The sequence below is a fragment of the Neofelis nebulosa genome, chromosome 7 (assembly GCF_028018385.1).
Source record: "Neofelis nebulosa isolate mNeoNeb1 chromosome 7, mNeoNeb1.pri, whole genome shotgun sequence".
In the NCBI taxonomy this organism is placed as follows: domain Eukaryota; kingdom Metazoa; phylum Chordata; class Mammalia; order Carnivora; family Felidae; genus Neofelis; species Neofelis nebulosa.
Genome location: NC_080788.1, coordinates 112,186,564 through 112,473,416, shown reverse-complemented (window position 1 = coordinate 112,473,416; position 286,853 = coordinate 112,186,564). Strand labels below are relative to the sequence as shown.

General features: G+C 45.3%; 5 protein-coding genes and 5 long non-coding RNA genes across 24 annotated transcripts; 5 read left to right on the top strand and 5 right to left on the bottom strand.

Annotated features, from left to right (window-relative positions):
* Positions 1-62,445: 62,445 nt before the first annotated feature.
* LOC131518253 (uncharacterized) lies at positions 62,446-74,534 on the top strand. Its single transcript, XR_009264973.1, has 3 exons — positions 62,446-62,540; positions 65,142-65,200; positions 73,182-74,534. It is a non-coding gene; the product is annotated as an uncharacterized LOC131518253 (long non-coding RNA).
* Positions 74,535-111,935: 37,401 nt separating this feature from the next.
* On the top strand, positions 111,936-136,578 carry MAX (MYC associated factor X). Of its 4 annotated transcripts, none has more exons than XR_009264538.1 (6): positions 111,936-112,205; positions 112,961-112,987; positions 120,644-120,751; positions 133,666-133,789; positions 134,269-134,353; positions 135,048-135,185. XR_009264538.1 is itself a non-coding variant. In XM_058739340.1 (5 exons), exons 1-5 carry the CDS (start codon positions 112,170-112,172, stop codon positions 135,233-135,235), a joined length of 483 nt encoding a protein of 160 aa, XP_058595323.1. In that variant the 5' UTR covers positions 111,940-112,169; the 3' UTR covers positions 135,236-136,578. The 4 variants fall into 4 exon arrangements, 2 of the variants coding, with proteins under 2 accessions (XP_058595323.1, XP_058595324.1); XR_009264539.1 differs by having other exon boundaries at positions 134,269-134,369; positions 135,048-135,182; XM_058739340.1 differs by lacking the exon at positions 134,269-134,353 and having other exon boundaries at positions 111,940-112,205; positions 135,048-136,578.
* Positions 136,579-137,273: 695 nt separating this feature from the next.
* On the bottom strand, positions 137,274-140,241 carry LOC131517355 (uncharacterized). 2 transcript variants are annotated; one of them, XR_009264542.1, is made up of 4 exons: positions 139,615-140,241; positions 139,345-139,490; positions 138,410-138,779; positions 137,274-137,798 (listed from the first exon to the last, which is right to left on the bottom strand). It is a non-coding gene; the product is annotated as an uncharacterized LOC131517355 (long non-coding RNA). The 2 variants fall into 2 exon arrangements; XR_009264543.1 differs by having other exon boundaries at positions 139,362-139,490.
* An 8,164-nt stretch (positions 140,242-148,405) lies between these two features.
* Positions 148,406-217,095, bottom strand: FNTB (farnesyltransferase, CAAX box, beta). The gene is made up of 12 exons (XM_058739332.1): positions 216,799-217,095; positions 201,356-201,420; positions 189,120-189,192; positions 186,743-186,834; positions 177,657-177,803; positions 177,472-177,555; positions 171,954-172,040; positions 165,506-165,635; positions 162,018-162,150; positions 156,322-156,433; positions 155,332-155,446; positions 148,406-149,870 (listed from the first exon to the last, which is right to left on the bottom strand). The coding sequence occupies exons 1-12, from the start codon at positions 216,940-216,942 to the stop codon at positions 149,739-149,741; spliced, it is 1,314 nt and encodes a 437-aa protein (XP_058595315.1). The 5' UTR covers positions 216,943-217,095; the 3' UTR covers positions 148,406-149,738.
* LOC131517356 (uncharacterized) lies at positions 216,775-221,346 on the top strand. 2 transcript variants are annotated; one of them, XR_009264545.1, is made up of 2 exons: positions 216,775-216,893; positions 218,724-221,346. It is a non-coding gene; the product is annotated as an uncharacterized LOC131517356 (long non-coding RNA). The 2 variants fall into 2 exon arrangements; XR_009264544.1 differs by lacking the exon at positions 216,775-216,893 and adding an exon at positions 217,079-217,170.
* Positions 221,347-228,629: 7,283 nt separating this feature from the next.
* Positions 228,630-252,696, top strand: RAB15 (RAB15, member RAS oncogene family). Of its 5 annotated transcripts, XM_058739334.1 has the most exons (8): positions 228,657-229,185; positions 241,710-241,852; positions 246,278-246,338; positions 247,100-247,160; positions 247,662-247,739; positions 248,413-248,502; positions 249,718-249,783; positions 249,968-252,696. In XM_058739334.1, exons 2-8 carry the CDS (start codon positions 241,732-241,734, stop codon positions 250,124-250,126), a joined length of 636 nt encoding a protein of 211 aa, XP_058595317.1. In that variant the 5' UTR covers positions 228,657-229,185; positions 241,710-241,731; the 3' UTR covers positions 250,127-252,696. The 5 variants fall into 5 exon arrangements, with proteins under 5 accessions (XP_058595319.1, XP_058595317.1, XP_058595318.1 ...); XM_058739336.1 differs by lacking the exon at positions 247,662-247,739 and having other exon boundaries at positions 228,630-229,185; XM_058739335.1 differs by lacking the exon at positions 241,710-241,852 and having other exon boundaries at positions 228,954-229,185.
* On the bottom strand, positions 238,199-250,058 carry LOC131517358 (uncharacterized). The gene is made up of 2 exons (XR_009264548.1): positions 249,947-250,058; positions 238,199-238,653 (listed from the first exon to the last, which is right to left on the bottom strand). It is a non-coding gene; the product is annotated as an uncharacterized LOC131517358 (long non-coding RNA).
* Positions 252,697-254,072: 1,376 nt separating the features above from the next.
* Positions 254,073-255,266, bottom strand: LOC131517357 (uncharacterized). 2 transcript variants are annotated; one of them, XR_009264547.1, is made up of 3 exons: positions 254,881-255,266; positions 254,730-254,785; positions 254,073-254,329 (listed from the first exon to the last, which is right to left on the bottom strand). It is a non-coding gene; the product is annotated as an uncharacterized LOC131517357 (long non-coding RNA). The 2 variants fall into 2 exon arrangements; XR_009264546.1 differs by having other exon boundaries at positions 254,730-255,266.
* A 173-nt stretch (positions 255,267-255,439) lies between these two features.
* On the top strand, positions 255,440-258,773 carry GPX2 (glutathione peroxidase 2). The gene is made up of 2 exons (XM_058739339.1): positions 255,440-255,789; positions 258,092-258,773. Exons 1-2 carry the CDS (start codon positions 255,568-255,570, stop codon positions 258,440-258,442), a joined length of 573 nt encoding a protein of 190 aa, XP_058595322.1. The 5' UTR covers positions 255,440-255,567; the 3' UTR covers positions 258,443-258,773.
* A 3,863-nt stretch (positions 258,774-262,636) lies between these two features.
* Positions 262,637-278,236, bottom strand: CHURC1 (churchill domain containing 1). 5 transcript variants are annotated; one of them, XR_009264541.1, is made up of 4 exons: positions 277,719-278,043; positions 272,904-273,039; positions 271,248-271,318; positions 262,637-265,066 (listed from the first exon to the last, which is right to left on the bottom strand). XR_009264541.1 is itself a non-coding variant. In XM_058739343.1 (4 exons), the coding sequence occupies exons 1-4, from the start codon at positions 278,101-278,103 to the stop codon at positions 264,974-264,976; spliced, it is 339 nt and encodes a 112-aa protein (XP_058595326.1). In that variant the 5' UTR covers positions 278,104-278,118; the 3' UTR covers positions 262,637-264,973. The 5 variants fall into 5 exon arrangements, 3 of the variants coding, with proteins under 3 accessions (XP_058595326.1, XP_058595327.1, XP_058595328.1); XR_009264540.1 differs by lacking the exon at positions 277,719-278,043 and adding an exon at positions 277,488-277,712; XM_058739343.1 differs by lacking the exon at positions 277,719-278,043 and adding an exon at positions 278,065-278,118.
* Positions 278,237-286,853: the final 8,617 nt, after the last annotated feature.

Here is a 286,853-nt window from a genome sequence, read left to right as displayed (position 1 = left end):
CTGCCTCTCCTCCACCTCTCCTCCGCTCATGCTCTCTCTCAAATTTTGAATTTGAATTATTTATTCAAAAATAAATAAATAAAATTTTTTTACAATCTTGAATTAAATTCAAATGACCTTTAGTACCCTTCCACCCCTGTCTTCCCCTTCCAGATTCTCTCTGGTCACATATAACTGCTGCCTTCCCTTCCCACATGTCTGCTTATTTCTTTAAGCCTTGTAGTAGAGGGTCCACCTTCTATCAGTTTCCAGAAGTTCTCAATTATGAATTCCAATCTACCAGACCCAATGATTCATCCGTCTTCAGGTTCTCCTATCTGTGGTGCTGTGCTCCGGTGACTTTCTCTGTCTCCTTGGTGGCCCTCTCTCTGCCTGTGACTGCTTCCCCTTCCTTTATAGCCATTCCTGCCATTGTTTGGTGGCTTCAAGAGAGACTAGAAGCCATCAGACAAATACCCCCAACTTCCCACCTGCAGATCTGAAAAACCATCAATTTCCTGGTCAAAATGGAACATTTGTCTCTTCCTTGACCCACAGCAGTTTCTCCAACTTGAAGGAAATCCCATCTTTTCCCACCTTCTCAGGGACCTCTCTCTAACAATTAGCTTCACTTGTTCTTGAATCTTAAACCTCTGCTCTGCTGTTCTTTCTCAACATCACAAAAACACTGTCTCCATCTCTTTTTTTAAAAATAGCTTTATTTTCACTTCCTCTTATACCTAGTTTACAGCGAAACTTTCTAAAAGACTTGTGTGCACCCACTGTCTTCTCTTACATCCTTTTTGGTCACTCTTCAGTCCTCTAAAATGAGACCTTTGTTTCCAGTGTGTCAGTAGAAAAACCTCACCAAGGTTGCCAATGATCTCCTTGTTGTGAAAATCCCTTGGACCTTTGTGGCCCCTTGACTTATTCTTGATAGCGTTGACATTGTTCACTACTTCCTCCTCCTCCTGCATCCCCCCTCCCATGACAGCTTCCTCTCTGCACCATGGACAAGTCTCTCCTTTGGATTCTGTCCTGGGCTTCCTTCTTTTCTCAGTTTCCCTGAGTGATCTCACCTATTCCTTCACTCCACGACTATTTATTTAAAAATTATTTTTCATTTTATTTATCTGAGAGACAGAGAGAGGGTGTGCACACAGGAAAGAAGGGACAAGAGGGGGAGAGAGAGAATCTTAAGCAGGCTCCACACTCAGCTCATCCCATGACCCTGGGATCATGACCTGAGGCAAAACCAAGACTCAGACACTCAACCAACTGAGCCACCTAGGCACCCCCACAAGTATTTATTGAGCACCCACTGTAAGTCAGGCACTGATCTAAGCCCTAAAGATACACGAGTGCCTGCTCTCATGGACTTGACAGCTGCCAGTGGTATCAATTCCATCTGGATACTGATGACATATAAATTGGCCTCTAGCCCAGATATCTCTCTTTTGTCTACTTGGTCTGCTTGGCTATTCCACATACATCTCACATTCAGTATTTCCAAAGCTAAAATTTCTATCCTCAGCCCACCTCCAGACCAGCTCCTCTTCCTATCTCAGTCATACAAGCCACAAAGTGCTCATCATCTTTGTTCACTATTGTTGATTCTTCACTTTCCTTCTCCTCCTAATATAATTTATAAGCAAGTCCTATCAATTATACCTTCTAATCATCTGAGGTGCCTCTGGAATCCATTCACTGATCTTCATGCCCAACACCATTGCTCTAGTTTAGGCCAACATCCCTGCCCCTTTGATTCCCAACAGGTCCCTCCAGTCTTGATCATCTCCTCACCCCACCCCGTCTTCGATCCATTGTCTGCACTATGGCCAGAGTCATTTTCTAGTGTAACTCTGATCACAAGACCTCCCTGCTTAAAATTCCTCACTGCCTTTAAAATAGAAGCCAACCCCTTTAACATGGCCCAGAGAGCTCCTGCCTACCTCTCCATCCCATCTTTTCCTACTACCCTCCTCCATCTCAACTCTCTTGCCACACAGACTTTCTCTCCCAGGGCCTGGGTATGCCATGGTCCCTCACACCTCCTAGACTTCAGAAGTGCTCCACTGCTAGCCTGAAACACTTCCCCACTCAGAAGCCCACCCCTTCACCTAGCTAACTGCTACCTACTCCAGTCTCAGTTTAAATGTTACTTCCAGAACACTTTCCTTAAAATCTCTAGTCTGTATTTCAGTGCCATCCTGTCCTATCCATCATAGGATGATTTTTTATTTCTTTTGTTGTTCTCTGTGCCCTTTCCCCTCCCCTATTGGACTCTAAGCAACAGGAAGGTAGCGACAAGGTCTATGTCACACATGTCGTGTTGTATTCCCGACTTTTAGAAAGTACCAGTCAACACATATTTGTCAAATGAATGAATAATTTCTTGCCCTTCTCCTTCTGCCTTCTAAATACAGACATTGTTTAAGATTCATGTCTTAAACATGAATCTTTGCTCAATTTTCTTCTTTCTCGCTGATTCCTATGACTTCAATGATCAGGTCTGCGTGAAGAAGTCTCAAATCTACCCACATGCTGGATATCTCTGAGCACCAAGTCTGCATTTCCAACATTATGCTAGACATTCATGCCTGTAGGGTTTTTTCATCACCTCAGATAAAGGATATAAAACATTAAAAGCATGAAGGATATATATTCAAGGATGTGTAATGTAACACTGTCTATAATATTGAAAAATTGGAAGCAACACAAATACCCATCAAGAGAGAATTGGGCAAATAAATTCCAATCCTACTGTAGAGCCTTAGAAAGACTAAAAAGATTTATATACTGACATGAAAAGATGTCCTTGATATACTGTTAAGTAAAAAAGCAGGTTTCAGAATGATATAGTTTCGTTTCATCTTATTCAATTATTCAACATGCATAGATCGAGCATCTACTACGTGCCAGTGTCTATTCCAGGTGCTAAGGGGTGTACAAAGACCAAGACAATGTCTTTGCATTTAGAGAGCTTTCAAGACAGACAAACCAATTATACATATATGAAATGTCAGGTGATGATAAGTGCTATGAAGAAATAGCATTTGGGGCACCTGTCTGGCTCATTCAGTAGGATATGTGACTCTTGATCTCAGGATCATAAGTTCAAGTCCCATGTTGGGCACGGATCCTACTAAAAAAAAAAAAGAAGAAGAAGAAGAAGAAGGAGGAGGAGGAGGAGGAGGAGAAGGAGACAGAGAAGGAGAAGAAGGAGGAGAAAAAGGAGAAGGAGAAGAAGGAGAAGGAGAAGAAAGAAAAGAAAACAAATAGTGTTATGAGATGTGCTATTTTAGGTGGGTGGTCAGGGAGGGCCCTTCTGAAATAGTGACAGTTGAGCAGAATCCTGAAAAGAGTGAGGGCAGGAATCTTGTGAATATTTGAGGAAAGGACATTCCAATCAGAAGCTCAGCCACCATGAGGCCTGTCATAGTAGCAAATTTAGGTGGCCCTAGAAATAGCCAGGAGACTTGTGCAGCTGGGACAAGTAAGGGGAGGAGAGTAATAGGACATGGGGCCACACAGCCAACCTGGACCCAGGCCCAGGCTCTGGAGTCAATTCTAAGTGTGATGGAAAGTCAGTCTTTGGAGATGTGTCTGTTACAACATGTCGGTGTCTCATTGACAAAAGTTAGGAAAATATATACCAACTGTTATCAGAAAATATTTCTGGGACATGGGATTACAGGACACTTTCATTTTTCAAAACCATACCCTGTTGTGTTTGAATATTTTATAGTGAGTGTATATTAATTCAGTAATCAGAAAAGGAAATGATGATTTAAAATATTTGTGCATACCCTTGACTCATCAACTCCCTTTCAAGATAAACATCCTTTAAAAAAGTTAAATTCATAAAATGTATGTATAAGGATGTTCATTAGGGTGTTTGGGTGGCACAGTCAGTTAAGTGTCTGACTCCAGCTCAGGTCATGATCTCATGGTTCGTGAGTTCGAGCCCTGCGTCAGGCTCTGTGCTGACAGCTCAGAGCCTGGAACCTGCTTCAGATTCTGTGTCTCCCCCTCTCTCTGCCCCTCCCCGACTCATGCTCTGTCTGTCTCTCTCTCTCAAAAATAAATAAACATTAAATTTTTTTTTAAAAAAAGGATGTTCATTATAGTGTTATTTACCAAAAACTGGAAATAACTTAAATGTTCAACAATAGAGAAGTGCTTGACTAAATTATGGTAAATTATACAATGAAATAGGATTCCCTGACAAAGTACATCAGAGAATATCACCCCAGGCTCAAAGCCTAGTTCAGTACTCAACTCTGAAATCTTTTCTGGACACATCTGCCTAAAACGACTTCTTCCTCCTTGAACCTTATTTGTGCCTATTGTCTATTGCACTCTTCTGGCCCTTCCCACATACTATTCCATTATGGAACAACAAATTTAGTCCACACTTGGCTCACCATAAGCTTTGCTAATGGAAGGAGAGCAGGCAGAACAATTCCAAACAAAAGATAATTCATTCCTTTATAAACACATCACACCATTTATTTTGCAGTAGATTCACCATTCTAATTAGCTTTCCTTATGCTAATATGAAAAGTAATGAGCTTCTCCCAATACATACACAGGTGGCAAAGACCAGAGACCCAGAAAAAGACTGAAGAGTAAAGTTCTTCTGGATGGGCCCCCGGAGTCAACAACCAGCCCTGGGGTCCAGAGTGTTGTCAGGGCCCTTCCCCTACACAATCACCATGCCCAAATCACTGAGACACTGGAATACACCCTTCTCCTCAGGTTTTTGTGCCCTGGGTTCTGGGCTTGCAAGGCTGGGCTACCTGAGCTCAGTGATGAGCCCCCGTGTGTGTGTGTGTGTGTGTGTGTGTGTGTGTCTGTGTGTATGTGTTTCTCCTGGCCTGGCCTAGCCTTGGAGCAGTGAAATAGCCCCTACTGAGTCAGGGGCTCAGTCAGGGGCAGGGGGAGAGGGCTTCTTGCACCAATCTGTGTGGCCTCACAGCTGACTTAGCAGCTCCCACAGAGGCGAGGACACAGTCTTTCCACCCACCCCACAGTGGGCAGGGTGGGAAGGGGGCAGGACTGCCCTCAAGAAAAAGGAGCCACAGTAACTCGCTTATCCCACAGCCATCCCAAACTTTCTTTTGTGTGACATGAGGGCATACTGGGGAAGCCTCTTCCTCCTGGCAGCCCTGAGAGGCAGGCAGGATTTACTACCAGGTAGGGCATTTGAAGGGGCCTGTCCATAATACCCCTCTTTCCTGCCCAGGCTTCTGCCAACTGACAACTCATGGGTTACACAGGAGTTAACCAATTGAGGGCATATTTATTCCTGCTGAGCCCTGGCACTGGTGGTTATGTTTTTCTTAGGGTTGCCTAATTGTTGTTGTTGTTTTGTTTTGTTTTGTTTTTTAGGGCTGCCTAATTCTGAAGCCCAGAAAGGTCCTCTACATGGATGGTTAGTCTCTTAAACTTTTTATTGATCCCAAAATGAGTGGTTGGGTGCCCTGTTCAACACCCTGTGCACTAACTCATCAGCTCTTGTTATGAAAAAGAAGGGGAAGATATTTGGGGTTTGTGGGTTTTTGTTTTAGGGGGTTGTTTGCTTTTGAAAATTCCCAGGAGAAAAAAAAATCTATTGCTACAATGAATCTTTTTCCTTTGCCTCTCTCCCCCCACCCTCTTCTCTCAATCCCTCCTTTCCCAACTCACATTCCTACCTCTCCTTCCCCATTTGCCAGTTCAGCCCAGAAGTTCTCTCTCCCCGCTCGGGCTTCCTATCTCACCTCCCCACCCAGACAGGAGATGGGGGTGGTTCTAACAGGAGAGGAAGGGCTATAATGCCCCACAGATCCAAGGAACCAGCACTCTTGTCTCTTGTCACCTGACTTGGGCACCATCGCATGGTCGCAACTCCCTCTGAATAGAAAGAATTCTCAATTATTTTAAACTCCTTAAGAAGGCAGAGTTCACAGCCCCACTGGCTGAAGCACTCACAATCAATCCTTTCCATGAGCCAACATGGTGCCTCTCACAGTGGGATCTGGGAGGCCAGAGCTAAAACAAAACAAAACAAAACAAAACAAAACAATCCCTCCCTCCATATAAAAACAAAACAAAACAAAACAAAAACCCCCTCATTCCAGAGTCCCTTTGTTCAGCTAAACAAAGATTTAGGTGCCAGACTCTATGCCTGGGCAGAAACCCAAAGGTACAGACATCTTGCTCCGAGGGAGTTCAGTCTGGCTTCTCATAGCTAGACTTCTCTGGCGCACACCTGGTCACTGGCCAGCAGCATGAAACCACCTTCCTGCCTCAGCCTCCGATAGAAATGGCAATTCTGCTTTCTTGCAGAGTCATAGGATCTGTAGACATCCCAGTAACAGAGATGGAAACTGAGGTCCAGAAAGGAGAAACATCCCGAGCAGGTCACACAGCTGGTGGCTGTGTTGGGCCTGGGCCGGGGCCTGTTTCCTGTTTCCCCGACATCACCCTGCCTCCTGGGCATTCCTTTGAGCCGATGAGCCAGGCAGAATCCATGACAGCTGGCTGCTTCTGGGTTTGGCCTGATTGTACCCTCCCCTTGGAAGTTGTCCAGATAAACTTCCCAGCATGCCGAGAGGCTCAGCAACTCCCAACTTGGAAGGACAGGAGTTCTCTGTGAGGACCAGAGCCAAAGAAACTCAGTCAAGTTAGCACTGATAGTGGTTTTTGGTTATGTATACAGATACATAAATATTAGACCATGGTTAATGTACTGCACTGAACCAGCAAAATAAATGTGTTTTGAGATGTGCTCAAAACTCTGAAAGGCACTGATGTAGTTAGAGAGTGATTCATCCAAGGGGAAGCAGCCATTCCTGGAAGAACCAAAACTGGAATCCAAGCGTCCCTGGCCAATGCTCCCTCTGTCATACCACACTGCTTCATGTAGTTAGGAAACATTAATTCCATTTCTTAGAGGAGAGAAGAGTAGAAAAGAGATGGATTATCCTGGTCAAGTCAGTTCCTCCTGAGTCAGGATATGGCCACCTCATGACATTCTTCTTTTGTCAGACGAACCATTCCCCCTGCTTCAAGTTCTGACTCACTATATGGTATTACTATGGGTTAAGTGCTTTGCATAAATGATTTTGGTTAATTCATGCATCAAGCAAATGAAGCAGACATTAATGCCGCTGTTTTCCAGATGACAAAAATGAAGCTCTGAGTTAAGCAAAACACACCCGAAGACACAGAGGTGGTAGTGGTAAACGCAGGATTCCAACTCATGCCTGCTGAATTCCAGTGCCTGAGTCCTTCACCCCATATTTCTGACCCCAGATTGTGTGGGTTTCCCACAGCAAGTAATTCTCCAGTTCTCTGGGGATATCAACTGGGTGTCCTATAATTCAATTCAATTCTAACTCTCACTACCCAGGTCAAGTACTCAGTCCCACAAGACATCCCCCCACCTCAGATGCCACTCACAAGTAAAGGGTCCCCAGGTGACCCACACTTCTGCCCATGTGGCAACAAATCAGAGGTTCCCATAACTCTCGATTTCAAGAACTTGCTGTAATAGCTCACAGAGCTCAGGGAAACACTTTAGGTACTATTAAGGGTTTATTATGAAAGATACAAATGGATAACCAGATAAGAGCGAGGTCCAGATCTGTCCTGAGTGTGACACCCTCCTGGCACCCTCCTGGAACCTGGAGCCTGGATTCCCCAACCCAGAATCTCTCTGAACCCGTTCATTTAGAGTTTTTATGGTTCCATTACATAAGCATGCTTGATTAAATCGTTGACCTTTGGTGGATAACTCAGTTTCCAGCCCCCGGGCTCCTGGAGGTCACGAGTGGGGCTGAAAATTCTGACCCTCTGATCACATGGTCAGCTTCTGGGGTTTGCAGTCTCCGCCCTGCAGGTGTCACCTCATTAGCATAGCTCAGCTGTGGTTGGATGGGGCTTATTATAAATAACAAAAGACTCTCCTGCCACCCCCATCACTCAGGGAATTTACTAAGCTTTTTAGGAGCTCTATCCCAGGAACTGGGGATGAAGACCAAGTATAAATTTCTGGTTATGCTGTAGCCTGGTGCAGGTGTGCAAGAGCGTGTGGCTCCAGAGGTCCCAAATAGACCAGGTTCGGCCACTCTTCTGCTGACAAAATCCAAAGGCAGAGAGACAAGCAGTGGTGAAACAAGAAAGGAATTTATTTCAGCAAGGCCAGCACCGGGAAGACTGTGGACTAGAGTCTCAAAGACTGTCTCCAAAGTGCCGAAAACACTTCCAGGTTTATATGAGGAAAATGTGGGGCAAAGGTCGGTGGGAATGTGCAGGCGGGCAGTAAAGGTCAGGTCGGCCATTGTCTTGGGGCCAGTCATGCAGGGTCTTGCTGGTTCAGTACGGTACTTAACTGTTGGAGGGGGTAGTTTAGTTTCCTATCAAGGGATGCCTTGCCCACAGGGTCTTTTGCCTGAGTTAAAAGATAAGCCACAAAGAAGAACTTAATCAATTAGAAAGTACAGACTGAGGTCAAAATGGAGTTAGTTGAAGTCCTCTTTCAATATTACAAATATCACAGCTGTTAACTACTAAGTGCACTGTGCCTCACAGAAAATTTCTCTGCACAAACTCAGACTTTGTGGCTGGGAAATGTCCTGGATTGGGGGGAATCTACCCACAGATGGTAATACATAGCTAATATTTATTGAGCATTTATTCTATGCTGACCACGGTGACGGGCACTTTACATTCATGACCTCATTAAATCTTCACAACCCTATGAGAGTAAATACTAGTATTATCTGCAATTTACAGATAGCAAAACTGAACCTCAGAGAGAGGTCATCAAGAAATAACTTATTTGAGATTATGCTGGAAATGCGAGGATATGTCACTATTAAATAATCCGTTCATATAAAGCACCATTTGAACGGGTCTAACGAGAAAAACATGTGATTTCACCCTAAATGATAAATAAAGCTTTCAACGAAATCCAAAAAGTGGTGCAACCATCGTGGAAAACACCGTGGCAATTCCTGAAAAGGCTAAAGATAAGATCCAGTAATTCCACTCTTCGTATAGACTCAAGAAATCAAAACACCCAGGGGTGCCTGGGTGGCTCAGTCGGTTAAGTATCCGACTTCAGCTCAGGTCATGTTCACACGGCTCATGAGTGTGAGCCCTGCGTCGGGCTGGGAACCTGGAACCTGGAGCCTGGAGCCTGGAGCCTGCTTCAGATTCTGTCTCCCTCTCTCTCTGCCCCTCCCCAGCTCATGTTCTGTCTCTCTCTCTCTCTCCTTCAAAAATAAATAAACATTAAAAGAAAATTTAAAAAAAAGAAATCAAAACATACATCCACACAAAAACTTGAACAAAGATGTTCATAGAAGCATTATTCATAACAGCCAAAATGTCAAAACAATCTAAATGTCCACCAACAGATGACTGGGTAAGCAAACTGGGAGATCACCATGTAGCAGACTATTATTTGTATATAAAAAGGAATGAAGTTCTGAGACACAGTACAACATGGATGAACCTTGAACGCGTTATGCCAAGTGAAAGAAGCTGGTCAAAAAAGACCACATATTGTATGATTCCATTTATATGAAATACCCAAAATAGACAAATTCATATGGACAGAAAGTGGATCAGTGGTTGTCTGGGGCTGGAACAGGCATGAAGCCTGCCGCAGAATGAGAAATGACTGCTAATGAGTATAGGGTTTCTTTCTGGGATGCTAAAAATACTCTAAAATTAGATTGTGGTGATGGGTTTGTACGACTCTGATTGTACTGAAAACCACTGAACCGTGTGAACTTTAAATAGGTGAATTTTATGGCATTTGAAAGCTATCACAATAAAACATTTAAAAGGAGAAGAAGGGTGCCCGGCTGGCTCAGTGGGAAGAGCATGTGACTCAATGTCCAGGTCTTGAGTTCGAACCACACATTGGGCGGAGAGATTACTTTTAAAAAGAGAGAAAGAGAGAGAGAAGAAAAAGGAAGAAAAGACAAAGAAGCAATCCAGCTCCCCTACTGAAACGACCAAATGAAGAGGCCCCATGGAGAGAAGAGGACCTAGAACTACATGTGGAAGGAGAGAGGCCTTCCCAGTATCCAAATCAAGCCTTTTTTTTTTTTTAAGCTATATTTATTTATTTTGAGAGAGAGAGAGAGCAGGGAAGGGGCAGAGAGAGGGAGAGAGAGAATCCTAAGCAGGGTCTGCACTACCAGTGTGGAGCCCGACTGGGGGCTCAGAACTCACTAATGGTGAGATCACGACCTGAGCTGAAATCAAGACTCCAACGCTTAACTGACTGAGCCACTCAGGCACCCCCAAATCAAGCCTTTTTCAACAACTCCAGCCCCAGCCACCCAGCACTGCAACCATACAGGAGGACCCAAGCAAAAATAGCAAAACTGCCCAGCTGAGTCAAATCTACACACAGAACTGTAGAAGCTAATAAAACAAATCTTATTTTAAGCCACTAAATTTCAGGGTGGTTTGTTATCCATCCATAGATAACCGAAGCAGCCACTTGGGAAAAGGTATCATGGACTCCAAATGGGGCAGAGATCCGAATGCCAAACCTGAAACATGAGTACTAGAAGAAAACACGGGCACCACCTTCTACAACCTGCTTATGGGGAAAATCTTTCTAATTATGTCTCCAAATGAAGATGCAATAAAATAAAAGATTGATACATTTAATTACTAAAAAAAATTTAAGGTTTTGCAGGGCAAACCAATCAACAAAATCAAAAATCAAATGACACATTTATGGAACAGATTTACATCACAATCCCACAGATAAGGCATCAAAATCTCTAATATATCAATGGCTTTTTCAATTGAGGGAAAAGGATCAAAAATCCTCCAGAAGAATGGGCAAAATTAACAACAGTAAAAAGATACAAAACTGATCCTGAAACAGGAACAAATGTTCAACCTCATTCATAATAAGGGAAAGGCAAATTAAAACCATACTAAGATAGCATTCATTTCTCCCCCATCAGATGGGCAAAAATTCAAAATCCTAACAATATTTTCTGCTGATGAAACAGGCACTTTTCTATTGCCAATGAGAATGAAAAATGGTACAATTGAAGGGCATCTGGATGGCTCAGTCAGTTAAGTGTCCAACTTTGGCTCAGGTCATGATCTCACAGTTTGTGAGACTGATCCCACCATCAGGCTAGGCTCTCTGCTGTTAGCATGGAGCCCACTTGGGATCCTCTGTCCCCGTCTCTGCCCCTCCCACACTCGTTCTCTCTCTCTCAAAATAGGTAAATAAACTTAAAAAAAAAAAAGATACAACTCCTATGCAGAGGAATTTGGCAATATGTAACAAACCAGGATACAGTCACTCTTTGACAAAATCGTCCCACTCCTAGGAATTTACCCTGAAGGTACACGTCCAACAATTTAAAAACTATTCATGTACTAGGTTGTTCATGCAACATTATTTGTAATTTCAAAAAATATACATATATTAATACCTTAAATACCCAGACATGGAAGATTGGTTACATAAACGATGACATCTGGAATACTATAGAGTACTATTTAAAAAAAATGTGGTAAACTCTACGACCTGATTTCCAGAATATAGTAAATGAAAAATGCAAAGTGCAAAAACAATTGTAAATAATATACTTCTGCACAGAAGACCAAAGGGAATAAGAAAACATAAGTGTTAAATTTTGAAAAGCGAAAAAAAGAAAACCACACACACACACACACACACACACGCACATCAAAGGCAAATCGGAAAACCATGAAGTGGAATACCTACAAGGGGTGGGGGGTACCGGGTAAAGGGAGGGGGGGGTGGTGAGGATGCCTCTCTGGGTATACCTTTGTGGACAGTTTTTATTCTTGCGAAGTGGGTTAATGTGCTACATATTTAAACAAATGAATTATATAAAGGACAGGAGGAAGGAACACAGGCAAGGGCAAATAAACCCAGACGCACCTGTTACCCTCTCTCTCGGTTCCAAACCCACACTTTTCTACTCTGCCCCTGATGCTGGAGCCGAGGCTCTGCAAAGCACATTTCCGCCACGCCTGCTGCGTCTGGGAGCTGGTGACAGGCCAGAGCGGGGGCTGCGGGGCTGCTGGAGGAGGGAGAAAGGGCCTGGTCATTCCCGCTTGCCCCGGGCCGCTGCCCTTCCAGGGGCGCCTCGCCCCGGCCGCCGGTCATCCTGCTCACAGCAGCAGCCAGATGCAGCTCACGGTTTTCCCAAAGGTCTCATTACAGCACTGCAGACTCACCGGCACGGACCGGAAGTACCCCTCTCAGGAGCTCTGGTTTCCAGCCCGAAGGGCCCCTTCCTCTGCACCCACGGAAACCACCCCTCAGGGAGCACCTTTTCCTCAGAGGGGGTCTGAGACTCCACAGCTCCCTTCTGAGTTTCTAAGTTTTAAAAATTCAAACTACTTCCTTTTGTCCTCTCAACCCTAAGCGATTATCTCAGAAGAAGGAAATTTTGAGTGGATTTTTTTCTTTTTGCTTTTCTACCGTTTCTAAATATCTAAGTAATGAGCGTGCGCTACCTTTATAACAAGAGAAAGAACGATGCCCTATATTTGCGTGCCCCTCTTATTTGATGACACTTCATTGTGCCCTAGTACAAATGCAGAGGCCTTGGGTGTGACTGATGGCTGATGGTACTGAGCTCACCTGGGTGACGGCCAAGTCCTGCCCCTCCTCCACAGAGAACAGGCCTATTGAATTCAGATACCCTCCCTTCCCTCCTTTCCCCAACAAAAGATTATTTGAAGACTTTCCTTGTTCTCCAAGCAAATGATATCAGCCCAGAAAAACATTTCTCTCAGAAGCTTTTCCAGAAGGTTACAACAAAGCCAAGTCTCCCAAAGTAGTGCGAGTCAAGGAGCCGGGAGAAAGAGTAGACACTGCCGGGGTCCACAGGGGCATCAGAATGGTTGTGCCCTGGGCTCCTCCGCCTTCTACCTCCTTCAGCGCAGGCTAAGGACAGGGGGACAGAAAAGCCCTTCTGCCAGTGGGACTCACAGCCGTCTGCCCCCCCCCCCCACTTCCCCTTAAAACAAAACAAAACAAATAAATAAAAACACAAAATCCGATCCTCAGAATCCAGACCAGGAACTCTGGAGACATTGCATATTCTGGCAAGCAGCCTGATGGCTAATAGATAACAGGTTATCCAGGAAATAATTAGAAGCCGGAGCCTACACAGATCAGTTGCAAACACTGACCTCTGTCATTCAGGATATGGCCCTAAAAGTAAAGAACTCTTTCTTCTTTCACTTCCACGCGGTGGGAAAACATCAGGGCTCTCTCCCTTCTTTTAAACCTGACAAATTAACAAGTGTGGGATCCTCGATAGGCACTTAAGCCTGGTGAGGAGCAGACACCAGCGTGTCTCCTCTCCCTGAGCCCCCCAGGGTGGGTGAGGAGGGATCAGTCCATAGGGCGCCTGCCTCAAGGTAGGAGGCCAGAGCCGGTTTCTTTTTCACCATTACTTGACTGTGTCTTCACTCTTCTCACCCTCCTCACCCACACTTCTGCCCCTGCCCTGCTCCTTCCAAAGTCCACGCCTGGCTGCCTGGGGCGATCATTCCAGCCCCGCTGTCTCTTTCCGGATTCAGCACATTGCATTCCCTGCTCCCTTCCCCCAGACACTATGCTTGTTTCTTTGTGAGGAGGGAGCTAGATTCAGAAATAAAAGTTTTGTTTATGTTTAAGGAATCCATGTGGGTTCACGGCTATAGATTATACTTTTGTGTTACATCATTGTTGCTTTTAATAATGGTTTCCAAAATTGCTTCCTCTTCAAAACTTCTTTATCATTTTCTCCAGCAAGATATATAGAATTTGAAAGTAAACAGGAATACAATGACAGATTGAGGCTTTCTCACTTTCTCTTAAGTAGATGGAAACAGTTAATAATTCTCTTCTTATATATCATGTCAAATCAGCCCTTTTTCTTCCTGTCTCTGGATGGGGCTCGAGTTTTTCTCTCGTAAAACCCATAGTAACAACAGTAGCTAGCATGTTTTGAGCACTGGCCTGTGCCGGCTGTAGTAAGCTCTTTATGTGCATTGTCTAGTTAACCATTTCCACAGTCTTGTTTATTATCCCCATTTTACAGGTGAGAAAACAGAGGCCTGGAGAAATTAAATAACTTGTCCAAGATTACTTCCAAAAAGAAAGTAGAAACAGTAAGGATTCTGAGATTTGAATTCGTGTCAGATTCCAGTTTCATCCTTTGCCACCCACATCATAGTAACTCCTTCAGGGAAGCAGCAATGAGAGTCCTGGGTCCTGGGAGGTGGGATAAAGGTGATGGTGAGACCTGTAGAGGACAGAGTTGGGAGCCTGTGGCCAATATCACAGCTTCAAAAATCGTCCATCAGGCTCAGAGTTTGCCCCAGGCTCCACAAGTGCCCTCTCATTTGAAGCTCAGCACCACCCCATGACTCAGACATAAGTTTTGTTTCACCAACCCCCCCACCACCCACATTACACGTCAGATTTAAACTGAGGGTTGGGGGTGGGGGGGCGCCTGGGTGGCTCAGTCGGTTGAGCGTCTGACTTCAGCTCAGGTCATGATCTCGCGGTCTGTGAGTTCGAGCCCCGCGTCGGGCTCTGTGCTGACAGCTCAGAGCCTGGAGCCTGCTTCAGATTCTGTGTCTCCCTCTCTCTCTGCCCCTCCCCCGCTCATTCTCTCTCTCTCTCTCTCTCTCTCTCTCTCTCTCTCTCTCTCTGTCAAAAATAAATAAAACATTAAAAAAAATTTTTTTTAAATAAATAAATAAACTGAGGGTCAGGGAAGTGATTTGGTCAAGGTCACTCAGCTGGTAAGTGGGGTGGGATGTGGCTTTGATTTCAGGCTTCCGATCTCTGATCTCCATTCGTCTTCCTAGACCCTCTGTCTCTCAGCAACACTTGAGTTAGGCCCACCTCTCATGCACTGGAGAGTCTGCTCTGTCAGTGTTCAATAGTTCAAAAAGCACAGTGAGGAGACACGAGTGTGGTTTCTAGAACCAGATTACCAGAGTTGCAATCCCGGCTCTGTTGCTTGCAAGTTATGTGGCCTTGCACTATTCACTGTGTCTCAGTGTCCTCATCTATAAAATAAGAGAAAATAACAGCATCCACTTCTACAATTGCTATGAATGAAGTGTGTGAAGAGAGCTTAGGATCATGAAGGAAGCTATTAATACCTGCAAGTTATTATGACCACTTAACAATTTCTGCTCAGTAGCAAGATTTACCGAGAAGCTACTATTTCAGTTAGTATAATTTACATTTTCCTGCCAAAGATAAGCCCTCCGGGCTTTTCTGCCTTAGCTTGAGTCACTCCCCTGAAAGCAGACTCGGGCAAAGATTCAGGTTGCACGTAGTTGAGGTGGTGATCCCAGAATGCTCTGTGAGAGAAGAAGGAAGGTGAAGCTTCAAGGGAGGCAAAGGTAGTAAGCTGGCTACCACTGGCAAGAGGGGGGCTCGATGCCGCAGGGACCCTCTGAGAAGTTGGAACACATCTCAGAATGGCCCCTGGGGACCCTCACACCCCCATGGGGTAAGTGTTGCTCCTGGAGCATTCATCCCTGCCAACCTCAGAGGCAGGCATGCTCCAGAGGCCAGAGAACACCTGCAGGCAGCAAGAAGCAGGAAGCTGTGGGTCACCGGGGAACAGGTGGCAGGTGACCCTGGGGTAAGCCAAGGGCATATAGGTGGGGCTCTGCCTGCCAGCTACACAGTAATCTCCCAATGTTGCTAATGTATACTCTAGGTGTATTTTTTTTCCCTCAGAAACACTTGCCAAATAGCCCCATTGTTTGCTCTGGATCTAGTTTTAATGAGCAAAATTTCCTCTTTGAACTGGAAGTGTCTGCTTAGAACTGTCTTGAGAAATTCTAGCTAATCAAGGCCCCCTTAAAGTATCCATAATCATGATAGCCCCCTGCATGTCCGTGCATCGTGCCTTCTGGTTTACCAAATTACAAAATTCTTTTTGCATATATGATCTCATGTAATCCTCATGGTAAGCCGGTGAAGTAGAGGACAGTCCTCTGGTGCAGTCCCAGAGTGCTCCCCCTTTTTACAAGAGGTTAGAAACAGTTCCGTGATTTCTGTTGGGAGAGGATTCCGAGGGCCTGAGGGAAGTTTTGCAGTATCTCTGCTCTATCTGAACAGTCCCTAACGGACCAAAAAAGACCCATCCCAGCCATTTTACTCAAGTTTGGAAACTTTAAGAATATTGATGCTTCTAGAATAATCACTCAGTTACTTTGTTCATTTTTCTTAATGTACACATGTAACAAGATATCACAATAGAAATTTCTGCCAAGACCTAAAGACAACAGAGATTACATTCCAAAATGGGGTGCCAGACCACCATGCAGGCTTTGGAAGGCAGGCAGGGAAAACCAGTTTTGTGACTGCTGTACCCCTCAATCATGAGGATAAGAGTTTGGAGGTGAGAGAAGAGGTTTTTGAACAAAGTTTTTGATGTGCTGTGAGTCCCATTCTTATCCACAAGTGAAAGAAGGGAATATAGGGCCCTTGTCGCAAGCTTAGAGAAAGGGGATCCAACATGTCCCCTGAGAGGTTTAGGAGACACAGTGCACAGGTATCCAATATTCCACTTAGAAAATCTGAGGGACGAGTGGCCGGCTGACTATGGCTTTGACCGTGGAGTAAAGGGAAGGCCAGTGACAGCTTGCACTCTCCAAATTTGTTACAACAGCGTGAGTATCTGGCTAGATATCGGCCTCACCCAAAATAGGGTTGGCAGTGAAGGGGATCAGAACATCCCACCCCAAAATATGCCTCTGTAACATAAGGGTTATTTTGAGCTGAAGGCAATGAAGAAATGACACACACTGGAGGAACTGTTTGCCCTCTCTCTTTGTAAAAGAGCGACGCCTTTCCCCTGTGCTGTGCCCCTTCCCCTCTTCGCATACTTGCCAGAGGCACTGAATCTAAACTAAAACAACTCTTATCTTCCATTAGTTTCCCCTGTACATTACCTTCCATGATTTACCACCCCTAGAAGCCCAAACCCCTTGACTTGTCTTGTCACTTCATGATTTATCACTTTTTGTTAAAATGGTATATAAGCCCCCAGGCTTTGGGGGATTTTTTTCACTCCTTTTTGTGAGAGCCTCCCCCACCCCCCAGGCCAAACATAGACCATCTCTCCTGTTAATCTATCTTTTGTCATTTTAATTTGCAGGTTCCAGTCACTGAATGTAAGAGGGTAGAGGAAAAGTCCCCCCTCTTACTCCCCCTCCACGTTACTCCCCACAGCAGTGAAAGATTATCTTAGATCTAAGAGGGCTGCAGGGGGGACAAATAGATCTCAGAGAGAAGCCTGAGGTATCACCACATTCACAGAGGCTGAAGAAGAAGTGAGTGGCTGGAATAGAGTATTTGTCCTATGAAACAAACTTTAGGAAAAAGATCCTCAGTAATTGGGAGTAAAGATCATCCAAAAGAGTCTGTGAGAGTCAGCTTAAAAACACCTGCCAAGTCCAAAGAGAGCAGATGATATAAATCACTATGCCAAGACCAATCAAGCAAGAACTCCCCCACTCCTCTTACCTCCTCTCAATTCCAGAACTCCAGCCCTGAAAGAGTCAGGACTCATAGTTAATAAGTATACTTAGCCCCCTTTCTCTCCATCTTTCAATAATCCTGAGGTGGGACAGGGCAGGGAGCTTCAATTTTAAAGCAAGAATATTTCAACTATTAAATTTATACTATACATTTTGAAGTGACTAGAGGAATCTTGGGTATTACTAAGTGTGACTAGAAAGTCATGGGGCTCGCCCTAAATTTTATCTGGTGCAGGGGAAGAGCTCATTCCCCTGAATGGATGAGAATGGACAGTGGGAGACCAAAACAAATTTGCTTTGATTACACTCCATGAGTCATGTTTTCAATGTTGGGCGATTTCCTAGTGTCCAAGGAAAGAGTAGGTGGTTGTTTGTGTGTTAGACTCTGGTTCAGAACCCCAGAAAACATCACTGGAGAGGTGACACCAACCACATACATAGGCCAGTGCCCACAGTCGCCATGGGGCTATGATCAAGAAGTACCATTGGTCCCCATCTGATTTAGAAACCCATCCTGACCAGAGATTATAAATGGTGAGAGCCACCACTGCTCCCGTTGCTGCACGACCATGGTCTAAAAATCCGCTATATATGCCCCCAGAAACCACCCAAGGATGAATCTATTAAGAGTTTGAATCTCTTGGGACGAACAGATTGGATGATGCCTGTGAATATCACAAGAAACAAAATGTTTTAGGAGACCTTTAGAACTTACCGTCTCTCAGATCCAAACCTGCCCTTCCGGGCTCAGCCTTGTGCAGTTCAGACTCTGCAAACCACATTGCGGGCTTCCCTGTGGGCTCCCTGTTAGCTCTTGGATGGGAAGCACCAGAGGGAGACAGCAAAGCTGGAGGAGAAAGAAAGAACGCGTTCCTTCCTCTCTGCATCCCGTGGGGTGCCTGTTCCTTGGTGGTCACTCTGATGTCACCTCTCCACCCCGGCACTGGCAGTTCCCAGCACTTGTACACAGTGCGGTTTTTCCAACGCTTACCTCACGAGCTTCATTACACTTGTCTCTCCCCAGAGACCCCAGGTCCCCACGGGCCCCTCTCCAGCTCAGAGGTGCCAGCCCAGCCAGACGTGCCTTCTCCTCAAAGTCTGGGTTTCAGGTTGCTAAGTTTTTAATAATTCCCACCTGCCCTCACACCTAGCCCCTCAGACAGCGGCTGCTTTTCCTGCAGTTCCTACCTCCGTGACACCCTAGTGTCCTGGTTTTGATTTTCAGTTGCCAAGTTAATAACTTCGCTCCTACTGAACAACTATTATACTACCTTCTCTGTTCAAATACCTGACAACGTTTCCCTCTCCTGGCCAGTCCCTGACTGGTACGCCTCTTGCCGAAAAAGTGAGAAGTGGAGTCTCTCAGGGGCCTCACTGGGGTAAAGAATCAGTGGAGCTTCAGGGCACCCGGCTGGCTTAGTCAGTAGACCGGAGCATGTGACTCCCAATCTCAAGGTCCTGAGTTCAAGCACCACGTTGGGTGTGGAGCCTACTTAAAAAAAAAAAACCAAAAAAACACACAAAACAGTGGGGCTTCTAGGAGGGAAAGCTGCAGTTTTTTAGAGTAGTTTTTTAGTTTTAGCATTAGTTTTTGAACCGTTTTTGAACCATGGAGCTCTCTGAGAAACAGATGAAAACAATGGGCTTTCTCTCTAGGAACTGTAAATATCTATCAGCACACCCCCCACCTTCAACCCTCGAATACAGTTTTACACCCACTTACAGGGGTTGGTGGACCCCAAAGCCCAGATTAATCATTCCTGTGGTAGAATGCTGGCCAGGGTGGGTCTTCTTCTTAGAGGAAATCTGGTTGGCTCTCAGAGGCTGTTGTCTAAGCCTAAGAAAAGTCGAACAAAAGGACTGTCAGTACTGGGTTGCCAAGGAGCTGTCCTAGATTTTCAAACTCCCTGAATTTGAGATAAATTTCCTGACTGTGGACCTGCCAACCGTCCTGGATTCCTAGTCGCTCTGGCATCTGAAGCCTTAAAAATGTACCTTTTTCAGCAACAACTATTTTACTCATGGGGACCAAGCAAACAAGAATGAGGTCTTCTGAGGCAGAACCCTGTTTGGGGGACTCTCCTGCCTAGGGGCCCCTGGTTGACAAGCCAGCTGACCTGGCCAGGTCCCCAGTTCTCTGCCCTTCAGCACCTGCCTAGAGTGTAGCCCTCCTGGAAAGAAAGGCACGTCGCCATCTCCTGGCAGGCCCTATTATCGCACGCCAATGTACCAGGAAGCAATCCAGGGTGCCCCGTTTGTAAGCAAGTGGAAGAACTCTTTTATTGTTAGTTATCCGGATTTGTTTGTTGAAGGATTATGCTCTATCCCATTAGATGGGAGAACACAGTTTGGGAGAAGTTACTACCTCTAGACCTCAATTTTTCCATCTCTAGGGCAAGGCCATTCTCTAAATGCAGAGGGGTCTACCGCTGATTTTCCTTTCTCCATTAAACTGCACCAGAGAGTGGAAGAGAATTCTTCCTCACATCACTTACAGTCAGATAGCCACCATCTATCTCTGCAAAGCTACCTGACATATAGTTGCTTTCTTAGCTGAATGTTGATCCTTTAAGTTAGTTAGACATTGCTCAAGATACAGATGGATTTTTTTCTCTGTTAATTAAAAAAAGGAAGTTTATTCATTCAATCTGCAAAATTATTCATTCACCCAACAATTTTTACTGAATGCCTACTATGTGCCAGGCACTTTTGAGGCACTAGGGATATCACAATAAACAAAACAAACAAACAAAAAATCCTTTCCTCATACAGCTTCTCATCTAGTGGAGGAGACAGACAACAAACAAAATATGTAAGTGGATGCATGCCAAGAGGGTTTTTTTTTTTAGCTGTTGCTCTTTCTTTATTTTTACTATCATTTTTACCTATTTATTTATTTGCTTTTTCAGACAGGCGAAATTATAGCATGTCTGTCTGCTGATGGGAATGATCCAGTAAAGGGGGGCGGGGGGTTACTGACACAGGAGAGAGGAGGGAGAATTGGTGAATTGTCCTTGAGGAGGTGAGATGGAACGGGATCTAGTGCACAAGTGCGAGGATCTACTTAGGTGCTGGGGACACAGCAGAGAAGAAAACAGGCAACATCCCTGCCTTTCTAGAGATTTCATTCTAATTAGGGCAATGAACAATTTAAAAAAAAATGGATCTATGGTACCCATGGTTTGGGATAAAGGCCATGACTGAAAGACAGCAGTCATAGAAGTTCTCTTTGAGAAGTGACACTTAAGCTGAGTCCTGAAGTGTGACACATGTCCATGTGAAGAGCCTGAGGGAAGAGGATTCTAAGCAGAAAGAACGAACGGCAAATGCGAGACCTGGAGGAGGAAGAAATTGGCCCATTTGTACAGTTGTAGGAGGTGAAGCTGCAGGAGGGTAGTTATCAAGAAGAGCGAAGCATGCGATGAGGTTACAGAGGTTGGTCACTGATGGCTTTTTTTTTTTAACAGCCAACAAGTTTTATGAAAAAATTTATGGATAACTCAAGGCAAAGAAGGACAGCTAACATTGTAAAATGACAAAATCAGAATTAAGGCACATTTCGATTGATGGCATGTAACAAATCTCCATGTCAAATCTTACGTTTAGATTCAAAAAATCAATTGCAAGAAACAGTGAAAGGAAGATCATACATGAACAGTTCTTACGAAAAGGGTTTTCGGCTTGCAAAGAGCAGTCTAGGACAGAGGCCTAAATGCAAATTCCTTCCTGGGAATGTGATCAAAGGAGCAAAGGAAAGGAGGTGAGGCGGAGTGAAGAAGGAAGAAGAAAAGAATCAGTACAGAACTATGTTATGGAGGTGGCCATGTCTACAGGCATCTGTGTGTACAATCCGAGGAGGTCATGGCATTGCTGTCTGAAAGGTGTCTCAGCACCAACCCAGGGGGAGGAAAGAAGACAGCAGCTCTCCATTGCCTTCATACCACTGGGCAAAGGTTCTTTGCATGGTTGTCTACCTTGCCCGTGTGTGAGTGACAAATGGGCTTCCAGGGGGGCCCCACCCATAACGACACTCAGAGGCCCAAAGGCAGAAAGCAAGGGGTACAAAAAGCGCACCTGAGGTGGGTCAGGGTCAACTGCACCTGTGCGAACTGGCTGGCACCCCACAGAACTGGATACAGATGGAATAAGGGACAGGAGAGACCTAAACCTTGGAAGCGACTCATGGGAGGTGTCTCACGCACATACATTGGTAAAGGAGGACGATTTCCCTTCCTTCGGCATTTTACCTCGGTCTTTTTAGGTTTTTTGTGGAGACACATGTATATAACTGAATCTCACTGGCAATGCTTTCATGAAACTTGGGCCCTAAAGGCAAAGAGGTCCCCCAGAATGCTGTCCCAGAAGCCATAATAATCCCTTCTTTAATACTTCGCTAAGTCACAAAGCAAGCAGTCTTTATTAAATATTCTCTAAGACTCCTGAGTCTTCATAAAATGTTAACTTATATAAACTATTTACTTCCGCTCCACCCAGGGCTACCATTGTGGGGGGAGGGGGCAGTGTGTTATGTTGAGGAAACCATTTATTCCATTCATCCCAGGCCAACCAAGGCCTCAAAATTAATATTTTGACTCATCTCCAAGTGAGGTTCTATGTACAGTCTCATATGTACAGTCTCAGGGCCACACTGACAACAACATTGAGGAAGATGCCGGTCTTCCTACGGCTAAAACATGTATCCCCACTACCAAGTCAGACTGCCTGCAGTACATTATAAGTTAATATTTTTCAAAACTCCTATAATTATCTTGTGAATAACTCAGTGCCTTTGGCATTAAATTATACCAATGTATTAAATGCAGAGTTTCCCAAAAAATCATAATTTTTGTGATTCTGTTTTGACATTCTTTTTAAAATATACTGGGAGCTTTTAAAAATGAAAGTAGCCCATGTATTTCTTGATTTCTGAGAGATCCTGCCTAATCCCTACCAACTTGCTGGAAGTACTGTTTATGGAAGTTCCATATCCCTCCCCGCCCCCCCCCCCATTCTGAGGGCTTATTAGTCCTGCAACCTTTGGCTGCACGGGGGGGGGGGGGGGGAGCAAAGGAGAATGAGCTAGAAGGTAAGTAAGGAACCCGTGCTCCTTTTCCCAGCTCTGAAGGTGTTTGTAAGCATCACCCGAGGCACTCTGGTATTGCACTGGAGATTGGTTTATTTTTCATTTCACAGTATTAGGAGTCCCTTTATATAATTGTCGCTGCGGGGAGCCAGCACTTCTAGATACGCCTCTGTTGGGTCCCCAAAGGATAGTCTTCTCGCAGAGTTTCTTCAACCTATTTATTCTCCCCGCCACTTTAAATTCAAAACTCGGGGCTGAGTTCTGTCCTCATTACATCCCTGCTGGCTCTCCAATGGTGCCTTTGGGGGAGGCCCTGTAAAAGTTCGGGGATCACTTATCTCTGCCCTGCAGGTGCTCAACTAGCTGGCTGCTGGCTGTGGTACGCCATTGTTCAACCCCTCAGTGAGCTCCTGGGCCTTCGCTCCCTGCCCTTTAGGTTCTAGGTACATGCAATTCAAAGAGGCTAACATGGGCTTGCAGAAATACCACCCAGGACTGGGGTGGGGAGTGTCCAGAACCTCGTGGTAGTCTGAATACTGCCTACCTTTAATAATACCTCCATCACTAATAAGAAGAAGAATGGCAGCGGCCATCATTTACTGAATGTTTTCTAATCTCCAGGCTCTATGTTAAGTGCTTTACAAACATTATCCTTGTATAATCTTTACAACTGCTTTACCATGCAAATGGTAGTATTATCCCCATTTTATAGACGAGGAGGCTCAGACCTGTAAATGTTATTTGCCCATGTGGATAGTCACTGGTGGAAGCCAGGCTGGAAGCCAAACATGGACTCCAGAGCTGTCACATTTAACTACTGTATATATTATTGCACAGTCCTTATGTACGTCTCTGCCCGATTAGCAGTGGATGCTACATTTGTAGAGGATGGATTTACTCATCCAACTGTCCTCTGCTCTTCTTGAACTGGGGAAGCCTAGTTCAAGTCTCACATTCCCTCTGAGATCCTCCCCAACCGTCCAGCCTTCACAGAACACCTCTCTCCCTGAATTCCCCTAGCAAGTAGAATGTGTGCCACTGACTTGGCATTTTGTCATCCAAGGTCTCAGGTCATTATCTCATTCAAGTGGGAACATCTTTTCTCCCCAACAAGAATGCATATAACCACAGGTAAGGACATGTCTTACTTTTCAAGGCAAGAGAAGTACCTGTTGAGTAGGATTGAGTAACTCCTCTTCCTCCAGATCCTTCCTGTTGGCTCAATGGCAGGCCAGCAGCATGCCTTTGAGAGGGCCCTGCTCCAGACTTGAAGACTGGGGTGTTGGAATCTCAGTTATCTTGGCTGTCTGCCCCTCACCATATACCCCTCCTTCCTTGTCCCGTGTCAATATCCTCACTTTCTTGCCCTTTCTTACCTGGCAGTCATAAATCTGGCAGCTTCCCACTACCTTCCTGATGAGGCTAACTCTTTGCTGTCCAGAGAGGTCACGGCAGCCTATTCCCAGAGAACTCTTGGCCCTCCTCTAGGACCCTCACCTGGGCAAGAAGTGGCCTCCCCAATGTGCTGCCCTAGAATGTCATTGTGCAGCATCTATTGTCCCCACACCCTCAGTGTTTTCCCCATAAACTGCCATCTCTGAGGAGGAATCAATCCACCCTGTAATCATTTTCTTAGAGGGCCTGGGGACTGATTGATGGGTCTAGTTGTTTTATTATTAGCCAGTGTAAGTTAAGTAAGTCCAATCAATAAACTTTATAGGTCTCCCCAGATTGCTCCAGAGGTGAGACCCAGTCGCTTTCACCTCAATAGATTTAGACCCCTGCCTAAATAAAAAGCAATACTCACCTGGAGAAGCAGTTTTATTTCCTTTTGAAAGAATCTCTTAGTGCCCTTGAGCCTGTCATGACTTAAATCAATAACCTTAACAGCTTCCAAGAAGAAATCAGTTGCCTTTGGAGTGTCTCCGTGCCACCGCCCTCTCTGCCTGACACACGACGATTTTAGACCCCTGAACCGAACCAGGCAAAGTGGTGAGGACTAATACCACCGTCTGTCACATCCCTGGGCACCGGGCCCCCCACCAGTGCTGGCAGTCCAGACCTTCCCCTCCTACCCTTCTCTCCCTCCTGTCCCAGACTTCTCTGTGCCTAAGACTCCTCGTAAACACATCCCTGCTCTGCATCCCTGGCCTCCAGGGCCCTGAGTGACTAGACTGGTCTGAGTGACCAGGAGCTGGTCTTCCTTGTCATTTTGAGGGTGACTGTGGTAGTCCTTCCAGGTGGCACTTTTGTGCATTCACAAGAGTATCTAGGGAGCAGAGTAAAATGGTGGTATTAGTAACAGGAGGAGGAGGAATAATACCTCGACAGTGAGAATTTCAGGACTTATGGGGGAGAAGAGCGCCCGATCTGGGCCAGTGACCTTGCCAATTATTCCTCGGAGAATGCCACCCTCTCTGCCCATTTAGGGCTGGCGACAATAGGGCTGATTTAAGGGTGATCCTCACTGTCTTCACTCTGCCCCTTCATCAGGCTGGCCAGTCTCCACTTCCAAATTCTGCAAAGACAACCATGATGGAGCCAACAGTGATATGGTCTGGCTAGGGGCCAGGAGCCAGCAGGAGAGGAAAGTCACTTCTATCTCTCTGCCCAACGTCAGAGCATTGTGCCTATGAAAGCCCCATATCACCTATCTAGAATGGTGGCTAGAAAGCCCCTCACAATATTTTCATTCTCAAGTGGGAACAAGACCACCCTCCTTGGCCATGAGATCAAACTCGCAAATTCCAGGATTTCCATGGTTGCTCCAAATCTCATTCTGTGCTGCCAAGATGGACTCTCCAATCAGGCCAGTAAATATGGGATCAGGTTGTCTCAAAACCATTCCTATATTGGAAAAAGCTTTTGTCTTTTTAATTTTTTTAATTTAATTTTAAAATTAAACGGAAGGTGTTTAAATGGAAGTTCATTTATTTATTTTGAGAGGAAGAGCATGCTGGCAGTGGAAGGTCAGAGAGAGAGGGAGAGAGAGAGAATTCCAAGCAGGCCCATGCTGTCAGCGCAGAGGCTGATGCAGGGCTCAAACCCACAAACCATGAGATCCTGACCTGAACTGAAACCAAGAGTCAGATGCTCAACTGACTGAGCCACCCAGGTGCCCTTAAGTTTTATTTGAGAGAGAGAGAGAGAGAGAGAGAGAGAGAGAGAGAGAGAGAGAGAGAATCTTAAGCAGGGTCCACATTCAGCATGAAGCCTGATGAAGGGCTCGATCACATGACCCTGGGATCATAAACTGAGCTAAAATCAAGTCATACACTCAACTGACTGAGCCACCCAAGCCCCCTGGAAAAAGTTTTAAATGAAATACTGGGATGGGAGGGAAACCCTCTCCCTATATATATCTATCCCAATAAAAATATATAAATGTTAAAATATAAAAAAGAGGAAAAGTAATGGATTTTTCTGTTTTAATTACATCAATACTTTTAAAAACTGGAACAAACATACCTACATATTGGTCTGTTGCAGTAACGAATAATAGTTTCTGTTTTCCAGGCTTAACCTCTACAAATTTGTTAATGACTTTGTCAAAACTCATCTTCACATAATTCGTGTTCAATGGACAGTTTGTTGTTCAATAGACAGTCTTCACTCATGGTTAATTTTCATTTTGAAAAACTTCTTCTACATGAATCAACAAATATATAAATAGAAGTCTTAAATACAACAATAGGTTTGTCAAAGATTCATTAAAAATCCCATGTCACAATTCACTTTAGAAGTTGCAATATTGCTGTCCATGTATTTGTTTCTTTGGGATCAATTTTAGATGCTTTCAAATGTCTTTGTAGTAAAAAAATTTCTGCTAAAATATGTCCACCAGAAAATTTACCATACATTTTTATTACAGTTGGTAAACTTCTACGGTGTTTCTTCTGTAAAAATCAGGGAAAATGGTTGAGTAACAGTGAATATTGGCATTATTTGATATGTTGCTTTAGAACAAGCATCCAGCTCTTTGAATGCCTTGAAAACAAGGCATTTAAACATTGCCCTTTTGATACAGGAGTACTGATGCATAGGGGCACTTGTACCCCAATGTTTATAGCAGCACTCTCAACAATAGCCAAATTATGGAAAGAGCCTAAATGTCCATCAACTGATGAATGGATAAAGAAATTGTGGTTTATATACACAATGGAGTACTACGTGGCAATGAGAAAGAACGAAATATGGCCCTTTGTAGCAACATGGATGGAACTGGAGAGTGTGATGCTAAGTGAAATAAGCCATACAGAGAAAGACAGATATCATATGGTTTCACTCTTGTGTGGATCCTGAGAAACGTAACAGAAACCCATGGGGGAGGGGAAGGAAAAAAAAAAAAAGAGGTTAGAGTGGAAGAGAGCCAAAGCATAAGAGACTCTTATAAACTGAGAACAAACAGGGTTGATTGGGGGTGGGAAGGAGGGGAGGGTGGGTGATGGGTACTGAGGAGGGCACCTGTTGGGATGAGCACTGGGTATTGTATGGAAACCAATTTGACAATAAACTTCATATATTGAGAAAAAACAAAACAAAACAAAACATTGCCCTTTTCGGGCGCCTGGCTGGCTCAGTCAGAAGAGTGTGTGACTCCTGATCTCGGGCTCGTGATTTCGAGCCTTATGTTGGGTGTGGAGATTACTTAAATAAATAAAACTGTTTGAAAATTATAAATAAATAAACACTGCCCTTTTGAGTCCTTCTGGCATGGGCACATGGAATGACAAAATCCTACTAACTCTTAGTCTGTTTCTTCATGTTTGCAATCAGGCATTATCATTGTTTATTTTGAATTTATGGTTTAAACATAGGAATATGTGTTTCCACAGGGTTTGGAACTGAAGGGTTCCAAATCATTAGGTACTTATTCTGAAAACAAACACTTATGGGTGAATTCACTGGAGTCAGGGGTTAATTCTCAAATTAACTTCCATGTAGAATACAATGCTTGTTAATAGATAAGCTATTTGAATGTGTTCATTGAAGCTTACATATACATTAGTGAAACTCAACAGCAACCAGAGCGATTATGTAGAACTTAGACCGACAAAAGAATCTCTCAAGGAGGATATTTTTATCACTGACATTGTTCAGATTGGCCGGCACATGTGAACAATAAAAAAAAAACCAGACTGAATCTTAATTTTATGGTTGTTTTAGAATTTGCTGAATAATGCACCCCCGATAGCCTGCCTTCGGGAGGGGTGACCCCACTGCCCTCACACCCCTGGTGTCCCACCGCTCACGCGAGGAGGGGGTGGAATTCAGCCCCTGGCAAGCCACGCTCTGAGTCTGGCCTTCTAAACCTTGCCAGGAAGCCTTGCTGACAAAACTCACAAAATGGAGGCCCGTATCCAGGTCACCGACCTATTTTGTTCTGCCTATGATGTTAACAAGCAAAACAAAAGAAGCCACGACCCGCCAGTGTCATTTGGCGGGGTGTGTGCTTACAGTTCACCACTGTGGCCGCCACTCCTATTTTTCATGCTTTGTCTCATTTGCCCACCTCAGTCATCTGCCCGGCGTCTGTAGCCATCTGACTTTACGGCTTTGTCTCTAGAGCTGTCCAGACAGGAACCTAAATGTTGTCCAGTCAGTCAGCCTGATGGCTCTGCTCTCTGCTCTGCCCTCACTGACCACAGCTCACCAGCCTCCCCCTAACGCCTCAACTCTAACGCTTCAGAAGCCCCTTTCCCTCTGGTTGAACCTGGTGTTTCTCTCCTCTCACCACCACCGCTCTGCTTCAGAAAGGAGAAGCTTTGCCCGGAAGCTTTGGTCTTCAGCTTCGTCTTTGATGCTCAGGAGGCCAGGGGGAGTGGCGAGCATGTGCGTACCTGTCATCTGGGGTGCAGCAAGGGGCTGGCTCCCCTGGTTAGCAGGTGGCGAAACGGAGGGGAGAAACCATTTCCAAGCCTTGAACGCACACGCCGAGTCCCGCCCGTGGTTGGCTTCACTGAACGAACTTCATGCAAAACGCATTCTTGGCCAAGCAGTGCCACACGGACACGAACAATTACTTTCAGCCGGGGGTGTGGAGCCAGCTCGTGCCAACCTCAGTCTGAGGTTGCAGTTGCTAAGCACTCAGGAATTTTACTGGCGTGGTGTGTCTTAAAATCAGCCAAGGGAGAAGTATTTACACCAAGGACATTGGCAAGTGTTAGAAACAAGGGCTTTCTGAGGGGGGTTGACCAGCATACCACTGCCTTCGGCCCAACCCAACATGCCCTGCCCACGGACAGTGACTAGAAATTCTAAGTTTTATTTGATTTCTTTTCGTCCCTTATGCTCTAAGAGAAGTTGTCTAGTGCAGGTAAGAGGTGGGTTCTGGAGCCACCCATCTGGGTTCAAGTCCACATCCTACCTGTGGGAACTGGAGCCACTGCTTAATCTCCGTGCCTTGTGTTCCCATCTCTAAAGTCAAGGTGGTCCTAGCACCTTCTCATGGGATTTTTATGGGTTTATACGAGTCAATAAACATGAAGTACCTTGAGCAGGGCCTGCACCTAAAAAGTGCCCCACAAACATTAGTTGTTGTTCTAAGACTGAAATGTCCTGTAGTTCTCTTATTTTAGCTGTGTAGTTAAAAGATGCAAATATCTAGTAACCAATTTAAACCGTGCACTGCTCTGACTATAAATATCACTAATGTGCCATCTTTTCAATTGGGTATCTATCAGGTTAACCCAAGTCCTCTTCCCCTCAAAAAGAGAGCAACGACACATGGCAAAAAGCCTATCAACACTGTTATCCCAAAATGTGGGTGTTGGTTTTGCATCTCAACCCCAGAATTAGGAAAAGTCTCCTCTTGCTTTATTTTTTTTTTATAAATTCTTTTTTTTTCCCTCAAAGTTTATTTATTTATTCTGACAGAGAGAGAGAACGCAGAAGGGGCAGAGAGAGGGAAAGAGAGAATCCCAGCAGGCTCCACGCTGTCAGCGCAGAGCCTGGTGCGGGGCTCGAACCCACGAAGCCATGAGGTCATGACCTGAGCCAAAGTTGGACGCTTAACTGACGGAGCCCATTCGGGTGCCCCTATAAATTCTGCTTTAAAAAAAAAAAAAAATCATTTAAAAAAAAATTTTTTTTTTTTTTTTACATTTATTTATTTTTGAGACAGAGAGAGACCGAGCATGAACGGGGGAGGGGCAGAGAGAGAGGGAGACACAGAAACCGAAACAGGCTCCAGGCTCCGAGCCATCAGCCCAGAGCCCGACGCGGGCTCGAACTCACGGACCGCGAGATTGTGACCTGAGCTGAAGTCGGACGCTCAACCGACTGAGCCACCCAGGCGCCCCCCAAAAAAAAATCATTTTTAAGGTGCACTGTATTTTTCAAATGCTCACAGTCCTGAAATCAGAACAGATGTTAGAGTTGATGTGTGCATTGGATGTGGCCGTGTGTTTCTTTTTCTGTCCCTAAAAGCAGTTAATAAATTGTTGGTGCATCTTACAATTGATGGTGCCTTAGAATCTGACAAGGGTAATAATAATTGCCAAAGGCATAATCAGTTAAGGATGGGGATGCCAGCCTCCTTGTCTGATGCCGTGTCCCCAGGATCACAGTGGTTCCAGGGTGGGGTTCTCTTACTTGTGTGACTACCAAGGCCGCCCGTCCCTACCCTGAGGCCCAGTGTTGGTAGGGGTTGGCCCAGGTCCAGACATTTTTTTTTTTTAAGTGTGCAAAGTTGCTTCCTCATTCTTCAATTAGAAGCACAGTGCAGCCTTCCCCTGGGGCTGGGATCTGACCGCCAGCAAGGAAAGCACTAAAGCAATGTGAAAGCAAAGGTGGGGTAGGAACTGGGCTGCGGAATAAGAAGCAGGCCCAGCTGTGCCCGGCAGAGAACATACCCGCAGCACTGACATTCTGAGTCATCCCCTTCCTGGTTCCACATGGTTGGTCCACATGCCACACTTTCTCTATAATCTCAGTTTCCCCACCTGCTTTCTTGCCCCAACGGCTCGTGGAGTTTAAGAGGAGCAATCAATAAAAGGCTTGAAAGGACTATGAGAGAAATTCTGGCTGTGGAGACTCCAGGGTGGGGGTGGGGGGCCCCTCCCCAGCTGCCCCCTGAGTCCACGCTCTCTGCTCTCCGCAGCCGGTGCCTCTGGGCCCCGGAACTGTCGCTGAGCCAGAGACTCTGAGCCATAGCCCCTGGGGCTCCCCTGTGTGAGGCTGGGGCCAAGCTGCAGGGACCCCAGGGGAGCCACAGCTAGAGCAGAAGCCACAGGAGTGACCCTTCATAGGAGCTAAGCTGCCATCCACACCCTGACCTCCTTTGTTCCTGTTTTGTCCCTGCTCTGTCCTGTGTGCGGGAGCCCCTACAAGGCTGCGGCAGGAGGGGAGCACAGTCTGGGCCCAGACCTCAACTGCCACTGCTGTGTCCAGAGCCCTGCGCAGATCCTTTTCCTCTTTGCAGGAGCCACGAGGCTGGGGGGCGGGGGGGGGGGGGGGGGGGGGAAGGGAACACAAACATGTCAGGCAAAGAAGCCTTGCAGGAAGACGGGGGTGGGGGGGGGGTGGGGACAGGCGCCGCTGCCACTACCGTCCCTGTGGCATGAAGATGACAGCCGCCACTCAGCATTCCTGCTATGGGCTCCACCCCCACATTCACACCGAAGCCACACTACCTAGGCCTACACCCAGCCCAAGCTGAGCACTGGGCAACCGGGGATGAACTAACGCAGGTCATTCCTGAGAGACCCAGGACTCCTCCCAAGCAGCTTTGGCTCAGGGCCTCCCCGTGTATCTGCCCGAACATTTCTCGTACTACTAAGACTCTTCCCACTTGTGTAATAAAAAAATTAATCTAAAAAAAAAAAAAAAAAAATCTAGCACAAAAGAGATCTGACGTTTACCCCTAACTCCTGGGAGATAATCTTCATTTGCCTGGGGGGGGGCATTGGGCTGGCCAAATAACAGCAGTGTGACTCAGGGTGGGGGCTGGCCACACCAGGAAGAACAATATGGTTTAGGGTGCAGCTTTGGGTCACCCAGAGACAGAGATCCCCTAAGTGGACAGTCAATCAACCATGCCTACATTACGGACCCCCAATAAGCACTCTGAACACCAGGGCTTAGGTGAGTTTCCTGGGTTTACAACACTCCATGCATAGTCTCAGGTAGATTCCTGGAAAGTAATATGTCCTGACTCCATGGGGGAGGGGACAAGGAAAGCTCTGGGTCTGGTCCCTGGACTCCATCCTATGTGTTCCTTTCCTTGGCGGATTTTAATCTATATCCTTTCCCTATAAACTAGTCATGAGTCTAACAGCTTTCAGGGAGTTCCATGAGTCCTTCTAGCAAATCATGGAACCCTGAGAATGGTCTTGGAGACTCTGAACTTGCAGCTGGTGTCTGAAGTGAGGGCAGTCTTGTAGTCACTGTTCCCTCTAATCTGTACAATTGCCCTGAGTCTCCTCACTGCCTATTCTTCCCCTTCACTGGGGCCAGAACTGCACTGGGGTCCGAGCTCACCCCCTTCCTGGGCTCCCACCCTTTTATCCTTCATAGACATTTCCCTCCAAAATCTCCTTTACAGCCTATCCCATCTTGGCATCTGCTTCTCAGTGAACCTGAATGAACACAGGTGGTCTGTGAGCCATCGGTAGACTCCTGGACCCCACCTCGCACCTGCTAAGTGACACTCTCAGAGGCGAGGCCTAGGGATCCACATTGTAGATGAGGTGCCCACATGATTCAGGTGCACACCAAACTTGAAGGGCCACTGGCCTGGACGGTGGGCAGTTTCTGAGCCACTGCTCAGGCTCAGATGAAAGGCCGCCACCAGTGGGAGGTGGGCATCCAAAGCACCACCAGGCTGCCGCCCTGGGTGGGACGCTAAGCTCCCAGCTGCAGGGTGGATGTGTCCCGTGATGGTCTCATGGGTGGCAGTGAATGCAGTCATTGTAGGAGCTGGTCCCACGCATGAGACCAGGTGCTTCCTGCTGCCTACACCCCCACCACCTTGTCGGAGACATCAGTCCGTTATCCTCACACCCAACCTGGCTCTTTGAGAGCCCAAGCTTTAGAACATTTCCCTGCAGCATCTACTGCCATCTCCTTTTTCCACCAGGATGCTGGGATCCCTATTCCTCTCTAGGGTTTCTTGTCATCACAAAAGCTCATCATCACAAAAGCTCAATCGTTCCAAAGCCTGACAAACAAGGGCCAGTTCCTCTTTGCATTTCCTTGTATGTATTTCCACTTTTGACAACGCTTCCATTTATTCATTCATTTATCCAACAAATGCTATAGAATGCTTAGTACATAGCATATAGGCACTGGAGTCATCGTACCCATAACCCCCAAATGGGATCAGCCTAGACACAATGGACTGAAGAATCACAGATCTTGAGACCACAAAGTTACTTGATGTTATGATAAGAATAATAAGGTGGTCAGACTAGTCAATTACAGAAATCATCTTAGAAATAAGCTGCCATGAAATACAACATAGGAATGTACCGCTCATGTGATTGAGGCGCCTCCGAACCTTCCCCGGAACCTTGGTTGGTGCGAATGTGTGCTTCTGACCTTGATGACCACATCTCCAATCCCTTCATCCAGGACTTCATCCTGGGTGGCTGAGGACTAGATCTTAGACAAGCAGCTCTTAACATCTTTTGAATTAGGAATCTCTTTGAGAATTTGATGAAGACTATGGACTCCTTTCTCCACAAACAGACTCCCCCTCCCCCCTCCCATAGAGAGTGTGGGCGTGCACAAGCAGGGGAGGGGCAGAGGGGGAGAGAGAGAATTTTAAGGAGATTCCACACTCAGCACAGAGCCCAATATGGGGCTGGATCTCATGACTGTGAGATCATGACCTGAACCGAAATCAAGAGTAGGACCCTCAACCGACTGAGCCACCCAGGCACCCCCAGCCTTTTATATATGCAAAATTGTGTACACATTCCAAAGGGTTCCATCCTCTGCTCACATATTTAGCTACAGTAATGTAGCTAAATATTTAGTACAGTATTACTAATATTAGCAATTAAAAGAAAAACTATTTCTCTACTCACAACACTTCTGGCACCAAATATGGGGGGAGGGGTTTCCACATCAACCGATTCTCCAACTCTCCATGCACCAACTGTTCTAATCCTGACACAGACTATGAGAGTTGGCACGGACCACACAAGCTAAGGGTTCAGATCCATAAGACTGCTTCCACTTCGAACACCAATTGCAAGTCCCAGGCTGTGACTTAACACTTCTTTTTTTTTTTTTTTTAAGTTTATTTATTTTGAGAGAGAGTGCACACTTAAGTGAGCATGCATGTGAGCAGGGGAGGGGCAGAGAGAGAAACAGAGAGAGAGAGAGAGAGAGAGAGAGAGAGGAGAGAGAAACCCAAGCAGGCTCCACACTGTCAGTGCAGAGCCCGGTGTGGGGCTCAAACTCACAAACCATGACATCATGAACTGAGGCGAAATCCAGAGTCAGATGCTTAACTGACTGAGCCACCCAGGCATCCCATCACTTACACTTCTTTTTTTTTTTTAATTAAAAAAAAATTTTTTTTAAGTTTATTTATTTTTGAGACAGAGCATGAATGGCAGAGGGTCAGAGAGAGGGAGACACAGAATCTGAAACAGGCTCCAGGCTCTGAGCTGTCAGCACAGAGCCCGACGCGGGGCTCAAACTCACGGACCGCAAGATCATGACCTGAGCTGAAGTTGGACGCTTAACCGACTGAGCCACCCAGGCGCCCCCCATCACTTACACTTCTAACCAACTGCCTATAAATCCAGGTTCCCATAGCCCCTTCCTCAGGCTTGATAATGTTATCAAGGCTTACAAAACGCAAAGAAACATCTACTTACATTTTTCTTATATTATTATAAATAATATTATAAAGGATACAAATGAACAGCCAGATGAAAGGGAACAGGGTGAGGTCCAGAAGGGTGCCAGGCACAGAAGCTTCTGTCCTTATGCAGTTGGGTGTATCAGCTTCCTCGTATGTGGATGTGCTCACCAATCCAGAAGCTCTCTGAACCCCGAAGTTTAGGGACAGAGGCTTCATCACGTAGGCATGATTATTGACTATCGTTAACTCAATCTCCAGCCCCTCCCCTCCCTGGAGGATGAGAGGTGGAGCTGAAAGCTTCAGACTTATAATCATGACTTGGTCTTTCCGGTGACCAGTTCCTCTTCTTGAAGCTATCCAGGAGCCCACAGAAAATTACCTCGTTAGAACAAAAGAGACTCCTATCAGGAAATTTCATGAGATTTTGGAGTTCTATGTCAGGAACTGGAAGCAGAGACCAAATATATTTTTTATCATGTCACAGTAATAAAAAAAACTAGAAGAGATCTAATAGTGGAATTAAGGTACAATATGACCAAATAATAACACATTATGCAGTGATTGAGATATTTTTTTAAAAATGTTAATGTCTATTTTTGAGAGAGAGAGAGAGACAGCACAAGCCAGGGAGGGACAGAGAGAAAGAGAGACACAGAATCCAAAGCAGGCTCCAGGCTCTGAGCTGTCAGCACAGAGCCCAATGTGGGGCTTGAACCCACAAACTGTGAGATCATACCTGAGCCAAAGTTGGAGAGTTAACCAACTGAGCCACCCAGGCACCCCAAGATTTTTTAAAAATACCCTTGCTGGGGCGCCTGGGTGGCGCAGTCGGTTAAGCGGCCGACTTCAGCCAGGTCACGATCTCGCGGTCCGTGAGTTCGAGCCCCGCGTCGGGCTCTGTGCTGACAGCTCGGAGCCTGGAGCCTGTTTCGGATTCTGTGTCTCCCTCTCTCTCTGCCCCTCCCCCGTTCATGCTTTGTCTCTCTCTGTCCCAAAAATAAATAAAAAACGTTGAAAAAAAAAAAAAATTTAAAAAAATAAAAATACCCTTGCTGACATGATGAGCCAAAATATACTGCCTATCCCGTGATGGGCATGATTATAAGTTCTTTAAATGTATTAATTCATGCTTGTCACCAATGCCTTATAAGGTATGCTTTAATTTTACTCTTATTTTGTAGATAAGGAAACTGAGGTAGAGAGGTTAAGTAACTTGCCCAAGATTATATAGTTACTAAGTAGAGGGGCAGGATTTGAATCCAGGAGATCTGAGTTTATAAACACAAAAATGTAGAATATGAAGTCCTCCATACCATATGATCCCATTTTAGTTAAAAAAAAAAAAAAAAAAAATTGGACTAGTGACCCCTGTGGTGGCTTTACTATATACCCACAAGTTCTTGGATTCTCCTCCTTTCCAGAGTTAGAAGTTAAATCCTCTCCCCTTGAGGGTGGTCTTCACTTACTATCTTTCTTCTAATGAATAGAATGTGGCAGAAAGGACTTCCAAGACTAGGTCACAGAAGACATTGCAACTTCCTCCTTGTTTTCTCCCAGATCACTTGCTCTGGGAGAAGCCAGCCCCTGTGCTGTGAACATTGTCAAGCAGTCCTGTGGAGAGTCCATGTGGGGAGGAACTAAGGCCTCCAGTCGACAGTCTCAGGAATAAGCCATTTGCAATCAGGTTTTCCAGTCCCATTCCAGTCCCAAATGAAGGTTTCTCATCTGTCAAATGGGCATTAATTCTGCAGAATTCATGAAATTAGATATTGCCAAATATTTATTGTCTTAATCCATTCAGGCTGCTGTAACAAAATGCCACAGACTGGGCGGCTTATGAACAGCAAAATGTTATTTCTTATGGTTCTGGAAGCTGAAAGTCTAAGATCAGGGTGCCAGCATGGTGACATTCTAGCAAGGGACTACTTCCTGGTTCATGGTCAGTCCCTCCTCACAGCATCTTCTCTTGGCGGAAGGGGCCAGGGATCTCTCTGGAGCCTCTTTTATAAGGGCACAAATCCCATTCATAAAGGCTCCCTTCTCATGACCTAAGTACCTCCTAACAGCCCCACCTCCTAATACCATCACATTAGGATTTCAACATATGAATTTAGGGGTGGGGGGAGAGCACAAATGTCCAAACCATAGCATTTACATAGAACAAATAACATGATTATATACAATGTGAGGCAGATTATGTGCAGTATAAAAGAGAAACAATACTTCCCGACAAGAATGATTCCTGCAACCTATGGTCTTATGAATGTAAATTTAGGGACTAACAATTCTCATTTTATAAATTCCTTTTTTTTTTTTTTTTTAATGCTGAAGTATTGGGCACCTAGATGGCTCAGTTCGTTAAGCATCCAACTCTTTGTTTCGGCTCAGGTCGCCTCACAGTTTGTAGGTTCGAGCCCCGCATTGGGCTCTGTGATGACAGTGTGGAGCCTACTTGGAATTTTCTCTCTCTCTTTCTCTCTCTCTCTCTGCTCCTCCCACATCTCTCTCTTTCTCTCTTTCAAAATAAATAAATGTTTTTAAAAATGCTGAAGTATTTTATTTATTTATTTTTAAGTTTATTTATTTATTTTGAGAGAGAAGGGGAAGGGCAGAGAGAGGAGATAATCCTAAACCGGCTCTGAGCTGTCAGCCCAGAGCCCTGACAGCTCAGAGCCCCACACAGGGCTCAAACTCACGAATGGTGAGATCATAACCTGAGCCAAAATCAAGAGTCAGACACTTAACCGACCGAGTCACCCAGGTACCCCAAAATGCTTACATATTTTAAAATAAATTATAGCATCATAATATTTCATCCCTAAATACCTTCTCCAAAAAGTGAGAACATGTTCCTGCATAATTGCCTGACCTTTGGCCAATGATACTGCAAGAAAATTCCCCCAATCAGAATTCAGGAACGATAGCAATCTCCTCACATGTACCTTGCATATAAGCCTCCACTATCAGGATCTTGTTTAAATGGCAGTAGCAATAGATCGGCCCTTTGTAAATGAATTGAAGTGGACCGATTAAAATGGAGAAATGCTCATACCTAGCAACTTACGATAGAATAGGTTTCACCCATCTACAAGGGAGGGAGAATACTGTGTGGATGGGTTACGCAAGAAATAGCCGTGAGCCAGAGACTTCCAGTATCTGCCACGTTGGCAGACCAGCAGGGCTACTGGCTCCCTTTCCCAAATTTCTGCTGGAAAAACTACAGAGGGAAACTGGGATTCCGGGAACCAACACCAACAACAATAACTATAGCAACAAGGCTTGAGAAGCCCCTGGGGAGGTGGCTCACACCAGGGCCTTGCCTTGTGCACTCTCCGGCACACAGTACAGGACAGAGCCACCAGCGCTTCTGGGGAATGTGTGCTTCCTACCTGGAGCGCTGTTACTCCTTCAGAAGAACAACAGCAAACCACACAAGCCACCCATGTGATTTGAAGCAGAAGGATTTGAACAGGGACAAACAGACCAAGAATCTAAAACAAGCCTCAAGTAGAAATAAAGAGACAAAAGATACGTGGGATGAAGCAAGAAGTGTAAAGAACGGGGTCCCTGGGTGGCTCAGTCGGTTGAGCGTCCGACTTTGGCTCAGGTCATGATCTCGCGGTTCGTGGGTTTGAGCCCCGCATCAGGCTCTGTGCTGGCAGCTTGGAGCCAGATTCTGTGTCTCAGATTCTGTGTCTCACTCTCTCTCTGCCCCTCCCTTGCTCATACTCTGTCTCTCTCTCTCAAAAATAAAATAAACACTGAAAAATTAAAAAAAAAAAAAAAAGAAGAAGTGTAAAGAACACGTAGAAATATTAGGTATGAAAATGCTAACCATGAATAATAGACACAGGGCCAGGCTAGGACTGAATGACACCCAAGGACAAAGCAACGGAGAAAACAAGGTAGACCTGCACAGGCAGATACTGGTCTCACCACCCCCCACCCCTCCTGCCCCAGAGTCTGGGGTTTGCCTGGAGAGCTTTCTCATAAAAGGGACTGGTGGAGAAGTTGGATCCTGTCTCCTGTGCACCTGCTACACCACGCTTGCTGTCGCTGGACCTACAACTTGGAGGTCCCGGTCCCTTCCCACCTGATCCTTTGGCCTATTGCCTTCAGGTGGAATTTCTCCCTCTAATACCCTACGGATGGGACCGGCTACACAGTGTGCAGGTCCCCATGCAAAAGAAGAGTGTGATGCCCCTTGTTAAAAAAATATGTATGTATGAAGACTTTCAAAATGGTGACAACACAACATTAAACCAGTGGTCCAGGAAGCCTACTCAGTCCATAAGGGTCTGGGGGCTCCCCAGCCTGCCCCCAACCCCACCCTTGCAGCTGGGGGTACATCAACGAGCTTTGGGTTTGTTACAGAGCTTCCTTCACCCCTTCAGCCACCCACTGGGTGGGATCTGTCAAAATCCATTCCCAGGCCATTTCTCCACGCGGGCCTCGGGCTCAACCCCACCAAAACTCATTCCTCGTCTCACCAGTGTCTTCCCATCAAATGAATAACCTTAGAGCAGTTTCTTTGGGAAACTCTTGAGGCCCTGAATTGTCCCCCGGCAGGCACTCAGAGCCGCTCTCCCTTCAACCCCAGCAACAGGGACAGATGGCTGCTGGCAGCCGTTCTGAGGTGGGGTGGGGTGGGGTGGGGGTCTCAGTACCAAAAAGGAAAATAAAATAGGATTCATCCCTTCCCCAGAGCCATCAGTCCACAAAACTGCACTGTCAGAGGGGTGCGTAGGTGGCTCAGTGGGTTGAGTGCTTGACTTCAGCTCAGGTCGTGATCTTGAAGTTTTGTGAGTTCGAGCCCTGGACGGGGCTCTCTGCTGTCATCACAGAGCCTGTTTCAGATTCTCTGTCCCCCTCTCTCTCTGCCCCTCCCCCACTAGTTCTTTCTCTTTTTCTTTCTCTCTCTCTCAAAAATAAATAAGCATTTTTTTAAAAACTGCGTTACCAGAAAAGCCATCAGGCTTAGAGGGCCCCAGGGAAAAATTTAGAGTCAGGCTAGGGAATTTTGTTTTTCTGTTGGTTAAAAAAAAAAAAAAAAGTGGATGATGAGGTAGTTCAAAGAGCCATTAAACCCCACAATGAAAACCTAAGAGTTCTGGCAATCTGCATCCTCTTAGAGCGAGTTCTGATTTGGGCAGTGGGAAGGCTTGTGTGTTGGGGGAAAGGGGACATAAAATATACATAGCATAAAATGTTAACCATTTTAATTATTTAAAAAAATTTTTTTAATGTCTGTTTTTGAGAGAGAGACAGACAGGCAGAGCATGAGTGGGGGAGGGGCAGAGAGAGAAAGGGACACAGAATCCAAAGCAGGTTCCAGGCTCCGAGCTGGAGCCTGACGTGGGGCTCAAACCCACAAGCCATGAGATCATGACCTGAGGCGAAGTCAGACAATTAACCGGCTGAGCCACCCAGGCACCCCACCATTTTAATCATTTTTAAGTGTATAATTCAGTGACATTAAGTACATTCACACTATTGTACAACCCTCACCCCTATCTGTTTCCAGAACTTTTTCATTGTCCGCAACTGAAATTCTGTACCTGTTAAACAATAAATTAAATAGTTCCCCATTCACCATCCTCTCAGCCCTGGAAACCTCTTCTCTACTTACTGTGTCTATAATTGTGTCTGTTCTACGTATTTCAGGTAAGTAGAATCCTATAGTATTTGTCCTTTTGCATCTGGCTTCTTTCACTTAGCATGATGTTTTCACTTAGAATCCATGTTGTAGCACGTGTCAGGATTCCATGCCTTTTATGGATAAATGATAGGGTCCCGGGATGGGTCTGAAAATTAAACTGACAAAAGACAGATTGACAGGAAAAATCATACAAAAACTTTTTCAAGTATGCTTCACGCCCAGTGCAGAGCCCAATGTGGGGCTTGAACTCATGACCCTGAGATCAAGACATGAGCTGAGATTAAGAGTTGTACGCTTGACTCACTGAGCCACCCAGGCCCCTCCAAAATTATGTAACTTTTATTAAATTTTTACATGCACTTGGAAGCCTTCGCAGGAGATAGAGACCTGAAGAAGTGAACAGAACAGGAAGCTTTATACCTTTCAGACAAAGAAGCAGTAAATTTGTAAGGATTTGACAAGACAAATCCTTAGGCTAGGGGGAGTTAATGGTGAAGAAATCACGAGGAAGATAAGGGTTAATTTAACAAGGTTTGTTTCCACAGATTTCTCAGTCCCAATCCCCTGGCCTATAATGATAAGAATGTCTTCCTTCCTCCTGGTACAGGGAGGGTACCTTTCACATGGGGGTTTTATGACCTGTTTTAGAGAAGAAGGGCAAGGGCCCAGGGGCGGTCAGAGCAACCTTCTTGCTTCTCCTGTTTCCTCAAACTCCTTCAGCCTAAAATATTCAGTCTGCCAAGGTGCTGTATTTTGGGGTCGCATGTTCTGAACACCATCACTTACCCACACCTTTGTCAGGGGACCTTTTGCTAAACTCTCCTCAATTACTCCATTTGAGTATCTCCTGCCGGGCACTGACTGACAAGAACAGAAACCCTTTGGAGCCGGGAAGACAAGAATTCAAATCTTGGCCTTTTTTGCTCAATTGCTCAGATAGGTTCATCTCTCTGAGCCTCCCCTCCTTCCATGGTCAAATGGAGATAATGACATAAATGGGCTTGTGGGGTGGATAGAATGCAAGAGCAAACATGAATGCCTAGCACACTGTGTGTGCCCAGTAGTGCCAATCCCCTTTCTTCTGCTGAACGGAGCTAGTCTTTGGTCCCTCTCACAGCCTCCATTGGCTTCTCTGACTCTGCTGCCTGTGACTACTTAGAGTGCCCAAAGTGGTGCTCCATCCCTGGTCTGCTCAGCCCTCATAATCCACATCTCTTCCTTGCTACCTGAGTAGCCCCAGAAGCATCCTCGAAGACCCCATTGAAAACCAGTGCATCCTTTTCTCCCATTCCTTGGGAAGTCTTTTTGCCCCTAAAGTAGGTGAAAACATGTTACCCAACAAACTCATCTCAAACTTTTATTCACCCAAACGTTACAATCCCAGGTAAGGAACTGGCTTGACTCCATTAAAATTTACAGCTCCTTGAAGTTTGAGGCTGAAAACAAATACTCAGGACACTTGGCTAGGAATTTCCCCGTGGGCTGACCACTTAGCTTCTGGAATCCTGGAGTGGTGGGAGGCAGCACGGCAAAGAGCCAAAGCTGAGAGTGTGGCCTCTGGAGTCAGTCTGCCTGGGCTTAAATGTCAGCACCCCCACTCACTAGTTGTATGATTTAGGCTTAGAACTAATCCTCTCTGATCCTAAATTTCCCCATCTATCAAATCAGAGTATACATGCCAACTTCACGGGACTGGGGTGGCGATTACATAAAATAATCCAAAGTACTCCGTACATTGCTGGGTACACGATTCATACTCAGTGAAAGTTAGCTATTAATAATTTCATTTCTACTCCACACTACTATACTTAGGACGATCCATGAGTGCACAGCTGGAGACAAGGGTTCCAGGCAGATGTCTTATCTATTGTATGTATGTATGTATGTATGTATGTATTTAAGAGAGGCCACAAGTGAGCAAGAGGCAGAGAGAGAGAGAGAGAAGTGGGGCTCACTGGAAGCAGGGCTCGAGCTCACCCAAAGGGGGGCTTGAACTCACCCGATGTGGGGCTCAAATTCACGAACCGTGAGATCATGACCTGTGCCAAAGTGAGATGCTTAACGACTGAGCCACCCAGGCACCCCTATCATATTGTTTTTAAATCTTTTTTTTTTTTTTTTTAAAGTAGGCTCCATGCCCAGTACAGAGTCCAACACAGCCCAACACAGGGCTTGAACTCACAACCCTGAGATCAAGACTGAGCTGAGATCAAGAGTCAGACACTTAACCAACTGAGCCACCCAGGCACCCTCATGTTGTTTTTAAAATAAGATTCTTTTTTGTTTTAAAAGTCATGACTATTCATTGTGTAAAGTTTGGAAACTAGAAAAATATATAAAGAAGAAAATAAAGGTCACTTGTAATCTTACATACAATTACAACCACTAGTTGTTTTTGGTGCCTTTTCTTCCAGATAGATATACATTTATGTATATCACATGTATTTGTATTTATAGATAGTTTTTATATACCAAGAATCTGTGTACTGATTTAATCACTGCTGTGCCCTTTTCCTTGTGCCATTGGTCTCCTAAAACATGATTTTTAACTTAAAACCATCTGTTAGTTTAGCTGCACGTACATCTTTAAAATCATATAGTGTATAAAATAACTAAGGGAGGAATATGGCTTTTTCCCACACTCACATTGCATGACATAATTCATTTGAATTCTTCCCATGTCTCTTTCACGTTATGATTTTAAAGATCTTTTCTCCCCGGAGCCACTTTTTGAGTTCTCTGTCAGTTTTCTAGAGGGTGTTACCTTCCCTTTCATGTAAATTGTTTGCGTTTCAGCACTTTTTAAACCTATTTGCAGTCACTGGAAATTTTATCCTAAACCACAAGTGAATATAGTTAGTTCTACCTAAAACAATTCAGTTTTTCTTTTTGAATACAGGATTCAATAGTAGAAGGTAGATTTTTCATGTGCTGTGTGATCCCTACAACATAACCATTTAGTTTGTTTCCTTTATTTATTTTTTTTTTTCAACGTTTTTTATTTATTTTTGGGACAGAGAGAGACAGAGCATGAACGGGGGAGGGGCAGAGAGAGAGGGAGACACAGAATCGGAAACAGGCTCCAGGCTCCGAGCCATCAGCCCAGAGCCTGACGCGGGGCTCGAACTCACGGACCGCGAGATCGTGACCTGGCTGAAGTCGGACGCTTAACCGACTGCGCCACCCAGGCGCCCCATGTTTCCTTTATTTTTTATAGCTCTTTAAGAGTTTATTTTTAAATTTTTTTTCAACGTTTTTTATTTATTTTTGGGACAGAGAGAGACAGAGCATGAACGGGGGAGGGGCAGAGAGAGAGGGAGACACAGAATCGGAAACAGGCTCCAGGCTCCGAGCCATCAGCCCAGAGCCTGACACGGGGCTCGAACTCACGGACCGCGAGATCGTGACCTGGCTGAAGTCGGACGCTCAACCGACTGCAACACCCAGGCGCCCCTTAAGAGTTTATTTTTAAATAGTCTCCACACCCAACGTGGGCCTCAAACTCACAACCTCAAGGTCAACAGTTGCCTGCTCTACTACCTGAGCTGGCCAGGGGCCCCCGCTCGTTTCCTTTAAATGTTACATTTCTAACAAGTTTTACATGATACAATATTCAAAAGGAAAGGTAATTTTTCATTGACATTTAATTTTCCTTCTTAAGACAGAATATTACCTACTTAAGCTGCTCCCTATTAATAGATACTTAGAGTGTTTTTTAATATCTCATGAAGCTGATTTTTGAAATGGCTTGGCGAGGAACTAGGAATGGGGAAGAAGTCAAGATCCACTTCAAGAGAGAACCTATACTTTTGATTGTACTTAGCAGCATCTCTGACTTCTCTGAATACTAAGCAAGTTCCTTCCACCCCCTTTAGAACCAATACTGTTCTTTGACTCTGGCTGGTGTTCAGGGGGCTGAAGCCCCAGGCCCAGGCGCCGCTGACAGGCGGGGAAGGAAGGCACAGGATGAGATAATTCTTCAACCAGCCCCTGTTTGTTCCTTGCTAAACTCCAGATGCCTCAGGCTCTACTGGCAGCAGGGACACAGCCCAAAGGATACGCCTTCAATCTAGCAGAGAATTTGGCCATCAGGCCACCTGCTCAAGCCTACACACCCCATGGTTTCTGCTGGCCAGTGTCCCGCCCCTTTGCCAGTTCCTTACATTACATAAATCAAGGCCCGAGACCAGCTGAAGACAAGTCAGGACTGAAAAAGGAAAGAGAATTAGAACAGGGGTAGCCAAACAGAGGCCTCTGGCCCAACAATGTGACATCTGGTATTGGAATTATCCCAACAGACAAATGCACCCTTGATGGGTGACTACGAGAGACATTGACAGTTGATACTTTAGGGTCTGGGGATGTACAGAAAGAAAAGACCATTTCTCTTTTGAAAATTCTACCCAGTTGCCCAATACCTCAAGAAGCTACCCAGTTGGTTTTGCAGAAGTCATCCAAACCTGGCAGAGGGGTGAGTTTTTCTTGGTGATTGAGAATTCAGAATGTTCAGAATGAAGTTAGAGGCAAGAAATTGCTGAAGAAGTTGGGTTCCACCCAGTGGTATGCTGGTAAATGTTAACAACAGGTTCTCAAATGGGGGATGGGTGGGCAGCAAGGAGCCCCGATCAGTAGAGTCTCCTAGTTTCCATGGTGTCACTGAATGCAGAGTTGTAAAGGTGTGAATTGAAGAGTATTTCCACCATACAGATACAATACATAGAAACAACTTTGAGAGCATAGATAATAGTATCGAGTAGTAAAATAGTTAAGATGTGATGTTTTAAGTGGTTATTTTACTCTGCTTTCAATATAATTTATTTAATTGCAAGCTTATGTAATTTAATGCTTAATAAGTGTTTAACTGATGGCATGTAAAATTCCTGAAAATAAGTCAGCTTTCATAAGCCACTATAAGCCAGCAAATCATAAAATAAATAAATAAATAAATAAATAAATAATCCAGCACACCATTTGGACTTCCAGCCTCTCCTGTCACTGACATGACCTCTCGGTCCCCACTCCAATGTAGAACTAGCAAAGAGACCTTGGGCAGAGTAACAAAGCCGTGTTGAATTTGAATCGCATTTGAACTGTTCCCTCGTTTCCCCATTTCTCTGATGACCCAACCTATATTAGTCAGGGTTCAACAGAGAGACAGAGTCAATAGGTGATGAGATAGGTAGGGAGGGAGGGAGGGAAAGAGAGACACAGAGACAGAGAGAGACAGAGACAGAGAGAGACAGAGAGATTACGGGAACTGGCTCATATGATTATGGAGGCAGAGTCCCACAAAAAGTTGTCTGCAAGCTAGAGAACCAGGAAAGCCAGTGGTATAATTCAGTCAAGAGTCCCGAAGGTCTGAGAACCAGAATCTCTGAAGTTCCAGGGCAGGAGAAGAGGAACATTCCAATTCTGTCTTGTAGAAGAGAGAATTCCTCCTTCACCTTCACCTTTACCTTTACTTCCATTCAGACACCCAACAGATTGGATTAAGCCTGCCCACATTGGTGAGAATGGGTCTCTTCAGTCCTCCAATTCAAATGCTAATCTCTCTCTTCACAAACACCTAGAAATAATGTTTTACCAGCTATCTGGGCTTCCCTTTGCCCCGTCAAGTTGACACATGAAATGAACCTCACACAACTCTAACCTTTCTTTAAAATTTGTTTTAATGAGGGGCCTCTGGGTGGCTCAGTCGGTTGAGCGTCCAACTTTGTCTCAGGTCATGATCTCGCACTCTGTGAGTTTGAGCCCCGCATTGAGCTCTGTGCAGACAGCTCAGAGCCTAGAGCCTGCTTCTGATTCTGTGTCTTTCTCTCTCTGCCTCTCCCCTGTTCATGATCTGTCTCTCACTCTCTGTCAAAAATAAATAAACATTAAAAATTTTTTTAAAAACAATTTGTTTTAATGATAACATTTGGCAGATGTGCATATAACCAAGGCATAGACATTACTATAATGAGCACCTGTGAACTATTCAGTTTGAAAAGTAAAACATTACAGATTCACCTGAAGTTTCCTGTGTGTCTTCTTCATTATGTCCCCCTCCCTCTTCTTCAGAGGTGACCACTGTCCTGAATTTGATGTTTACCATTCCCATGCTTATCTTCCTTATTTTAGTAATATGTATTTATCCATGTGTTTTTGTGCGCATGTGGGTGTTTACATATGTATATGTGTATATGTATTGTTTCCAGTCTCTTTACAGATAGGAAAATTTAAAACACTCAGACTCCAACTTGCTTGAATAAAATATCTTTCTCATTATTATTATTTTTTTTTTTTCTGTTGCTGGCTCTGAAGAATGAAGATCACCAAAAACAGGCTTATGGGTAAAACTGGCCTCTTTATTTCTAGCCTAAGGATAATTTAGAAGGATGGGTGCATGGCTGGCCTGCAGGACTGGAATAAATGCTAATGAGCAAAGAAAAGTTGTTGTTGTGGGGTGCGGTTTTTTTTGTTTTGTTTTGTTTTGTTTTTACTTCCAGATAATGGCCTGTCTTCTGTTTCACTGTGAATGCCATAGGTAGCAAATCATGGTTGTCACTTGAATTTCCATCTGGCTTTTCCTTGTCATTCTGTATAAATGCCGCTGTGAAGACGTCTTATTCATTGAATCCTTTACTAACCATAATTTTTATCCAAGAGGTAAGAGTTTACATAGCATTTCTATTTTACCCCTTTCTTAAAATGACAAATATTGACAAACATCAAGGCAGGGAGATGTTTTTTACGCAGATTGTCGTAAGCTAAAAATCACAAGATGGAGATTTGTGATTCTTTTTCGAACTTGATTATAAAAGTTTTTATCGAGCACTGTCAGACGCGTAAGCTGGGGAGAGACTTCAGATTTATAACTTGGTCCTAAATGGGCAACAGCAGATATAAAATCTTGGAATTTAATATCAGCTTTGAAAATGTTAAATTGAGAGTTCGAGCCATTTTTACTTTATGAACTGGCACATTGTAGAATGCACGGGCTGTATTGATTTCTGACAGAAGAGGCTGTCTCTAAAATGGATTTGAGCCTTTTCATATTCCATTTCATCCTAAAGGCACATTTTAAGTGATGTCCTCTTCATTTCCATTTAGTGTGTGTGACTTAATTGAAGAAGAAAGAAAACAGCTTTACAGAGAAGGACCTTTTCCAAGAGCCTGTTGGGGTCACGACAGGGGTGGAGAATAAAATTAAGGAAATCTGCTAAATGACCTGAAGTTCACGCCATGGATTTTTTTTTCCCCCCAAGTATTTCAGTTCAAAGCAGATTCAAAACCATTTCCTTGGGCTATTTTTGAAACAGAGTGACAAGAGGAAAACAAAGTCCTTTGTGTCACTCCTCAAATTTTTTGGCCACCATCCCTGCCTGGAGAGGTCTCCTCACCACCTCTGCCTGCCTTTCTCACTTTCTGGGAATGCAGTTCTGGGCTCAAAAGTCTTGGAGATGGGGACCCCAAGCAACCTTGGCCTGGTGAGCAGTGAAGGACAGGGCTGGGAATATGCTTATCAGGGCAGAAACCATGTTAACATCACTTGCACATGTCATGGGACAGTTAACTAGGGTAGCTTTTACACTCAGGATTCCAGACCACTGGTGTCTGTACAAAGACCCAAGATCGGTTGGCAAAAATGCCACCCTAAGCAAGTTTTGGTATAGCCTGTGATTAAAGGTTGTTGGAAAGGAGCCTCTGCCCCAAAGATATCCTCTGTGTTGATTTTCTATGATTGCTGTTACAAATGACTGCAAATTTAGCAGCTTAAAACAACACAAATTTATTCTCTTACAGTTTTGGAGGTCAGAAGTCTGAAATGGGTGTTGTGGGGCTGAAATCAAAGTCCATGTTCCTTCTAGAGGCTGTAGGCAAGAATTGTCACCTTTTCTAGCTTTTAGAGGCTTCCTGATGTCTCGGTTCATGGCCCCTTCTCTTTCATCTTCAAAATACATCAATCCAACCTCTGCTTCTGTTGTCACAGTTCCTCTCCCAGCTTCTGACCCTCCTGTCTCCCTTATAATGACCCTTGTGATTACATTGGCTCTATCTGGATAATCTAGGATAATCCCACATCTCAAAACCTTTAATTTAATCATACATGCAAAGACCCTTTTTCCACATAACATATTCACAGCTTCTAGGGATTAGGATGTGCGCATCTTTGAGGGGGAAATTATTTAGCCCGCCGCACTTAACCAATACTAAACTGAAATGCTGCCTTTTGAGAGACTTTCTTTCAGGCCTTAAATTTTGTATATTTAAGAGTCTTTTTTAAAATGCAAACACTCCTGGTAAAGTAATGGCAAGACAGCCATCTTGAGAGAGCCCTGGCCCGCTCTTGAGTTCTTTCTGCCCTTAATTCTTCTATCTACTGGGGCTGACTTACGTCGGTTTATGGAAGCCCCTGTGAGGTGCGCCCGCCCTAGCCCTAAAACCATGAGAAAACAAAGAAAATAAGATTATAAGATTACATTTATGAATCCATCATTTACCTGATCAGAACAGAGATACCTAGAGTCATCTGAAAGAGAAAAAAATAGCTCTCACAGCTGGAAGAACACTGAGTAACCAGATGAAGGGGATTATTCTGGATGGTCTCAAGCAGAAGCAGGGTGGCCTGGAAGGAAGTGTGGGAAAGAAAAAGCACAATGCTTGCAGGCCCATGTAGCAGGGATCTCTGCCCATCTAGAGCTGTTCTCCTTCTTCCCTACATTGCTCTGTGACCCGAGAGGCTGGCCTCCACAGATTGTGACCCAAGAGGCTGGCCTCCACAGATCGTATCAAGCTCTCTGGCTTCTACTTGGGTTCAGCCAATGGGAGGCACAAGCAGAATCAAAGGACAGGAGGAGCGAGAAGCCCAAGTATTTCTTCCTCAGTTCCCTCCCTGCTAGACAGCTTTGGCAATGATGTGTTTATTCCCATACCGAGGCCTTGGATCCTGTGGAAATGCTCTCTCCCTCAGGGCTGCAACTACCGGCTTCTCCAGCTTCTGACAACTGCTTCTTCCTTTCGCCCTGGAGATGGTAATTACTCCCAAGGTTGCCAGATTGGGGCTAGATCAGGGGTGCTTCATCATCTCTTGTTGGCTTCCAAACACATTGGAAAAGAATTCCTTCTTCAGCTCTCTGCAGTCACTACACTCTTTGGAGTATGCTGTTTATCTCCTGGCCTGATGCCCACCATATTCCAGCACTGCCCAGAAGAAAGTGAGTATGCCGAGTTTGATGGGGGCATGCGTCCAGCCGTTCTGGCAGGTACTTCCTTCTGGTAAAAGTAGTGGCCCCAGACCTTAGCACTCAATGCCGTTAAATTCTGGGCTTCTCTGCCTGACACCCTCTCTGCACTGATTTCAGAAGCCCTGAACAGCCAGTTGCTGCTTTGACTTCATGCAGCTTCTCATTCTGTGGGAGAGAAAGCACTGAGTGGGCTCCAGTCATTTCACCAGCTTTATGTCTTATTGTACATTAATAAATTGGCTTTTTTATTTGTATTGCTCCCTGAACTTTGTTCCTATGAGTGATCATCGCTCATCCAGTCAAACTGAGGGCATGAGAAAATGGGGCGTCTGGAGCAGCAAGGCTGGGAACAGACCAGGTGCTGGACCATAGTGAATGCCCCAAGGTAAATGCCACCTTGCTAGGCTGCCTGGTGGCCAGGCCCTCTGGCATCTCTTGCAATATCTGTCCCAGCACACACTCCTTGCAGACTTCTATAACCTCTAATGTCCTCCACTGGGCCAACATTTTATGATCCTCCCCCAAGCTGTTATCGTCTAACACCTTGCAGGGATTATGACAGCTGGCTCAGAGCCGGAACACGTGGAAATAGGACACGGCTCAATGCCGGAAGAGGGTGGGATGTGGGAGGGGGACAGGTGAGGTGATGAGGCAGGAGGAGGTTGACAACAGGGGGGCTGTCAGCTTGACCTGCTTCACTTTTCTGCAGCTGCCCCCGGGAGCTTTCATTCCCTGCATGCCCTCTATGGGTCCAGGTTCTGGTCTCAGTTCTGCTACTACCTGTGTGAACTTTATCTTCTCTAGATATCCGTTTCCTCAACTGAAAAGCGAATGCTACAAATCCGTGAGTCCATTCCACCTGCATTTGTCACGTATGTTCAAGTATTGCGAAACACACGCATATCCTAGTGGCATTTAGCTGGGAAGTAGAGATTCAGTCTGAAGTGGGCTCTTAAGGCTTTAGGTTTAGAGCCCAGGAGGTCACATGAACTTAGGCTTAGAATCCAGCTCCACTACTTACAAGGTCTACTATGTGACCCTAGGCAAGTTATTTAACCCCTCTGAGCCTTAATTCCCTCATCTGTAAAGCAAGAACAGTGCTGCCTACCTTACACAAAGGTAAAGATTATATGAGATACATATGTATGCCCCAGACCTAAGCCAGGGTCTCCCGCCTTCCAGTCTCTGCATGAAGTTACATTTGAAGAAGATAGTCCTAGAGGCGAATGTAATTCGTACTGCTTTCTGATCACAGAAGTATCACTCAAAGATCATAAGAGAGGGTCCAGTCTATAACCCACCGTAACCTTTCATAAAATATCTTTTATTCTTCTGCCCAATTGCCCTGCCCCCACTAGAAATCTCACAAAACTCTCCCAACGGCACTTGACTTACCGAGTCTAGCCAAACAAAACGAAACAAGCAACAGAAAAGGATGCGCAGTTTAATTTGATTTTCAGATACACAACAAATCTTTTTTTAAGTACTAATATTTCCCATGCAATATTTGGGACATACTTATACTAAAAAACATATACATTACACTACAAAAATTACCGGTTTATCTGAAATTCAAATGAAACTGGTGTCCTGTATTTTATCTGGCAACGCTCCCTAACACCCATCTCACAGATTTTGTTTTTCTGTTCTTCATTCCTCCCCATCCCATATTTGTGACACAGGTTGATGGAGCTAAGTTTCTCCCACTTCATTTTCAGATTTCATCTACGCTCTGCCCAGTACCGACATCCTCCACAATGAGGGAGAGCTTTGGAGGGGGCCCAGCAAGAAGAACCTTTCCCTTTTCCCCTGCTTCCCTGATCCTCCCTCTACAGCCACTCCCCCAGTCCTACCTTTGCAGAAGCTCAGTAGCCAGGAGGACCTGAAAGGGTAGGAGAGAAGAGAAGCTCACCGGCAAAGACCAAATTTTTGTTAGTGTTAGGGAGTGAAGGTATCGCTCACACGTTAACAAATACGGTACTTAGCTTAGGCTCTGCAGTATGGTAAACACAGATGGCCTGCTCTTCGTCATCCTTCTCCTCCTCGATATTCGGAGTGAGACCTCCTTTCCCAGCCTCCTAGACCAAATCCAAGGCCTCATTCTCCATAGAACACTCCAGAGACCTTAAAAGAGGCCCGCTCACCCCGGGGCTCCTGCTGAGATGCTGCGGGAGTCCCAAGCCCCCTAGTTCTGGATCCACACCAGCCCGTGGTAGCCTCCACTCCAGGATGGTCTCAGCTCCATTACTTTGAAGGCCCAGGTGGTCACAACATCGCTTTGTTCTCAGGGTCACGTGACCCACCCAGAAAGCTCAAAATTCCCAAAGGCCCCTGATGAGCCAAGGGGTTCCTTCTGGGACGGCGGCCTTGGTTCTCTTTAAAGGGGCCGCCGTGCTGCTGTTGCCAAAGGCAGTACTCTTCCTCCATCCTGGGGCCACCTGAGGGAGTTAAATTCCCATTTCAAAAACAAAGCCCACTGAACTGGAATAGCGTTGGTCCTGAGTGCCAGCCAGAGCCTTGCCTCATTCCCAAAGGGGTACTGGGTCCATTAAAGCTTTTCACAGCTGATTGCTCACCTGTTCTTTATTTTCCACTTCACTCGGTGCACTAAACAGTGTCCCGGAGAGAAGGACCCAGCAGAACACATCAATAAAATTGAACATTTCCCCCTCAATCCTCTTTGAGGCAGACCCTCCAGGCTGTCTCGATGGGGAGATACAGCTTCATTTCTTTCCTTTTTTTTTTTTTTTTCCTTCTTCTAAGAGTGGGAATCCAATCTGGGACAGATCAGACCCAGGGCTTTAAAAAAAAAAAAAAAAAAAATGGCACCACAATCATTTCTCCTTACAACTACCAAGGGGTTTCTCCGCCGTTCTTTCTTCCCATATCATTGCTACTTCCCAAAAAGCATCACATAAGAAACAGAAAGAATAAAAGAAGAAGGCTGGGTGGCATGGTACACTTCCTAATTTCAATTCATTTCAGCAAACATTTGGTCTGAGGAACCAACCCACCACAGGGGATACAAAGCAGGGTAAAGCCAGAGCCTGCCCTCCTGAGGCCCACCATGTGGGAGACTCAAGACATAAGCAGCACAAAAGCAGCACTGAGAGGGGCTCGTGCACAGGAGGAACAGGGCAGGACGAGGGATGGCTAGAAGGTCTCAAGGAGACCTTCAGAGAGGAGCAGCGCTGTTGTTTGTGTGTGTTGTTATTGCTGTGGCTTTTGTTTTTGTTTTATTTTCTCTCCTTTTCTGTTCCCCCTCTGCCTTCTAATCAAGCCCATCCCTAGTCTACTGGGTTGGCTGAGCTTGAACTTGGTAATCCTCCAAACCCTTCAGTATTCCTCCCACCGTGACTCTACTTTTGTCTAGCTTTTCCTATAGATGTTTCTGTCCAGAAGAAGTGTAGCATGCAATATATATATATATATATATATATATATATATATAGTTGTTGTTTTGGGTTTTTTTTTTTTTTTTAACTGAGCATTTACTATGGTAAGCACTAAGAAAATGGTTCTGGAAAATAGTCATGAGCAAAAACACATAGAGGCTCCCCCCTCCCCCCCCCCCCCCCCCCCCCCCCCCCCCCGTTCATGGTGCTCACAGAGCAGTGGTTCAGCACGGAGTTAAGATTACAAATGCACATACTTTGGAGTTGAAAAGAGCCGGGTTGTCTTATCGCCCATGAGACTGTAAGTTAATTAAATTCTCTGTGACTCAGTTTGCTGATGTGTAGATCACGGACAATAATACCCGGCTCATAGGTTTGTCAAGAGGTGTTGGCAAGGTGTGCGAGGTGTGGGCGCATGGTAGGAGCCACCGCTAGTGGTAGACACAGTATTCTAGTGCCACACGTTTTGGCACCTCGCGATAACACTGACGACACTACTGTGCTTTGCTGTTTTCGCATTGTGTCCCGTGTGTGTTTCATTTCACCCACAGCATCATAAGCCCCTTGAGGACATAACAACAACCGAGCAGATCATAAGTACTCAACAAATAGCCGTTGAGTTCGGATTGCGGGAGAATGTGGAATTTTTCTGCAAAGCCACGGAGGTTTCCATTTTACGCAAGAGCAAAGGGGGCCGGAGAATTTCCACGGCCGAAATGCCGAACGCACTTGCTCGGCGAATAGGGCAGAGGGAAAGGCAAAGTGAATTTCGACGGTGCTGTGACGGCGTCCTGTGACAGAGAGCCTGCAGAGCAGAGGAGAACACAGATGAATAAACCCGGGGCATAGAGGCGAATGCAGCTCCACAGGATGAAAGATAGCAGGAGGTCCGTATGAGACTGAGAAGGAAACTGTATTACTGCCCAGAGAGAGGCCAGGGCCGCTCTCTAGGTGGGTGGTGCTAGGCGAATCCCACGATGTGGGATCAAATGGAGCAGCCATTGGGGACAACCACCAACTTGGAAGGCAGGAAAGGTAGGTGATCAGTAAACGAGTAATTGAGTCAAAAGATGCTTCTCTCCCCCACCCACCCCCCTACCACCTCCACCCACTGGCCCTGGAGAGGTGGCTGGGCTGCAGCCACTGAAGAATAATAACCTGTGGGACACTGAGAAATTGGAAAATGTTTCTTGTCCTGAGAGATCCCTACAGGTTAGCTGGCAGAGAGAAAGTGGTCAATAAATTTTTGCCAATGATCATTTGAGTTCTGAGCATCAGAAGCCTATGATGTAGCATTTAAAGGGGATTATTTAGGCCCATCTCTTTGCTTACAAGTCTGGAAACCAGTCCAGAGAAGTGAAGTGACTTGCCCAAGGCCATACCGGTAGTAAAGAAGTTGGGAATCCTTGTTCAGATCCCCCAGGTCTGGGCTTATTGTTCATTCTTTTTTTTTTTTTTTTCATTGCTCATTCTTTAGGCAAACCAGTCTACAATGAGCACCAGTTCTGTTTCTTGCGGTCAGGGCCCCAGCCACACCTTGACCTCCATTCAAGCTCAGATGACTTCAATGTGGAATTTTCTTTTTCCCAAGTTCTCTTCCAACTGAGTAATGTGGTTGCGTCAGCCTTGTTTTTTCTCCTGTAGTTCTCAGCCTTGTTCTCTCTCCTGTAGCTCTTTAAAAAAAAAACAAAAAAAAAAAACAACTTTTTTTAATGTTTATTTATGTTTATGAGAGAGACTGAGACAGAGTGTGAGTGGGGGAGGGGCAGAGAGGGAGACACAGAATCTGAAGCAGGCTCCAGGCTCCGAGCTGTCAGCACAGAGCCAGACGTGGGGCTCGAACTCACGGACCGCGAGATCATGACCTGAGCCGAAGTTGGCCGCTTAACCCACCAGCCACCCGGGCTCCCCTCCTCCCCCGTAGTTCTAAATATGTCTTTCAAAGCTGGAGAAACCTCAGCGAGGAAACCAACGTGACTCTCTTCAGACAACAGAAGCCTTAGTCAAGCTCAGCTATTATCAGTTATTAATATTGTCATTAACATTATTTGGTCGCCAACTGTTGGCTAGGCCCAGGCGGTGACAAACCAACAGCTAAGGTGGCCCCCATGGCGCGCACCGAGAGCAGGCCTGCCGCTCTGTACCTTGTCAGACACCGCAGGTCTCCGGCAAGCCCCCACAGCAGGCACAGGAAGAAAATAAGCAAGTTGATGCTGGCCTGAGCTGAGTCATCAAGGCTCAGATGGGAGAGTCTGAGGGAAGGTGGCTGGAGCATCCTGGCTCTGTGAGCAAACGGCTCAGATAGAGGTTGTAGAGAAATCACTCCCTACCCCTCCCATGGCCGGAGCGCCCCCCACCCACCCACCCCGCAGCAAGTGATCCGCGGAGCCCAGGGTGAGCCAGGGCCCCTCAAATTGGTATTTTATTGCTGAATTTTAAAAGGTATCGGTCATTGCCAATCTTCTGTTTTGTATCTTTTAATCGTTTTTAAATTGCGCATTCTGTGCCCTGAGGTGATTTGAACACCAAGGGCAGCACTTTATAAAACAAATAGATAATGAGCTGTATCCCCCTTCCCAGCAGGATGGAGACGTAGGCAGCAGGGGTGGGGTAGGAGGGGACACAGAGAGAAGCCTTCTGAGGGTTTTCGGCCTGCAGGGCCTCACTCCTGCTGGTGGATCCTTCCCTTATTCCTCCTATGGTTTCACGCTGGGCTTCTGAGCACCAGCAGGAGCCAGAAAATTGGAAGCTAGGAAGTTCGGTGCTGCCCAGGCCAGCCCGGCAGAGCCAGCTTGAGAAGGCGGGATTCTTGCAGGGACTGTGTCTTTGTGTACAGAGTTGTAGAGAACACAGCCCCACAGTCATGGGGGGAGAAATATGACTGAAAGGAAAAATTGAGATCTGGGGGCTCCTGGGTGGCTCAGTCAGTTAAGCATCTCACCCTCCCCCTTTTTTTTTTAATGCTTTTATTTGAGAGACTGTGAGAGAGTGTGAGTAGGGGAGGGGCAGAGAGAGAAGGGACAGAAGATCCAAAGAGGCCTTTGCACTGACAGGCCGACAGCAGCGAGTCCCATGTGGAACTCAAACCCACGAACCGCAAGGTCATAACCTGAGCCAAAGTCAGACACTCAACTGACTGAGCCACGCAGGTGCCCTATAAACATCTGACTCTTGATGTCAGCTCAGGTCATGACCTCACGGTTGTGAGATCAAGCCCAGAGTCGAGCTCTGTGCTGAGCATGGAACCTGATTGGGATTCTCCCTCTCTCCTTCTCTCTCTCCCCTTCTCTCAAAAAAAAAAAAAAAAAAAAAAAGGAAGAAAGAAGGAGATATCGGACAACAGATGTCCATAGCACACAGGCACACAGATTTGGCTACTGTGTGTTCTGGCAGGATGTAGGAAAGAGAAGTGAGAGCCAGACAAAAAGTCCCAGAGGACAACCACACATTTCACATTTGCTTGGTGCTCTGTGGTTGAATCAACACTTCCCTTCCCTGGAAAATTCTGCCTAAGTAATATGGCTTCAGGGAAATGAAGTCCTGGGCCATTTTAGGAAGGGAGACCTACTCTTGCTGAGAAATACAACTATGAGTGATAAAGGGAAAGAGAGCCCTATTTCCTGACTCATGAAGGCAATACAGTATTTAACAAATACCATTTGCTGATGAAGTTCTGACAAGGCCACTCGATAACCCATGATTCTGACGACTCCACTTAAGAATCTGCTTGAGCCCAGACTTCAGCTGCTATTAATAGAGGTCATGTTGTTGGCAGGCTGAAGCAGGTTCTGTGCACAGGAGAGCAAATACCAAGTGGGGGACCCAAGACACCACAGGTATTTCAATCTAAGTCACAACATCATTTCAGCCCAATTCCACTGCCCTCGGGGGCCTGGCTGACTTCCTGCCATCCCATCTTCATTTCTACCTCCTAAATAATACTTCTTGTGCTGTTTTATTAGATTATGAAAGGTATATACATACTTATTTCAGGAAACTCAAATAAAAGGACAGAGTCCCCATATCCTGCTCAACCTTGCTACAAACCCTCATGTCCTTTTCTAGGCATGTATGCATGAATATTGTATACAATTTTTAAGTGGAATTACACTGTTTTATAACATATATTGAAAATACCTCTCTACGCCTATGGTACATTTCTATAGCATCAGTTTTATTAAAATCGAGGCTTTTTAAAAATTATATGGATGTACCATAAAGTATATTTACCCAATCCCTTATTGTTGGACAGCTAGATTGTTTACAAATGTTACTATTATGGGGTTCTCTGGAGTCATGTCAAGGTAAAACAAACACACCCCTGGATAATGGGGTTACTGTAGGGTAGTGTAATGGCCAGAATGTTAGGGTAAGAAACAGGGGCACAGTACAGAAAAGGGGCTATGAGAGAGAAGAACTGCCCTCAGAAAAATATTATTTCTGTCTGACATCATGCAGACCACAGCTGGAATCCTGGAGTTTTTCTGGGCTCTTCTCCCAGTTCAGTGGAGATTTTGCCATTTGAATGACATAAAGAAGCCTTATCCATATGGGTCCTGTTGTTTCCATGTGGTGGTGGTAGATGGGTCACTAATTCCATTAGCTTTTATTATGTATGTTTCAGTAAATAACTAGATAATAAATCACCCCACAACTTACTGGCTTAAACCAATCATCATATTTGCCTGTGATTCTGTGGCTCAGCAAACAGGGCTGTATCGGGTAGTTATTCTGTTCTACAAGCCATTTTCTAGGGGCAAGCACTTGGCTTCCTTTTACATGGTGGCTGGGCAGTAGGTCTAAGCAGAACATTCATATGTCTGGCACCTCAGCACTTCTCTACATGACCCCTCTCTCTCTCCATATGGTTAGCTTGGGCTTCCTCACCACATGGAAGTCTCAGGGTAGCCAGACTTCTTACATGGCAACTGTTTCCAAATAGGACAAAATTGGAAGCTACTGATGTCTTTAAGGCCCAGCCTTAGAAGATACACAATGTTACTTCCAGTGCATTCTATATGTCAAAGCCAGTCTCGGGGTCAGTCTTTTCCAAAGAAAAAGGAAATAGGCTCTGCCCCTGGATGGGAGGTGAGGCAAAGAATGTGCATCCATCTTAACCTACCACAGTAAATCTGCTGAAGACAAAAGGGTTACGAGGTTCTTGCATAATTAAGAAACAGAACACTATGGCGTTGCAAATCACTAAGACCCAAGTGTGGGCTCATCCAGCAGGAAGAGATTCCCCCAGTTCTGAGCAATAAACCAAAAGAGACCATTACCAGATGGCATGTGGGAAATGGAATCTTTGGCAGAACTCACGCCCAGGAAACGGTAGTGACGCCGATCCTGCCCCACGGCCCCCACCCACAGTGCTGGAGGAGGGCTCTTCAGCCCAGCTCTTTCCTCTGCTATGGAGCTTACTTACCCCTGGGTTCCAGCAAGGCACCTGCTTCTCCTTTTGCAGATTCCTCACTCCTTAAGTATAGTAATTCTTTCCCAAGCCTGCATTATATGGGTTTTGAGATCTTCGTGAGATCCTTTGCACTGAAATTACAAATACTGGCTCTGCAAATGTTGATGTGCTTCCTCAGACTGGCAAAAGAAAAGAAGACATAGGTTGCCTCGTGAAAATAGTGAATTTACCGTGTAAGAGTTGATCATTTCTTTTCATGTGGGGGCCTTGAAAAAGCTAAAATCCCTCGCCCGTCTTGGGCTCTAGAGGTCTGTGTAAATCAGCCACTCACTCAGGGAAAGACCCTGACTGCCCCCCTCACAATTACTGTGATGCCACAGGGAGTTTCTTGGTCACACCTACTCCCATCTGATTGTTGGTTCTATAGTTTCTTACAGGCTTGTCTAAGTGCTGGGCTGGCCCACACTTAATATCAAGACATTCATTGCCTGATTCCCACTGGACTGATAAAAAAGATGCTGCCACTTGGGCAGTTCCTTGCCACTTTATCTGAAATGAAGCCATCTGCGGGATACTATGCAGGCAAATGGGCCACATCATGGGCAGGAAGTTACATCGTCTATTGTCATCTACACACAACCTTGGGCCAAGCCATGGAGGTCTACTCTGCAGAAATGTACAGACCGTGGCCTCTTTAATGGGGTCTTAGACTTGGGGCGCCTGGGTGGCTCAGTCGGTTAAACTCATACTCTTGATTTCTGCTCAGGTCGCAATCTCACGGTGTGTGAGTTCAAGCCCCGTGTAGGGCTCTGTGCTGACAGCAGAGATTCACTGTCTACCTCTCTCTGTTCCTTCCCTGCTTACTCTCTCTCTCAAAATAAATAAATAAACTTTAAAAAGGGGTGGGGGGGCTTAGACTTAGTGTCTGTTTGCACTCCAAACTGATCAGATAAGGGCTGACCAGCTCTTTAATATTTAAAGTTTCTTTTTCACAGTCCAGCCTGAAGCCTTGTGCCCATTCGATTTGTACTACCACATACCTGGCTGATGCTGGTGAATTGAGACAAATATCATCTATTCAGAACTGAAAATGACTCCATTTTTCCCTATGCCTCCCTCCAACCATAAGGCAGTGCTCTAAAAGCTGGGGGTGGGACAGATGCCTGCTTCCCTGGGAGAGGAGAATTCCACCCCCCACCGCAGTCCCTAAGGCTTCTCTTGTTATATCGTCCCTAGACCATTGGGAAGGAATCAAGACATTACTTTATTCGATCAGGATCATTTATAAATAGCAGAACCACTTTCTGCTTCACTGCAGCTCATGATATTGAGATGAGTGAATTAAAGTAAACGGCTATTAGAGAAAGTAGGGGAGTGAATTTTAATGTAACATATGGCAGACCTTCCTTTGGAATCTTTGCATATTGTAACCATTGTGTAGGCAACGGGGCAAGCACTTTGGGGCTTGTATACCTGGTCCTCGCACCTGGATACAGGCTCTGGATGGGCCAGACCAAATGTAGGTGGATGGGGCACTGGCCTCATGTCCCTCCCCACCTCACCACCTTCTGAGCCTGAAGTTAGCAGGTTCCCTGCTGAGTCCTGAGTTTCATCTGTGGCTCAGAGAAAGAAAGTGCCCCCTTCTGCAGAGAAATGTTTTGTCTCTGATAGAAGAAGCCCTTTCACCAGGTGCCAGGGTATCTGGAAAAAGTCTAGGAAAAAAGAGGAAAGAGGTGTGTGTGTGTGTGTGTGTGTGAGAGAGAGAGAGAGAGAGAGAGAGAGAGAGAGAGACAGAGAGAGACAGAGAGAGACAGAGGGACAGAGACAGAAACAGAAACAGAGACAGATTGGAAGGGACGGAGTGATTGAGAAAGAACATGAACTCAGTCCTGGGCTTTCTTACAGTGTTGGCTCTCTGCCCTCACTGAGCTGGGTCAGTACATCCTGCTGAGAACATGCCCTCCCTTCCCTCAGAAACCTAAAAGGACACTTTGACTCCATTCACCGGTCTGATTTGGACATTGTAACAAATACGTTTATCCCAGCTTTCTGTTTGGCCTTTTGTGACACCCTTGAGGGGGTAGCTGTGCCTTTTCGCTCTCACACACACCCGCCCCTCCTGCATTAAGGTTGGATTCTCTTGCTTAATGCAGAGAGCCGTGAGGACCTAAATACTAAGGTGTAGCATCAGAGTGAGGGAAAGAAACGAGTGGGAAGAAAATTCACTCAAAAGGACTTTGCGTATGCAGATGGGGCTATTTTTTTTAAACTTTATTTTGAATTCGTTTCAGGCTACGGAAAAGCACAAAGTTGTTTTTTTTTTTTTTACAGAAAACTACAAAAAGTGCAAAGAATTCCTGTATACTCTTCATCTCGTTTGCTTATCATTTTCTCTCTTTATATACTTTTTTCTGAACTAGTTGCAAATAACTTGAAGATATGATACCCCTTTATCCCTAAATACTTAAGCATGCATTTCTAAAAAAAAAAAAAAAAGACATTTTCTTTCCTAACCCCAATACATTATCAAAATCAGGAAAATAATATTGATGTAATACTATTATCTAAACTACATATCTTTTTCAAATGTTGTCAGTTCTTCTCACAATGTTCTTTATAGCAAAAGAGAAAATTGTTTGGCTCCAGAAGCCAATCCAAGATTATACATTATCATGTCTCTTTAGGTTCCTTCAGCTAGGATACTTCCTCAGTCTTTGTCATTCGCGACGCTGATATTTTGAAGAATCTAAGCCATTTATTGAATAGATTGTCCCTCATTTGGAGACTGTCTGATGGTTCCTCACAATAAGATTCGGGTTGTACATGTTTGGCAGGAATACCACAGAGGTGATATTATGTCCTCCTTAGCACGTCACATCAGGAGATCAGGATATTGATCTGTCCCCTTGTGATGTTAACTTTGATACCTGATTCGGGTGGGGTCTGCCAACCCTCTCCACTCTCAAGCTATTATTTTTCTCTTTGAAATCAACAAGCATTTTATAAGGAGACACTTTGAGACTGTATAAATACACTGTTTCTCATCAAACTTTGACCCTCTGTACATCCATTGCTGGTTCTTGCCTGAATCATTATTGCTACAAAAGTTGCCAAATGAGAATTTTCTAACACTGTTGTTTCATCCATGCTTAGTAGTTGAAATTTTACCGTACGAAAGGGCTTTTTCTTTTCCACCATTTATGTATTCGTTTATATCAGTATGGACGTGTATTTCTTATTTTATTCCGTAGATTTTAAACCACTACTGCTTTTTTTTTCAAAGTTCAAATGGTTCCAGATTTGGCCAGTGGGAGCTCCTTCCAGCTGTCTCCTTTTGTCCTTGTGACATGTCCAGGCAGGGCTATTTTTGAGGGCAGATGCTCCAGAACTCTGGCCCAGAATATTTCTCTAAATTGTGGAAGTTTAAGTCACACACAAGAATGTCATTTTTTAATATTATGATAAAACACACAGTATATGCCAATGACGTTTAGAGTTCCAATGGAGTAACAAAAGGCTTGTGAACAGACATTTCATTGTCTTTCTATACACCAGACTCATTTTTTAAGTCAAGGCTTGACTCCTTCTCCCACCTCCTGGTCTCAATGTGAGGCCAGTCCACTTCACAATAAACCCACTAAGGAAATAGAGGAGAGAGAAGAGTCAGGGAGGTGGAGAGAAACAGGAAAGGAAAGGAAAGGAAAGGAAAGGAAAGGAAAGGAAAGGAAAGGAAAGGAAAGGAGAGGAGAGGAGAGGAGAGGAGAGGAGAGGAGAGGAGAGGAGAGGAGAGGAGAGGAGAGAAGAGGAGAGAGAAAAGCCTCTTTTCTCGTCATCCTTGAGAGTGGTGTGGCACCTGCAACTTCCTCATGTCCCCCTTGCACACTGACCCCTCTAGGGAGCAACCCTCTGCTGTCACAGGCATTAGTGTGGACAGAATGCAGGACATTTCGTCAGAGGTTAGAACAGTCACCTTCATCTCAGAAAACAGCCTGGGAGACAACACGGGCTGTATGGAAGGAACTCAGGTTTCCTCACCACAGCAACACCCCTGGAAGGGATGGAAAGAAAGGAGAGAAAACCCTGGGTTTGTGATGTCCCCTCCCTCTCCTCACTGGGTCTCGCACCACAGGCTGGAGGAGCTTCCGGCAGAATTGAGTGCTGGGGAAAGCCTGTGATAAATCAGCTCTGTCTTCACTAGCCAGGGGGTTGCTATGGCAATAGGAATACACTGTGGGTTTTAAGAGATGTAATTTTCTGTGATTCACTGTATATTTTTAGCCATTTTTCTTCCTGTATTGTCTCCCTGTGGCAATTGCCTATTAATGCTGGCCTGCACCAAGATTGGACTAAACGGTCCATTCTCAGAAGTGATGAAAGCCCTGGAGATCAGTAAGTACAGGAGGGTTATGGCCCGTGGATTTAAGGGTAACCTGGGGAAACAACCGGCTTGGTCAGGACACGGATTAATTAGCTTGGGCCATGCCGCATCTAAGGAAGAGTAAAGGAGAATGAAAAGCCCCAGAAATATGGTACCGGGTTGCTTGGAATGGGAAACTGAGCCACGCTCCTCACTGCAGTCAGGGTGCTCACACGGTGTCAGGGGCAGTTCCCTAGCAGCAGAAAACCCCCTGAGAGAGGGAAACTAAGACCCAGGTTTCTGAGCAAGGAACTATAAAAGCATACTGACCTCCTGTTGATTTGTCATTCTTTCCTTTTCTTTCATCCCTTCTGCTTTCCTTCCTTCCTTTAATTTTCTCATCTTTTTGCCTTAAAATTTGGTGGAGGGACCGAGCGGAGGTGAACATTCAGTCAGTCCACTTGGCTCTTTGTGAATAGTTGTCTCAGGAGCCTTTCCATCTGGAGCAGCAGAAAACCCAACCTAAACTGTTAAGCACAAAGAGAACTTACTTTCTCTCATAACTGAAAAGTCCAAGGGCTGGTCTCAGGCACAGCTGTTCACGGGGGCCAGTGACATCATCAACATCTGGGCTCTGTGTCACACCAAGTTCTACTGATGTCTTGGCATTTGGGCTGTCATAACATAAAACTCAGCTAATGGAGGCTTCCGTGAAGTGCGGTTTATTTTTCTCACGTAAGAAGTCCAGGGAGAGGGGTTTTTTCCCCCCATATAACAGGTAGCCCAGGATAGCCACCAATGACATTACTATGCAGCAGCTCATTAATGTTACCAAGAACCCAACCTCTTTCTTCATTTCAATTCCACCATCGTTAAGGTCACAGGAGGACTGCTCTGGCTGCAGGCATTCAAGGCAGAAAGAAGTAGCTGTATCTGATTCTTTTATCTAGAAAAGCAAATCTTTCCCCAGAGCCCCCAGTCAATCTCTGCTTCCAGCTGATTTGACACATCAGTACCACCAGAAAGCTAGGAAAGCATATTTTTAGTTTTTCCTGGCCCCTAAAGTAGAGGCCATTTTTTGTTTGTTTGTATGTCAAAGACAAGCCATACCCAGGAATGCGGGATGGGTCAGCCCCTTCACCAGAGGGTCTGCTTTGTTACTCCATTGTTGTCCTTTCCCAGCTGGGAGGGGAGAATAGAAGAGCAGGGCAAGAAGCTTCCTTTTAAGGCTGTGATACAGAAGTTTCGCTCATCATCTCTTCTGCTCCCGTCCCGTTGGCCAGAGTCTAGTTACGTGGTCACAACTAGCTGCAAGGGAACTTGGGATATGTACAGTTTGCATAGCCATGTGCCCAGCCAAAACTTGGGGAGTTCTGTTACTAAAATGAATAAGGGGAGGAGTATGGCAGGACAATTAGCAACCTCCTCCAGCACAGTTATTAGAGAAAGGATGTGAATGGGTGTTGGGATTAGCCAGCCAACCTCTTCTGCATCGGCCTCATTCTCAGAGAGGCTTACCTTTGTGGAGATTAAGACAACTTCAGCAAACCAGCCTCGCACCCTCCAAGTCCATTAGTGAAAGAGCCCGTCGTCTTTGCAGTTGCCCCAGTCAGTCTCATTACATCTGATTGGATATTCTGCCCATCCTTGAACCATGGGGATGCAATGCAATGCTCTGATCTGTCGTACCTGAGTCACTTGCTCCACCAAATCACAAGACCTTTCTGAGCCTCAGTTTGCTCATCTGTACAACAGGCCTAACAGTAGAAGCTACCTCACAGGGTCGGTGGGAGAGTGCCTCCAGTGGCCATTGTCCATAAATGCATCCTCCCTTGACCCTATGACCAGACTCACCTTAACAATGTCATTTTAGAAGATATAACTGCTACAAAGCAAAGGAAAGCAAAGGCTGTTGGGTGGCTGGCCTGCATTTCATCTCCTAGTACGTCCCAAAGTAAAAATATTTATCCAGCACTTGTGAGGTGTTCAGCACTGTGTTGAGCACTTTCCTAAATTCCATCATAATCCTCAGAGTAGCTCCATGGGAGAGACACTTTCACTATTTTCACTGAACAGGTGAAGAAGTTCCGGTCCTTGCCCTGAGGTCACAGTCAGTGCAGTGATGGAGCCACAAACCTAGGACTAACTGAAACCCCACGCTCTGCTCCCTCTTCTTGTGTAGAAACATGTAATATCACACATTTATGGAATCGCGGGAATCTGGCTGGCTGTGGCAGTCATGAAAGAGCACAGCTTAGGTCTCCCTTGGAGAGAGGACGTGCTACAAGGGTGTGGTGAGCTAACAACCGCCAGCCATGGTGCCTTGGGGATCCCACTGAGGCCTTGCTCTCCCCGAGCACAGCAGCAGTCCAAGAGCCCAGCCAGGCCTGCCCAGTGGGGACTCCTCGGCTCTTGGGCTTCCCAGCTGCCTGGCCATAACTTTCTTGGAGCTGTGCTTTCTTCCTACCCAAGCCTCTTTCATGTCCTCTCTCCTCTGGTGAGTGTGAGGCCTGCATGGCTGCCTGAAGGCTCTCCTTACCTAGCCCTCCTCCCTCACCCTTCAGCCTTCTCAGGTGTTCTTCCAGGTACGTGTATTGCATACCTACCTTCACCTCGGCATCTCCTTCTCAAAGGACCTGAAATGACACACTTCTTGTACCCGCCTTGACTCACCGCATGGGCTACGCCGCAGGTATGTATGTTTCCAAAGGTTCTTGAATGTTTAAGAATAAATGAGCAAGGAAAACACTAACTCAGATTGTGGGGGTGGGGAGATCTAATGTAGACCAACTAGGAGGCTTCTGGCCTGGCACTTAGAGAGCGGGGTCTCCTTCTCTACACAAGACTCCAAATAGACAGGAGAACGGCACTATTGGTCTTACAGGAGTGGAAACCCAGTTGCATAGTGTGTTGGAGGGAGAGAGAGTAGGAAGGGTCTGAGACTGGTCTGGAGTCACATGACAGGGTTGCGTATAGATTCCAGTCATTCTAATCCTCCATCCAGAAGCATCCAATGCTACTTACACAAGGAATTGATTCTTTACAGAAAGAGCAAAGACAGCTACTTAACTCAGCCGAAGGGAGAAAATGATCAATTGAGCAAAATACACTGACTTTAGACAAGGATCTCCAAACTGAAGTGGGATTACTCTTGCTGCTCCTGGGAACACTGCCCTTGGGCCACAACAACCTGTCCCACCCCCAGGATGGTGTAGGCTGAGTACTTTTTGTAAATCCTATGCAGTGATTGCTATCTGGTGGCCACAGAGCCGGATACAACCTACAAACATGTTTGCTTTAGTCCCCAGAGTGTTTTTTTATAAAACTTAAAATTCGTTGACAAGATTTATCGATTGGAATATTTTACATAAAAATCTGGAGGCCACGGGGCGCCTGGGTGGCTCAGTCGGTTAAGCATCCAACTTCGTCTCCGGTCATGATCTTGCGATTCATGAGTTCGAGCCCCGCGTGGGGCTCTGTGCTGACCTCTCAGAGCCTGGAGCCTGCTTCGGATTCTGTGTCTCCCTCTCTCTCTGGCCCTTCCCCTCTTGAGCTCTGTCTCTCTCTCTCTCTCTCTCTCTCTCTCTCGCAAAAGTAAATAAACATTAAAAAAAAATTTTTTTTTTTTAAATCTGGAGGCCTTGCTTTTCCTGAAAAATCAGCAAATTTAATCATACTCTGCCTGCATGTCCACTTCCTGCTTCAGACAGGATCCGAATCCCCACCGCTCCTATCTTATCACACCTGAAGTCATTTGAGTTCATAAAGCCAGGCTTAAACTCCCCAGGACAGTCAACCTCCCTGATTTTGAGCCCTCAGATTCAAATCATGAGCCCTGGAGAGGCTGGGCTGCAGGTAACTGTGAGCTCTTTTTTTTTTTTTAATTTTTTTTTAACGTTTTTTATTTATCTTTGAGACAGAGAGACAGAGCATGAACGGGGGAGGGGCAGAGAGAGAGGGAGACACAGAATCGGAAGCAGGCTCCAGGCTCTGAGCCATCAGCCCAGAGCCCGACGCGGGGCTCGAACTCACAGACTGCGAGATCGTGACCTGAGCTGAAGTCGGATGCTTAACCGACTGAGCCACCCAGGCGCCCCAACTGTGAGCTCTTTAAGAAAAGTGAGTTACTGGGGCACTTGGGTGGCTCAGTCGGTTGAACGTCAGACTTCAGCTCAGGTCATGATCTCCTGGTTTGTTTGAGACCCACGTTGGCTCTCCTCTGTCAGCTCAGAGCCCACTTCTGATCCTCTGCCCCCCTCTCTCTGACCCTCTCCAGCTTGCACTCTTCCAAAAATAAATACATCCTTTTTTTAAAAAGTGAGTTACTAAGCAAATTAATAGCATAAATAGGATTTCAAGATGGAATCCTTTAAAAAGTGGTTTTTAAAGCACTAATAGGAACGAAGAGCATTATTAGCACAAGAGGTTTGTCAGCAGTGACAGCTGGGCACGGGTAGCGGCCAGAGGCAGAGACCCTGGGTTGAGAAAGATGGGCCCTCTGTCCTGGCTTTCCCCTTACTGGTGATATGACCTTGAGTGTTTCCTTCATGTTCAGATCAGGTGCCTGGTGTTGTGACCAGAACCATAAGAGCTAACAGCTGCAGAGTGCTTATTACCTACAAAGCAGCCTGTTAAGTGCTTCGTGTGGATCCCCTCATTTCATACCAAGCCCGAAGGTCAAGTACTGGTGTTATCGCCAGAGCACAGGAAGGTTTTGTGACCTGTCCAAAGTCAGAGAGTCAGGAATTGCGGGAGCCAGGATCTGAAGCCCAGATGCGCTGACTCCAGAGCACACACGTGTATTTATCTTCCACCTGCCTGGCAGGATCCTCTTGAGAATTACACAAGGTGATGTAGGCCAAGGGCTTTTTGTAAATTGTAAAGTGGCCCAGCAATGTTCACTGTGATCACTTGAACACTACAGTTTTTCCCCCAAATTGGTGCTTTGTCTAAAAATCACAAATTTAATTTTTTAATTCATTCAAATTCATGGATTTTGATTCTTTGAAAGAGAGCGTAGAAGGAAATTGGGGCTCAAGACACATCATTAGTCCTGCAGCGCCCCCTGCTGACAAGAGTCCTGAAAACTATGCAATTCTAACTGCAGGTGACATTGACCGCTCTGACCCCTTGAATAACTATTTCTGGAGCACCTTATTTTGTCCTGGGCATTGCACTAGCTGTCACATGGTCTAGACTATAGAAATGGAGGACAGGGAAGGTCCTTTTCCAGCCAAGCCTGGATTTAGATATAAGAAGATATAAGCTGATATAAGGCTTAGTTAGATACGAGCCTCTGTGACTTAAATATAGGAAAAGAAAAGCAGAGAAACCACAGGCAAGGGTGACCCCACTTCCCATCATGACATCACAGAAAGGAGACCAAAGCCAGGTGCTGCTGTCATCATCTCCTTCAAAAGAGCACAGGATACCCCAAATCATGAGGTCATGGTACTCCCGTTCATGGGCATGTGTGTAAATGTTTAACAACCAGCTCTCTGACACAGGGAAGCCTTGGTCTGTAGAGTTTGCCAATTTCCATGGTGTAAATACTCCCACTATGACCAATTTCAAGCTACCAACATGATGATTCACAAGATTCTTGAAAATTTAACAACTGGCCTTGCACAAACTGGTAGGCACTGGCTCCAACATACCACTTCTTTAATCTCTAGAGAAAATACACCCTCTCATCTTCCTTCCCAATCAACTAGACTCCAGAATTCTTCCAGCTGGTGCACATCAATGAGCAGGGACAGATTAGCCTTCCCCCCCTAGCAAGGCTGGCCCCAAACAGAGAATGAGGGGTGCCAGCCAAGGTCCCCTCAACATCTACAGGTGGCTCCAGCCAGAAGTCCATTTCTCCTTCCATTCCATCCCTCCCTCTTTCCAGGCCTTCTCATTTCTTTTTTTTTCTCTATAATTTATTTTATATACAACAACTTTAAAATATTTATTAAGTATATAATCGGTTCAAGTCACTTCAGGGTAACAAAATGAATCAGACCTGTCAGGACTCCTACCTTCGTGGTAACAGTAGTCTGGTAGATGGATAAATGTCTACAGATTATTCAAATGCAAGATAAAAAGTGATACATGAGTCACAACTAACAACATAAGATTTAAAAAGTGTGGTTACTAAATGCAATGTAGTATCCTGGATTGGATCCTGAGACAGAAAATGATGTCAGTGGAAAAACCAGTGGACTCTGAATCAAGTCTGTAATTTAGTCAATAGTATTCTACCTTTGTTAATTTCCTAGTTTGGACAAATGTGCCACCGTTATTTAAGAGTTAATCTTCAGGGACACTGAGTGAGAGGCATGCAGGCATTCTCTGTAATGTCTTTGCAACTTTTCTGAAAACTGAAAATCATTTGCTTAAGAACTTGATTACAGAGTGCAGACATTTAGATAAGAAAGGCCCGGGCGGAGGATGGCTATAAGGGAAAACATCACAGAGCAAGCATAATTTGTATTGAGTGGATACAAAATTAACACACAAAACCAAAGAGGAGGTATATTTTAAGCAGAGTGAAAACATTTACAAAGGAAAGGAGGTATAGTTCTGACTAACTGGAAAATACCAAACAGCAATAGCTCTTCCACAAAATGGTTCTAAGTGTAGTTTAGATCCATTTCCCTGTTAGTAATTGGGGGACCAATTACTACATCTAGGTTTTGCATCATGTCCCAAATTTCTTGTCTATCACTCAACCCAGTTCTCGCAGAGACTCAGGCTTTCTCATTTCTAATCAACCAAAGAAAGAGGGACTGCCCTGAACATCATGACCAGCCCTGAAAGAGAACATCCTTCTGACATCACCTTCCTGTCTTCGCCTCCAAATTCCCTCCCCAGAGACTGGATTCGCCTCAGCCCAGAAGCTCCCACCCCAGCAGAGGGCACCTCCTGGCTCCTGGCTGAGCCCTGGATTTTCTGGTGTGAAGAGGGTGGCCTTCCCTGGACCACAAGCCACTCACTTTATTATTATTTTTTTAACGTTTACTTTTATTTTTGAGAGAGAGAGAGCACGCGCGAGCAGGGAGGGTCAGAGAGAGAGAGGGAGATACAGAATCTGAAGCAGGCTCCAGGCTCTGGGTTGTCAGCACAGAGCCTGATGGGGGGCTCGAACCCACAGACCGTGAGATCATCAACTGAGCCCAAGTTGGATGCTTAACTGACTGAGCCACCCAGGCACCCCTGCCACTCACTTTATATAAAGCCCAAGGAAGAAGGCCTGTCTTGGGCCCAGGAAAGGAGGAGGAATGCGTGGGTCCACGCATGGCCTCAGGGAGCAGCTCTCAAATGTCCCCAGCTAGAGAGGTAAGCCCAGCTAGCTGCCAGGAGTCCCAGAGGACCCAGCTGCTGAGGGCGTGCTTTCTTCTCCTCCTCCTTCTCCTCCTCCTTCTCTTCTTCCTCCTCCTTCTTCTTTTTAATGTTTGTTTGTTTTTGAGGGGGGAGTGGCAGAGAGAGAGAATCTCAAGCAGGCTCCACACTGTCAGCACAGAGCCCAGTGCGGGACTTGAACTCACAAACCTTGAGATCATGACCCGAGCTGAAAAGAGTTGGACGCTTAACCGATTGAACCACCCAGGCACCCCTTAAGGCATGCTTTCTACTCATCCCAGAAATAATCCTGGAGCCCACCACATAAACCCCAAAATCTCATGACCCCAGCTATCTGAACACCAGCCCCATACCTCCACCTCCCATGAGATTAGCTGTTCCCCTTCCTTTCTCCCCCAATCTGCCCTCAATTTCTGCCTGCAGCCTCAGTCCGCCCATTCCAAGACCCTAGTATCTGAGCAGACAATAAAACCAAAGGAAGAAGACTGGCTTCCATTCTGACTCAGCCATTTGGAGTTGTATGTCCTTGAGAATGTTTCTAAACCTCTTGAGGCTTGTGTTCTAAAGCCTAAACAGAAATAGTCATCAGTGCTGTCAAGAGAACGAAATTAAAATGTGTGCGAAAAAGACTTCATAAATCAGAATGTTAGATGAATGGTTATTTTCCTGCTGGAAAGAGGTATTTACTCTGTTTTTTCTCCTTTTAAAAAGAACATGAATTCTTTGTGGACAGCTTGAAAAATACATTTGAATAAAAAAAAATAAGTAAGAATCACTCAGAGTTCACCACTATGCACATTTGGTATTTTCCCCAGGTCTCCTTTTCCTATCTGTATAGCTATGCCTTGGTTGCCAGAGAGGGTGGGGGCACTTATGGCTCAGGGCAGTGCCCTCCTCTCTAACCTACCCTCAGACCTGCTACAGTATCTCTCTCCATCCTGGCCATAGGAAAGAAGGCAGACTTAGTCTCTCACTAGAAACAAGGCAGAGGGGCCTGTTAGCTCCCCAAATAAGGAGATCTTAGAAATAGAACCTGTTCTTCCTGATAGAGACCTTCAAACTGTGTACTCTGCAAACCAATTTGGAAAGATCATACGCACTTATGGATCACCTTGTTTGCCTGGCCTCCTTTACAAAATAAATTTTTAAAAGTTAAAAAACAGGGGGTGCCTGGCTGGCTCAGTTGAGTCTATCTTTGTGCATGGTGTAAGAAAGTGGTCCAGGTTCATTCTTCTGCATGTCGCTGTCCAGTTTTCCCAACACCACTTGCTGAAGAGACTGTCTTCATTCCATTGGATAGTCTCTCCTGATTTGTCAAAGACTAGTTGGCCATACATTTGTAGGTCCATTTCTGGGTTCTCTATTCTGTTCCATTGATCTGAGTGTCTGTTCTTGTCCCAGTCCCGTACTGTCTCGATGATTACAGCTTTGTAGTATAGCTTGAAGTCCAGAACTGGTTTTCTTTTTCTGGATTGCTTTGGCTATTCAGGGTCTTTTGTGGTTCCATACAAACTTTAGGGTTGTTTGTTCTATCCCTGTGAAGAATGCTGGTGTTATTTTAATAGGGTAAAATAGAATGGTTTTTAAATAAAAGTGATTTGAGATGAAATAGTAAACATCTGTGCTGATAGCTCAGAGCCTGGACCCTGCTTTGGATTCTGTGTCTCCCTCTCTGTGTCCCTCCCCTGCACGTGGTTTGTCTCTCTTTGTCCCTCAAAAATAAGTAAATGTTAAAAAAAATTTTTTTAAGTTAAAGGAGGAAAGCTTTTGGCTTAGTAAGGCATCCACTGCTACAGCCGTATTATTAAACTGCTTGTATTCAGGCCCTTTACAACGTGGAACTGCATTTGCTGTAGGAAATACTTTTGAAAACCTCACACATCTTTCGGTGGCTGGCCCATGAATCACCAGAGGAACCCATGTAGAACAAGAATGCAAATTTGATCCTCTGGGCTCTCTCGGTATCTGACAAAATGTCATCTTTCCATCCACGTTACCGAGATTACCTCTCGCTTCTGCCCTAAAACAGGTGTTTCTTGGCTGTCAGAAACTGTCTGGGTCTCCTCTCGTCTGCAATGATGGTGGCAGGCAGCTGGCGCCTCCTGCCTGAGCCCACCTCACCCTAACTTCTTCAGTGTTCCAGCCCAACCTAGAGACTCAGGTCTCTGAATCCCTGGGCAGGGACAGATGCTCATGGGACTTAAAGTGCATTGTTAGGAGAATGTGTCCCAGGAGCCGAGTCCCAAAAGTCACTTCTGAGGGGCTGTAGGTGCTAGCAGAGCTTGTGGCTAAATATTTCCACTCCAGATGTTTCAGGCTAGATGGTGATGAAAACCAAGGATGAGCCCTCTTCCCTTAACTGCATATGACAAACAGGGGCACCTGGGTGGCTCAGTCGGTTAAGCTTCCAACTTTGGTTTAGGTCATCTTGCAGTTCATGAGTTCAAGCTCAGAGCCTGGAGCCTGCTTTGGATTCTGTATCTCTCTCTCTGCGACCCCGCCCCCCGGTCCCGTCCCCCCATTCACACTTTGTCTGTCTCTCAAAAATAAATAAACATTAAAAGAAAATTTTTTTTAAAAATTCAAAAAAATGCGTACAAGTACAGCAGCTTCTCACCACTTCTCTCCAGATGCACTTAAGTGCGAGGGGCAGAGAGGGACACCCATTCCGTTGGTCTTCTCGCTGCGCAAGAGAAAGGTCTCAGTGACTCCTGTCTCTGAAAGGAGGGTTCAGCCCCACCCAGAGGACAAGTCCAGTCGTATTCCTTGAGAGTCCGTCATGTGTGTGGGAGGTCACTAGTGTCCACAGTATAAAACCTGGGCTTTGGACCCAGGCTGACTTCAGCTTGAATCCCAGCTCCATCACTCCCCTGGAACTTTGGCCTCAGGCAAGTGCCTCTACCTTGAGCTTGAGGAGGGGGCTGTGTGTTCCGAGGACGTTTGTAAAAGAAAGCTTTGCAGGTGCTTAGGGAATGGTACTGAGAGACCAGGAGCTCCTGAAACAGGGCCACACTCAAGAAAGCTGCAGCAGCGACAATCAGCTGGGCTTGGCAGAGATGGTTCTCATTGGTCTCCTACCCCCCTCAGAGGCCCTCTCTTCTCTAAACTTCCATGGTCCTGCAGCGGCCCTTCCAAACTCAGCGCCCACCAGCCAGGACTACCCTTCCCTCAGCGTAAGCTAGGCTTCCAAGTGGCTAATCCCGAGGCCTTTTCCCATCTCTTGACCAGGATCCCCTCATCGAGTCTTCCATCTAGGTGAGGTGTTGGGCCATCTCCGGCTTTTGACGAAGCACATCACCTTCTTGTGATATCGTCTTTCTCTGTAGGCTCATGTCCCAGCACCCAAGAACAGCATTCTCCGATTCCAGTCCAGGGCTCCAGAACCTACTTCAAAATGGGACAGGATCCCTCCAGCTCCCCCACCATAACCATGCACACAGCCCTCCTCTTCCAGGGGCAGAAGTCAATGTAGACACAGAAAACCAATCCAAGGACAGAGACCACCGGGATAATTTAATTCTGTTTTTCAGCGGTCACCACCAGAACCCAGGATGTCCAGCTCATCCCTTATCTCCAATTCTCTTCTTTGTACAGCTCAGATGTCACCTATCAGTGAGGCTACCCCTGGAAAAGTACAGCCTCCCCACCATTTCCTCCTACCCCCGCCCCGCCACACCCTATTGAATGCAGTCTACTTTTCCGCCAAGAAAAGTTTCAGAAAAGCACTTCTTCTCCCAAATTCTCTTGAGATGTGACTCAGACAATGTCACCCTGCCAACTTCTTGGAGTCCTTCCTTCAGGAAACCAGACTTCCGGCCCCTCCCCCAGTTCTTGGAGCCAAGGAGCTCTGTTGGGTCAGTAGGATCATTGTGGGAAGCAGCCATCATCACATCCCTCATGTGGGGGCCAGCACAGCAGTTAGGACAAGGCAATTGTCAAAGATCCCCATCAGCCAAATTCAGAGCCCCTTGGACGTGTGAAATAGTAATGAGGTATAAACCTCTGCTTTTTCCCCCAGTCTCCAGCCCAGGTTACAGAGGACCCACAGACCTGCAGAACAGGAAAGCTGCAGAACAAGGGAAGCAGCTTCTGATTGGGAAAGTGAAAGGCACCACAAGCCAAAAAGCTCCAATTACTTGTAGGGGCTGGCCTGGGAGGCCACAGCCAACTGCTTTCAGCTGGGAGACATTGGAGAGCATGTGGAGACATGGAAAGTGAAATTGGACCCTTCTGTTCCTCTGGCCTCCCAGGCTGTTGGCTTCTGCTCATTCAGTCACCCACCCCAAGGAAGAAGTCACCTGCTGCCCCCGCCACAAACACTTCCTAGACCCAGGGATCACAGAGTAAGACCATCACTTCTTCCAGGCCTGCTCACCTGCTGCTGGGAAGGGGCCTCACCTACCTCTTTGGCCCCTTTTCCCTGGTGCCACCAGAGCCCCAGGCTGAAAGCTTCAAGCCCAGTAGGCACCCGGGCACTGTGGTGGACATTGCCAGGCTGCTGATGGAGCAGGAAGAGGCAGGGTCCTTGCTCCTCAAGGTCCATCAGAAGCACCTGGAGGACATAAAGCTGTTGGCAAGCACCAGGAGGCCCACACTCTGCAAGGTTTGCCCAGCCAGCTGAGCAGAGTGAGGGTCCCCATTCACATGGGTCAGCACACGTTTGGGGGAAAGGGATGGACTAGGGGGTCTAAGCTGGAGACAGGTAGAGATAGGGGAGGGAAAGGAGGGAAGGAGGAGGAAGAATGGAGGGGGAAGGAAAGGGACTCTCGAAGGCAATGCCCAGTGTTAGTGGAGTGGAATACCTTCCAGCATAAGCCACCAGACAGCTGCCCATCATGTTCACAGAGTTATCATTAAAAGCTTTACAGGAGGGGCACCTGGGTGGCTCAGTCGGTTAAGCATCCGACTTCGGCTCAGGTCATGATCTCACGGTCCGTGAGCTTGAGCCCCGCGTCAGGCTCTCTACTGACAGCTCAGAGCCTGGAGCCTGCTTTGGACTCTGTGTCTCCCTCTCTCTCTGACCCTCCCCCGTTCATGCTCTGTCTCTCTCCGTCTCAAAAATAAATAACCATTAAAAAAAATTTTTTTTAATAAAAAAAAAAAAGCTTTACAGGAGAAAGTCATTTTTCAGGTGGCCTAGTGGCTGAGGGATCCAGAGTCTGTAATACGTAGATTCAGATCTGTGCTCTGTATCTTCCCCTAGGAGTCACCTTAGATAAATGTCTTACCTTCTATAAACCTCCATTTCCTCATCGGTAAAATGATGACAGTAGTTCCTACCTCTGAGCGTTGTTGTAAGGATTAAGTGAAGAAACGTTTATAAAACCCTTAGCACCTTGCCTGCCACACAGTGAAGTCTCGATAATTACTCCCCTTTTAATTTATTGCCATTGTCATTAGCGGTGGCTAAGCATCTGCCTTAACAGAGCCTCACATCCTACGGCCAGCCTTTATGAAAGATGCGTGTCCAGCCCTAAAACAACCAGATCTAGAAAACCGAATTCAAAAACTGCTTAGGGTGGTGTACTAATGGTTCCATTTACAGGGTTCAGTGGACACTTCTTGATCTAGGAAGTGTGTAGCCAGACCCACGGCCAACATGCTCCATTGTGACAAAAGCAGACAATTTGATTTCCCTATTTCTTCGTTCTTTCTTTTTTTCCTCATGGTAAATTTTCTCTGCTTTCCTCCCAGATGGGATCTGCAAGGGCTGGGGAATCTCACTGAAAGCGTGGGGAAAGCATGGACACAACATGGCCGGTCCCCCACCCCCACCCCCCCCCCCCCCCCCGGGCCTGCTCATGGCTGTACCTGGGGCTATAAGCCTTCCTGCTCCTCCCCGAAATATGCACAGAAGTCATGAAAATGCCACAACACATTTCATGCCTCGGGGCTGAACTGTGGGGTCTGGAGGTGGGCCCAGCCCTGGCCCCTTGAAGCCCTGCCTTTGAGCTCAGTGTTCACAAGGCGACCTTCACATCTCCCAACTGGGAGAGGATTGCAGTGTCTCGAGCTCTACAGTTGGGATGTGGCAAAAAAGGAGCCCCAAGCTCTGTGGCATGAGTTCTGAGGTGCTGCAAGGACTGCTCCCCAAATCTCCCCTCCACACCCTTGTCCTGACACCCAAAATTTAGACCAAAAAGGTCACTCTTCGGGTTACAGGGCTGACAAGTGGGTTTCACTGTAAGTGCCAACTCCAAATAATTGAGAGTAGAATTTTTTCCAGAAAGGTTCTGAGACCTTTTCTGGGCTTAGCAGTAGGATGTTTGTGATCAGTTAGCACTGTCTTTCGTGGGCACTGGAAAAGAAGAGCCAGGGCTTTTGCTCAGAATTGTTATCCTTAAAATTTTTTTTCGACATTTATAGTTTCAGCTCTATAGCCGGGAGAGAACACACAGGAACTTGTTATGACTAACAGCCATTATCAGCAGGGCCCTAAGGGCATAAGAGTCAGGACAGGGAATTTTCTTTTTTTTATTAAAAAAAAATTTTTTTAACATGTATTCATTTTTGAGAGAGAGAGACAGAGTGTGAGCAGGGGAGGGGCAGAGAGAGAGAGAGAAAGAGACAGAATCTGAAGCAGGCTGTCAGCACAGAGCCCGACACGGGGTTCAAACTCATGAACCATGAGATCATGACCTGAGCTGAAGTCAGACGCTCAACCACCCAAGCCACCCAGGCGCCCCAGGACAGGGACTTTCTGATGAGGGGGTTTGAGGATGGCAGGCCGCCTGAGACCTGGTGTTGCCAGTGGAGGAAGACAAGCCCAGATGGGGTGCAGATGGGAAGCTGGGATGGTCTTGGAGCAGCCCCATTCCTTGGGTTTCTTGGGAAAATGGAGCGCCTCCAGATGGGTCACCAAAGCAAATTCTAGTGCAGCCCCGTATTTCCTGCCTTTGAACCCTATCCTCCTTCCAGCCTACAGCACTCCCATGCCTTTTGCTTGGAGGGGATTCTAACTCCAATGTTAGTAGCAAGCATCATGCACCTTCTATCTACCAGCTTTAAGCTTGATGTCTTCACACACATTTAATCCAATCCTTTATGGTAGGATTTTTTAAGTTCTCTAACTTTATATAATATTGATGTAATTATTTTTAAAAATCACGTGCTCATAGTTTAAAAAAATTCACATAGTACAGAATGGTCTAAAGTGAGGAACATTAGTACTCTCTGAGCCCTGATCTCACTTTCCAGAGATAACTACTCTTAAAAGTCTCTTAAAGGAAACCCACATTCATAGCAGCATTATTCACAACTGCTGGAGAGGTAGAGGCAACTCTAGTGTTCCTCAACAGGCAAGGGGAGAAACAAAACGTGGCATATATGTACAAGGGAATATTACTGGGCCATGAAAAGGAATGAAATGCCGACACAGGCTGCAGCATAGATGAATCTTGAAGACATCATGCTCAGTGAAATACGCCAGACACAAAAGAAAGTGTTGTACGAATTCCACTTTGTAGAAAGTCCCTGGAATAGGCAAATCCATAGAAACAGAGAGTAGAAGGGTGCTTTCCAGGTGCAGGGAGGAGGGGTAGAGGAAAATGAGGAACTATTGTTTATGGAGTAGAGTGTTCGTTTGGTCTGATAAAAAAAAGTTCTGGAGATGGATAGTGGTGATGTTTGCACCACACTGTCAATGTAGTCAGTGTCATTAAATTGTACACATAAAATGATTAAAATGGTAAATTTTATGTCATGTGTATTTTAGCCCAATTTAAAATAACAGGAACGGCAACCACAAAAGTTGGTCTGTTACACACTTTTCCATGAGGAAGTACAGGAAATCCTCCTCCCCAAAAATGGCCACGTAAGCTGCCACCATTCCAAGTGACCTCAGTAGTCAGTGGGAAAAATTACAATTGTTCTTCAACCTTTAAAATTTTTTTGTTGCCAAAACACGAAAGGCTCTCTTACTATCAGTTTTAAATACAGAGGAATTTCTTTTTAAACAGTAATTCTAAAAAAATAGTAACACTAATACTTATATGGTACATCTGTTATTTAAAACAGTAGGAATGTTGGGAGTAATGTGTTCTATTTCTTTGTAAAGAATTTACAAGAAGAGTTTGAACAGTGCTTGCCTTCTTCTCATGCAACTTACAACACAGAGCGGGCATCATTTATACGCTTGGTAACTTTTCATGCTCCTTTGGATCTTAACCTCCCTGTACCTCAGTTTCCTTACCCAGTAGAAGGAGGGGAATGGTACCTGGTTCTGAGTGGCTTTGTGAGAATTAAGTATGTTAATATGGGAATTCAGGACAGTGCCTAGGGCACAGCAAGTCCTCTATATGGTTGTAGCCCTGAGTCCTCACCCGGTGCTGAATGCCAATCTCACCATGTGGATGAATTCATTTAACCCTAGAAAGGGTCCTCAGTATTTCTGCTTGGCGTGGGAGGAAACTGAGACTGACCCACGTCTCTCACCCCTAAAGTGAGGAGGGAGACTTCAGTTCCAGCCCCCAGACCCATGCTTTTGCCACCACACTGTATGCCACCAACATAAGTGGCCTACCGCGAGACAGATGCCCTAAAGTAAAACAAACAAACCCTTGCTTCTTTGTGGCTTCACACCACACCCCGTGTTCACCCGGTAGTGCCTCAAAACCCCTTTGGTTGCCTCGATCCAATTGCTTCTCAGTATCAGCCGCCACCTTTTTATTTCAGAAATATCACACCCAAATGTGCAGGCTGCATTGGAGCATGGGGACCAACACAGTATTTGGACTATGGGTGAAAACAGGAAGAATCGATGAGAAAGGGAAGAAAGGGACAGGTTCAAGAGATACTCAGACAATAGAACCTAGTGACAGGTGCACACGGAGCTTGAAGGAGAGGACAAATGCCACATTTCTGGACTGAGCGTGAATGACTTCTGTATCCTCAGTGAAGTAACAGGCGAGTCAGTGTGGAGACTTGGGTAGGAGACCTAGACTGGAGGCTTGCCCCCTGCAGAACTGTTACCTTGCTATACGAAGAAGGTAATCTGGATAACTTCTGCTTTAAATGTTTACTATTTCATCTCAAATCACTTTTGTTTAAAACCATTTTATTTTACCCTATCAAAATAACAGCAGCATTCTTCACAGGGATAGAACAAACAATCCTAAAGTTTGTATGGAACCACAAAAGACCCTGAGTAGCCAAAGCAATCCAGAAAAAGAAAACCAATTCCGGACTTCAAGCTATACTACAAAGCTGTAATCATCAAGACAGTATGGTACTGGCACAAAAGCAGACACTCAGATCAATGGAACAGAATAGAGAACCCAGAAATGGAGCCACAAACGCATGGCCAACTAATCTTTGACAAAGCAGGAAAGAATATCCAATGGAATAAAGACAGTCTCTTCAGCAAGTGGTGCAGGGAAAACTGGACAGTGGCATGCAGAAAAATGAACCTGCACCACTTTCTTACACCATGCACAAAAATAAACTCAAAATGGGTGAGAGACCTAAACATAAGACAGGAAGCCATCAAAATCCTTAAGGAGAAAGCAGGCAAAATCCTTTTTGACCTCAGCAGCAGCAACTTCTTACTCAACATGTCCCCACAAGGGAAACCAAAGCAAAAATGAACTTTTGGGACCTCGTCAAGATAAAAACTTCTGCATGGGGAAGTAAACAATCAGCAAAGCTAAAAGGCAACTGATAGAATGGGAGAAGATATTTGCAAATGACATATCAGATAAAGGGTTAGTATCCAAAAATCTATAGAGAAGTGATCAAACTCAACACCCAAAAAACAAATAATCCAGTGAGGAAATGGGCAAGAGACATGGGTAGACACTTTTCCAAAGAAGACATCCAGATGCCAACATGCATGAAAAAATGCTCAACATCATTCATCATCAGGGAAATACAAATCAAAACCATAATGAGATACCACCTCACACCAGTTAGAATGGCTAAAATTAACAACTCAGGGGGCGCCTGAGTGGCTCAGTAGGTTGAGCATCCGACTTCAGCTCAGGTCATGATCTTACAGCTTGTGGGTTCGAGCCCCATGTCAGGCTCTGTGCTGACAGCTTGGAGCCTGGAGACTGCTTCGGATTCTGTGTCTCCCTCTCTGCCCCTCCCCTGGTTGTGCTCTGTCTCTGTCTCTCTCTCAAAAATAAATAAATGTAAAAAAAAATTTAGGGGGGCCTGGGTGGCTCAGTCGGTTAGAGCGTCTGACTTCGGCTCAGGTCACGATCTCACAGCTCTGTGGGTTCGATCCCGGCATCGGGCTCTGTGCTGACGGCTTGGATCCTGCTTCGGATTCTGTGTCTCCCTCTCTGCCCCTAACCTACTTGCATTCTGTCTCTGTCTCTCTCAAAAATAAATAAACATTAAAAGAAAAAAATTAAAAAAAAACAACTCAGGCAATAACAGATGTTGGTGAGGATGCGGAGAAAGAGGAACACTTTGGCGTTGCTGGTGGGAAGGCAAACTGGTGCAGCCACTCTGGAAAACAGTATGGAGATTCCTCAAAAAAAATTAAAAATAAAACTACCCTATGACCCAGCAATTGCACTATAAGTATTTATCCAAAGGATGCAGGTGTGCTGTTTCGAAGGGGCACATGCACCCCCATGTTTATAGCAGCACTATCAACAACAGCCAAAGTATGGAAAGAGCCCAAATGTCCATCGATGGATGAATGGATAAAGAAGATGTGGTATATATATACAATGGAGTATTACTTGGCAATCAAAAAGAATGAAATCTTGATGTGTGCAACAACGTGGATGGAACTAGAGTGTATTATGCTAAGCAAAATTACTCAGTAAAAGACAAATACATGATTTCACTCAAAGGTGGAATTAAAGGTACAAAACAGATGAACATAAGGGAAGGGAAGCAAAAATAATATAAAAACAGGGAGGGGGACAAAACACAAGAGACTCTTAAATATAGAGAACTAAGGGTTGTTGGAGGGGCTGTGGGTGGGAAGATGGGCCAAACGGGCAAGGGGAATTAAGGAGGACCCCTGTTGGGAGGAGCACTGGGTGTTATATGTAGGGGATGAGTCACTGGATTCTCTTCCTGGTATCATTATTGCACTATATGCCAACTACCTTGGATTTAAATTTTAAAAATAATAATAATAATAATAATAAAAGAGATATGGCAGAAAAAAATTAAGAAAATAAAAAACTATTACAGCCACCGGCTATCGAAGATTATGTTCTAAGCATCATACCAGGGTGGGGGCTTTACATATATTTTATTAAATTTGGATTAAATTTCAAAAAAAAAACCATTTTGTTTTAAATTGCCCATTAACAGGGCACCTGGGTGGCTCAGTCACTTAAGCTTCTGACTTAATTTCCACTCAGCACATGATCTCACAGTTTGTGAGTTTGAGTCCCACACTGGGCTCTGTGCTGATGGTGGGGAGCCTGCTGGGGATTCTTTCTCTCTCCCTCTCTCTCTGCCCCTCCCCCATTCATGCTCTCTCTCTCTCTCTCTCTCTCTCTCTCTCTCTCTGTCTCAAAATAAATAAACTTTTTAAAGAAATAAATAGATAAATAAATTACAGATTAACTCTTAATAACAAATGATCGCCAAATTTTTCCTCATAAGTTATTATCTTTCCTAAAACAGCCCTTTGTCATGTTAGCTACCAAAAGCTTCAAGAAGACGATCAACACTCTCAAGGTTTCTCTCTAAGCATTATGTTCCTTAGTATTTGAGTGACTGCTATGCATAAGACTTTGAAGATAAACTGAGGCATGAGAGAACTGAACTCAGCCCTCAATCTTTGGTGCAAAATACTTCAAATCGAAAGAATGGTGTTTGAATAGTAATACCACCAGTCCCTTCCACTGACTCTGGTTTATATCCGGTGTTTGGAAAAGTGATTTATCTTAGGTTATAACTATTAACAAATCTTCAAAGCAGCTTCGGGACCTTCTGGATATACACATTTAAGGGTAAGAAGAGTTTCATCTCTTAGCAAAAGACATGACTGAAGAGGTTGGACTTTGCAAGCAGATAGATATGGGTTCAAAGCAGGGCTCCAGCATTTACTGGCTCTACGTATAAGTGCACCCCATTCTGAGTCTCAGGTTTCTCATTGGTAAAATAGGGAATAATCCACCTCATAGGATCAGTGTGGCAATTAGGTGAGATAACACATGAGAATGACTTAGAATGCCTGACACTTGGAAAGTATTCAATAAACAGTCACTGACATCAATCATTTATTCCTTATTCATTCAAAGCCTTCAGCCTGGACAGGTGAACTAAACTTAGTTACTGCCTCCTTTTCCCCATGTTCTCCATCACTTTGTTCTGATCAGAGCCAGGTTGATCAGGCAGAAGAGATTCTACCCCCTTTGTCTTGAATTTTTTCCTGTAAATGATGCATTATATATTATTTATTTGGTGAGAGTGCCTCTTGGCATATGACCAACTTCTCCCCCCAAGTCACATGGCTGCTGAAGCATGAAGTAGGAACCAGAACTTGAGCTAAGATCTACTACCATCCTTGTTTGCTGATTCCTGTCATCAGTGATTAATAGTGACAAATTAAGGGAGCATAAGACCATAGTTAGATTTCCTTTTAGCATAGAGAAATGCACACAGTAAAAATTGACTGTTCAATTTCCCCAGATGATTTTTACATATTTTCAACATGCTTCCCGTAAAGCATAAGTCATGCAACGGGGAACCCAAGTGTTGGCCATCTGGCTGTCTCCAAATCCTCCACTTGGCTCTGGTCACTTGCGTGACTGGAAACCCAAAAGGTCCGCATGCTCCCAGTGGGACTATGTTCTCACGGCCACCTTTCATCCGATTCCTTGTTTATGCTGAAATCTGAGTCTCGTTCTAGCTTTGCCTCCTTACTACTGTTTCATTCCCTCAGCTGGCATAAACCCAAACAAGGAAAGCCGTCCCTTTTGCTTTTAATTTGCCAAGGCAACGTCTGGCCCAACACAAGGCTGTTCGTGCAGCAGCTTTCTACCAAGGGTATGGAAATAAAGGTGTGGGGACGTTTTCTTTTAAATAAAAAGAAGAAAAGTGATTATGCATCAGGAGAGCTGGGTTCATGGGTGTGCAACTAGTGAGGTTTCACAGGGCCTTCTGCTCAGAGGGGTCCTGCACTTGGGGTTTCGAGCTCCATTGCCACTATCTTGAAGCCTTAATAGTTTTATCTTTGAATTGGTGTTTGTAAGTGAAGTCTGATAGGTCAGTGGAGGGTGTGCCCGGGACTCAGGCTCCGTCTTGCCTGTCACCAACTCCCTGCCTTTCTGGACCAGGGAGACCTTTCTGGACCTTTCTCAGCTGACCCACAATGATCTTTCATCTCTGCCTGGTGTCCCCAGCCTCCTCCCCACCCTCACTCACTGACCTGCCCTCCACCTCCTACCTCTCCTCAGTCCACCATGCGTTGGGGCAGAGGGGCCCCTAGGAAAGAGAGATGCCTGGTCCGACTTCCCCACTCCTGCCTTGGGCGTGACGCATGTGGGTCCTGAGGCTGGTGTAGGGGGAGCCTTCAGTCAGTGGACTTCATGCACATGCACCACAGTCCCAGAAGTAGACCCCTGCTGCCAGCAAGCATCTGTGTTCATGGTTTCCCTATGCCCGACTTGACATTACATAGCAAATTAAAAACAGCATGACAAATAAAGAAAGAGATTATAGTTGAAAGGAAACAGCTTTGTATTTTGGTACCTCTAACAGCAACCTTTGCTGCCTTTTGAACATTTTCATCTTGCAGTGGGCTCCACCAATTATCTAGCCAGTCCCCGCCATCATTGTTCTGATGTCCTGTAGCCCTCTCTGCCCCCGTTGGGAGTTTCTGGTCCACTTCCCTGCCAGGTTACTTTGATGCTTCCCAAAGTCCCATAGACCCTCCTCATCTCCCTCTTTTTCTGTCCTGTTCACCTCTCAATCCCTCCTCCTAGGCTAGCCCCAAACTCCAAATCATCCCCACAGCGCTATGCAGAATTACTTAATGCTCTCTTTGTTTTCATTTTCCATCTTCCAGATCAGCTCCTGGAACCTAACGTGTCATGACCAGATGACCCACTAAAGTGCTTTGTGAAACAAAAAACAAGGTTCCCTCTGACAGAAATTCTACTACGAGTTTGGTTGTGTTTGTTTTGTTTTTTACTTGAAATATCATTAACATACGGTTTCAGGTGTACGATATAGTGATTCAACATTCTGTACATTTCTCAGTGTCCATCATGATAAGTGTACTCTTAATCTCTTCACCTATTTTCACCAATCCTTCCCATCCACCTTCCCTCTAGCAACCATTGTTCATTCTCTGTATTTCAGAGTCTGGTTTTTTGCTTATCCCTTTTTTTTTTCTTTGTTCATTTGTCTTCCTTCTAAAATTCCACTTACGAATGAAATCATATGGTATTTTTCTTCCCTTGACTTATTTCACTTAGCATTACACACTCTAGATCCATCCATGTTATTGCAAATGGCAAGATCTCTTTTCTTTATAGCTGAGTAATACTTCATTATATGTGTGTATATATACCACATCTTCTTTACCCTTTCCTCTGTTGACGGACACTTGGGTTGCTTCCTTATCTTGGCTATCATAACTAATGCTGCAAGAAACTTAAGGGTGCATACATCTTTTTAAATTAGTGTCTTCATTTCCTTTGGGTAAATACCCAGTAGTGGAATTGCCGGATCGTATGATAATTCTATATTTAATTTTTTGAGGAACCTCCATACTGTTTTCCACAGTGGCTGCCCCACTTTGCATTCCTACCAACAGTGCACAAGGGTTCCTTTTCCGCTTTTCCCCTACATCCTCACCAACACTTGTTATTTCTCATCCTTTTTATTCTAGCCATCCTGACAGGTGTCAAGTGATATCTGCAAGATTTTTAAGTAGCAGGATTTTTCCCGATTGTCTAGATGGAAATCACCAATACTTTTCAGCAGGATTTATTAATAAGTTATATTCCCTGATGGGGTTCCTGGGTGGCTCAGTCAGTTAAGCGTCCAACTTCAGCTCAGGTCACGACCTAGCAGTTCGTGAGTTTGAGCCCCGCATCGCACTGTGTGCTGACAGCTCACAGACTGGAGCCTGCTTTGGATTCTGTGTCTCCCTCTCTCTCTGCCCCTCCCCTGCTCACGCTCTGTCTCTCTGTCTCAAAAATCAATAAACATTAAAAAAATTAATAAGTGATATTCCCTGAAGCATTAGTCCCACAAAAGAGCCCGCCAAAATAAAGTGAAAGAAAGAAAGAAAAAGAGATTCCATAGCCAATAAGTTTGGGAAACACTAAATACTCTGCTTTCCTCCTTCCTGACACTTTTTGTCGATTTCCAAGTTGTATTTGCTTATTAAAAGAACTGTTTTTCTTTTTTATTTAAAATAGTATCTCCCAACTTATTTGTCCATGGAGCTCTTCTCCCCGCCCCCCCCCCCCCCCAGGGGATAGCTACTAACTACCCACTTTGCAAGCATCCCCATAGAACTGGCAAACTTTTTCTGAAAATGGCCATTGTAAATATTTTAGGCTTTTAGGGCCATACATTTTCTGCAACTACTCACCTGTACCCTTGTAGCTCAAAAGCAACCATAGACATTGTAGACAATGTATAAGCTGGCTGTGTTACAAAAAACTTTATTTATGGACACTGAAATTTGAATTTCCTATTATATTCACATGTTACAAAATACTCTTCTTTTGATTTTGTTTCAACCATTTAAAAATGTAAAAACCATTCTTAGCTCAAGGGCCAAACAAAAACAGGCAGTGGGTGGTTCTTGGCCAGCAAGCAGTAGTTTGCTAATCCCCAACTTAGAAGAAGACCAAGGAAAAAGAGTTACTTGGAAACACAAGTTGGATACAGTTTTCTACCTTAACTGTTACTGATTTTGATTTTTTTTCTAACTAATCATTTTATATTTTGGCAATTTTTTTTACAGCATTGTTACCATTTCCTGCTCAGATGGTTTCAGCTCCTGGTGGTTAATCTTTAATTATCTCACGTCTGCAGCTATCACTCAGCACATTCCCTCCTGGTCAGAGCAGGATAGCTGTTTGGACGGCCTGCCTCTGCCTTTCATGTCCCCTCTTCATTCTAGCCCTGGAGCTGCTCTGTTACTTGTCAGGAATAGAGTCTGGATGCTGCAGAACTAGTCTTGTTCGTTGATCTCTCCCCATTTGCTCATCTAAAGATAGGTAACTCCCCGAGAGCCCAACACCAGGGCCAACAAAGCAAACCACAAGGCAGACAGCCACATGCTTTGTGGAGAACTCGCTCATTTCCAGTCTTTTCGTAATTACGCCCACAGACACGTGGTCTTGACTTCATGACACATTCCATTCTCCTCTTAGTAATACATGGGCACATCTATTTTTGAACCAAAATGAATTAAAATTAATTTTCTGAGAAGTTCATAATTAAGATGATCCCCTAAGATAGCTGGAGATGTCCTTGAAGTTGCACAAGCTCAGTCTGACATGACACTGCATGATATACACTGTAAAGTGCTTGAGTACATTTATGTTTTCTCTCATTTTAATTTCCTTATGGTGGGTATGTGATGGGAATAAAATCAAACACAGAGGAAATTATAGGGCAGCATCTTTGGGCAGGATGAAAAGGAAAGATGTATGTGATTGCCTTAGTGTTCATGCAGCATCTTATCTCTATTTTTTTTAATTTTTTTTAACGTTTATTCATTTTGGAGAGACAGAGTATGAGCAGGAAAGGGGCAGAGAGAGAGAGAGACACAGAATCTGAAGCAGGCTCCAGGCTCTGAGCTGTCAGCACAGAGCCTGACGCGGGGCTCGAACTCACAAACTGCGAGATCATGACCTGAGCCGAAGTCGGACGCTCAACCGACTGAGCCACCCAGGCGCCTCTATCTCTACTTACTTTAGACACCAACAGCAATTGAATGACAGAAAGTCACTCGTGAGTTTGAGAAACTCCATCAATTCCTGAAGGATGCAGAACAAATCTGTCCTGAGAGGCATTCACAAAGCCATTTTAAGAAACCAGCATGAAAATGTGAACAAAGACTTACATGAGAGGTGTCTCCTTCACTGCCCGCGCTCAGTCAATAAAGTCTTAAAGGAGGGTACACTGGGGGACTGAGAATCAGGATGGCAGCAGTGGGTGGGTGGCTGGCTGGTGACACTCACTATCTTTAGGCAAGCATGTGGTTTGGCTGATCTGTGGAAAAATATATGAGGGAAACCATCAAAGCAATACTCCAGGAGGGAAGCCATTGGTATTATCCATGTTTAAAGCTACCTGAAGAACTTAGACCTCACTCGAAGGAAGGAGAATTTAAATACCTGACTCTTTGATCACTTTTGACATAACACTCTCAGAATAATTACATCTCAGCACAACCACCGCTGTGATGAGTGGCTGGGGCATTGGGTGGTGAATCTGAAGACAGAGACTGTCATCTTAACCGTGCCACTAACTTGCTGGCTAAGCTTGAATTCTCCTAAGATGCTTATTAGCATATCAAGGCCCTGTAGCTCAGTGGTGGAGAACATGGGCTCTGACGCAGACAGGTTCCAAATCCTGTCTTTCACCTACAAGCTGGGGAGCCTTCTTCACATTACTCAGCCTCTGTCTCTGGGTTTGGTTTTTCTCTTCTGTAAGCATTTGACAAATGTTAGTTATTCTTGTGGAGATTAAGAAATGCCCTCCTAGCCCTACCTCAAGGGGTAAAGAGAGAGCCAGGTCTAGCCCAGGTGGAATGAGGATCTGGGAATTGGGGGGATGCGAGCAGAAAACTCTCATTAGATGCAATGAGACACTGACAACAAGGAGGAGACAGCGTGCTTACTGAGAGTTGATGATATTCCTTTGAGGGGGGTATTATGTGCACAGAACAAACGTGTGAGGGCTGTTGTTCTGATTCTTATCAGCTCCATTTTGCAGATAAGAAAAACAAAACTTGAAGAGATCAGGCAAATTGTTCAATGTCCCAGAGCCGGTAAGGGGCAGAACCAGTATTCCAGCTGGCGTTCTCTGACTCTAAAGTGCATTCGCTTAAACCCTACACAAGCTAGGGACCATGCCAGGGTTGGGAAGTTATTGCCTAGAGGGTACAGAATTTCTGTTTCAGGTGATAAAAAAGTTCTGGAAAACAGTGGTGATGGTTATACAACATTGCGAACCTACTTAAGACTACAGAATTGTTTACTTAAAAATGCTTACAGGGGCGCCTGGGTGGCGCAGTCGGTTAAGCGGCCGACTTCAGCCAGGTCACGATCTCGCGGTCCGTGAGTTCGAGCCCCGCGTCAGGCTCTGTGCTGACAGCTCGGAGCCTGGAGCCTGTTTCCGATTCTGTGTCTCCCTCTCTCTCTGCCCCTCCCCCGTTCATGCTCTGTCTCTCTCTGTCCCAAAAATAAAAAAAATTAAAAAAATTAAAAAAAACAAAAAAAAATGCTTACAATGGTAAATTACACATCACATATATTTTACACAAGCATACACAAAAAATGCCAGGCAAGGGGTTGAAAGGGTTTCTCAGCAATTTGAGGTCAAAGACAGATATGGACGTCAGGAACCAAGCTGGAGTTAGCAACCAAGAAAAATGAAAACTAGAATGTACTTCTGTCCCTCCCATGCAAAGAAGATAGTTTGTAAAACTCCGGAGCAATAATAAACTTGAGTTTATTCCTTGAAGAAAGCTTTTTGCGGCCTTGGAAGCCCAGATTCAAATGTACCACATTTAGGAGCCATTTCTAGAACTTCATAGAGAAAATATATTTAAAAAGCTGAAGAACTATCAAGGAGGGAGAAACCCCACCTTTTAAGTTAAGAAAACCTTAATCAATACAAGAAGAGCTGTGTCTGTTGGACGCTATTTCTTTCTTATATAATTAAGACTTAGAATACGCAAAGTTCTTGCAGAGTAATGAGGGAAGTTAAATAAACATGTGAAAAAGGAAAATAGAACAGATAACACCTCTGCAAATCCCACAAGAGAAACTTACAATAAGCAGGTTATTTCCAGTCATAAAAGAGACTATGAAGCAAAGGCACAGGATGAATGCTGGTTTACTTCGTTACGAAGGCTGTGGATTATCTAGGAAAAATCAGGAGGTCTCATGCAAAGCAAGCCTGGGGTTGCCACTGGCAGGTACCTGAGCCTAATATGTTTTCTTTATTTTTCGTTTTTTGCTTTTTAACTTTTTGTAATGTGTATTCCTGAGAGAGAAAGAACGCAAGTTGGGGAGGGGTGGAGAGAGGGAGACACAGAGTCTAAAGCAGGCTCCAGGTTCTGAGCTGTCAGCACAGAGCCTGACACGGGGCTCGAACTCGTGAACCGTGAGATCATAGCCTGGGCTGAAGTCTGGTGCTTAACTACTGAGCCACCCAGGCGCCCCTGGCTTTTTATTTTAATTCCAGTTAACATACACTGTTATATTAGTTTCAGGTGTGCAATGTGGTGGTCCAACACTTTCGTACTCATCTGGTGCTCATCACAACAAATGCACTCCTGAATCCCCATCACCTGTTTCGCACCACACTTTGCTCCCCTCTGGGAACTATCAGTTGGCTTTATAGAAGAGAGGGAGCATCTTAAATAGGTATTGGCGGGGGCAGGGCAAGGGGGAAGGACTGTGGTGTCATCAAGATGTCATAATTGCTTTGCTTCCCAATCTAGAGAGTGAAACAGTCTGAAAATGAACAATTAGGCTGGCAGGGCTGCAATATGATTAACAACACCTCCCTTGTCTCCTTTCCATTTAAGGCATCAGACCGGATTCCATAGAACTTGGGAATGGCCGGGGCGCCTGGGTGGCGCAGTCGGTTAAGCGTCCGACTTCAGCCAGGTCACGATCTCGCGGTCCGTGAGTTCGAGCCCCGCGTCAGGCTCTGGGCTGATGGCTCGGAGCCTGGAGCCTGTTTCCGATTCTGTGTCTCCCTCTCTCTCTGCCCCTCCCCCGTTCATGCTCTGTCTCTCTCTGTCCCAAAAATAAATTTAAAAATGTTGAAAAAAAAAAAAAATTTAAAAAATAAAAAAAAAAAGAACTTGGGAATGGCCGTTGTTCCACTGGAGTAGTGGCTCTAATCCAATGTATTGGTCATTATCAGCCGCTGGAAGCCTGGAGCTGATAAGAAGATGGTTCACTGAATTCCTTTTAGACTGGTGTCCATGTGGCATTGAACTCTGGACCAGGGCCTCCTTCCGGACTTCCGTGGTAGTCCAGAACACACGAGTGTAAGAACCTGAAAACTGTGGTCTTCATAGAAGAGGAGGTTCTGGAAGGGGAGCTGTTTATTCCTGGCAGGGACTGCCCCCTCTGGCCCCCTCTCTGGCCCTCCATGGGCAGCTGCTCTCCCTCAGAGCCAAAGAGATATGTTCATCATATACCCAAGACCCAGCGCTCTCTTCTGGAAAACAAACCCAGAATTTCCTGCCCAAACTGCCCTGAGCCTGCTTCCAGGACCTGCATTCACCCCTTCTCTGTGTCTGCTCTTCTAAGGATAGAACTGCACTCGAGCAAATAGTCCCCCAACCCAAGGCCACCAAGTGGTGGCCAAGGAGCTTGGACATGTGGGCTGGGGTGTCTACAACACATGTACAGAGGCCCTCTCACAAGGCAGAGCAGAGCCAGGACAGGGTGGTGGGGGGGAGAGAAGGAGGTGGTGGTGTAGGACCTGGGCAGGCACTCCCTGGGCTGCTGTGTCCCTGTGCAGAATCCTGAGAAGTCCAAGAATTGTTTCCATTTGAACCTGACCTTCTAGGTTGTTATGAAAGTATCTGTGGCATGAATACGTATTATTTTGTGAAGCAGGTCGCCAGCTTGATGTATAACTTTTAAAGAGGTAGACATATGGTGTGTGGGCCCAGAGAGGATCTCTTGCTCTGGGCTCTGCAAATGTGAGGCCGGGGCTGTTCCTCGGTTGCACCCCTCTCTTCCGTATGCCATTTCTGGGAGGCAGAGTATTCAGTTTGCCTGTCTCCCTCTTATACCTAAGAAGAAAATCAGCTCATCCTTCATTTTTAAGAGGTACTCCCAGGGGTGAAAACATTTGAGCTAAACCATTATTTCCCAAGTTAACCGAACTGGGCCAGAGGACCAACACTTTGGAGTAAACAACTGTGTCAGAGCAAACAAGTCAGTCATCTCCTGCACAAGTTTGAAGGTAATGAAAATTCCTGCTTGCTTTTGGGGTGGCCACTGTTGATCTAGAAACAGAGAAAGGAGGCCAGACTTCTCCCTGCAGCTGGGAAGCAGCCCTGACTTTTTTTTTTTTTTTTTTTTTTTTTTTAACTCTAAGGGAGGATACATGTGGAAGGCACCTGTTGGCTGGAGCTCAAAGCATTTCCCTTTTTCTGTCCCTAGAGATTGCTCAGGATAACAAGCCCAGTGAAGCTATCTAAATGGGCACTAGCCTGTGCTACTTATGGAAGGGAAGGGGAATAAAATATCTGGCAAACCCTGGAAATTAGGACAGGTTCGACAGTAGTCTGATGTCCTGAGTATGCAGAGAAGGCTCCAGGCAGGCCTCCTGCTCACATTTCTTACAATCCCAGAGTGTCCTGAAACCCTTCAGAAAAGCATCTAGGTTATTGATACTCACGGTGAAGAGGGACAACGCAGGGAATCAGGCCCAGGGAGAAGGAGCAGTGAGCAGTGGGTGCGGGCACAGCGGTCAGGCCGAGCTGAGCCGTTGGCCTCAGGATGGCAGTAAAGATCAAGCCTGAGAAAGACTGGCTCCTGAGGACTCAGCTGGGAGAGGAGCCAGAACCCAGGGGACGTGGGGCACTTGCCCAACTCCCAACAGTGAACACCTCCTTAAATTCCGTGCCCTAGGCACCCTGCTTGCCCGCCCTTGCCTAGCAGGTGTTTCTGAGACCCTACGCTGACCACACACCCCTGGATTTCCCAGGTGTGCCCTGTCCTGCGAGAGGAAAAGGCACGGCTGCCGCAGAGAAGCAGTCCTCTGACAGCCAGCGGCTCCTGGAGGCTGGAGCAGGCCTCCCTCTCCAGAGGAGCACTCATTGGGCCACAGCCTTGTGGGACTCAAGTCTGCTTTCCCAAACTGACCTCATCCCTACTTTCAGCTGCCTGCCCGGCACTCCGTCTGCTCTTCTCTTCCCAGGGGATGTGATCCCAGCCCCAGAAACAGCCAGGGTGTACCTCAAGTGGTGGGTGACCTGAGCACAGTGAACACAGGGGCAGACTGTCCGTGCCTTCCAACCCGCAGTGCTACTCCGGCTTCTTTGCCCTCGACACTATGGGGTCTCCTCACATAGACACTCCTAGGACACGGAGATGGCCTGTGGCATCTCCTGGGGGCTTGGCACGGTCAAAGAACCTGTGTATCAGAAAGACTGTTTGGAGGCACCTTGGTGGCTCAGTCGGTTAAGCGTCCGACTTCGGCTCAGGTCATGATCTCAAAGCTTGTGAGTTTGAGCCCCGCGTCGGGCTCTCTGCTGACAGCTCAGGGCCCGGAGCCTCTGCAGATTCTGTGTCTTTCTCTCTCTCTGCCCCTCCCCCGCTCACACTCTGTCTTTCTCTGTCTCTCAAAAATAAATAAACATTTAAAAAAATTAAAAAAAAAAAAGAAAGATTTTCAACTAAAACCTGACGAAGCCTGGGGTATAGGGCTCCACGGAGTCATTATCTGGCTCTCACAGACCTCCTCACTGACATCTTCCCAGAAGACAGACCCAGGAAGACTCCAGTGTCTTTGGACTATGAAGGAAGCTACATGCTATTCTACAACGTGGAGAATTTCACCCCCGTCTCCACCTTCTCAGCCACATGTACTGAGGAAATCTTTCCTTTGTTCTGGTTGCCTTCAAAAGGCACCAGTATCAAAAAGAAAAAAAAAAAAAAAAGGCACCAGTATCACCCTCTGCTCCTAGAAGGAAGCCACTTCTGAGCATCTCCCTTCCAGAGAAGCTCAGGGTGTGTGTCACAAGCTTCGGGGAGCTGCCCTATCAGCCATCTTTGCTGTTGCCAGGAGAACATGAGATTTCTACTGCTTATGGGACAGTTTGTGTCACTGACAGCAAAGCAGAAATAAAATGAGCAGGACACCCCTAACCACACAGCTTCTTCTATTTTTCTGTGGCAGTCAGACTTCTCAGAGCCCATTCTTTTCTTCTACCTTCGTCTTCAACAAATGCCATGTAAAATTCCACTTTGATCTCTCAAATAAAACCCAACTGACCTGCTTTAAAAATTCTCTCCCAAACAGTGGCAAGGAGAGTAGGTGAAGATAATTGTGTAGCCACAGAAAAACCTTTATAACAAAGGCATTATCAATAACCATGTTTAATGCATACCTGCTATTTTCATAGCAAGATGTGATGTGGTGGAGGGCAAAAACTATGACTGCATTCCATATAGTGTCTTAAGTCTATTCCAGACAGACCGAACCACACGAGTATACCACCAGCTAATAAAGATTTTTTTCTTTCTAAGTTTCAAAATATGTACAGCTGATATGTTCGGTGTGGCTTTTTTTAAGGACCGGCAAAATTAGAGGCACTGTCTGCTCTGGTCTAGATGGTGCTTTCATTTCCATTTATAGGAATAAGGTGGGCATTATAGAACCTCGAGACAAAGGCTGATCAAAATGTATTACATGCAACATCCACACTGTTCCCTGTCCCCCGCCTGAGGGTGGGATTCTTCCATTACCTGCACGGTCCCTGGTCCCAAAACTAGGCAGCTCACTGGGATTGGGGGTGGAGGACAAAGGGGGGCAGCCCATACCTGTCAGGAGGGGAGCTGGTCTGCCTCCACTTATCACTTTCCTCAGAACAGAGATTGTCCTCCCATGGTGACTCTGTCAAACTCTCACACCACATTGGGACCTGACGAGCTATGAGTGTCGATTTAAAATATAAGGCATGTATGAGGTCTAAACAAAGAGCTATTTTAACAGGAAATTTGTGAGACATTGTTTCTCTTTTTTTATGGCAACTATCAGCCTATCTTCTGGGAAGGGCATTGAGCTCTTGGAGTTCCATGTTCAATCGCAATGGATAAGCACCATAACATGATGCTTAAACAACATAGACTCTGAAGCCTGACTGGACCGACTGGATTCAAATCCTGGCTCGGCCATTTGCTGGCTATGATATTTTGGATACGTCACAAGCTCTCTGTGCCTCACCTGTATGGAACTAATGACAGTCTCGCCTCAGAGGGCTATTAGAGGTTTGCATGAGCTACCATTTATACAATTCTAAGCATATAGTTAGTACTATAAAAGAGTTTGTAAAATTAATATATAATTACAAGTCTATTCATATTATATGCCTCCCACAATAAGATTAAAATCATTTCTTGGTAGTGTTAGGAGGGCTCAGGCCCCATAGGGGATTTCCTAAGGGTCTCCCATAACAGAAGTTCAAAGACATAATGTCAGCCTCACAGACCTGAACAAAGTCACAGAGTTAAAACAACACCTGATGTAGACCTTCATCTTAGAAAAAGCTACGCAAAAATTACCCTCACATAAGCCCTGTACAAATTGAATTACTCCCTGAAACTACTATAAACAGTAATTATTTTAACAGAAGGAATTTAAATTAGTTGTACTTTGAGGTGGGTTTTACAGATATCCCTATATTGATTTGGACATGAACACAAGTGGGTATTTTTTTAACTAATTTATGGAGATGAAATTCACACGATTGTTTTTTAATCTTTAAACCACCTCGTTGAGAAAATTGCTGGAAACAGTATCTCAAGCTTTCACTTGCTTGCAAAGCTATTCCCAATCTGCCCAACATGAGCCCTCCAGGCAAGATTTCACCACCTCACTGGGTAAATGAGAATGACCATCCTTGTACTATAAATATAGTAATTCATACTGTGTGAATTGTATGTTTACTATGCAGTTATTACCATGTTGTGAAACTGTAATTGGCAGAGTTTTACAAGACCCTTCCTTGTGTATTGACACTTATTTGAGTGAATCATCTCAGAAGACCTAAGTAGGAAGCGCTTAAAGATGACCATCAGTATTGCCAGACAGCTCAGCTGTGAACTAGGTGTGCCCTTATTACTAACTTGTACTAAAAGAGAATGAGAAGCTTCTAGAGGTTCCGCAAGGATGGGTTTTTTTTTTTTTTAATTTTTTTTTTTTTAACATTTATTTATTTTTGAGACAGAGAGAGACAGAGCATGAACGGGGGAGGGTCAGAGAGAGGGGGAGACACAGAATCAGAAGCAGGCTCCAGGCTCTGAGCTGTCAGCACAGAGCCCGACGCGGGGCTCGAACCCACAGACTGTGAGATCATGACCTGAGCCGAAGTCAGCCGCTTAACCGACTGAGCCACCCAGGTGCCCCAAGGATGGGTTTTAATGGAGCTAGAGTTTGTCCTTACATGGAACCAGATGCATTTGTTGGACCAGCTTCCCTGGACTAGGAAACAAGATGGCGACCACAGTGACCACATGGCTAAGTTCAGACAGAGGAACTGGGAGGAGAGGAAGCCAAACCAGATGCCTGCAAAGTGATTCTAAGGCCTTTAAAAATTAACATATTATTTTAAGTGCAGGGAACTTTGGGCTACGTACAAATCTCAGATATTTTCACAGAATTTATTTAGAAGAAGAAACCAGACATGGGTGGCTTGTTTTTATGTTGTATTATCAGACATTATTTTCTTTATATAGTACCTTGTTTTTTTACAAAAAATTTTGTTCATATTAACTCCTTCAGTTCTATTAAGGGAGTTTTGTCCATGCTTCCCTTGGAGTGAAAGGGGTGCATGTTCCCTAGGGCCCTGAACAGTAGGGAAGGAGGAATAAAAAATGAGAGAAATTAAAGAAAAGACAAAAACTGAGGAAGGAATCTGCTTATCATGTCCCCTAAGGGTCTCCCTCTAGCCATCCTCCTGGTTCAAACCTCTGATCCAGGGGCCTAATCCCCAACTCTCAGGAAACAGTCTTCTCTCTGCCTCCTGCGATCCCTTCCTATTCAAAATCCATCTCATAACCAAGACCTTTCCAGTTGTGCCTTGTTTGTTCAGTCCCTCTCAGTCCTCCCATACATCTTTCTTCCTTCTTATATCTTCAAACATTTTTTAGAGCTGCAGTTTGCCTCTATATTTGTGTTTTCTCTGTGTTGTTTTTGTAAGTATTCTGTGCCACATAAATAATTTTTACACTGTCCTATTAGATTTGAAGTTCTTTGAAGATGAATAGCTTCTATCTCCTTTGTAAGTCTCTGCCACATCATTTATATTAAAAAGTTTTCAAAAGTAAAATATCTTATTGTTCTTTTTAAAAATGCATCACTGGGGTGCCTGGGTGGCTCAGTCCATTGGGCATCCAACTCTTGATTTCAGCTCAGGCCATGATCTCAGAGTTCGTGGGATCAAGCTCCTTGTAGGGCTCTGTGCTGACAGCACACGGCCTGCTTGGGATTCTCTCTCTCTTTCTCTCTCTCTCTCTCTCTCTCTCTCTCTGCTCCTCCCCTGCTCGTACTCTCTGTCTTAAAAGTAAACAAATAAACTTTTAAAAATAAATAAATAAAATAAAAATTCGCCACTCTTGGGTACCTAAGTGGCTCACATGGTTAAGTGCCTCAGATGGTTAAATGTTGAACTCTTGATTTCAGCTCAGGTCATGATCTCAGGTTTTGTACTGAGTGTGGAGCCTGCTTTAGATTCTCTCTCTCCCTCTCTCTCTGTCCCTCTCCTGTGGGTGCGCATGCACCTCCCTCTCTCTTTCTCTATTAAAAAAATATGTCACTCTAAGAAAAACCCAAACAGAACAGAAAAGAAGAAAATTCATAATTCAAACTCAAAGAGATGCTAATCTTTAACATTTCAGAATACATTCCCTTGGGGCACCTGGGTGGCTGAGTCAGTTAAGCATCTGACTTCAGCTCTGGTCATGATCTCACAGTTCATGATTTCGGGCCCCACGTCGGGTACTGTGCTGACAGCTCTGAGCCTGGAGCCTGCTTTGGATTCTGTGTCTCTCTCTTGCTCTGCCTCTCTCCCACTCAGGCTCTGTCTCTGTCTCTCTCTCTCTCTCAAGAATAAATAAACATTAAAAATAAATTTAAAAAAAAGAATACATTCTCTTGGTCTTTGCATATACAAAAGTTGACAGAAAAGGGGTCTTGCTTCATATTCTATTTTACGACTTTCTTCTTTTATTTTTATGTTGCTACACAGACCTACCTCAATCTTCAGAATAACCATATAATATTCCAAGGCACAGATGTTTCATAATATTATTGATCTATTAATAGATACTTAGATTACTCCAAATGGACTTTTAGGTTATAAGAAAGCTGTGAAGGATGACTCCCTTGTTTTAAGCTTAAGTTTCTGGGTAGATAGATAGATGGCAATAATGCCAATTAAGATATAGAATACCAGAGAAGCAGGTCTTGAGTAGACAAATTGCTTCTTTTTCCAGACTATCTTCTCTTTACAATATTATAACCATTAAAATCGCAAACCAACATCAATACATTACTGTTACCTAATTCTCGTGCTCCATTCAAGCTTCACTAATTGTCCCAATATCATCATTTATAGCAAAGGGGCTCAAGCCAGGATCGTGCATAGCATTTAGTTACTGTGTGTCTCCAACTTGCTTCAATCTGAAATTGTTCTCCATTCGTTCCTGGTCTTTCACAGACTCAAAACTTTTGAAGATTATAGGCTAGCTGTTTCCTGGAAAGTTACTTATTTTGGGTGTGCCTGATGTGTCCTCAAGATTAGATTTAGATTATGCATTTTTGCCAGGGATATCATAAAAGAGATGCTTTGTGCTCTTGATTACATTCTATCACAAGTGCTTAAAGCCCATTCGTCCCATTACTTGTGTGCTCTGTGCCAGACTTCTCCATCGTAAATTTACCCTCTTTTTCCTTCTTAATCATCAAATATTTGTTGGGAGGTATTTTGAAGTGATATAAATCATTCCTCACTCAACTTTCACCCACCATGAATTTCATGAGGGTTCTTGACTGAATTATTTTTATTATTTTGGTTGCCAAAGTGATTTTCTAATTCTATCATTATTTTGCATTCATTAGTTGGCATTCCATGATAAAGGAGAGCTTTTCCCTCTCCCTCTTTATTATTCATTGACTTATTTCAGCATAGACTCACTGATTTCCATTTTATTAAATGGATTATGATCTGCAATTATTATTATTTATCTTGATGCTCAAATTATTTCAGATTTGGCAGGTGGGAGCCCCATCACACTGGCTTCTATGTTCTTTTGACATATCTCCATTATTCTTCTAGAACTCCTTAATTTCTGATGCAAAAACATATTCCAGACTCATCTTATACTTTCCCTGCCCTAGCCCTTAAATCAGTCACTTCTCTAAAGAGCCTAGGTTTCCTTTGGTGGAGAATGTTATTTAGAAGTCAAGATCTGGGTAGTAGGTATGCTTATTGCTATTGGGATGTTACTCCTCCCAGAGGTGCTCTGAGGCTAGAAGCTCGGGAGATCTATATTTCTGTATCTATTGATACATGTGAAAACCGTAATTCTACACAGTTACCCTCAATTCTATTCCAATACCACAAGATTCATTCATTTTAGTTACCTTCCTCTCCATATCATAATTGTCTTTTCTGATAGAGAAACACCTATCTTTCATTATTCTCAGTATGTTTATTTATTTTATCAAGCCCCATGTGTAACCAATCTTCTGTTGTTACCATCATAGCCCTGTACAGATGCCCTCATCATCTCACCCACTCTGGGCCCACACTTACCCCTTCCCCTTGCATAGAGGGCCCTCCTCTCTCAACTAAGTCCCTAACAATCCTGTTGGGCCCTCACCACTCCAATCCATTGATGCGCCTCACCACATTTGGGCTCCTATGTCTATGACAGGTCTCTGAAACTCCCACTCCCCACTGATGAATACTTTGTTTGGCATAAGCTAATGGCTTTATACTAAATTATTCAAAAGTACTGAAAGGAGAGAGGGGAAAATTTCCATGGCAACTAAATGGACTGTGGAATCTTAGACAAGAACAGAGCCATTATTGGGAAAGTGGTAAAATTTGAATAAGATATATAAATTAATTAACAGTAATATATCAATGTTATTTTCCTGGTTTTGATGATCAGGTACGATGTTAACATTAGGAAAATCTGGGTGAAAGATAAATGGGGAACTCTTTTCATAATAAAAATACTCGGGTAAGTAGGAATAGAAGATGACTTTCTCAAGCTGATAGAGGACATCAAACTTAATGGTGAAAAAAATACTTTTCCTTTAAAATTAGGAACTCAGCAAAATGTCTGTTCTCACTGAATCAGTGCTCTTTAATAGTACAATAGGCAAAATAAAGAAATAAAAGACATATACTTTAGAAAAAAACAAGAATATTATCATCCATGTAGAAAATCCCAAAGAATCTATAAAACAATGAATAAAATAAGTGAGTTTAGTAAAGTCAGAATACAAGGTCAATATACAAAAAGCATATTTCAAGATACTAACAGTAAACAATCAGAAATTAAAATTTAAAAAATAACATTTACAATAGCATCGGAAAACCATGAAATTCTTAGGAATAAGTCTAAGAAAAAATGTAATACCTATTGCTGAAAACTGTAAAATATTGCTGAGAAAAATTAAAGAAGACCTAAAAAAAGAGAGAGAGAGAGAGATATACTATGTTCATGAATCAAAAGACTCAATATTGTTAAAATGTCAATTCTCCCTAAATTAACCTAAAAATTCAAAGAAACCCCAATCAAAATCCCCACCTTGCTTATTTTTTTTTAAGAAATTGACAAGCTGATCCTAAGACTTATATGGAAATGCAAAGAATGTAGTCAAAACTATTTTGAAAAAGAACAAAATTGGAGGACTCACATTATTGCATTTTAAATCTCTTATGAGACTATATTAATCAAGACAGTGTGGTTTTGGCATATGGACAGACACATAGATCAAGGAAACAGAATAGAGAGTTCAACATGACTCACACATATTGGTCAATTGATTATGGACAAGGATGACAGAGTAGTTCACTAGAGAAAAGATAGTCTTCAGCAAATGACAATGCTGTAACAATTGGACAGACATGTACAAAAAATGAACTTTGACCCTTACCTTTACCATACATAAAAACTGACTCAGTAGGTAAATCTATAGAGATAGAAAGTCTAGACCTAAGAGTGTGGTAGGAGAAATATGAAGTCACACTACTAATGGGTAATGACATTTCTTTTTGTTTTGATAAAAATGTTTAAAATCAGATTATACTGATGACTGCAACTCTAAATATACAAACAAACATTGAATTGTACACTTTGAATGGATTAAATGCGTGGTATGTGAATTATATTTGTTTAAAAAGCTGTTAAAAATGAACACAAAATGAATCATAGACCTAAATGTAAGAGCTAAAACTGTAAAGTTCTAAGAGAAAATACAGAAAAAAAATCTGTCATATTGGGTTAGGCAAATAATTTTTAAAAAAATTTTTTTAATGTTTTATTTATTTTGAGAGAGAGAGAGACAGAGTACAAGTGGGGAGGGGCAGAGAGAGAGGGAGACACAGACTCCGAAGTAGGCTCCAGCCTCTGAGGGATCCGTACAGAGCCCAACATGGGATTTGAACTCACAGACTGTGAGATGGTGACCTGAGCCAGAGTCAACACCTAACTGAGCCACCGAGGCACCCCTAGGCAAATAATTCTTAAATAGGACACAAAAAGGACAAACTACATACAAAAAAAAAAAAAAGAATAAATTACACTTCACCAAATGAAAAACCTTTGCTGTTCAAAAGACAACATTCAGAAAAATGGAAAAACAAGTACAAACTGGGAGAAAATATTTGCAAAAACACATTTCTAATAAAGAACTTATATCCAGAGACGCCTCGGTGGCTCAGATGGTTAAGCCTCTGGCCCTTGGTTTCAGCTCAGTTCATGATCTCATGGTTCATGATCTCACGGTTCGAGCCCTGCATCTGCACACCACCCCCCCCGCCACTTGTCTCTCTCTCTCTCTCTCTCTCTCTCTCTCTCTCTCTCTCTCTCTCTCTCAAAATAAATAAACTTAAAAAAAAACTTATATCCAGAATATATTAAGAACTCTTACGGTTCCATATTAGGAAGATAACTCAGTTTTTTAATAAATGAAAGATTTGAAGCACTTCACTGAAAATAATATACACATGGCAAATAAGCACAGGAAAGGTGTTCGATATTATTAGTCATTAGAAAGATGCAAATTAAAACCATAATGAGATAACACTACATACCTACTAGAATGACTCATCCAAACAACTGGTAATAAATAAAGCTGATGAAGATGTGGGGCACTGTGGGAATGCAAAATGGTACAGTGACTCTGAAAAATAGTTTGCCACTTTCTTATAAAATTAATCATACGACCCAACAATCTCACTCTTAGGCATTTACCCAAGAGAAAACTTGTACCTACACAATGACTTGTACAAAAATGTTTACAGCACCTTTATTTGTAATTCGCAAAAGCAGAAAACAAGCCACATTGGTGAATGGATGAACTATCATACAATGGAATACTGATCAGTATAAAAAAGAACTAACCACATGGGCAAATCTCAAATCATTAAGCTACTGAAAGAAGCCAGGCATAACAAGCTACCTGCATACTGTATGATCCCATTTATTGCCATTTTAAAAAAATAAGATCGATGGTCACTCAGGGCAGGGAGTAAGGGCAGGAGATTGACTGCAAGGAGGCAGAAGAGAACTTTCAAGGGTGATGGAAATGTTCCATATCTTGACTGGGATGGCGGTTACATGACTGTATAGATTTGCCAAAACTCATGTGACCACACAGTTTGAAAAGAGTGTTTTTACATATATATGTATAATTACTTGGTAATTATATATAAATTTGACTTCAGTAAAGCTGATTTTATTTTCTTTATAATTCTTTTTTTTTTTAATCCAAGTTAGTTAACATACAGTGTGATAATTATTTCAGGAGTAGAATTTAGTGATTCATCCCTTACATAGAACACTCAGTGCTCATCCCAACAAGTACCCTCCTTAATGCCCATCACCCATTTAGCCCAACCCCCCACCTAACACCCCTCCAACAACCCTCAGTTTGTTCTCTTTATTTAAGAGTCTCTTATAGTTTGTCTCCCTCTCGCTTTTTATCTCATTTTGCCTTTCTTTCCCCTTATGTTCACCTGTTTTGTTTCTTAAATTCCACATATGAGTGAAATCATATGATATTTGTCTTTCTCTGACTAATTTCGCTTAGCATAGTACCCTCTACTTCCTTCCACGTTGTTGCAAATGGCAAGATGTCATTCTTTTTGATTGCCGAGTAATATTCCATTGTCTATATATATGCCACATCTTCTTTATCCATTCATCAGTTGATGATCATTTGGGCTCTTTCCATAATTTGGCTATTGTTGATAGCTCTGCTATAAACATTGGCTTGCATGTGTCCCTTTGAATCAGCATTTTTGTGTCCTTTGGACAAATACCTAGTAGTGAGTAAAACTGACTTTAAAGAAAATACCAAAAAAAACTGGGGGGAGAAAAGCAATGCATTCTCTTTAGGAAAAATTCAAATAATATCGAAGTATACTCAGTAAAATAATGAAAATCCCCACTCTGCCTTCTTCAATCCCATTTGTATGCGTTCTTTCTGATAATTTACCCATGCTTTTTCCTTTGTAAAAATAATCTACATGTGATGCTATGTCATGTATTGTTTTGTAACCTGCCTCATTGGAATCACTTTTCACTGTGGACATCTTCCCGTTATTCATCAATACATAAAAATCTCTATCGTCTCCCACCTCAGCACATCTCACTGTGTAGGATAGAGTGGGCTTTCCAGAAATGTCGTTGACCTTCTCCGCTTGCCATGAGTCAACTGGCCAGAGAGGGTCGGTCTGACCGTCAAGAGGAACAGACTTACTCCAGCAGCTGTCAGCCTCCAGAGGACACTGTGTTCTTTGGACCCGTTACCAAACCAGCCAGGTCAGTTTCTCCTCCTATTTCAAAGCAAATTTCCTCTCATTCTCCTTGAATTGCCACAACATTTGGCCTGTAATCATGCTACAGAGGTGGGGGAAGTGCGGCCTAGAGAAATACCTTTCTATAAATACAGAACAATTGTTCACACATTATCATTTCTATTTATCTATTTATTTTAATCAGTATGCTTGCAGCCTGAACTCTTCAATTGATCCTCGAGAGACTTGTTCAAGGTCACACAGGCCCCGGCAGTGACGGGAAGGAAGAGCGTGGGGTGACTGTGTTGTTTTCAGCCAGCAACAGGCTGTGCCAGTCACTGCCATCCCTACCAAGCCCGGAGCAGAATGCCAGAAGCACGGAGTTCAGCGCTGACATTTGGAAGAAATGGTTGGATTCTGGAAAGTTATATGACAGCTCCAGCAGCATTTTCCCTACTCACCCCTGGAAAGAGCGTCTGAGTGCTCTAGATACCTCAAGATCTCCTTCGCAGCTTCAGGGAACCAGCATCTCCAACTGCTGCCTTTCAATACCCTGACACCCCTTGAACGGCCACCTCTGTCAAGTGCATGACAACTTCAAACTACACTGACCACAGAAGGGGTCTCAAGCCACACAAGGAATTCGCAAGCCTTCGCAAGCCGCGCTTCTCCAACTCGCTATTCTACGAACTGGAGCCAGCAGGGAGTAACTTAATAGAGATAACGGCAGCTATGCCATTGTTGATTAAAAGGAATGGTTTGGGGTGCTATGACTAGGTCATTTCCAAGGTTCCTTTCCATTCTAAAGCTCTCTGTTATGTTCCTAATCAAGGCAGCAGTGCTGCAGTGAAGAGCACACATTTCGGCATCAGAGAGACTTGGTTTCAGACCCTGGTTCTGCCACCTACCAGCTAAATGACATTGGGCAAGTTACTTGACCTTGCTCAACTCCAGCTTCTGTCATGTTCGCTGGGCAGGGCTTAGCATCGCACCCAGCTCAGCGGAAATGCTCGGTACCGTGGCTATTACGATCTCTATTACATAGCAAGAGCTTCATCTTTCTGGGAGTACACACAGAAAGTTTTTCTAGTTCCAAGGATCCTTTCTTCTAAAACTATCCTGAGTAGAATAAAGGAGGATGTGATCATCTGAAGGAAAGGACTGGTCAGTTTCTTTTTATTTTTTTACTTTAGGAGATCTGAGTGGCAGCCATAAGGAGCAGTTGTCAGAGGTAATCACTGAAGATAAGTGAGGGAGAAGTTCAGGGACTGCTCAAGATCACAAAGCTAACTAATTTGCCAATCCATTCTTAGCCTCAAATTTCTCCTGTATCCCAGGTAAGCATCTCATTTGAGGCACCACACAGCCTAACTCTAGCCCTGCTCTGAGAAAACATTGGCATTAGAAGTATCCCTTACAGTGTCTGTGTTGTATCAATATTAAACTATCGTTTATTAAGCACTTACGATTTGCCTGCACTGTGCTCTAATCGTTGTTCATTCAGTCCTTAAAACACCCTGTGTGTATCACTTCCCTATTTTATGGACGGAGAAACTTAGGCACAGAGAGGTTAGTCACCTTGCCCAAGGTCACACAGCCAGTAACTGATAGAGTCACAGTTCCACAGTGAATTGATGCTGTGGGTCTGAGGGGTTAGAATGTGTGATTTACAGGGTCCCTGTCAGCTCTAAATTATAGCTAAATGGCCCTTAGGATTCCAAGACACTCTGAGGCAACCACCAATGCAAGGTTGCCCCCCTAAAACTCTGCCTCCTTGTGCTTCTGTGTGGTGGCAGGAATGGATCCACATCAAAGCAGGAGCTGAAGGGGCGCTTGGGTGGCTCAGTCGGTTGAGCGTCAGACTTCAGCTCAGGTCATGATCTCACAGTTTGTGAGTTCGAGCCCAGCATTGGGCTCTGTGCTGACGGCTCTGTGCTGATGGCTCTGTGCTGACGGCTCTGTGCTGACAGCTCGGAGCCTGGAGCCCGCTTGGGATTCTGTGTCTCCCCCTCTCTCTCTGCCCCTCCCCCACTCACACGCGTGCTTGCGCCCTCTCTCTCTCAAAATAACTAAACATCAAAAAAAAGTTTTAACTAAACTAATTTAATTTACTTTTAAAGAAGCAAGAGCTGGAGAGGGAGAACCAGCTCCAGCTCTTGGCAGAAGACTCTTAGCCTGACCTTCTCAAACTGGAAGGGAAAGGTCATTCCATTGGACTTTGCTGCATTCAACGGCAAGAGGCTTTCTTCCCAGAATATTCTCCAAAGAAATGACATGTGACTTATAGCATGATTCGGAGGAAGCTGGGAAGGCTGAGAGCAGAGGACTGAGCCTGGTAGGGAAGCCCTGTGGGTTTGGATGGAAAGAACAGCAACAGAAAGGTCTAGAGTTGCCAGGCACAAAACTTAAGTTCTGCCCGATGTTCCTGGGCCCGGTTTTTGTGTGCAAGGAGAAGCAGAAGGGAGACTCTGATGAACGCTAATAACTAGTAATTATAAGGAGCTAAAAGGCCAGCATAAGGGAGCAGTTTTTAGGGTACAGTGTCTGGAATCCAATACACCTGGATTTTATTCCCTGTTAGTTCTCTTATTAGCTGGGTTGCTTTTGTTTGGCATGTTGCTTACCCTTTCTGGGCCTCGTGTCCTGACCTGCAAGGTGGAATAATAAATAGGATCCTTGTGAAGATTCCCGTAGAGCATGAAACCCAAGGCCCCAGGCATGGTAAGGGCTCAATAAATGTCTGCTAGCGTTAACTGTGTTCCTAAATAAACAATATTCTTTGTAGCATTTGCTCCAAAGACTCAGTAAACCTTCTCAGCTGACTTCTGTGGGTTCTGTGGGCTAGTTTGGCAAACAATTCAGAGCTGTCTCTAAGTTGCCCTTCTCAATCCTGGGGAAATTGCTTTCCACCCGCTTTTATAAGTGATACGTCGACATTTTTATTCTTCAAAATGTTGTCATACACTCATCCATTGCTGGTGGGGAAGCAAAATCGTACAGCCGCTTTGGAACACGGTTTGGCAGTTTTTGATACAGTTAAACATACACATACCGTGAGACTCAGTGATCCCACTTGTAGGTATACATCCAAGAGAAACGAAAACTGATGTTTGCACAAAAACCTGTTTGCAGATGCTTATGGCAGCTCTATTCATAATCAAAACTGGTCTAAACTGGAAACAACCCAAATGTCCTTCAGTTGGTAAAAGGATAAACAAACTAGTGCATCTCTCAGTGAAATACTACCTAGCAGTCAAAAATATGGGCCAGTGACCTATGCACGAATGAGTCCCAAATGCAAAGCGAAAGAAGCTAGAGCCGACAGGCTACATAATGTATGATGTGATTTCTGTGACATTCTAGAACAGGCAAAATTATAGAAAACAGGTCAGTGGTGGTTTTCAAGGTCTAAGGGGCTGATCAGGAAGGGGCACAGGAGAATTTTAGGAGGTGATGGAATTATTCTATATATTGATTGTGGTGCTAGGTTGCATGACTATACCCATTTTCAAAACTGACAGAAATATATGCTAAAAAGGGCCAATTATACTTTATGTAAATTATACCTCAATTAAAAGAAAATCAGGTGCACCTGGTGGCTAAGTGTCCGACTCTTGGTTCCGGCTCAGGTCATGATCTCACAGCTCGCAAGATCGAGCCCCTTGTCAGGCTCTGTACTGACAGAGCTTGGGATTCTCTCTCTCCTCTCTCTGCCTCTCCCCTGCTCGTGCACGCACTTTCTCTCTCTCAAAAATAAATAAACTTAAAAAAAAAAGAAAATATTGGTGCACACATATTCTCATTTTATTCCCACATCCTCATCACCTGGGCCAAGTTCTCTCATTTTTGCTGAAGGAAGGTGAGGCTTATGTAGGGAAGTGGAACCAGGACCCCAGGGCTCCTTCTTTGGAACTGCTTCCATTATGACTCGATCAGACGTCTCAGTGCTGTAGCCCCTGTATGTCTCTCTCTCATCCTCCCTTTCCTATGAATGTCTAATGTTTTAAGCCATCCACTTAAATAACGCCAATAATTAATCAATGAATTTGTTAATTAAAAGTTTGGCAGTGGGTATCTGAATTCCACAAAGCTTCAGAAAAACGTATTTCTTCCAAGGTCTCTAATTTTGTCACGGGGAAGAGACCCAGGACACCCTTTGGAGGACCCACAGGCCCTGGGCCATGCCCGTTCCCCTGAAGTAAAAGGAACCCCGGGGCTTATAGGCAAATACTCTTGCTACGGTAAGCGGCATGCGAGCAACAGGATCAAAGCTGCAGAATCTGTCACACTGAAACACTGACTTCCAAACTACCTCTTGGAATACATTTTTGCCTTTTGGAGCGTGTCACAATGGAGACTGATTAAATTATTTAAAATAGGTTATTGTCCCATTCAACCTCAAACCTCTCCATTAAAAACCTGTGATTTTTGTTTGTTTGCTCTTTGTAACTTGGGCTTTCATTACATGATGGAACAAATAATATATGTAAAATCGTTTCATTGTATTAAAATTTCTCCTAGAGGATATAAACCCTGAAATCATGATATATGAAAATTGTGAAATAACGAAAATGGTGAAGTCCTGAATATCGCTAATAGCAGCCAAAATGATCAACGAAACGAATTCCAATCAACGAAAGAGCTTCCGATGTCAACGAGGAGGCTAACCCTGGCGCGAAGGAACAAAACACCCCCTGCTGGCTCTTTCTTTTAAAAGCTATGAACCAATGCCTCTGGTTTCTTGACAAAGGAATCAAATTAGTTCAAGGACTACAAGTAAAGTATAGGCTAAACACAGACTGGCCCTCGACATAATCTCCTCCTCTCCATCTTGACCCCTAAGTCCTCTGAATTGTTGAACGCATTCTGAGAAGAATTCAGAGCCAGGCATTATTAGCAGGGACCGGCCTGCCCCAAGCACACTGTGTGGAGTGGAGACCCAAACAGTCTCTTCGTTGTCCATCAACCCAGGGATGTTTAGGTCAGGTAGGGAAGCTCTACGCAGCCCCAAGGCTGGTAATACAGATAGTACAATCTTCGTGATTTTTTTTCTCAGACACTTCCAAGAGTGCATTAACATTTATCCATGTAGTCTATAAAGTATGATTGGGTTGAAATAAATTATTACAAGCTTCAGTTCCCATACTATTTGTTGTACCCCCCCACCACTCACCACCTACGGTGCTGGGTGCTGTGGATATGCGTAGGAACAAAATGGGCATGGTCCCTGACCTCATAAAGTTTATGGTCTAGTGGAGTGAGAGTCCATAAATAAGTAAACAAACACCAAATCAAAACAGATAGGAGATTGTCTTAGTCCATTCGTGCTGCTATAACAAAATACCACAGACTAGATGGTTTATAACAACAGACGTTTATTGTTCCCCATTCTGGAGGCTGAAAGTTCAAGGAACTGAATAGTCTAGTCTACAGGGAAGAAATGTATGGGAGGAATACTCTGGCCTTTCTACTCCCTCTTTTATTCCCCCTGGGAGGAGGAATGACTCATGGGCTTGCAGATTGAGAGGAGAAACTGGCTGCCTGGTTCAGCCCAGTCTCCTAAATCCAGTTTTTCAGAATCCAGGAAGACTTCCTAAAGGAGGTGTTGGCTAAGCCCCAAAGGATGAGAAGAAAAGGAGGGTGAGTGGTAGTAGTTTAGGGGAGGCAACCCTCAGGGCAGAAGGGGCAGTATGTGGAAATCCCTGGATGCAGAAAAAAAACATGGCCCTTGGGGGAACAGGCAAGACATTCTGCATGGCTGGATTTGTAGAGGGTGAGAGAACAGGAGCTAAAAGATGAGGCTGGGGGCGCCTGGGTGGCTCAGTCGGTTAAGCGTCCGACTTCGGCTCAGGTCATGATCTCACGGTCTGTGAGTTCGAGCCCCGCGTCGGGCTCTGTGCTGACAGCTCAGAGTCTGGAGCCTGTTTCAGATTCTGTGTCTCCCTCTCTCTCTGCCCCTCCCCTGTTCATGCTCTGTCTCTCTCTGTCTCAAAAATAAATAAACGTTAAAAAAAATTTTTAAAGATGAGGCTGGCAAAGGAGCCAGATCACAAAGGGACTTAGGTGCTAAACTATGGAGTCTAAGTTTATCCTGAGGTCATGGAGACGGATAGAAAGGTTTAATAGAAAGAGTAAAGATACTTCATTTCTGATAGATCCATCTGGGCTGCGGAGTGGGGAATAGGCAGGAAAAGGACTGGAGATTCCAGCCCTCTCTGAAATTGTAAGAAGAGGAATCAAGTGTCCTTTGCAGTGTTAGAAACCTTTGTCTTGACCTTCCAGATCCAGTTGTCCTGGGCCCCGGGTCTGAACTCCTTTCAGAGGGCCCTCTTCACACAGCCCCCATCCTAGCTCTGATAACCACTCATGCTCTCTCCCCTACAGGTCTGGGGTAGGCACCCCAGGGGTTCCGTGAAATTCCTTGTGGTTTCTTTACACCCTGCCCACATATTTGTAAACAACCTTGTTATTAAAAGCTCCTTGAACATCCTAATTTGAGTGTGCCAGCTGGTTCCTGCTGAGCCCCTCAAGGTTATACCCTTTCCCCTAAATAAGGAGAAAGTAAGCATAAGTGACTCGGGAAAAGGATGGGACAGTCTTCCTAAGGATAATGGCTTGAGAAGTTTGCTGTTTAGGAAAGATAACAGACCTTCCGAGATAGCAGTTGTCTTTTAATAGCCCTACCGTTTGAATGAGAATGATGCCGCTCACTTAAAAAGAAGAGAAAAATCATCGGAAATCCCACCTCCCGGAAACAAATGCTTTAAATGTTTGCTGGCTATCCTTCTACACATTTCTCCACAGATATATACTCCTACAGATAGGTTCAATTTTGAGTGAGTCATACTCCAAATGCTGTATCAAACCTACTTTTTCTCACTCATCCATAAGCCTCCAGTTCTGAGTTGCCCGTGGAATAATCCAAGTAGATGTGTCCAGAAACAAATTGAAAATAACAATCTAAAGTTGAAGAGACTCAGTCTTGGGGTCACCATCAGAGAGATGACCGTGAAAGCCACAGGAGGCGGAGGATCCCATGAGGCAGAGGGTAGGAGGGGAAGAGGGAGAGCCACCAGAGCCACTGTAGAGCCGCTGAAACTCAAACAACAGAGTGGGTGGAGTCAGAGGAGGCAGATAAGGAGGTTTGAGGAGGGGGGTAGTTCTTGGCCTTTGAGAAAGAGGAGTGGTGGATTTAGCAATTTAGTAGCCGGTGGCCTGGATAAGAGTGATTTTAGCCAAGTGATGGAGTGGAAGCCACACTGTGGAAGAGCTCAGGAGAAAATGAAGGTAGTCTGCCCTCCCCACTGGCTGACCCCCTCGTCCCTCATCAGAGCTTCTCAGACTCTGCTGTGCAGATGAATCACCTGGGACTATCGTCATATTGCAGATCCGATTCAGTGGGTCTGGGGTGTATTTCTAGTAAGTGCCAAGGTAATGTGGCTTTGGCTACACATTGGAATCACCTGGAGAGCTTTAAAAAAATACCGTTACCCACTTCTTGCCCCCAGAGGTTCTGACTTAATTGGTTTGGGGTACAGCCTGAGCATCAGAATTTTTAATAGCCCCAGAGTGACTTTAACTTGTAGCCAGTGCTGTCCTATAATGCTTTGCACATAACTGGCACCAAATAATTGTTTGTTCTAGTTTCTAATATGAGTTAGCCCTTGTTTCTAATATCCAGCTAATTAACTCACTCAGAACTACCTTCCCTGTCTCCCTTACAGCCCCTCAGCTCTTACAAAGATCTGCTTTGGTCTGTATTCCCCCACTAGATGTGAAAGGAAGACTAGGAGACCGAAATATTTAGAAAAGATGAGTTTAATTGCAAAGATATGCAGACTTCATTAGGATTGGATCACTAAGTAAAAAAAATACAACAGATATTTAAAGGAAAAATGTAAAGGGAAGATTACCATGTTGACATCTGTCTTTTAAGCAGTGATGATATGCTCACATGGGGAGATATGTCACATATCTCCAAATTTCTGGATTCAAAGGTTAGTGATAAAATGGTTTTCATTAGGGGATCAGTAACTTAAGGGAAAAGCTCGAAATGTCCTTCATTTTGGACACTGGATGTACAAGAGTAGTTCAGTTACTTTACCTCAGGATTGAAAAGTGTCTTGTTTTTCCTTCCTGTAGGGACTTGCTGTACACTCTTTAAATGATGGCGCCGCAGTATTGTTTTTGTTTCTACAGATGTGAGCTGCATGAAGTCAGGGACCCGTCCAGTTTCATACACTATGACATCCCCGTGCTGGCACATCGTAGGTGTTCAATATGATTTTAACTGGATAGAGTGCGGTTTCCCGTTTTGATACTTTTTGCAATTCTTAATTATGGCACTCTGAACTGGGCACTCCCTAATCTACGTGGGCGACAACAAACTCAGAAGGGGTTTTACTTCCAAGTAAACGGTTGTTGAAGGTCGGGGGCCAATGAATGCAGGAGCCTCACGATGAGTAGCAGGCATGGTTACCCCCGCGTGAATGAATACAAGATTCTCAAGGCTGGGAGCGGTCCGTCAGCAAGGCCGGTTATCCTGCCTGTCCTGTAACACCACTTAACACCTGCCATTGACACCTCCCCACAGCCAGATCCCAAAGGTACGCACGGGCATTCGGAGCCGCGCCCCCTAGTCTGCCGCAGCAAGATCTGCAACCCCCTCCCCTCCCCCGCCCAACCCCGGCCCTAGTGGGTTACGCCCCAGGGCGCAATGCAGAGCAACTCAGTCACCAAAAAGACAAAGTAAAACTAGTCGCACGAGGAGAGGCATCGTTATTTAGGCAGCCGGCTACTCCCCCAGAGCCTCCACCCTGCCCCCTGGGCCCGGCGCCCAGCGCTCAGACCATGCCCGGCTCCTGGAGCCCCAACTCCCTCCACGTGTCCTATCTTCCCAGCAGCCTCCTCTGCTGCCTTGGGAAGAAAACCTCCTGACAACTCGCGGTCTGCGGACTACGACTCCCAGCAGGCATCGCGCCGCTTCTCTCTCCGCCCCCTCCACAGGACACGCAGGCGCCCTGGGCTCCGTCAACAGGTTGGGCTGGCGACGACTATATGCAGTTCCTTATGGGATTTGTAGTTTTACTGGCTCCGGCTGGGCCGTCAGTCAAAGGGGCGACAACTACAAGTCTCGGCGGCCCCAGCGTGACGGGCCCGGTCACGTGGCAGGGGGCCGACCGGGCGTGCGTGCCGCCGTTGATCCGGTGCTGCAGTGAGGAGGTGGTTCTCGCCCGTGTTGTGTGTGTGTGTGCGTGTGTGTGTGAGTGTGAGTGAGAGAGCGAGTGAGTGAGTGAGTGAGTGTGTGTGTGGGGGGACTCGGCTTGTTGTTGTCGGTGACTTCCCCCTCCCCTGCACCCCTCCCCTTTCCCCGCCGCCGCTGCAGTGGCCGCTCCCTGGGCCGTAGGAAATGAGCGATAACGATGACATCGAGGTGGAGAGCGACGTGAGTCCTGGGGCTTCTTCCTTCCCGTACGGGTTGTCAGGCGGGGACAGCGGCCGGGGCTCTCCGCGGGGCGACGGCGGCAGGGGGTCGGGCAGCCTCCTCCTCTTCCCTTTCCCCCCCACCTCTCCCCCCCCCCCCCCCCCCGCCCTTGACTGGGACCGCCTCTGTCGCGCTCCCGGCTCGCTCCCCTCCGGGCTCATAGCCGGAGCGGCCTTCTGGGACTGGAGGTGGGGAGGAGACACGCGGCCTTTGGGACCCCCACCTCCCCCCGTGGAGGAGGGTGCTGCGGCCTCCCGCTCCCATCCTATCCCGCTCAGGATCCGGGGGACTGGGACGGGGTGCGCCTGGGATCCCATTGTCCGGATCCTGGGTAAGGGGACGACGCTCAGGACCTGCCCCCTGGGTCCGCGATCACCCTCTTCCCGTGACCCGCGGATCCTGGGGGGTGAGGGAGAGCGGACAGGGGTCGGGAGTGCCCAGATACCCCGAGCTGGGTGCGAGGGGGAGGAGACAGTGCTCTAAATCCCCTCCGGCCGATGTCGGATCCTGGAAGGAGGGGCGGCGCTCGGGACCCCCCTGCCCCGCTACCGGATCCCGCTGGGGTGATGTCGGCGTGGGGTGGGGAGGGAGGGAGGGGGGTCGGGCCGACTCCCCACCCGCCGCTTCCTCCGCCGCCGGCATTTTCTTTCTTATTATTGAATGTGAAGTGTAAAAATAACTTCTATATTTTCTATTTTTTTTCTCTCTTATTCCAGGAAGAGCAACCGAGGTTTCAATCTGCGGTACGTCTCCTACTCTCCATTTCATTTTCATTTCCGTTCAGTTCTAGTCCTTTTTGGGGTCAGAGAGAAAAAGAGATTGTTCTATTATTTTTAATATTGTAGTAAACTCCCCTGTTAACCGCTAAGGTGAGGCGGGGCCTTGTTCTGGGGTTCTAGGTGGGGGGGTCGGGTTTGCAAATCTCATCATTCTAGACTCTCAGGTGGTAAGTTTCAGTGGACTGTAGGTGAGTGAAAGGAGCTGTTTGCAAAGAAATGAATCGTTCAGTAGTTTTCACGTGGGTGACCTAGCTGTCACTTTGTAAGTGTAAAATGAGAAATGTGTCATTCTGAAGTAAATTGCATTATTTTGGGTCAAAGTTGTCAGATTTACTTTGGAACAAGTAGGTTCTAAGCAATACATGCGTAGTTGTGTGAGGCTGAAGCCACATGCGAAAAATCATCTTTAACCAAAAGTCATGTGATTTCTATAGGCCTATAGAGTCTAGCACAACCTGGTATTTTTCTAATGCAGAAATTAGAAATGTAGAGGAGCCAAAAGTTGAATAGGAAAGTGTCACAAACAGCTTATTGTGGTCTATTTGCGTTGAAGGAGAGGTATAAAGAAAATAGAAAAATTGTTGAGGAAAGCGTGGCATTGCAGAGACAGATTTGCTAAAAGGTGGCGGTTGAGACCATACAATGTTATCAGTAATTTCTCAGGGTTTTGATATTAATGTTCTCAGTAGATGTTCTGTGGATTTAGATAGACACTAATCTCATGCCTTTCCAGTCTGGGACAGTGCGGTGAGTGTTCCATGAAGAGATTAGAGAAAGAAAAAAAGAATAGACACAAAATAAATCAGAGTCAGAGGGAGAGAAGTACATCAGAGTGTCTTAACATTTGACAAATGGAAACAGTACAGAGTTTATAGAATGGCGGGTCAAAAATTCAGATGCCTCTGGGGGGCCCAGGCAGTAAGATCATCAGGAATAAAGTAGAGAGCAGAGGTGAGGACTAGGGCTCTGGACAGCACATGTCTTTACTGAAAAGACGGCCATTAAACTCCAGTGGGTTGTTGTTATGTGGGAGTGAGGGCTCACTGTTGCCAGATCTTCCTGTTTTGAAGAAAAATTAGAAATCCAGATTTTTTTACTTTTCTGATTGTTGACATGATGTTTGGGGACTTGTTAGAATTTGCAGGATGCCACTTTGATGCTTCTGTTATCACAGGATAAAAGCATGTCCACTGCCTTGTACCTACTGTTCAGTAGAGCAGGCAAAGTTTCTGCAGGTTCTCCAAGCAGATAGGCATTAAGAAAAATGTTTATTGAGAGCTAATATTTCCATAAAATCTGGAGTATGAAGTTGTTCCGTCAGATTTTAAAAATTATCCCTGGGTAATAGTCACAAAAAAGATTTTGCTCAATTTTTCCTTGAAGTATTGTCAGATACTTACCTTTACACATGTATTTGGAAATTCAGTTCCTTTTTTTTAGTTACTATTACCCTTAATGGTGTGAATGTTGAGTTTCATGTTTAGAACCCAGTCTTTTTAAAACATTCCCCCCCCCCCCCAAGTTTCCAGTTATAAAATGTATTCCAGGGCTTGATCACGGTTGGAGGATAGGGATTGGTTAGGCCTCCTTTGCAGAATCATTATTTGAATTAGAATTACTTTGGCTTTCCAGTGAGAGAGTTTTCTTTGTGAAAGTTTGGCTTACAGTTCTTGAAAGCTTTCTGCTTTTCAAAATATCCATCCACATGGGTATTGATGTAAATTGCTTTATTAAATTATTAAAATGTTTCCACTCTCCTAGAATGCTAATGTCATTGTTTTTCTTAGATATTTTTAGTTTGGTGTTAAGGTGCCTAAGATCTTTCTCTTTGATTTTGGGAGGTGGGCAGTGGGAGTGGATTTGATTCTGTTTTTAATTTGACACATCTATTTGCTGAAACTTTTTTGTTTAATTTTTTTTCATGTTTATTTTTGAGAGAGAGCGCGCGCGCGCGCGCGGGTGGGGGAAGGTCAGAGACAGAGGGAGAACAGAATCTGAAGCAGGCTCCAGGCTCCACACTGTCAGAACTGAGCCCGATGTGGGGCTCGAACTCACAAACCGTGATATTATGACCTGAGCCAAAGTCGGACACTTAACCAACTAAGCCATCCAGGCATGCCTATTTGCCGAGACTTTTAAACATTATCTGGCACAAAATAATCATAAGAGCATGGAAAGAAGAAGCAACAGATAAATTTTTATGGCATATCAAACAATTATCATGAACAAATAGGGTAAAAAGGATTTCGGGGTTTTTTTCTCTGTGAATACATCACTTTATTTCCTGCCGTTTAGTATAGATAATACATTTTTTTTTATTCGGAGGGAACTATTCATAAGCTTTGTATTCAGAAAAGGTTGGGGACTATGAACAACCAAATATTCAGGACTACAGAAGAACTTCTAACAAGTTATTTGGAAGGTTCTGTGGGTCCTAATGTAAAAAGAGACCCTCATTTGTCTTTTATGAGGTCACTACAGTAGATACAGCCTTACTGTGTGAGAAATTTAAGATTCTCTGCAAGAATAGTTAGGAAGTGAGGTTAACTCTAACAGAAAGTGAAACTGATTTGGTGAATTTTTTTTTCTGTTGCCTCAGTGCAAACGGAAAACAGCTTCTCCAGTGACCAGTAAGCTTTGTAAAGGAAATAATATTTTTATTACTAAATTTTATGCATCTCACAGTCCCACTGGTATTATCTTACTCTTTTTTGGAAGGAAAAATCTGCATTTTAGAGAAACTTTTCTGGGACGGGTATGTTTCATACGAAGTAAATCCTTTTGTTTTATTTCTGTTTGGGAAGTTACTTTTGGAAAAAAGTGAAAGTAGACGAGAAATGCAGGGTTAGTGTGTTAGGAAACTCAAGGCTTATTAGCCATATCAGCTGGATGTGTTAGAGTTACAGTATATCTGTTAAGGGGCGTAAAAACAGATCTGTGCAGTTTCACGTGTGGGTCTTCCTCCTATTAAATATTTTTAACTTCGTAGTGCTCTGTGCTTTGTTGGGAATTACAGTCTATTTAGAAGGGAATGAGCTTGGTCGTCTTTGAGATTGGAATTTACTTGGAAGCCACTGTCTGTTTTACCTGGAATTAGTTGCGTAGAAGTGTGCACGCTGCATGTAATTTGTGTGTGCTTCAGAGTGTTGACAGTGGTACAGAAATGCCAGGCTTGCTTCTTAAATACGCCTGTTTGTTAGAGTAAAGGGTGTTCTTATGTTTTAAAGTCCTTTTTCAAGATGCCCGTAATGGGGAAATTGTTGATCGTGGAATCTAACTTGGTTTTCGATTAAAATTTCATGACCAAGGCATTTTTAATTTCTCAAATGGCTGTAGTTTGATAGCATATTTGGATAATAGCATTCCCAAGTTCTTTTAGGCACCAAATGATGCCAAACAAAACAAAAAACAAAAAACCTCAAAAACACATGTATTTAGTTGATTTTAGAAATGTATCGTAGGCATTTGGCTTCTAGCAGGAGAGGTGTTGGGAACTTGAAATTTATATCTTCCTATTAAGGACCTTAGTGGTTTCTCGTCGCAGCTGCCCATTATTTCATGTTGCAGTTTTCATGTTGATTAAAATGAGTTAAGTTGCTTAGAAATTCAGTTTTATTTCTCCTATTTGCTTCCCATCAGAAGTAATAAATAGATCTTTTCTGATGAGAATTTTGAACCTGTGTATTTTCCATGGTTGTGTTTCATAAGAGTAGCTTATTAACAATAAGCAACATTATCTCTCCTCTAAAATGCAATCTTTGAATTTCTTAAAGGCAGTACGTGTTTAGTGAGCAACTTTCAGTATATGCTCAGCATTTTTTGTATTGGAGTTAAGAAGATTCTCCTTATAGGTGGGGTTAGATGTCAGATAGCCTGGAAATGGCATCGTTCTCGAAAACCTTGTGCGTCCTTGAATAATGGAGCATTTATTTCCCCCTGCTGTTTGCCTACCTAGAACTTGTAGGAAATGAGGCTGCTAACTGATGTAAGGCCTTGAAGGAAGATACATTCTGTGTGCAGTAGGTTGGAAGGAAATAATTTAAAGAGATTTCCCTCGATTTTGAACACACCTCCTTAGCTTGAATGACCTCCTGCCAGTTTAGCAACTTCTTGGCTAGGAAAATAATGTTTGCTTTCAACATATAATAACACTTAAGATACACGTGCTTGTTAGTGTCAGAGGTGGACAAATTGTAGGTGAAGATTTTTACTCTGGCTGCCAGTATGGAAAGTTTGGTGGAAATAAAACTGAGAGGCTGGATAAAAACCTTGGCAGAGATGTCAAAGCTGGAAGCGATTTGGTGCTGGAGTTCCTGTTGAGCATCTGTGGGCCACTCTTCAGTATCGCACAACCCTTTAGGATTTCTGTTAGCCTGGGATGCCCTGAAGGAAAGGTTTTTTGGCAGAAACTGCAAATTGAGTGTAGTTGAAGAGTGGCAGCATCCAGCCACTGCTCCTATAGGATGTAAGGAGGAAGGCATTTGCGGGCCAGCTGTGTAGCCCAAGAAAACCTCTGCTGTCTTCTAGAATTTGTTTGGTCCCATTCATCTTCATTCTCAAACATCTCAGTATGGGCAACAGAAAGCCGGCTGATTTCTTGAGTTGAGCTTTATTTAAGACACACAGTTGTTTGGCCCTTCCTGCACCCCACTCCCACCCCCTTGTTTTAAACTAGTTTTGAGTTTGTAGGAGGATCTCAGATGCTTGACACTGGAAGTCTTTACCCTGTTTTTCATTCTCAACTCTGAAATCTTGGCTCTTTCGAAAAAGGTTTCCAGCAAGTGAAGACTGTTAACAAAGCAGTGATAAGCCTGGCAACTGGCCCTCCATTTGGATGATTTGGGGCGGGGAGGGCTGGGGAACATTATTATCGGGCTGGATGGATCTCTGTGGTTTGGAAATGTTTCCTGAACAGAATTCTCAGCATTGTGTAAAGGTTTTTCATATGGTCTTTCAAGCCACTAGAGGTATCATTTAGTCTAGAGTTGCCTGGAGTTAGGCATGTTAGTTCTGCACATTTTTAATTTGCTCTTTCAGATGAGGCCTAGGGAGGAGACAATACATCATTGCCATTGTCTCTGAGAGCTTTGAAATGGACTCTGGTTAAGAGTAGCTGCTTGGGATGGACATGGCAACAGGGATTGGTCTAAGATTCTACCCTTCTGCTAGTTAAATTGGGCCTGGAACCACCACAGAAATTCCATCCACTACTTCGAGAACAACAGTCCCCAGCCTAGGCTTTCTACCAGGCAGTGGACTGCTGCCTTTCCTTGTTGAGCCAACTTCTCAAACTTGGCTGGCTCCCCAGATAAGAAGCCAAGATTTCTGCTGATGGTCCACAGCCAAGTTCACTTAACAATCCTCTAACCAAAAGACTTGTCCATTTGAGTCCTTTCAAGGCTCAGTGAATGGGAAGGGGTAGTGCATTGTGGGGATGATTTTGGTGTTAGATTATACCTGGCTCCACCTGTCTAGTGCAGGCCTGAGTGAAACCAAGTTCAACTTGATTCTAACCTTTTGAGATATCCAGGACTCTCCCAGAAAGAAAACAGACAATTAGGATTTTATTTGTATCAACGAGAGGAATTGTGGGTAACTCTGCTGTCACTGCTTCTGTGCACAGCTCTTAAGCCGGGAGGAGGGCCAGGAATCAGGGTGATTTAGTAGACAGGAGTATCTTGGGCTGCTGCTGGAGACCAAAGCTGTGCAATTAATTTGCATGTAAATAAACCATCTTAGGGAGTAGGTAACAAATGCTGGAGAGGCAGATGTCATCTCCACCTTCTCAGTGCTTTAGGTAGAGTCAAGGTTAGAACCCAGCCCACCTTACCTGTGTAGGTGACTAGAGGGGACAGTAAGTTAGGAAAGGACTGGGTACTTAAATACGTTCAATACTTCCAGGTTATTTCATACTGCTGTTAGAAGGCATCGGCATTCTTGTTCTAATGCTGTGTGGTGCAGCACACCTACCTCTAGCCTTAAGTTATCTGGTGTCCAAGCTTGATCATTCCCTCAGTGTCCCCCTAGATTTCATATGTCATTGGAGTTCAGCAAGCACTCACTTTACCATGAATTCAGACTTTAACAAGGTTAGGAGAGTGTTAGAAGTGCCCAGGCATCTGCCCTGAAGATGAGTTGCCATGCCATGTAGAAAGAACCATGGCCATGATGGGAACCAGGTGTCTGATTCAGCAGAGCTAGAGGCGAGGTGTTGTGCTTGAGACACCAGGAGGGGACTTTGGTTACCACAGCTCCTCCCAGCCTCCTCTTCCTCTGTAATGACTCAGACTTAGGCTTATACAGTAGAATTCTAAGTCCTTTCATTCCCATGACTTGTCTTTATAGATTTTTGCCTGTGCATCTTGTCTAGTACAAGGATTCATTTGAGGCATTCTTGTCTAAGCCAAGTTATTTACTCTTGTTGCTTCATATCTAAAGTGCCCGGTGCTTTGTCTGGGTAGGTTAAAGCTACCTGAAATTTCCATTTACAGACTTGCTCTTTGAGTAGCTCAGCGCAACCTTGTGTATTCAGCGTAAATTCTCAGAGTATATTATTCTCCATAATTCCCAAAGTGTAGAAGTGATCAACGTTCTTGCTTTAGACTAAGTTAAGTGTCTGTGTTCCATTTGGAGGAAATGCTCTTTTATTAGGGACCTGCTGAAGCTCTCTTGCAGTGCTCTCCAGCACTCTCTTTTGCCTGAAGCCAGTGTATTTTGCCGCTTGTGATTTGTCACCAGTCTTTGTCGCTCTCCAGCTGATAGTTCTTTGTGATTCTAAGCAAGACAGGATAAAGACTTCGGTCCAGTCTGTGGGTATTTAGATACTGCCAAATAAGCTTGACCTGCCACAGGTGCCTGAGGAAATTTATTCAGAGCCTGTGGGTGTCAGATGATTTGCTGTCTAAGAACAAACTTTCTGGCATAGCCTGTGTGAGGGGAAGCCCTTGGCAGGATGGCACCGTGGATCCACTTTAAAAAACAGGAACTCAGAATGTACTTGGTGTCTTTGCCATCTCTGTCTTAATCTCAGATTCACGCATCTGGCTTTTCTAGAGGTTTTAGTTTCGATTGTATGATTTGGTGAGCAGGTCTTAAACTAGTCCCTTTTAGCAAGCTGGAGCCCAGAGCAGACTCATGGTGATGGGTTTCACATGAAAAGCACTGCACCAGTGACTTTACTCCTTTCCTGGGCACCCACCATGAGGAATCTCTTACAGTGGGGGTGATCACATTTTATGAAGGGGCCCCTCTGGAGCTTTTCCCTGGTCACTTCCTAACCATGGACTGGCGGCTGTTCTGTCACATAAGTAAGTTGTGGGGGAAGACTGATGTTGCAGGAGAGTTGCACTTTGTCCCCATGAATAACTTTTATTTTACTTATGCATGAGCTGGATGCATCGAGCTACTTTGGATGTTCCTGTCGCAAGCCTTGCTCACCCCTTTCTCCCCCTTTAGCAGATCCTAATTCTGGAGACTCCTAACTGCCCACCTCGACAAATCCTTCCCAGCCCAATCGCCAGGGACAGCGCTGACAGCATATACTTCCAGGCTATTCCCCACCCACCTGTACCAAGCAAAAGGAACGACATTGCTAATGTGCTCTTTTTCCCATTCTTCTAGGCTGACAAACGGGCTCATCATAACGCACTGGAACGAAAACGTAGGGACCACATCAAAGACAGCTTTCACAGTTTGCGGGACTCGGTCCCATCACTCCAAGGAGAGAAGGTGAGTTTATGGAGAAACTGATGGCCACAACTAACTTGGAACTTGCTGTGGGGCTTACCAGGCCACTCACCTATCTGGAAGGAAATTACATGGTTTCCTTACTTTTTGATTTTTTTTGGTATCATGACACACCTACTCTGTCCTTAGCAAATAACGACAGATAAAATGGAGCTGCTTGTAAGACATTAGTAGGAGTTCTCTTTTAAAATCAGTATTACTTGTAAAATCAGTATTACTTGTGAATTACTCCTTCAAGAATTTATTATAACTATAGTATAGGGAGCAGCCCATAGAAGTTTGGGATAACACTAAGGATTTCTGAGGTTAGTGATTCCCTAGACCTCCACGAGCATTTCTTTTGTATAGTTCGAAGTTAGTACTTCTTTTAAATGAGACCTCTCAGGAATGTATGTGAACCAACCTGGACACTAGTGATCTCCCAGTTCCAACAGCTGTTATTTCAAGGCGTATAAAGAGCATGTTAAGCCGTGGGACAAAAGACTTAAGGAAAGAGACATGTTCATACGAAATGGAGGGAAAATAGTAACTGATCTTCTCCTGCTTCCCTCCGCCCCACTGATGGCCTTCCAGAAACTAATGTTTTCCCTGGAGAGGTAGGCACCAGCTGTTTCTACATTTGAAAAACAAAGTTGGAAGCTTTGAGTAAAAAGCGTATGGGTTGGGGTCACTTCTTGGAATTTGGAAAAAACATCTGTTTGCACAGTTAGTTATATCCTGAACACAGAACGTAGCCAGCTGCTCTCTGCAGCAGTTCAGTGGTAAAGATGGCGGACTGGAAAGAGGACCTGTGTATTTCTGTTTAGTGATACAGTGTTTAAAAAAACAGCTGTTTTAAGAAAAATCATTGCTCTCAGGTATACTTTCCGTAGCTCTCCTGATTCAGTTCTGTGGGTGGGGGTCCTGCGTTTGGTTATCCAGAGCCAAATTTGGAAGCATTATAGTTTCACTTTGTTTATACTGTCACTCTGGTAAATCATGTGCTTTATACCTTATCTGAGGTGTGGCCTTGTATGTGGCTGAAGCATGGAGTAAGTCTGACCTTTATGAAAAAACAAAACAGGCCAGTGAATACCTAGTATTGCAAAACCAGAATTTGTCATGGGTTAGGCCTACTTAACGTGGACTTACTTTAAGTGTCCTTGAACTAAGGTGCTTACCTAGGATAACAGCATTCCTAGACACAACACCGTCTAAGCAGCACAGGAAATCTTTATGATGGGGAGACAGACTCATTCTTTTCGTCAAAGTACACACATGCAAAGGATTATCTCTTGTGTTTGTTTGAGCTGTTGACAGTCAGTGCTTACTCATATGCCATGGTATCAATCAAAACGACTTTGGTGAATTAAATGGAATGAGCTCCCTTCTCTTAGGTCTCACATCTAACCAGGAGTGGCACCAAGGCAATGTTTCCCAAGAAGTGGCCTTTGGATCACTCATGTCAGATTCACTACTGATTCTTAGACATTCTTAAGTTTGAGGACACTTTGGGAGAGGTTGGTCATAGGAGCTCAGCTGTACCATTTTCCTTATCCAGCCTGTTTTACATTACCATAATAATCTTCCTTAAGCCCTTAAAATCACAGTATCCTAAATCCTGTTGTCTCCTTTCTTCAGTGAAGTTGATGGTTTGAATTTGGTAGCCTCTTAAACTGAATAGTCATTCATTGTGGCCAGTTCATTTATTCACTCAGTCTGTTCATCGAATGCTTATTTGAGGTTTTTCTACATGGCAGGAACTGTTCTAGATACTAGGGAGACAGCCATGAACAAAACACACAAGCAGAAGCGCTTATTCTGGTGAGGAAAAGATAGAAAATGAGCTAATAACGTAAAATATATATAGCCTTTCAGTTAAGTGCTGTGGAGAAAATTAAACAGGGAAGGCAGGTTTGCAGTTTTCAATAAGCCAGACAAAACTCACTGGCAGGGCAACATTTGAACAAAGGTTTGAAGGAAGTGTGAAAGAAAGAACCATGTACCTATCTGGTGATGAGCAGTCCAGGCCAAGGGAAGGCAAGTGTAGTAGCCATAAGGCAGGAACCTGGGAGAACTGCCGGGCCTGTCCAGAGCCGAGGCCAGAGTGGCCAGGCTGGAACTGCAGGGATGGTGACAGGAAATGAGGTCAGAGAAGTAGCAGGAATAGGGGAGAAGAGCAGTCAAGGGGCCAGGTTATGTGGAACCCATTAATAAAGCCCTAGTGTGGGAATTTACCAGGTGCCTTTTTAATTTCAGAGTCCTGTTCTGTGTTCTAATCCAGATATTTCACACGGAGCATGAGTAAAGTAACTGTGAGCCCCTTCGCATCTGAATTCCACCGTCTACATTGTTTTCCTTATCTGCCAGCATTGTTTCATAGATGCTGTAGGGAGTCTAGCAGGAAGAGTGCTTTGTCTCTCAGTCTTCCCTGTGCTCATTAAATGTTGTAATTTTTTAAAAATACGGTATTTGAACCTAAAGGAAATTGGCTAATTCTTGATTTGGATTGCAGTAATTAAGGTTATGACATTGTGTAAATAATCGTGAGTTTGGGTGAGCTTCAAGTGGATTCTTGCAGGAAAGCCTCCAGGCTCCTTTGATTTGAGCATTTTTAACTTCCATGTGACTTCTCAATATTTGAATCATCTGTCACGTGTCCTAAGCCTTTTGATTTTTAATGCAAAACCAGTACTGAGTGAGTTGGATCCTAACCAAGAATGGGGGATACTTGTATTAAAAAAATAGCTTTAAATGTGAGACCCAAACTCTATCCTCGGCTTCCTCTATTTATACTGTTACCATAAACATTATAAAAAATGATCACCTTCTGTGTAAGTAAAAAAAAAAAAAAATCAGTAATCAACATCTGTGATGCAATGTAAAAGTAAGCACAGCAGTTCTCTGAGGTATTATGCTAATAGAATTGACGTTTGCTATTACTGCTGTTCCTGCCATCATTACTGTGTCAGAGATGAGGAAGCAACTTGAGATCATGGTCCCTGTCTGTAGCTGAACAGGGACTAGAACTCGGGATTGCCGATTGCCAAGGTCAGTCTTTCTACCATATCTTGTCTTTACGTTGGGAGCTCCCTCAAGATAGAGCTGGTATTCTTGGCAGTATGTCATTCAGGGGCTATTGCTAGAATACTCTCCTCTGAGGTGGTATATGTAGGTGCCACTGAAGTGCAGACAGTTGAGGATCATTTAACTCTGTACGTTTTTCTGAGTCCACATAGCTTCTCTGAGAAATAGACCATTGTAGTTGGTGGTCCATTTGAGTTTTGCCATAGGTCGCAGCGTTAGCAAGTAGACTCTTGAACTCTGTTGTTTAAGTTTCTTGTTTCCCATGTAGTTCTTCCACTGGACATCCCACAGGGAAAGATGAGATGGAATTAGAACCATCAGCCAGTCAACCAGAGTAAGGGAGTAACGACTGTTCTCTGGGAAGACATTACTTTTCTGGAACAGAATTATTATTTGTTTTAAGGGCAGTAGGTTGGGTGCTAGGGAGGGTTACCCGATGGCTTGCTGGCACTGAACTCATCCTGTTGATGTGGATTCAAGACCTGGTGGCCAGCCCATTAGTTTGCCTTCACATGAGGATATAATTCTTCCCTCCACCCCATAAGTTAGCCCCAGCATCCAATCACACTGTCTCCTTAGCGTGGTTGACTTTAGTGATAAAAGGTTCTATTGCAGCATTACCATTTGTAGCTGTATGGTGGTTTATAGAAAGTTCTCATCTTTTAAGTCTCTTCCTAAATGTGTTTATCTTAATGTTTATTGGTTTCAGGCGGTTGTGCTATGGATTTCTCCTTTCTGGATAGAGCTGTGTTAAAAAGAGAGAACATAACCTAAGATGAAAATAAAATCGGGGTTTCTTTTAGTGAGCATTAAGTTCAGAATTCTTTCCTTTTGATGAGAACATGAGGGCACCGCCCCAGTCAGCTCCTGCCATAGACTCTGGCACGTGGTAATTCCCAGTACGTAGCTGTGGAGTGAGAGTGCCAGAGGAAACCGTGGGCTTGCTTAGTCCTTGAACAAAAGAACATCAGCCAACATGGTTGTGCTCACCTGTTTAGTTAAGACCCAAGACCTATGTGAGTGCTGTAAAGGTTTAAAAGGTATAATAGTGTCTTCTCTTGAGGGTCTTGCTCCCTTGTTGGGAGAGAGGATTATATGTAATACTTAGCAATAATAAGGTAACATGCTGAGCATCGAAGGAGAGGTTAAAATACTGAGTTAGTCTGTTTCATTTCCATGAAAGCCCGCTTCCTTAACATGTTAAGGCGTCTGTCAAATAACTCACTTGTAACAGGGAACCTGACAGTTCTTATAGCTGAAGGTCAGTGTCCTGTTAAAGTCACTCAGCACTGTGACCAGGGCACTTATCCCAGTTCTAATTGTTTGTGTAGTTACCCGGTGAATGTCTGCCCGTCCTCCACACTACACCATAAGAAGTACCACGAAGGCAGGGAAAACAGCTTCTGGTCGTATTGCTTTCCCTCAGTTCCTGGCACAGGAACTGTGCAGAGTATTTGTTAACTAAAGGAAAGAGGCCCCCTGTCCATCCACTCCGGCCACGTTATACTGGGAGAATCTCATTCTGGTGGGCGCCTCTTAAGGTGTGCAGTTCATTTGGCAACACTGTTTCTACATCATATGGGGCTGTTGAAGGGATTATGTTGTAGATGAAAGTAAGCCACATCCCTGCCCTTTTCACCACCTTACTCATTATTACCTGACCAGACTCCAACCTGTGCAGTAATTTGCTTCACAACTAGGTTTTTCAAAAATTTAATTTTCTACCTTAAATTTATTGTCCGTGGTTGCCCGAGTCTCCATTAATCCCTGGGTTCAGCAAATGTAAGTGTACTGATTTATTGAATTCCTTGTAAACTGTTTCTGTGCTACTGAAAACCTTTCCAGGGCTTTTCATTGCCCCTCAAGGTAAGGACTGGTATTTTATGTTCTCTAAATAAGGTGCCCACCTTGCCCTCCTGCTTTTTCTCCCCCTTCCCTGACTGTGGAGCAGTGTACACCCTCCTCTTCTCCCCCAGAAATGTCCTCTGTTGGAGTTCCTTCCTTCTCTCAAGGCCCAACTCCAGCCTTACTGCCCGGATGACATCAGGGTTTCACAGTGAAGAGACCCACTCACAAGGGCCCCCCCAGCCTGTGCACTCTTTGCTGCTGGAGTGCCTCCATGTTCTCTTTGCCTGGGCCTGTCTGCCTGCCTGCCCTCACGGCTCATATCAAGCAGTTCACCACCCAGAGAACCCCACAGTATTGCTCCCCCATCAGCCCCAGTGGTCATGGGCTTCATGGGGCCTTGCCTGTGTCTCCCTTTTCTCTGTGACCATCTTATCACCTAGCTAAAGGGTGTGTTTCTCGAGGGCAGAAGCCTTGTCCATTCTCCTGGAAGTCTCTGCAGTGCAGAGCAGGGGAAGGTTCACTCCTATGGAGAGGACTAGAGAGGCAGGAAACCGTACCTAATGCTTTTCCATCTCGAGATTTGAAGGATACCCAGTTGGTTTCCGGGGCTTCCCTTCAGCATTTCTTTCCTTGCAGCAAAATTACAAAAGTTTAGGAAAAATGGGAAGAAGAAAACCTCCCCTTCCTCCAACCTATAGCTTTCTTTTGTTCTAAGATTTGAAGACAAGTGTTGCCCAACAGATGTTTCATGTGAGCCACAGATACAATTAAAAAAAATTTTTTTTAATGTTTGTTTATTTTTTGAGAGAGTGAACAGGGAGGGGCAGAGAGCGAGGGGAACAGAGGATCTGAAGCAGGCTCTGCACCCTCAGCGAGAGCCTGATGTGGGGCTCAAACTCACGAACCGTGACATCATGACCTGAGGTGAAGTCAGACGCTTAACTGACTAAGCTATCCAGGCACCCCTACAATTAAATTTTCTAGTTGACACAGTAAAAAAGTAAAATAACAGATGAAGTTAATTCTAATAATATATTTTATTTAACCTAGTATGCAAAAATAAATATGACTTCAACAAAATCCAGTATATTTTATGCTTGCAGCACAGCTTAATTTAGTCTAGTCACATTTCAAGTGCTTATTAGCTATTTGGACGACCATGCAGTTTAAAGACCTGTCTCCCCTCTGGACACCCCACTTTAATATAACTGACATTGGGTGCCATCTTAAAGTGAACGTCAAAAGAAACTTGCCTTTTTTAGTTCTCCCCCCACAAGCTGCTATTATGAAATCCATGGAATAATAGATGGCATCTAAGAAGCAAGGAGATGATGGTATTACCAATCTGAGTGTTCCCTTCTGGTTTCTTCCTCTGCACGTCTTACATGGGAGAAATGTTACAGCTTGCTGTTTTCACGTACCATGCCTTTTGCCCAGCTGATGATGTATTCATATATTTAGTCATTAGGCATGTTTCTGTTGGCCATTTAGGTTGCTTTTCATTTTTTGATTTTATAAATAATGTAGTGATGACCATTTTGTTGCAGGGGACTGTTTCCATAGAGTCGATTCCAAGAAGTTGGATTGCTAGGTCTAGGAGTAAGAACATCTGGGTTTTGCCATTTGTTGCCAGAATTCCTCTAGAGAGGATTGTTTTCATGTCTTCATTCTTTCCTTTCTTATTCTTTAAAGCAAATTCAAAAGACTAGTCTTTTGGGGGCGCCTGGGTGGCTCAGTCGGTAAGTGTCCGACTTCGGCTCAGGTCATGATCTCATGGTTCGTGAGTTCGAGCCCCGTGTGGGGCTCTGTGCTGACAGCTCGGAGCCTGGAGCCTGTTTCAGATTCTGTGTCTCCCTCTCTCTGTGCCCCTCCCCTGTTCATGCTCTGTCTCTCTCTGTCTCAAAAATAAATAAACGTTAAAAAAATTAAAAAAATAAATAAAATAAATGCCCCACATTGGGCTCTATGCTGACAGCTCAGAGCCCGGAGCCTGCTTCGGATTCTGTGTCTCCCTCTCTCTCTGCCCTTCCCTCCGGATTCTGTGTCTCCCTCTCTCTCTCTCTGCTCTTGCCCCACTCACACTCTGTGCCTCTCTCAAAAATAAATAAACATTAAGAATAAACAGACACCTTATTTAAAAAAACACGAAAACAAAAACAAAAGACTAGTCTTTTGACAGTGTTTTGAAAGTACCAGTATTACCATCACTGGAATTTTTTTGAAGAGGGGGAATTAATTTAGTAGGCAGAGTTAGTAATTAATTTTGTACTTTGTTTATTACCTAGAAGATTAAATCCTTTTCCACATGTTTATTTACTAGTTGTATTTCCTCTTTGGGGAATGTGTGTTCCTGTCCTTCATGGTGAAACCTTGATGAATAAGTGTCACACCCTCATCTCAAACTACCAAGGGCACAACATGTTTGAAACATGATTTGTGTTGACTCTTAAACAAATGTCTGACTCCTGGCTTTAACTAAGCCCCGTAAAGGGTATGATGCCTTCCCATAGTAAGCCACAAAATAGTCTAGGCTGGGGAGGGCTTGGTAGCAGGAAGCTTTGAGGGTGGCTCTGATCCCACAGCCTCCCTTGTTGGCATTGATGGGGGTTCCATTTTGGAATGAACCACTTTAATGCAGGCCCAGATTTATTGTGCAGATTCTTTAATTTTTATTTTCAGAAGATGACTCTTCTGAAAATAAATGGGAATGCATATAGGCTTTGCCCTAGCTTTCTCTTTACCTTAATACGTGTAAAAGGTTGTGCAAGGTGTCAGAAAATAAAGGTTTTATGTTTCCTAAAATATGTAGTGCAAAACAAATGTCAGTTAGTGAGTCAGGCAGTCGTTCTTTTTTCATTCCCCAGGATGTGGCATTTTGGTTCTTGAGGGAACAAGGCAGTGGTAACATCTGATTTTGACAGCGAGGAGGGACGAGGAAAAGTGATGAATACGACTAAGGTGATTACTTCTCCAGTCAGGGTTAGAACCCCAGGGAATAGCAATGGTGTTCCTAATGTGAACATTCTAGCACTACTCTTCTCTTCCTTACCTCTCTCCGCCTGCTTTCTAAAATAACGTGGCTTTTTACACAAATCCAGATTACTGTAATAAGCTTTACATCTCCAGAAACATGTGGAACTGTGCCTTATGTAAAAAGTTTTGATTTAGTAACCTTGGATTTTATCCTAATGTCAGTGTTAACTACTTCAAGAAACATTTGGGGCCTTAAGAAGGTTCTAATTAGAATGAAACTCTTGGGTTTGGATCCTTTTGTGAAATAATGTAGTCACTTCTTGCAACACATGAGGTGGGTGCACTGTGTTCCCAAATGGAGTTCTAGTCAAGTGGGTGCCTCTGGAGGCTGAGTTGACCCTTTCTTCTGTCTCCTTATTGCTGTGGCACAAGCTGGAAAAGGGGCAGGAACCTGCTGGGCCCCTTGGCCACACCACAGTGGGTCTTCTTTGTCCATATTGGTCTTATCCTTGTTAGGTAACGAGGCTAACCGCACTGTTGAGGCTGGTGTTTCCCCTCCTCCGGGGTCAGGTTCAGTCCTAGATAGATGCAAGCTATCTTGCATCCTTAGGCTTTTTCTATTTGTTTCTTCTCTGCTAGAAGCCTGTTTGGTTTTCACTTGTCTTTAAAAGAAAAAGAAAAACAATCTTCCTTCAATGCTGCTGTTATTACAAGCTACTTTTTTTTCATTTCTTACTTTGCCAACCTAATTTTAAAAAACTAGTCTTCAGCTTCAGCTCTATCCCTGCACTCATTAACTGTGCGGGGGTGATTTACCTAAACTCTGACTCCTCCAAGGAAACCATCCTCCCTGGGTCTTTATCGACATCAGTGTAGACAAATCACATGACTCTTTCGTAGTCCTTTCCCTCCTGCTCAGACTCTTCTCTCAGACCATGCTGTCAATGCATTTCTGTCCATCTTTTTTTATTAGTTCCACAGTTTCCTCTGTGCTCCCAAAATAGAGGTGTCCTGGAGGCCTTGGTTCAAATCCTGACTCTGCTACCTGCTACTAGGCAAGTTAGAGCGCTGTGCCTCTGTTTCCTCATTTATAAAATAGGGGACGTAATACATCAGAAGGTTGTATGAAGATACCTGGCATTAAATAAGTGCTCAGTAAGTGTTAGCTGGTGCCATTCTTACCATCGTCATCATTTGTACTGCTGTAATGCGGCTGGGGCTTTCGAACAGGACCTGGCAGGGCTGTCCAGTGCATTTTTGCATGGCTCCCACAGGTGAAGGAGGAACCTGAGGAGCCACTTTACATTGACTCGCACGGTCACATAAGAGGCCCAGTACCTCTTTGGTCCCCCCAGCCACAGTGTGTGCTGTCTCAGGGCTGTGTCCAGACCATTAAAGAGATCGGTTTCTGCTCAGAAAGGCGGAATCAGAATTGGTGCCTCCTGACTGTAAAACCTAGCAGGGAGAAAATTATCCCAGTTCCTAACAGGTATCCAAAGGCAACAGTCCATCTGTGGACACAATGCCTTACCAAGTTCTGTCTGCTCACTCACTCACAGATTGCTGACTTAGCTAACCCTGCATTTCAAAAAACAGAAACCGAAAGCCCTGGGCCGTTCCATAGTCCATGCTCTAAAGCCTGGGGCCGCACACAGTCCTACCATAAAGCCCAAGGTTCTTGTCTGTTTCTTTTTATTGTTCACATAGTAGAAACTCCTAAAGGCGCGAAGGGCCTGCCCACACCTTAATCTTGTGGCCAGGCATGTGATCATATGGTTTGGAAAGTCAGGAAGAGGGGATTTTAGATGTCTAGCATTTTCTCATCTCAACCTTTTGCTGTCCCTCCAGCGCCAACCGCCCCCCCTCCCCCACCCCGGACTAGATATGCATGTAAATTTGGGGGAATTCTGTATTCTGTGCTTTAAGTTTTCTCTCGTTGGATTTTACTTGGTGAGTACTCTGGGAAGGGCACAGTTAATAAATTAATTGAACCATTCTTTTGGACTTGGCTACGAGGTGGCCTGGGACGCTTCTGCCTTGAGGGGATAATGGAAGGGCTGTGCTTAGCCCTCTGGAGGCCTTGAGCGGGGTGTATACCAATCCCACCTTCTGTGGGGACCTCTGTGTTCTGAGCATCTGTGAATTTTATCTTCATGTGAAAACTGCCCTGGAATGGAAACTTGCACCACTCACAGGATCTTTTTCCCTTTTTGGTTTGTTGTGCTCTGCTTACTGCTCACTTTCACTTCATGGTTTCATGTGTCAATATGTGAAGAAGAAACTGGTCGCACACAGGCTGCTACTCAGTGTGGTATTTCATTAAGAGTCCTCACCAAACATTTTCAATCTTGCTTCTTTCCCCTCGTCCCAGCTGTAAATGAGTAGTTAAATAAGGGCTAGTGTTGCTTTCTGGGAACTGTTAGTGGAAAAAATAGGCAGACTTAAAGAGAGACTGGGATGTGAATATGCACAGCAACTGGATCCTGATGGGGTGCATAGAATTTGGAAGGCTGATTGGGGTCTGAGAGAATTTCTAGTCAGATAAGAAACAGCCACAGAGAGGGGCGCCTGGGTGGTTCAGTTGGTTCAGCATCCGACTCTTGCTTTCAGTTCAGGTCATGATGTCACAGTTCCTGGGATTGAGCCCCGCATCGGGTACTGCACTGACAGCATGGAGCCTGCTTGGATTCTCTCCCCGTCTCTCTGCCCCTTCCCTGCTCACGCTCTATCTCTCTCTCTCAAATAAATAAGCTTTAAAAAAAAAAAAGCCACAGAGAGAAAGATTATATCTGCAGTCACAGAGCGCATTAATGACAGAGCCCAGAATGCAACTGTCTCCTGGATGCCTAAACTCTTCCTTGCCACTCTGCCACCTTTCCTACAGTGCTACTTCTAAATTCCATCTCTAGGGGCACCTGGGTGGCTTTAGTCGGTTAAGTGTCTGACTTCGGCTCAGGTCATGATCTCGCAGCTCGTGAGTTCGAGCCCCATGTCGGGCTCTGTGCTGACAGCTCGGAGCCTGGAGCCTGCTTTGTGTCTCCCTCTCTCTGCCCCTCTCCCACTTGCACTCTGTCTCTCTCTCTCAAAAATAAACATTAAAAAAAAATTCCTTCTGTAGTATCTAGAGAAGCAGAGTGTTTTCATTACTCCTTTTTAATTATGTGCCCCCCTTTTTTTTCATTTTATCCCCTAATAATTAGACCTAATAAGTCCCCTTCAGCAGAAATGGGGAACAGCAACTGAAGTAGCCTTGCAGCCAGAGTCGCAAGCCCCGGTGGCACGGTACTCTCATTCTTCCTACAGAAGGTGCCCTATTCAAGAAGCACACCTGGCTCAGTCTCCACTCTCATGCCTATGCCGTGCTGTTCTCCCTGCCCAGAGTGACCCGTTCCCACAGATGTCACCCTGGTTTGGACCAGGCTTCACTGTTTCAGATGGGAGCGTGCACGTGTGTGCCTGCGCACACACAGAGGCCGAGGCCCATGCCTGGCACACAGTAGGTAATCACCCCAGCCAGAAGCCATCTTTCCCATGGCCTTTCTAATCTGTGCTACTCAAGTTACAGTTGTTGGTGCTGCCCTGTGGTTTGTCTGTGTATAGATATATTTATCTCCTCAGCTAGATAGTAAGTAAGCTTCTGGGCTAAAGAAGTCATGACTAATACATTTTGTGTCCCCACAGTGTCTGCTCAGTTCCTTGCATATAATTTGCACCAGATAAAAATGGTTGAATATGAACAATTTCCTTTTGAGGAAATTGCCTTAAGCATGCTATAAGAGGAAAGCCTGGAAATTCTAGTACTTGTGAGGACTGGTGAATAAATCCAGGCCTTGCAAACTTCTCTGATGCCCAGCCCAGCCCGAGGTATATAAATTGAGATTGTCAGGATTTAATACAAGTGGATTTAGTTTTGCTATCCTGAGTGTGGATGTTTTCTCTGCCTTTTCCCCCCTGTTGTGTTCTGGTTGTCAAGGACCCGCCAGGATGGTAACACAGAATTGTCGAGTACTGCCCTACCCTGAGTAAGAAATTTTGCTACTCCTCAGAAGCCTCGGTGGCCTGAATGCCACACTCAACTTCTAGACAACCCTGCCTTGGGCATCAGTCCTCTTGGCTTTGTACCATTCTACCTGTTTGGCTAGTTGGCTGCTTGGCCGTGAGTAACTCTGGCCATGCTTGCAACCTGGAGGGAATCTTCCAGGCATGTTTGGCCTTCAGGGGCAGAGTAACCTGACATCCATTTTAATGGCTTATCAACTTGTTCCTCTAACAGGGCAGTGCCTAGGCTGCCCACGGCTGTGGTAAAGGTGTGGTTGCTTCCTGAAATGGCCCAATCTCATGCCCTTCCTGTGTTGACATCAAGCTCTGACAGCTTTCACAAAAGCCTCTTTAGCCAGGAAGGCTGAAATGGTGACACAGCAGCACAGCTCAGTTGGAAATAGGTAACACAGTCAGGGTTTGTCTGAAATCTAGGGACCTTGGGGAAAAATTTTGAGCCTCCTCCAACTCCGAGCTGGCTCCCACCGAGATCTTGCTCTTGTCTCACTGGACCAGCTGCCCGTAGTCACACCCTAGCAGAGAGTGAGTAGCCTAAGCTCTCGGCTAAGTAGTAGTTTAATGTTTTCAGACATGGCCAGGCTGAAAGTTGAAAGCAATCTAAAGAACCAAAGGGGATGGGGGGAATACAAATTCAGGAGTCAGATGGATCCGAGTTTGAATCCAGGCTCTGCCACTATCTAGCTGTTGACTTTGACTAACCAAGTAAACTTCTCTGAGCCTCGGGTCCCTGGTGGAGCCGCCTCTCGGAGAGTGCTGCTGCATAAAGCACTCGACGCCTTGACTGGCACAAAGAAGGCTCTTAGCAGCGATTCCTGTGTTTCCTCAGCCTTGTCCCACCTCACCCTCCTGCTTCCATTCCCCCGTGCTGCTGTTGCAGAAAGGCATGGTTTCCTCACCGCTTGGACTAGGTCTTTATTTTGTCCCCTTTGCTTTTTTTCATATTGCAACAGGCATCCCGGGCCCAAATCCTAGACAAAGCCACAGAGTATATCCAGTATATGCGAAGGAAAAACCACACACACCAGCAAGATATCGATGACCTCAAGCGGCAGAATGCTCTCCTGGAGCAGCAAGGTGAGCACGTGAGCCGGTGGGGCAGCCGGCCCTGCTGTGCTCCGGCCAGGTCAGGGCTTCGCACCTGGGCCTGCAGAGTCAGAACCAGTCACGGAGCGCGTGCTCATAAGCAGCGGCAGCCCTGCTTCTTGGGCCTGAATAGTTGAGTGTTAGAATCATCCTGAGGAAGGACCTGAGCCGCCAGTGAGGGAACAGTGGAGTCTAGGGGTTGGACATTTGGAGACTTCTTTTCTGACCTGATCTCTCCCCTTCTTGGGGCTCAGGTGCTCTGCCTGCGGTAGGGGTCACACCTGGCATCAGGTGTCTCAAAAGAGCTTTGAGGTCCTTGGATTGGAGTGTGCTTTGTAAGTACCAGAAACTCCAGGTTTTCAGGGACAGTGAGCCCTCCCCGTTGTCAATGGTAGTCCAATCAGGGCAGCCTATGGGCCAGGCCCATGCTGTTCTCCAATGCTCACACCCACCTTTTCCTACAACCACAGGGGAAAGCGAGAGCTGATCAAGTTCTTTGTTCCTGGGGAATTCACTTCTCTTCCTCCCTCATGGAAGATGCAAGTAAAAGGAAATGCAAGTAACCACCTGGGTTAGAACACTTCAAATAAAATAAAATAAAATAAGATAAAATGAGTGGGTTGACCTTCCAGGCTCAAGATGAGCTGAACCCCAAGGGATGGGCAGCGGGGGGCAGTATCGGGTTGGTTACTGGGCCACGCAGCCTGCATGGAGGGGCTGTGTGTCGAGAGGCCCAGGTATGCTGTGTGCATTGGCGACTTGCTTCCAAGTGTCCAGCTTGTCTTTCCAAGTGGATCTTGTACGAGAGAGCTAAGCCAGAACTTTTCTTTGGCCGACATCTTATGTCATCCTTCCCTGCTATTGTGTGGCCTTCACACCCTTGTGGAGCCTGGCATCGCCAGGCCATCTTCTCTGTCATTGTGCTGCTGGGTCCCACAGGGAGCTTATGCTCCTGTCTCTACAGTCGACTTCCATGGCAGGACGGTGACATCACAAGCCTTCTCTTTAGGGTTGGGAGGCATTGCAGAGTGGCTGGCCATGTCCACTGGGCCCCCAGGTCTGGCTGGGAAAGGAGGAAGGAAATGAAGTGTGTGGGTGGAACAGGCACCAGAAGGGAGTTACTTCTGAGCCACCCTGAGCCTCGGGGGCCAGCAAGCCCTTCGGAAGAACAGGCTGGACCCTGAGCTGAGACTCGGTTGCTTCCCTAGTCTCCAGAAGGCTGTAACCCGCTCGCTTGGTTGCCTTTCAGTCCGTGCACTGGAGAAGGCGAGGTCGAGTGCCCAACTGCAGACCAACTACCCCTCCTCAGACAACAGCCTCTACACCAACGCCAAGGGCAGCACCATCTCTGCCTTCGATGGAGGCTCAGACTCCAGCTCGGAGTCGGAGCCCGAAGAGCCCCAAAGCAGGAAGAAGCTCCGGATGGAGGCCAGCTAAGCTCCGCGGGGCAGGCCAGCAATACAAACTGTCTGTCTCCTCCATCGTCCCATCCTCCTTTCAGTTCATCCTTAGAACCCTCAGAACCATTTAAGAGACTCTTGTTTTCCTCTTTTCTCTTTTTTTTTTTTTTTTTTTTTTTTAATTTTATTTTTACGTAGAAGCTCTTGGACAACAGCTCTCGTTCTCCTTCCCCATTTCCACAAGCTTTTTTTTAATGTTTCCCTTCAGGGATTCCCTGTCCCCACCAGGAATTTTTAAACCAAAATACCCCAACTTGGCAGCTTTTTCTGTGGAGGACAGACGGCCGGCCGGACCTCTGAGCACATGGTGTCCTGACCACCCACCAGCTCCTCCAGCCCCGCCGGGCACATGCCCGGAGGACTCCTGCCCCTCCCAGGCCTTTCCTCCCAGGCCACCCTCACCTCCGTTTGATAGACTTTGTGAATCTGTGGACTGCTCTACTTTAAGAAGATGACCAGTTTGGAGTAATCAGAATTAATCCCCCTTCTTTTTAAGTTTTTGTTTTTGTTTTTTTCTAAAAAGCTATTTATCGCTCCTATTGAAAGGCCAGATCCTTGAAGAAGTTTGTGGTATAAATACAAGTGGGGACAGATTTGCAGCACAGAGTCTTTGGCCTGTTTCACTCCTGCTTCTCCCAGCCAACCTTAGGGAGGGCTGCGTGACACTCGTGTGGTATGTGTGGGGGACAGCGGGCAGCAGTGAAGTGGTAGCCGCCAGGGGGTGGCAGGGGGTGGGACAAGGAGGGAGGATCGGGTCGGGTAGAGGTTTTGTATTGAGGGCCAGTGATGATGTTTTGATATTTATTTCCTGCTACTGAAAGTTGAATCTGAGTGAATTGTCCCTATTTCTGATGATGTCGGTATTGCAAAGCGACAGATTCATAAAGTAATGATCAAATCTTCCTTTCTTTCCGTGTGTATTTCTAAGAAATAGAGCCAACTGATTTTGTATGTAAATACCAAGAGCAATTTACCTGGTACTAAACCCGCACCCCAGTGCGGACCCTTCCCCACCCTGACCCCATTCCTGTTCCAACTGTCCTGGAACCCGTTCCCATTGTGTGATCCAGCCCTGGTCCTGGCTGCGGTCAGCAGATCCCAGTGAAGGGTTTTGTGTGTTTAGGCCTCATTTCTTTGTCTTTTTCCTACTCCGTTCCTGGCATTTGCTGATTTCTAGTGTGTACTCTGTAGTCTCAGTCCGTGTTTGATTCCATTCCATGGAAATAAAAAGTATGTTGTACATACTGCCCAAGAATTGTCTTGCAAGTTAAGGCTTTCCCCTTTACTATAAGACTATAAATAAAAACTTATTTTATCCTTCTTGGTGGTGGTGTCTTCTTGCCCTCTCAGGGCTCAGCTCAGCTGGGCCGGCCAGGGAGTGGGTAAACCAGTGGTGGTGACTTTGCTCATTGGATAGAAGCTTTTTTAGTTCCAACAGGGATGGGGTTAACCAGGGCAACATTTCTAGATACAGCTCCTGCTAAATAAATGACCCTTGGGGAATTGGTAGCCCAGAGCTGTGTGTTTGGGTTTCTCCTGGTAATGAATGCCCAGTTCAGAAGTGACTGGTGTTCTCTAGGTCCTTTGGGTTTCTAGAGAGTTCCACCACAGTAAGAGGAGGCAGCAGAGCTGCCAAGCACTAGTGGTAAAGGAGGCTTCAACAGCACCGAGTTAGCTCTACTCGGCCTAGGGACCAACATTGGCCTCAACTCGTTTGACCTCGAAAGGAGGAGAGTTTATGGCCAGAACACAGCTCAGCTTTGGTTTTCCTGTCTGGCTGACAAGAAATACTGCTATTCCTAGACCAAGGGAGGGAGTGAAGTTAAATCAGTTCTTCGATTTGTCCCTCTCTTTAGAATGGTAATGCTGGGGCTTCTGTCAACCAGATGTCAAACTCAGAGTATCTCTTTTTAGTTAATGGGAGTTGACACGTAGGCTGTGTTTCTACAACAGGCAGTTTGGAACATGACCAAACCAAGCCCCCAAAACCATGATTGCAATTAGGAAACCAAGGATACTGGGAGAACAACATCCCATTTATTAAAGGCACTCCTTTCTAAGATAGGAAAGAGACAAGAATAAGAAAATGGGAACGAAGTCGAGTGATAAGGTCGAAGAGGGTAGTAAGCCCTCTAAGTTAGGATGCCTTCCTCTTTCTTATTGCCCTTTACCTTATCTCTTTATATGTCCGGCCTTAATTATAAATCTCAGACACAGCTAGCTTGGTCAGGGTGGGCCTTAGAAGCAAGCTGCAGGTGAAGGAAAACGTGGTCCCGACATGGAGGGAATGTGCAGCTGGGCTCCTAGGAGGTGGGGAACAGGACGAAGACCAGTCGAGCCAGCACGACGATAGGTGATGTCCCTGAGAGCCTGGCTTTCAAAGAAGTTGAGTTTTAGGCTTCTCAAAATTTCAGTAAACCAGCTGGAAGAAAAGGGCCACAACGGATAGCTGGTTCCGGGGAAAATTTGATCCAACTGACTGACATGCCGAGCAGACTGGCAAGTGGTGGAGGAAAGCCGGTGCCGCTGGGAGTAGCTGCCTGGAAAGGAAAGCAAGGTAAGAGACCCAAGCTGCTCGCTACAGGGGATGAACCAAAGTCCCAGCCAAGTTTCTTCTGGTCTGTCTAGGAAGCCAGTGTATGTACCCCCCCAGGACACCGAAGTTTGACCACGGGTTGCTTTCACAGCGAGTCATGGTGCTCTGGCAGGCCCGCACAAAGCCAGAGAACCTGGTGACCTGCCTGGTCACTGCAGCAGGTGGCTTCACTGAGGGTCCTGTTGAAAGCCACCCCTTGTTCTTTTGCAATGGTAAGCTTGATATTTTCCTACCTTTACGATTGCCCTGAATGCAAGGGTTATTTTTTTAAATGGCCCAGTTTTTAAATTTTTTTTTTTTTAATGTTTTCATTTATGTTTGAGAGAGAGAGAGAACGCGAATGGGGGAGGGGTACAGAGAGGGGGACAGAGGATCTGAAGCGGGCTCTGTGCTGACAGCAGAGAACCCGATATGGGGCTCAAACTCACAAACCGTGAGATCGTGACCTGAGCCAGAGTCGGACGCTCAACCAACTGAGCCACCGAGGCGCTCCCTCAAAGTTCTTGGTATGCTAATCCCATATGTAGAGTAGTTGTGAGTTTAGCAAAGAATTACCTCAGCTCACAGAGTTATCATCTTAGCTGGGAGAGGTTTGAAGAACGAGACTAAGTAGATGATCGGAGTGGAGCTCTGACCCTGGCTGAAGAAAGCAGAATTCTGTTTCTAATAAGAGAGTACTTTATGCTTGGGTTCTGAAGGCAGACTGCCTGAGTTCAAAATCCTGGCTCTGTCCGTCGCTGGTAGTCTCCGGGGAGTCCCTTCTCCCAGCCTCAGTGTCCTCATCCATGAAGTGAGGAGAATAATAGTGCTACCCTCACAAGGTGGCCGTGAGGGTTAAATGAAAGAATGCTTCTGATGTGCTTGACCTCGGGTCCACAGGAGCACTCAGGTGCTGGCGGTCGTTATCTCCTGCGGTCAGCCTCCCCTGGAGTACGTGAGGGTGGGTATCTTGGTGTCCCCCCCCCCCCCCAAGATGTGCCCTGTCCTTACAAGGTTTGACTCCCAAAAGCAAAATAACGCAGAGAACAAAAAGAAGCTGTTGAGGAAAGAGGCACAGCCGAGCTGAATTAGCCAAGTGGGTGTGAGGCCAGGCTCTTTTTAAGACTGCACTTGGGAGAAAAGCAGAGGGAAGGAAGAGGGGTTTGGGGAGCCATCCACCTGACAGGACTGCCTTGATGATGTTGCCCTTGTCCCACTGGGGCTCTACACTCTTGAGGGCCGGCTGAGGGCTGTCTAGCCACCCACTTTTGAAGCCCCGAGCAAAGGCGATGGCACGGGGCCACACCCGTTTTTATGCCACACGCTGGCGGCCGCCTCTCTGGTTGCCGGGCAGGTCTACAGGCCAGCCAGAGCAAGGCAGTGTCTCAGGACTGTTTGCCAGGCTCCGTTCTGGACAGCCTCCGGGAACACGAAACTAGAGCCTTTCTTTGTTCAAAACAGTTTCTCTAGCCTGAGGAGGAAACCTGGGTAGGGAGCGGGAGTTTGCCAACCTCTACGTCGGCCGTACCCAAAACCCATGGTGAGACCTGGGCCCCTTCTGAAGGGTCCTGAAGCGTGGATCATGAACAGGCAAAGACAGACGTCCTTCAGCGTTTGGGGTTTTACTAAGGCACGGACTAATTCGTACAGCGCCGGGCTGTCCTTGGGAAGGGGACAGACAACAACAACAAAAATATTTTCTAGTTAATTCCTGAGGTAGAAGTCAAATTGGCCAAATACCCTATTCCTAGACAAGTTTGGATAAGCAGGCTTAACCGTACCCAGGACCGGAGTGACGGCATCAGGCAGGCCCCCACTTGAGTTTTGGAGGCTCTCCCAGCAAACCATCACCAGCTGCTAAGTGTCGTCACTGCTTCATCAGGGTCAGGGTGGGGCGGGAAGCCCGAGGAGCTTCAGGGCTAGCGCCTGACTGGCTAGGTTGGGCCACAGGCTCTGAACTTGCCCATCTGGATTGGCTCTGGGTGACACTGCCCTGGTTTCCTGAGGCACAACATGAAGACAGCAGTGGCACAAAGTGCCATTATGAGGCGTAAAGGCCTGAGTGTGAAAGTCCTTGAACTGTGGCCGGCGCTTGGTGAGTACTCCGATATACTTAGGTCTGGCTGCCATCACAGGTCCTGGGCCGTGCAACCATTTCTGTTTGTGTTTTGTTGAAATACGGAGTGAATAAATTCTATCTTTCAGCGCATTAAAATCCTTAAAGGAAAGTAAATTTAAGTTTACTTACTTAAATTTAAGGAATTTAAATTCCTCAAAGGAAGTAAATACATGTTGCATACCAAGGGGTGACTTCTGATGGAACTCTAGCAACACCACAGATCTATTCCCTGTGGAAAAAATCTGGACTTGGGAAATGAAATATATCCTTGCTGGCTGGATCAGAACCATTTACCATTACCATACCGGTTACTTCTCCCCGTTCTCCATTCTGGGTTTGTTTTTTTTTTTTAATTTTTTTTTTTTTTTTAACGTTTATTTATTTTTGAGACAGAGAGAGAGCGAGCACGAACGGGGGAGGGGCAGAGAGAGAGGGAGACACAGAATCGGAAGCAAGCTCCAGGCTCTGAGCCATCAGCCCAGAGCCCGACGCGGGGCTCGAACTCACGGACCGCGAGATCGTGACCTGAGCTGAAGTCGGACGCTTAACCGACTGCGCCACCCAGGCGCCCCTCCATTCTGGTTTTAATTTGGATTTCTGCAGTGCCTGCTGGCCCACACCATGCCACGCCCAGAGATACTGCAAAAGCCCATCTTGTGACTGCTGGATGTTTCCTGCCAGGGCCTGGTTACGATAGTGGTTGAGCCCTTGTTTTTCAGCCTTCCCTCCCGGGGCACCATGAGCAGAGCTGCCTGGAGGGGTGAGGCGGGCACAGCCTAGCCTGTTGGCTCCACGTGGTCTGACGACTAGACCCCAGGGCCCACGGGCTCCAGCTCACACTGGCTGACACGTGTATACCTTGTGCACACACACACACACCCAGCAGGATGGGCGTGTCTAGAAAAGAGCCGAACAGGTGGCCCTGGACAGTTCACAACCAGCTGGGCAGGCTCCCTCCTGTGCCCTGTGCTGGATGCCAGCTGCACCAGCAGGCCTGTTCTGACTGCCAGGCCCCATTTAGGATTGTTTTCCTCTGATGTCCATGGCAGAAGTGGGGTCCTTTCATACCTATAGAGCCTTCTCTGGGCAAAATTGTCCAGCACAGTGTCTATTAATTTTTCCCAGTAAATTAAAGGCCGTGGGCGGGGGAGGGGGAAGAATCAAGGATCCAACGTTGAGAAATCTGTGCCAGAACCTTCCACCCCAGTGCCGAACATGGTTGAGTTTGAGCCTCCCGCCAAGAAAACCAGAAAGCTGACGGCTACCATAGCAGGCCAGTAGAGAAAGGTACATACTCCATAAGCTGGCTCCTGCAAGGGCCCGATGAGCCATGCAAAGTCTGGTTCAAGAAATAACCAAATGGGCGTGCAGAGCTGCTGCCCACGCCCTCCCTCCTCACCAGCCGGAGGAGTCCAGCTGGCAATGTGGCTCCCACGCACATGCTTGAGAGCTTCATTGTTTCTTATCTCCCGGTGCCATCAACAGCTCGGAGGTGGCAGGGGCAGATCTGGAGCTAAAGGACAGTGGCCGATGGCTTTAGGCCAAAGGCCATGGCAAGGCCAGCCAGCTGAAAGAAGGAATGTCACGTCCACAGCAAATACCTACCACAAAGCCAGCGGGAGACTTCAGCTAGAGGAACTCTGGTTCAAACAGCTTGACTAGGTTTCCCTGCAGGAAATGAGTCTGGGGCCATGAACACTTAGGCAGGCATTTCCAACTGGGGGCTCCCATGAGGCCAGGGACTGGTCTTAATGCTCGCCGCTGCACCCCTATCACAGTGCCTGGTCTGTCACTGGGTACACTACAAATACACAAATGAGTACATGCCAAGGGACTCCAGCCTCCCAGTGTACGTTCATTTCTGCACACTTTTAGGTCACTTCTGGGGTTGCCTCTACCTGAGTTCAACCCACAGGTATTTGAGCAGCCCATATCCTCCGCCCAGCACTGTGCCAGGCACTGGGGAGACTCAGGCAGCTAATGAAGCCTGGGCCCTGCCTGCAGAAAGCTCAGAGGAGGTAGAAACCAGACTCAAGCACATGGATACCAAAGGAGTTCTGAAGCTGGGCCCTCGATGAGAAAGTTGGCATGTGGCGGGACAAGGAACAGGGCCAGGCCATCGCTTCCCAAGCTCTGGTGTGCTCCCCTTCCTCCCTCCCCACAAGAGCCCAGCAGAGGCTTTGGGTGAAGGGAAGGTGGGCCAGAGCCTCCACTCTGCGGGGACAGGATCACCCTTCACATTCCACCACATTCACTGGCTAGCTTGGCATCCAGACCATGGCCACCACTGCTCCCAAGAGGGAGGGGAGGACTTGAGTGGATGAGCCAGCAAAGCGTCAGCCTTCCCGGGAGCACAGCATAGCTCTCCTGGGTACCCATTCCATCATACCATTGTCATCCCCCTCTGGGGGTCCCACTTGCAGGACCCTCCCCACCTTCCTGCCAGGCACTTAGTCCGCATGCCTCTGGGGCAGAGCCCCCTACAGTCCCGGGGTCCCCCTGGCCCTCCCCTTGAGCATACTATGACATCTAGCCTGCTCTGACTCGGGAGCTGAAGTCCTAGGCTTCTATCACCACCTTTGTCCTATCAGCTCAAGCCATACACAGGTACAGCAGATGGCACGAAGTCTCACATCCAAGATCACCAGCGTGCAGTACTTTTTATTCTGGACAGAATGTAATGTGACCAAAGATTGAAGAGCATAGTATACTGAACCCCAATGCACCCGTCACCCAGTGTCAACGATTATCAACAGGCCCATACTTCTTGAAAGAGAAGGGACGACAGAATGAGGATATGATGATGATGATGCTATTTTATAAGTAAGGAAGTGTGGAGATGTCAAAGGGACACAGGAACCAACTGAAAGAGTTAATGGCCAAAGCTGGAATAATTTGAGCAATAAAATAAACAACATAGTATGGAACATATCCCAAAGCATTAAATAAGTATTCACAAGTCCATACCAATATAAACAAATGAGTAGAAAAATAAATAAATGGAGAAAAGACAAACCTCCCACAGAATTCCAAGTAATTTATGTAGATACCCTACCTTCAAGGATGTGAGGCATAGCTCTCCGCTCCTTAAATGTGTACTGTGCACGTGGACTTCCTTCTAAAGGGCACAGTCTGGATAGGGGAAGAAAGAGGAATCTTGCAGTGCGATAGCCCGACACATGCTTTCAGCCAGGTCTCAAGGGTAAAAGCCCCCAGGACAAGCCATGTGGACCACACGCACCCTTGATAGGATGTGATGAGAGGGCACCTGGCCTCTGTGGCCTTGCCCCCAAAATGCACAGTCCTACCCCAATCATGAGAATGTTTTCATGCAATTTCCAAGTGAGAGGCCATCTACAAAATACCTGACCGGTATTCCTCAAACTGTCAAGGCCACCCACAACAAGGAAAGCCTGAGAAACTGTCACAGCCAAGAGCAGCCTAAGGAGAGTTGACTGTATGTAATGAGGTGTCCTGGATGGGATCTGGGGACAGAAAAGGGGCATTTAGGTAAAAACTAAGTTATTCAAATAAACTATGGACTTTAGTTAATGGTAACGTATCAACATTGGTTCATTAGTTTCGACGAATGTTCCATATTCACGTAAGATGGCAACAGTGGGGGAAGCTGGCTTAAGGGACATAGGGATCTACTATCCTTGCGATTTTTCTGTCCATCTAAAACTATCCTAAAATAAAAAGGTCGTCTTTTTTTTTTTTTTTAATTTTTTCAATGTTTTTTATTTATTTTTGGGACAGAGAGAGACAGAGCATGAACGGGGGAGGGGCAGAGAGAGAGGGAGACACAGAATCGGAAACAGGCTCCAGGCTCCGAGCCATCAGCCCAGAGCCTGACGCGGGGCTCGAACTCACGGACCGCGAGATCGTGACCTGGCTGAAGTCGGACGCTTAACCGACTGCGCCACCCAGGCGCCCCAGGTTGTCTTTTTTAAATGCATCGTTATGATTATTTTGCAGGAGCGGTGTTTATGCAGGAGGGGCAGAGGGCAGGGAAAGTTTTCCATTAAGCCGGGCGAGCGATGAGCACTGTGTCCCCGCCTGCCTGGCTGTTCTTGGACGTACACAAGCAGTGGGAGGGGAGCATCGGCCACCTGGCCTCGTTCTCTGAACCTCCTGCACCAGCTGGTGAAAAGCAGAGTTGCCGGGAAGTGAAAGAGGATGCCCAGTCCAGGAACCGGTTAGGCAGGCCAGGCCAGGCTGCAGGGGGCGGGCTGTCTTCAGAGCTACCAGAAAGACTGACTCACCATAGCCTCGCTCTGCACTGGGGTGGCACCCATTTGGTGTGGGGATCGTCGCTCTATGCTGAAGACTTGGCAGAGCAGGAGACGGGGTAGAAGAGCGAGGCCAGCCTGCCCCGGCCACTTGCTGTCAGCATGCTCGTCCTGGTAAAAGATGGGGGCCGGCCTTCGGGGTCCCTGTCATCCAGCCCCGGAGGTAACCCACACACGTTTCGGTGCTGCCTCCATCCCCAAGACCACGCACTCCACCTTCCTTTAGACACCTGGGGGGATGGAAGCTCCTGGGCAGCAGGTCTGGGTTCAGGTTCAGACTCCACTCCTTGATCGCCAGAAACCTTGGGTGATTCACTTAAGCTCTCTGACCTGTTTCAACAGTTGTAAAACGCAGATAATACGGCTGCCTCACCCACCTCATGAGGTTGAGTCAAGGATCAAATGAGGAGAGGCAATAGACCAGGAGGAACTCTCTTAGGGGTTATTCTTTGGGTGGATGTGGCAAGGGTGATCCGTGCCCTTCAGGCAGCAGGTAAGAACTTTCACGAATAGAGTTTTGTATGTGTTAGGATGCTTTTGGTTGCAAGTAAGAGTAAATCCACCTCAGGTTGGTACACGTAGCTGAAAAACCCAGAAGCAAGGCAAACTGCAGGAGAGGGGTGATCAGGGTTCTGGCCATGCTTCTTAGTGAGTCAGGGAGTCTGTGTGTACTGGCTTCTGAGACTGGCTTCCTTGTAGGTGGGAAAATGGTTGTAGAAGTCCCAGGCCACACATGCTACCATCCCTAACAGGAGAGAGGTGCTTTTCCTCTATCATCAAATGTCCTGGGCTTCTCTCCGGTTTTTGTAGGCCACATGCTCTATTCTGCATCAATCAATGAGGCCAGGGCAAGCCATTTGATTGGTGTAGGCTTCTGTTCTTGCCAAAGAGGGATGGATTAAAATGATTGCCTTAGGCCAATCAGGGCCTGGTCCTGGACGTCGGAAGGGGATCAAATTCACACACGCCTATTGGCTGCCACAGTTGGGGAGGGGAGGAATGGATGCCAACCGTGTCCACCACAGGTTTCTATCCCAGTAATAGTCCACCGTTGTAGACAGCGGTGGTGGTTTGTCTCTCTAGCATCCATTTCCCCCCTTTGACTACAACCCTAATTTGGACTCGGGGCTTCGTTCCTTCCCCATTCTTAGACTGTGTGCTTCTGATGGAGCCCCATTTCCCACTCATGCAAGAAGCATGTGATCAAGACTTAGGTCATTCAGTGCACTTCAATCTGGCCACTGGATTGCTTCTCAGAAAAGCACGTGGCTTGATCAAAGGCAGTGAGACGCAGAGACACTTGCTGGGAAGGAAGACTGGGACAGTGCCAGCTGCTCGTGTCTGCTGAACTTCACCCTCAGAGGATGTACGGTCTGCAGCTGTTGCTGCTGCCATTTTACAGTCACAAGGAGAGAGCCTGAGGTTGGAGCTGACGCAGAAAGACCGAGGAAGCTGCTAAAGCCATATAGCCAAGCTAATTCCTGGACGTCTCAGTTTATGAGTCAACACGTTTCCTCTTTGTTTTAAGCAAGTTGTAACAATGTCTTAAATCATTCAGTTCTTCCTGTTTCGTGGCAGTGAATGCCCGAGCAGCACACGTGGGTGGCTGGAATATTTGGTACAAATTCTACCAAGCACATTTGCCTTTTGAGACTAGCAGTACATGGACATAGTATTACATTACATCTCAGCCATGAAAGATGTGGAAGAATGCTGAATGAATATGGATGGGATTTGGTCTAGATCACAGGTAGGCACACTACAGCCCATGGGCCAAATCTAGCCCACCACCTGTTCTCATAAAGTTTTACTGGAACACGACCGCACTTTGTCTATGGCTGTTTTGTCCTACCATGGCCGATCAAAGTTGAGCAGTTGTTTGCAAAGCTTAAAATACTTACTATTTACAGAGAAAATTTGCTGCCCCCTGGTATAGATGGTAGACTAATAAAAAAACATTAGCAAATATTCCCCCCACCCCCAAGTGATTCCTGGGCTCCCAAATGGAAGCAACATTGAGTAGCCCTCCATCACAGACTTCTATCTGTACCATTAACCTCAGGCCTGATTATTAGCATTAAGAAAGCAAACTTTCATTGAACTGGATTTATCCCAGACAGTGAATGACAGACATCGTACACAGTAGTCCTGGCCAAAGAGTACCTCGGAAGCCTGCAGACATAAAGCACATTTCTTTCCCCACCCCAGACTATTACCCTTCTCTCAGAGTTGGGATGCTGAAGCTACTGGCGACTTCCTGCAGGAAGCCCAGTGACCTACTTCCATAAGGAGGTTGGATGAATGAAAAGCTGGTTGGAAGATGAGACCAGTTCTTCAGTTTTATGATGGAATGTCAGCGTTGTTATCTGTACATCTACCATCTGAAGCCAATGGATTCCACTGCTACCAACAATATGGAGCGCTCAGAGCTCCACTCTTAATTCTATCAAGCTCCTGACACAAGTACAGTAGATGGTTAACGTTGATGCAATCGCCAAGGTCACATAAGCGACCACCTTGCCAGGAGTCTCTAACCTCCATCTCCCTGCTAAGTTAAGTCACCAGGAAGCAACATATCAAGATCTAAGGCTAGTCCTCAACGGAAGGCCATCGTGGAGCTGTTATTTAATACTATGGCATATGCTTTTGTGGGCGGTCTTCATGAGAAGTGGCTTCATCAAGTAGAGTACAGCATTGCCCCCAACACAGTGGCCAGAATCTGATTGATGGCTTCTAACTCAGAAATGATGTCGCGAAGAGAAGGCAGTTTAGGAATATCATTGACTGGTATTGTTATCTCAGGGGCGTCTGCTTATCCAGGAGGCTCCCCTTCTGCTCACACGAGGATCTAGCAGGCCTCCCAACTTACACAGGACTCAACGTGGGTCTGAAATGGGTCCAAGGGGGCAGTTGGGGCCCATCTGGACATCTGTGGTAGTTCTGTATTTCTTTATTGGTGAGGGAGATATTTGGGGTAACCCATCTTGAATGCTACGTAAGTGCCTTCTACTTAAGGATACACATGATAAATCTGTTTATCTGAGAATTGATCTCCAGCACCCACTTTGAATGCTGTAAAAGTCAAGAAATCCTCCAGACCCAACTGGGAGCAGAAAGGGAGTCTCATGGTTATGCCAGTGTAAACCCCCTGAGACAAGAATGCCAGGGCGCCTGGATGGCTCAGTCGGTTTGGCATCCGACTCTTGATTTTGGCTCAGGTCATGATCCCACGGTTCATGAAATGAACCCCATGTCGCGCTCTGTGCTGCCACGCAGAGCCTGCTTGGGTCTCTCTCTCCCTCTCTCTCTGCACCCCCAATAGTGTCCTCTCTCTCTCTCAAATAAAAATTTTTTACATACCAGTAAATGACCCTCTCTCCTCTACCTAGGCAAACTTCACCTAATCCTGGGGCCAGCTCAAACCCTCTCCCCTTGGTATAAAGCCAACTCATACCGAAGCAATCCCTTCTGTCTCTAACCACATCAATTACTACAATTAATCCCCTAATACCTTGAGGCTGCTGGTGTTAGAGGGTTTGGCCTTTTGTTACAGTCATGGGAAGGATGCATTTCAATGTGCTGCTTTGTGGCCCAAACTGTTTTGTTATCTGGGCAAAAAGAGCACGGGGGCAGGAATTATATTCCGAGATGAGGATACCCTCTTCTCGTCCATGGAGGGTCAGGACACAGAGTATCTGCCTTGTTGGCCTCCCTTGAGAGAGAGTCTCTCACCAGATGAGAAGGAAAGCCAGGTGACCACAGGATTCTGGCCCGTTCTGTGACAGTCCCCCCACCTCTGGTCAGGACAGCCACCTCCACCTGTTGCTGAATTCTTGCCTTCAGACTCAGAAGCACAGTCTCTGCTCAGAATCAGACAGACACACAGACACCATGAGACGCGGCGTACAGAGGGCTGGGACAAAAGTAAACAGAACTGGTTTGGGGAACTTGGGAGACAGAGCTTCTCCCACTGCTTGTTGGGCCCACGGTGGCATCCACTGGAGCAGCTGTCTGAGGGTTGAACCCAAGTCAGATCCCTGCAAGGTCTGAAATGTCACACACACGGGAGACCGGCAATCCGCGAGCAATCTTCAGTAACTCTCAACAGTGGACACTCTGAGGGAATGTTCTTGGGACCAGTCACAAATGAGAGACATCAGAGAAAATGTTATTCTTTTATTATTTCAAGGAGGTAATACATAGCCCAATCCGCCAAAGCAATAGGGAATGAGAGGCAGCAGACGGCCAGAGTTTTGAGAAGAGCCTCGTGCCGCACCTCCAGGCTCCTGTCTGCTCGCAGTCCGGGGCTGCGTACATGAAGGCCAGGTCAGCCGCACAGAGTGTGCCGTGACTGTAGCAGCGGACAGATGGCCCAACTCAACGCCCCGCTGACCGAGAAAGGGTTCCCCGTGAGCAGCAGAGGCCCTGCCAGGCTGAGCACGCCGGGCGGCACTCAGTCCTGCCACAGCCGGCTGAGCAGCCAGCCTATCTAGCACTTGATTTTATCTCTGTGAGACTAGAGTGGGCAGGATGTGAATAAATCCTGAGTCAAATTAAGGTGAAAGACTTAGTAGTGTTAATACTCCAGATGAGAGAAGACAACACCGTCTCTGAGGGTGATGGGCTGGGAGTCTGATGGAAGAAAGATGGAAACACACGCAATGGCCACAGGCTGCAGGTGCGGCCTTGAGGACACGAGAAGGGTATTTCACATACATGATGGGGGGCGGGCACTGGGGCTGCTTCCTCGGACACAGAAATGAACTAGAGGTTCATTTTCCACTCATAATTGGTTTCCTGGGTCTAAGTCACCACCCCCGTGGCTGAAGCGAGTCCCGCCCTGGGGAGAAGTGTGGCTCAGTTCTCCAGTGCGGAGGGGGATGGACTCACAACTCAAGGAGATCTTTCTCCCCCACCCCCAGCTCCTTTCCCTTGCAAATGACTGAGGTGGAAGGTGAGAGGTAGGGCACCTCCTAGTGAAGTCCCACCATGATTTTTTTCTAGAGAATTCACTGTGATGGGACCAAAGCTCCCCCTCCCCCTCGGCACGGAATAGACTTATTTCCACTCAGGGGAGGGCACCTTCCTGGTGACTTAATGGGGGCGTGCAGAGGGGAATCGCAGCAGTGACTCATAGACACCGTTCATTTCAGTACGACTGTCCGGGCCGGAGAGCTGGCGGCGAGGGACTGGTCCTGCCCAGCATGCACCGTTCCCCAACAATCCTGGCCAGGCCAGAGCCGGGTTTAGATGCCGCACGGGCTGACAGATTTTTGGTTTGACGGAAGTGGAAAGAATTTTTTAAAAACCACGCCACTATTTTCTCCAAACCCAGGGCCATCAGTTTTGTTTTGTTTGACAAGAAAAGGACAAAGGACCACAGCTCCCTAGTGGCCAAGGCTTCTGCAGCACAGAATGCAGTATGTATCGAAATGCATAAACCTGGGTCTGACCGGGGAGGTGGGTGAACATAGAGCCAGGGGCCCTGGGTCTTCTAGTCGGTGGCAGTCTCTCCTGGTGCCTCGTCGTCATGTTCCTCAAAGCCCGGGACTGGCTTCTGCAGGAAGTGCATGGTGGCCTGGATCACCTTATCTGGTCCAATATTGTACACAGGGTGAGTGGGCTGCTGCAAAGAGAACAGATGCCGATCAATCACCCCAGTGGTCCTTGCGACCGTGCACAGACTTGAAACCTTTACATGGACTTGTAAGAATTTATCAGAAGAAGGAATCATCAGAGATACACAGGGAGATTTATCACCCCAGGCCCTGATGTTCAACAACAAGGTATTAGTAAAAGCATTTAATGCTACATGGGATGCAAAGGAATATTACACAGCCGTTTAAAAACATGCTTTCAAATATTTAATGGTAAGGGCAAATGCTTATAACGTATCATGTGAGGAAAACAGTATATACAATGTTATCCCAAACTTACCTTTTGAAAATGTGTTTGTAGATGTGATTTATAGGCAGAAATTGGACATACGCCAAAATCAGTCCCATTATATTTTCTTATACTTTTGTATATATTCTAATTATTAAAACATACATGCATTTATTTACATTTGTAATCAAGGAAAAGGACCACAACGCGATGATGCAGTAAAAGCGTCAGGCCGTATTTAAACTCTTTTATAGTAGTCTGCTACATCATAGAAATCCAAAAGAAACTTCAGGTCTGAGACAGGGCACAACTGGAGGCCAATATTCAGGACTCATCCACTCTGGGAGAATGAAGGAGGGGACAGAAATGCAGGAGAGGTTTTAAAACTACTTTTAAAATACTATGGGGGCACCTGGGTGGCTCAGTTGGCTAAGCGTCCAACTTCGGCTCAGGTCGTGATCTCATGGTTCATGAGTTCGAGCCCCACGTCGGGCCCTGTGCTAACAGCTCAGAGCCTGGATCAGGCTTCAGATACTGTGTCTCCCTCTCTCTCTGCCCTTCCCTCATTCACGCTCTGTCTCTGTGTCTCTCAAAGCTGAATAAACATTAAAAAAAAAAAAGAGAGAATACTATGAGCAACTCTATGCCAAAACCTATAAAAGTACAGATAAACTGAATAATTCTATAGAACAATATAAATTTTCAAAAGAAATTCTTTAAAATTTGTATGAATACATTTTTTAAAAAGTTTTTATTTATTTAGTTTGGTGGGGGGAGGAGCAGAGAGGGAGAAAGAATCCCAAATAGGCTCTGTGCTATCAGCACAGAGTCCAATGCAGGGCTCAAACTCACAGAACCATGAGATTATGACCGGGGGCAAAATCGAGTCAGACACTTAACCAACTGAGCCGCCCCAACTTGTATGAATAAATTAAATCAGTAATAACAGTTGCTTATTCTGCTCCACCATTCCTCCCCTAAAATATCTGGCAGGCCTGGATGGTTTCTCAAGCAAGTGCTACCAAACCTACAAGAAACATAATCTCTAACTTCTATAAACTTTTTCAAAGTCTAAACAAAAGGCAGGGGTGGGGGTGGAGAAGAAGTACCCACCTAATTTTATGAGGCTGTGATATTATCCTGAAATATAAACTGGAAAGAGCAATACAATAAAACAAAAATTCAGATCAGCTTTTCTTATGAATACCATGCAAAAAAAAATCCTAAATAAAAATACTAGTCAGGGACACCTGGGTGGCCCAGGTAAAAATACTAGTAAAATACTAGTCAGTCGGTTAAGCATCTGACTCTTGGTTTCAGCTCAGGTCATGATCTCGTGGTTTCGTGGGTCTGAGCCTCGTGTTGGGCTCTGTGTTGGTGGCGCAGAGCCTGCTTGGGATTCTCCCTCCCTCGCTCTCTGTCCCTCCCCCACTTGCACTGTCTCTCAAATTAAAAAAAAAAAAAAAAAACAGTCAAAAATGCTAGCAAACTGGGGCACCTGGGGGTCTCGGTTGCATGTGCAACTCATGGTTTTGGCTCAGGTCACGATCTCACAATTTGTGAGTTTGAGCCCTACGTTGGGCTCTGTGCTAGCAGTGCAGAGCCTGTGTGGGATCCTCTCTCTCCCTTTCTCTCTGCCCCCCCCAAATAAACTTAAAAAAAAAATACTAGCAAACTGAATCCAGCAATGTATTAAACACACACAATCACGCTGTCCTCTGACCATAAGAAGGGCTGATCCTAGGAATGTAATGTTAACATCAGAACACTTATTAACAAAATATAGTGCAGTCAAGGAGAAAAACCAGATGTAGAAAAAGCCCTCAGTAAAATTTAATATTAGATTATGATTGGAACAAACAAACAAGAAACAACCTGGCAAACCAGGAAGAGAGGGTTAAGTAACATCCTTAACTTGATAGGATGTATTTAATGGTACAATATTTATCTGATACAATGGTACAAAATATCTGATAAGTATTTATCAGAACCCTGCAGTAAGGATCCTACGTAATGCTGAAATTATAGACACCTTCCCATTACAACCAGAAGCAAGACAGGAGTGCCCCCCCACTATGACCACCTCTAGTCAACACTCTATAGGGGTCTTAACCAACATCCCAAGGCAGAAAAAGAAATAAAATTCTTAAGAATCAGAAAGAAAAAGGCAAAACTGTCCTTATTCAAAAATAACATCACATGCTAAATAAAAAAAATCCAAGAGATTCTACAAACTATTACAACTATTAAGTTCAGCAAGGTGGCTGCATACAATTAAAATATAAATATCATTTCTGTACATTAGTAACAACCAGTCACAAATATAAAAAATATTCCAGTCACAATAGACACAAAAAGTATAAATTTCCTAGACATAAGTCTAACAAAAGATGTGTTAGTCTTTTATGGAGAAAATGATGTAAGACCACTGAAGGACATGAAAAATAATCTGAAAAATCGTGTTCACAAATGGAAAGCCTTAATATTGAAATGAAGTCTGTTCTCTCCCATTAATCTTAAATCTAATGTGATTCCCATAAAAATTCCATTATAGTTTGTTTTTTTTGTGTGTGGAACTCGATAAGCTGATCCTAAAATTTATAGGAAAAAGAAAAAAGAAAGAACAGCAAGGCAATTTTGAAGAAAAAGAACAAGGGGATGGGACCTGCCTACCTGCATTTACAATTTGCTTAAGAGAGTACAGACAGGCAAACAGACCAGAGGAACAGAACAGAGTCACTTCATATACAGAAACTCGAGTACGTGACAGACATGTGACACACATCAGTAGGAAAGTTGTAAACTTCTGTAAGTGGTATTGGTCAATTGGTCATCTACATGGAAAAAATATAAAATTATATCCAACCCTCACCACAGACAAAAACCAATTCCAAGAGAATTAAAAATCCAGATGGGAAGAGCAAAACTTTAAATGGTTTGGAAGAAAATATACGTATGACCTGAATGTGTTCAGGGAAAGATTTTTTTTTTCTAATGTGTAGGGAAAGATTTTTTTTTTCTAATGTTTTATTTTTAAGAGGACAGAGCATGAGCCGGGGAGGGGCAGAGAGAGAGGGAGACAGAATCGGAAGCAGGCTCCAGGCTCCGAGCTGTCAGCACAGAGCCCAACACAGGGCTCGAACTCACAAACCATGAGATCATGACCTGCAGTTGGATGCTTAATCGACTGAGCAACCCAGGTGCCCTGGGAAAGATTTCTTTAAAAAAATTTTTTTTAATGTTTATTCCTTTTTGAGAGACAGAGAGACAGAGCATGAGTGGGGCAGGGGCAGAGAGAGAGGAAAACACAGAATCCAAAGCAGGCTCCAGGCTCTGAGCTGTCAGCACAGAGCCCAACGCGGGGCTCAAACCCATGAACTATGAGGTCATAACCTCAGCTAAAGTCAGATGCTTAACCAACTGAGCCATCCAGGCACCCCCGGGAAAGATTTCTTAAGTACCCCTCCACCCTCAAAAACCGAAAAGGCAGTAAAACTGTTCACTATAAAATTAAAAATCTTCTATTCAACAACCAAAAAACCCACTAAAAGTGAAAAGACAAGTCACGAACTGGAAGAGATTTACTACACACGTCACTGACACAGGATTAGTATTGAGAACACACAGAGAACGCCTTCAAATGTGAAAGAAAAGGGCAAACAATTAAAATTACAAATCAGCAAGCAAGCAAGCAGCTGGCAGGCAATTCACAGAAGACATAACACAAATGGTCAACGAACATTTGAGAAGATGCTCAACCTTACTACGAATGAGGGAAATGTAAAAATAAAACTGAGATACCATTTCCCATCTATCAAATGGCAGAGAGGAAAAGTTGGACCACAGAGCAACTCATCTGAGTACTGTGCGAGTGTAAAACGACACAAGCCACATGGGCATTGGGGGGGGGGGGGTGTTGTCTATGAAGATGAAGGTGTGTGTGCTCTTCAACCCAGCAAGTCTCTCCTAGAGAAACTGACACAAGAATGTGCACTGTGACTCCGTTTGCAATAGCACAAACCGAAACCATCTCAACATTCGCCAACAGGAGAAGAAAAATCAGTTGAGGTACATTTATACAAGGGAATACCCTATAGTTGTTAAAATGTTCAAGCAGAGCAACATATGTGAACGCGGGTAAACCTCAAAAGTGTAACGGTCAGCAAGAACAGCAACGCACAATAAGTGATCCAATAGCTACCGTCCTAAAAGGCATGAAAACATTCTCTGTCTATATTGTTTATGGATACAGACATATGTAGTGATAGCACAAAAACTTATCTGCAGGCATGCCAAATGTCAAACTTAGGACAAGGTGATGCTGGGGATGGAAGGAGACTGACAAATGGAAAAGGGGTACATGGGAGGCGAATATGGAAAAATGTTAAGACTTGAAAAAGCTGAGTGGTTGCAACTCCGATTTTGTCTGGTTATCAGTGAGGCTGAGCATCTTTTTATCCATACTGGCCATCTGTGTTCCTTCTGTTGGAACTATTCTGTGACAGTCTGCACGGGCCCCGTGATTTGATGGCCGTGGACGGTGTTAGTTGGATTCACGTCACAGGCTCACGTCTAGGCTCAGGGATGTTTCCCGCGGCCAGGCTGGTCTAGGGCTGGATGTGGGGCTGAACATCCTGCCCGCAAGGGGCTAACAGCTCTGGGAGGCAGCAGACAAAACCAAGTTAAACACATGCTACAAACTGCAACTGAGTGCCACGAGGGGCACAAACAAGGCGCGGTGGTGGAGCACTGTAGGGAGGCCTCCTTCACAGAGGTGGTCTGGGAATCTTCTCTGGAGAGACGGCATGTCACTGTAGGCTCCAGAAGACAGCCAGCCATGCAGCGAGGACTGTGTGGCTGCAGATTCCAGAAACCTACTGCCTCCTAGTACATTTCCTCAATGGAACTATGAATAGAAGTCTGGGTCTGAGGCAGGGATAAAGGCACAGAACCTCTGTCTCAGACTGGATGTCCCCACCTGGAACCCTGAGTTTGCCTTAAGATAGTTCCCTCCTAGGTCCCAGGCTCCCTCCAGGGCGGCTGCCAATGGAGGGAGGGTGGGGGCTGCGTGCTCACAGACCTGCCCACAGGAGGCACATGGATAGTTGTGCAGGACACGCGTGGCTGCTCCCCTCTCTTGGTATGCCCCCATCCTGGGGACCCTGTGGAGAAGCGCCATCAAGCCCCCCACCCGGCCTTACCAGAGCATTTTCGGGCACACCCAGGACCACATCGTGCAACATGGCTCCACTGCCGAAGTGCTGGGCTATGGACAGGCCGCTCAGGCAGTAGCAGGTGTGGTAGAAGTCCCGAGACCTACAAAGACAAGGTAGCTCTGAGCAGGGACTCCTCCACTCCCACAAATCCCCCCAGGCACAGCCTCCAACAGGAGACTCAGGCCTGGAGCACACCCCCACATCCCAGGCCCAGGTCAAGCCGTGGCATTTCTCAGAGCCCCACTCTTCAGCCCTGCACCCTTGTAGTCTTGTAGACTTGTAGTCCGTCCCCCCAGGGTCTCCTCCAGCTGTCTTCCAGAAAGGACTCTCCAGGGTAGTGCTGGTGCTAAATTAATGTATTTCTCAAAAAAAAAAAAAAAAAAATCCTACCAAAATGCCTAGAAATGAGCCAAATTCTCCCTGACAAACTGCTAGGGACCAGCCTTCAGCTGGGCCTTCCCCTGGATGCTGACAGTCACAGGGTGTGTGCTGGCCCAGTAGCAAAGGGAACAGGACTTATCTGATTTCCCTTTTCTTTTTACTGCGGCGCCTCAAGGTATTTAATCTATGCTGCAATAGTTGTGATTATAATTTCTGTTTATGACACTCAAGGGTTTTAAAGTCCTATATCCTGTTCTATTTAAATCAGTTTCGTTTAAAAAAAAAAAAAAAAAGGCAAGAAAAGCCACCAACTTGGCAATCTATGTACCTACCCAGAGAGGGGGCTGCATGGAAGCTGGGGGAAAAGATGGGCACTGGGGGGTGCCAGGATGGCACTGGAAGGGGTGCTCCCACTGGGAGGCTTCTTCCCACAACACACTAGCACCAAGCAGCTGGATGGAAAGGGAGCCCCCTCCCCCCTGCCCCCCAGGCTTTTAAAGGTCAGCGGCTGTCACCCTCTGGTTCTGGGGAGGCTTGAGTGGCACACCATCTCTCCCCTCCCTGCCCCTCCCTCTCCCAAGAGAAGGCACTCACTTGCCAGGCTTATCCAGAAGCCCCCCGGCGGGGCACTGGCAGCACATAAGAATGTACTCCTGCAGGGCCTGCTGATGAAACATCCAGTGGCTCATGCTGAGGGCAGGGTCGCCTGCAGAAAGGCATAGCGTCAGGGCATGCCCGGTGGGCATCCAGCACGGTATGAATGACGTCTTTGTATTTTATTACCCACTGGGGACAGTTAAGGTTTCCCTCTATTATTCCTGGACTAATTTTGAAAATTACATTCTTGGGACACTTGATATCTTCGCCCACGTCCCATGATGTGTCCCTTCTCCCGACCTTTGACTTGAGTCAAAGAGCAGCAGTGCAGAACGATACCTTGGGGTAAACGCCCTTACCGTGAATGCCTGTCCTAAACCACATCACGGACAGGCGTGGGCCAGCTGGCTATCTCTGCCTTCCAGATCCACCCTCTCACTGCTCCTGACTCAGTCCACAACTCCCTCCTCTGGGCCTCTTAAGACATTTCCTCTAGCACATCCCTGACTCTAACTGGCTAAGAGAACTCTCAACAGGGGTGATGTCTGTTCCTTCTACTTTTCTAAACCTCAACTTAATATATCTCCAAAGGGCATCCTCCAACTCCTCTCTTGGCCTCAAAAACTGTTCCTAAGAAGGATTACTAGTAACCGCCAGTATTTCTGCATCATATAATAGGGTAGGGCACCTGAGTGGATCAGTTAAGTGTCTGACTCTGGATTTCGGCTCAGATCATGATCTCACAGCTCGTGAGTTCAAGCCCTGAGTCGGGCTCTACACTAACAGCAGGGAGCCTGCTTGGGATTCTCTCCCTCTCCCTTTCTACCCCTCCCCTGCTTGTGCTTTCTCTCAAAATAAGTAAATAAACTTAAAAAAAATACGGCAGCAGGAGCAGAAACTGGCAGTTCTGGTAATAATGCTCATGTATGAACAAGCAACTGGCCTTCTTCACTCTGAAGCTGAATCAGTATGGTCGGAGAATTCCGTGGGCCGCATAGTTATCAAATGCAGATGACAGAGACTGCCAACAGATGGATGCTTCCAGAAGCATTTATGTGGGAATTTTTTTTTTTTTTTTAAATATACACATGCATTAAGTCCTTGGTCAATTTTATACTTGGATACTCGGGCTACTACAAAGATAGCAAGTAATCTGTGAATAGCAATTAAAAGCTAATTTTTCCTTCTTCCAGTCTGTTTCTGTGCATTTTTCTATATAGTTATTATAATTTTATATTTTGCATTCTCCATTTAACACTATAGGCATACATTTTTCTATGCTGTTATCATACTGTTGATTTTTCCTTTGTAATTTCTTCTTTAAAGAAGCAAACTTAATAGCTACTGGGATTTGAGGGGGGTAATGATGAAAATTCTACAATTGATTATGGTCATGGCTGCACAACTCTGATTACACTAAACACCACTGAGTTGTATATTTTAAGTGAGTGAATTGTATGGTATGTGAATTCTATCTCAAGAAAGCTGTTACTTTTTCTTTAAAAAGCAAATTTACTAAACTTTAGGATCACTGCATTAAACATCTGTACAAAATATCCTTTTATTCTATATCCTGTAGGAAATAAAAGACTATTATTATAAGGTAAATGCCAACCTGTCACTAAAAGCAGAATCTGAAAAGAAATTGCTATGTTTATTATCAGACAGATTACAGAGTGGGTCGGTTGCCTGCTACCTTATGGAAATCTACAAGCTCCGAGTCCACAAACTCCACCAGGAGCTTCCAGGGGTCCTGAATCTGCACAGCAGCTCACACAACCAGAGATGAAGGCAGGCGTGATGACGGGTGCTGCTTGTGCACCACAATTGGCCTTTTAGTCCTTTATACCTCTCCCTTCAATTACAAATCCCCATTATTATGTCATTTTGCTTTTCAAAGATTCCTTTTATCTAAGAAATCAAAAGCTTTCCCAAACAGTAACTGACAGGTTCAGCCACATGCAGCTCAATTTCACAGGTGGACAAATCCAGGCCTGGAAGTATGTCCCAAGGAACACACAAGCAACGAGTAACCATCAATCTAAACCCAAACTCACGGGCCTGCTGCTTTCTTACTGCTCCACAGAAACCAAATAACTCACTAATTTAGTCAGCATTGAATATTTTTAAGATCTTAATAATTCGTTCTTCTACTCAACTGCTGTCTTCTACACACATAAGGCAGCCACCTGCATGGAACCACTAACGGCCACTTGCTCAGTGAGGTCGTGTGTCGGTCCTTTGTTATCTCTTTAGCCAGCAACGTGATCATCGCCTTTACAAAATCTATTTGGTCATTTACTAAGATAAAAGTAGTAACGCACATGGTTAACAACAGCAACAAAAAAGGCAGAGTGTAGTACAGAAGGAAAAACAATTCAACACGTATGTCTCCCTCCCTTCATCTCCCACCCTCCTCCTAAAGGTGCCCATTGCTAAAGGGGTTTTGCTCGCTTCCAGGAAAAGCTGTGGAGAGGTCGGTCCGTGTGCACAGAGACCACTCTAGGCCTGGCCCTTTACACTTTATGTTGTGTCCTGGAGAGTTTTCCAATATTAGCTCATTGCGTCTAACCACGGGATGGGGAGATCATAATTTATTCAACTATTAAACTTTTAATGAGCATTTGGTTGTTCGCCATTAAAACTCCACTTCGACACACGTCCTTTGCTAATATCTCTGCAGGTAAATTCCCGAAAGTGTACTTGCTGGGTTTAAGTAATGTAAACAAATCTCCAAACTACCCTCCAAAAAAACCGATACAGCTATTTACACCCACACTGACAGTACAAAAGTGCCTGTTTTTCCACACTCTCCCCAACATCGGGTACCGCGTTTTCTCCTCTCTGCCAACGTGACAGTAAAAATGACCAGTGTCCCACTGATTTTATTCACATTTCTTTCACTGCCATCTTTTCGTTTCATGCATGCCGCCTGTGCTGGTTAGAAGCAAGGCTCTGACGGAGGCATAGGTGGCGATCAGGCATCTTAAGGCAAGTTGCTCACCCTTGCTGGTCTTTGTTTCCTCATCTGTAAGATGGGGATAACAACAGCACCTATAACAGCACTGCTCAGAGGATCAAATGAGAAAACACCTGTGGAGGACTCCATTCAGTCCCTGGCTGAGGCTGAGCACTTGGCAAGCCTCAGCGGCCAGGAGGAGCGGTGGTCGTAGAGGGGGTAACACAAGTAGTAGCTCTTTCCTGCCCGTCCGGAATCTGCCCGTTCAGATCCTCTGCCTGGTTTTCAGTGGGGCTGTTCATCTGTTTCTTAGTGATTTAGGAGCCTCTCAACTTAAAGAAATTTAGCCCTTTGTCATTTGTCACAAATAATTTGTCCTACCTTGCTACTTGTTTTGTTTATAGAATTTCTCTTCTTTTATAAAAGAATTTTATTTTTGTTTTTCTTTATGCAAGGAATACAAATTACTTGTAGAAAATCAGAAAATACACATAAAAAAAGAAAGAAAACAAATATTGCGTGTCGCTTCACAGTCCAGGTGCCTTCTCATAATTTTTTGGAGTCAACTCTTCGCTAAAAATGGAATTATATACAGACTGCTTTGAAACCTTTGATCACAGTGTATTACGAAAATCTTTGCACACATCGTCTCCTTGAGACTCCCAACGTCAGTATTCTGCCCACCACTCAAGACACTGCCCTTCCCTTCCCACTGCTGCTGAGAAGTGGGTGAGCTTCAAGCCCAACACAGGCCTTCTCCTGGGCCCTGACAAAAGCTGCAAGGTCCACGATTCACAGGCAGTGCTTTCCACAGGCAAAGCTCTGAAGGTCATTTCCTCCAGGACCTGTGCTACAGTAAACAGAATGTCAATTGGGGCCCCTCTGAAGATGCTGGCAGGGAGCACTCTTCTCACAGCTCTCCTGGATTTTCCTGGCATCTCATCCCAGCCAGGGACAGGTTTGTGAAAGGCTGACCATTTTACCAAGGGCTTGACCTCACTAGTTTCAAATAAGGAATCACTAAAACCCTAAGTTATTTTTGCTTTGAAAACACTGAAGTTTCAGGGAATTCTTGACCTCCCAATCATAGTGGTCAAGCCAGAGACCGTGCAGGCTGCAGAGTCAGGGGAATGATCTATCCTAACGCCCTGAGACCCTAAGCCCAGGGGCCCAAGGCAAGGAATCGCAGGACAGACTGAGACCGGCAGAATGGGAAGCCAAGGGGGCGCCTGGGTGGCTCGGTTGGTTAAGGATCCGACTTTGGCTCAGGCTCAGGACATGATCTCACAGTTCCTGGGTTCGAGCCCTCATCGGGCTCTCTGCTATTAGTGCAGAGCCTGCTTTGTATCCTCTGTCTCCCTCTCTCTCTGCCCCTCTCCCACTCAGGCTCTCTCAAAAATAAAATGAACATTAAAAAAAGAAAGAAAGAATGGGGGGCACCTGGGTGGCTCATTCCATTAAGTGTCTGGCTTTAGCTTGGGTCATGATCTCACAGCTCATGAGTTCGAGCCCTGCATTGGGCTCTGTGCTGACAGCTCAGAGCCTGGAGCCTGCTTTGGGTTCTATGTCTCCCTCTCTCTCTGTTCCTCCCCCTGCTCACACTGTCTCTCTCTCTCTCAGAAATAAAGATTGCAATGTCTCTCTCTTTCTCCCAAAAATAAAGATTAAAAAAATAAAAAATAAATTAAAAAAAGAAAGAATGGGAAGACAGGGCCGAGACCGCGTTTACTTCAATTCAGCATCCAAAGTGGCCACAACTCAGATGAAACGAAGAGACTAAAGAAAGGCGCTCAGAAAGAACAGCCAAAGAAGGAAGAAAAGCATGGGTCAGGGGGCCAGACAATAGGAAAGAATCTCATCTTCCACATTTGAGCAATTAATTACCCAATTATTAAGTCCAAAGAAAACCTTCCCTCTGGGCCAAGGGCTCTCACTCCAAGAACACATCAGCACCCAGCGGGACAGCCATGACTTCCCCTCCCCCCACCAGTTTCCTCAGAGACACGCTGCTCTCACATAAAATAAATAAGAAAGATGGTTCAGGAGTCAGCGGGCGACCTGAGATTTCAAATGATCAAATAAAGGAAGGCGCCCCGAAGTTATGCTTGCTGTCTAACTGCTTTGGTTTTGCCTTCCGATCTGCGACTCCAGAGACACGAACCCAGGTCTCTCCGCTCCAGTGGTATGGGTGGAACAGACTTGCATTTAGGATTCTTCAATGAATTTAAAATACAACAGTGCTCTCGGCAGCAACTACAAAGCCAGTCAGACCTGGTAGATCTCTTCTCCTGGGGTTCTGCCTCTCTGCCCCTTTGTGCCATCGCCTTCTCAGTCACTGTTGTGACCGCGACGCACACAGTGTGGGTTTTCAGTTCCGATATGACCGATACGGGACGCTGCATTGGAAACTGTGGCTTCACACCCGGCTGAGGTGGCAGTCACCCTGGGACCCGGACACGCACCTACCTCCTCCTAGCCACAGACAGTTTGCAGCAGCAACTGTGACTCAACTAAACCACTGGAATTAAAGCCTAGTCTGCATGTGAGTGCAGGAGACATGGCGGGGCGGGGGGGGGGGGGGGGGGGGAGGGGGGGGAGGGGCGGGAGGGGGGAGTGTGCGGTTCATGCAGGGCACTCAAAATCCAGGACAGACAGACAAACACTCTGGCTACCTGACTGGGGTTAGCAGCCAGGGGAAGTCACCCAGCCCCTGCCAGCAGCTCCCTGGGCTCACCTTGAGCATGCAGTGCACGGTGCAGCAGGGGCAGCAGCCCCGCCTGCCAGAAGGAGTAGCAGCCGTCCACCAGCTTGTTGCAGCGGCCCTGAAATCCACCTTCGAACCGCATCTGCCGGCTTGTCACCCATTGCTGAGAATGAGACAGAGAAGGGAAAGGCGGGTGTAGGCCAAGTTCCCATCTCTGGGCTTCTTGGCACTGGAATTCTAGTCCTGGGGCTGTTCCTTCCTTCCCCTCACTGCCGCGGATGCAGACTGGACCATCTAAGCTGGACTCTTGGCAGGGCGGCCAGTACTGATCTCTGCTTCATGCCCAATGGACAGCTAACCACCTTTTCCTGGGTTTCAAGTGGGTTCTGATGCTGACAGAATAAAGACATCAAGTTGGCCTATAAGGAGACCTGCAAATGTCTCTCAATAAACAAGGCTTAATGAGGAAATTGAAGGCAAGTGGCTCATTTCTAACCACTTCTCAGGGAAGTTTATTAAAAGCAGATAAATGGAATTGTGTGCTGTGTCTCAGTGGATGATCTCAAACTGTTCCTGACTTTGACTTGGCACCTGAAGAAATTCATCCAAGGTTTCTTAGCAAGTTACTTGCAGGACCAGAAGCAGAAGCCATTATCCCAACCGCCAAGGACGGCTCTGTCAGCTCTAGCCTCTCTGCGTCTCCAGGGAAACCTGGTTGGCTAACAGAAGACAATCTTTTACTCTGAACTTGTACGATGGTTCTTGATGTCACTCAGCGGTCACACATGATGCTGCTGCCCATCCCTGCTTATCTCCAAGTTTTCTAAACACACTCTGCTACCAAGATCAAGATAGCCAGGGGTTTCGTCCTCCAGAAACGAGCAGAACCGACTGGCTGAGCAGATAATGACATCTCCATTTCCCTCCCAGGCAGTTCCAGACACCAGCCACGGGCTTTCACAACTGAAAGGTGCAGAGTAGGATGTCTCCCCCTCCCCCCACCCCTAGGTTCTTACTTGACTGAGTTCCTGAAAGGAGCTACCGAGGACCCTTTTTGGAAGGGGGAGGGGATGTCTTTAAGTTACCAAGTGTGGAGTTTAGATTATATCCCTGTTCAAGGCCATACTCACCCATAAGAGTCAAATCCCAAATTCTTAGAAGAAAGACATAAAAAAAACTACACTGCATGTGTAGGCACTAATAAATCACCAGTGAGTCTTAAATGAGCCAGTGCTTTAGGGATGATGCCATTTAATGAAAGCGGTGAAGCATCACTCAAGAAAAGAGAAAACAGGTACTACAGTGGGGAGTCCATTTTTCATTTTCTCTTACACCACAGACTAAGGTTTTTTTTTAATATTTTTTTAAATGTATGTATGTGGGGCGCCTGGGTGGCGCAGTCGGTTAAGTGTCCGACTTCAGCCAGGTCACGATCTCGCGGTCCGTGAGTTCGAGCCCCGCGTCAGGCTCTGGGCTGACGGCTCGGAGCCTGGAGCCTGTTTCCGATTCTGTGTCTCCCTCTCTCTCTGCCCCTCCCCCGTTCATGCTCTGTCTCTCTCTGTCCCAAAAATAAATAAAAAATGTTAAAAAAAATAAAAATAAAAAAAAAATAAAAAAAAAAAATAAATGTATGTATGTATGTATGTATGTATGTATGTATTTATTTATTTTTGAGAGAGAGAGACACACACACACACAGCACAAGTAGGGGAGGGTCAGAGAAAGACACAGAATCCAAAGCAGCTCCAGGCTCTGAGCTGTCAGCACACAGAGCCTGATGCGGGGCTCGAATCCATGAGCAGTGAGATCATGACCTGAGCCAAAGTCAGATGCTCAACCGACTGAGTCACCCAGGTGCCCCCAAAGGTTATTGGTTTTTGTTTTTTCGCCCAGACTAAGGGTTTTTAAGCTGGACTACATAATTTTTTCCAGTGTCTAAGCCCATGGGTTTACTCTGCTTCCTTCGGCCATATGAATTCATAAAATCCTTCAGATATGGGTCCTAGTTCTCTCAAAGCAAAAGGAGGGGACAGAGTGGTTTGGGTAAGAAGGACACTGGCATTTATTGAGCACCTACTATATGTTATCTCCTTTAACCTTCAGAGTCCAGAGTTCTAACCCCTCCTTTAACCTTCAAAGAACTGTTATCTCTACCTTACAGAGGACCAAGGAAATTGAAGTTAAAACGGACAAATTTCCTAAGGTCGCGTGGAAGTGGGAGAGACAAGGCTCAAATCTAGAGTGTTGCCATTGTAACCGAGCCTCCTGCTGGTTACATTCCTTATTTCTTCCCAGGAAATGGGGCTTTTCAATTTCATGCCTTATTGGTAATCAGTCTCTTAAATGTCTAGCTGGCCATTTCAGCATGAACCTTCCAGGAAAGTATGCTATAGGAGGCATCCTGCGGATGAAGACAAAATACTACTGGTAGTATATCCGTAGAGTCTAACAGAAACTTTCTTGGAAGCTCATGATGGGTCTCATGACAGTTCCTATGATGAACAGCTGACATCTGAGCTTGGGGAGAAGAGATGAATGTCCACTGCAGCTGGTTTGCTTTGAGGTCATGGTTGGGAGTAAATGCTTCCCAAAAGACGTCTCGGTGGCACTGCATGCGTGTATGTTTGTACACTAGGCCTCTGATGATAAATTAAGAATAATCTAGTGAATCAGAATGCAGTCAGCTTTTCTTCTCGATATCTATCAGAAGCTTAGAGTCCAGACATAAATGCCTAAGGCTACCTGCTCAATGCAACCACTCTGCTCTGCCCAGCTCATTTGAATGTGGTTATTGGGGCGCCTGGGTGGCGCAGTCGGTTAAGCGTCCAACTTCAGCCAGGTCACGATCTCGCGGTCCGTGAGTTCGAGCCCCGCGTCAGGCTCTGGGCTGATGGCTCGGAGCCTGGAGCCTGTTTCCGATTCTGTGTCTCCCTCTCTCTCTGCCCCTCCCCCGTTCATGCTCTGTCTCTCTCTGTCCCAAAAATAAATAAAAAACGTTGAAAAAAAAAAAAATTTGAATGTGGTTACTAAATGTTCACATATTGCAGCCGGTAATAACAGCTTGGCTTCAAAAGGCCTGAGAGCACTTCTCATGACTTTTTCTCTTAGCAGATTCCTTCTAAGATACATGATGACCGCCAAATTTAAGAGACTGAAGCTACAGTCTCGGAAGCAGGAGGAAGGTACTCTGCCTCATTGCAGATGTTTGAGGGACTCAGGAAGACTGTGGAGCTGGCCTAATATACTATAGAAAGTTCAGAGCAGGAAAGATGGAAAGGCAAGAAGAAAGGAGCCAAGACCCAGGCAGACGCCCACTCCTCCCACTTTCTCCTACCAGTGCTGAGCGCCCCAGCAATTACGTTGAAAAGCTTCATTACGGGTCATTCAGTTCGTGGGCTCAGAGCAGGAACTCTGTTGGTCCTTCCCACAGCCAAACAGTCCCAAAGCACTGTGAGTCTGACCAGTCACATCACCAGGAGCCTGGGGCCTGAGAAGAAGAGGAGTCAACAGACACTTACCAATAGGCTCTTCAAGTTCAAGGAGCGTTCCTTTTTGAGGATGACCAGTGCGGCCAGGCCGCAGAAAGTGTAGCCGCCGTGCGCTTCCATCCCTGGAACCCCACCAATTCCACCTTCCCAATTCTGACACCTGGGAGGAGATGGAGAAGAGCAGATTGAGTGGTAGGTGTCAACCCATGAGTGGCCGGGTAGAGTGGGTGGGCACAAGTGCAGAAGCACCCAGGTTGGCAAAGAATGAGTTTGTTCAGATAATGACATGAACCATCACAACTATGAATGGAAAGATGCCAGCTAATTAACTTTTGGAAATGCCTTTTCCTCCAAAAAAAAAAAAGCGGGGGGGGGGGGGGAAACTCAGAGAAACAGTCTACTTATGCACAGTACCTCAAATCTCTTAGGAAAAAAGTAATAAAATCATACATACAGTATGACAACCACAGGTTAGAATAAAAATGAAAAATAATTGCTATTTAGGGCAGGTCTATTGCTGGTATTTTTTCTCTTTATTCTTCTGTATTTTCAAAAGCTTGCTATAATAAACATATAAAACTTTATTACTATCGAAGTAAACTTATTTTTTAAATTATAACCTCCTATATATTCAAATTACTCATTTACTATTATAACAATTATTATTTTGGGGGTTAGACTATATATTAATAGTGTATTCTCTAGTCATAAAAACACGCCTCATCTTGCGACCAGCAATATAGGGTCATTTTTAGGAATTCATCCTAGGAAATAAGTTAAAATGTGTTCAAAGATAAGATTATAATATAACAGTGAAATATTAGAAACAACTCAGGAACTCAACAGTAAGGGACTGGTTATATAAATTTTGGCCTATCTGTACTATAGAAAACTACACATTTAAAATGATGCTATGGGGGCGCCTGGGTGGCTCGGTTGGTTAAGCGTCCTACTTTGGCTCAGGTCATGATCTCACGGTTCATGGGTTCGAGCCCCACATCAGGCTCTTCCTGACAGTTCAGAGCCTGGAGCCTGCTTCGGATTCTATGTCTCCCTCTCTCTCTCTCTCTCTCTCTGCCCCTCCCACGCTCGCACTCTGTCTCTGTCTCCAAAATAAATAAAAAACATTAAAGTAAAATAAAATGAAATAAAATAATGCTACGAAGGATATTTAAAGATGTTCCCAATCAAAAAAGTTACAAAATGGTAAGGTACTGTACAATTTTCCCGGAATTCTAGAAAGACATACACCAAAAGAGTGGTTGATGGTGGATTACAAGTGGCTTAGATTTTCTTCTTTTTGCTCATCTTTAATAAATATGCTTTTCTGTGTAATAAAGACAATTTTTCTTAGTATATATTCATATGACAGTGTAGGACTTTACTTCTGCTGATCTCCGAGTATGTACACACTCTACAGGCGTGTCTGCCTCACAATCCCAACCGCGGTATAGGTGCACAGGTGGATGGGCACATGATCCAAGAGCCGGCAGAACCTCCGGATGGCAGAGAAAACAAGCAATGATACCGCCTGTCTTTCAGGCACCTCTCCCTGGAGGCCTTGCATCTTGCGAACTCACAGGCCTTTTTCAGAGCAGTCCGCAGGCCCAGGGACATCACAGAGCAGAGCGCCAAGTCAAAAACTGGCTACCACCCCCTGTACGGATTCTTTAGCACCTCCATCCCATGACCCTGCTGCTGCCTAAGTGGCGAGTTTTCCTTCCAACACATTTGGCTATGTGGAGCAGAGGAACAGTCAAGTTTGAAAAGTCTGATGGGTGAAGAACAGGCAAGGCACCTCTTAACATTTTCCGTTTTCTTAACTTTTCTGAACTTACCTTTAAAAATTTTTTTTCAATAAAAAAAAAACCAAACAGATAGTGTTAACAAGTAAATAATGAAAAGTAAATCTCCAGCCCAAGCTGGCTTCCTAGTCCCTCTCACCAGCAGTGACCATTGTCAGTTTGTCTCCTCCTCTCTCTCTCTCTCTCTCTCTCTCTCTCTCTCTCTCTCTCTCTCCCCACACACACACACACACACATGCACGATTTACATTCCGCTTTCCCTCCCTTTTATACGTTGGAGCAATTTTAATAATTGTAAATTAGTAAATTTAGTAAAATTCTTTGGGAATGTCTTCTAGCTAACCCTAACAGACTGAGCACAAGCCCAATAAAATGAAAAGAATTTAAAAAGGGATAAACCCACAAGGGTAAAGAGCATAGGAGAAGATATGAATACAGACAGGAAATAACAAAATTTCGAAAGCCAGAAAAGGGGAAAGATAAGAACTAACGGACTTAACAGATTAGAGAAACCTAAACCAGCCCGGGGATAGGAGGCAACAGAAAGCAAGACGACATGCTCCAGTGCAAGGCCCAGGAACTAGAGGCACCACGATGCCTCAAGAAGTGGGATGAGTTGGAAACAAGTTAATTGGTTGCAAACGTACATAGGAATCAATGAGACCTCTGGGTATGCAGCAGAGGACAGGAAGTTTCAGGAGTTTAATCAAGAGGATCTGAACCTCAGGATGTCCAGCACAGCAGAGCAGGAAGGAGGCACCACACTGAGCAGGGGATTAAGTGAGAATCTATAATCTGAGTACAAACACCCCCTACCCCTTTTCCTCCTACTAGTTTACAAAGCTGGCTGCCAACTTCATACCCCAACCAGAAATCTGGAAGATCCTTCTCAAGGGAAGCTGATAAGCCCAAGAGAAAAACCCAATGGGGTGAAAGGCTGAACCTAGCCTACTCTGGCACATGTAGCTCCCCATCAGCTTTTTAGCCCTTGGCTTCCAAATATGAATATGAGACATTTCAACAAAGTCTTTAATATGGAAGAGAGAGACCAAAACAGATGAACAAAAATACGTTGGAGAAATAACGTAGGGAACAGAAGGAAACTTTTTAAAATTGTATCTTTAGATAAAATATTATATGAAATGAAAACACTTTAAGAATAAAATGTGCCTGGGGGCGCCTGGGTGGCGCAGTCGGTTGAGCGTCCGACTTCAGCCAGGTCACGATCTCGCGCTCCATGAGTTCGAGCCCCGCGTCAGGCTCTGGGCTGATGGCTCGGAGCCTGGAGCCTGTTTCCGATTCTGTGTCTCCCTCTCTCTGACCCTCCCCCATTCATGCTCTGTCTCTCTCTGTCCCAAAAAATAAAAAATAAATAAATAAATAAATAAATAAATAAATAAATAAATAAAAAAGAATAAAATGTGCCTGAAATAAGAACAGGAAAGTATGTAAAAAAGAAGTATTCCTTTTATAAACGAGGATAAAATAAGCTCTGGAAATTTAAAATAGAATGGCAGAAATACAAACTCAACAGAAGGATTAGAAAATAAAAGGTAAGGGACTCTCCCAGAAAGTACAGTAAGAAAGATTAAGGGTTAAAAAATAGGCAAAAAATTGTGAAAAATTAGAAGACTAATCCTACTGCTAGGAGGTTATAAAATGAGCAAACACTGAAAATAGAGGGAAAGAAATTATCAAGGAAATCATATTGTATAATAAAGATTCTGGAACTAAAGTATTTGCAATCCCAGATTGAAGATACATACTGGGTACCCAAAAAATGAAGAAAAAAAAATCCGTATCATGGTTCATCAGCCTGAAGTTTCCAAACTTCAAGAATACAGATTCCAACAACTTCTAGGGAGGGGGATAAAGTGGGAAAGAGAAAAAGAGAAACAAAACCAAAACATACAACGGATTGGGAACACAATGGCACTGGGAGGCAGTAAAGCACAGTGGTTACCATAACAGATTTTGGTCACCTAAATTTCTTGTAATTCAGCTTAATATCAAATTCAATATCCTGCCATTTGACATTTAAGGAAACCATGACATGGAGAAGTGAAATAATTTGTCCAAGGCACAAAGCTAGTAAATCACGAGACTGGGATTCAAACCCAGAGTTTTCTCCTCCTGCAAATAACAGCTACATGCTCTGGACACAATACACAGAAACAATTCCTGAGGGCTCAGCAGACTGACAAAAGGCAGGCAGATTCTGGTGGGGATTTAAAAGTTGGAGCAGACAACAGCAGGCAGGCAGTCTCTTCCCTCCCCTCCCCTCCCCTATTTTTTTCTTCCCAGTTTCCCCTGAGGATGGCTGTGGGCCCCAGTGGTGGCAGCAGCAGGTCAGAGGGGTCAGTGGAAGGCAGCCGAAACTAATGGAAAGCCCACCATTTTTCTGATAAGAAGAACCAGGCTGAAAGAAACTAAGGAGGAGTACCAGAAAGAGCCAGAGAAGGAAAACTCCTAATTCCATGTTTAAACTTCAACGAAGTTTCTACATGACTCCCAATCACACAGGTGCTGGGCAAAATGAGAGCAGCTTCTGACCCAAGAACTGATCAAAGAGCTGAACCACAGCCCAGTGCAGGTGTGACAATTCACAGTTTGCATCTAACCAAGTTGATTGCCTGCTTAAACAAAAACAACGCTCTTTAGAGCAATCTAACAGAATCCAGTCTCTATAATGTAACATCATAATGTCCAAAACACAACCCTAAAATTACTTGACATATGCATAATCAGGGAAATGGGACATGCCAACTCCAAGATACCCAGATGCTGAAATTACCACACAAGAATTTTAAAGCGGATGTTATAACTATATATTTACCTCAGGGAAGTAGGAAAAAATATATGTACTTATAAAGAATAAAAAGACGGGAAATCTTAACTGAGAAACAGAAAGCATAAAAAAGAAACAAATCCAGGCAGGTTAGCTCAAAAGCCTATACTCTCAATCTCTAAACTACCTTACCAATCTCTAGCTACCTTACTAGTGAGTATTACATATCAGGTCTTCAGCAGATGTTGGTTATTAGTATTATCAGCCTTTTTAACAATGACACTGGAAGCCAGAAGATAATGGAGCAACGCTAAAAAAATTCTGAAGGATGTCAATTTATACAGTTTCCAATTTAGAAATCTCTCACCAAATAAACTATCAATCAAGTGTGAGAGTAGAATAAATAATCTTAATCTTAAAATAATGCATAATCTTAAAAATTCATCTCCCAAGTGCTCTCTTTTGGAATCTACTAGAGTATGTGCTTCATTAAAGTGAGTAAGTAAGCCAAGAAAAAAGAGGACAGGGGCTTCAACAAAGGAGAGAAGTGAAGTGAATTTCATGCTGAAAGGAAGCTTCTGGATGCCTGCTGTGCAGCAAGCTGAGAGCAATCTGTCCAGACTGAAGCAGGAGAGCAGGGGGCTCCAGGAAGGATAACTCAGAACACACACACACACACACACACACACACACACACACACACACAAAACTGATACATCACCGAAAGTGTTTGTATTGAGAGTAACTTTATAGCTCTGGCAGAAAATCTGGGAATAAGTCCATGGTCTATACATTTAAAAAAAAGAGGTAATGATTAATTCCAGGAAAATAAAAATTATGTAAGACAGTAAATCTGATCATATTTTACCATCTGATTTACCTGCAAACTATATTTTCACAGTAATAGGTACTACTTTGATAAGAATAAACGTGTAAAAAACAAAATAATACAGCCTGGATATCAAGTACATAGGTATCTACTATACATTTTCTTTACTTTCGTTTAAATTATAAAATATTTGAAGCATCTAGGAAAGTCTAGCAAATATATAGAACATCCATGCATCTAACACCTAGCTTTAACTTAGTCATATGTGCTTCAAGTCTTTCTTTTATTTTAAAGAAATAAACCATTACAGATACAGCTGAAGTCTCCCGCGGAGATGTGTAAACTTCCCCTGATTTCATGTCCTCTGCTCTCCCCCCAGAAGTAACCGCCATCCTGAATTTGGTGTTTATTCTTCCCAGGCATGTTTTTATATTACCACATGTGATTCTTTCCATAAACAATATAGAATTATTGTGCATGTTTTCAAATTTTAAATAAATGTGCTAATCCGCATGTTTTAACATCCTTTATTTTAACTCAGTGTTGTTTTGGGGATTTATCCACATTGATGCATGTAGCTCTGGTTTGTTCATTTTAACCAATTTATACTGCCATGTGACTCTACCACACTTTACTTCTCCATCTCGTGCTTATGAACATTTAACCAGTTCCTGGGTTTCTGCTATTACAACCACGTCATATGTTTGTGTCTTTCATGCATATGTGTGAGTTTCTGTAGAAGTGGGATTGCTGGGGCATCAGCAAGGGCATCTTATTACCGAAATCCTCCCCAAACTGGTTAAATCCACTTAGATGCCCACAAATACTGCTCGCCCAAGGTTTTGAGCCTTGCCAATCCATACAATTACACAACACTGAAGAAAGTTCGGAAAAAAGGAAACTTTTAATGTATGTTTGAAATGCACAATCCTACAACCCTAATCCATCTCCTGTCATTTTATATTCCCTTCCATTCCTTTTTCCACTTTCTTTACTTTTTCAGAATCTTTACCATCTGCTTTCTAGGAGGCCAGGACAGACCCCAGCATCTCTCACCTCGCTATCCATTCGGCGGTGCCCTCAAAGAGATCTGGGGTGATGATGTTGGTCAGAGAAGCCACGGAAGCAGCACAGTATGCACTTCTGTTAGGATGGAAACACACGGGGACAACGTGAGGCTTTAAGAAAGGGATGAACTAAGGTTCACGGAGCTTCTCAGGCGGGTTGCCCTCTGCTTGGTAAGCCGTAACCACCTCCTGTCCTCACTCTTGGCACATGGTCAGTCCTCCTGGGTCTCCAACTGAGAGGTGTGACATTCTATTTGGATAGGGCTGGTCACAGCGTGGCTTCAGTGAAAGAACATGACATTCTAGTCTCCCTACCTCCACATGGTCAAATCTACATCAGAGGAAATAGTAGCCAAAGTGAATTTAGCTCTTTCAAAGACCTCCAATGGTTCCCAAACTTCCACGGTGTCATTCAAGTATTTCTGATACGCTCATTTATTGAGATGTCAGTCATGTTTTAGATCCAGGATTTCTGTTTATAGCGTGGACACATTAAAGGTTAACTATATATTTTTTCTGCAACAGACACTCCAAAGCAGGGCACCAAACCCTAATGGCCAGAAACAGATGAGTCCACTCAGATACTTTCCTTAGGCCTTTAAAGGGAGAGAAGCGCTTTGATTTCAAGCAGTACAGACACCAGTACAGACACACACACACATTTTTAAATGAAAAAGAAAGAGGGGCGCCTGGGTGGCTCCGTCGGTTAAGCGTCCAACTTCGGCTCAGGCCATGATCTCACGGTTCGTGAGTTCGAGCCCCGCATCAGGCTCTGTGCTGACAGCTCGGAGCCTGGAGCTGCTTCAGATTCTGTGTCTCCCTCTCTCTCTCTCTCTGCCCCTCCCCTGCTCACGGTCTGTCTTTCTCTGTCTCTCAATAATAAATAAATGTTAAAAAATTTAAAAAGAAAAAGAAAGAGAACATCTTTTTTTTTTTTTTTAAATGTTATCGTACTTGATTTGGAATCATTCTTGCCACTCTGCCCTCCCAGCCCTGATGCTTCCCAGGACACATGTTATTTCAGCTTCTCCCTCTACTATCGAATATAGCTACAAACTGTCTTTTCTTCCCTTCTACGCCCTTTTCCAATGTCCAGCATCTCAGCTCCATTTTACACTGAAGACAACTGTTTGTTTTAATTCTGCATACAGATCCTGTTGCTAAGGGCTCCTAAGGAATACAAAAGGAAGGAAAGAGAAGGGTCTAATGTCCGTTACTGTTCAATATGGACACACTACTAAGCCGAACTTACAGAGGTATTCCAAAAAGAAATCTCTGCAGAAGCTGCAAGCACTATTGTGCGACCAGCATCTTTATCAGCCCGCTCATGCTGGCCACAGCACAGCAGAGGCTGAGTTACCCCGGCAGGCCTCAGAAGCACACCAGAGTCCCCCATGCCAAATGTTCTCATCTGCCATAAGCTAACTGCAGAGGCCTGAGCTAATTTCTTTCAGCGTTTCAGCCTCTCAGAGGGGTTTCACAGCATTTGCTCCTGACCCCTAATGGAACCTCTGAGGTAGGGAGGTGGCCAACAAAGTAGTTTGCTTCTCACAAAGGGAAGAACTGAGATGTGAAGCCAGCAGCCACAAGTCCCCCACCGAAAAGGGGAGGGAACAAACACACCTTTTTCACGCAGTTTCTTCCTCTCTCCACCCCTCTGCTCATCACATCTCTCAAATTTGTCCACTCCTCTCCATATGCTCTGCTGTCCCCCAAATCCAAGTCACCGTTACCTGGATCAATCTCCTGCCTGGTCTTTCTCCATCCAGCCCTGAAACCGGAGGACTTTTACTAAAACACCACAATGTCTTCACTGCAACTGGAGAAGTTGTCATAAAATACAAACCAGATCAAGTCACTCCCTACTTAAACCTAGTCCGTGGCTTTCCACGGCTCTTAAAATAAACTCCCTAGCTCTTAAGGAGATCCCAGGACCCCTCAGTCTGGTCCCAGCCTGTTCTTCCAGCCTTACTTCTACTGCCCCCCATGCCCTCTGTACTTCAGCAACACTAAACTGCTTTCTCGAACACACTCTTGAACACACTCCCTGTCACCTCAACTTCTGCAAATGCTGGGTCCCTGTCTCCCTACTATCCTCAAAGAATGTTCCAAGTTATAAAACCTGGATTAGGAGGGCAGTAATAAATAATTACTGCTCTCTTAAGAACCGGGAAAAAACTGTACTTGCTAGGAGTTCACTGCAATCTGATTATCGGCAGCCCTCCAGTGCCATAAACACTTGAATAAGCTCATCCCAGACACTATTAGGAGCTGTGACAGACAGGAAAGATCAAGAGACTCCTCTGTCTAAGCCAGGATAAGACATGCTAGCCTCCAGATGTCCATCACTGCTGCTTCTCTCCAAGTCAAACCCACTCAACAAGCACTCTGGAGTCCTGGCTGACGCTTTCAGGCAAAGGACAATTAAATAACAAGCAAGAAATGATGGGAATTGGGGTACTAGAAACCAAGCAAAGCACGGAAGCGTTCACATCTCTGAGTCTACGCAAGTGGACAGCATGGCTGGAACAGAGCATATTACTGGAAGAGCGTAGGTACAGGGTTCCTTGGTGGCACAGATCGATTCTAGTGGAGAAGTTTCCTAGCATTTGTCTAGCAGATATAAATAAGAACACAGAAAAAACTGGAGCTAGAACAACGAAATTAGAAAATAATTGTATCTGAAAAGGTATGTGATATAATGCCAAAGCAATCTTGCTTTTGTCTAATAATTTCAGAAATTTTAAAAAAGCTAAATTTCGAGACTGTGCACACTCAGTTGTACCATCTGTAGAACAGAAATGAAAATGTAGTGTCTTTTGGTTGTGGGGGTGAGACAACTTTTAGCTTTTTCCTTAAGAAGAGTCAGTTCAAGGGGTGCTTGGGTGGCTCAGTTGGCTGAGCATCTGACTTTGGCTCAGGTCATGATCTCACGGTTCGTGGGTTCGAGACCCACGTCAGGCTCTGTGCTGACAGCTGGGAGCCTGGGGCCTGCTTCCAAGTCTGTGTCTCCTCTCTCTCTCTCTGCCCCTTCCCTGCTCACACTGTCTCTCTCTCTCAAAAATAAAATAAACATTAAAAAATTTTTAAAAGAGTCAACTGAATACTGTTTTTCTTCATTAGTTATATTGGCTTTGTTGGCATTTTCAGGGTTTAAAAACACAAGACAACAGGTCCCAAAGGGAGTCACTTATGCTGAACTCCACATCTTAATCAGTTTCAGCTCCCCAGAAATGAAATCTTAAACCAGCCAATCAGGAATCACCTGATGAGCACTACTTAGGTCACTGGCCTGACAGAACCCTGCTGTCCCCTAAAGGAAAGTAACCTTGCAATAACTGGCCCACTTTTTTTGCCTAGTATAACTTCCTTTTCGCACTCCTTTCTGCCTATAAAAATCTCTCGTTTTGTATAGGTCCGCAGAGTACATTTCTATCTGCTAGATTACACGCTGCCTGATTAGAATAGATTTTGCTCAAACTCTTACACTTAACAAAATATGCTTCAGTTTGTTTTTACAACAGATACTGGGATATTATGATATAATAAGAAACATACACAGAAAAACCTTGGATGGCGAGCAACTTCTTCTGCGAGTGTTCCGCAAGACGAGCAAACATGTGTAATAAATTTTAACTTGATAAACGAGGGATGTCTTGCAATACAAGTAGTACGTGACGCCAGATGTCACAGGATCACAACTGAGCCAATGGTTCTTGAAATTAGCTTTGATATACAAATGCTTTGGATTACAAGCATGTTTCTGGAATGAATTATGCTCTCAAACCAAAGTTTTACTATACTGGTTTTCTCCCAGATTCCTGGAACAAAACTTCCAAAACCCTTGGAATTTCCTGAGTGACAGGGGTGATAAGAGAGTCTTTAGTTATTCATAATAACTGCATCTGGGTGGCTCAGTTGGCTGAGCATCTAACTTTGGCTCAGGTCATGACCTCACGGTTCGAGCCCCGCATCAGGCTCTGTGCCTGGTCAAGCACACCTGAGTTATGCTAATGAGGTGATTCCTGGAGGATGGACTGCCTGCCAAAGGAACTGACCACATCATCAGAGGGTTGGAACTTTCAGCATCATCGCCCCCTTGACGAGAGGGGCTGCAGATTGAGTTAATCACCAATGGCCAATGATTTCACAATCATGTCTACACAATGAAACTCCCATAAACCGTAAATGCAGGTATTTGGGGAAGCTTCCAGGTTGGTGAATGCATCCATGTACCTGCCAGGAGGGTGACATACCCCAACCTCACGGGTACAGAAGTTCCTGCGCTTTGGACCCTTCTCGACCTTGCCCTATATACCTCTTCAACTGGCTGTTCGTTTGTATCCTCTATAATATCCTTTGTAATAAACCAGTAAGTAAAGTGCTTCCTTGCATACTGTGAGCCATCCTAGCAAATTATTGAACCTGAAGAGGGCGTCATGGGAACCTTTGATTTGCAGCTAAGTCAGACAGAAGTGTGGGTAACCTGGGGACACACTACTTGTGACTGGCATTTGAAGTGGGGGTGATCTTGTGGGACTGAGCCCTTAACCTGTGGAATTTGAGTTAAATCTAGTTAGTTCATGTTAGAATTATTTAACATGAGGGAAAAAGCACCTGTTTGGTGTTGGAAGTGTTGTAAGAAACAGTTTTTCCAGTGAAGAACTTATTTTAGGTTCAAATAGACACATTACATGTTTTTTTTCTCCCCCTTTACTTTCGAACCAATGGTTAACCCAGAAAATTAATCAACTTGTGTAGAAGCTAAACACATTTACAAATAAGGCAATAAGATGGCTTTGCTATAGAAAGCTCAAAAACACATATTTCTCTAAGGATTTGGTATAAAACCTCAGTGATCCACCGCCTTTGAGAAATGACTTAGTGAATTTCGTATATGCTTCAGCAATCTCCCACCAGATGAGTGAGCTTCTTGTGGGGTATGTTGGACAATTCTAAAGTAAAATAATAATTTTGGGCCAACCGGTTCCAATTAGTTACTGAAACTCTATTTTGCTGCACTCTACTGGTCCCCAAAAATTTGTGCACCTCCCAAAGCAATTCTCATTCAGGTGATAAACATTCTCCCGAGTTCATCAAATTCATTCAGAAAATATTTACTAAGTTCCTACTGGGCTTCCTTCTTCCTTCCTATCCCAGAGAGATTAAAGATTGTATTACACTATACCATTATTATATATTATGTATGGTATGTCATTTTATACCAACCAAATATGTTTTTGATTTTTAAAATAAAAGCATTTGATTTTGTTCCTGTCTTGCTTATATTCTGACACTTACATAAAAGAGGTCAAGTGACAGTGACACCTGAGGACATCTGTGTCATGTTTGCAATGATTATGAGCTGTGTCACTGACACGCCATTCTACGGCATTCTGTGAGACAAAGCAGCAGCTTTTCCATGTTGTTCCTTGGGTTTGGCATCTCTAATGACAGAGAAGATCTAGAATCTACTGACACACTGGCCTGAGGAAAACCCCACTCACCTCACATCCACCTCACCTCCAACGTGCATGAGAAAAGAGCCATCAGGTTGCTTCAACGAGTACAAATACTGAAGAAGCTTCTCTCTGAGACACAAATAGGGGAGAGGGAGGAGACAGCAATGGTCAGTGCAGCAGCAGCAGGCGGGGACCCTTTGGGGGTCTGGCACTGCTGGCTTTGGCTGTACCTGTTAATGACGTCATAGGCTTCCTCGGTGCCAATGATGCATAGTGCATTGACTGCTGCATACGTGGGTGCAAGGTGTGGGTACTGGCCAGGGCCCCCTCCAAAGCCACCTTCTGGACTTTGACACAGCTCCAGGAACTGACACACGCTAGGTATACAGCCAAAGGGAAAAACAAAGTCAGAGAACATTCATTTCAAAACACCAGACTCCACCAGAGTCTATGCCTTTTCCAACATCCCCCTCCCTCCCTCAAAAGGGAAAAAAACCTCTCCTCCCACTTCCTGAACACATATTGAATATAATTAACCTTTGAAAAGGGCCTCTCTGCCCTATTTTGAATGCCCATCTTTCTGAGTTTTGTATTTAAGCACCTGTCTAACCATAAAGCAAGGGATGCAAGTCAAGCAGAAACAAATAGACTTTCATGGGATTGAGATTAAGTCTCATACTTCTTGACCAAATTCTTCCCATACTTTTCACTCAGTTTACCACCCTGGATCTGTGGAACCAGCCCCTTCTCCTTGCCTTTGGGGTCTCCCCCAAGCTTTGAATTTTGCCCAAACTGTGGTGGTGCCCAACTACTTCTTTCTATGCTAACCATCTTGGTCTAGAGACACCACCTAGGCTTACCCAGAATATTTAAAGAGATGTCAAAAAAAAAAAAAAGAAAGAAAGAAAGAAAGAGATGTCTTCTCACTCCCATTGCCCCTAAGCCCCAGGGGCTTCTGACTTTTCTTCCTACCGCCACCAAGAAACCAGCTTTTCATGGATTCTGCCCCCACGGTTAGGAGAGCGAAACAGAAGTGGGCTTCTGTCACGCTCATGCCAAATGTGGCAAACTGCGGCACTGCTGACTCATATCGTAAAAATGCATCCTGGCCTGTAGGCTTTTGGGGAATTTTTCACACTAATCTACAGAAGCTCCAGTTTCCTCACTGAGGGAAACTGTTTATTGAGGGTTTGCCTCCAAGCATGGCATCAGGTTGCCCAGAAGTTACATTTTTGCCTTAGGTCAAACCAAGGGAGCCCCTATTTATCCGAGGTCCTCTGAAGTTCACCAGGAAGGGGTGCCCCAGGAAAGCCCTGGTCATCACACTCTCTCCCCACAGCTCAGCTGGGCTCACTGGCTTCCTGTTAGGACAAGCCTCCATTTAAGAGAACATGTTGGAAATCTGTGCCCTAGTGCTCAGGCAGCCTTCTTTTCTTGGACTCCTTCATCTTATTCTTTCTTATCTACTGCAGCCAGAGGGCCAAACAGAGTCTAGTGAATCTCCACTAGGACACAAGTTTACTATTGCTTTTCCACATCATATCTGATTACTTGATTTCAGACCTTCCATTATCTGGCAGCGACGGCAATAAAAAATGCGGCTGACTCGCTGCTGGGGTCCTGAAGTTTTCCCGGGTCTCAAAAACAATACTCATTCCCTTGTACCTGCACCTTTAATTTTACTACAGGAAACACAAGGACTGAAGCTGAAATTGATCATCAGAGAAGAAAGACAGTTCTGTGGCCTATTTGCAACAGCAATTAATTTTCATGGAGAAAATTAATTTGTTCCTAACATATTTTCCAAACCTTCATCAATTCATATCCTATTTCCTGGAAACAAATACCTAATAAACTCATGTCCTGACAAAGGTTGGCTGCATTAGCGTGCAAAAAGTTCTCTGTATCACAAAAACAAAAGGTTTTAGTTTATATAAAACTTAAGAGTTGGGGCGCCTGGGTGGCTCAGTCGGTTAAACGTCCGACTTCAGCTCAGGTCACGATCTCACGGTCCAGGAGTTCGAGCCCCGCGTCGGGCTCTGGGCTGATGGCTCAGAGCCTGGAGCCTGCTTCCCATTCTGTGTCTCCCTCTCTCTCTGCCCCTCCCCTGTTCATGCTCTGTCTCTCTCTGTCTCAAAAATAAATAAACGTTAAAAAAAAATTAAAAAAAAACAAAAACAAAAAAAACAAAAAAAAAAAAACTTAAGAGCACATTTAAAAAAATGAAAAGGATAAGAGTCACCTAGTTACCCATTCTCTTTCCCAGTTCCCAAGATAGAATCCTGCCAAATGCAACACCCCAGACCCTGTAGCCTAAGGTCTGGTGAACTGGGATCTGAATGTACCAGACACCTTCAAATCATTCCTTGATGCCAACCTTCCTCAGCTGATATGTGGCATCTGACTGGCCGTGGGGCTATGCTGGGGAGCAGGGCTGGGCTTTTCTGGACTCTGAGACGCTTCCATATTACAGAACATTCTGCTCCAGAGGCTTTCCAACTAACACCTTAAGGAACTGGCAAACTGACCATGAAGCTGCCAGCCGTCATTAGCAGTGTTCTCAGCAACTCTGAAAACCAAAATGTGAATGAGACTTCTACTATCAAAAGGGGAAGGAAAAACTTATCTTAGAGACCAGAAATTCACCAACTAGTAAAAAAAAAAAAAAATTCACAAGCAGGAGACATGGTGCAAACACAAAGAGCAGTCGACTTTGTAAAGAGCATGCGTTATGCAGTATTTTGTCACACGACTAAAAGATCTAGCAGATCTGTGTTCTTTCAAGTCAGCAAGGCATTTTGTTCTAGCAAAGTGGGAAACCATCTTTTATGTTAGAGATTTCCAAACCCAAAATGTGTGCATCACAATCATGGGCGAGCTAATAGAGAAAAGAGAGGCCCAGGCTTCTTGAAGCAGGAACAAGCCTGGGCCTCTGTATTTTCACCCAATTCCCAGATGACGTGTGTACACACAAAGTTTGAGAACCAGTCTTGGCTGAGCAATTAGAATCACTTGGGGGATGTTTTTTAAAACCCAATGCCCAGGTCACACCCAATACCAATGAAATCAGGATCACTGAGGGTGAGACCCAAGTGGCCACAGTTTTTTTTTTAAATTTCCATGTGACTCCAATGTACAGCCAAGTATCGGTGCCTCTCAAACTTGAGTGCGCATGGAAATCACCTGAGAACCTGCCGAACTGCAGTTCTGGCTCAGAAGGGCTGGATGGGCTAGAAAGTCGGTACTTCCAGCAAGCCCCAGTTGATGGCAATGCCACTGGTGTGGGGAATCGCATTTTTGGTAGGAATGTGAAAGATCTGTGCTGTCCAATAGGCAGTGACGAGCCACGTGAGGCTATTTAAATTTTAAATTTAATTAAGTTTAAGAATTAATTTAATGTTTAGCTCCTCAGTCATACAAGCCACATTGCAACTGTTCAATAGCTACACGTCCCTAGTGGCTACCACAGAATAGAGGACATTTCCATTGTTGTGGAAAGTTCTCCTGAACACCAACACTCTATCATTCAACTATTAAAAAGTATGTAAAACCTGTAAGAAGATCAAGTTCAAAGCAAGAGTATCAATGATTTACTTCTAAGGAGTTACTCGGACTTTCAGGTGATGGCTGAAGATTATGGGCATTGCTGTCACCAACTTGAATGAAGTACTCAAAACCGTGTACAGAGAACAAGCAAAATAATACAAAAGGAGCAGAGAAACACCGCCAAGGTGAGAATTAAAGTCCGGAATAATATAAGACAAATCAGAAGCACATAAGAATACAACAAATGAAACAAGTACAAGTAATAAATAACATACTCAGGGATGGCAGGAGTGGGGAGGAGTAGAGCATATCAATATACAACGGGAAAGGACTAGGAATACAGGAGAAAGAGGACCAGAGATTAGGACCCATGAGTTGTGGACAAAAACGACAACACTTAAGAGCATCATAAACGCAGCGCTGGTCACAACTGTATTTGGCTCAAACCTCCATTTTCCAACTAAAAGGAGGTTCAGGTTAGAATTATAAAAACACAGGTGCCTGGGTGGTTCAGTTGGTTAAGCGTCCGACTCTTGATTTTGGCTCAGGTCATGATCTCACGGTTTGTGAGTTCGAGCCTGCATCAGGCTCTGCACTGTCAGCGCCCAGCCTGCTGGCATCTTCTCTCTCCCTCTCTCTGCCTCTCCCCCACTTGCTTGCATGTGCTGTCTCTCAAAATAAATAAATAAACTTAAAAAATTAATAACTGTAAAAATGGCCAAATATTAAAAGGCTTAATATTACAGGCAACCACCACCATGAGGAAGCTACCCAGCAAAATACCTCAGGTATACAGGAAGCGCCTGGGTGGCTCAGTTGGTTGAGCATCTGACTTCGGCTTAGGTCATGATCTCAAGTCTTGTGGGTTCAAGCCCCACATCGGGCTCTCCGCTGACAGCTCAGAGCCTGGAGCCCGCTTTGGATTCTGAGTCTGCCCCTCCCCCACTCACACTGTGTGTGTCACTCTCTCAAAAATAAATACTAAAAACAAATTTTTTTAAGTTTAAAAAAATACCTCAGGTATACAAAGGGTAGGTACGCAAACTTTCTGGTAGAGAAACAAACACTGAAGCTAGTTTGCAGCAGCAGAATTTAGATAAGATTTAAGAAAACCTTCAGCACCACAGTAGGTTACCATGGACAGACTGAAGGCCGAGAACAAGTTACAAAGATCACAGCTTTGGGAAAGGAATGGTCATCCTTGAGCAGGACAGTTTGCGGGGAGATGCCAATAGAAGATGGATGCATGGACATCCAGCTTCCTCTAGTACTAAGGCTTTTGAATTTCATACCATAAAACAACTCCAGCTTAGTACGAGGGAGAGAAGAGCTCCTTCCCTAGCAGAGCACAGCAGTGAGCAGGTGGAAATGACAGGCTCCTCACCGATTCCAGGAGGCGGGAGCCGCCCATGGAGTCTGACACATTGTCTGACTCCATCAAGCACAGTCATCCTCTGGAACCTGCTGTTCTGGAGGTAAGGTCAAGTCTAAAGTTGGTTATTGTAGAGCAGGGTTTCTCCACCTTGGCACTCCGATATTTTGGACTGTGTGGTTGTTCGTTGTGGGAACTGACCTGTGGAGGAAATCTGGGAGCACCCCTGCCCTCCTCTACCTACTCGACACCAGGAGCACCTGGCCAAAAAATGCCCAGAACGCAGAGGACTAGGTAAGGTATCTTCACAGAAAGGTAAGGCAACAAATTACATTTAAAAGTTAAAAGGAAAAATATTTGGGGCACCTGGGTGGCTCAGTCGGTTGCACTTCCGACTTCGGCCCAGGTCATGATCTCACCGTCTGTGAGTTCGAGCCCCGCGTCGGGCTCTGTGCTGACAGCTCAAAGCCTGGAGCCTGTTTCGGATTCTGTGTCTCCCTCTCTCTCTGACCCTCCCCCACTCATACTCTGTCTCTCTCTGTCTCAAAAATAAAATATAACATAAAAAAAAAATTAAATTTTAAAATAAATAAATAAATAAATAAAAGGAAAAATATTTGAAGAGCTATTCAGGGGATCAGCTACGAATAACTTTTTGAAGGGGAAATAGCAAAACAGTGACACACGAAAATTTAAACTAATGAACATTTGGAAAAACTTTATAAGCAGAAAAGTCTTAAAACAATGAAGTTAAAGACAATTTTCAGATCTTACAGAAGCTAGAAACCTAACTTCAACAATGCAGCGGTCTCCCTGTGATTTCACTTTACTCTGTGTGTTATGTTACGGTACTTTTCAATAACGAAGCATGGGATTCTCATTAAAGGACGCTTCCTTCCTTCTGTTAAAATCGTTAACAAATGTACTTAGTCTGGTACCAAAATATTAATTTATTTCAGGTAAACATACATATCAATTTGTGGATACAACCTCTTAGAGAGGCAAGCTACGTTCCTACCTATGAATATGTTGTTTTTGAAAGATCTGAGACCAGCAGTAAAAACCTGGTCTTGCTGGCTTCTCTTAACAGTGACAGTAGCTGAGAAAGTGATTTTGTCCACTAGAGGGAACTCAGCTTGCCATCTTGTTTCCTAAACAGAAGCACAAAGGTGAACGAAATAGAGAGAGATGTGTGTGTATGTGCGTGTCACCTGCACTAAGTGGCAGAGTGGGGAAAGAAAAGGGCAGGAAAATAATAAAACTCCAGAGCTAAACTCTGCACCTTAATAGTTATATGAAGAAGAAGGGGACAGAAAGCTGACCATATTTTCAAAGCATTTCCTTTCTCTGTGCAAAATACATCCGATATCAGAGAGTCTTTTAAAAATCCCAGTATTTTTACAGAAATCATTAAGATTTCTCATATCTTACTAAAAATAGTTCACTTCCTTATAGGTCAGAGCTACTAGGCTCTGTTGATAACAGATATTATCTGGACCTAGACTGAACTGTCTGCTAGGCATGAAACAAAATACATTGTTGTTGGAAAGCCTAAGTAATTCTTTAAAAGTCTGTTAAATCAGAAGAACCACACGTAAAGATTTTAAGGCAGCTGTGAAAGCAGAAATTCTTAAGTCATTCACTACCAACTGGTTCGTGAAATTAGAACAAAGTAGCTTTTTAGTTTTAAAACATTCTTTTAAGTTTGTTAAATAATAAACAATAAATAAAGTTTTAGAACATGGAAATAGGCTTAGGAAAAAAAACAGAAGAAAATTCACCTTTAACTTCACCATCTAGAAATAACTATTACCAAGTGTGTATACACCCTTCTGGTTTTCTCTATGCATATAGCCAGCCATATATACATATACGCATACATATATATGGCTGGTTATATATTATATATTATATATATGTATTATATATAATATATTATATATTTTATATATCATATATATTTATATATTACATGTTTTTATATATTTATATATTATATGTAATATTATATTTTTATTATATATTTATGTGTATATATATATATTTTTTTTTTTTTTTAATTTTTTTTTTTTTTTCAACATTTTTTTATTTATTTTTGGGACAGAGAGAGACAGAGCATGAACGGGGGAGGGGCAGAGAGAGGGAGACACAGAATCGGAAACAGGCTCCAGGCTCCGAGCCATCGGCCCAGAGCCTGACGCGGGGCTCGAACTCACGGACCGCGAGATCGTGACCTGGCTGAAGTCGGACGCTTAACCGACTGCGCCACCCAGGCGCCCCCTTTTTTTTTTTTTTTAAGAAAAAGAGTGCATTAATGGGGGAGCGGGGCAGAGGAAGAGAGGGAAAAGAGAGGGAAAGAGACAGAGACAGAGAGAGAAAGAGAATCTTAAGCAGGCTCCTCGCTCAGCACAGAGCCTGACTGGAGCTCCATCCCACGACCCTAGGATCATGACCTGAGCTGAAATCAAGAATTGGATGCTCAACCGACTGAGCCACCCAGGCGCCCCTAACCAGCTATATTTTTAATCTACAGAAGTTGAATCTTTTTAACTATCTATTTTCACTTAATTCATGGGTATCTTTCTATGTAAATACATGCATTTTTATATACAAATATATACTTCATATGCATTTGGTTTTTATTAAAGTAAAATCGATAAACAACATTGTGTTAGTTTAGGTGTACAACAAAGCAATTCAGTATTTGTACATACTGTGAAATGACCACTATAATAAGTACAATTAACATCAAGTTTTTAAATGGCTGCACAGTATTTCACTGTATGTATTGTACCATATTTTACTTAAACTTCATATACACTTTAACACATCCCTACTGTTGATGTTTAGGTTGTCGCTAGTTGTTCACTGTGAAAAGCCCTTTCGAGGGGGCCCTCTCTTCCTACCTGATGTTGCCACGAGAGCTGCTCTGACACTTATTTCCTCAGCAAAGTCTCACCTATCAAACACTAGGTATACAACCTAGAAAGAAACTCAAAATCGATGCTGACCCCAGTTTGACCTGAGTGCTTCCTCTTCAGCAACTACGTCCTCCTCGGGGGCCCACCTATACTTCCCTCTTCCAGAATCTTCCATCGCTTTTTTTCTTCTTTCGTGTACGACTCTCCCATTTACCCTAGTGTGCATCCTGATTGTGTATGTGTGGGGGAGAAATTTTCTAAACAATCCACAACCCCCAACTGGTATTTCAAAAACACATGAGCCTTTATTTTGACAATTAAATTCCTGTTATTGCAGAAACTGTGTCCAATTCTACTTCCAGAGCCAGAAGCACCCAGGCTTGCAGCAGCCGCATGATGAGGACAATGCATATTTTTCCTCTCTCTCAGAAAGCTCCGTACATATCACAGGGGTTAATGGTCTAATTCTTCATTATCTTCCCTATCCATAGTCATCACAAGACACCCTGCCCAGGAAGGCAAGAATGAGAGGTTATTGTTAAGGCAGAACGAATGAGACAATGTGTGGTTCTGTTCTTCTGACCTGACAGTGTGACCCCAGGCAGGGGCAGGGGGACCAGAGGGGGGGGCCTGGACTAGCCTGCACGCACCCTTGCACGGCTGTCACTGGTGCTGTGGAAAAACGGACCTGGCTCGTGGGCCTTTCCTCCCAGACTCCTCTCCTTCAGGAGCACCAGGGGAGCAGGTGAACTCAAGATGCCTCCAAGGGAACGTGCTTATTCTCAGTGAGACCGGGAGCATTAGATTCCATTCCTGGCTGCCCTTTCCCACCCCAGGTATCCCTAAAGTTTCTTCTTTAAAGTATAAATTGTGATGAGCTTCTAGAGATGAGGTGCCACACTCATTCCCAGAACAGTTTGGGAAGAATCTTAGTTGCTTAGATCTCTACTCATAAATCAGAAGTTTGAGAATATTCTGAGTCAAGGCATTTGGGCACCAAGGGTGTAACCCATCTAGGACATCAAGAGCTACACTATCCCCCAGGCACTGGTGAAGGGGGATGCCTATGGAGGTGTTTATGAAAGGCAAAGGCATTTTTGCTTATTGGCTTGGCACATGCTTCCTCACAGAAGCTATTCAAATGCATACTGTACTTTCTAGCAAAATCACGTCTCTCAGAATTGATGATGAAGAATTTTCTCCAAGACCAGAGCAAGAGCCAAAAGAAAAGGCCACAGAAGAAACCAGAATCCTTCTCTTGGGAGTTCAAAGTCTTGTTCTACCCACGAGCTCACAATAGGCTTCTAGAGTGGAGGAGTTTCAGGAAGTTACTGGGGTCAAGAGGAGGGCAAGGATTTCTTTGTAGCATGATGTGTTTTTCATTCAAAATCAATAAAACAGAAACAAAACACAAGGAACCCCCCAACTCAAAACAGAATTTCAGAGAACAGCCCAGGTTCCCTGAAGCCAGACTCACTCTGTGGCCACCATCTGGGGGATGGGTTCATCCAGTAGCTCCAAGCTGTGCAGAATCCAGTAGCAGAGCCATGGGCGGCTGGCATCCAGACACTGTGAAAGGCACAGGGGAGAAAACACACCCCTCGTTCAGGCTCATTCCAAGATGCTGCTGACAAGGCAACATCTGTCTCACCCCAGCAGCTTAGAAAGGGGGAGGAAGGCACCCTATGAACAATAAACGAATGAAGGACACTTTGCTTTGTGGCCCCAGCCAGCAGCTGAAATGAACACGTGTGCAGAAAGGACAATGGGACAAAGAAGTTTACCTTGCCCCCACTGGGTCCTTCCCTGACAGGCACCTAAGGAAGGCTGAGCAGAGGAGTGCCCACATGCTAGGAAGTTAAGTGATGCTGTCTTCTCAGTGCAGACCCAAGTCGACATATACTCTCAGAAAGGGATTTCCTGGGATTAACTCACTCATTGAGTCAACAAATATTTAGCATGTCCTTGTGTGGGCCAAGCATTGCATTAGACACTGCGGGCAAAATAATGAATAAAATTCAGTTCCTACTGTTGAGGTTCTTCGGATATAAAATGTGTGTGTTTATCTGCAGAGGAAGAGGGCTCTGGACAGATGCATTTAAGCACAAGTTACCTTATCGCTTTACGGAACAAGATGGCACATATCACATGTATACATGTACCTGAATAACGGTATGTGCTGTAATGGGCAGAAGCAGAGTCCTGAGGGAGCACATGAAGAGCCTAATTCTGCCTGGGGGGCTGGGAAAGGCTTCCCAAGGTCATATGTGAACAGCTTTGGATCCTGATTCAACCCACAAACCTGTACTGAGCATTCAAGGCTAGGCAGGCAGGTAGTATTATTATTCCAGTTTTCCAGATTAAAAGTACATAAATAAGGTCCAGAGAGATGAACTTTTCCCAGATTACAAAGACATCAAATGTCAAAGCTGAGACAGGAAGTCAGGTTTTTGGGACTCCCACACCAGTGCTCTTTCCAGTGGCCCAAGCTGCCCTCCTCATAAATGTGCTGACCATTCTGGCTGTGGTGAGGCCGCCACCTGGGGAGCAAGTGGTGTGGTTCTGGCCTGTCTGGGTTGCAGTCCCAGCTCTTCCGCTTACAGTTACATGTTTTTGAGCAATGACTTAATCTTCCTAGGCCTGTTTCCTTATCTGTAAGAAATACTCACCTACCTCACCTAGCAGCTGTGAGGATTAAATGAGATAAGGCATGGTAAGCTTTCAGCCCTCTGTTCAACTGTTCCCTGGTATGGTATTAACTGTATCAGGGCTGACTGCACCCTAACTACAGAAGACTCACAGCAAAGATTGAAAATGTTGAGCCAAGGCCAGGTCTAGCCCGGGACCTGTACTGTTTGTTCCCTGTAGCGTGTTGTTTTTTTAATTAGAATTAGTTGCAACATTTAAGCACTGGGAGATTCACACAGAAATCTGGCTTCATTTGAAAAAAGCAAGAGAGAGAGAGAGAGAGAGAGAGAGAGAAAGAGAGATCTGGCAAGCCTGGGTCTGCGTTCCTGGATAGCAGCACCTGGCAGCAACACAGGAAAAGCACAGGGCCTTTGGTTTGCTTCAGTCTCCCTCCCACCCACCCACTTCTCTTATTTATGCTACCTGCTTGGGTCTACCGGCATTTCAGTTGGACAATCCCTGCTGCAAATAATCAAATGTAGACCCCCAAATAAAAAGCAAATGAAAAGCAAGGCTGCTGTGTGTAAAGTAAGGCAGAAAGACTGGAGCCCTCCTGTTGACATTTGTCCTCTGCCTGTCACCTTCCCAACACCCTCCCCCCACCACCTCCTCCACCACCACTGCCCTCCCCTGAGGCCCCTTGGTAGAACCCCAGAGCTCTGAGGAATGGGATTTAAAATGCACTCTAAGCGTGGGCATTTTTATAGTGCTAAACTGTGTTAGCCCTCGCTGGGATTTATACGCTGATCCTTTGGCCAGCATAGGAATTAGATCGGCTTATAGGGCAAAGGATTAGCGATGGACAGGTAACTGCCTTTCAGCTAGCTGGCAAGGGGCATCCAGCAGAAAGCACGAGAGCCCCTCACTGTGATCTAACGGTGCAAGAAAGTGCCACCCCATCTAGGGTGCTCTGTCCTTGGGTTGGGGGTGGCGGGGGGGTGGGAAGGAGAAGACTGGAAGAGACCTGGTTCTGCCCTTTCAGAAGTGGGAGTCCCAGCCCTGTGGCCCAGGCTCCCCACTCCCCATGAACCTACTTCCTGCCACAGCCACGTGGTACAAAGAGTGACTCTGCAGGAGGCCAGGCCGATGGGTGTTTTACATTCCAACAGAAAAAAGGAGGACCGTCTGGCTGACCATCTGACAGAGCTCCTGGGCAGTATACTTACCTCATAGGCGTCGGTCAGCTGTCGAAGGCCTCTTTTCAGGTAATGGAAGTGCTTCTCCCTCTGCAAAATAAGCCTGGAAAGACATGGAGCTTGAAAACTTCCACCCTGCTACAGAAAACGTGTGCACATACATACACTCCCAGCTTTGGGACAATCCCCCACCCCCCTACCACCAACAAGTACGTAACCAGCATCCCCTTCAGCTCCCAAGGGCAGCCAAACCAGAGAGAGGCGGCCAGCACCTGAATGTCCCTAACACATCTGAAAACGTGCTGGCAAATGTTCTGGGTGAGTTCCTCTCCTTCATGGTAGGTGACTCTGGGCTAAGTGAAAAGCCACAGTGAATACACAGGCCAGGCGATGACAAACCGTCCAGAAAGCTCCTGCAGGGTTTCACTGTGAACACACATCTTGTGGCTCCCCACCCTGTAAGCAATTCCAATCTGAGCCTCACCACTTTCCTGACTTGGTTAGCCTCTGACATTTCAGTCATTTCTTCTGGGGTCACTTCTCCGAGGTGGGTCGTTCATACCCTGCCTGCCCCTCAGCTGTGCGTCTGTTATTCCCTCCCTGAAATTCCACCTCCTGCGTGCTGACCCACTGCCCTGGCCAGGGGATCATAATCGTATTCTGCAGCCAGCCGCTCTCCTTGGCACTGACGTCAGCAACACTGGCCTGTAAGGTGGAATGTGCCTCCTGTGGCCACCTGCATGAGCAGGGCAAAGGACAGGGGCTGCAGGGGGCCACACTTCTCGCTTGGTCTCACAGAAGAGGCCTGTGTGATTACAGAAGGAATGAAAAAAGAACAGAATGGCAAGACGTCCCCTGTGCTTACTGATAACACAAATTAAAAAAGAACTGTTCTGTTTTCTAGGTGATCCATTCCAAAATTGTTTGGGGCACCCGGGTGGCTCAGTCAGTTAGGCTTCTGACTCTTGAATCGGCTCAGGTCATGATCTCATGGTTCGTGGGTTCAAACCCCAAGTCGGGCTCTGCACTGACAGTGCGGAGTCTACTTGGGATGCTCTCTCTCTCTCTCTCTCTCTCTCTCTCTCCCTCACTCTCTGCCCCTCCCCCATTCACATACATGCATGCTCTCTCTCAAATAAATTTTAATGAGTTTTTTTTTGTTTTGGTTTTGTTTTTTGAGAGAGAGAGAGAGACAGACAGACAGAGCCTGAGTGGGGGACAGGCAGAGAGAGAAGGAGACACAGAATCTGAAGCAGGCTCCAGGCTCTGAGCTGTCAGCACAGAGCCCGATGCGGGGCTTGAATTCACGAACTGCGAGATCATGACCTGAGCTGAAGTTGGACACTCAACCGAGACATCCAGATGCCCCTCTCAAATAAACTTAAAAAAATAAAATAAAATAAAATAAAATAAAATAAAATAAAATAAAATAAAATAAAATAAAATAAAATAAAATAAAACAAAAATTGTTTATTGAACTCCCACCGTACCATGCTCAGAGTAAAGCCATTAATGTAGTCTTCACCTCAGAAAGTCTCTCAGTTCAGTACTGGAAATGACTTAAAGACACAAGTGGCTACGATATAAAAAACAAATGGGTAGATTTCATGAAGGAAACAGATAAAATACTACCAAGGCTCTAAAGCCAGGGGCTGGGGGCATCTCATTAAGAAAGGAACGATCAGGAAAGGTCGTGTGGAAGAAGAGGAGTATAAGGCGGGTGGCCACGGTAGAGGGAAAAAATGTTTACCGGTAGAGAGGCTGAGGAGATGGTAGCCAGAAGGAAAAGAAACGAGCAGGTTCAGACGAGTGCTGCCCAAAAGAACTTTGTCAGCGATGATGGGAACGGTATCTGTGTTGTCCAACAGGCAGCCACCAGCCACAAGCGGCTACTGGGCGCATGAAGTGTGCCAGTGCAACTGAGGAGATGAATTTCAAATTTTGTTGCATTTTAGTTAATTTAAGTTTAAATAGCTGCGGGAGGCAAACGGCCACTGTATGGTGGAGCACAGGTATAAAGTGTGCAAGAGGTGTGGGGGAATCTGGCCTGAATATTAGGAATAAAGGACAAATGGCCAAAAAGGCAATGCAAGCCCTTTTATAGGGGTCTGGGATGCCAGCTAAGGAATTTCTACTCAATTTAAGTAGGCAGAGGTAGACGCTGGAGGTTTTCTTCTTCTTCTTTTTTTTTTTTTCCCACTTCAACTGTGTTTATTTTTTTATCGAAGCATAGTTGGCACACAATGTTAACATCAGTTTCAAGTGTATTACCTAGTGATTCAACAAGTTTATGCATTATGCTGTGCTCACCACAAGTGAAGCTACCATCTATCACCAATATCTCTGTCTGACTTATTTCACTTAGCATAATACCTTCTAGGTCCATCCATGTTGTTGCAAATGGCAAGATCCCATTCTTTTTTTTATGGCTGAGTAATATTCCATTATGTATATATACCACATCTTTATCTATTCATCTATTGATGGACACTCAGGGTTGCTTCCATATCTTGGCTATTATAAATTTTTTTAATGTTTATTTATTTGGGGGGGCACAAAAGTGGGGGAGGGACAGAGAGAAAGGGACACACAGAATCTGAAGCAGGCTCCAGACTCTGGGCTGTCAGCACAGAGCCTGACATGGGGCTCAAATCCACGAACCACGAGATCATGACCTGAGCCGAAGTCGGACGCTTAACCGAGACACCCAGGTGCCCCCGTATCTTGGCTATTGTAAATAATGCTGCAATAAGCACAGGGATGCATATATCTTTTCAGATTAGTTTTTTTGCTTTCTTTGGGTAAATACCCAGTAGCGGAATTACTGGATCATATGGTATTTCTTATTTAAATGTTGAGCAACCTCCATACTGTCTTCCACAGTGGCTGCATCAGTTTGCATTCCCACCAACAGTGCAGTAGGGTTCTTTTCCCCCTACATCCTCACCAATGCTTGTTATTTCTTGTCTTTTTCATTCTAGCCATGTATAAGGTGAAGTCCTGAAGGCTTTGAGCTGAGAAAAAAAATGAAAAAAACTAAGCTTTTAGAAAAATTATCTGGCAGCAGTAGGCGTTCAACATGTATTTACAAAGGAGACTGAGTGAAAGCACTAAGCATGGAGAGAGATGAGGTGGGAACACTGGGTAAGGCGGGTGCCAAGAATCTACCAGAGCAGAAGTCCTTAGAGCACTCAGGGCTCAACACCATGGTGACCCACGGGCAGGGGGGCTGTATGGCACAGGAAGTCTATGTGGGTGAGGACGTCAGTCGCACTGTTGGAAACACATGTGAGACTCAGGAGAAGGCTCCAAGTGACACAGACAGACTAGGAGTCATTTACCTGCATGCAGGTGACAGGTCAGGCTGCAGGAGTAGAGGACAAAGCAGAGAGAAAAATCTGTATGCTGAACTGGGGGAGGACCCATCCTTAAGGGCTCAGAGGCTGAAGAGCCAGAGGAGAGAATTAAAGAACGCTGCATATGTGGGAGGAGGACAAAGGCAATGTTGTGTCCCAGGTGAAACAGGAGGAGAGACCCCCATGGAGGTATTTAACAGTCGCAGATGATGCGGCAAGACTGAGGAAAAAGAGAACAAACGATAAAGTGGCTGGTGACCTTAGGAGAGTTCAGGGAGCAGAGAGAGCAGATTCCAGATCACAAAGAAGAAGAGAAGGACAGACTCACTTTCTCTTTCAAGGAGCTCCAAGGGTCAGGACTCAGGGAGTGCCCACTCTGTGCGGGCCGAGCATCCTGCACAGAGCAGTGGACACTGACCTGAGCTACAGCCCTGTGTCCAGAGGTGGACACCGATGAGCCACTGGCAGCCGGGGCCCCATCCGACAAACAGAAAGCCTGACGGGCTCTGGCAGCACACAGGAAGGCACAGAGGATCAGAACTAACTTCCCAAAGGACACAGCACTACGTCAAGAAACGAAGGAGACCCGGGACATGAGTTAGCCAGCCAAAAAGAAGGGGGTGGGGCAGGCGCTTCAGGAAGGGAACAATGTGGCACGTTTGTGTAGGGTCAGTTCAGCGGGAGCAGAGGTACAAGGTAGTGAGCCATGAGCAATCAGACGGGAGAGGTACAGAGGCGTCAGGCCACGCAGGACTTATAAATGCGTGGGGAGTTTGACTTTAAACCGAAGAGCAAATGGGAGTCACTGTGCTTCAAGCATCAGATGGCCCTTGAAAAGTCCATGCTAAGTAAAAGAAGCTGTCACAGAAAGACCACATAGTGTATCATTCTGTTTATACGAAATGTCCAGAAGAGGCAAATCCACAGCTGAAGTGGTTGCCAGGGGCTGGCTGGGAACAGAAGGATGGGAGGGGGATAGCTAAGGGGGACAGAGTTTCTCTGCGCGGTGATGAAAATGTTCTAAATTAACCGTGGTGATGGCTGCACAACCCTGTCAATAGACTAAAAACCACTGAATTGTACACTTTAAATGGGTGAATTATATGATATCCAATATCTGAATTGTATCTCAAAGCTGTTACAAAAAAATAAAAGGCAAGTAAAAAAAAAAAATTTTTTTTTTTTTTTAAGTTTAGTTATTTTGAGAGAGAGAGAAAGAGAAAGTGCAAGTGGGGAAGGGGTAGAGAGAGAGAGAAGCCCAAGCAGGCTTCTGTCAGCATGGTACCCGACGTGGGCCTCAAACTCATGAACCTCGAGATCATGACCTGAGCCACCCGGGTGCCCCCCAAGTAAAAAAATACTAAGGCCATGGCTGAAGTATTTTAGGCATGGGGAAGACATGGTCAGATCTGCATTTTCTAGATGGCAGGAGTGGCAGCAGGCTGAATGGGGTGGGGTAAGACTAGTGACAGGAAACCAAACCCACAATCTAAGTGTGTCTGTGGTGTGGGGGGGGGGGGGGAGAAAGACAACAGAGTGGCAGCCTGATGGGGCACTGGGGGGAAGGCAAGTGGTTCAGCCACAGAAGAGGTAAAAAATGCTTGAGAGCCAAGATGCTAAAGATGCAAGAGCCCAGGATGAGCACTGGGTGTTGTATGGAAACCAATTTGACAGTAAATTTCATATATTAAAAAAAATTAAAAAATTAAAAAAAGAAAAAAAAAGATGCAAGAGCCCAGAGAAAATCCACCAGCAAAGACCCCCAACGAAGAGGGAGGAGGGTTGGGGTGGAGAGTTCTGGGTTCCTTCTCCAGGCTTCCTGTTTGTTTTCCCAGGAAGAGGAGGGATTTGCTTAGGTGCGCAGTCTAGGAGAGTCTGGCAATAAGGAAGGATGCTCCATTCTCAGAGACAGACATCATGAGAGTGTGACATTAGACAAACACAGGACTTGGAAGTGGGGGAGGGGGGAGGAAACTCATGCGGGACAACCTGGAGTTCTCAGGAGTCAGGGGCAGGAGCAGGGGAGAGTTGTGGCTTGGCCACTGGGGGAACGTGTTAGGAAACGTACAAGAGGTGAGGATAAGAGGAGCGCGCGGAGGTAGTGAAGGCCTCGCTGGAGCGGGTGGTACCACTTCTGGTGAAGCCACACGGCAGGCGCCGTCACAGCACTTTGCTCCTTGGAAATCTCAACGGGACCCTTCAGCAGAAGCAGGGAGACGGATGCCATGGGAAGGACCAGGAGGGTGAGACGAGAAGGAACGAAACGAGACCAGGGAACTGGTGAAACAGCTCACAGTCATGCTGGCCCAGGCCGAGAGGCTGGGGGTGGGGTGGGGGGCGGTAGGATGGAGTGCAGACGAGGAGAACCCCAAGCCAGGTGGGGGCAAATACAGAAAGTGGAGGCAGATCGCCCAATTTCTAACTCGGAAAGGACTGACTCACAGTGGGGTTTTCTACAGGTCAGCCCTCTTCTGTTGAAGAAACAGTCACGGGAATTTGAATACGCCAAATACCTTGAGATGCTAAGCCACAGAGCGAGGGGAGAAGGGAAAGCCAAAGAGATCACCAGCCACCTCATTCGGAAATGGGAGGCCAGAGAGCATTAAAGGTCTCCTGTAAAGAAGGGTCTGTGACCCTGAGCACAATGCGGGGGAAAGGGGCCAGGTGAGAAAGGGATGCGTGTACTGCGATTCCCCGGTCAGTAGGCCTCCCCACTCCGATCCGTGTAACTCTGAGGAGAGCTCACACCTGGCTTCAGCACCTGTGCCCAGCACAGCGCAGGCTCTCAACATCTGTTTGTCAAATGAACAGAAGAAAGAATAAAGGCACCGTAAGGACAGTTTCCGATGGACCTAATGAGACTGTTCTCCCTGGATATATGTCCCTTCAACTTAAAAGAATGATAAACCTCCAGGGGAGTTCAGGTTCACTCAGAGACAGCAAGGAGAGGGGCGGCTACACTGGCTCAGCGGTCAGCTCTCGCTCATGCTCACACCCACCGTGCTGAGGAGACCCGCCGGCCAAAGCTGACCTTCATGGTGGGACTGAGGATTCTGAGAGAGCCCAACTAGGCACCTAAGCGCGCACCTAAGTAAATCCCTCCTCTTCCTGGGAAAACGGCAACAGGAAGCCTGGAGAAGAAACTCTTTTCCTTCTCAGCAATCCTCACTTGACAAGCAAGGGGCCTTTCAGTCACTACAAAGCGAAAGACCTCAAGGGCAAATGCTTCCCTGCTGAGTCTGACTGACTCTTCAGGATCCTGCCTCTGGACACTTGGAACCTCACATGCCCAGAAACACCTAATTGAAGGGAGTCTCACTCACCTTTTATGCAGCACTGGGTTGGCCCCTGTGGGCAGGTTCCCCCACAGCGCCCTCCTAGCTGACCCTCTCTCACAGCCAGGCCCTAGCAGCCCTACCAGGAGGGAACTGATAAGTTCCTCTGGCTTGTTTTATCTGAAGACCAGCCACACGCAGGAAAAGAGGAATTCTATGCGGAAAGCATTTCCACCAGGGAAACTATTCTCTTTCATTTTTGTCCACTTAATCATAAATACATACACAGAGGCATGCACCCACATACATGCTAATGCCGATATGTATAGATACTCTAAAATCTTGCAAAAGGTTTCTTTGTTGGGGTGCCTGGGTGGCTCAGTCAGTTAAGCATCCGACTTCAGCTCAGGTCATGATCTCATGGTTCGTGGGTTCAGGCCCCACATCGGGCTCTGTGCTGACAGCTCAGAGCCTGGAGCCTGCACTAGATTCCGTCTCTCCCTCTCTCTCTCTCTCTCTGCCCCTCCCCTGCCTGCGCGCTCACTCGCCCTCTCTCTCTCTCTCTCTCAAAAATAAACATTTGAAGGAAGAAAAAAAAAAAGGTTTCTTGGTTTATATAGAACTTCAAGGGCCACAATGCTAATTGACTGAATTTCAACTTCTCTGAGGCTTATGATTGTTTTAAATTAAAGGGTCATATATCCAACTTCTTTTGGCCAGCCACAAATTGTATAAGAGCCTTACCGTTTTGCACTCAACTGTGTCCCCCAAAATTCATATGTTGAATCCCTAACCCCTAGTATGATTGTATTTGGAGACACAGTCTTTAAAGAGGTATTTAAGGGGGCACCTGGGTGGCTCAGTCAGTTAAGCATCTGACTTCTGGTTTCAGTTCAGGTCATGATCTCATGGCTTCGTGAGTTCAAGCCCCACACCAGGCTCTGCACTGACAGCATGGAGCCTGCTTGGGATTCTCTCTCTCTCCCTCTCTCTCTGCCCCTCCCCCACTTGTGCTGTCTCTGTCTCTCTCAAAATAAATAAACAAACTTGAAAAAAAAACAAGAAGTATTTAAGGTTAAATGAGGTCTGGTGACCTTATAAGAAGAGGAAGAGACACGAGGGAGGAGCATACACAGGAAAGGCCACGTGAGGACGAAATGAGGAGGCGGCCACCTACAAGCCAAGGAGACAGACCTCAGGAGAAACCACCCCTGCTGGCACCTTGATCTTGGACCTCCAGCCTCTAAGACGGCGAGAAAATAAATTTCTGTTGTTTAAGCCACCCAGTCTGCGGCATTTCATTATAGCAGCCCTAACAAACTAATACCCTTGCCATTCCTTTATTCTCAATTCACCTCTTCCAAAAATCTTTTCTGTGTAACGAGTTAAAACCGAAAAGCTAGGGCTCCTTCCCTTTCCTTCCTGAATAAGTCAGCCCTAAACCCGTGCAATTAGGTGAAGCAGAACAACACAGGCTCTGTGAAGGAGTGGGGCGGCGGGGCAGGGAATCCAAGTGGATGAGAGGGCCATCTGTGTGGCTGTGCAGAGGGGGACAGGAGATGGGGACACACAAGAGAAATGATCAAGTAAGTAAACATGTTAAAGATATTGGGAGTCCAGTTCCGCTGTCCAAAAAGGAACTTAGAAATATATGTAATTGTATATTGTAAATACAACATAATTTCTTACTATGGCTTGAATCCCATTGGGTTTCAAGACCCTTCGTGATGTGCCTCTACCTACTTCTCTCCAACCTCAACTCATGCCCTCACCAAGCTCCAGTCACACTGCCTTCTTTGTGCCCTTTTCTTTGCAGTCTCAGGACTCCAGCTAATGCTGTCCCCTCTGCATGGAACACTCTGACCACCTCCCAAACTGACCAACTCCTACTCTCCCTCTGGGTCTCATCCTGAGAGCCACTTTCTTTGAGAGGCCTTCTGCGATAGACTGAATGTTCGTGACCCTTCAAAATTCAGGTGGAGATCCTAATCCCCAGTGTGATGGTATTAGGAAGTGGCATCTCTGGGAGGTGATTAGGTCATAGGAGTGGAGCCTCATGAAGGGATTAGTGACCCTATAAAAGAGGGTCCAGAGAGCTCCCTCACCCCTTCCTCACGTGAGGACACAGTAAAAAGATGGTCATCTATAACCAGGGAGTGGGCCCTCATCAGACATCAAATCTGCTGCTGCTTTGATCTTGGGCTTCCCAGCCCTAAAAATAAATGTTTGTTGTTTAAACCACTCAGTCTATGATAAATTGTTGTAGCAGATGGAATAGACTCAGACACATTCCCTCACTTCCCAACCTAAAATACATCCTCTCTGTTCTTCTCTCAGAGCCTCCAATTCCCTTCTTTGACACTCACCCCATTGGTAATTCTGTATTTGCATTTGTTTGTTTAATGGCTACCTGCCCCATGAGGCTGAGAGCCCAGTAGGGGCAGGACCTGGGTCAGCCTTGACCACCCTGTTTCCCAAGAGGAAAATTACATGTGAATATGTGTGTGTGTGTGTGTGTGTGTGTGTGTGAGAGAGAGAGAGAGAGAGAGAGAGAGACAGTGTGTGTGTGTGTGTGTGTGTGTGTGCTTAGTTGATGCATCTCAGATTTCTCACTAAAGCTAATGTAGTAAGTGGAAAAGAGTAAATACACAAGTGTGTGGAATAGTGAGAATAACCATGGGGAATGAAAAATTAACTTTCACAGGAAAGCAGGCTACTGGCAAACAAAAGTGTTGAAAGCATCTCACTCCAGGACAGGATGCAGGTTTCACAGTTTTAGAGAAGGAGGGAAATCATTTATAGAATAGGGAATAATTGTAGGATGGATCAACATTCAGCTTCAGCCTTGAACTTCAGCCAAATCTGGTAGATATCTGGCTGTGGCACTGGAAGGTTCAATAGGCAAATATCTCCCTCAGCATCATTCCTAGCATCCCTGGACCTGTGCGTGGTCAGTGGTCCTGAGTGTGTGTGCGATTCTATCACACAGATCGGTATCATAACCTCAAAGACAAACAAGCCATGCTGTTTAGATTTATTGCTAATAGCAGAATATTCAGCTCAGCTAAAAAAGAAGCTTTGTTCCTGCATTGTGTCACGCTCTTTACATTTGACATCTAAAACGTTGAATACTGAAATTGTGAGAATATTTTAAAAATTTGCTAAATTTTCAGGTTTATTCTTTCATCCTAGAAGTTTGTTCTAGGATGTGATATCTGGCTTTAGCCTTCTATTGATATGTTGATTTATATCCACCATTCACTCAGCCATTCAGCAAAATATGTAACATCTCTAACATTAATTAGTGTGCTGTGACATAATGAAATGTTTACTGGCATCCTTTAAAACACTCATTTTTAGAGGCAACAATGACAAAATGGGAAATGTCAGATTCCTGAAATAAACCCAGAGCCCTGATATATTCTAAGAGGATCCAAACCCAAGAGGAACATTTTTGTTTTCCACCCACACCTGACCTAAGACCTCTGAATTCAGGGGATTTAATGTTTTTTATTGTCCTCCACAACCACTTCCAAAACACAACTTCTTCCTTCCAGACTATGTAACCTCCCATTCCCCTTCAGAATAAAAGAAAAGTCCCAGGGCTCTATTCTGATGGTGGGTGAAAAGGGATGTCAAATGATCAAAGGTCCCTTTGGGGACCCTGGGGACATGTATGTGTGCACAGAGCCTTAGACAGTAGACAGAGACTCAGCCCAATCAGGTGAGTCACCAGGGAAGCAACTGCTAAACACAAAGACCCACTGAAAGCAATCACGCCCCTCACCACCACCAAGTCCCTCTGCCTCTGGGGAAGCCTCCCCTGGACTGGGCAGAGTGGGTGCCCACCTGCCCCCTTCAGCTGTTTATTTACTTTTCTGTAAAAATACTCTGCTGTATCTTTAGCACAAATGGTAGATTACTTCATATATTTTTCTGTATTTTTATTTTTCCATTTAATGTATCTTAAGAGATTATTCTAAGATAAAAACCATATTTAAATAAAAATCTGGGAGAAAATAAATGTTTTTAAAAACCTACTTTAAAAAAATCTTTGGATTAAAAAATTTTTTTAAAAAGTGGGGGTGGGGGGGGCGGGGAGAGCACCTGGGTGGCTCAGTCGGTTAAGCGTCTGATGTCAGCTCAGGTCAGGATGCCACGGCTCCTGAGTTCGAGCCCCGTATCAGGCTCCGTGCTGACAGCTCAGGGCCTGGAGCCTGCTTCGGATTCTGTCTCCCTCTCTCTGTCCCTCCCCTGCTTGCACTCTGTCTCTCTCTCTCAAAAATAAAAATAAAGGTTTAAGAAAAAATTTAAAAATTTTATTATTTAAGTAGAGGTGACATACTATGTTATATTAGTTTCAGCCCCCGAGCTGTCTAAACAAATGAGCTTCATTTCCTAATCTCCAGCTGTGGCATTCATTTATTGAGGCCTGACCTTTAGGTTAACACAGAGATTTAGTTTAGCAGTTCGGGAAAACACTCCTTTCATTAGTTGGTAATTTCCCTCTTTCTTTTCCCAGGGAAGAAAAACAAAGATAACCTTCCTACCTGCCTTTCCCTTTTTTCCAATTTGCCTTTTCCAATGATTTTCTGCCTTGGCTCATCAGAACTTGCAGAAGAAAATCTCTTTTTCAAGGAAATAGTGGCAAACTACAATGGTGGGGAATAAAAGCCACAAGGTTCACTCAGGCTAGAACCATGTGTCACGCTTCAGTCAGTGAAGGCACCCAGGCGCAGGGGCTTGGGCAGGGGCACCTGCCCTCCGCTCCCTACAGCCAATCAGCCAGCAGCCCCGCTCGCCTTGGCCCAGAGGTGGTCCAGACAGCATGCTGTGTCACTGAGGTAAAATGATGGCCACACACAGCTTCAGACTACTGATCCATCCTGATGGCTGGAAATGCGATACAGTCCGGTTCTAGAGGAACAACCCGTGACAGGAAGAGGCATGCTAATAAAGGGAGCCAAGAACCTCAGGAAGCTCTAGTGTGATACGGTATAAGCTAGAAACAAGAGAAAATAAAGGTTCAACTTAACTAATAAGTTTCGGCTTATAATCCCCTTTTTGGAATCTCTGACATCAAATTGCTTAGAAAACTTTAACTTGCTAAGTGCCAAGGAAAGCAAAAAGGCGCTGTTTATTTTCTCCCCAGAAACTGAATCCCTGGGAGCAGCTGCACGCTTAGCAACAGGGGCCAGGCTGGGAGAAGGCGCAGCTCGGCCCATCCTCCCATCAGATCACAGCATACATCAAGAGAATCCATCCTTTGCTGCCCCCTTGGGCTCTACGTCTGTTTCAAAGCATAATCCGAGAAAGAAAACCACCAGAGTAGCAGGTCACAACTAGCAGCAGAAACATGACTTTCCTCTCCCCGTCTTCAGAGCTCAGAGTTCAGGCCTTGAAGGGTACCCCCACATAACACAGGCTGGCTCAGCTTGAGGGGAGCATCTCCTCTAAACCGCTAACAGAGGAAGGGCTTGGGGTCACATGCTTACCCAGGGCACTACAAGGTCAAGAAACCCGTCTCATGGCAGACTTATCCCCCAGGTTGAACAGGCTCATCATGGAGGAAAGAAGAAAGGCTCACAGAGGAGGGGGTGTTCTCCCAGATTCCCTCAAACTCCTAAATGCTTACCTTGGTACAAGGTGGTTGAACTTGTAAGAACTGAAGACGTCTTGGATCTTTTCTTCTACTTTTGCCTGGTAAGAACGCAGGAGATGGGAGAGAGAGAAAACAAATACCAATGAGCCTCTATCAACTTTTTCTTCCTGTTGCCACAAATGCCCATTGGTTGCAGTTGCCTGGTGTGGTTTTGTACTTCACAATACTGTAAGACTAGAAACAGGGACTCGGCAGGGTGACAGGCTCAGGACAGAAGAAACAGAGAATGATCTATACCAGGCTGGCATTACAATCGACTTCTGAAGTAAACCATCCAAATATCTAAACTAATGGCAGTTCTGGAGTTTGGCACACTGGTATCAGTTACTTAGGGAGCAGACAAGGCATTTTGCTTGAGAGATTTACGCTCACCTGCTCTATGAAGTTCTTTAGGTGTTCACTTAACTGGCCATTCACAAATACAAAATTAATTCCTGCCAAGGGTCATACTCCTTATTGGCAGACTGAACTGTTTAAATACAGATTGAACAGTATTAAAATTCCCTAAGGGATTTACAAGAACATCATCGATCAGTGAAACACCAAAGAAACAGCACATCTGGTCATTGGTCCTAAGTCACAGAAAGGACTCCACAGTCCCAGAACATGAAGGATCTCGGAAAATCAGGTCACAAAAAAAAGCGGATCCCCTGTTTCCCCTGAAGACCTATCACAACACGGTCACACAGTTCAGCTTCTGTAAGGAAAGGGTCCAGCAATGCAGGAGTGGATTGGTTAACAGGATACAGGGTTTCTCCTTCACTGGCATCCCTGTTCTTTGTAGTGAGGCATGTCCTCATTGAGATTTCAAGATACATAATAATGTCCTCTCTGGGAATTTCAAAATGTATTCTTTATTTCCGAATCATCCACCGAGTTAGAGCATCTAGTCCCCTGACGTGTGTGCAAGAATTATTTGTGATGAGGAGGGGAGCGCTGATGTGAATCATCTAAAATGGCAGCCAGTCTCAAATCATTTATACTTGGTTTTAGGATATACTTTGGTATTTGCCTATAAGCTGAAAGGGACAGAAAAATATACAAAAAACATACGTCAGTAAGATCATAAAGATTTGCCTACAATATACTGTTAGAGCTAAGTGAATTGATGAGTTCTGAATGAAACAAAACCAAGTGGGAGGAAAACTCACTTCCTTTACCCCAGTACAAATCCACACGACTTAGTAATATTCCAGGGCAAATGGATCACTTCCTTAGCATTCTGACGTTGAGACCCCTAGGAAGAAAAGCATTCAGCCAAGAGACCCACCTCAGCTCCCCCTAGTACAACACAGCAGCCAAGTACTAGATGAGGAAAATGGAGGTTTATCACTAAACTTGGACACCTGACAGACATAAAGCAGAAAGTGCTTAAAATATTCCCAACACAGTGTCATTTCTCTTCGGATTTCCTAATCACTCTTCTGCAGAATGAACAAGTGATATTCCAATGCAGTTAGTAACGAACTCATGCCTGAAAATCTAAGTTATGAATTCTAATAAATACCTGAGTGTTATAGGTCAGCTGTTCATAAAAATGGACAAATAACAATTCCCTTTATCTTCTCTTAAGAAATGGCATATTTTTGGGGTGCCTGGGTGGCTCAGTCAGTTTAGCGTCCGACTTCAGCTCAGGTCATGATCTCGCGGTCCATGAGTTCGAGCCCCGCGTTGGGCTCTGTGCTGACAGCTCAGAGCCTGGAGCCTGTTTTAGTTTCTGTGTCTCCCACTCTCTCTGACCCTCCCCCATTCATGATCCGTCTCTCTCTGTCTCAAAAATAAATAAACGTTAAAAAAAAAAAAAGAAATGGCATATTTTTGGGGGCGCCTGGGTGGCTCAGTCGGTTAAGTGGCCAACTTCAGCTCAGATCATGATCTCACAGTCTGTGAGTTCGAGTCCCACGTTGGGCTCTCTGCTGACAGCTTGGAGCCTGGAGCCTTCTTCAGATTCTGTGTCTCCCTCTCTCTCTGCCCCTGCCCCATTCATGCTCTGTCTCTCTGCCTTTCAAAAATGAATAAATGCTAAAAAAAAAAAAAAAAAAAAAAAAAAAAAAAAAAAAAAAATCTTAAAAAAAACTGGCATATTTTTCTTTTTGAAAAAAAATTTATTTTAATGTTTATTTTTTTTTTTGAGAGAAAGACACAGAGTGTGAGTGGGGGAGAGGCAGAGAGAGGGAGACACAGAATCTGAAGCAGGATCCAGGCTCTGAGCTGTCTGCACAGAGCCCAACGCAGGGCTCAAACCCACAAACTGTGAGATCGTGACCTGAGCCAAAGGCAGATGCTTAACCGACTAAGCCACCCAGCACCCAAGAACTGGCATATTTTTCTAATGGCTTCATTGAGATATAATTCACACATCATTCAATTCATCTACTTAAAGTGCATGATTCAATGGCTTTTGGTCCACTCACAGAGTTGTGCATCCATCACCACAATCAATTCTAGAACATTTTCACTACCCAAGAAAGAAATGCTGCACCCATCAACAGTCACCCCCAACCCTCCACCCTCCCCAGCCCCTGTCAACCACCCATCTACTTTCTATCTTTATGGATTTGTCTATTCTGGATATTTCATATAAATGTAATCACATGATATACAGTCCTTTGTGACTGTCTTCTTTCACTTAGCATGTTTCCAAGCTTCATCCATGTTGTGGCATGGACCATTACTTCACTTCTTTTTATTGCCAAGTAAAATTCCATTTTATGGATATATCACATTTAGTTTATCATTCATCAGTTGATGGGCATTTGAGTTGTGTTCCCACTTTGGGACTATTACAAATAAAGTCACTATGAACATTCTTATACGGGTTTTTGGATGGACATATGTTTTCATTTCTACTTAGATACAGGCAGAGACCTAAGGCATGGAATGACTGGATCATATGGGAACTCTAGGTTTAACTCTTTGAGGAACTGTTAGGCTGTCTGTTTTTTTAAAGTTTATTTATTTTGAGAGAGAGAGAGAGAGAGAGTGCCAGAGGGGAGGGGCAGAGAGAGGGAGAGAGAATCCCAAGCAGGCTTCTCACTTGTCAGCGCAGAGCCTGATGAGGAGCTTGAACCAAACTGTGAGATCATGACCTGAGCCCAAGAGTTGGATGCTTAACCGACTGAGCCACCAAGGTGCCCCTAGACTGTTTTCCAAAGCAGGAATACCATTTTACATTTCCACAGGCAATGTATGAGTGTTCTACTTTCTTCACATCCTTACCAACACATGTTATTCTTTTTTTTTTTTTTTAACGTTTATTTATTTTTGAGACAGAGAGAGACAGAGCATGAACGGGGGAGGGTCAGAGAGAGGGAGACACAGAATCTGAAACAGGCTCCAGGCTCTGAGCTGTCAGCACAGAGCCCGACGCGGGGCTCAAACTCACGGACCGCGAGATCATGACCTGAGCCGAAGTCGGCCGCTTAACCGACTGAGCCACCCAGGCGCCCCCCCAACACATGTTATTCTCTGTGGGTTTGGTTATACCCATCCTAGTGGCTGTGACGCAATGTTTCATTGATTGCAATTCTCTGATGGCTAATGATGTTGACTATCTTTTTAGGGGCTTATTGGCCATTTGTATATCTTCTTTAGAGAAAAGTCTATTCAGATACTTCATTCTTTTTTTTTATTATTGTTGTCCTTTTATTACTGAGCTGTAATAATTCCTTATATATTCTAAACACAATCCCTTATCAAACACATGATTTACAAAAACTTACTCCCAGTCTATGTGTTGTCTTTAGGAACTGGTATATCTTAGAAAAGGATCGCTAGAGCTCACAGTATGGTTTCTAGAGTACAACTTTAACGTTTATTTATTTTTGAGAGACAGAGAGAGACAGCACGAGCAGGGGAAGGGCAGAGAGAGAGGGAGACACGGAATCTGAAGCAGGCTCCAGGCTGTGAGCTGTCAGCACAGAGCTCAATGCAGGGCTCAAACCCACGAACCGCGAGATCATGACCTGAGCCGAAGTCGGACACTTAGCCAACTGAGCCACCCAGGCACCCCTAGAGTACAACTTTAAAAATAATGCTTAGCAATTAGCCTGCAAATGTTTTGACAAACAGTAATGGATTAATATAGAAATTAAAAAGAACTCATCTGAGGGGGCGCCTGGGTGGCTCAGTCGGTCATGCATCCATCCGACTCTTGATTTCGGCTTAGGTCATGATATCACGATTATGGTATCAAGACCCGCATCAGCTCCATGCTGGGCGTGGAGCCTGCTTAATAAAGAACTCATCTGGTGTAGAGAAAAATCAAAGTAATCTCCACAACATGCAACATCCTTTTTTGCCTTCCCTTCTCCCCACATAGCCTGCCAAGTGTTATATAAAATCTGAGTAAATTTGTTACCGAGAAGACGTAAGCATTCTTTGCTCTGATTTGTGTAGCAGAAGGAAAGCAGATAAGCTATTTGTATACAAAGGCATTACCATAGCAGGCCTGAGGCTGCTATCCTTAGAAAGTCCAGCTTGAAAGGTTGACCCTTGGATGCTGTCTGGAAACCTGAATTTGGAGACACTCCCCACCATTCCCAGAACTGATGAGTGGCTCACTGTCCTGAAACTGCATACACAATCTTGTTTATGCTGAACAGCTACTTTCTTTCTGGGAGTCTGGAATGTGGAGACGTGCTGAGCAGAAGGTATGTATGTGACGAACCCCCACTAAAAACCATGAGCCCCAAGTATCTAACAAGCTTCTCTGGTAGACAGCACTTTGCATGTGTTGTTACAATTTGATGCCCGAGAAATGAAGCACATCCTGTGTGACTCCACTGGCAGAGGACTCTTGGAAGCTTGTGTCTGGTTTCCTCCAGACTTCACCCTGTGAGCCTTTCACTTGCTGATTTCGCTTTGTAGGCTTTTGCTGTAATAAATCATAACCACGAGTACAACCTATATACTGAATTCTCTGAATCCCTGTAGTGAATCAACTAGGGGTAGTCTTGGGGACCTCCAACACATTAGGAGATTTAGAAATTTAGCCTTTGGGATAGAATTAAGGGAAGCAGTCCTAACAACAGTTTAATATATACAGGCAAGATCTATAACCAAGTTCCTTTTAAAAATTTTATCAAAATCCTCACTTTAAATACAGGAAAAATGACATTAACTATTAAAAAAAAACAAACCAAAGTTACCTCAGTCATGAAAACTCTGAATATATAGTTCTCAAATCAGAATTAAAAAAAAAAAAAATCAGCTTCAATACTGCATAGGGATGCTGAAGCGTGCCCACTTTCCCTGAACTCTCACTTTATCTTGGATTTCCACACTTCCTTTCTACCCCAAAGGAACAGACTATTCTATTCTAGTCAATCTCTCCTTTCAGCATGAGAACCCCAAAAGGCAAGGCAGTTACCAACGGGGACAATACAAAGGCTGATTAACAGCCACGTAACAACAGATAATTTTCTTTTGCATAAATAGCAAAGGGCCCATAGGTTCATCTCCCTTGGGCACAGGGCACACAGTTCATGACCATGTTAATGAAAGTGATATGACTCTTTTGGGAGGAGGATGACGGCGTAAAGCATCTGATCTGTTTCAGAAACATTGCTATATGAAACGTTACAAGAAACGTCACCAGGATTAGTCACCAGAAGATTTAGTTTTAAGGGATTAGCTCTTCAAAATTTTTAAATAGCCTGGAAAAAAAAAATAAGTTTGACTAATTCAAATCACACACACACATACACACACACACAAAGACATAGAATCTTGAGGAGGGGGTGCCTGGGTGGCTCAGTTGGTTGAGTGTCTGACTCTTGATTTTGGCTCAGATCCAGCCCTGTGTTGGGCTCTGCACTGACAGTGTGGAGCTTACTTGGTATTCTCTCTCTCTTTCTCTCTCTCTGCCCCTCCCCTGCTTGCTCTCTCTCAAAAATAAATAAATAAACTTAAAATAAAATAAAATAAAATAAAATAAAATAAAATAAAATAAATCCTTTAATCATCTATATGACAGAAATTAGGTAGAGGGTAAACAGATGCTATCAACTGTTCTGTATACTTAATTTTTTTATAATAAAATGTTGGATGACGTGATTAAGGATCAAAACAAAACAAAACACTTAATACCCAAGTTTCACCATGACTACTTTATCCAAGCATAAGAAAGATTTTTGAAAAGATAAGTACATTTGCAGACACATATACAAAGCATCCATATCCTAACCTGGCCTTGACTTTTGTACTTCTGTGGCCATCTTTGCCTCACCCCATTTTAGCAAGAATCCTACAAATTGGTTTAGCCAGCATCCCCCATCCCTTTTTTTTTTTTTTAATTCTGAAGTTAACACACAGTGTAGTCTTTTTTTATCTAATAATTTATTTATTTTTTATAATTTACATCCAAATTAGTTAGTATATAGTAAAGCAATGATTTCAGTAGATTCCTTAATGCTCCTTACCCATTTAGCCCATACCCCCTCCCACATCCCCTCCAGCAACCCTCAGTTTGTTCTCCATATTTACGAGTCTCTTCTGTTTTGTCCCCCTCCCTGTTTTTATATTATTTTTGTTTCCCTTCCGTTATGTTCATCTGTTTTGTCTCTTAAAGTCCTCATATGAGTGAAGTCATATGATATTTGTCTTTCTCTGACTAATTTCGCTTAGCATAATACCCTCCAGTTCCAACCACGTAGTTGCAAATGGCAAGATTTCATTCTTTTTGATTGCCAAGACATAGAGTGTAGTCTTGACTTAAGGAGTAGAACCCGGTGATTCATCTCTTATGAATCCCCGATCCTTATTATCTGGTCATCCTCAGTATCTGACTGGGTTCCTCATCCTCCACTGTCCCACAGTGATGTCTGCTTACCCTGCCTGGCCTGCCTTGAGGAGGAATCCTGCTAAATTGGATTAGCTAGAATTTCTTTCTCCTGACGAGTCCTCTTAGTAGGTTTCCATCCACCAATCCCTCCATCTTGCTCCCTGACTATAAATTCCCACTTTCCCTTGTATTCAGAGTTGAGCCCAATCTCTCTCCCCTACCACAAACATCACCATGGTAATAAAGTCTTGAATACAGACTTCCTTTTACAAGTGTCACAAGTAATTTTTCTCCTCATAATACTACCTATTGGGATGCTTGTATGGCTCAGCTGGTTTCGGCTCAGGTCATGATCTTACAGTTTGAGAGATCGAGCTCTGCATCAGGCTCTGTCGCCTGGTTGGGATTCTCTCTCTCTCTCTCTCTCTCTCTCTCTCTCTCTCTCCCCCTCCCCCCCGGCTTTGTCTGTCCCTCCCTCGTTCACGTGCGAAAGCACTCTCTCAAAATAAATGAACATTTTTTAAAAACAAAAATAAAAACAAACAAACAAAAAGAACACAACACCACCCACACCCACCAGCAGAGTCACTAAAGTTGAAAAAACCAACAACACCAAATGTTGGCAAGTTGTGGAGCAACCAGCGCTCTTATTATACAATGTGGGTGAGGGTATAAAATGTACAACCACTCTGGAAAAGGCCAGCAGTTTCTTATAAAACTCAGCATACACCCACCGCATGATGCAACAATTCCACTTTTAGGTCTCTCCTCAAGAGAAATGAAAATATATGCTCACAAAAAGACTTCTACAAGGATGTAGCATTGACAGCAGCTAATATCCAAAATCTAGAAGTAGCTCAGTTGTCCAAGAAGAGGGGAATAGATCTTAAAAATCAACAACTGTGTTAAAAAGAAAACCACAGGCCCAAATAAAGTCACTTATGCTAGGCCATGTCGCCAACCTGGGGCTTAATCATCTAACCTAACTGCACTTTCAACCTCCCCTAGAAACGTAATCTTAACCAGTCAAGCATTTTCTGGTCAGTGCCAATAAGGTAACTTGTCACATGGGCCCTCTCCATGGACGTGGCCATGGAAAGGGTGACTGCCCAAAATAAACCTTTCTTTCTGTGTATGACTTCTTTGTTCTACTTTTTTTTTTTTTTTAACATTTATTTATTTTTGAGACAGAGAGAGACAGAGCATGAACAGGGGAGGGTCAGAGAGAGGGGGAGACACAGAATCAGAAGCAGGCTCCAGGCTCTGAGCTGTCAGCACAGAGCCCGACGTGGGGCTCGAACCCACAGACTGTGAGATCATGACCTGAGCCGAAGTCAGCCGCTTAACCGACTCAGCCACCCAGGTGCCCCCTTTGTTCTACTTTTTAAAACTTCTCCCTTTCTGTAGCTCTTTGGAGTTCCTTTCTACCTCCTAGAATGGATGCTGCCCAATTAATGAATTGTTTAATAAAGCCAATTAGATCTTCAAATTTATTCAGCTGAATTGCGGTTTTTACCAGATCAGGTGGGATCCAAAGAAAAACCTGCAATGGCATGAGGAGACAATGAGAAGCACAGGTGTGGTGCCCTGCAAGCCCTTTTGAGTTCATGGTCTTTCTCACCATTCCTGAGGGCCACTGGCAGGCTCCTCTCCGTGGAGCTCCCCATCTGATTGGCTTCCCAGTCTAGGGTTACTGGTCAGTCTAGCCCCAGTCCTTAGCCCTTGGTTCAATCCGCAATTCCACGTCGGAATCCTTTCCCTAGTTCCAGTCCACAGTCTCCATTAATGGAGTCTGCTGGCTTAATCCAGACTGGACGTTACCGGCGGTGTGCACAGGGCCTGCTATGAGCCAATCTGCAGTAACTTCTAAACCCCAGCCCTTGGTTCCGTCTTCAGATTCCATGCGGGGAACTACTGGTGGCAGCTGCAAGTCTCCCTTTGTTTGGAATCAGCCCACAGCCCCCATTCTTTGAGGTCTGCTGGTTCAACCTTTTCCCCAGTCCCTAGTTCTCTGGTTACTGCTGGTGTCCACAGTTCCATTTCCTCAGTACTGTTGCTTTCTGTTATGGGCACATGAAGTAAAAGCTTAAGTCAAAGAAAAATAATAAATAAATAAACAAATGAAGGGGATCCTTAAGATCTAAAGAATTGAGTGCTCACCTTCTGGTGCATCTGCTTATTTCATATCTAAGAACTATGGTCCCAGAAGCCATAAATAGATATTTATGTTTTGAGTCCTAAAGAACTTGGCTTGGTAACTGTTAGGAGCCCCAAAATAATGCCAGACAGAAAAAAGCCAGTCAGAAGCACAGAATACTCTCCATTCATGGATAAGTGGTAAAAACCAACTAATGCATTTGGTACTTTGTCTTCCACAGCTTCCATCCAAAGCCGGTCTAATGATGCACTAACTTTCATATCATGGACTATCAAGTTCCTTCTTCCACATCTCTCCCTCTCTCCCAGAGGAGGACCCTTCCAAAAAGCAGATTTGCTGCCTGAGACTCATGCTGATGCTGCAGATACAGTGAGTGAAAGAATTATTAGATTAAATATAAGGCCAAGATTTCCCAGAAAAAAAAAAAAAAACCCTCAGGAAAAAGAAGTCATTTTATAAGCAATCCTTACAATGTACCTCTTCCTATAGGAAGTCCTCCCAATCCCTTTATTTTAAATACAAAATACCAGTTGGGGTTGATGTATCAGCCTAAAACAACCTCAGTCAAGGTCTGGTTTGGGCTGCTTATAAAAAATAAGCTGATGGTACCAAGGAAAGATGACAAATTAAGCACAGATTTAGCAATTATTCCTGAGGCTACGGACTCACACTAAGCGCCCACTGTAAACCCTTTTAAAGATCATTTTAAAAAGTAAATAGTAGCTGAGTAGCAGTGATCACAGATACACACCTACGGGACACATTGTAAAAGAATTCTACTGTTACAAAATCGGGTAGTTGTAACTTGGGATAAAATTATTCTTACCCATAATCAAAAGGGATTTATCTCAAAAACCTGAAAATGTGGTCTGGAAAAATACATTGGTTGATCCAAAATGTGGCTCCAGCAAGATAAAAATACTAAGGGCAAAAATGTATGTGAAGATTTTGGAGAAAAATTTTTTATAAATAAAGAGGAAAAACACTATTTCTAAACTACTGTGATTTTACAAAGGATGTGATTCTAAATAGGTACATGTACCTAAATTTAAAATGTAAATTTTGCAAGTAGGCATTCGATATGTTCACCTACATACTTAAAAGTACACGTATTTTCAGGGCGCGTGGGTGGCTCAGTCGGTTAAGTGTCCAGCTTCAGCTCAGGTCATGATCTTGTGGTTCTAGAGTTCAAGCCTCATGTCAGGTTCTGTGCTGACAGCTCAGAGCCTGGAGCCTGCTTCAGATTGTGTCCCCCTCTCTTTCTCTGCCATCCCCCACCCCGCCCACTTGCACTCTGTCTCTCTCTCTCAAAAAAACAAAAAAAACTAACATTAAAAAAAATACACATATTTTCAAGTGGACCAAACCTTTTTTTTTTTTTTTTTTTTGTCCTTTTTAATAGGAAAAATGGAGGAGTTTGATATTTGGAATTGTCTTATAGTTGAGCAACATGGTACATGCTGAATTTCAATAAAGCAAAACTGATTCACCACAGCTAGCCTACTAACCACATAACCAAGCAGAGCTCTGGTTCCTTCTATCAGAAGCACAAAAAACTAATAGGTTTGATCACATTTAGTGACTTGTTTCACCCCCATTTCATAATCGTTCAGAGATTATAACTTGAAACAAGTCAACAGTAGGTGTCCAGGATTCATTCCTGGACCCTTGACGTCCCCTCCATCAGGATCTGCAGTGGCACAAGGCTCAACACTTGAAGCCAACTCCTCTGCCTATCTCTGCATCCCTCCCCACCACCCACCCCCAATTCCATTGGCCTCACCCACCCAGCTGATCTAATTTCCTACCACAGCCAACCTGCTCCCTCCATTCCCAGTAAAGTGGAGTTTTCCCTCCTAACAGCTCCTCTGACTGGAATAGCTGTCCCCCAACTCCATCCTTTACAACCCAACATTCTCCAAGAAACTGTCCTGACCACCTCCTTAGCCCACAACACCCTGGCTTCCACTCCCCAAACCCTTGTGCAACGCAGGCATAACTCAGCACTTACGTGCTCTTGTAAATTATTCTGTGGTTGCTTCAGGTATATTCTTTTTTCTAAGAGAAAATAATTGTGAGAGCAGGAACTAAGACCAATGATCCTTCCAGATATCCTCCACAGTTGATTGTTACTTGACTGAATGTTGTCTAATGACCTCATGCCATTTCAAGTGGAGGATGCTTTGGTCCCTGTTCAAGGACAAATTAAAAGAAAAACAGGAGTAGTGCCTTCTGTAAACAACTCTTTTTGGCAAACCTCTGAGTCTGTGCCAGTATTAACCTATGGCCTGAGTCACAGAGCATTTGCCATGGGGTGATTGCGGATAACACAAAAAAAGGAAGAAGACCACATCCTGCTTTCTAGAGTTGTAAAAGGTTCTCCATCCACCCAACCCATCAGTGAAAGAGCTTGTCAAAGTAGAAATCTTTAAAAATACCCAGAACTTGACCACTCCTCACTGCCTCTACTACCACAGCCCTGACACCCATCACCTGGAGTACTGCAACAGCCTCCTACCTGGTTTCCCTGCACCTGTCCTCACCTCCTCACAATCTCCTCTCAACAGGGACCTACATGGGCCTGTTAAAATACTGGTCAGATTGAGTCAAAAGTCTCAGATCATAGACCAGTCTGACTCCTGGCAGGAAAATAGAAGGCACATTCAAAGTGGGTGATTTGAGGAGAGTTTATAAAGGAACTAGTTACAAAGGTGTGGGCAAACACTCCTTTCCTAAGGGAAACCATAGGAGAGTGCAGTACTCTGGGGCAGGCAACACAGGGCTACTCGGTCCCCTGCTAGGCATGGAAGTGTGAAGAGAAGGAGTGAAGAGGGCACCAGGGAGCTCCTATGGAAGGTGTCTGATAAGAGTTATGAGTGCCTCGGGGCGCCTGGGTGGCGCAGTCGGTTGAGCGTCCGACTTCAGCCAGGTCACGATCTCGCGGTCCGTGAGTTCGAGCCCCGCGTCAGGCTCTGGGCTGATGGCTCGGAGCCTGGAGCCTGTTTCCGATTCTGTGTCTCCCTCTCTCTCTCTGCCCCTCCCCCGTTCATGCTCTGTCTCTCTCTGTCCCAAAAATAAATAAAAAAATGTTAAAAAAAAAAAAAAAAAAAAAAGAGTTATGAGTGCCTCCACTCTAAACACCCTGCAGACCGTGCAATCCTGCAGGAAAGGAGTAAATGTGCTGATCTCATTCTCCCTCCCTCTCATCCCCTATCAATACAAACACAGCCAAATACACCCAGAAGACATAAGGCCAAGGGAACCTGTCCATGCAGGTGACCTCTTGGGGCACATTTGTAGACAGGGTGGAAAAGGGTAGAGTGGATCTGGGGAGGTAAAGAGAAAACTATCCAGCCAAATGGCTTCCCATCACAATCAGGGTATTTGAAAGTATACTTACAATGGTCTGTAAGGCCCTACAAGATCTGACCTTATCTCCTATTCTCCTGTTTACTAATCTCTCTCCTCACAGTGGCTCTCCACTCACCGGGCACTAGAAGGCCTCAGGTCCTTTACCACTTACTGCTTTCTCCGCCCAGAATGCTTTTTCCCCAGACACACACGGCTTGCTTCCTTACTTATTTCAGGTCTCAGTGCAAGTGGCAGGCACATCATCAGAGGCCTTCCCTTACCTCCTTATATAAAACTCTTCTGCTCCTACCCGACCCTTTCCTGGCATACTCCATGTCTCTTATCCTACTTTCTTTTTCTCTACAGCACTTCTAAGTAAATTAGATAGATACATAGATAGATAGATAGATAGATAGATAGATAGATAGATAGATGGATGGACGGATAGATTTCCCCCCATTTTGTTGACTGCCTCCCTGGCCCAGAACAAAGTTTCATAAAGGCACCGACTTGGCCTCTTTTGTTCACTGCCTTATGTCCAATGCCTTGAACAGTGTGTGGCACATAGAAGGCACCCAAGTAGTTGTTGAACAAATAAAAATGTGAATGAATAGTACAGAAGAATCCATAGCTAAGAGCTCTTTATTGTTTATAGGTTTAAATTCCTATAATCAAAGTGTTGTTGAACAAATAATTAAGTCTCCTGATAATCAGATAGGAATCAGGAGACAAACATTTGTTCCTATTGGCAATGGCACAAAATTGAACCCTGTTGGTAAATCCCTATGAATAAATGGACAGAACCGAAAGAATAACAGTAGTATCTTCTGTAGACAACTCCTCCTGATGAAGTTTCTTATGAATATATATCATCATTAACCTACCAAACTAGTACTTCTCTAAGCCTCGGTTTTCTTGTCTGTGAAATGGAAAAGGATTGAATGATACAATCTATATGGAGGGCATTTAGCACAGAACTGGGACCCAGTAAATGGACACTACTGATTATTAGTGCTGGCACTGAGGTAAACATTAGTATGAGATATTATATCATCTTCCTACTCTCTGGAACCGTTTATCCCAGACTTTTAAAATGTGAGCTGGAAGAATGACATGGAAAAGACATATAAGATGCTCTATTATCGAACACACAGTAGAGCCTAGATTTGAAAGACACCATATTATAACTATGTTCCATATCAGAAACCTAGCTTCCACACCCAGCCCAGGTCTTGGCTGACCCTTTGGCAGCCCAGAATCTTGCTCATTCATTTAAAAAAAAAATTTTTTTTTAATGTTTATTCATTTTTGAGAGAGAGATACAGAGCGTGAGTGGGGGAGGAGCATAAAGAGAGAGAGGGACACAGAACTCGAAGCAGCCTCCAGGCGCTGAGCTCTCAGCACAGAGCCTGATGCAGGGCTCAAACTCACGAACTGTGAGATCATGACCTGAGCTGAAGTCAGATGCTCAACCGACTGAGCCGCCCAGGCACCCCTTGCTGCATCCATTTTTGCATCACTTATTATGCCTAGACATTTAAAATATAAGTGCTAGTGTTTCTTGGCAGGAACTAAGCAGGGGCACTTCACTGGGAAAAAAAAAAGTAGTACAGGAAAAAGAGAGCAGATCAGTGAAACTCCTGTTAATGTTCCTGTTTTTGGCTTGCCCCTTAAACATGGAAGTCTGTTCTGGTCTCTAAATGAACAGACCAACTTCTGATTCCCTTTTCTCTGCTAGTATTCTATCCATATTCTTAAGTGCTGAGTCAGTTCAGTTAACTACATAAAAAGTAACTTAATAGTGTTACATCACATACCAAGGAACAAGCTTGACCTGAATAAACTCTACAGTCTGTTACTTAGGAACACTGCAAAGATCCTGTAGGTTTCATTGGTGGAAGATTTCTTTGCAATCTTTACAAAAGGTTTCTGTAGAAAGACACACTGGTGGGCTAAGCTGGGGGGCTAGATTCAAAAGGTAAGGGTTTCCTTTCAATCCTAAAACCTATGTAGCATCAATTCCAGTTACAATATTCTTTCTGCTACCATGTGTATAATTGTCTATTCAAGTCCTTGTTTTTTTTGTTTTTAATTTATATTTATAGTCATAAATATACAATATGATAACTATCACTATGAATTTTGCCTAAATACAGGATTCCAAATTCAGGTATGAAAGTCAAAGCAGGTCCCTCCAAGGTTAAGCCTGGAGACTGATCTTAATAGGAGATCTTATTTAGAAAGCAGCCTGATGCTTATTTGTTAGTGCTAAAAAGAACCATCTCAACCACTTCTAAGGACAGGCAAACATTTCCACAAGAACTTGGGAACAATTCCAATTGCAGAAAGAAAAGGAAAACAAAACTAGAGTTCACTACTCATTCCTCAAGCGCTTTTCAAAGTGATAGGTTTGAGGCCTCAATGAATGAAGGATAAGTCGTCTAAAATTTCATTTTAATTAGCGCTTTTCAAATAGTGCTGTTTTCCTGTCTGTTTTCCTCAACCAAGCTGTGCCATGCCCATGGTCAGGAAAGGTTTTATTTCTTTGTACTTCCAGCGTTGAACATCGTGAGTCCAATACTTTGCTGGTGCTCAAATAACATGCCCACCCACGAGGTAGGCCCTACAGGATCTGGCCCCGTGGGTCAGAAATTAAACAGATCATGGAATGGCATGATCATGGAACGGCAGTCTGGCCGCTCCTCTTCCCCTCTATGTCCCCAAACTACGAGCAGGTGAGAAAAGTGCACTATCCATCCGAGAACCTCCCAATGTCCCGGCGGAATGAAACAAGCTGCCTGACCCGCCCGGGGTGCTTCAGTCCTCCAAGGCACAGAACACTATTCTCTCCGCTTCCTTAAGCAGAGAGGACCCAGGTACTGTCCTCTCCTCCAAACCCAGCCCTGAGAATGACCCCTCCCCAACCCGGCCGCACAAATGCTCCATTCCCAAGCCGAAGCCTGGGCGCCCAGAACTGCCCAGAGCTTCCCAGAGGGGAGGCGCCGCGGTGCACTGTGGGAGTAGTAGTTCCCCGGTGAGTTTCGCACCCCGACGGCCCTGCGGACCGGACTCTCGCTCCCAGAAGCCCCCGCGCGGGCGCCTCGCTCAACCCGGCCGCCTCACCTGTTCTATGGACGTGACTGTTTCCACCGAGTCGTCCTGCAACCGCTCCCGCGCGTGCTCCGGCCTCAGACTGTACAGCGGCTCTGACCACACAGGTGAGGAAGATGGAGGGCAATAGTAGGTGAAGGAACTCGGAGAAGCCATGATCAGGAGAGCAGCGGGCGGTGTATAGTACTCCCTTCGTCAAACAACAACGCGCATTGAAACTCAAACGGGCTAAGGCGCTACGGAGAGCGAATAGAGTCAAAAAGTCTTTGAACGCGAATTTCTCTCCACCCACCTACACATCTTAAAAGAGAGAGTTATTGGGATGCTTCCGCCCCCCATTGGGCAGAGTTGCTGCTGCAGGAGACTCAGCTTCTTGGCGCGCAAGTAAGGGAGGACGTGCCTGTCCATCTGGATTTCATTTCAGAGAGATGGTGTAGGACGCCTCGATTCGTTACGCAAAGTAACACACGCACGCAGGCACACTTCAATATTGTGCTAATTGCCACTTAATTGTAATGACAGTAGTTCGCAGTTTCGAGTGCCCAAGAACTGTGAGTGTAACCGTAAAAACATTTGACAGCTCTCCTGACTCAGACACTCTATCACTAACAGCATTCTGGACACCTTTGGGTGCATGACAGCCGCCCGGGGAGAAGCCGGTGGCTTCTCAACAAGGGAATTGCTTTCTCGTTACTGGCGCGATGATGGAGGGAAGGGGCGTTGTAGTTGTTTCCTATCCCCCAGGGAGTTACGATGCAGTAGTAGGAAGTAAAGTGCAGTAGCAGGAACAAGTATAAGTGAAACGACAAAGGAAATATTCAGTAGTTTTTTGGGGAGCACCTACTCTATGTCAAACACTGCGCTAGGCCCCAGGAATACAAAAGTGAACAAAACAAACAAGGCTCCTGCCCTTGGGAACCTTACAGTCTAGTGGAATAGACAGAATTAATGAATGAACACAATATATGAAGACTTGTGATAAATGGTATGAAAGAAAATCACAGGGTCTACAAAAGAGAGGAAAGGAGGAGGGGACTAATTAGAGTGAGTGGTCAGGCCCAGCCTCTTTGACGTCTGTCTGAGACCCAAAAGATGACAAGGAGCCATCCACATGAACCGTATGAGCTCCACTAGAGGAAGGAACAAGTTTGAGAGAACATTGCCACGAATATACATATGTATGTTTATTAATTCTGATAATTTAATCTGAAGGTGTTCAGAATAAAATTCTTACTGAGTGGGATTAATCATCATATACACCTCCATAAAAATGTTTAAAGTTGTGATTTTAGGAAAATCCTATTTTGGACAAGGAGTAGAAGAGAATCTCTTTAAGGGCCCACATCAAAAGGACTACATCAAAATTATAATACCAAGAGTTGCAGCAGGGCAGAGGTGCTATATTAACAGACTTTCCAGATAGACTCAGACAACGTCCTGCCCAGAGTACTTTACTCTGTTCCCACTCATTTCCAAGTCCCATGTCTTGGACCCAAGGAGCTGCAGTGTGGTATTTCACAACCAAATATTCCCCTCTTATCTGTCTCTGGTGTTAAATAGACGTGCTCAGAAAGATTCTAAAGCTGAGGCTGGGATGGCCTAAAGGCCTCAGGCAGGTAAACTATCACCATGCCCATTTCAGTGGTAGTGTTGCTGAGTTAAATCCTGTTGGTGGCAGGATGTTTCTAAATCTGAGAATAAGAGGCTCTGTGGGTTAGGGTCAAGGATGTGGCTGCACTATACTTCCCTCTCTATTGGTATCTTATTGTCTTTCCCTTAGTTCTGTTTTGGAAAAAAAAAAAAAGGTCTGATAAGGTCTGAGTCACATCTAAGGATTCAGCCTTTGTAAAGAGTTGCTTTGCAGGCTAGAAATTTAAATTGAGCTACTGAAAGAGTAGCTGGAATTGTTTTGTAACAAATTGTTTTACCTGTTACAGGTGCACCTAAAGCAATTGCAAATTGTATTTGAGAATAGAAATCCGTTTCTGAAATGCAGTCTCCTCTACAATAGGATCCGAAAGGGACATGGCAAGAGTCTCCTGCAGGATGCTGTCTATTCATTCAATAGGTATTTATTGAGTACCCATTATGTGCTGGGCACTGAGTTAAGTGCTGAGGAGACAGTGGTGAAAAAGCCAGACACAGTCTCAACCCTTACAGGGCTCATGATTTACCAGAAGAAACAGACATTAAACAATTGTTACAAAATTGACCATTTCATTACAGTTGGGGGAAATGGCATGAGGGGGAAAAGAAGCATAGGCCATTGTGAGATTGTGTAACAGGGGAAACTTACTACGGTAGCCTGGAAGATCAGGAAAGACTCACATGAGGAACTGAATTAATGAAGGCAGGGTAAGGGGACACCCCAGGCAGAGAAAATTCAGTGACAACCAAAAAAATCAAGTGAAACATAGAATGAAAAATATGAGGAGTTTGTACTCTACATAGCCCTGAGAGGACTCTTCAGCCTTGGATCAGCAATGGCCCACCAGTTATCCTTCCTCTAGGTTTGATAAAACCACTGATTCAAGAAGCAGAATGAACATAAATACTGGCAGTATGGCAAAGGATGATGTACTTAGAGGAGAAAATAATGATAATTAATAGCAACTCCAGCTTGGAATACAGATGGTTTGTGTTTATTTTACTCAAATGCCTGATCTCTTTCTAAATTAAGCTGTGAATTGTAGTTGTTTCTTTAAAAATAATATAAAATGTTGATAGTACTGTTTTGTATTTTCAAGAGCAAGAAAACAAGAGAAAAAAAATAATGACCTAAATGAACCACTAGAGGTCGCTCCTGACCCTAGAGGAAGCTTCTCCAGTAGGCTTCAAAACTGCTCTCACTGCATTAGTCACAGAACCCCGTATGTCGGCATGAATTGTTTCTTTTAATATAATATCTTGTGAAAGTATGTGATCATACACATCTTGGAAAGATTAGAAAATGGAAATAACTGATCCATTATCCTGCTAGATTATTCGATTTTCTCTCCACATTTCCTCCTCTACCAGCATTTGTGACCTCTTATTCTGTCCTCCCTGGTCCTCCTGTTTCCCTGGACAGAATGACTGCCCAGCTCTTTCCTACATAGGGCCAGCCCCCCCACCTCTCCTCATGTGCAGCCCCGCCCCTCATGCCCTACCCCAGGATGTCACTCCAGCAGTTCTCCCTTGCCTCTCTTAAAACATCATATCCCTGTACTTGATTATGTCCATCACCCTCAAACAGGCTACTTCTCCATTTTGGGGGAGGGAGGGGGAGATATTTTTAACCCTTTTGCTTCCACCCTCCTTCAGCTACCTTCCTATTACTCATTTCCTCCCTACCAATGTCTCTAATTCCTCTTCTCCAAGTACCTCTTGAACCCATTCCCATAGGACTTCCCCAGCAACTCTTGTCAAGTCCCAGTTAAACTCCATGTTGTTAAATCCAAGGGCCAGTTCTCAGTCCTTATCTGTCTTCCTGCTTGACTTCCTAGCAATATCTGTTATTAACATTCCCTTCTCACCGAAATATTTTCTTTTCTGTAATGTCTAGCACTAGCCTTTGCTACTGCTTCATCTTCCTGACACCTTAACTTTGGAGCACCCCAGGGCTCTGTCTACACTCATCTCCTGTGAACTCGATTAGTCTCAATGTTTTAAATACCACCATTGGGTTGAAAATTGCCTCATTTATATCTCCAGCCTGGATCTCTCTCCTGAAGTCTGAGTTCATATCTAATATCCTGTTTTCATTTTCACTTACATAGCTAACAAGCATCTCAAATAGTATGTCCGCAACAGAGCCTTCTGGCCTTCCCTTCCAAACCTACGCACTCAGTCTTCCCCATCTCAGTTATGCTAACTTCATGCCTCCGCTTGGAGTCCATTCTTGATGCCTCTCTTTCTCTCACTCCCCATAAATCCTGTTGACGATATATCCAGAATCTGACCACTGCTTACCGATTCCATTGCTAGTGCCTCGGTCCAAACCAGGTTACTGTTACGTGGATTCTTACACTCATCTCTTAACTCCTCATTTTCCTTGTTTGTGCTCTTGCCCCCCATGCAGCCGAGTACAAACTCAAAAGCCAGACTAAACCTTTTCAATATAAGCAAAGTTACCCTTTTGCTCAAAGCTTTCTTCTCATCTCACTCAGAGTCAACATCAGGGTCCTTAACCATGGCCTAAAGGGCCCTAATGAGCTGGCCTTTTCTCCTTGTACTCTCCTACTTGCTCACTCTGTCCCCTGCAGGGGCCGCCTTCCTTTCTTTGTACACTCCAGGCACATGCCAGCCTCAGAGCGCTTATGCTCACTATTCCCTCTCTGTAGTGCTCTGCCCCCAGGTATGGACGAGGCTTGTCTGCCCACATCTTATAGTCTTTACTCAAATTCTTTACTTAAATTCCTTTAACTTCAGGCCTTTCCTGACCTCCACATATAAATTGAAATGCCATCATCCTGCACTAATACTGTCTTTATTTTTCTCCATAGCACTTTATCACCAGCTGACAGACCTTATGTTTAATGCATTTATTTTATTTACCAGAATAAAAGCTCTCAAGGCAGAGATTTTTGTATTGTTCAGTGCTTATTCTCTGGCACATAACAGGCATTGAGTAAGTTAAATGATTTGAGTGATTTCCAGTCATTATAATAAACATTTGAATATTCATTTCTGTAACATACTATAGAAGATAATAACAGTGAACATAATACTAGCCTTATCTTTCAGGAGCTCACTAGCTAATAAAAATAGGTACTGTATAAATATAAGATAAATAAATATATTTAAGCAAATATAAAACATTTAAATCTATAAACAAAATAAGACAGTATATATACAAGCTACACTGGGAGAATAGGAAAGGAGCAGTTAATTTTAAAGTTTTTTTGGGGCGCCTGGGTGGCGCAGTCGGTTAAGCGGCCGACTTCAGCCAGGTCACGATCTCGCGGTCCGTGAGTTCGAGCCCCGCGTCAGGCTCTGGGCTGATGGCTCAGAGCCTGGAGCCTGTTTCCGCTTCTGTGTCTCCCTCTGTCTCTGCCCCTCCCCCGTTCATGCTCTGTCTCTCTCTGTCCCAAAAATAAAAATTAAAAACGTTGAAAAAAAAAAAAAATTTTTAAGTTTTTTTAAAGTTCATTCATTTATAATCTCTACGCCTAATGTGGGGCTCAAACTCATGACCCCAAAATCAAAAGTCACATGCTCTTCTGACTGAGTCAGCCAGGCACCCCAGGAGTAGTTAGTTTTAATCTATTTAATGAGGATAGCACTTTAATATGTAACATTTGTATTTAGTAATATTTTCAGTAGAATAAATATTCTCTGGTAATAATTTTTTAAGTTTATTTGTTTTGAGAGAGAGAGGGAGAGAGCACACCAGCACAGGAGGGGCAGAGAGAAAGGGAGAGAGAGAATCCCAAGCAGGCTGTGCACTGTCAGCACAGAACCTGTCGAGGGGCTGAAATTCATGAACTGAGAGATCATGACCTGAATGGAAATCAAGAGTTGGATGCTTAACTGACTGAGCCACTCAGGTGCCCCTCTGATAATAATTTTTAAATGACTATGCTAGAATTTGGAAATTGTGAAATTCTATTTTTTATTCTTATTTCCTGTAGCACACAAAAGGAAATATAAAAGGCTTCAAATCATTCATAAAAGAATAGCTTTCTGAGTACAATGATTTTATGGCACAGGGAACAACTGCCCTTCTCAGAAATCAATAAATCGCCAGTTACACATACCTGCATTATTTTATTGTGTCATGTGTTTGATATAAAATTAATCAAATTATATATTATTCATCATTACCTATACTCTATTACTGAAAACCTGTATGAAAGAATTGACTCTTAGTCCTGGTTGATCGTGGCAAAAACTATTTGACCAGCAGATACAAAATTGAAGCCAGTTAAAGAGCACTGTTCGCAATGACAAGCCTGAGACCTGACTTGAAAAACTGTTGAGAGATAATGCGAGGTATACACTCCAGAGCGTACTGGTGACTCTCAACCCAGGCTGTGCCTTTGAAAACACAGATTATCCCAGGCACCAGCCCAGGCCCACTGAGTCAGAATCCCTGGGGCTGGAGCACTGGCACGTGCATTTTTTAATGCTCCACACGTGATGCTGATCCACAGCTGGGGTTGGGAGCCACCAGGAACCTTTCTGTGTGGCAGAAATGCTGGCTGTCCACCAGAGTTCTGCTCCCCTTCCATAGCAGGTAGTCACAGCTGGGCACTGACTGCCCAGCAGTCCCCCTGGCATTTAGGCAGGGCTTTGTAAGTGAGTTCTGACCGGTGGAACGTAGGCAAAAGTGACATCCACCACATCCAGGCCTAGCCCTTTAAAACCTACTTGACCGTCCACTTCCTCTCTTCCCCTCTCCCCCAGCAGGATGTCAGTGCCCAGGGCAGCCCTCCATGTTCAAAAGAGCCTCATGCCAGGTGTCCTCAAAGTTCAAAATCTTAACAAAGAGATCCTTGGTGTTTTACTCTGCTGGACAAATGACCATAATCCCTTTATAGTTATTTTCTGGATAAATATTGTGACCTCTTTCAAATGCATATTAAACAAAATTTTTTTTAATATTTATTTATTTCTGAGAGAGAGAGAGAGACAGAGCGTGAGCAGGGGAGGGGCAGAGAGGGGGAGATACAGAATCCGAAGCAGGCTCCAGGCTCTGAGCTGTCGGCACAGAGCCCGACACGGGGCTCGAACCCACAAACTGTGAGATCATGACCTGAGCTGAAGGCAGACACCTAACCGACTGAGCCACCCCGGCGCCCTCAAATGTGTATTCTCACTATTCCTTTCAAATAGCCTTTTTCAAGTTTGCTAACTTATGAGCACAGGGTCAACTCTCTTCTTCCCTGTTAAGTGTCCCACAGTTTTGTCTTCCCTACAGGGTGTCACAAAACCCCTCCTCCCCTGCTGTGTACAAGACAGTCTTAGAGGGGGTCTTAGGTGTATAGTTAGAAAAAGAAAACCTGGGGGCGCCTGAGTGGCTCAGTCGGTTAAGCGTCCGACTTCAGCTCAGGTTATGATCTCACGGTCCATGAGTTCGAGCCCCGCGTCGGGCTCTGGGCTGATGGCTCAGAGCCTGGAGCCTGCTTCCGATTCTGTGTCTCCCTCTCTCTCTGCCCCTCCCCCGTTCATGCTCTGTCTCTCTCTGTCTCAAAAATAATAAACGTTAAAAAAAATTTTTTTAAAGAAAAAGAAAACCTGTAGTCTTGAAGTGTGAGGGCCTTGGAATGTGGTACTTCCCAATCCTTAGTTGGTGAGCACTTTCCTCCATCCTTCCTGCAAGGCAGATCTTACAAAATGCAGTGTGTTGCTTTTAAATTGAGTCCACAGTGGGGGTCTTTATTGTAGGTAGCAGATCTCTGCCACCCTGGGTGCCTAAATGACTGTGGAACACAGCCATCCCCGCTCCCACCTCCTTGCTGCCCATCAGACTTTACCTAAGAGGAAAGTCTTTATATGTGAGCACCTGAGATTTAAGGGTTTATCTGTTACAGTATCCAGATACATATAATGACCCATTCCTACATAGATTCCTAACTGCAGGTTATATCTTGTCCTTCCCAAACATAGCTTTGACCATAAAAGTTGGGTATGACATACATTGCCTGGTTGGTGGTTACTAGTTATATCTCTCAGTTCTAGTCTCATAAAGGGAAGAATCTTCTGAGGTTTTCCCGTCATGAAGTCCTCCACATTGACATGCCCGACTACCTATTAGGAAGCCACAGGAAAGACAACTTTCATGTCCTGTTCTGAGATAATGAAATCACTCCTAAAAACTCTGTGCACAGGAAATATCTGATGAGGCTTGTGGATTTATTCTTCGTCATGGGCTGATTTGTGTCTCTCTATTTCATATGTCAGAATGTGACTATTTCCAAAGATAGAGGCTTTAAAGAGGTTAGTAAGGTAAAATGAGGTCCTTTGTTTGGGCCCTAATCCAATGTGACTGGTGTCTTTGTAAGAAGAGGAGAGTAGGACACAGAAAGGCACAGAACATATGAACATGAAGATGGCCAGGTGGAAGGAGAGAGGCCTCAGAAGAAGCCAACCCTGCCAGCATGTTGACCTTGGACTTCTAGCCTTGAGAACTGTGAGAAAATAAATTTCTATTGTTTAAGCTACCCAGTGTGTGGTACTTTGTGATGGCAGTCCAAGCCGACTAGTACGGTCTTGAAGGTGGTGGCCAGGACAGCAAGGACAACCTGAAATGGTACTGTGGGACATTTTGTGTTAGCTTGAATTAGCATCATGTTTCTTTCCTTTGGTCCCCAACCCCACCCCACCCTGCCCCCCACCCATCGCTTCTCGGCCTTTTGGCTAAGATCAGGTATGGTCCCCAACCCCAGTATGACAACTTACTTTCTCCCCTCTTCTATTATTTGATTCTCTTTCCCCCTTTCTCTATGAGAGAGAGAAAGGAAAAAGGATGGGAGCACCTGCCTGGCCCAGTCAGTAGAGCATGAGACTCTTGATCTCGGGGTTGTAAGTTCAAGTTCCTTGTTGGATGTAGAGATTACTTAAAAATAAAACCTTAAAAAAAAAAAAGGAAAACGAATGTGAATGAACAGAAGACAATACTGAGATGATGGGGAAGGGGAGCTGTCCTGTTTCTTCTAATCCTGAGATAAGGCAGAAATCCTCCTACAAGGTGATCACATCACTTATGTCACCCAAAGTTGGAAACGTGTGTGAGTCTGGAAGATGCATAGGGTTGTGCTAACCAGGAGTCTCACGGTCCAGGTGTGTTGGCCTCAGCAGTGGGCTGCCTACTGGTACATCTCTCCAGTTATTCATCCGTTGCTATGGCAGATCCCACAGTGGTGCCCCTTCTGGCTGTTCAGGGAGCATGCTCAGTGTGATTGGGTTGGGGGTGGCAGGAAGCAGGGGCAGGCACTTGTCTCTTTGGTAAAAGAATGAGTATCACATAACTGAGGCACTGATTCTTTTTTTTTTTTTTTTTAATGTTTTTATTTTTATTTTTGAAGGAGGGAGAGAGACCATGACCGGGGGAGGAGCAGAGCGAGAGGGAGACATAGAATTTGAAGCAGGCTCCAGGCTCTAAGCTGTCAGCACAGAGCCCCGATTCAGGGCTCAAACTCACAAACTGTGAGATCATGACCTGAGCTGAAGTCAGACGCTTAACCGACTGAGCCACCCAGGCGCCCCCTGAGAGACTGATTCTTGAAGGCTTCCTGTGGGAGAGACATCCAGCAACCATTCCTCAAATGTCTCCCAGTTCTACTGAAATCTGTCCCAGTGCAAGTTGACCTCAACTGGGGAGGATGCCCGCATGTCCCACTGAGTGCTGAGGTAAGAAGGTGGAATTAGGTGTTTCATTTATAAAGTCCCTGGTTAAAGCAAACTTTGTTGTCTTCAGTAGTTTGTATGGTTATTTTGCTAATGTTGTCCTAAAATTTCAGCCCTTCAATCTCACAAAGTGTGTGAAACACACTCACATGCACACACACACACAAAGAGAGAGATGTGTTTTTTTTCAATATATAAAATTTATTGTCAAATTGGTTTCCATACAACACCCAGTGCTCATCCCAAAAGGTGCCCTCCTCAATACCCATCACCCACCCTCCCCTCCCTCCCACCCCCCATCAACCCTCAGTTTGTTCTCAGTTTTTAAGAGTCTCTTATGCTTTGGCTCTCTCCCACTCTAACCTCTTTTTTTTTTTTTTTCCTTCCCCTCCTCCATGGGTTTCTGTTAAGTTTCTCAGGATCCACATAAGAGTGAAACTGTATGGTATCTGTCTTTCTCTGTATGGCTTATTTCACTTAGCATCACACTCTCCAGTTCCATCCACGTTGCTACAAAGGGCCATATTTCGTTCTTTCTCATTGCCACGTAGTACTCCATTGTGTATATAAACCACAATTTCTTTATCCATTCATCAGTTGATGGACATTTAGGCTCTTTCCATTATTTGGCTATTGTTGAGAGTGCTGCTATAAACATTGGGGTACAAGTGCCCCTATGCATCAGTACTCCTGTATCCCTTGGGTAAATTCCTAGCAGTGCTATTGCTGGGTCATAGGGTAGGTCTATTTTTAATTTTCTGAGGAACCTCCACACTGTTTTCCAGAGTGGCTGCACCAGTTTGCATTCCCACCAACAGTGCAAGAGGGGTCCCGTTTCTCCACATCCTCTCCAGCAGAGAGATGTATTTTTGAAAGTAGCTGAGCCAGGATGTGATTGGACAATCCAGATGTCTAGCAGCTTGGACTTCTGGATGATTCCTTTTTTCTTTTTTCTTTCTTTCTTTCTTTCTTTTTACTCAATGTAAGCTACTGAATTTGAGGTCAACCAGGCATAATGAAATATCCTCTTTTTTTTTTTTTTTTTTTTTAATGAGTATGAGTATTTATTTCCCTACATTCATTCAGGAAACCTCATTCCCTTTCCCATCTTGCCTAAGAAAAGCCATTTTCTTCAAAGTGGAGTTTCTTCTTGCACTAGGAACTTACCTCAGGTTGCATCTTCTTTCCTGTTTGGTGGACAGAAGCAAGCAGAGAGCCACTAATGGTCCCACTAAGCAGGTCTGTGGAGAGTATCTACCATTACGATGCCAATCAGTGGGAAGGCAGCTCAAGTGCCCAGCATATCATGTATGCATAAGGAAAACATTACGGTGTGGTTTTGTCCCTCAGCATTTATTGAGTACTGTCAAGTGCTGAGCTAAGTCCTTTCCACACATTATTTCGTCTTTCCAACAATCCTGTGAAGATATCCCTATTTTACCGATGAGGAAACTGAGGCACAGAGGGGTACAGTAACATGTGCAGGGTTGCAGACAGTGAGTGGCAGATCTGTGGCTGGAACCCAAGTGAGCCCAACTCCAGAGCCCCCAGCATGCACCTGAAACCCAGCGTAAACCCAGTGAAGAGAAATACACCTGGAAATCTTAATGGAATTCACAGGGTCTATTTTCTTAACTTTTAATGTCAACAAAGTAGCTATCAGGTTCAGGAGTTTTTCCTCTGCATTATAAATTTAGACACATTGCCTGAAATACAATTCTTGAAGTGAAGAAGATGGCTTTCCTTGACCTATTTCTGAAAAATACATTCTCTATCCAATACTCAAACACACACCTTTCATCATTTTTTAAAGACCTAATGGGTTGGGCTTGTTCACCCCTAATACCCTTTCTTAGGAATACACAATTTTGTAGACTCCAGAAAACATGTATTTGCCTCTTTCCGGCGCTAACACTTTCAGTGGTAGTAAATCGGTCTTGAAAGAGGCCCATTCATTCTTTGGTGCCGTTGGTATACACCAGCAGAAATATTTAGTGGTCTGAAATGATGGATTGGCGTCCTGAACACGTTACCCTAAGCAGCTTAAACCCAAAACAGATACTTTTGCCTGTACGAAGGATTGTGCATTCGGAAATGTTTTTATGATCATCTATCTTCTCTTCCTAGTGAAGAAGGTCAGCAGAAATTTTTACTCGTTTAAATTAAAACTGGGGTGAGGGATTGGGGGCGGGAGGGCACAATCACACAGGGTTACGGGGAAGCCAGATGTCAGACACAGAATTCTGGCAACACGGTCGAGTGTTCCTGGAGACGGTGCCTTCAAGAAGACGGGTGTTTGAATGCAGACCCTGATCGAGGCCTTCAGACCCGGGGCGAGCCCAAGTGGGGACCAACTCTGCTCCCCCCTCCCCCGACCCGGGAAGGGGTGGGGTACCGGGGCGGGGTTAGCGGGGCCAGATTCGGGATGGGATTTGGGGAGAAGTGATGATACTCGGAAGCCGAGTTTGGTAGAGGTGGGCTGGGTGGGAGCTCACCCCAACTCCCGCATTTAGAACAGCCGCACTGTTCCCCTCGGGTCCCACTGTTTACCGTGGGTGGGAGGGGGCTGGGCTGCAGCCCCGGCCGCGCACCCTCCGGCGGAGGAGCGCGCCCGCCTCGCCCCCGCCCGCCCCCGCCCGCCCCAGCCGCGGGGTCGCCGCGCTCCGGCGCGCGCTCCCCGCCCCCTCTCCCGGGACGCGGGCGGCGACGGCGGCGCAGGGGAAGGGGCGGGCGGGGGCCGCCGTCGTTCTCTCCTCCCACCCGCGCTCCCGCCGCGCAGCGCTCCCCGGCCCGGAGCGAGCGGGCGAGGCCGGCGCGGGGGCCGGCCCGGCTTCCTCCTCGCCGCCCGCGGCCGTCCCCGGGCGGGCGCGCGCCGCGATGGCAGCGGCCGAGCGGGGCTGAGCCCGCCGCCCGCCCGCAGCCCCCGGCCCGCGCCGGCCCCAGCCATGGCGAAGCAGTACGATGTGCTGTTCCGGTTGCTGCTGATCGGGGACTCCGGGGTGGGCAAGACCTGCCTGCTGTGCCGCTTCACCGACAACGAGTTCCACTCCTCGCACATCTCCACCATCGGTAAGGGGCGGTGGCCGGAGTGGGGGAGGCCACCCTCCCCACCGCCGCCGCTGGGCCGGGCGGCCCCCTGCCCCAGCCCGGGAGAACTGGCCGCCTCCCCGGCTAGAGGCGTTGGCGCGGGAGGCCAGGACCAGGGGAGAGACCCCGGTGAAGGGCCACCGCCTGGGGACTTGAGCCTCGGGTCCTGGAGGTGAGGGCGTCCCTGCTGTTGCCCGTGATTAGGGATAGGTTCTCCAGCCTTGCGCTAGGGAGCCTTCTCATCGGAGCCGAGACCACCGGGGCGAGTGTAGGCCTGGGGACCCCGAGCTGGGGCAGCGAGAATCGCAGCCACTGAAATGACTTCCCCACACCCGCAGGTGGAGAGGGGGAGGGGAAGTAAAGCCTGTGCTCCGGAAGAGGGGTTCAGGGTGGGGAGCCGCGTCACTGAGTCACTGGGTACCCTCCGTTCAGGGGCGACCCAATGTGGAGCCTGGCGGGGAAGACAGGAGGAAGGGAGGGGCCAAAGGGATTGAGTTTCCAGAGCACAGTTGTGAAGGTAAGCCACAAGGTGTTCGTTCGGTGAGCGTGTTTGCGTGTGGAAGGGGCACTTTTTAGCCAGCTCCAGAAAAACGTTTGGATGAAGATATGTTTTGAAGGAGGCCGAGGAGGAGAAGAATGTCAGGATTACTGGTCCACACCTGGGGATCACATGGCTGGCAGGACCCACCTTACAGTACATCTCTGATCTGGCAGTGCCAGATCCTGTGCTTAGAGGGACAAGACCTGGTGGCTTCCCAGAGACGACTGTTCTGGGAGGGAGGGAGTGGCCTCCCCTCTGAGGGAGTTTCTGCGCCTTGGGCCTTGAGGGGCCTCTCCCCTGGGAGGTCTGAGTTGAGGCAATTCCACCACAGCTAGTAGCTTTCCCCCCTTCCGTGGGAGAGGGCCCCAGCACTCAGCTCTCACTTGAAGCTTCCACCCTGACCCTCCCAACACACGTTCCTTGCCGGGAGAGAGGAGGGAGCAGGTAGAGCCAGGAGGCACAGAGCCTGTGGTGAAGAGGCCGGCTTTGTTGTCACATGGACCTGGAGACCTCACTTTGGGACAATGTGACCTTGAATACCACTTAAGCTTCTGAGCTTGGTGCTTCTTATCTGTAGAATGGGAGTGATAATGGTCCCTACCTCCTGAGGTGTTGTAAGGGTTGAATGAGATCATGTTTGTAAGAGCACTTAGCACAAACTTGGACACAGGTGATGCTAGGTGTTACTGTTGTCATTGTCCTTGAGCTCACAGGGTCTCATCCTCTCTTTGCTTCACTATCTTCAAGGGACCTAGGGTGAGGGAACAGATAACATCCTTCTTTCTCAGGGGGCTGTGAGGCAGGCTCCTAAGAGTTCTGGAGCGTGGGCTGGGCCACTGCTGGGATGAGAGATATCTCCGAGGGATGGGCGGGGTACTGGAAGCCAAGGGAGGGCTGCATGCCTCTAGGGAAGGCTCAGGGCAGAGGAGGCATTGGGGAAAGGCCTGGGAGTGAGCAAGGGAGGGGCTGAGGAACCTGATGGGATATGGGGACAGGTTGCAGGCTTGGGGACAAAAGGCAGGAGGTTAGCACTTAAAGAAACTTCCCGTGGCTATTTTTTAGATGGAGTTGGTGCCAGGAGCTGCTGAGCTATTTCAGAGGGCTGTGGGCTGCTGGGGGGCGGTCCCCAGACTTTGCCTGATGAGCAGTAGTTTGCACCCTGTGTCCTGGCCACATTTCAAGTCCTAGGAGTGGCCTATGTTTTTCCCTGGAGCACTTTATTCACCCACCCCATTCAGAAGCTCTTGGGCTCCTGCTCAGTGTTGTTAGGGGAGCTAGCCTTCCCTAGGAGACGTGTCCCCCTTTCCCACAGACACGTGGGAAATGAGGGAACTGATGTTTCAGAAGGTGACCCTTCTGAGGCTTATGTTTTCCTTAAGTCCCTTGCCCCCACATGGCTAATCAGCAGCCCTTCTCATGTCTCTTCCACCTCGTCTTCTCCCTTCTTAGACACCTCCTTCCTGCTAGATAGACAAATGCGCAGTTTCCCCACACAGGTCACAGGGACTTGCTCAGAGTCCCCCTGGGGCCAACCACTTTGGAGGCAGAGATGAATCAGCAAACCGAGTGGGAGTCTCTCTGTGGCACACTCCCCACGCCACCTCCTCAAGGCCCTTGGTGTATTGACCTAAAACCCGAGCAGGTTCTCTCTTTGCTTCTGAGGGTTGGGTCTACCTTTTGCCAGGATGCAGTGGACTGTTTAGGAGTTTGGATTCCCTGGAAAAGAAAGAAACCTGTCTTTCTTCACACCAGTCTTTTAAAATCTGCCCACTGGGCATTCTTTTTGAAGCTAACCTAGGCACTTGTGAGATTCTACATCGTCTTGGGCATGTTTTTTCAGCATTAACTAAGACTTAGGGAGAGAGTTGGATGGTCAAGAAAAGCTTTCCCTTCAGTGATACAGAAAGTTTCCCATGGAGTTGGAAAGGGCAGCCAGGAGACAAATTAAGGAGCCAAGAAAATGGGTACTACCAAATCATATTCAGTAATTTGTCCATTCAGAAAAAATGCGTGTGTCCTGTAGCTGGGATCAGTGCTGGAGGCTCCAAGGTGAAGAATACACATCATCACTTCTCTCCCACTACTCCTTGTCTGAGACACATTCTCATACCATGCTGGACCTTGATCTAGGCACCTTTCCCAGAGCTACTTTTGTGAATGGGGAAAATGAGGCATTTCACCAATTATTGCCAAGACAGAGTTCAGATTCTTGGATCATGTGGATATCACCTAGGCTGGCACTTTTGCGATTTACTGTTTATGCCATTTACTGTCAGCCTGACTGACATTCCAGAGAAGGGCCTGCCAGGGAGCAGTGAAGAGACCTCCCAGGGAGGCCCTTCTTCTTTCTAGTCAGCAGGTGGCCTTGAGCTGGATGTGTGCCCCGAGCAAGCCTTTCCCTTTCCCGTGCAGCTGTGCCCACCCAGATGGGGGTCGTGTACCAGTGCACAGCTGATGCCTTAATGTCCTCTACTGTGTCCTCACCTGTTAAACTAATTAATTAAGGATTCACTACAAAGCACCATGCCAGGCATTTTAGAGACCTGTTCAGTCCACCTTTTCCTGCCCACAGAAGCCCGGAACCTAGCTGGGGAGACAGCACACAGGCAAAAAGAGGTCTGGCCACAATGAAATCTGGAAGCACTTGGTGAAGCACTCGTCAAATGTCAGGGATCAGTTATGATCATTGTTACTGTTAACCAAGGTCTTGCGGGCATTATCAGCAACTAAATATCGATGCGAGGGTACAGGAGACAGGCAGTGGCTGGTGAGGGGACCGTGAGTGCTACCGCTATTACAGAGGTGCTAGAGGAGGCCAGATGAAGAGGCCCTGCTTGACTAGAAGCTGCAGGGAAGGCTCTAGAAGGAGGGAGGCTGAGGCCAGCCCTTGCAGCGTGGGCTGCTTTTCAGTTCCTGGAGAGGAAGGAGCAGATGGAGTAGAGACGACAGAGGTGGGAATTCAGTGGGTGTTCATGGGATTCTGGGCAGTCTGGCTGGAACCGAAGGGAATTTTTAGGGGAAGAGTGAGAACATTCCTCCGTTTATCTTCCTGTCTCCCAGACCATACTTTAAGTGCCTTGAAGGTGAAACCAAATCTCATTCCTCTTTATTTTCGTGGTCCTAGTACAGGGCCAGACTGGAACTTTGTAAATGTTGAATGAATGGATGAATGAGGGCAGAGAGTACTGAGGGCCTGGCTGAGGAGGTGGGGCTTGGGCCTTCACAGTGGCAGAGGTGTCTGAGCCAGGGAATGACAGGGTGAAAAGGGCCCTCGGGATACTGGCTGGGAGAGAGAGTTGAGACCTGCAGCAAGGAAACCAGTCAGGGGCGGTGGTGGGTGGTGCCAGCGAGGGGCCCTCCCAGCTCCTTCTCTCTGCCAGACTCCCTTCCTGTGACACTCCTGCCAAACCGCACACCATCTCCTGCCCTCCTTTCCCTCCAGGAGTGGAGAGTCCTTTGAACCAGTCAACTGGCAACTTCTGAAAGGGCCTCATGTGGTCGGTGCTGCCCACCCAGGCAGGGAGCCGTTATCATCTCCTACATGACACCTACGTGTGGTGGGGCCCTTGGGTTCCTTTCTGCATTGGTGGCCGGGAGTGCCGTGTAAGCCACTAATCAAGCTGAAGGGGCGGGCCTTCTGTTTGGTTTTCCGCCTCCCACCCTTGGTCTTCCCCAAGTACATGGGTCACATGGCCTCTGGACCTTTTTGTTTTAAAGGCCACCTGGGTTCCAAGGTGGCTGCCCCGTGATTTTCCAGTTTGACTGGTTGAACCACCCACCGCTGTGGCCTCTGGGCTGATTCCTCAGGCGGGCTTGACTGCTGCAGGATCCCCTTTCTTGGAAGTTCGGTTTGAACTGGCTTGGGCTGCCTGGGGCCAGGGCTGTGGGTGACTGAAGGGGAGGGAGAGGGCTGGGGAAGACATGGGGTGGGGGGGGCGGTGCAGGGGCATGGAACCTAACAAACATGGGACAGTTGCTTGGGCACTCAGGGGTCCCCACACCACAAGGAGCCTGGACCTGTAGGGACCGGGGAGGGCCGGGGTGCGTCTGTGTGCCTCACTGCAGGGAGGGCAGGAAGGGGAGAGCAGCCCAGGGCCGAACAAAGAACTCTGACAGGCATAAGCGTCCCCATGGCCTTGCTAGGTTCTGCCACCTTCAGACACTTATTCCACATCTTTTTCCTTAGTCTCCACATCTGTGAATTGAAGAGAGTAACACAATCTTTCTTAAAGGTCATTGTGAAGATTACAGAGGCTAATGGATCTAAAGCACTTGGCAGAGCCTACAATAAAATGGTGGCTGATTATATGATTATTACCATTATTATTATTATTATTTGTTATTCCTAGCTCATGAGAAAGTTGTCAAGATTAATATGCTGCCAGTAATGTGCTTTGAGGCCATCCTCTTTGCCACTCACGCATTCAGGGGTTTGGGCACTGTTGACTGAACATGAGGTGCCTGTGAGGGGCTGGGGATACAGCAGTGAACAAACAGGAGACAGGGCCTCGGCTCATTCCCTGGGGTCACAGGAGTAGGCTCTGGGTTTCATCGCTACTTCCATGCCAGCCCCCCACCCCCCCACCCCTTGCCCCAGCAGCTCCAGGCTCTGGGAAGGAAGAGTGAGTTGGTGAGGAAGGAGGTGGGGAGGTGGGGAGGTCAGGAGACAGGTGGCCTGAGAGGACAGCAGAAGGGCTCTGCCTCAAGGCTTGGGCCTCTGCCTGGTATCACCCTGCCTCAGGCCCCCATTCCACACACCCCGTCCCCCAAGAATGTGATCCCCGAGAACAGCTCTGAAACCCTCAGAGGCTTTCCTTTTAGCTGCTCTGCACATCTGTGCCACCTTGCCGGCTCTGCAGAACCACCCCCAGCTTTGAGGGCCCTGGTTCCTGCCCCCTCCCCCTCCTCCTCTTCTCCTCCATCCTCCCCCGCTCCCCAGACAGCTTGGTGATGAGCTGTGTAGCATGAAAGTCGATATTTGGCCATTACCCTTCTATCCTGATTGCCAGTTCTTCTCAGAGTGCCTTCTTCTGTAATCTAATATTTGTGCCTGTTTCCCTGTAAAACTGCCAATTTTCTGCACAGGCCTCTGACCTCTTGTTGGCTCTCCTGCCTGGGCAGTGTGCTTTGTCGGGGGTGGGAGGCACAAAGCTTCCTGGACGTTTAATTCCTCCCACTGAGGAGGAGAGGATTAACCATCAGCCTCCTGTTTTACAACAGGGGAAACTGAGGCCCCGAGAAAAGCGATGGCCCACATCTTGAGTGCAGGCCGCCCAGACTTGAAACACCTCTTCTGCAGTTGGCTTATCCCAGAAGACCCTTGCACAGCCCGCCAAGGGTTGGCTGTCTCCAGTGAGCCAGACCTGTGCCTCCCCCACCCACCGAGGGCTCCGGGATGGAACCATGTTCATGCCCCTGCTGTTGGCCAAGTCTGCCTCCTTGACGTGACCCTCTGGGGAACTGTCAGGGGTGAGGATTGAGGAGTCTGGCTGGGGGACCTTTGAGAGTGAGATCTAAGGGTTGCCCTCACATTACTATTTTGATAATAGATTTCCTGAGAACTGTGACTGGGGCCCCATAATCTACAGAGAAGGCTGACAGTTGGCTTCCAAATGTGGGTTGTTCCCTGATTGCTTTGCCCTGATTAAAACTTGTTCTCGCTGATCTTATCTCCTGGAATGTACCGAACTTCATTCATTCACTCATTTATTTACTCACCCACACGTTCATTTTTTTCTCTCCTGTATTCAGTTTTGTTGACTAATATGTATTATTATATCTGCTTTCTGCCAGGCAATGAGAATATGAAATGAATAAGATGCTGTGCTGCCCTCTGGGAGCTCAGAGTACAGACAGTTGGGAAGTCAGGCATCCAAACAGACAAGCAGTATGCAAAAGCCATGTCAAAATGCTTTGGAATCACAGGTGATAAATTCCTCCTGAGTTGGTTGGTAAAGGCTTCACAGAAGAAGTGACATTTGAGTGGTTTCTTCAAGACTAAGTAGGGTTCCCCAGGGGGCCAGGGGTGGGGGAGGAGGTGCTGTGGAAAACACCTCACGTGGGGCTTCTACTCTTCTGCCTGGCTGAGCTCACTGGTGGTGGCCAGACCATGATCGTACCAACTTCAGTTCCACCACATCCTTGCTAGGAGTTTCCTTCGCTGGCTCTGTGTGAAGGCAGACACATCTGGAGGCCTTGGCCCCTATAAGATGTTTGCTCCTGAGGCTCCCAGCCCCCGTTTTTTTCTCTGGGAACCTTCTGCTGCCCGTCAGCATGGCCCTGCCTAGGAAGAGGCTCAGGAGGGCGGAGGGGTGAGTGCTCAGTAGCCTGGCAGATATTGGCTACCTCAGCTGTGCCCACTGACCATTCAGCAGCAGGCTCTGGGAGGCAAGGCCAGGTCAGGGGTCTGCCAGAGGGGAGCAGGACAGGGTTGGCTGGAGCACACAGCTCATGTCACAGAGGCCCTATGTAGGTTTGTGCACATGGCAGCGGGAAGGGCAAGGGCTAGGGAACTGCTGTGTCTCGAGCACCTGCTCAGTGCCCCTACCATGTGCACAGGAGCAGTGGACTTTACACACATGAGCCATTCAGTATAGAGATCTCATCATAAAGTGGGGTGAGGAGTCCCCAAGTTGGCCTTGTTAGCGTTTGAGAAGTTTCTTGGTACATTCTTCAGGGAGCAAGGATCCTATGTGCATGTGCACACAGGTGTACATATGAGGCTGGGTCCCCATGAGATCCCAGAGCAGGGAACGGCCTTGCTGTGTTTCCCCCTTTATAACAAAGGAAATAATGGTGGGGCTCCCTCTTCATTTTCTCTTCTGAGGAACTTCTATTTTGACTGAAGTGTGTTCCTGCCTGAGGGGTATTTGCTGTTGCACCTGCCTGGGGCCCCCGGTCCCTCAGATCTCTGTTGTGTTGGTCTCTTGTCACACAGGGGTCAGCTCAAATGTCACTTGCTTTAAAAGGTCTTCACTGAGGAGCACCTGGGTGGCTCAGTCGGTTAAACATCTGACTTCGGTTCAGGTCATGATCTCACAGTCTGAGTTTGAGCCCCGCGTCGGGCTCTGTACTAATAGCTCGGAGCCTGGAGCCTGCTTGGGATTCTGCGTCCCCCTCTCTCTCTGCCCTTCCCCCACTCACACTCTGTCTCTCTTTCTCTCCCTCTCAAAAAGTAAATAAACATTAAAAAAAAAAAAAAAGGTCTTCACTGACCAGCCAATCTAAAGCAGCCTGCACATGGGTCTCCTCACTCTGTGCTCCATTATTCTGCTCCTGCCTCTTAACATCACTCTGAAAGTATTTAAATTTTTTTTTTTTCAACGTTTTTTATTTTTATTTTTTTATTTTTGGGACAGAGAGAGACAGAGCATGAACGGGGGAGGGGCAGAGAGAGAGGGAGACACAGAATCGGAAACAGGCTCCAGGCTCCGAGCCATCGGCCCAGAGCCTGACGCGGGGCTCGAACTCACGGACCGCGAGATCGTGACCTGGCTGAAGTCGGACGCTTAACCGACTGCGCCACCCAGGCGCCCCTGAAAGTATTTATTAGTTGGCTTCCTTATTATCTGTTCTTCCTCCCTAGAATAGAAGCTTCCTGAAGACAAGGATTTATCTGTATCATTCACTGCTGTGTCTTCTAGTACCTAGCTCCTGGCACATAGTAGGCATTCAAAAGCCGTTTGTTTGAGTGAATGCATAAATGAATGCATGCATGCATTTTCTTCCGGAGGGAAGTTGTAAGTAGTATTGGTGTCTTGGGACTCATACAATGGGAAACTCACTATGCTGCATGTGTGTCTGGGACTGAGAGAAGAGGGGGAGAATTCTGCAAGGGGTGAGCTGCTTCCAGCAGCACCTAGCTTTTCCGCTCAGATACGTGCCCTGGGGGGGAGCTCAGACATAGCAGGGAGCAAGGAAGCGTGAGGGGGGTCCTCCTTGGTGAATACAGAGACGAGAGATTGGGATCTTCGACTGAGGTCAGTATTGCCTGTCACTCAGAGTCACTGGGGGTGTCAAATGGCTGCTGGAGCGACCTTCCAGGGCCATCTCACTGCTGGGGGCTCTGGAATAGAGAGTTCCTAGGGCTCAGGCACTGGGAACATGCATCCCTTCCCAGCCTTGTGGGACCCTGTGTTCGACTGGGAAGCACTTCTACACGATGACGGCCCCTGGGGTTCTGGGCCCTGGGTTTCCGAAGATTGGTCCTTCAAGATTTGGTGTGAAGGTGGTAGCCTTTAGAGTTGTTCTGGTCCCCATACCACCTCCGATTACATTGAGGGAGTGTGTGTGTGTGTGTGTGTGTGTGTGTGTGCACGTTTGTTCATGTCTTTGAAAAGAAAGGAGGGATAGAGTATCATTCTAAAATCTGCAGACTTTCTTGCAGGTGGCATCTGAATCAGAGCCACTGACTCAATGTCCTGGAGGTTAAAACATGGCCTTGGAGTTAGAGGATCAGGATTCTGACTGCCAAAGACCAGGGCTGCCTCTTTTATTTCTGCTTCCCATCCCTCCCAGAGTAAGACAGTGCAAATGCTGAGTAATGCATTTGCCCAGAGAGCCTGGTGCACCTCCCCAGGATGAGGCCAGCATGAGGGACCATCAGTCTGCAATTGGGTAAGAGGAGGAAGTCAGGTGGTGGCGTGTGGTCCAGCAGACAGCGAGGCTGTGTCCCTAGAGGGAAGGAAGGAGAACGCAGCAAGTGGCAGGTTTGGGGCAAAGATGCTCTCCCCACTCCCCTCACCCACCTGGTGTGACATTGGTGTGCCAAGAGCCTTTGTCTTGACTCTTCTCTTGAGATTTGTCTCTTAGGTCACCTTCTGTATCATTCTCCCCATTTGTCCCCTTACGTGTCACTCAGGGGGAAGATGGCATCATTGGTCTCTTGCTATTACGGGTCTTCTCTGTTGCTGAGAGAAGGGGGTTTTCAGATGGGGATTATTCTGATGCCTTGTCTGGAGTGGCAAAGTCAGGCAGCCATCACCCCCTTCCCCCCCCCCCCCCCCCGCAGGGTCTGCCTTTCCCTAAAGCTTGTTTTGGGGTTGTTCAGGGTGACCTCTTTGGAGGTGACCTCCTGCCACAACCCCGTGAGCTCCACATGTCCAGCACATGCTGGTTTCCTGTCGAGGAGGGGCTGGGGGCCTTCCTGAGCCTTGGGCTTGGTAACTGGAGCCACCCTGGCTCCAGGGATTGGGTGTCTGCCTTGGGTTTCAGGTGTATTAAGTTGTTCCTGTTGTGGCATCTCATTGCTAATGAAAAGGCTCAAGTCACGCTGCGGGTCTTTTGGGCTGTGGTTGATCACAGTGATAACATTTGGCATCCAGAAGCGCCTTATTTCCACTTGAAACATGTGGCCCTTGGCAGGCAGGTAGGCTGGCACCTGATGTTAACCCATGAGGTACTGGCCTGCCACACGCACACCTCCTGACTTTGCCAGAATTTAGGTGGTAGGCAGACTCGGGAGCCATCCGGGCTCCGTGGTGGGTGGCATTTTCTCTTTTTGTTGGAACACTGTGGCTTAGTGCTGGCCTCTTGTCCCACCTCCTGCCCCACTCTCCTTCCTCTCCCAACATGAGCCCAGAGCTCCTTCTGTTCCCCACACTGTGCCCCTGGGCTCCATGCTCTCCTCATTCCCTAGGGAACTGATAGCTTCTACAGCTAACATTCATAAAACTCTATGGGTCAGGCCCTGTGTTACTGGCTTTACACCTTCTCTCACAATAATCACAGAAACTCTCTGACACGAGGGATTGTCATTCCCGTTTTGCAGGTGAAGAAACAGCATAGAGAGATTAAGAAGCTTTCCTGAGAACACACAGGTAATGAGTGGGAAAGGCAGGATCGGAACCAAACTCTGACCACACCAGTGTATTCTGACTGACCACGCCCCTGTTCCTCCCTTCCTCCGAGCTTCCCAGCGCTCTCTTTGGAGGCAGGTGGTTATGGGAAGGAGTGTTCTTTCCCCTGAATGTGCCCCGTTCCCTTCTTTCCACAGTCTTCATGGCCCCTTACTGCTAGACCGAGGGGGCAGTAAGCTCGCCGCCCCCGGTCTAGCAGTTCACCACCCATGGTGAACCATCTCCCCTGTCCTGTCCCTCAGTCCTATCCCAGCCCCCAGTACTCAGAGGCCAGCTTTGCCCCTCCTCCTGTTCTCTGACAGCAGCCCTGTCACTGTGCTCCAGGGCTCCGGGTGTGGCCTGACAGCCTCTGAGGGTTGCTGCTGGAGAAGCAGAGGCTGTTCAGACAGGGACACAGCAGGAAGAGGCAGAGGCCATCGATGTAGTGAGGGCAACACTGTCCACGGTCCTAGGCGGCAGTCGCTTAGCTGAGGAGCTTTTCTTGCCAATGTCCGTGACGCATGCACATGGCAGGACACACGTCCCTGCTCTTGAGCCACAGGCACCCATCCTCCTCATGCTCCCTGGGGCAGGAGGATGCCACTCATGGAATTACTACTTTATGTCCGGCACTCTGCTGGAGTGGAGGCAGAGAGATTTTAAAAACAAACAATTTATTGTCAAATGCAGAATATACTGTCTTCCCCTTAGGTACTTTGCATCTAGTTGGGGCTGGAAGACAAAAAATAAGCAGCAACAAGCACGGAATTTGGGGGGCGTTTTCCTCCCGGCCCTATTGTTGAAACATCTTGCCTGCTTGCCTTGGGGGCAGGGGCGCTTTCAGGCTTCGCTAGGAAAGGGGGATGTGCCCTGAGGGTTCCCGTCGGCTGGAAGGCGGGGTCTGTGCCAGGATCCAGCACCCCAGCCCCCACTCTGGCCAGTGTGCTCTGTCTCGAGGCATCTCTGCTTCTCTGCACATCTGCCTCGTGTTCCTCTAGTTGCCAACTGACCAATCCTATCTGCACCATCTGGAGGGGGCTGGTTTGATCGGCTTAGCCAGATTCCCTTGTCACTGTTGGCCAGGTCACCTTGGGGGTCACCAGCAAGCCCACCGATGGGCCTCCTTTGGTCAGACACCCACCTCTGGTCCGGTTAGGAACAGCTTGTCCACAGAGAGCACACTGCACCCAGCCCTGCGTCCCTGCAGAGGCTTTGGGCTGGGCGGTTCTGGCCGGAAAGGGATGCTGGGTGTGGCAGCCACCACGACTGGCATCTCTGAGATGCTGAATAAGAATGATGAGCTTCACCTCGTGCTTTAGGCACTTGGTTGGCAGAGGGCCCCCATCTCCCTGACTTTCTCGTCCGGGGCTCCCGGTGTTCCCAAGAACATCTGCCGGAGCTGCGTGGAGGCGGTGTGCTTGTTTCTTCACACTACAGCGTTCCCTGGGCCTGGGAAAGGAAGCCAGCTCTCCTGTAGGGACAGTGATGTGGCACCGTGCAGGGTGATGCATCTGGGCGTAGCGCAGTCCTCAACCACGTCAAGGAACAGGGGTGTCCTGAAAATAGGTTTGGGCGGGCTTGCTCCACGAGTGCCCAGGGCCTCACTTCTAGATGCCTCATAATAGAACAGATATGGGGGGCATGCCAGGGTGTGACAGAAAAGGCAGTACGATTCTGCAGCCACTGGTCAAGGGAGCAGTGGGTGGGTGTTAGGAGGCCAGTTTTCCAGTTCTGGCTCAGCCACAGGGTGTGGGAGCATGAGGACGCTATGTGGCTACTCTGTGCCCGTGGTAGTAATCACTGCTCTTACCTGCCTCTCAGGGCCGGCACAAGAATTAAGGGCTCTGGATTCCCTAGGTAATGGGTGTGCAACGATCATAAGTGTCATTATGAGCCTTGGGTGTGGCTCTGCCTAGAGATGGACTAGACAGTGGTTGTCAAACTTTAGTGTGTCTAAAATTTAGCAGGTCTGGGTGCACCTGGAGAATTGCATTTCTGATAAGCTCCCTGATGATGTTGATGCCGCTGGCCCCTGGATTAGCAAGGGCAATGGGGTAGTAAGGGACTAGACCATGTAACCGTTTCCACACCAAAGGCTCTCTGGGTTTGTTTTCCTGGCTGCTCTCCAGGAAGCTGTTATTCTGCAGAGGGATGAGAGAACGACCTCCTACTATGCGCACGACCTCCTACTATGTGCACGTGCTTCACATCCACTGCCTAATTCGTATCCCACAACAGCTCTTAGGAGGCCAGTGGTATTGTCATTCTACAGGTAAGAAAACTGAAGCTCAGAGAAATAGAAAGTTGCCCAAAGTCACACAGCCAGTGCCAGAATCAGGATTTAGACCCAAGTCTTTCTGATTCCAACACTAGTGGATAGCTCTTTCACTATATCGTAGCTCAAACTTTCCTCTAAAAATCACCCATTACCCAGTTAAAAATATACGTTTCCGGGCCTTGCTCTCTGAGTCCCATTCAGTGGGTCTAGACAAGTCAAGGTAGCGGCATTTTAAAAAAAAAAAAACAAGGGGCGCCTGGGTGGCGCAGTCGGTTAAGCGTCCGACTTCAGCCAGGTCACGATCTCGCGGTCCGTGAGTTCGAGCCCCGCGTCAGGCTCTGGGCTGATGGCTCAGAGCCTGGAGCCTGTTTCCGATTCTGTGTCTCCCTCTCTCTCTGCCCCTTCCCCGTTCATGCTCTGTCTCTCTCTGTCCCAAAAATAAATAAAAAACGTTGAAAAAAAAATTTAAAAAAAAAAAAACAAAAAAACAAAAAAAACACCCCAGGTGATTCTAAGGCTGAGCACCTGCAAAGCACACCTGGAGAATGGGAGAACACCCGTGCTGCCTCACCTGACCCTTCAGGTGCAAAGTGTTAGTCCAAATCTCAAACTTCAGGATGTGTGAGAACACCTGGAGAGCTTGTTGAACTACAGATTCGAGGGCCCCCACCCACAGAGTTTCTGATTCCACAGATCTGAGGTGGAACTCAAGAATTTGCATTTTCCAAGTCCCAGCTGATGCTGATGCTACGGGTCTGGGGACCACACCTTGAGAACCACTGTCTAGAAGCCGGCTTTCGAAAGTGTGATCCATGGGCCAATAGCATCGGCCTCACTTGGAAGTTTAATCCAGCATCTCGGGCCTCACCTCACAGCTACCGAATCAGAGTCTGCATTTTAACACAATCCCCACGTGATCTGCGTGCACCTTAGAGTTTGAGACGTGCTGCCCTAGAGGACCCGGAATGAGGACACACAGGGGATGGAGGTGGATGGAGAGTATTTCTCCTCCACATAGAGTTTGGAGATCAGCAAAGAGGGGCCAAACTGTTAGGATGAGCACCCAGAGGGGGCTGATGAGGAGCTGAGAGGCGAGGCTTGGGAAGGACAGAGGACTCTTTCCCCAAGGAAGATAGAACAGAGGCACACTCTGAAGAAATGAGGTAGGCCTCAGGAATGGCTTCATAAGGCAGCATTCATCTTGCCCCGGGAGAGTGGAGAAGAAGTTCTGTGGAGTGCATGGCACCAAGGAGGGGGGTCTAGGGGGCTGAAGCCTTCCGCGAAGGGACGGTGGCTGCCAAGCAAGTGATGGGTGAACCCACCTCCGTATAAACGGGTGCCGAGCAGCTATGAGGGCCCCGCTAAGGTGGGAAAGCAGAGGTCTGTGAGTGACCCAACAAAGCGAGTGGTTTGAGTGCCCCGCAGTGCTCAGCAGCAGAGAAAACCAGTAGCCCCCCGGGGGTGGAGGGGCCACGCATGGGCACCGTCATGGCAGGCCAGGGGATGATTGGAGGGTGGACACAGTGGGAGGTCCAGGCTATGGGACCAGAGAGAGTAGAAAGAATAAATTCCACTAGAAGATCACTGAGCAGTTCATCTTCTTTAAATTAAAAAAATAAAAAGGGGGCGGGTGGGTGAGTGAGGAAGATCCCTCAAAAGGACTAGACTTCCTGTTTCTTCCTTAGTGCATATGAATAGCCAAAATTGAAGCATTTCGCTTCTCTGAACTCCACAAATCTTACTGGGTGGTCAGGAGGACCTAGGTTGTGAGACGATGGGGGTAGGGATGCTGTGGGCCCCCAGCACTCCTCAGCCTCGGTCCCTGGCCATGCAGCTAAGAAGTGAGGGAAGCTGGAGAAGGAATCCAAGCCCAGGGCTCACTCCCAGGATAGCTGCGTCTTCGTGTCAGTGCTGCCTCTTCTAACAGCTGCTCACATTCTCACACAGTGTCCTCCTGCCCGGCTGAGCCGGGGACCCACAGCTCAAGGACCTACAGAGAAACCAGTACGGTACAGTTAAGTCCTCTGTGTTTAGTCAGTACACAACTCTCGTTCCCCGAGAAGAGTGCTAGGGGTAGTCAGGGCTCTGACATCAAACAGGCCTGCCAATTTCTACCAACTGCTGTGCTGACCTTGGGCTATTTATCTTACCTCTCCGGGCCTTTGTTTCCTTTCCACTAAGCTCTGTAAGGTTAGAGACCATTTGTCTTTTTTTTTTACCACTCTGTCTGCACCTAGCACTGTGCAGGGCAAGGGCACATAGTAAGTTCCCTTCTCTCTCCCTCTCTGCTACCTTGTGACCACTTTGCACAAGGCACTGTCCTTGGCCAGGCTTGCTGGGCTAGCATGAGCTGGTTTGATTGTAAAATGAACAAAATTGCCCGTCCTCCTGCGAAGCAGGCACTACACCATGAAAGAACAAGAATTTCCTGATTCCCTTCCATGCCAGGGATGGCGAGAAGCAAATTCTTGACAACTGTTTGTCTGGGGAGGTGTGGCATGCCACTGCCCCCACCGAGGCCAGGTGCCCTCCACCCTCGCTTTCTCAGCACACTTGGAAGAATGGCTGCCAGACATTGCCCATTTGGAAAAGTACAGCTCAATAGATATGAATCAGCTTGGGCAGGCGGAAAATGATTCACGTCTGACCAACTTGATTCAGTTTGGGCTGTCCATTCTGGATCTTTTTCTCCCCTCTAGTTAAATGATGATTGGCCTCGATGGTGAGAGGGAAGGGCCTGAATGTAATCTGCCTGTGTTCGTGGAAGCCTGGGGACAGGCTGGAGGAGGGGAGAAACATTCCCATTGGTTAAGAAGTAATGCTGAGGGGGAATAGCGGCGGTGTTGGGGACTCTGGTACCTCTCGGGTCTTTGGGGCTGTGTCTTTGGGGACTGCTGTCCCTCTGGAACTCTGCCTTTACCGTGTTCTCCATCGGAAAACTGGCTAATGGTGCCCATTCCTGACCTGTCTCCAGGGAGCACACAAAGACTTAAGCTTAATTAACCTACTAGATACAGCTCTTGAATCACCGGGCACAGTTAGGGCTTGGAAGAAGCATGGTGATAAAAACGTCTCCCTCATCCCTGTCATCTCTCAGACTCAAGCCTGTGTGCTGGTGCTGCTGACTCCTGCAAGTGTCCCCAAATGTTTCTGCCTTGGGCTGGTTTGCCAAATGCCTTGTTTCCTGTGTCTTGTGGCAGCTTAGCTCCTCAAGCCCTTGGGCAGATGAGCCTGAGAACCCTGTTTGTCCTCCCCTCCCTCCCCCAGTGACATGCTGTGGCACTGCCTCTTCCCCTGGTCACTGGTAGTCATTTACAAGCACCCATTATGGATCAGGACTGTACCAGGTTATGATGATAACTGTAGTCAATTGAATAGCTGCCAGGTGCCAGGCACCGTGTCTCATCTGGTCTTCTCAGCCACCTTCTGAGATGACTGGGAATGTCGCTATTTTACTGATGAGGAAATGGAGGCTCAGAGAAGAAAGGTGTCCAAAGTCATAGCTATGAGTTAAGTGGCCAGAGTCAGGATTCAAGCTCAGGCCTGACTTCAAAGCCCATGCTCCTTCTAAATAAAGAAGTAAACAACAATGCCTCCTCCAGTAAGTGGGGCTAGTCAACAACAGATCCACCAGGCCTTGGTGGGACTTTGCTAGGTGCCGAGGGCTGTATACACAGTCCTCTGTCTCCAGGGTCTGTATGCCTTCCCCACATTTGTGACAGCGCCACATTCCCTCCTGGTTATTAATAAGCAGAGAGGGGCACCTGGGTGGCTCAGTAGGTTAAGCATCCGACTTCAGCTCAGGTCATGATCTTGAGGTTCATGGGTTCAAGCCCGGCATCGAGCTCTGTGCTGACAACTCAGGACCTGGAGCTTGCTTCGGATTCTGTGTCTCCCTTTCTCTCTCTCTGCCCCTCCCCTGTTCATGCTCTCTCTCTCTCTCTCTCTCTCAAAAATAAAGATTAAAAAAATTAGGCAGAGGAAGAAAAAAAAATAAGAGGCAAATTAGGTGGGTTGCTATTCCTAGGCATTAGAGTTCCAGGGAGGATAAGTAAATACCTGCAGTTCTCTCCAGAAGGATAAATAGGAAGACTTCATACTGAGGAGAGCGAGACACATTTGGGGGCTGAGCGAGGCAGCGATGGAGTGGACTCCCCCAGACTCACTCTGCCTCCTCCTGCACTGCCTCACCCCTTTACCCATGGCAACTCTCATGTCAAGGAGGAAGGGAAGCTCCATTCAAAGCCCTGGATACTTTCTCAGGGTCAATTTTTGGTTCAGGAAGTCCCTCCTCATTTCATGCCACCTTTCTGCCAAATTAAGCCATAGGAAATCCCTTCCGGTGTGAGTGCCCTGGGCCTTTACCATTCAGGTCTCAGTGGTACCCTTCGTAACTTCCTTGCTCTCTTCCTTTCCCAGGCGTGGATTTTAAGATGAAGACCATAGAGGTAGATGGCATCAAAGTGCGGATACAGATTTGGTGAGTTGAGTAGGGGGAGGAGATGCGGGAGGAGAGCCCCAGGCTTCCACTGCCATGTGTAGAAATCCCAAGGCTGCATCTGGGATAACTGGCCACCTCTTCTGTGGAGAGAAGCAGATGTCTCAAAGCCCATCTCTTGCTCCTAGGAGCCTTAATCTCTTTTTCTTAAGAAACCTTATGAGATTGGCCACAAGTCACCAAGGGGCAGGAATTAGAAGGAATTGGCAAACTAACCAGTGTGGCTTTGTTTTCCACAAAGGCTTTGCCCTTGGGCCATGCTGCAGTGTGGTAGGAGGGAGGGCTACCTGGGACCCTGGGGAGAGAGCTCCATCTAGCATGGTGCAGTTCCCACCAGTAGCCACAGGGGGCCGCTGTGGCTCTCTGGCCTGACGCTCCTGCAAGCCTGGCCTTTGCCAGTCTTTGGAGCTGCCTCCAGGTTGAGAAGGGTACATGTGTCCACCCTGTCTGAACACAACGGCCAAATTCTACAGAGTTGTCCAAGGCCCAGTTATGTTTGACGCTCCTGGCGTAGCTGTAGTTGACAAGACCCCATCAGCCCTGTCAGCACCAGATAATCAGGCCTCTCTCCCGCAGGGTCAGATATGCTCAGACCCCCTTGGGGATCCAAGCTCCTCTGATACTTCACCCTGTAGCTCCCCAGTTTTTCCTGCAAGGGCACAGGGTCTCCCAGCTCCTGTTCCTCCCTTCCCCCTCTGGTTCCATGGTCCCTGCTCCTCTGAGGGACTGGCTTTCTACTACAGGGACACAGCGGGGCAGGAGAGATATCAGACCATCACAAAGCAGTACTATCGACGGGCCCAGGTGAGCCACCATTTTCAGGGTTTGGAGGTGGGACGCTGCCATCCACACTCCCCACTCTGGGTGTTTGAGATATTTATGTCACTGACTCCCAAAATAGGGCCCTCAGATCGCCTGCTGGCAAGGGCAGTCTCAGGCAGTCTTGCGATTATTCATTGATCATTTATTCAATTATTAGTTATTCTCTGACCACACACTACAGGCAAGTCCCCCACCGTCATCCCCAGCTTCCACCCTCCACCCTGGGCCAAAGACCCCAGTCAGGATATTTGGTTCCTTCCCACCTCAGAGAGTTCCGTGATAGGCCTAGGGTGCAATAGCTTTGGGGGTATGAGAGAGAAGGAGAAGTTTCTGGGTGCTGAGGGATCCTCAGTATGCTAAGCAGGGAGAAGGGAGAGTGGGACCCAGCATTTAAGGTACCACACCTGCTTCTGGCCCCATGACTGTGCACGGTCTCTGTGTGCATCTACCTCCCCCATTTCTCTCTCCTTCTCTCTCTCTCAGGGGATATTTTTAGTCTACGACATTAGCAGCGAGCGCTCTTACCAGCACATCATGAAGTGGGTCAGTGATGTGGATGAGGTAGGAGATGCTGCCTCATCGTTGGGGGCGGGGGAGGGGCACCTCAGAGGGGAAGGCAGAGCGAGGGCCAGATGGGAAGGGCCGAGGCTCTCGGGGTTGGTGAGCAAACACCCCCAGGAAACCTTGCCTTCCACGGCCCTGGATGAAGACCTCTGGGTGAGTAAGACATGGGGAAGGAGCCCAAGCTGCCATGCCATCCATGCTCTGTGCCCAGCCAGGACTCCATGGCTGTTTCGTCCTTGGAAATGAGTTAGGCCAAAGCCTACCCTGTGACCAGCTTCCTTCCTGAAATCGTGAGACTGGGGTTCTAGTCCTGGCTCTGGAGCCTCGGGCAAGCCATTTGAACTCTGAGTCCCCAGTTCTTCATCAGTAGAATGAGGGGCTGGACTTAAGTGCAATGCCCTTGCCAGTTCAGATACCAGTTGTCCAACTCCAGGAAGCACCAGTAGTAGTCACAGTGCCTCCTACTCTAAGCTGTCCCCATAACAGCCCTCCGGGACCCCCGGGGTCGGCCGTGGCACTTGGGGAAGCCTTGCACCTGCACCCCATCAGCCTGCTCTGTCCCTAGGGCTCTTCAGCTTGGTGCTGGTATAGAGGCCAAGAGACTGTAGGGTGGGGAGATAGGAGGGAAAGGCAGCACTCACTGGCAGTTCTGCTTGTCCTTTGTCCCTAGTATGCACCGGAAGGTGTCCAGAAGATCCTCATAGGGAATAAGGCCGATGAAGAGCAGAAGCGGCAGGTGGGAAGAGAGCAAGGGCAGCAGGTAAGTGGAGCGAGCTGGCCGAACCCATCCCTTGGGTCTTCTGCCGCCTTCCGGGGCCAGTCCTGAGGGCTGGGACCCAAGATTCTGTCCCTGTCATCAGGCACCCTGGCACTTTCCAAAGTTCCCTAAGGCACTAGGGGAGTTGCCATCCTTGAGAATTTGCTTTCTGCCCTTCAGGACTGATTTGGGGTCCACCCTGAAACAAAGACCATCCAAAAACAAAGACTGTCCACCTCTAAGTGCCCCAGAGCAGGATTACCCTCTGCTAAAGAGATCATCCCAATGTTCATGGTGAGGAAGGGCTTCAGGTCGCTGGCTTCTCCAGCAGCATCCAGGCATGGCTACCATGCATCCCACCCCATCCTTCTATTGGAAAGGCATCCCACCCCGTCCTTCTATTGGAAAAGAGTAGGAAGGAAAATGAGGGAATGCAGGGCCCACGGTCAGAGAGAAGCCATGGGGCAGAGAGGTCAGGAAGGTGGTGCCAAGGGAGACCGCCCTCCCAGAGCACAGAAGGATGGATACCACGGAGACAAGAGTCATCTACCCGCTCCAAGGGCCTCCAGAGCTTTTCTCTCCCTCTTTGCGTCCATAGCGCTTAAGAGAAAATGGATCTTTTGGTATGCAAAAATAACACGTGGTCATTGAAAAATCTGAAAGTAGAAGCAAATCCTCCTAGAGCAGTATTTATCGAACACTGTATGCGTGGCCAGCGCTAAGCAAGTGCTTTGAGACGCATGACCCCTTTTAGTCATTCCGTGACTTTGGTTGAGAGACACCCTCTCCCCTCTTTAGCAGATGGCAGAGCTGGGCTTAGAGATATATTTGTCCACAGTCGTACAGCTGCTGAGTGGCAGCGCTGGTGTCTAAGTCTGGGTCTGTTTGATCCCAAAGCCCGTGTTTTTTATTAATTTGACATCTTGCCCAAGATTTTGATATATTTATCTCCTGATGTATGAGCTGTGTGCACCGGGGGCAGGGGTGTGTCTGCATGGAGGTGGGTGGGGAGTGCAGGAGGGTGTTTATGGAACGTCTCCATGCTCTGCTAGCCTGTGTCTTAGAAGGAGCTCCCGGTTGGTCTGAGAAGCGACCTACTGTGAGAAATTGTCACGACACAGCAGGGGCTATGAGGGCAATGGCAGAAGTATGTGCCAGGTGCTGTGGGCACCTCCCTTCCCTTACTGACTCCCTTTCAGGAATGTTCTTTTCTTGCAGCTGGCTAAAGAGTACGGCATGGACTTCTATGAAACAAGTGCCTGCACCAACCTCAACATTAAAGAGGTGAGCGCTCCGAAGCCCAGCTACCCTGCCTCTTGGGCTGAGTCCAGTAGAGTGGGGAGACGAGAGGAGGCAGCGGACAGGACGGGAGCCCGGGTCAGAGGAGCCCCCGCCCCTGGGACAGTTACAGGGCTGCCTGGGGAAGAGGAGGAGGAGCCCGACTAACCTGTGACCCTTGGTTTCCCAGTCTTTCACGCGGTTGACAGAGCTGGTGCTGCAGGCCCACAGGAAGGAGCTGGATGGTCTCCGGACACGTGCCAGCAATGAGTTGGCATTGGCCGAGCTGGAGGAGGATGAGGGCAAACCTGAGGGCCCAGCGAACTCTTCCAAAACCTGCTGGTGCTGAGGGTCCTGCGTGGAGCAGCCGCCAATCCCCCTCCCCTCAGGAGGCCTGTGGCAGACAGGGAGTCCGGGCTTTGCCCTGCTTCTCCTCTCACTCGGGTGACCCTGTGGAATACCAGTAGCTGCTACTCCCCTGCCTGGCCCTGAGAGCAGCCCCGCTGTCATCTTTGAGCAGCCTCTGCCCCCAGCCCCTCCAGCCTGGAGTGGCTCCCTTCAGCCTGTTTCCCTGCCACGGGCCTGCTATGAGCCCCCAGTACGCTACGGGCACTGTCTCACCGCCCCGAGCTCCCCGGACAGTGGCCCAGTCTGGAGTAAGGCCACTTTAAGGCCCCTTCTTTCTCAGTGCATCTTGCCTTCTCTCTGCTTTTTCTCTCTTCCTCCCACTTCTCTTTCTTGTCCCCTTCCCCTCCAGTGTGTTTTGTATCAAAGCCCCTCACACCTCTTTCCCTGTATGTCCTCCTGTGTGGCTGCTGGTGCAGCTTCTTTCTTTCCTTTCTCCCTAACCCTGTCCAAGGGAATGGACTCAGGCTCATGGGGATGTTCCATATTCTTCTTCTGGGAGAACCCCCCTGCTTTGTGAAGGGGCCAAAGCCTACAGGGTACTTCTTCCTATCTTCCCTCCCCACCGTCGCTTCTCATGCCATGGGCCTGCCTCACCAATGGTCTGGGGAAATGTACATCAAGGCAGGAAGGAGACACCAACCTGGTGGTCCTCAAGACTGGGGCTGTCCCACCTTTCCCTGCCTGCCCCCCCGCCCCCCAGCTTGGGCCTTGCTTGGCCGCCTGCCCACCTGCCTCTTGGGGGAAGTGAGCTCAGAGGCAGGTGCTTCAGAGAAGAAAACAAAATGTTGTGGGGAGGCAGGGATAAAAAGTCACCTCCGTTCTCTACCTCCCGTGCCCCTTGTACGCAGTTTCTCCCCACCTGGGCTCCTGAATTTAAAGACATGCACCAAGGCCTCAGGGCACTGCAGGGGCAAGGAAAGCGGGGGGCCAGCGATATTGACAAGCAAACCACACACCCCCAGAAAGAGGAGTGCCTGGAGATGAAGGTCTAGCCCCTATATATCTATCAGGTTAAAGCAAGGGGGAGGAGGCCAGAGACGGCATTGTGCACACCAGAGGGGAATATGGCAGGAGCAGGGCTCCCTGGGCCCCGGCTTCCCTTTCTGTGTAAGAAGGGCCTTTCCCCGCAACCCCCTGGCAAGTAAGAGGGGACATAACCACCCAACCCAGCCTTCAGCTCTCAAGGTTTTGCTGAGACTCAAAGTCTGTGGGAGAAGAGCTGTGACTTCATGGGGAGAGAGAAAGAAGGCCCTGGGTAGAAATGCTTGGTGCTGTTCTCTTCAGCCTTCCAGACAAAGTGCTCATCTTGCCCCTCTAGCTCCTGGAACAGGAGCCACTGGCACTGTGGCTACAGGAGGAGGGAAGTGGACTCCCTCCTCCAGAGCTCTTCATTCAGGAAGAAGTTCCTTTAACCCCACATGGCCCAAGAGTGGCTTGAAGGAGGTGCTTTAAAGAAGGAACAAGTCAGTTAGCAGCCCTAGTAGGGTTCCTCCCCACCTTCCCGAGGAGGAGGCTCATTCTTAAGCTACATATTAGCAGCATCACATGGCTAGGGCTGGAGCTAAGACAACACTGAACATTCATCAACTAAGGACCAAAGTTCAGGGCACACACAGGTGAAGGATTAAGAGCCCCACTTCCTTATTCCTCCCCCACCCCCCCAAAAAAAAAAAAAAGTGGGGAAGACATGACCAAACCTTTCCTTCTGACTCTTATCAGAGTAGGAGAGGGTAGCTCAGGATGTAGGGACAGGGATAGGTTAACCGTAGTGGAAGGAAAAGGAGGGCAGGAATAGTTATAAATTGTTAGCTGATGAGAAATTTAGATAAAGACTCTTTAGGATGAAGTCCTGACTATGGCTGGGATGCTTTCTTGAGGACTGACTCCTCAGGTGTTAGACACAGCATCACACTGGGGGCAGGGAGATGGTTATGCCAACCCACAGTGTGCCCTCTGCCAGGGACTTCAGGGCACTGGCTCCAACCTGGATCAGTATTGCAGCTTTCCCTGAGGATCAGGAAGAGCACCATTGCCTTTCTCTCTTAGCCCCCTTGGGACAGAGGGACTATATTTTTACTGTACCCTAGGGGTTCTGGAAGGGAAAGCATAGGGTGGAGATTCTATGAACTGATGAGCCCCATCCCCAAGGGCCACAGCTGGGGAGAGGTATGGGAGCCAGAGGGTTGAACTTTTAGGGTGCAGCTATGCTCACAAGGAATTGGAGTCGGCATCTCACCCCTAAACTTCTCCAGTCCAAGAGGTGGCCTGGGATCTGGCATTAGGCCCAGAGTTTTGCACAGGTACTTCTGCCTGTTTACTTACCACCTCTGCATCTGCTGTCTTGAGATTCAGCCCAGCCCCAGGCATTTCCACCTGCTCCAGAGCCCCCACCATCTCCCTGTGACGGGTGAACTTTGTGTACTGTGTCTCAGAACCAATATATGACTTGTGAGCAGGGTTCATCTATTTTAAACACAGATGTTTACAAAATAAAGAATATTTCAAACCAGAGGTATGGCTGCCTGTTTGAGCCCCCGGGAGTAGTTTTCACCTGACCCTGTCAGATAAGAGGGAGAGGGAGAGGCAGTGCCAGTAAAAGAGGCTCCAGAACCGTATAAAGCAACAGTAGTAGAATGACAATGGAAGCAGCAGACCGTCATCTTCCTTATTGTACCTTTCCTGATGCCACCTGCCGGGGAGCCCAGCCATACCCGCGATGCTCTCTAGTGGGCCTACAGTGCAGAAATAAGATTGAGTCACTGGGAGGATGCTGAATATCTATGTCTGAAGGAGCCTTTAAAGCCAAGAACGTTCTCCTCTGTCTGGGATGGACAGGAACAAGTCTTCCTGAAGGCATGAGGAGGGATTAAGTAATCTTTCAGAAGTTTGTCCTAGTCCTGTGATTGGATACTCCAAGGAAGCAAGGCAGACTGTGATCTTGGGGACCTGGGGGTGCCAAATACTATACTTTGGGGCACACAACTGATGGAAGAGGTAGAAAATGGGAGTCAGGATACAATGAAGAAGGAGTCAAAAAAGGCAGGCTGGAGGTAGCTTAAGATCTTCACCTGCACTTCATAGTTTATAGAAAACTTGCAATACTTGATCTCTTCCATCCTAACAATCATACCTGTGGGAGATCAGGAGAGTGATTATCTAAATTCAGCAGATAAGGAAACAGGTGCCTAAGGGCCTCATCTAACAGTGGCAGAGTCATGGCTAGAAACATTAGAATTGAAATCTCTGGAGGGAAAAGCGTTAGTATCTCTATGTAGAAAAATCCTGATAAGTAATTCTCATTTGTAGCCAGAGTTGAGAACCATCACCTACCTGGACTTTTTGCCTTCTAAGCCAGTGCAGTTTCCAGAACAACTACTGCGGAAAGCCATGGGAATCACACACTTGTTAGTGCATGTCCAAAGTAATAAGCTTCTTGAGTTTACCTCCAACTCAAGCCAGTTTGAGGTAAAGTTGGAAACAAAGTATTTTAGGAGAGTCTCATCAGTTTTATTCAATCATGAAAGGTGAGAGCCTGCATGACAAAGGGTCCTAAATTGTACTTGGAGAAAAGGGATGGCGTGTCCCTAAGGAAGAGGGAGCCCCCACTCAGCTCAGGAACTTCCATGGTCTTCCTGGACAGAGGACCAGAGGGGCAGCCAGTAAGAGATGTCCAGATGCCTAGAGAATACTGGGAAAGCTCCAGGCAGGCATGCAGATAAGCCTGGCAAGTTCATGTTGAAGTTCAGCCCACTGTCAAGGCCAAGTTCTTCTGACTCCGTGTCCTGGTAGGAACATTTATTGGGCTGTTTCTAGGAACTCTACCCAGTCTCAGGGCGGGGGGGGGGCGGCGAGGCAGGGGGGCGGGCGGGGAGAGACACACTTCACTCTGCATTTCCTGCCTCCTTTAATGGCCAAAGATTCCATTCCCACTCAAGTAATGGAGGCTTGTTTTTAGGGAGCAGCCAGTAGACACACAGGTTCCCATGGGCTCTAAAGACCTATGGAACAGGCCACAAAAGCCAGAAAAGCTGGACACTCCCTGGTGACTAGTTCCTCCATCTTCTCAGCAAATCAGATTCTCAATACCAGCTGCTACCAAGCCTTGCTTATTTGTTCTCGAAGACAGTTCCCAATGGACATGTACCTGTGAAAACACTCTCTAGTAAACATTTGCATTGTTATTGAAATAACACTCTAAAAATCCCAAAGCCAGGTAGAGTCTAATTGCCAGTTTTACCGGTAGAGAAATCCAGACATTTAAAAAAAAAAAAAAAAAAAACCACGAATTTGTTGAGCTGGTAGGTGCTTGGAAGAATGAAGCACACTAGCTCTTCCCTTAGGTCCTCACATGTCCTGCAGTACACTGCATATCTGGGGCTGAAAACATCATAGGTGGCCCGACTCGGTCTAGAACCATGGAAGCTTTGGCTCCCTGCACACTTCCTTCCGTTGGGGAATGACCAGCACCAGCCTGCTGTGAGCAGTCTTTGGGACTGAGTGTCTGAGAGAAGGCAGGTGCAGCTCATGCCCTTGGAGCAACTCACCTGCTCTGCGACTCCTCACCATTACCCCGACCATGACTGATGTCAGCCGCATGACCCTGTGGAGGCAGAGTGGAAGGCAGAGGTATAGTGGGCAGTGCCATGCAGGGGGGCAAGGGCGCAGGCGGTCTCCAGCACCGGTAATATCACTCACTGAAAGACTTTCCAAGACAAACTTCATCTCTTCTGCCTGGTGCAAGCTGAGCCACTGAAAGCCATTATTTCTAGAAAATCACACTGTCCTCCTAAGGGTCCCTTTGATTTTGTGCCTGTGGAAGGCAACAGCCAAAGAAAAACACATGCACAGTAATATATAGGTTTCAGTTGTAGTCTGAGTTGAGGGAACATGTATCCCAATTCTCTTCCTCATCTTTCAGATCTAGGCAGACCCTGACCTCTCAGTGGCACAGTTCAGAGCCTGGCCCTCCGCAGACAATAAACGTCTGTGCCAAGTGAGAACAACTTGCTGGGGCAGGTCGGAGTCAATCCTGCATCCCTCCCTCCCTTTTTTCCTCCCCATTTGACCTTTGGGGCTCTAGTTTCCTGCAAGTAGTGAATTATTCATGTTTGCACATAGATATCAAATTGGCCCTTCCCAGGTTGCCAGCAGGGTGGGGCAGGTAGGTGGCTTTGTTCAGAGTCTGTAAATAGGAGGAGCAACCTCCTTGTTGAAACAGCACTTACAGGTGGGTGACTGTTTTTGCTAAGTCATCCTGGGGATGCTCAAAGCCCCATTGTGAAATCCTTCCTGTCCGGCCAGGCTCCTCCTTCCTCCCCACCCCTTTAACAGACCCTTAAGCGGGCTCACACCATTCTGCAGGTCTCAGTCTGCACCTTCACCATGGCTTACATAGCCAAGTCTTTCTACGACCTCAGCGCTATCAGCCTGGATGGGGAGAAGGTAGATTTCAATACGTTCCGAGGCAGGGCAGTGCTGATTGAGAATGTGGCCTCGCTCTGAGGCACAACCACTCGGGACTTCACCCAGCTCAACGAGCTGCAATGCCGCTTTCCCAGGCGCCTGGTGGTTCTTGGCTTCCCTTGCAATCAATTTGGACATCAGGTGAGGGGTCCCTTGCATTGTACCCAAGGAGGTGGGATGGTGAAGCTTTGGTAGGCTAAGGGGAGGGGGAGGATGACCGTGTGTTGGAGTGTCTGGAATCACAGGTATGTTTTGTTAATCCAGGTCTTTAGGTACATGTGAATACCAAGGGGAAGTATATGTGGTTCTAACTATGCTTAAACACTGTTTATTGTCTTTCCATTACACTCCATGAGGGCTGGTACCAGGTCTGTTTTTCTCTCCACTGTACAGAGGGCACTCATTAAATATCCGCTGAATGGATGAGTGGAGGACATAGATCGACAGTCAAACTAGGATTGGACTGACCCAGGGGACCTTAGTTCCAGCTAGACGTGGTTTTGCTATTTAGTGGCTCTGTGCCCTACAAAGAGTCACTTGATTTTTCTGTTTTAGTTTCCTCATCTGTAAATGGGGGATAGTATCATTTCTCTCACAGGATGACTGGGAGGTTCAGAGGATAAGATACACAAAAATACCTTGAAAAATACAAGGTAATATGCAAGTGTAAGCAACTGTATTATTTAGATTAAAGGATTTTGTTTTAAATCGGCCAAGTGGAGGGTGATTTTGGTGGAAAGCTAAGGGTTTACAATATGCACGTGTTTCCTCTGGGCATCACATGCACCTCTCTGGCTCTGATTTGTGTGTGTGTGTGTGTGTGTGTGTCCCATTTGGATCGAATCTCTGTTTCTGATTACTGGGTCAAGTTATAGATCTTCAGCCCACACACTTCAAGTTCTCTTCTATTTTCACTTATTATTTTAACAGCAAAAGCAGGCAGAGTGTCCTCAAGTGAACCCTCTAATTATAACCCCCTTAGTTCGATTCACGGCGGCGTGAAGGCAAGGAAGAAATTAGCAGGGATACAAGCAGGAAGGCTGAAGTGTCTTTGGCTAGTGACAAATGTGAGCTCGAACCATCACGGCTTTCATTGTTCCTTCCCTGTCTCCGTCTGTTTCTAGGCTTGGCCAGGGCAGGCGAGAGAAAGGGCAAAACCTCTTTAGGAGTATCTCTTCGGCCTGAGAGGTGCCTCCACCCTTTACACCATCACTTCAGGCTAGCTAGTGGCTGGAGGGAATCCATAACCTACCCGGTAGCCAGTCAGCCATTTGCATGAAGAGATAAGTAGTCTAATAGAGATCACCCCTGGGCTCAAGATGTCATGATGGCCTGGAACTGACTGTACTGATTGGTTCTAGCAGGTCAGAGGCAAGAACTTTCTCCCACAGGGAGATATCTGACTCCTAGACTCAGGGGGAGGGGTGGAAAATAAGGGTTTCTAAGGGCCTTTGGAGTTGTCAGGGGCGGGGAATGCCCAGTGGGAATAGGACAGGGATGGCCCTGGGGAGGGAAAGACGGGTAGCAGGTTCAGAGCTAAAGCATTCACAGCTGAGTACAGTGAGTGTGGGGGGGCAGGAGTCTTGGGATAGCAGTCTAGAAGCAAAAGGAATGATAACTACACATTCACAACATTTAGCCCTCAAGCACTTATTTCCTTACATTCTCTTCCCCTGGCCTATTCCAGAACCCTAAACACTCTATCCTATTTAATTCATCCCTGTTTGTCACTGAGCAATTCCATTTAGAGTACATTCATTATTATCTCTAACTCACTTCGCCTTTGTGGCACCTGAAAGCCAGATTTCCTTGGATGGCATCTTCACCAAAGCTTCCTCCTACTTACACTTCAGATCTAGGACAAAGCAAGATGAAAGCAAGAAGCTATAAATCCCATTTATATGAGCAGGATGGAGGCAGAGGCTATCACACTCACATATAACTAGGAGCAATGGAGGCAAATCAGGGCAGAGGGAAAGGGAAGGTGGTGGCAGGACGTGTGTGTGAGTGCCTGTGTGTAGGTAGTGGATGGGAGAGTTCTAGGTGGTAGGACTTGAGCCTTCTTTCCCTTTCTGTCTCCTGCTCTGAACTCAAGGTTCCTTGAAGTTTCAGACAGATACCCTAAAAACTGTCCAGGGTAGTTTGGAGAGAGAAAGAATCGTTCAAAGTGCTAAATCACTGACTTTAAGAACAGCCAAGCTAGGAACCGCAAGGACTTTCAGGAATGGCCTAGCAAACCATCAAACAACAGCTGTGAGTGGGAAAACTCCAAGTCAAGAGTAGGACAAAGCCAGTGAAGAAGGAAAGAGAAAGAACAGAGGAAAAAAACGCTACACAGAAAAGAATAGTCCTGGGAATGGCGTATAGGAGGGTGAAAGATTTTTTGTGGATCCTTCATTTCCCCCTTCCCTCTTCCATGCTCTTTGTCTTTTTCCTCCCCCAGGAGAACTGTCAGAATGAGGAGATCCTGAACAGTCTCAAGTATGTGCGCCCTGGGGGTGGATTCCAGCCCACCTTTACCCTTGTCCAAAAGTGTGAGGTGAATGGTCAGAACGAGCATCCCGTCTTCGCCTACCTGAAGGACAAGCTCCCCTACCCGTATGATGACCCATTTTCCCTCATGACCGATCCCAAGTTCATCATTTGGAGCCCGGTACGCCGCTCAGATGTGGCCTGGAACTTTGAGAAGTTCCTTATTGGGCCGGAAGGGGAGCCCTTCCGCCGCTACAGTCGCACCTTCCCTACCATCAACATTGAGCCTGACATCAAGCGCCTCCTCAAAGTTGCCATATAGACACAAGCTTCTCAGCACACAGACCTATTCCATCCAGCCCTTAGGTATCTTTCCTTAGGATTCAGAATGCCCTCAGGAGATACTGCTGGACCAAAGCTTTCCCTTGGGATCAGCCCCTTTCATTGAAGAGCCTTGCCTTTCCGGTCTGCCTATCTCCCTTCCCTCCCCCCAACCTTCTGGTTGGTGATTCTACTTGGAGCTCAAGACTTGGGTGGATCTGGGCCTTCACAGAATGATGGCATCTTCCTAAACTGTATGGGCGGTGTCTGAGGAGTGTGAAGGGCTCGGAGCCAGCCTGCTAGATGAGTCCAATAAAGGGCAGGTGTGGAAATGGCCGGGCTCTCTGTGTCTTCTTCCCGGACAGAGGGTAGAGGGATGGTACAAAACCACAGGTGGGCCATACAGCTGGCAGCACACAAAGGCCTGATAGAGGGAGGCTCTCTCATCAGGGGGACACCATAATAACTGTCTGGTCAGGGCGGTGGCAAGTGGAGTTGCGGGAAATCTGAATTATACTATTACTCTATGGCTCCTCCAGAACTGGGCAAAGGGTGGTGATGAGAGGTAAAGCAAAGGAAAAGTCAGCGGTCCTTCCATGCGGTATACTTGGAGGTTCGTTAGAGGACTCCAATCAGGAAGCTGTTGCTATCAGTGTAGGTTCTGGGCCAACTATGCATGCCCTGCACTTTGAGATGTTGCTGGGACATTAATTTGGTCAACTTTAACTGACAGCAAGGGTATGGAGGGTGCAGTTACTGGGAACACAAAGAACACCTACCCTTTTCTCCTTGCCTTGCTGAGTAACATTTGCTTTTGATCCTTTGCTCCTTTAAAAAAATTTTTTTTAATCTTTTTTATTTTTGAGAGAGAGAGAGAGAGAGTGCGAGCAGGGGAGGAACAGAGACAGAGGGAGACACAGAATCTGAAGCAGGCTCTAGGCTCTGAGCTGTCAGCACAGAGCCCGACAAGGAGCTCGAACCCATGAACCACAAGATCATGACCTGAGCTGAAGTCGGACACTTAACTGACTGAGCCACCCAGGCAGCCACCCGATCCTTTGCTCCTTTTTACAGTTCACATGCCACCCTTGTCTTTCTCAAACTCACATGTTCACAAATTCAGGCATAAGACAAACTGGTTTAGACATGAATGATTTCATTTTGAATTCCATGAGGGTGGGAATGGAAGAGGGCCTCCCTTCAGACAGTCTGACTGTTCATAACCTGCCAACATGAGAGCTATTCTCTGTGAGAACAGGGGTCTGCCAAATGGCTTTGTAAGGACGGTGCCTCAGATTCCTCAGCTAGCACAGGCATACTCAAAAGGCACCAACACCTCCAAGGCCAGGTCCTATCATGTTCTAGAAAAGACACCTGCTGAAAGGCCACTGCCCTGTCACTTTGCCTTACAAAAACGTCTTCCTGGAAACTTCTCACGTTACCCTTCCTTCTTTGACCACTAGATGGAACATTTTACTTTTTTCACTGAAGCCCTGAAGGGACAGTTCTCCAAACTGGACACACTGCTTAAAAACCCCAATGCTGAGGGGGAAATCCCTTTCCTGTTATGTTCCCTACACTATTTTCTAAGCATCTGCATCATCTGAGAAGTAAATGTGGAATACAGGCTAAAGATCCTCCCTGTCTGACCTTCAGTTAAAGCTATGTCATCTGCGGTGCTTTATTTCAAAAAGGGTAACCTGAGCATTACAGTGGGAATCCCCTGGCATGCTTTTCAGGGCCTTCTGCTAAATTAAGGCTACCCTTACACTGACTCTTGGAAACACAAGCCTTTCAAGATTCCTGTTCTTAAAGCCAACAGCTGGGGTATGGGTTTTTTGAGGGCAGGACGAGGCACTGATTTTAGAGGAATTAACTGCAGGGATACATCACTTCTCTGAAGAAGTACAGAATACATATTGGAGGCTAGTATGATTTGTGCATCATCTCGATAGTGCTATAGGTTATTGCTATGTCTGGTAACAGAGCAACTATCCTGGATGTTGGCATTATGCCACAGGCAATTTAGGGCCTGATATGCCTGATATGTGTTGGGTCTTTTCCTTGAGGCTCAAGTTGAAGGAATTATCTAAAGATTCCCAAAGGATTAGGAATTACAGAAGTGATTTTGCAGAGAGAGTCAGTAAGGGCCATAATGCTAGGAAAAGGGCTCCTCATTTGGGCAGGGGAAATGCTCCCTGCTTCAGAAGAGACCTGACCATTTTGGCCCAGGAGGGAACAGGGAGGGCCGGACTGGGGGAACTTGTCTTACAAGGACATTTCATTTTTTTTTTTTTTTTTTCCTAATTTTTTTATTTTTGGGACAGAGAGAGACAGAGCATGAACGGGGGAGGGGCAGAGAGAGAGGGAGACACAGAATCGGAAACAGGCTCCAGGCTCCGAGCCATCAGCCCAGAGCCCGACGCGGGGCCCGAACTCACGGACCGCGAGATCGTGACCTGGCCGAAGTCGGACGCCCAACCGACTGCGCCACCCAGGCGCCCCAGGACATTTCATTTTTACTAAATCTTTAGTTGTGCTGTTGTTAAAATGAAAAGAAGTGAGAAATTGTTTCCTTTATTCCTCATCTTGCTTGTCTCCTTTTACAGCCTCAGCAGTATCAGCTTATGGTCATAAACAGACATGGCAAAGCTTAATATAATCAACCACTTTCAATCTTTTAATCAAATTTCCCTAGAGGCACTCAGGAGGCAGGGAGGTGTGTCATAAACAAGCTTTCCCGAAGAGCTGAGGTAATGCCACTCCATTTAGAGGAGGGATAGAGACAATCGCTTCTCTGAGGACTTGAACAAAAAAATAAAGCTTGGGAGTAAATGATTTTAGGGAACCAAGGGACAAAGACTAAAATTTATTATTTCTATGACTATGTTCCCACAGCTATGTCTCCTTAGTTTAAGAAACACTGAGCCAAACTCTAATTGGTGACATCAAATCTGATTTCTCATAATCACCATTACAACTGTCATCCAAACTATCATTTATTGAATATTTACTATATTCACACACTGCACTGAGTCCTTTGTATATCTTAGGTTACTTAATTCTCATACTGATTTTATGAAGAATTTTTGTCTCTATTTAAAGAGAAGGTAATTGAGCAAGACACCTGCCAAGGACAAAGGGCTCTAAGGAGAAGAGTTGAAAAGTTAAACCCAGGTCAGTCTGACTATAAAGGTTGTACCCTTTATTTCTGAGTGAGAGAGAGAGAGAGAGAGAAACAGAGTGCGAGTGGGGGAGGGGTAGAGACAGAGGGAGACACAGAATCCCAAGCAGGCTCTGAGCTATCAGCACAGAGCCCGATGCAGGGCTCAAACTCATGAACAGCTAATCATGACCTGAGCCAAAGTCAGATGCTCAACCAACTGAGCCACCCAGGCGCCCCTAAAGCCTGTACTCTTAATCACAACATGATAGTGTTTCCCTCCATCTCAAAGTGCCTTCATAAAGACCACTGATAGTTGCCTGTAACAGCATTGCACAACTTAAAATCATTTTCATCATTTTCACTTACATTATATCATTTGATTTAAAACTCTCTGGAGAAAGCATGATTATTTCTATTTTTCCATCGGAGAACCAATGTACACTCAGTGACTTGCCCAGTGTCCCAACATAAGCAGGTGGCAAAGCTAATTTTAGACCTAAGTTTCCTGGTTTCCTTTCTATCCAACCACACTGTATCTACCATAGAGACTGTACTACAGTCAAGAAACACACAGCCTAAAATTGAGAGTCTCAAATTCAGTGAAGTAACTTAACCTGGCTCACAAAAAAGATAAAACAGAATTCTTGATACCTTGATAAAAAACACTAAACATATAACTCTTATTAATTACTTATAAGTAATGAATCGTATCTGGTTGTGCCCAGAATATATCATATATGAATTAATTAGTATTGTCAGAACCCAAGACCATTGGAGAAAGACTTGGCCAGCTAAAACAACACAACAAACAAGTTGAGCTTTGAACTCCAAGAGCCTAAGTAGGCAGACTCCAGATCTATACATCATGGAACAAGTAGACCAAGAATGAGGGGCCAGAACAAGCCCACTTTCCCAATTACATCTATAGGTGATTTCTTTTCTTTCTTGTATCTCAGGAAGGAAAGTAAAGACTGATGTTTTTGCCTGGCTCCCCTTTATTTGAACAGAAAAGTACGGATTCAGTGGAACTGGGTTGAAGAGGTCTTTATTTGATTAGACCCATAGAAGAATTCTAGAAGATAAAGAAAGTATCACAAAACACAGCACAAGGTTGGTTTAATAATGACATATATGGATAGGATCTTATGTTTTAAATTTTGTAGGATATAGTCCAAAACAGATAGATAATTATACAGTCTGTAAAAGACAAGGATATCAGTAGGGGCTTATAAAGTCATACCCTTGAACTCCAAATGACTAAGTTGGAAGCATTAGCAAACTCCAAGAAGGGACAATTCAGAGGCTATAATGGGCTTAGTGCTGCTATTTAAAGTAATGAAGCATTTTCTCTGCTTTCTGGATCCATTTCACCAAACGATTTCCTCAGCAGGTCAGATATAGATTTGCAGAAAAGTGGAAAACATCTTCCAGGAATAACACAACTGATCCCTGAGGAGATGACTTAACTTTGCTGAATAACAAATCTTGGTCTGATGTGCCTAGATTCCGCAGAGTGCTGTTACTGACAGTCTTAACTTGTTCCTAACCTTGCCAGACCCTTAGAGTTCATGTGTGTACCGAGCAGGAGTGTTGACAGGGAGTCACTGTACTAGTTGTGTGACGTTAAGCTCCTTTAACTTCTTTGTGCTTTAGTTTCTTTGGCTCTAAAATTGGAATAACAATAGTACCTACTTCATGGAATTGTTAATGAGGATGAAGTAAGCGTTTAAAAAGGCCCTGGCATACAGTAAGTGCTCAATAAACCTCAGCATTAGCGTTCCTGTTATACAACAAAACTTCTCTGGTATCAACAATGAACACCTTGCTCACCTCACTTTAGCAAAGCTTTAGTTCAGAATTTCCAAATTTCTTGGATATGAAGAGGAAACAATTTTGTTTCTAATGCCTGACCCTTTAAGTTTTGGTCTCAGACTGAGAAGAATCAACCAAAGCCATCTCATTGCATCTAGTACTTTATATGCTTTCCAACACATTTTATATTCATTATTCATTTGGATCTTCTAACAATACTGTGAAGGAAGCAAAATATCAATTTTTATTAGCCTAATCTAATAGAAATGGGACAATAAAGACCAGAGTAACACTTTGCTTAATGGTTATACTGTTACCAATGGCAGAGAGGCCTCAATTCCAGGGTTTATAACACCCAAGCCAGTGTTCTTTCAACTACACAAGGTGAGATATTCTAAGATCTCTTTGGAGCAGCTGAAATCATTCTATTTACTTATGTTAATTAAAGTCTACACTTTATTCAGGTTTTGCTAGTTTTAACCAAATGCACTTTTTCTGTCCCAGGATCCCATCCAGGATACCTCATTACATTTAGTTGTCATGTCTCTTTAGTGAGAGTTTCCCAGACTTGTCTTTAATGGCCTTGACAATTTTGAGGAGTAAAGGTCAGGTATTTTGCAGAATGGCTCTCAAGTGGGATTTGTCTGATGTTTTTCCCACGAATAGACTGGAGTTATGGGTTTTTGGGAGGAAGACCACAAAGGCAAAGTGCCCTCCCATCATATCACATCAAGGGTGCATGTTATTATCAACAGGATGATCACTGAGGATGTTAATCTTGGTCACTTGGCTGAGCTAGTGTTTGTCAGGTTTTCCCACTGTTACTTTTCTCCTTTTGCATGCTCAACTCTACCCAATTCTGCTCTACAGTCAGGAGTTGCTATTTATAACCCACACTTAAGGAGTAGGGAACATCTACATAACATTATTTCAAATTCTTCTGCATGGGCAATTTGTCTACTCTTCCAATTCATGTATTTACTTATTCAATCATTCATTTATATCAGTAAGGACTCATAGATATTTATAGTTTGGATTATAATCCAATACTACTTTATTCTGTTGCTCAAACTGTTCCAACTTTGGTCACAGGGAGCTCCTTGAGTTGGCGTTTTTGCCCCTTTGACATACTCCCAATCATTGTGTTTTGTGAGGGGTTTTTTTGAGCACTTTCTTTGTGACACAAAATGCTCCAAGCTCGTCTTGTATATTTACTGCCCTCGTCCTAGAATCAATCACTTTTCCAAGGAGTCCTGGTTCCTTTTATTGGAACCAAGATGTGGGCATTAGGTATATTCCCATTCTAGTTATATCTTCCAGCCATATAACTTCTAACAGAGATTCTTCATTCTGGCTTCATTCTGATGTGAACTGGGAACTTTAGCAGAGGAGCTCAGCATAATCCCCTAAATTACTTTTTCTTTCTAAGGATAGTTAAGTCTAAGCAGAAAAAAATATGCAACTAATTTCCATTATAAACTAAGTAAGACAAACCATCAGGCTTGCTATATTGTAAACCAACACAACATAGTTACTACAGAACTGCAGGGATCCTCAGAATAACAGAGTCATTTGTCGAGGGTCATCAGGGAGAATACTGATAGTATCTTCAGCTTTGCCACATAACAGACACAGCATGGTATACTCCTAGAACAAGATAAAGTGCATAATTACATTGAGGAACAGGGAGAAAGACACTCCATAACTTACTCTGGTAAAGCTATTCTCTACAAATTGGAGTGGATATTCCTTCTGTACATTATATCAGTTTCTTCAACCCCTACCAGGGATGTCTTAGGTTTATTCTGTGTATCCTGAAGTCTTTTGTTTATATAAATTGAATACAAGCTGATGCTCTATTTACTACATATACAAGAATGTCATCTTGGAAATGCATGGCTATATCTTGGATTTAAAACACATATTGGGCTTGGTTAGAAGTGCTGCTATTTAAAGTGGTAGCGAAGCAATTTGATTCCCTAAAGACAAATTCCTGTTTTTAGAGTTGTTCCTTTCTAGATTACTTAAGACTACTAAGCAACAAAAACGATTTTTAAAGTGAAAGAAAGGTCCCAAACTGAAAAAACTATTTTTATCAACTCTAAGAAAATAAATAATTATGTTATATCCACTAGTATGTCATGCCTCATATTTAGATAGCTAACTGTCTGGAATTTGATCTATTTAAGAAGTTTATGTTTCTTGGGCTTAACAAATGTCCAGGCTGATAAAAAAGAATGAAATCTTGCCAACTGCAATGACATGGATGGAGCCAGAGAGTATAATGCCAAGTGAAATAAGTCAGTCACAGAAAGACAAATAGCATATAGTTAATTTCACTCACATGTGGAATTTAAGAAACAAAGCAAATGAGGAAAGGAAAAAACAGAGAGAAATCAAGAAACAGAATCTTAACTACACAGAATAAACTGACGGTTACCAGAGGGGAGGGGGTGGGGGATGGTGAAATAGGTGACAGGGATTAAGGAGGGCACTTGTTGTGATGAACAGTGGGTGATGTGTAGAAGTGTTGAATCACTATATTGTACACCTAAAACTAATGTAGCACTGTATGTTAACTTATACTTGGATTAAAATTTTTAAAAATATCCAGCCTGGTGACAGAAGGGATTTTGTTTTAGGCAAAACTCTTAGGGCAAAGTCCTGTTTTTACAGTTATCTCTTTCTAGAATAAACTATATAAACATATTTCCTTTCAAACCTTTGCTTAAAAACCTCTTTATCTTCTTTAAGAAAACAAATATTAATGCTAAATCTATTAGTATTTCCACACTTCCAACTGAGATTGTTAAGCTGTCTGGGAATTGATCAGTCAAGGCAGTTTGTGTTTCATGGGTCTAGACAGTCACTAGAGGGTCACAGAGATAAACAATGACGGTGGTTCAGACACTCAGACCTAGACAACTGGATTTCCATTTCCTATGAGTGAGTTCAGCAGGGAGCTTAGTTGTGGCAATGGAAAGATTGTTTCTTAAAGACCACACTTAATTTTGAGGTCTACTCCACACACACAATAGAGACAGAGGCCAGAGCTTAGAGAACAAATACAGGTCTCATAAAAAATGAAATAAAAATCCACCCTCTACAAGGTCTTTTACTGCTTTCAAATACTTCTGCTTTCACCTGCCAGACATTACTAGTAGTAGGATGTCAACCTATCACTGGAAACGAAGAAGAAAACAATAATAAAGTCAAAATGGGAAAATGGGCAAAGCTAGACAAACATCTGAATTTTCAACCAATGTATCCACTGACAAGTTTTCATTTAGTGCTTAAATGTTTTGCAATGTGTTAGGTGCACTGGCAGACATGAGAGAAAACAAGGACAAGGTCTGACCTTGCAAAATTTACAATCTAACTTGGGAACAAGAAAAAAACTAGCATGTAGTATAATCTGGAAAGATTATTAAATAAGTAACACTGATTACACCTATAATCTTTAATTTATAGGTAGTCTGGAATCCAAATTTCACCATAGGTCAATTATTTGGAATTCAAAAGCAGTTTCCCATAGAAGGAATTGTTGTACATAGCAGTTAGGTTCCCAGGAAATTCCAAGGAGTCTTTTAAATTCGTATTGCACAAGACTACAGAATCTAACCATACAGAGCAGTGCTTCGGTGGGAAAATACGTCTAGAATTCTAGCTTGGAATGCCAGGAACACATCCCCCTGTGCTGCCAGGGTCAGGACACCTTTTATCAAAACTGGCCAAGTTTGGGGGTATAGCTCAGGGGTAGAGCATTTGGCTGCAAAACTGGCCAAGTTGGGAGAGTAAGAATTCCTCCCAGTCATTCATGGAGACCCTCAAAGGCTCCACCTGGGCAAAGCATAGAGGTAGAGATTCGGAAGAAAGGGTGGATTGTGGGGAATTACCTTTGGGTAAAATCAGATCCTTTGTTTTATTCTGAGGGTCCCATGGCTCGTTTTTTCTATTACTACCTGCTATTTCTGACCCCAAGTCCTCCCATTCCCTGGTCCAAAGAGGAACAGAAGGCAATCTCACAGGTGCCCTTTTGTTTCCTGAGGCAAACACACAGTCCTTTTAGTGGTTTTTAGGGTGATATAAAAAAACAAAGGATGCCTGTAATCATTTACAATGTAGTTTCTGTTTTAAACTCTGTACTTCTGTCTCTACTTTCCCCCACTACTTGTGCCATCAGAAATCACTTTAACAATGATATTATGGTTATTTTAAAAACAGAATCCTTATCTTTTAGAGATATGTACTGAAATATTTAAGAAGTAGTGATATATTTGGGATTTGATTCAAAATAATCCTGTAGGGATGTGGGAATGGTGAGATACAAACAAAGCAAACTGAAGCTGGGTAGTGGAGGTTAAAACACTATCCTACCTACTTTTGCCCATAAGACATTTAAAACAAAGCAAAACAAACAAAACATTACCAATGGCGGGAATCCCACCTTGAACCTGAACTATTGCTTGGGTAAAATGGGGGCTGGCGTAGGGTGGGGACAAGGAAGTAGGTTACTGAAGCAGAGAACAAAGAGTTCTTGTGCCAGGCAGGCTAAGAAGGAAGTTCCCAAGTGGCTATTCACATGAGTCAGTCCCCGTACAAGGAAAGGGAGAAAGCAGTATGGGCTGGACTATCATGAACAAGGAGAGAGAATTTAAGTTCTGCTTGAAAGAGGTAAGATTTAGTTGATGTGAAGGTAGAGAAATGGACTAGTCAAATCAAGGAAAAAGCATGAATAAGGACAGTGATAGGGAAAGAGCAAGCATATCCCATACGGAGCAGCAGGAGTGACAAGACGGTATGTGTAAGCAAGATTAACTTGAGGGCAGTGTGTAGAACTACAGTTTGCGGGCTGCTACAGTAACTTAGGTTTGAGCAGGTATGGTCCTTGACATGAGGTATGGCAGCAGGGCCAAAAGGCAAGAGAAACAAAGGAAGAAAGGAGGGTAGGCAGGGTGTTAGGGTTACAGAAGGACATTTGGGAGACAGCTGATGGGTTTCAAGTGAGCCTGAGTGTGTGTGTGCTCACTATTTGAGAAAGTAAAGAGAAGGTTCCAGATAAGAGACCAAAATTCAGGGGGAAATCAGGGAACAATAGGAAAGGAAACCAGGGAAAAAGCAAGAAGATTCAAAATTTTTTACATTTTTTCTTTCTTTTTAAATCTTTTTTAAAAAATTTAAAAACAAAGAAAAAAAGTCTGGCACCATGAACCTGAAGGGAAGAAATCCTTCAAAAACAACGATGGTTGACAAAACCAGACCCACAAGAGATGTCAAAAGAGCTAAGGACTGACGTAAGGTCACATGATTTGGCTACATGATAAGAGACCTCTGAGAGAACGGTTTTAGTGAAGTGAACATAAAAACCCATTTGTAGATGGTTACAAGGAACACAGGGAAATAAGGAAAACAGGTTAAAGACCTACTCTAGTAGGTCAAAGATGAAGGTATGGGAAATGAAAACATTTTAAATTTATTTTTAATAAGTGAAGAATCAAGTACATTTAGTGTAAGAAATGGTTTCAATCCCAGGAAGACAAAGATGATGCTAGACAAAGAGCAGATTGATGAAGACATGTGGAAAGGGTAGCCCTTAGAGAGGAGTAAATAAGAATCTTCCTCTCTAATGGGACAGAAGGAAGAGTGTGAATTAGGGCAATGATGTGTGTAGTAAGCCAGAGACCAGGGGAAATAAGGGAAGGGAACATGGGCCAGCCCCATGAGAACCTTGAAACAAGGAGCTTAGATATTACACTGTAGCTAAAATGAACTATGGAAAGGCCAAAGAGGTGGTCTCAAGCATTGTTTTCAGAAAACTAATCTGTAGGACACAGAATACAGGTGGAAGGAAGCAGATGTTGAGAGAAGATGAGGTAGCCTAGTTTGAGTTGAGTTTTTTTTCCAAGAGAATTTCACACTGTCCAGGTATTGTGAATACAAGCCATCTTCCTCTATCTTCTTCTTCCTACCCCAGAGTAATTTCTGGGGCAGCTTTGAAAATGGCTGTGTTCAGTCATAAAGGAAAATCAGGTAGAGCAAAGTCTAGCTATGATAGATAATATCTCAGTCAGGACAATCTTCATATTCATTTAGGGCTCTAAAAAGCTCACAGGGACTCCAGGAGCCCTCTTTTCTTCTCATGAAAGACAGAGCTTCTCCTTTAAACCCAAGATATGCTCCTTCCCCTATTTGGCCACTATGCATTCATTGAGATTTTGATTTTGCCCTAAGTTACATATACCATATAAATATTTTTTGAGGCATAATTTTTGGATGCTGAGGAGACGTGGTCAAGATGTTGTACAGATTAAGCAAACATATGAGACCAGATTCTGACAGGTGAATAAGTGAATTAAAAAAAAAAAAAAGAATGAATGAGAGTGGTTATACTGTAAGATTCTATTACGGAAGATTATTATTTTTCTCTAATTAAAATACTACTCAAATTTGAAGCACTTAAAATTCCCTTGCCTGGGGCGCCTGGGTGGCTAAGTCGGTTAAGCGGTTAAGCGTCCGACTTCAGCTCAGGTCATGATCTCGCGGTCCGCGAGTTCGAGCCCCGCGTCGGGCTGTGGGCTGATGGCTCAGAGCCTGGAGCCTGATTCCGATTCTGTGTTTCCCTCTCTCTCTGCCCCTCCCCCATTCATGCTGTGTCTCTCTCTGTCTCAAGAATAAATAAACGTTAAAAAAATAAATAAAATAAATAAATAAAATTCCCTTGCCTGTTAAAAGGTCTAACCTGATATTTATATCTGATAGATGAATACGTAGTTCACTTTAAATAAGTAACTCAACCTGAAGGCTTGAAAAAGGAGGCAGTAAGGGACAGACACAGGTTCGTGTGTCTTCATGATTTCCAGTTTACCCTTGGTTTTTCCCCACTGTCTAGCTTTTCTTCCTGACCCTCAGATCTGTGAATCTTTAGCAGCTCAGGCATTCAGAAGCCTTCTGTACAATTCTTCGTGTGCTCTCACAACTGTACAAGGCATCATCTTTATTATAAATACTTATTCTCTACCTTTATAGTGGTCCAGGTTCTTTCTTCCAATCTTGATACATCCATCCTATCATTTTACAATGAATAATATTAAAATGTCTTACCACAATTGAGACTACAGAGTTGCTCAACTCTACATGCCTATTGGGGAAGACAAAGACAACCTCCTTATCAGAATTTCCATGCTCAGCAAGTATGGTGGCAATGGGCAGGCTAACACTCATAAAGCCAACAATTGTGCAATTACATAACTGGACAGAAAAAAAACAGACACAATAGTAACCTCAAAAGAAGCCACAATGGGGCGCCTGGGTGGCGCAGTCGGTTAAGCGTCCGACTTCAGCCAGGTCACGATCTCGCGGTCCGTGAGTTCGAGCCCCGCATCAGGCTCTGGGCCGATGGCTCGGAGCCTGGAGCCTGTTTCCGATTCTGTGTCTCCCTCTCTCTCTGCCCCTCCCCCGTTCATGCTCTGTCTCTCTCTGTCCCAAAAATAAAAATAAAAAACGTTGGAAAAAAAAAAAAAAAAATTTAAAAAAAAAAAAAAAAAAAAAAAAAAAAAAAAAAGAAGCCACAATGTGCTGTTCTTTATAAACATAAACGACAGGCCTGAGATATCATTTGTAAGGCACACATTTTGATTTGACTCTTGCGAAGACAGGTTTGAACAGATATACTCACATCTAAAGGGTCTCTCTTAACATACACAAGTAGAAGACAGGGATGGTCTCCTTTAATACCCGCTAATACTTCATTTATTAAAACTATCTAGATTTATAAAAGTGCTTTCATTATCCCCTCCCCCACAATAACACACTACATTTAAACATTTACCTGAAATTCATCCATGATACTGAATGTGTACTCATGCCTGGCTACTACGTGATGACAATTCTTACACAGATCTGCCAAAACAGAGAGAGACTTAAATAATTAAGTCTTGGAAGATGTCTTAAGACAGTAAAATTTCTATTCTCTGTATGGTATTACTTTAAAAGAATCTTAAGTGATATATTTAACAGAGCAGCTGGAAACCCATTATAATATCTACCTTGATAAGAAATCCAAAATCTGTCACATAGCAATACTACATAATGAAGGGCCTCAACTCAGAGGTTTAACAAGCATATATTAATTCCCATTCTCAGAACCTATAGAAACTGCTAGTAAAACCAATCATAAATAAAAAAGTCAATGCTAGACATTATAAAGTGAATTTAATGGCAACGAAAGACTCTACTAGAAACATGATAATAATAATAACTATGATTTTTTGAGTGCTTACTGTGTGCCAGAAACTGTTTTAAATACTTTTTATCTGTTTATTTAATCTTCTCAAAACCCAAAGAAGTAGATACTTGTTATCACCTTTTTAAGGATTAGGAAACAAAGACACACCGTGGTTAAGTAATTACTAGCAAGACTGCCGAGCTAGGAAGTATTGGCAATAGAATTCAAACCCATGCATTCTGGCTCCAGGGCCCTTGCTCTTACCTACTATGTCCTACTACCTGGTACAAAATAGAGTTTAAAGGGTTATGTCTAAAAGAAAGAAAAATATTTTTCTACTTTAGAACACTTTTGATAGTCTGATTCAATTCTAAAGGCTTAGTGTCTTTCATAACCTGTTTTCAAAATATCATTATTTGTACATTTATTCCTCATATTCAGAACATACCAAAGCACCAAGAGAGAAGCAAAACGGGGATGTGAACAGTTTAAATTCTTGTCACTATACCCTAAAATGTATATGGGCTTCCTTTACTAAATTAAATGGCCCTAAAATGTATATGCACTTAATTTACTCACAGAAATTCTTAGTGCCAACCTCAGAATTGATTCACGTTCATTATACACAGTTGATTGATTTGGTTTCCCAGTACTGAGGATGAGGAGCGGCATATGAAGGTAGCACAGCAAAAGAAATAACCAACTGACAATGAGATGGGAGACAAAAAAAACAAAAACAAAAACAAACCCACGAGAAAGAAACAAGACAAAAAACCCCATTACATCCCAGGGTCATTTAGTACAGCAGCAAACAGCCCTAAACACTTTAGTGGCTGTTGGAAGACATCACTGTATTAGACTACAGTAAAAAAGAAAAAGAAAAAGAAAAAGAAAAAGAAAAAGAAAAAGAAAAAGAAAAAGAAAACACACAAATGACCCTAAAGTTAAAAAAAGTCTCTATATCTTGTTTCAGAAGGCATAAAGGCTTTAAAAACAAACAAACAAACAAACAAACAAACAAACAAAAAATGGTACCTGAGTCATAGGCTTCATTTATCTGCAAAAATCACTCAGGCAGAGTATCTGATGATGCTATCATCATCTGTATTTTCCTCTTAAAAGACTAACTAGCATCTCTATGTTACAATACAATATTGAAATAGGCCTCATAAAATAAAATATATCAACAGGCACAACGTACCAGCTTTTAAAAGCTGGTATCTCCTATCAGACCTGCATGAAAATAAAGAATCTACTTACGATCATAGGTAACTATTTCTTCTCCATCCTCCTCCTTCAAAGATTTGTTTGTGATCAGCATAAAATCCCGCTTATTGCACACTGCACAGCCTGTAAAGTTCAGCAAGAAAGATCCATTCTCCAGGCAGATGTTACCCTAAAATATTAAAAATAGGAATTTAATTTTCTTCTATTTCAAAACCCTTGGTGAAAATAATTAATAGACTAAAAATTTCTAAAGGCAAAAAAACATGGCTAGAATTTACTTGCTTGAAATCTGTACCAAGTAATTTTTGAAATTACTAGCTTTCCTCTAGAAGGGCTATTTATGGCAAATAAAACTGAAGCAGTGTTAAAGCTGTTAAGTCTCTGAGGACAGCAACTGTATCCGAGGACTAAATGCATATGGATTTTTAGACACACACTGAAGCTTTAATATAAAATATGAAAAAGAAAAATTAGAAAAATCCAATAGCCAACAATATTTAAATGGGGCAGATCCTAAAACTAGAATTAAAATTGAGTAATAAAAAATGATCTTATACAATGTGTTGCCCAGTTGATTGTTGAAATAACATTTTCTGATGCCTTAAAAATAACACAAAATAAGCAAACAAGAATAAACCCTCAGCTCTATAGATGTCAATCCTTAAGGGTATGTGTGATTCAGGCAGTGAAGATAAGCTCTCAACTCATCAGCCTGACACCATGGCATTCAAGAGAGAAAGGGTTTTGCTTCATCACTAAGAAACTGTTAACAACTTATGTTCCTGGCTCAAGGGAGTTCTTTTCTAGAGGCTTACCAGTAATTGTTCAGAAAGTCATTTTATAAATAATCTAATTCAACCTCATTCTGACCAATAGGGTATTTTTAACAGTTGATGTGACTAAAAACCAGTCAAATCAATATTTCTCCAATGCAGCTATGTGCCCGATACTGTGCAAAGCACAGGGAAGGATTAGAGGGTGAGTCATATCTTTCCACCTTTGAGGAGCTTATGAACTCTCAGGAAGACCAACTTTAAGCGATGCCACAAGTGAAGCCTTCCTGGATTCCCAGCACCACAGTTAACCTCTCCCTTTTGAGTGGCTCCTTGAGGCTATGTACTAAGAAAGAGATTTACTCTGTTGGGGCAAGGGGGGGTGGAGAAGTGAGGAAATCAATCTAACTATGTAGTCGGGAGATACTAAATCATAGACAGAGCAACTTAATTACTAAAGGTGGAAAAAAAGGCCTTGAGATTAAAGTATAAATTTCCAGCTATTAAAAACAGGTGCTTTGCTTTTTTAAAAAATAAACTTCACTGAAGTATAATTTATATACAATAAAATCCATACATTGTAAGGGTATACGTGAACGACTTATATACCAATATATATAGGCATATATTTCAACGTAACCCACTACCTCAATCAAGATATAAAAAGTTTTATCTTCCCAGGAAGTTCTTTTATGCTTTGCAGTCTATCTCCAACCCCTTCTCAGGTACCCCTTGATCCAATTTCTATCTCTAGTTATTAGTTTTGGTTGTTATAAAATTTTATATAAATAGAATCATGCAGTATACTCTTCTGCATCTAGTTTCTTTTGTTCAACATAAAGTCCATGTTAATCATTTATGTTGTTGTATGCATTGGTAATTTATTGCTTTTTATTGCCAAATCTATTGCATGGATTCATCTGTCAATAGACTTTCAGGTCCTTTTCAGTTTGGGGCTATTATGAATAAAGCAGCTACAAAGATTCATTAAGTCTTATGTAGACATATGCCCTTCTCTTGAGTAAACATCTAGGAGTGGAATTGCTGAGTCATATGGTAAAAATATGGTCCATACAAACTTTAGAACTGCCGGTTAGTTTTCCAAAGTTTCCCATTTTCCATTCCCACCAGAATTGTGTGAGTTCCAGTTGCTCCATATCCTCACCAACCCTAGATACTGTGTCTTTTCTTATTTTAGCCATCCTAGTCATGTAGAGGTATCTCATAGTAGTTTTTATTTGGCATTTCCCTCATGACTAACAACGTTAAGCATCTTCTCAGGGTGCCTACACATGTGCCTTCTTTTGTGGAGTGTCTATTCATGTCTTGTCCATTTTTGTTTATCTTATTATTTAGTTATAAGAATTATTGAGTTATAAAAGAGTTTTTTTTTTTTTAAGTTTACTTATTTATTGTGAGAGAGAGCACAAGTGGGGATGGGGCAGAGAGAGAGAGGAAGAGAGAGAATCCCAAGCAGGCTCTGTGCTGTGAGTACAGAGCCCAACACGGGGCTCGATATCATGACTTGGGCTGCAATCAAGAGACAGATGCTCAATTGAGCCACCCAGTGCCCCATAAGAGTTCTTTATATATCTTAGATACAAATCTTCTCAGATCGTTATTACAAATATTTTGTTACTGATGTGCTGTTTTTTAAATAATGTCTTTTGAAGAACAGTTGATTTTTATGAAGTCTAATTTATCAAAGCTTTTCTTTCACTATTTGTATTTGTCTTCTAAGTCTAGTATTTTTCATCTGTGAAAAATATCTACAAGTCTCCAGAAAAATTTATGAAACCCAAATAAATAATTAAATATTTAGGGGTGCCTGGGTGGCTCCGTCGGTTAAGCGTCCAACTTTGAGCTTCTCAACATGCTAATCCATTATTTTTCTCTGCCACGGGTAGACTATTCTTGCTACCACTACCTTATTGTCCCTTTGCTAAGTTCAAAGTGACTTCTGTTCTTACTCCCCTCAGAAATACCTCATGACTTCGATAACCCCCAGAGTTGGAAGGACCTTTGAGATTTCAAATGGTCAAGTTAGCTTCTCCTGAACAACAGAAGAGAGTTCAATTCCTCTCAGGGTTGCCCGTTCCATTTTGAAAATCTGTTAAAGTTCTTTATTCTGATTCAAAGCCTAAACCCAATAACATCCACCCATCCACCCACTATTTCTAAATCTGCCTTCTGAAATTCCAAAAAGTTTAATTCTTCCTCATGACAGCCCTTTAATTATTTTAGAACAGAATAAAGTCAGAAAAAAGTGCTTATGAAAGGCACCTTCCTGGTTTTCCAATCGCCTCATTCCTTTTCTCTACTCTTTTTCTTATACTTTATTTTCATTTTCTAAATTAATTTATTCCTTAAAGCCCAGTCTTTGATTCTACTTGATTCTCCAGTCTTTTTCTAAGAAAACAGATCATTTCTATTTTGACGCTTTTATTTGGCTAACTCATCTGTTTGAATCTTGCACCTATACTGCAATCTTATATTTTCACTTGACTCCTTGGGTGTTACATTCTCAATCTTGGATGAAACATGATAAAAACAATCTGACCATGTGCCCCCCAATTTTGGTTCTCTCTCACACATGCCACCAATCTCTGTAATGATACTTCCAATTTCCCAATTGCCTAGATTGAAAACCTAAGATCACCTGTAGGTCTTCCCTCCATTAAATTGGCTGAGTCCTATTAATTCTTTCTTCGAAATGAGGCTTTCATTATCTCATGCCTACCTTACTGTTTTCATGACTCCCCAAAAACTCTGTAGGGCTCTCCCTTTTACATTCCCCCATCCCATAACCTCAACATACAGCCACAGACTCATTTCCCTAAATAACAGATTTCAGAATTATTTTCCTATTCACTTTTTTTGATGGGTGCTCAATGCCTAAAGTGTAAAACCTAAATTTCTTCATACAATTTTAAAATCTTTTGATTGGCTCAATTCTTAAGAACCCAACCTAATCTCTTTAATACTCTTCACTACAAACACCTCCTTCACATGGTCCCTGAAAAGTGCAGTGTTCATTACTGGATTCACAAAAATTTATTTTTAAACTTTAAAAAAAGTATGAAATAGAATGCAATACAGAAAAGCGTATGAAACAGCACAATGCCTCTAGTTAATAGTCAGTAGTACCCCCAGTTGTGACAACTAAAACTGTCTACAGATAGTGCCAAATGTCCCCTGGGAGGCAAAAGTCACACCTAGTTGAGAACCACTGCTCTAATTCATTCCATTATTCATTCATGGTGTTCCATTCTATGGCTATATCCCACTTTTCCAGTCTACTCCTACAAGTGATGCTCTTACGAACATTCTTACCCAAGTTTCCAAGAACATATGTACATGCATTTATTTCCCTAGAATGAGAATTGCTGGGTCTTTCAGTATGCAAATCTTTGATAATACTAAACCTTTTCCCCAGGAGGCCATACCATGACTGTTCATGTCACACCTCCTTCCCCAAAGCGTAAGTATTACTCAAAATATTAAGAGGCAGAAGCAGCTATAGATCTTCTACCGCCCAACCATCACAAGAATCCTTGTTCTTACAGTCTCCAAGCCTCTGGCTCCTCCTTGCCTTCTTTTCTACCCTAGTCACAACTAGCCTCCAAGTCCCAAATGAAGTCTACCTTTCTTTTGGGAGAACAGCGCTATTGCTCGCCCCTTTCTCTAAACTTGACTATCACTTATGAACTGTACTACTCATTTTTTGTTGTTAAATCACATACTCTGAACCGTAAGCTCTCAGGAGGCAATGAAGCTGCCTTTTATTTCATCTTTGGTATCTCTTTCTGGTCTAGCTACACACATAAATGTTCAATAAGTATACCTTGAATAAATGAGAGTAAACAAGCTTCGGCAACCTCCGGAGATTGAGAGGAACAGATATTTTTTTAAATAATCAGGAAATCTGATTTCTGGCCTTGACTCTCAGGTTAACAGAATGTGAAATTTATTTCCCCTCTCTGGGCATTAGTTTCATCTGCAAAACCGTGTTAACGACAGATGACCTCAGAGGTCCCTTCCAGCGCTAGACTTCAGTAAGAAAAGTGAATTTCACCAAATCAAGCTTGACAATGTCATCAGCGGTGGCGGGAGGGTGTCCCTTTGTCGTCGACTGGATTGTTGGTGGTGTCGGGTTTCCTTTGTTGTACCCTGGAACTTAAGAGAAGTGGGGCGACGGCTGAGATCAGCCCCCAGGGCGTGGACGGGCGGGCAGAACCGACGGCCACCGGCCGCCCCCGCCGTCAAGTGCCTAAATACAGCTACCGGGTCACCGGAATGGGCACGGCGGCAGGGTCGTCCCGCGCTCGGCCTCTCAGGGAAGGCCGGCCCGGGGTATGAGGAGCCTCGGGGGCTGGCCACGGGCCAAGGGGGCGAGAAGTTCTCGGCGCCCACTCGCTCACCCGGTTGGGATACTCCTTCTCCACACAGCCCCCACACATCCCGACGCCGTTCACAAGGGCCGTCCTCTAGTGCTTCCGGAAAGACGAAGCCTCGCGAGAGCAAACGCACGGTTGCCGCATGCGCCCCAAGCACTCTACCCTGGAGTGTTTGCTTTCGGGAATCTACTCGAAGTCTCCGCCCCTTAGCCCCTGTTGTGAGGGCAGGGCCTGGTCTCCCAGGCAACAACGGCCGGCCAAGAGTGGGACTTCGGAAACCTTCGGAGAAAGGGGGCGGGTCCGTGGACCCTGTGGCGGGAACCCGGAAGGGAACACGGAAGAAACAAAGTTCTGATGCAGGCTCCCTCCTAAGCCTAGGCTGACAGAAAGGCGAGTCACGATACACACGAAAGGGAATTGTTTCTCGCTGCCTCGGCTTACCCCATACAGAAAGCTGAAATTATAGTAATTTAAATACCTTTCCATACCAGTGAGACAGGTGAATAAGCAATAACCGAAGCGTTGGCCAAGAGGCACTTAGAGCTCTGCAGAGAATCTCCTAAAACTGCTAAAAAAAAAACAAAAAAAAAAAACCTCACAAACATTTGAAATGTTAATAATAAATGACCATTATTTATCCCATTAGCGATGGGAAACGCGTCGCCGAAGCACCTCAGAGGCACACGCTGTGCAAATAGAAAATGGCGAGGTCCAGCCTATGGAGCTCAAAATGCTTCTGGTTGGTGCCCTGCCTTTTCCTTTTCCTCCGTATTGAAAGCATCTTACTTTTCATAGTGATGTAATTAACTTGAATACGAATATCCAAAAATCTGTCTTTGTGCTTCTGAACAACCTGTCATCATACCCAGCTACACCAATAGAGATATTTGATGGGAGCATCAGCCTCCTTCCTTAACCCTGCCTATCGCAGTCAAGTCAGTGAGGAAATCAGGGAGCATATGAGACTCTGGGATCCAGGTTCTTTTTTGTTTTTTTAAGTTTATTTATTTATTTGGGGGGGGGGGCGCGGAGAGAAGCAAGCCTGGCAGCCAGAGCAGAGCCTGATGTGGGGCTCCAACCCACCAACCCTAAGATCAACACCTGAGTTGAAATCAAGACTCAGATGCTCAACTGACTGGGTCACCCAGGCGCTCTTGGGATCCAGGTTCTTTAAAGAAGAGATTAATAACCATTTCAAAGTTCACTCTATTCTTGGAATAATTGCAATGCCTTCCATCTGTATGACATTTTCAACCTTTCAAAGTGTCATCATTTCAGTTTCTAATTTTATGCCTTTACAATCCTATAAGAATGGTAAAAAAAAAAATGTGTCTCCCCTTTTCTGATGAGGAAACAAGGAAATAAGTGCTTAAAGGTCTTATCTGTGGTAATAAAGCTGCTGGTAGTCGCCCAGGACTCAGACTTAGTTCCTACCCTGGACTCAACTTCTTTTTAATACAGTAGGTAGTAGCTACATGTGACTATAAAGCACTTATACATGTGGCAAATTTGATCTGAGATGTATTGTAAGTACATTCGACAAACTAGACTTAGAAGACAGTATGAAAAAAATGTAAAATATTTCACCAGTAATTTTTATATTGATTACATGTTAAAATAATTGCACTAAATAAAAACATATTGTTAAAGTTAATATCATCTGTGTTTTAAATCTGGCTACCAGAAAATTTTTAATTAACACTGGTAGCTTGTAATTATATTTCTGCTTGACAGGGCTGGTCTATACAATTCTCTCTCTTTTTAAAAGTTTTTTTTTAGAGACAGAGTGTATAAGCGGGGAAGAGAGGGAAAGAGAGAATTCTTTTTTTTAATGGAACACTTTGTTACTTATTTTCATTGTTTTAGAGACAGCAGTGTACAGGAACAGAGAGAGAGAGAGAGAGAGAGAGAGAGGGAGAGAGAGAGAATCTTAAGCAGACTCCATGCTCAGCACAGAGCCCCTTGGGGGTCTTGATCCCTGATCCCATGAATCTGGGATCATGACCTGAGCCAAACCAAGAGCCAGACGCTTAACCAACTGAGTCACCCAGGTGTCCCTCTTGAAACATTTTTAAATGTGTCCTCTGTTTTTAAAGCCTAATGCTGACTTTTAATCTTACTAACCACTGTATTTTATTCAATTCTATAGACATTTGTTGAGGACTTCGCCTTCAAGGAATTGTGTGGACAACAGGAAGATGAAAAAGACATTGTCCCTTCCTGTTCTCCAGAGACTCACGATAGAGTGGGAGAGATAAGATGAGCATAAATACCTACAATTACTGGCAGATTGTGATTTAAGAGCACAAAATGGAGAGACTTCTTCTAGGTAGGGATTGGGAATGAGGAATTTGGGCCCTGAAGAATGTATAGGATTTTAAAAAGCAGAGAATTTTAGTATAGGAATTTCAAGTGGACCATGCCAAGAAGTTTGGATTTTATCTTGCAGGTGATAGTGAGCCACTGGGCATTTGAGCAGGAGAGTGATATCAGAGTCGTGGTTTTGGAAGATCGTTTTAACAGTATTTTATTGGGAATGATTGGAACTGGAAGGGATTGGACAAGGAAAGGCATACACTAACAGAAACCACAAGGGGGAGATGTATAGCTTTCTGCCTCATCACTAATAGAGAACAATAATGATTTTAAAAATCAAATAAATAAAAAATTACACTTTAGTCAAAGATCTCAAACAGTTAGTTCTTTGGCATGGAAAACAATCTACATATTTACCAGTGTTTTTTTTTTTTTTTTAACTTCTCAGAGTGAGATGGTATCTTGTTATTAAAATGAGCAAGTGAATAAAAAGGTCATCTTCTTAGGTGTAAACTTTGAAGAGCTGATGGCTATCCACCCAATGAAGTCCTCTATTCAAATCTAACTGTATCCAGGGCGGAAAGGCAGCAAATGAGATGGGAAGAAGTCTGCAGCACCAGAAATTAAAGCATGATTATTCCTTAAAGGAATACTAAGTTTTCCAAGGTTGACAGGTAGAAGAAAGGAAAATAGAGGCTACAAAGAAGGATATTAGCACTGGAAAAGAATGACCAAGCAGTGGTGTAAAATAAGTAAAATAAGCAAAAAAAAAAAAAAAAAAAAAGTCTATTTTCTTTTCTCTTATAGGTAATTATTTAAAACAAAGTTTGCAGGAATTGTTTAAAGATTACCTTCTAATAGAATTTTCTCTGGGACAGTACCCATAGGAACCATTAGTAAACATATGATGTCAATAACATATATTAAGTATGCCCATGTGTTACAGTTTATGCATGAGATTATTTCTTGGTAAAAAGAATCCATTTAAGAAACTCTAGATGTTAAAATCGTTCAATTACATATGCTAAACTACCTCCCTGGGGCAAGATTAAAGTTTTCCCTTAAGAGTGCAATTTGAATCTTCTTTAACACCCTCTTTCTAGTACCTTTTTTTCTTTTGCCTTTTATGATGCCTGAAGCCAAGAGGCCAGAAGGATGCAGTGCTGAGCATACCTATCATTTTCATCCTTTGTTTAAAGGAATAAGAAGCACCCCGGAGCCTTTATGGTACTGCTGCCAGCCCAATTTCACAGATGGAGAGAAGCTCATCTCTAAAGAGAAGTTCATCTGCTTGGTGAAGGTATATGTGATTCCATTATCTCAAGGGAAGTGTGAAATAGGGGTGGTTTGTCTTTACCTGGGGTCACCTGCCTGGGGTAAATGAATTAGCAGCAATTCTGGCTTACCACTGTGAACCCAGGTGAGTCTGTTCTGGCTGGGGTCAGGTATAACAAAGCTCCTAAAAGCTCAGAGCCGGTCTTTCTTTGGACTTTCTTTTATTTAGAGTTCTCATGATTATTCAGATCATAAACTCCAGTTTCCAAACACATTATACTTTAAGACAAGGGAATTGCTACTGTTGCCCTTGACTTTGTTTCCTCCAGCGCTCCCCACTCTCTTTTCATATGCAGATGACTATTTCCACATACAGTTTTCCTAACATATGTCAAAATCTATGATTTTCTTTGGGGAAATATCATCCTTCAAATCTTACATGGATTGGGATAGATCTAATAATCAAAATATAACTGTGTTTTTGATATGCTTTTATTTTATTTTATTCCATTTCTAATGTGTGCCCTAAGGATATAGTAAAACTCAGAGCAGAATTTTGTTCTCTGTCACCTATATCAACTCTGAGAGGTGAAGGAGGTTGGAATTTTCAGAGAAGCCAGTGGAGTGAGGAAATGGAGTCAAAAAGCTCCTGTTTTGTGCTGGAGAATGGCCAGCAGAGGGAGGGTTTACTTCAAGGAGATTCAGGCACAAAATCCATAGGAATCAAGAAGCTTGGGTGGTTTTGAAAAGAGTACTTTTGACTTAGAATGGAGAAAGGGTACATAGAAGCTGCAAGGAGTATTTGGGAAATAGTATGGTGATTTAAAGTTAAAATTTTTAATTTTTAAAAAAAATTTTAACGTTTATTATTGAGAGAGAAAGAGACAAGAGTCTCTTGAGCGGGGGAGGGGCAGAGAGCCGGAGAGGGAGACACAGAATGAGAAGCAGGCTCCAGGCTCTGAGCTGCTAGCGCAGAGCCTGGCACGGGGCTCGAACTCACAAACTGTGAGATCATGACGTGAAGTCAGATGCTTAACCGAATAAGCCACCCAGGCGCTCCCCCTAATTGTATCGTAATAACAGGAGGAGGACCATAAGCAAGTCACTTACTAGCTGTGCTTCAACTTTCTCCTCTGTAAAATAATGACAATAATAAATACACCTACCTCTCAGGGTTGGTTTAAAAAATAATACACAAATGTTTTAGATATAGGGGTATATGCATATAACTCAAGGGTGCTAAGAAAAATAATTCTAGCTATAAGCATGAGGTGGTAGAAGGGAGGGTAATAAATTAGGAAAAGGGGATTGGTAACAATGGCTAACAGCCTGCCTCAGGTGGGAAGCTGTGTCTAGCTGAATTGGATAATAGGAGACTGTGTTCCTTAATTTGTATTAGGTGGCTTTGTGCATTTGAAAAGACTGAGTGAGCATGCTGTGGTAGGGACAACACTGTTGGGGAAGAGTTGTGTTAGGGAGGGAAACCATGAGGGAGAGAGAGAAGCCAGGTGCTTCTAGGAAGTAGACTTGGAAGTTCCCCAAAGGCACAAAGAGGCAGGAAGCCCTACTTTGGGCTCCTACCGAATTACAGGTTCCCAGTCCTTCTTCTGGTTCCTTGTACTTCTTTCTCTTGACAACATCTTCTTTGAGAACTAAGGAGAAAGTCCACACCAAAGTTTGAGAAAACTGAGGCATATTATAAAACAACTACAGAAGACAGTGCCAAGAATGCAACAGTTATAATGCATCGCCTTATGTCACTGCTTTATTTATTATTTTTAAAATTTTTTTTTTATTTTTGAGAGAGAGAGAGAGAGACAGACAGAATGTGAGCAGGGGAGGGGCAGACAGAGAGGGACACACAGAATCGGAAGCAGGCTCCAGGCTCTGAGCCGCCAGCACAGAGCCCGATGTGGGGCTCAAATCCACAAAGGGCAAGATCATGACTTGAGCCAAAGTCAGATGCTTAACTGGCTGAGTCACCCAGGCACCTCTATGTCACTGCTTTAATAGCTCCATGATGGGGGCACTGGGGTGGCTCAGTCGGTTAGGCCTCTGACTCTCGGTTTCAGCTCAGGTAGGTCCTGATATTGCAGTTTCATGGGTTTGAGCCCCTCATCAGGTTCTGCACTGGCAGTGAGGAGCCTGCTTGGGATTCTCTCTCTCTCTCTCTCTCTCTCTCTCTCTCTCTCTCCCACTCCTCGACTCAAACTGTCTCTGTGTCTCTCAAAATAAATAAATAAACTTTAAAAAGAAAAAAAAACCTCCATGTTTCCATATTGCCTTCAGGAAAAAAACCAAGCTCCTTACTACAGCATTCAAAGCCTTTTAAAATATGGCTCCAGTATATTTGTCTCACCTTGTGTCTTGCTGCTCCCATCTCTCCTTCTGCTACTTTTCCTTGTAATCACACATTATCTATTTGTAGCCTCACCAAACTACTCATGGCCCTAATCTCACCAAGTTCTTCCAAGTTTTCTTTCTAGCTTTTTGTGTGCTGTTCCATCTGCCCAGAATGGCCCATTCTCTGCCTGTTGAGATCATATTCAGTCTCTCAGACATGGTTCCAATATCCCTGCTTCCATGAACACCAAATATTAATTTCCTACTTGAACCTCCTGTAATAACACTGTATTCATTCCCCTACTGTGGAATGTAGTCACTATTTGAATGCAAACTCCTTTAACATGATGCTTGTTTCCCAGCTTCTAACATTATGTTCCACACATAGTGGCTGCTAGTAATGATTGTGATTGATTCCAAAAGCTGAACATGCAGTTTCACTCATCCCTCCACCCTACCCCTAATTCCATACACCATTTCCATGAACTATTCACCCCAGGTCGTTGCTTTCAAGGGTTTTAATATTTGAGAAGGAAAACAAAACAAAACGAAAAGTTTTTTAGGAGAAGAGTTTTGGTTTAAAAAATTGTTTTAAGCCAAGTATCTTCTTCTTTATGCATGAATAATTTATTGCTTAGTCATGTCTTCATGCTGTGCCCACCAAAAGGAAGATTCTACCTGAGGCGTGGATGACTCAGCAAGAACAAGTACCCTAATGTCATTCAATTTAACACCTCACTGCTCTCCAGGAAATGATCTGTAAACCTAAGAGTTCAGTTTATCACCTTATTCCTGGAAGTTTAGCAACAACTTCCTAACTTCAATTGGTTCTATACACTGCTTTGTCTTTTTCTTTCATAGATTAATTGAATCTATAATGATTTGTTAATTTGGATTCAAGTGGGATAGATGACTCTTCTACCAGTTTGGTTTTTTAGTCTGCTCCAACTCAGTTAACACTTGAGATGCCTTTCATTACAGAATTTAAAATAGTGCCCCAAATGTAAATATAGCTCAGGAATTCCATTTGATTCAATCCATACAATGTTTGGAGTACCCATCCATGCCTGCCTTCGAGTTGCTTACAATACAGGGGGAAAGAAAAACCAGTGATCACAACATAATATAATAATTATGTTTAGGGATGCTATTGGGACCCAGAGAAAGGGCAGGCCTCCAGCCTACAAAAGGTTGGAGAAAGGATGTTGGAGAGATCTCAGCAAAGATTTTCCAAAAGAGTTGACATTTCAGCAGACTTTAAGAATTGATGGACATTAGAGAATATTTGGAAGGGTATTCCCTAAACAGGGATAAAATGTGGGCAAAAGTACAAAGACACACGGAAACAAGTTTGGAAGGCTGGCGGGTAGAGTAGGTGGCATAGAGCTAAGTAATGTCCAGTCTTTTCATGAGAAGGATAAAGTTTTAACCCTTATGTCCAGGAGGCTGACTTCATAATTATACCCAGCCCTGGTAGCAATTACCATGTAATGAACTAAAAAATTGCTCAGTCTTCTTCCTACTATATATCAGCATCACATTTTCCACCACAGTGGTTGTGTGGAGACCTATAGATGTGGATTCACATCCCATCTTTGTCACTTATTAGCTGTGACATATTGGGCAAGTTATTTAGCTTCTCTATGCCTTTTCCTTCATTTGCAAAGTGGGAATACATCTATCTCACTGAGTTGCTGTGAGAATTAAAGGAGATAATCCACTTAGCATAGGATCTGATATCTGTTAAATATGCCATAAATGTTAGTTATGTTAATGAAATTGAGTCCAGAGAATCTAATAAAAATATAAGCGTAAGTGTTTGATGATCAAGGTGTGGTAAATAACTGCAGCCCCAGAGGATCTCAGAAGTAGAAGAACTCTCAAGAAGTTATCTAATATACACCTATGCATCTAAGATCAGTGCTTAAATCAACAGCATTTGGCCCTGCCTGCCACCAAGGAGCCTAAATATATATGACAAAAGATGGAGTTGGGAGAGAGAACAAAATAAAATCACAAGCAGAAAGAAGGGAATGAGAGATAAAGGGAAAAGGAAGCAGAATGATCGGACAAAGGGGATAAAAAATATACTTCAGTGGGCACATCTACCATTAGTTGCCAATTCCTGGCTTACATTTCCAAAGCAGATGGTGACTTTAGTTAAGATATAAAGAACCTGGGGCGCCTGGGTGGCGCAGTCGGTTAAGCGTCCGACTTCAGCCAGGTCATGATCTCGCGGTCTGTGAGTTCGAGCCCCGCGTCAGGCTCTGGGCTGATGGCTCGGAGCCTGGAGCCTGTTTCCGATTCTGTGTCTCCCTCCCTCTCTGCCCCTCCCCCGTTCATGCTCTGTCTCTCTCTGTCCCAAAAATAAATAAAAAACGTTGAAAAAAAAAAAAAAGATATAAAGAACCAAATGAAAGGTTTGGGAACTCTAAGAGGTCATATATTCAACTATCCCAGGGGCATTTGGGTGGCTCAGTCAGTTAAGCACCCGACTTTGGCTCAGGTCATGATCTCACAGTTTTTGAGTTCAAGCCCCGCATCAGGCTCTGTACTGACAGCTAGGAGCCTGGAGCCTGCTTCTGATTCTGTGTCTCCCTCTCTCTCTCTGCCCCTCCCCTGCTTATGCTCTCTCTCTCTCTCTCTCTCTCTCTCTCTTTCTCAAAAAATAAATAAACATTAAAAAAATTATCCCAGAGAGGCATAGGTATAAAAAGATCTCAAGCAGAAGGAAGAAAGGCATCTCTGGGAATGTTTGGAAGTCATTTTTTCTAAGGAGTTCTTTATCAAACTTGGGAGAATATTTAGAAAATCTCTAGATAGGGTTTTGTGTTTATTAAGACGGCTGATGTCATGAGGGGCTCACAGACTGCTGAGAG

Excerpts from the sequence above, each read along its gene's own strand:
- FNTB (XM_058739332.1), bottom strand. The coding sequence starts at position 216,942 with ATGGCTTCTCCGAGTTCCTTCACCTACTATTGCCCTCCATCTTCCTCA. Across the intron at positions 162,151-165,505 it reads TGAACTTGAAGAGCCTATTG|CAATGGGTGACAAGCCGGCA; the intron begins GTAAGTGTCTGT and ends TCTCATTCTCAG. Across the intron at positions 149,871-155,331 it reads GTGTGCCCGAAAATGCTCTG|CAGCCCACTCACCCTGTGTA; the intron begins GTAAGGCCGGGT and ends TTCTCTTTGCAG.
- MAX (XM_058739340.1), top strand. The coding sequence starts at position 112,170 with ATGAGCGATAACGATGACATCGAGGTGGAGAGCGAC. Across the intron at positions 112,988-120,643 it reads AACCGAGGTTTCAATCTGCG|GCTGACAAACGGGCTCATCA; the intron begins GTACGTCTCCTA and ends CCATTCTTCTAG. Across the intron at positions 120,752-133,665 it reads CATCACTCCAAGGAGAGAAG|GCATCCCGGGCCCAAATCCT; the intron begins GTGAGTTTATGG and ends ATATTGCAACAG.
- RAB15 (XM_058739335.1), top strand. The coding sequence starts at position 229,062 with ATGGCGAAGCAGTACGATGTGCTGTTCCGGTTGCTGCTGATCGGGGAC. Across the intron at positions 247,161-247,661 it reads AGTACTATCGACGGGCCCAG|GGGATATTTTTAGTCTACGA; the intron begins GTGAGCCACCAT and ends TCTCTCTCTCAG. Across the intron at positions 247,740-248,412 it reads GGGTCAGTGATGTGGATGAG|TATGCACCGGAAGGTGTCCA; the intron begins GTAGGAGATGCT and ends CTTTGTCCCTAG.
- CHURC1 (XM_058739344.1), bottom strand. The coding sequence starts at position 278,103 with ATGTGTGGGGGCTGTGTGGAGAAGGAGTATCCCAACCGG. Across the intron at positions 273,040-278,064 it reads AGAAGGAGTATCCCAACCGG|GGTAACATCTGCCTGGAGAA; the intron begins GTGAGCGAGTGG and ends TTAATATTTTAG. Across the intron at positions 271,319-272,903 it reads AGAAATAGTTACCTATGATC|ATCTGTGTAAGAATTGTCAT; the intron begins GTAAGTAGATTC and ends CTGTTTTGGCAG.